Below are 288,358 nucleotides of genomic sequence, written 5' to 3'. Positions count from 1 at the left end.
GCAGGGCCATGTACACAGCACGGAGCACTATGCAGGGCCATGTACACAGCACGGAACACTATGCGGGGCCATGTACACAGCACGGAGCACTATGCGGGGCCATGTACACAGCACGGAGCACTATGCGGGGCCATGTACACAGCACGGAGCACTATGCGGGGCCATGTACACAGCACGGAGCACTATGCGGGGCCATGTACACAGCACGGAGCACTATGCGGGGCCATGTACACAGCACGGAGCACTATGCGGGGCCACGTACACAGCACGGAGCACTATGCGGGGCCATGTACACAGCACAGAGCACTATGCGGGGCCATGTACACAGCACAGAGCACTATGCGGGACCATGTACACAGCACAGAGCACTATGGGGGGCCATGTACACAGCACGGAGCACTATGCGGGGCCATGTACACAGTATGGAGCACTATGTGGGGCCATGTACACAGTACGGAGCACTATGCAGGGCCCATTATACTGTATGGAGGACTATACGGAGCCATTATTCTGTATGGAGGACTATGTGGGGCCCTGTATACTGTATGGAGGACTATATGGGGCCATTATACTGTATGGAGGACTATGTGGGGCCATTATAATGTATGGAGGACTATGTGGGGCCATTATGCTGTATGGAGGACTATGTGGGGCCATTATTCTGTATGGAGGACTATGTGGGCCCATTATTCTGTATAGAGGACTATGTGGGCCCATTATTCTGTATAGAGAACTACGTGGGGCCCATTATTCTGTATGGAGGACTATGTGGGGCCCATTATACTGTATAGAGAACTATGTGGGGTCCATTATACTGTATGGAGGACTATGTGGGGTCCATTATACTGTACGAAGGACTATGTGGGATCCATTATACTGTACGGAGGACTATGTGGGCCCATTGTTCTGTATGGAAGACTATGTGGGGCCATTATACTGTATGGAGCACTATGTGGGGCCCATTATTCTGCATGGAGGACTATGTGGGACCCATTCTACTGTATGGAGGACTCTTTGTGGCCATTATACTGTATGGAGGGCTGTGTGGGGATTACAGTTGGAGAATCATACTGTGATGAGGTCACCATACTTTGTTGGGGGGGGGGATTGAGGGAGAGGGGTACAGTGAGGTCATCATACTGTGAGTGTGGAAGAATTTCACTGTGGGGGTATTATACTGTGTTTGGGGGCACTTCTGTTTGCATCATACATTATCTGTTTCATTCAAGGATTTAAATCCTCTGTTAAATTACATATTTAAATTAGGCCATTGGGCCATATGCTTTTTACTGTTTTTACATAACATGTTATAATATTCCACTATAATTTTGTAATTAATTGTTATATTTGATAAAGAAAAACTTCCTCAATTGTAAACACTTTTTTTTAATAAATATAAAAGTTGGTCCGCGACTTTGTCCAAGCTTTGAACTTTGACCCTCTGTGTATTTGAATTTTACATCTCTGGCGATAAAGGGAACCTGTCACGTTCTAGCTACTATCTACACTGCCCCCACTGGTTTGTTAGTGAAGCAATGTGCATCACTAACAAGCTTTTTTCATTAAAATCGGTGGTAGTATAATGATTTTATAACATTATATACACTTTGTTCTACCTGCTCGTTTTCAGTCATAGGGGTGTGATTCTCTCATTCAGTCAGGGGCGGGCGCAGCATACAGTCACTGCTGGTGCCGCCCACGTGTTTGAATACTGCTCCCAGCGAGTGCTGATATTGTGGGGCGCATGCGCATTTCTACATGTCCGGCCCCTGGTCCCGCGCGTGCGCAGTGAGGCTGTGCCACTGCTCATGGGCCACTGCTGTATGCTTGCCCCCTAGGTCAAAATTTGCCAGCCGGCCCCTGTGTGCAATAGTGAAAAAATGACACAGGGAAAAAAAGTGTTGAACACATGAAGAAAGAGGAGTGGAAAAAGCCATGGTACATCATGACACCAGCTGAAATCTATCTGTAATTAGAAAGCAATACTGCCACATCGTGAAAAATAATATCAGTTGGTTCAAATGAAGGCCTAAAAAATGTTGTCTCAATACCATGGTGCCACATAAGAAACATATCATGATGGGTAAAACCAGGGAGTTGTCTCAAGACCTTCGCTACCTTATTGTTGCAAAACATACTGATGGCATTGGTTACAAAAGAATTTTAAACTACTGAAGGTTCCAGTGAGCACTGTTGGGGCCATAATCCGGTAGTGGAAAGAACATCATTTCACCATAAACCGGCGATCACCAGGTGCTCCCCACAGGATTACAGAGAGAAAGGAATTATCAGAAGAGTTGTCTAAGACATTCTTAATAAAAATCTGCTGCCATCTACCAAGATGATGAAGATGAAATGAGGGTGGACATTTCAGCAAGACAATGATCCCAAACACACACAGCCAAGGCAATTGCAAGAATGGCCCAGCCAATCACCTGACCTGAATACAATAGAAAGTTAATGGAAGGAACTAAAGATCAGAGTTTATAGAAGGCGCCCACAGAACAGTCAGAATTTGAAGAGTATTTGTGTTGAAGAATGGGCCAGAATCACACCTGAGCAATGCATGCGACTAATTTCTCCATATAGGAAGTGTCTTGAAGCTGTCATCACCAACAAAAGCTTTTGTATGAAGTATTAATTCAATTTCAGTAAGAGTGTTCAATACTTTTTCCCTGTGTCATTTACCATTATTACACAACTTAATTTATGGAGATCTATGGTTTGATTTTATTGCGTGGATTGGATGGGTTATTACCGACATCTGGTGAGGATTTATGTCACCAGCACCTTTAAAAATATATTTACTTAGAAAATTGGTGACATGTTCAATACTCATTTCACCTGCTGCATATTTACAGCCATAGCCGAAAGTGTTGGCACCCTTCAAATTGTTGCAGAAAATTAAGTATTTCTCCCAGAAAATTATTGCAATTGCACATGTTTTGTTAAACACGTTTGTTTATTTCCTTTGTGTGTATTGGAACAACAACAAAAACAGTGAAAAAAAAAATTGGACATCGTTTTACACAAAACCCCCAAAATTTGCTGGACAAAATTTTTAGTACCTTTCCAAAATTGTGGGTAAACAACTTTATTTCAAGCATGTGATGCTCATTCAAACTCATCTGTAGCAAGTAACAGGTGTGGACAATATGAAAATAACACCTGAAACAAGATAAAGAGGGAAGAAGTTGACTCAATCATTCATTGTGTGTTTATGTGTGCTACACTAAGCATGGAAAACAGAAAGAGGAGAAGAGAACTGTTTGATGACTTGAGAACCAAAATTGTTGCAAAAATATCAACAATCTCAAGGTTACAAGTCCATCTCCAGAGATCTTTTGTTCACGGTGCACAACATAATGAAAAAGATTGCAGCCCATAGCACTGTAGCTAATCTCCCTGGACGGCATAGAAAACTGATGAAAGGTTGCAACGCAGGATAGTCCGGATGGTGGATAAGCAGCCCCAATCGAGTTCCAATTTCAAGCTGTCCCGCAGGCTCAGGGTGCATCAGTGTCAGCACGAACTATCAGTCAATATTTGAATGAAATTAAACACTAGGACCCAGTATGACCTCACTGCTGACACAGACAAAAAAAGCTAGACTGCAGTTTGCCAAAATGAATGTGAGTAAGCCAAGATCCTTCAGGGAAAGTCTCTTGTGGACAGACGAGACCAAGATAGAACTTTTTGGTAAACCACATCACGGAATGAGGCATGCAAAGAAAATACCACAGTATCTACAGTCAAATATAGTGGCGGTTCAAAGATGTTTTGGGGTTGTTTCGCTGCCTTTGGCACTGGGTGCCTTGTCTGTGTGCAAGGCATCATGAAATCCGAAGATTACCAATGGATTTTTGCCCAGTGTCAGAAAGCTGGGTTTGCGACCTAGGTCATGGGTCTTCCAGCTGGACAATTACCCTAAACATACATCAAGAATCACCCAGAAATGGATGCAAACAAAGCGCTGGAGAGTTCTGAAGTGTACAGCAATGAGTCCGGATCTAAATCTCATTGAACACGTGTGGAGAGATCTTAAAATTGCTGTTGGGAGAAGGCACCCTTCAAATATGAAAGACCTGGAGCAGTTTGCAAAAGAAGAGTGCCCAAAAATTCCAGTTGAGAGGTGTAAGAAACTTGTTGGCGGTTATAGGAAGCGATTGTAGCTATTTATTCCAAAGAGTTTGCAACCAAATATTAAGTTGAGGGTGCCAACAATTTTGTCCGGCCCATTTTTTGGGTTGTGTGTGAAATGATGTCCAACTTGCTTTTTCTTCTCATTTTTTTGAATTGTTTCAATACACACAAAAGAAATAAATATGAGTAATAGCAATAATTTTCTGGGAGAAAGCCTTAGTTACTTACCGGTAACGGGATTTTTCGGAGCCCATGGCAGCACCACGAGAGAGAGGATCCGCCCATCAAGGACAGGAAACCTACAGGTTAAAAAGGGCGGCACCTCTCTTGCGCCTCAGTTTAAGTTAACAGAGCATGAGAGGACTGCCAAGGTTAATTACAACAAGATAAAACACAACATTCAATTTAAGCCAACGACTTTAACTAACTTCCCCCGTGGGTGTAAAAAGAAGGAAACAACCTTATGGGGGTGCAAAACACCAATGTAGGGAGGGAATATAAGGGTGCTGTCATGGGCTTCGAAAAATCCCATTACCGGTAAGTAACTAAGGCTTTATTCGTACTCCCATGACAGCACCACGAGAGAATTACAGAGACGAAGGAGATTAGGGAGGGACCACAGCCTGAAGCACCCTTCTCCCAAAGGTGAGATCAGAGGAGTCACCCAAATCTAACCTATAATGCCTATAGAAGGTGGAGGGAGAAGACCAGGTGGCAGCCTTACATATGTCTTCGATGGAAACCCCCGTCTTCTTGGCCCAGGAAGTTGCTACTGCTCTGGTGGAGTGTGCCCTCGACCCTTCCGGTACTTCCTTATCTCCCGAGGAGTAGACGAGGGTGATGGCTTCTCTAATCCACCTCACAATTGAAGATTTTGAAGCTTTACAACCCTTCCTAGCCACCTGATGGCATATAAATAGGGAACCATCTTTCCTAAAACTCTGTGAAACCTCCAGATATTTAAGCATGCACCTTTTAACATCTAATGTATGTAGTTTCTCCTCTTTCTGATTTTTAGGGGGGAAACAAAAAGTTGGAAGATTTACCTCTTGAGTTCTATGAAAACGTGAGACTACTTTTGGAAGAAAAGCCGGGTCAGGTTTTAGTACAATTGTTTAAATCCCAAGGAGAGGGTCTGGATTTAATAATAGGTCTAAACCTGAAAGAGGCTTTTATAAACTGTGCTACCCAATAATTAGCTGCTATATCAAAAGAAAATAATGCTCCTAAAGCCGAAACTTGTACCTTCAACGTACTAGTGGTTAGGCCCTGTTCTAAACCCCACTGTAGAAATTCTAGTATCTTCCCAATAGGGATCCCATCCTCTAGTTTGAACTCTGCAAAGGACAGGAACTTTCTCCAAGTTCTAGCATAAATGCGGGTGGTAACGGGCTTTCTGCTACATAGGAGAGTGTTTACTAAATTTGTGGAAAAACCTGTGCTGGTTAACAGTGCCCTTTCAAATTCCATGCCGTTAAATGGAGATTTGTGGCTGGAGGATGGGAAACCGGACCCTGAGTAAGAAGGTCTGGAATCTCCGGAAGGACCCAGGGGTCTGATATTGACATTCTGCAAACAAGTCCACTGCTGGAAGACCCCACATTGCCACAATCTTGGAGAATATTTGAGGTTTCAAGGACCATTCTCCTTCTTTTAGGGAATTGCGGCTGAGAAAATCTGCTCTGATGTTTTCTTTTCCTCTTAGATGAACAGCAGAAAGTGAGAGAAAATGAACTTCTGCTTTCTGAAGAAGTCTGTCTGCTGCTCTCTTTAAGTCTTTTGAACGGGTTCCCCCTTGATGATTTATATAGGCTACTGAGACTTGATTGTCCGAGAGTATACGGATATCCTGGCCCTGTAAATATACAAGGAACCCATTAAGCGCATAATCAACCGCCAAAAGTTCCTTAACATTCGAGGAAAACTGTACCTCATTCTCTGACCAGGTTCCCTGAATTAAGTTATCTTCAAAATGAGCTCCCCAACCTGTAGCACTTGCATCTTTAGTCAAGACTGCAGTAGATTTACTTTCCCAAGGGACTCCCCTTGAAAGATTAGTGTATACCAACCACCAACGAAGAGAATGTAAGGAGCGAGGGGCCAAGGTAAACTCCTGGTCTAGATATCCATCTAGAATTGAGTCGTTATTTAATATATCCCATTGAAGAGCCCTTGAGTGAAATTGGGACCAATGCACCACAGTAAAACTTGAGGTCAGGGTTCCTAATAATGACATGGCTTTACGGAGTGTCATAGAGGGTCTATCCATACAATGCAAAAATCCAGGGACTAGTGAGACAATCTTCTCATCTGATAGATGGCATAACTGTCTTTCTGAATCTAAAATGACCCCCAGGAACTGTTGGGCTTTCTCTGGGGTCAACCTAGATTTTTCCAGATTTAGAAACCAACCTAGGCCCTCTAGGACAGAAATTGTTACTTGAAGGTGGGCCTCGCATTGTACAAAGGAGTTCCCCAGTATCAGGAAATCATCGAGGTAAGGGATTATTAAGATATTTTTTTCTCTTATATGGGCCATAAATTCTGCCACTAGTTTGGTAAAAACCCTCGGGGCTATAGCCAACCCAAAGGGAAGGGTGGTATACTGGAAGTGTTTTACTACCTCTTTTATTTTGATGGCCAATCTTAAATACTTTTGATAATCCCTATGAATGGGAACATGGTAATAAGCGTCTTTAAGATCCAGGACTACCATATAACAGTGGGGAAAAAGTAATTTTATTATTGTTTTTAATGATTCCATTTTAAAGGTGTCTATTTTAAGAAAGCTATTTAATGATTTTAAATGTATGATTGTCCTGAAACACCCATCTGGTTTGGGGACCAGGAAGAGCGTGGAGTAGAATCCGTGTCCCTCTTCTGCTTTCGGAATCTCAATCAGGACGTTTATCTTTGTTAGGTCTTGAATTTCCAATATGAGGGCAGTCTGCCGCTCTGGGGACGAACTAGAGGGAATAATCACAAATCTTTGTAAGGAAGGGCTTGAAATTGAAATTTAAGACCAAATCTAATCAGGCTCAAAATCCAATTGCTATGTGAAATACGTTCCCAAGCCGGAACAACGATAATCTCCCTCCCACCTGGGCCGATTGTGATTCCCCTGGTTTCTGCTCATCTCTGGAAGAAGAACCAAAGAGTAGGCCTCTACCTTTGCGACCTCTTTCCTCGAATTTCTCCTGTTCTCTAAAAAATCTTCTTCGGACAAACTTTTCTTTCCGAAATGATTTCTTAAAAGAGGGTAGAGATACAGATGGAAACCCCCTCTTAGGCTCTTCAGCTTTCTCCAACAGACCATCCATGGTTTGGCTGAAAAGATATTCCCCCTCACAAGGAATTGTACAAAGTCTAGATTTCGTTTGTACATCTCCAGGCCAGCACTGAAGCCATAGGGCTCGCCGAGCAGCATTTGAAAGAGCTGATGATTTTGCTGCTAGTCTAACTGAGTCCGCAGACGCGTCAGCAAGAAAGGCTGCTGCACCCTGGACTAGGGGGAGGGAAGAAATAATCTCCTTCCTGGAGACACCCTCCTTCAGTTGGTTGTCAAGCTGTTTCAGCCAGACCATCAGGGCTCTGGATGTGCAGGTGGCGCCACTGCTGGTTTCAGGGCTCCTGTAGCTGTCTCCCATGCACATTTCAAAAAGGTATCTGCTCGTCTGTCCAGGGGGTCTCTTAAAGCTCCCATGTCGTCGAAGGGGAGGGAAGCCTTTTTTGATGCCTTAGCAATGGTAACATCAAGCCTTGGTGCCTTTGACCAAGAGGAACATGCGGTATCATCAAACGGATACCTTCTTTTGAAGGAGGGAGGGATTCTGTCCTTCCTGTCTGGCTTTTGCCACTCTCTATCAATGAGATCCTTAATTTTTGTATTCATGGGGAAGCATCTTTTCTTTTTTTGACCTAATCCTCCAAACATTACATCCTCTAAAGACTTCTCTGGTCTAGTGTCCACAATGCCCATGGTAGAACAGACAGCTTTCACCAAGGCATTCACTTCATTTAGAGGGAAACACTGTCTATCAGATTCGCTAGCAGAGGAAGAGAGGGAAGAGGAAGACATGTCTGAGATATCGGAGTCTGAGCCTGGTCGAGGGTCGTGAGGAGAATGCCTGGCCTCAGAATTCCCTCGCAAAGCTTTGCCTATTTCTTCTTTAATTAGAGTTTTTAGACCCAAGGAAAACCCTGGGGTTTCTTCCGTCATCACCTTGTCAATACAAGGCTGACATAATTTCTTAATATATGCATCAGGGAGCAGACTGTTGCATAGGGCAAATTCCTGTTTTGTTTTTTTTTAAATGGACATTTCTTGCTCTGAAAAATTTATAGACAGAGAAGTAGAAGAAAACAAAGTTAGTAGAACTTTCACGAAGATTCCACTTACCCCCTGGAATATGTGGTACAGTAGAAGCAGAGGAATCCTTCTTAACCGGTGGAGGATCACGCCGAACAACAGGACCTTCCTTCCTGCTTTTTGCGGTGAATTTCCTGGTTGAACGATTGGACTTGAACCGGGAACGACGTTGCACCGCCAGTTGTGAGGGCTCCCCAGAGGGCTGCTCCTGCAGCAGTTGTTCTTGCTGAGGTGATAGCTCCTGAGTATCTCCCATGTTGCCAAGCAAAAAACAAGGGGCTGGGAAGCACCTCTGTATGCAACCAGGCATTTTAATATATTGGCCATACAGGTACCTGTGTGGAAAGGACCTCCCCCTCCCCCGGTGGGCAGAACACTGCCTTCCAGCAGCACGCCCTATCTCCTCGTCCGGCAGAGCTCCGGCATCCCCACTTTGCTCACATGCGGTCCAGCACTTCCTGGCCGCGCGCGAGCTGCGCCCACTTCTGGTGGAGGCCGGCGCCCGGAAACACGTCATAGGGCCGTTGTCACAGGGCCGCGCCTGACACGTTCCCTGCCGGCGCGGCCCAGATCTCTTGTGTAGTGTAGCGGGGGGAGGGTTGCCCGCATGCGGTCCCACACATAGTGGACTATCCAGCTCCACCGAGGGGATGTCACGATGACCGCAAAGCACACGGAGGTGCCCCAATGAGCCCTGCTGTGGCATCTCCAGAAGAACAGGACCGACTTGGGCAGGAACATCACCGCTCCAGGCACCCTGTCTATCCATCTGGGCAAGAGACCAATCTTCATCCTGCAGGTACCTGATAGGTCTCCCATCAAGGACAGGAAACCTAAACTGAGGCGGAAGAGAGGTGCCACCCTTTTTAACCTGTAGGTTTCCTGTCCTTGATGGGCGGATCCTCTCTCTCGTGGTTCTGTCATGGTAGTACGAATAAATGCCGTATTTTTCGGATTATAAGACAGCCTTTCCTTCCCCAAAAAATTTAGGAGGAAAAGGGGGGTGCATCTTATAATGCCAAGCTAAAGGGATATTTCCATCTCCAAGATCCTATCCCAATATGTAGTAGGAATAATAATAATAATAATAATAATAATAATAGCAAATATCTCCATTTAGCAATGTAGTATAGTATTTTTGATTCGCTATCTCTCATGTGCAGGCATCACAGGACCTTAGGTATCCATGGTTACGACCATTAGCAACTAGCTAACTATCTGTGACCTTATCAGTGGATATAACCATCAATACCCAAGGTCCTGCGATGCCTGCACATGACGTAAGAGAGATAGCGAATCCAAAATACTATACTACATTTCTAATTGGACGATTTTGCTAATATTACTATTAACTGCACCCGTATGTACTGCCGCGACCAAACCGCACCAGAGTGTACTGCCTATATATATATATATCTAAACAGCTCCTGTGTGTACTGCCTATATATATATATATATATATATATATATAACTACACAGCTCCTGTGTGTACTGCCTATATATCTATACAGCTCCTGTGTGTACTGCCTATATATATATATCTATACAGCTCCTGTGTGTACTGCCTATATATATATATATCTATACAGCTCCTGTGTGTACTGCCTATATATATATATATCTATATATATATATATATATATATATATATATATATACAGCTCCTGTGTGTACTGCCTATATACAGTACAGACCAAAAGTTTGGACACACCTTCTCATTTAAAGATTTTTCTGTATTCTCATGACTATGAAAATTGTACATTCACACTGAAGGCATCAAAACTATGAATTAACACATGTGGAATTATATACTTAACAAAAAAGTGTGAAACAACAAGTTGTTTATTATCTTCTGTACAGACTGTTTTGGGTCGAGCAGTTTTTGGAGCATTAAGGATTGAGCCAGTGGCATTGAATTTGTCACAAATGCGGTAAATGGTTTGTCTCTTTGGGGCTTGAGTACCAAATGTTTCAACCCAATTTGCTCCAACTGATTCAGCATTTTGAGATTTCCAATACTCTGTTAAAATCCATTTTCTTTGATCTTATGTGTTATCTGAATTATCTGAAAAGAAAACAGATTTGGGGGAGATCTATCTGTGAAACTGGCTCAGTTGCCCTTAGCAACCAATCAGATTCCAGCTTTCATTTTCCAAACAGTCTGTGAGGAATGAAAAGTGGAATCTGATTGGTTGCTAAAGGCAACTGAGCCAGTTTCACTTTATACCATCTTTGATAAATCTCCCTCTTCATCATCTTATTACACTTTCTGTCCACCTACTTTTGGACCACCCTGTATATATATATAAACAGCTTCTGTGTGTACTGCCTATATATCTATACAGCTCCTGTGTGTACTGCCTATATATCTATACGACTCCTGTGTGTACTGCCTATATATATATATCTATATATCTATATATATATCTATACAGCTCCAGTGTACTGGCTATATATATATATATCTATACAGCTCCTGTGTGTACTGACTATATATATATATATATCTATATAGCTCCTGTGTGTACTGCCTATATATATATCTATACAGCTCCTGTGTGTACTGCCTATATATATATATCTATATATCTATACAGCTCCTGTGTACTGCCTATATATATATCTATACAGCTCCTGTGTGTACTGCCTATATATATATATATATCTATACAGCTCCTGTGTGTACTGCCTATATATACAGTTATATGAAAAAGTTTGGGCACCCCTATTAATCTTAAGCTTAATGTTTTATAAAAATTGGTGTTTTTGCAACAACTATTTCAGTTTGATATATGTAATAACTGTTGGACACAGTAATGTTTCTGCCTTGAAATGAGGTTTATTGTACTAACAGAAAATGTGCAATCTGCATTCAAACAAAATTTGACAGGTGCATAAGTATGGGCACCTCACCAGAAAAGTGACATTAATATTTAGTAGATCCTCCTTTTGCAAAAATAACTGCCTCTAGTAGTTTCATGTAGCTTTTAATGAGTTCCTGGATCCTGGATGAAGGTATTTTTGACCATTCCTCTTTACAAAACAATTCCAGTTCAGTTAAGTTTGATGGTCGCCGAGCATGGACAGCCCTCTTCAAATGATCCCACAGATGTTCAATGATATTCAGGTCTGGGGACTGGGATGGCCATTCCAGAACATTGTAATTGTTACTCTGCATGAATGCCTGAGTAGATTTGGAGCGGTGTTTTGGATCATTGTCTTGCTGAAAGATCCATCCCCTGCGTAACTTCAACTTTGTCACTGATTCTTGAACATTATTGTCAAGAATCTGCTGATACTGAGTGGAATCCATGCGTCCCTCAACTTTATCAAGATTCCCGGTGCTGGCATTGGCCACACAGCCCCAAAGCATGATGGAACCTCCACCAAATTTTACTGTGGGTAGCAAGTGTTTTTCTTGGAATGCTGTGTTTTTCTGCCGCCATGCATAACGCCTTTTTGTATGACCAAACAACTCAATCTTGGTTTCATCAGTCCACAGGACCTTCTTCCAAAAAGAAATTGGCTTCTCCAAATGTGCTTTTGCATACATCAGCCGACTCTGTTTGTGGCGTGCTTGCAGAAACGGCTTCTTTCGCATCACTCTCCCATACAGCTTCTCCTTGTGCAAAGTGCGTTGTATAGTTGACCGATGCACAGTGACACCATCTGCAGCAAGTTGATGCTGCAGCTCTCTGGAGGTGGTCTGAGGATTGTCCTTGACTGATCTCAACATTCTTCTTCTCTGCCTTTCTGATGTTTTTCTTGGCCTGCCACTTCTGGCCTTAACAAGAACTGTCCCTATGTTCTTCCATTTCCTTACTATGTTCCTCACAGTGAAAACTGACAGGTTAAATCTCTGAGACAGCTTTTTGTATCCTTCCCCTGAACAACTATGTTGAATAATCTTTGTTTTCAGATCATTTGACAGTTGTTTTGAGGAGCCCATGATGCCACTCTTCAGAGGAGATTCAAACAGGAGAACAACTTGCAAGTGGCCACTTTAAGTAGCTTTTCTCATGATTGCATACACCTGGCTATGAAGTTCAAATCTCAATGAGGTTACACAACCAAAAAAAGTGCTTTAGTAAGTCAGTAAAAAGTAGGTAGGAGTATTTAAAACAAGAAAATGATAGGGGTGCCCATACTTATGCACCTGTCAAATTTTGTTTGAATGCAGATTGCACATTTTCTGTTAGTACAATAAACCTCATTTCAAGGCAGAAACATTACTGTGTCCAACAGTTATTACATATATCAAACTGAAATAGCTGTTGCAAAAACACCAATTTTTATAAAACATTAAGCTTAAGATTAATAGGGGTGCCCAAACTTTTTCATATAACTGTATATATCTATATATATATATCTATATATATATCTATACAGCTCCTGTGTACTGGCTATATATATATATCTATACAGCTCCTGTGTGTACTGCCTATATATATATATATATATCTATACAGCTCCTCTGTGTACTGCCTATATATATATATCTATACAGCTCCTGTGTGTACTGCCTATATATATATATCTGTATAGCTCCTGTGTGTACTGCCTATATATATATCTATACAGCTCCTGTGTGTACTGCCTATATATATATATATACAGTCATATGAAAAAGTTTGGGCACCCCTATTAATCTTAAGCTTAATGTTTGCACATTTTCTGTTAGTACAATAAACCTCATTTCAAGGCAGAAACATTACTGTGTCCAACAGTTATTACATATATCAAACTGAAATAGCTGTTGCAAAAACACCAATTTTTATAAAACATTAAGCTTAAGATTAATAGGGGTGCCCAAACTTTTTCATGTGACTGTATATATACAGCTCCTGTGTACTGCCTATATACAGTGCCTACAAGTAGTATTCAACCCCCTGCAGATTTAGCTGGTTGACACATGCGGAATTAACTTGGCATTGTGACATTTGTACTGTAGATCAGCCTGGAAGTGGGAAATGCACTGCAGCAAATTTTGTTTTTGTTTTTGTTTTTTGTTTTTTTTTTAAAACGTAAAAAGTTAATTCAGAGTGTCATTTATTATTCAACCCCTCAAACCACAAGAATTCTGTTTGGTCCCCCTAAAGTATTAAGAAGTAGTTCAGGCACCAAGAATAATGAGCTTCACATGTGTGGATTAAAGATCTCTTTTGCCAGCCTTTTCTGACTATTTAAGACCCTCCCCAAACTTGTGAACAGCACTCAGACATGGTCAACATGGGAAAGACAAAGGAGCATTCCAAGGCCATCAGAGACAAGATCGTGGAGGGTCACAAGGCTGGCAAGGGGTACAAAACCCTTTCCAAGGAGTTGGGCCTACCTGTCTCCACTGTTGGGAGCATCATCCGTAAGTGGAAGGCTTATGGAACTACTGTTAGCCTTCCACGGCCAGGACAGCCTTTGAAAGTGTCCTCCCGTGCCGAGGCCAGGCTTGTCCGAAGAGTCAAGGCTAACCCAAGGACAACAAGGAAGGAGCTCCGGGAAGATCTCATGGCAGTGGGGACATTGGTTTCAGTCAATACCATAAGTAACGTACTCCACCGCAATGGTCTCCGTTCCAGACGAGCCCGTAAGGTACCTTTACTTTCAATGCGTCATGTCAAGGCTCGTCTACAGTTTGCTCATGATCACTTGGAGGACTCTGAGACAGACTGGTTCAAGGTTCTATGGTCTGATGAGACCAAGATCGAGATCTTTGGTGCCAACCACGAACGTGACGTTTGGAGACTGGATGGCACTGCATACGACCCCAAGAATACCATCCTTACAGTCAAGCATGGTGGTGGCAGCATCATGCTGTGGGGCTGTTTCTCTGCCAAGGGGCCTGGCCATCTGGTCCGCATCCATGGGAAGATGGATAGCACGGCCTACCTGGAGATTTTGGCCAAGAACCTCCGCTTCTCCATCAAGGATCTTAAGATGGGTCGTAATTTCATCTTCCAACAAGACAACGACCCAAAGCACACAGCCAAGAAAACCAAGGCCTGGTTCAATAGGGAAAAAGTCAAGGTGTTGGAGTGGCCTAGTCAGTCTCCTGACCTTAACCCAATTGAAAACTTGTGGAAGGAGCTCAAGAATAAAGTCCACATGAGACACCCAAAGAACCTAGATAACTTGGAGAAGATCTCCATGGAGGAGTGGGCCAAGATAACTCCACAGACCTGTGCCGGCCTGATCAGGTCTTATAAAAGACGATTATTAGCTGTAATTGCAAACAAGGGTTATTCCACAAAATATTAAACATAGGGGTTGTATAATAATTGACCCACACTTTTATGTTTAAAATTTAATAAAATTCAACTGAGCAACATAACTTTTTGGTTTGTAAGATTTATGCTTCTGTTCATAAAACCTACTCTCGTTTGCAGTTTGAAGGCTCTAACTTATTTGCATCTTATCAAACCAGCTAAATCTGCAGGGGGTTGAATACTACTTGTAGGCACTGTATATATCTATACAGCTCCTGTGTGTACTGCCTATATATATATATCTATACAGCTCCTGTGTGTACTGCCTATATATATATATCTATACAGCTCCTGTGTGTACTGCCTATATATATATCTAAACAGCTCCTGTGTGTACTGCCTATATATATATCTAAACAGCTCCTGTGTGTACTGCCTATATATATCTATATCTATACAGCTCCTGTGTGTACTGCCTATATATCTATACAGCTCCTGTGTGTACTGCCTATATATATATATATATATATATATATATATATATATATACAGCTCCTGTGTGTACTGCCTATATATACATATATATATATATATACACAGCTCCCGTGTGTACTGCCTATATATCTATACAGCTCCTGTGTGTACTGCCTATATATATATCTATACAGCTCCTGTGTGTACTGCCTATATATATATATATCTATATAGCTCCTGTGTGTACTGCCTATATATATATATCTATACAGCTCCTGTGTGTACTGCATATATCTATATATATATCTATACAGCTCCTGTGTGTACTGCCTATATATCTATACAGCTCCTGTGTGTACTGCCTATATATCTATATACAGCTCCTGTGTGTACTGCCTATATATATATATACAGCTCCTGTGTGTACTGCCTATATATTTATACAGCTCCTGTGTGTACTGCCTATATATATATATATATATATATTTCTATACAGCTCCTGTGTGTACTGCCTATATATATATCTATACAGCTCCTGTGTGTACTGCCTATATATATATATATATATATATATATACAGCTCCTGTGTGTACTGCCTATATATATCTATACAGCTCCTGTGTGTACTGCCTATATATATACATATATATACAGCTCCTGTGTGTACTGCCTATATATATCTATATCTATCTATATATATACAGCTCCTGTGTGTACTGCCTATATATATATATCTATACAGCTTCTGTGTGTACTGCCTATATATATACATATATATACAGCTCCTGTGTGTACTGCCTATATATATCTATATCTATCTATATATATACAGCTCCTGTGTGTACTGCCTATATATATATCTATATAGCTCCTGTGTGTACTGCCTATACATATATCTATACAGCTCCTGTGTGTACTGCCTATATCTATATATATATATATATCTATACAGCTCCTGTGTGCACTGCCTATATATCTATACAGCTCCTGTGTGTACTGCCTATATATCTATATACAGCTCCTGTGTGTACTGCCTATACATATATATATATATACACAGCTCCTGTGTGTACTGCCTATATATCTATACAGCTCCTGTGTGTGCTGCCTATATATATATATATATATATATATATATATATATATATATATATACAGCTCCTGTGTGTACGGCCTATATATATATCTATACAGCTCCTGTGTGTACTGCCTATATATATATATATATATATATATACTGCTCCTGTGTGTACTGCCTATATATATATCTATACAGCTCCTGTGTGTACTGCCTATATATATACATATATATACAGCTCCTGTGTGTACTGCCTATATATATCTATATCTATCTATATATATACAGCTCCTGTGTGTACTGCCTATATATATATCTATACAGCTCCTGTGTGTACTGCCTATATATATACATACAGTATATATATACAGCTCCTGTCTGTACTGCCTATATATATCTATATCTATCTATATCTATACAGCTCCTGTGTGTACTGCCTATATATATATATATATATATATATATATATATATATATATATATATATATATAGTGCTTTCTCTAAAACCTTTTTATAGTGCTTTTGGAAGTGTGTTTTGGGTCATTGCCTGCTGGAGGACCCATGACCTATGAGGGAGACCCAGCTTTCTCACACTGGGCCCTACATTATGCTGCAAAATTTGTTGGTAGTCTTCAGACTTCATAATGCCATGCACACGGTCAAGCAGTCCAGTGCCAGAGGCAGCAAAGCAACCGCAAAAGCAACCCCAAAACATCAGGGAACCTCCGCCATGTTTGACTGTAGGGACTGTGTTCTTTTCTTTGAATGCCTCTTTTTTTTTTCCTGTACACTCTATGTTGATGCTTTTTCCCAAAATGCTCTACTTTTGTCTCATCTGACCAGAGAACATTCTTCCAAAATGTTTTAGGCTTTCTCAGGTAAGTTTTGGCAAACTCCAGCCTGGCTTTTTTATGTCTCGGGGTAAGAAGTGGGGTCTTCCTGGGTATCCTACCATACAGTCCCTTTTCATTCAGGCGTCGACGGATAGTACGGGTTGACACTGTTGTACCCGCTGACTGCAGGGCAGCTTGAACTTGTTTGGATGTTAGTCGAGGTTCTTTATCCACCATCCGCACAATCTTGCGTTGAAATCTCTCGTCAATTTTTCTTTTCTGTCCACATCTAGGGAGGTTAGCCACAGTGCCATGGGCTTTAAACTTCTTGAAGACACTGCGCACGGAAGACACAGGAACATTCAGGTCTTTGGAGATGGACTTGTAGCCTTGAGATTGCTCATGCTTCCTCACAATTTGGTTTCTCAAGTCCTCAGACAGTTCTTTGGTCTTCTTTCTTTTCTTCATGCTCAATGTAGTACACACAAGGACACAGGACAGAGGTTGAGTCAACTTTAATCCATGTTAACTGGCTGCAAGTGTGATTTAGTTATTGCCAACACCTGTTAGGTGCCACAGGTAAGTTACAGGTGCTGTTAATTACACGAATTAGAGAAGCATCCCATGATTTTTCAACAGTGCCAATACTTTTGTCCACCCCCTTTTTTAGGTTTGGTGTGGAATTATATCCAATTTGGCTTTAGGACAATTCTTTTTGTGTTTTTTTCATTGAAGACAAATTAAATGAAGATAATAATACCAAAGAATTTGTGATTGCAATCATTTTCAGGAAGAAACTGAGTATTATCTGACAGAATTGCAGGGGTGCCAATACTTTTGGCCAGCACTGTATGTATATATATATATATATATATATATATATATATATATATATATATATATATCACACTGTGTTCCAAATTATTATGCAAATAATATTTTCTCAGATTTTCCCAAATTACCTATATGAATTGCAGTCCTTGTAATTTTCCAGTCAAATAACTATTACAGTACAATTGAAAGGTTTTTGTACAAACTGCCTATGATAACAGTATATTTTAAAAAAAAATAAAAAACTCAAACTGCACTCAAAATGCATGTTCCAAATTATTATGCACAGCAGAGTTTTCAACCTTTTCATTTTAATAAAGAACAAAAAAATTGTCATTTTTGAAATTATAAGCATTAGCAGGTTGTTAGAAACTGAAATCAAACAGTTTTCAACTCAAAACTTTATTCTAGGTGATGTTACATTTTCACATAGGACCCCTTGTTCGAAAGGAGCTTCTGAACTCTCTCGTCCATTGAATTTGTCAGGTTTTGGATGGTTTCTGCTTCAATTGTTTTGCATGAGGACAGAATACCCTCCCAGAGCTGTTGCCTAGATGTCAACTGCCTCCCGCCATCATAGACACTCCTTTTGATGATGCTCCAGAGGTTCTCAATGGGGTTGAGGTCAGGGGAGCATGGGTGCCACACCATAAGTTTGTCCCCTTTTATGTCCATTTTTTTGTTCTTTATTAAAATGAAAAGGTTGAAAACTCTGCTGTGCATAATAATTTGGAACATGCATTTTGAGTTTTTTATTTTTTTAAAAATATACTGTTATCATAGGCAGTTTGTACGAAAACCTTTCAATTGTACTGTAATAGTTATTTGACTGGAAAATTACAATGACTGCAATTCATATAGGTAATTTGGGAAAATCTGAGAAAATATTATTTGCATAATAATTTGGAACACAGTGTATATATCTATACAGCTCCTGTGTGTACTGCCTATATATATATATATATTTATATATACAGCTCCTGTGTGTACTGCCTATATATATATATCTCTATACAGCTCCTGTGTGTACTGCCTATATATATATATATATATATATATATATATCTATCTATCTATACAGCTCCTGTGTGTACTGCCTATATATATATATTTATACAGCTCCTGTGTGTACTGCCTATATATATATATATATCTATACAGCTCCTGTGTGTACTGCCTATATATATATATATATATATATATATATATATATATATATATATATATATATTTATACAGCTCCTCAAGAGAATGCAAAGCAGTCATCAAAGCAAAAGGTGGCTACTTTGAAGAACCCAGAATATAAGACATATTTTCAGTTGTTTCACACTTTTTTGTTAAGTATATAATTCCACATGTGTTAATTCATAGTTTTGATGCCTTCAGTGTGAATGTACAATTTTCATAGTCATGAAAATACAGAAAAATCTTTAAATGATAAGGTGTGTCCAAACTTTTTGTCTGTTCTGTATATATATATCTATACAGTTCCTGTGTGTACTGCCTATATATACAGTACAGACCAAAAGTTTGGACACACCTTCTCATTTAAAGATTTTTCTGTATTTTCATGACTATGAAAATTGTACATTCACTCCTGAGAAAAAATACTGACTAAATACTGATAGTGGGGCCATGGCCTTATATTCAGCTGTCCGAAGGTGTCCCCCCGCTGTGGTGCACCTGGCCGGCCGCTCACGCTGAGGAGCTGGGGAGAGTGACTGGCTGCAGCGGGCCCTGGAGCTGCGCTCAGTGAGTGATAGGACACCGCTCGCTGTAGCCGGTCATTCTCCCTTGCTCCTCGGGGTGAGCGGTCGGTCAGGTGGATCGCAGTGGAGGGGGACAGCTGAATATAAGGATTTTTTTTATTTTATTATTTTTACACCAGGACACAGCGGGAGCAGACACTATTACTCTCGGCATTGTCCCTTGCTAGCGCTGATCGCAGCACCAGCAGGGGACAATGATCAGACGCCGTGTCTACAGCACCGCTCCCAGCGCACATTATCCACTTTTTCCCTTTCTTCTACACTACACAGCTGAATACAGATGTGCACCCACCATTAATATATAATTAGTCGTCATGCATCCCACCATTCCAAATATAAATTGTAATCCACCACGGTGCCCGCACTAACTATAAATAGCCACTTCCCCACCCAATAAATATATAAATTAATTAGCACCTGTACTCTTCCCCCAACTCATTACCAGTCACACTCCGTCATTTTCAACGCCCTCCGTTCCGCACCTCCCGCTCCCCCGATTCATAATATTTATATGCCCCCCTCCTCCCCAATTCATTATGTCATGTCCTCTCTCACACCCTCAATATATCATCATTTACTCCCCCCACCTCAATAAGTCATCATTTACTCCCCCCACCTCAATGCATCATCATTTACTCCCCCCCACCTCAATACATCATTAACTCCCCCCACCTCAATACATCATCATTTACTCCCCCCACCTCAATACATCATCATTTACTCCCCCCCACCTCAATACATCATCATTTACTCCCCCCACCTCAATACATCATCATTTACCCCCCCACCTCAATACATCATCATTTACTTCACCCCACCTCAATACATCATTATTTAATCCTTTGCCTCCAAACACAGACAACCACCTCATGCCCTCTCCTGCTCCCACCTACTAATGCTTTCTCTGCTCCTCCTGACTGCGGGCGACATCTCTCCAAATCCTGGCCCTCCTCACCACATCCCCACAGTCACTTCCACCTCCTACCCACGATCTATCCCAAACTCTCGTAACCCTTCTAACCTTATACCCATCCGCCCAGCCCCCGCTTCCCCAATCCCCCTAACAGGAGCTCTATGGAACGCTCGCTCCGCCTGCAACAAACTTTCCTACATTCACGACCTCTTCATCACCAACAAGCTTTCCTTCCTTGGCATCACTGAAACCTGGCTCACCCCCTCTGACACGGCCTCTCCTGCTGCACTTTCGTACGGCGGATTCCACCTCTCCCATACCCCCCGCCCCACCGGCAAGCACGGTGGAGGAATAGGTTTCCTCCTCTCAGAAAACTGCTCCTTCACCCATATCCCACTGCCGCCCTCAATTACTCTCCCCTCTTTTGAAGTGCACTGCGTACGCATCTACTCCCCCTCCAACCTCCAACTGGCTGTCATCTACCGCCCCCCAGGATCAGCCACCACTTTCTTTGACCACTTCACCACTTGGCTACTTCATTTCCTCTCCGTTGACATCCCCACTATCCTCACGGGCGACTTCAACATCCCCATTGACACTTCCCTTTCAGCTGCCTCTAAGCTTCTATCCCTCACTTCCTCCTTTGGTCTTGCCCAGTGGTCTTCCACACCCACCCACAAAGACGGCCACACGCTGGACCTCATCTTCACCCGCCTCTGTTCCCTATCTAACCTCTCTAACTCACCTCTCCCTCTCTCTGACCACAACCTACTCACATTCTCTACCGTCTCCTCTCCAGGGCAACAATCCCCACTCCACAAACTTGCATACCCTTGCAGAAATCTCAAATACCTTGACCTACACTCACTCTCTGAATCACTTCTCCCTCTTACAGACATTAGTTCCTTACATGATGCAGATGTTGCTGCCACTTTATACAACACCACAACAGCTGCAGCTCTCGATTCGGTCGCCCCCCTCACACATACCAAAGCTCGCACAATCAACAGACAACCCTGGCACACCAGCCTAACTAAAGAACTGCGACGGGCCTCCAGGGTTGCTGAGCGTAGATGGAAAAGGTCCCACTCCAATGAGCACTTCGTCGCATTCCAACAGTCCCTCACTACCTTCAAGTCCACACTCACTGCAGCAAAACAAACATACTTCTCATCTCTCATTTCCTCCCTGTCTCAGAACCCCAAACAACTATTCAACACCTTCAATTCTCTCCTCCGTCCCCCAGTGCCTCCTTCCTCTCCTCTTATTTCAGCTGAAGACTTTGCCTCATTCTTCAAACAGAAGATTGACACCTTCAGACAAAGCTTTTACCTAAAGCCCCCACAGCCCCTCCCCACACCTACTCAACCCTCCTCCTCCAAAACCACATTCTCCACCATTACGGAAGATCAACTTTCCTCTTTACTCTCCAAATCACACCTCACCACCTGTAAACTTGACCCAATCCCGTCCCACCTCATCCCAAACCTTACCACTATCTTCATCCCAGCCCTAGACCACCTCTTCAACTTGTCACTAACAACTGGTGTCTTCCCCTCATGCTTCAAACATGCCTCAATCACACCCATCCTCAAAAAGCCCTCCCTTGACCCATCCTCTCTGTCTAGCTATCGCCCCATATCACTTCTCCCCTATGCCTCAAAACTACTGGAACAACACGTCCATTCTGAGCTGTCCTCCCACCTCTCCTCCTGCTCCCTCTTTGACCGCCTACAATCTGGCTTCCGACAGCACCATTCTACTGAAACTGCACAGACCAAAGTTACCAACGACCTACTAACCGCCAAATCTAAGCGACACTACTCTGTCCTCCTCCTCCTAGACCTGTCATCTGCCTTTGACACAGTGGACCATTCCCTCTTACTACAGACTCTCTCATCTATCGGCATCACAGACTTGGCCCTATCCTGGATCTCCTCATATCTAACAGACAGGACATTCAGTGTCTCTCACTCACAGACCACCTCCTCATCTCACCTATCTGTCGGTGTCCCCCAAGGTTCAGTTCTAGGACCCCTGCTCTTCTCCATCTACACCTTCGGCCTGGGACAGCTCATAGAGTCTCACGGCTTTCATTATCACCTCTATGCTGATGACACACAGATCTACCTCTCTGGACCCGATATCACCTCCTTACTAACCAAAATCCCACAATGTCAGTCTGCTATTTCATCCTTCTTCTCTGCTAGATTTCTAAAACTTAACATGGACAAAACAGAATTCATCATCTTTCCGCCATCTCATTCAACCCCCCCAACTGACCTATCCATCATAGTCAATGGCTGCCCACTCTCCCCAGTACATCAAGCTCGCTGCCTTTGGGTAACCCTGGACTCTGAACTCTCCTTCAAACCACATATCCAAGCCCTTTCCACTTCCTGCCGACTCCAACTCAAAAATATCTCCCGGATCCGCACATTCCTCAATCATGAATCTGCAAAAACACTAGTGCACGCCCTCATCATCTCCCGCCTTGACTACTGCAACCTCCTGCTCTGTGGCCTCCCTTCCAACACTCTTGCACCCCTCCAATCCATCCTAAACTCTGCTGCCTGACTAATCCACCTGTCACCCCGCTATTCCCCGGCCTCTCCTCTCTGTCAATCTCTTCACTGGCTCCCCATTGCCCAGAGACTCCAGTTCAAAACCCTAACCATGACATACAAAGCCATTCACAACCTGTCTCCTCCATATATCTCTGACCTAGTCTCCCGCTACATACCCGCACGCAACCTCCGATCCTCACAAGATCTCCTTCTCTACTCCCCTCTAATCTCCTCCTCCCACAATCGCATACAAGATTTCTCCCGTGCTTCCCCTCTACTCTGGAACTCTCTACCCCAACACATCAGACTCTCGTCGACCGTGGAAACCTTCAAAAAGAGCCTGAAGACCCACCTCTTCCGACAAGCCTACAACCTGCAGTAACCACCACTCCACAAATAATGCTGCACGACCAGCTCTACCCTCACCTACTGTATCCTCACCCATCCCTTGTAGACTGTGAGCCCTCGCGGGCAGGGTCCTCGCTCCTCCTGTACCAGTCGCCGTCACATTGTGTTCAAGATTATTGTAATTGTTCTTGTATGTATACCCCTTCTTCACATGTAAAGTGCCATGGAATAAATGGCGCTATAATAATAAATAATAATAATATTACACCTAGTACATATTGGGATAGGATCTTGGAGATGGGAATACCCCTTTAAGTTATTTTACCTGGGGGGCATCGTCGGATGGGGGTCACAGATACCGGAGGTTGGCGGTGGCAGCAGGACGATGTTGTGGGCCCCGTCCTCAGAAGAAGGGTCGCTGATTCAAGGCGGTAGTGGTGACGAGAGCGGGGCGATGCTGCGGCCCCGTCCTTAGAAGAAGTCGGCGGTGAGCGGAAGTTCCCTATCCCGTACATAGCCCTGCGGTGTGCTTCTGCAAAATGGCCGCTGGAGCATGCGCAGATTGAGATCTCGGGAGACGAGAGGTAGTCTCTCGAGATCTCGATCTGCGCATGCTCCGACGGCCAATTTTCTGAAACACACCTCAGGGCTATGGCTACGGGATAGGGAACTTCAGCTCACCGCCGACTTCTGAGGACGGGGCCGCAGAATCGCCCCGCTCCCGTCGCCACCACCACCACCGCCTTGAATCAGCGACCCTTCTTATGAGGATGGGACCCGCAGCATCGCCCCGATCTCGCCGCCACCACCACTGCCCAGGTCATCCTGATTCAGCGACCCTTCTTCTGAGGACGGGGCCCGAAACATCGCCCAATTCCTGCCTCCGCTGCCTATCTCCTGTATGTGTGACCCTGGCTCCTGTGACCCTCGCTCTACCACCGCTGCCCCCAAACAAAAAGGATTATAAGGCGCACCATTTTATTTAAAAATTTTTTTTTCCTATTTTGCACCCCAAAATTTGGTGTGCGTCTTATAGTCCGCAAAATACAGTACTTTTTTGGAACAATTTCAAGGGTGCCAACACTTTTGGCCATGACTGTATATATAACTATATTAGAAAGATCCATTAAACTGGGCTATACTGCATGTTTTGCTAAGGTGAAAATGACCTTTCTTAATTTTTTTTGTTTACCATCTCCACATTTCTATTCTATTTGGAATTCGTTCATCTGCACTTTTCAGTTGCCAGTTGGCATTTACCAGTCTCTACGTGAAGGGACCAGTCCATATAGTATACAGAATTGCTTATGGTTCATTTGGATTCACAAGGTAGAAATTTGAATTCCCATTGTCCATTTTCTGTAAATTAAACTGGCATCTCCAGGAAGGTCCGCCAGGATTAACTAAAAGCGAAACATATTTTAAAGCTTGTGTGTCTAATTCAAGCTAATGGCCTCACTGTATGGGAAGCATTCTTCTCTTAATTAGTAAAGGGAATTCACTTAGTGTGATTGAAGCACTTTGTCTGAGCCTTAGGCATTACGATTTGATATTAAGCTCTGCACATTTTTTAGGTCTCACTGCTGCTTCTTCTTGCAGAACAATGCATGTTATTAATGGAAAAATGAGTAAAATTAGCAGGGTTATTTACCGTACAATCGAATTCATACAGATATTTTTGAACTCGTAGCATAGCAAGCTTTATCATCTCTACAAGTAATCAAAGCCTGAGGATTATGGGGTTATATTTTTCAGCCTAACTCCAGAGCAGTGACTGCATAGCCAAATTACAGCGGCGCTACAGCCCACGACTTAAGAGCCCGTAACCAATTGTTATACCGTGGAGCGTAAACTTATTCCTGATCATGAACATTTTCCTTGGGGTGTGTTAATATACTTTAATTTCCTGATTTGAATTAGAAAGTCAGAAAAAAAATCTACAACCAATTAGGGAGATAATTTAATTTTTTCTATGAAGTGAGTGAGGCCCGTCTCTAGCACACTGATAAAGACCTATCGGAGGTTGAAATGTCCATCTGCATTTATGAAGGAATAAAGGAACCTTTGCATCATGGAGGCTGTCGCTATCTTTACTTATCATCTGGATTTGATAAAGGATGTAGCGCCGGCGTCCCTGCCCTCTGCTAGGCAGGGACGCTGTTCCCCTCACCCCTCTGCTCCGAGCCCGGCGTCCTCCTCCCGCTCTGCTGGCAGCGCGCGCTCCTTCCCGGCCACTGTGCTTAGGGCACGCGCACGCGCGCTCCCTCCCTCTTAAAGGGGCCGCGCGCGCCGTCCTAAGGAGTCCCCGGCCAATGGCCGGAGGACTTCACCATATATAAGGCACCTCCTCCAAAATGGAGGTGCCCGAGCAATGTTGCTGCACTGTTCACTACTCTGCTTCAGCCCTCAGGTCCCGTTGCCAGTTACCTGCCAGAAACCTGCCAGTTTGCTGTCTGTTTCCTGCCTGACATTCCTCCTACCTGCTTGCTAGCCTGAGGTCCGACGGTCTGCCTTCCTACTCCTGTCAGTCTGTCTATGGACCAGCTTGCCCGCTCACCTGGGAGCGCACATCTGCTACCTGCCTGCTAGCCTACCTGGAGGCTCCGCCGTCATGTGCTGTGACCACCTGCCATTCCAGAGACTCCTGCCCGCTCACCTGGGAGCGCACATCTGCTACCTGCCTGCTAGCCTACCTGGAGGCTCCGCCGTCACGTGCTGTGACCACCTGCCATTCCAGAGACTCCTGCCCGCTCACCTGGGAGCGCTCATCTGCTGCCTGTCTGTTGGCCTACCTGGAGGCTCCGCCGTCACGTGCTGTGACCTCCTGCCATTCCAGAGACTCCTGCCCGCTCACCTGGGAGCGCTCATCTGCTGCCTGTCTGTTGGCCTACCTGGAGGCTCCGCCGTCACATGCTGTGACCACCCGTTTATCCAGAGACTCTCGCTTGCTCACCTGGGAGCACACATCTACCATCTGCCTGCTAGCCTACCTGGAGGCTCAGCCATCACAGGTCGTACCTACCCTTTACCCAGAGACTGCCCCGGTCACTTGCCGTGACCTCCTGCCCGTTCATCCAGAGACTACCCCGGTCACTTGCCGTGACCTCCAGCCCGTTCACCCAGAGACTGTCCCGGTCACCTGCTGTGACTGCCTGCCCGTCTTCCCTGGTCGCCACCCGCTCCCTTACAAGGACCGCCCCCTTGTATAGTAGCTCAGAGGTTCCGCCTCCCAGACCCGTTACAAAGGACTTGGGATCATATTATTTGGCCTGCATGCATCTTTGGGCATTATTCGATTGTTAAGAGGTTGTTGTTGTCTTGATTGACTTTGATATCCCTGCTCTAGAGAAAGCAAAAACAAACACAGAGGGCCAAAATGAAAAACTTGGGCAAAGTCGCGGGCCAACCAGTATACAGAATAATGAGACCCACACAGTCCTCCATACAGAATAATGGGCCCCACATAGTCTTCCATACAGTCTAATGGCCCCACATAGTCCTCCATACAGTATAATGGCCCCACATCATCCTTTATACAGTATAATGGGCCCCACATAGTCCTCCATACAGAATAATGGCCCCACATAGGGGTGGTGGTTTTGGTGTCGAGTGCAAAATAAAACCACCCTGCGGGCCAGATTTGGCCCGTGGGCCAGAGTTTGACATGTGTGGTCTAGAGGCTCACAGTCCTATGGATGCTGATTCCAACTTACAAGCAAGTGGCTGCTGAAATGTTTATTTTCTGATGGATTGCCTACACATTCCATACAGCCCCCATTCTCTGGCAAATAGTATAATCCAATTTAACCCCTAAAGGTAGATTCAAAGCCTCTGTTGCTCCAGCTTTATTCCCTGCCAAGTGCCGCTTCCTTTGCCTGAAGTCACACTGCATAGAGGGTGTGAGTCAAGCAGGAGGAGGTTGGGTAGGGAATAGAACTTCAGATCTACCATAGTCCTACCATAGCCTCATTTGCATATCAATCCAAAAGCTTATTTCTCAGTAATGGAGGAATGGACTGGCCATGTAAAGGTATTGATGGACTTGTCTTTGAAAGAGTGACATGCACATATATATAGCATTGGTGTGAACTCCTGCTGACAGATTCCCTTTAAACACAGGCCATCAAAATCAAAGTACTGGAAAACTGGGGCATCCGGGTCATAGCTCCTAGATTCAAAGTTAATCAGTCAGTCTATCCATCCACATATACATACACAAAACCCAATCAGAAGTTAAATATGCAAATATTGTGTTGCTTGCTTTATTTAATATGAATGTGACAGGTTTCGGTCATGCTAGTAGAGTTTAATTGGCATGAAATTCAGGAAGAGATGGTAGAAACACGACCTGCTTAGTTGTCACAGTAGCCTGTAAGATGATATTGGGTGCCACAAAAGTGTGTTCCAGAATAGCAGGACATCCAGGACTACCATTCATACCTGGAGCTGTTTAGTAATTACTGAAATTAATTTTATAATGATAGATTTCCTAATGGATGGCAGCAAATGCAGGAAAGTCAATCACATCATTACTCTAAAAAGCGTTTTAACTGTGCAATAATCATAAGAGTACTGGGTATATTAGAAGTGTTATTTTAATATGACAATTCATGCTGTGCTACTATCATTAGGAAGGATATTTTCAATGGCCACTTTTAGTCATTTTCCAGATATTACAATTTATAGTTTCACTAACCAAGGTTTGCATTTCATTTACTCCTAACAAATATATAGACATGTTTGTGTAATGTAGTACAGCTTTGAAATGTAAGCTTTAATTAGGATTTCTTGGCTTGCATGTATAATCCCTGTCCCACTGAAGCGATCCTAATAAGGTGACTTCCTGCCGAATGAAGCATGATGAATTGTTTTCATAACTGAATAATAAAGTAATGACTATGATCATGCATCAATGACTGGGTGGATCTGTGCTAGAACATTTTACTTTATTGGAAATTCAGCAGCGTGATGAACAGCTGGGACATGAGACCGCAGATGCTTTCATGTGTGCACTTCAGGCTTCTCTCAATTGTCACCCGAAATATAGGTTGTATATTGCATACCAATGCAGATTAATAAAGAAAAATACCATAAAACAATAACTTTGGGAATGTTTTCCATTGCTCTCACTTTCAGGATTGGTTTGTATTGGTTTTTCCTAGATATCGGACTTTGGCTATAAGCACACGATGCATTTTTTATACGTTTCTGCAGCGTTTTTTCCACCGTGGAAATGATTTAAAAAAGCTTGTTAATAGGTCTGCCATGTATAGCAATGGTAATCCGGATGTGCTGTGCACATGGTGCGGAAATTTCCGCTCCGGATTACCATTGCGGTAAAAACCGCAGCATTACCATTTATTGCTTGATTCTGCGGCGGATTCACTCCCATGGAGGTCCATTGAATCGCAGCAAACCCGCAGGTAGTATATCTATACCTGCGGATTTGCTGGGTTTCAAAAAAAGTCAATGGGCGTGAAATCGCGCTGGAAACGCGCTGCGGGTGGTACCCGGGTCGGGAGAGGAGGACTACATCTCTTCTCATCAGACCGCCGTTGACGCTGATAACAGCGAGAGAGGAGTGGATGGAAGGAACAGTAGTCTGCTCTGCCCAGCCCGCGTGCAAAGGAAAAAAAAATAATAAACCTTTATATTCACCTGTCCAGCGGCCCCCGGTGTCCTCCTGGTCCCCAGCGATGCTCTCTCCCCGGCGGCCAGCTGCCAGGACGTGCGGTGATGTCACTGATCAGCTGATGGTCACGTGATCATTACCTGATCAGTGACGCCAGCGATCAGCTGATCGGTCACGTGATCATTACCTGATCAGTGACGCCAGCGATCAGCTGATCGGTCACGTGACCGATCAGCTGATGCTCACCCTGGGAACATTCACAAGAATGTTCCCAGGGTGGTAAGCTCACCGGGGCTGATCAGCTGATGAACCCCAGTGATCTCCTGCAGCAATGCACACTGACAGGAGTGATTTTACACTCCATCAGTATACAATACTGTCTTCTACAGCAGTGACATCAGTGATTTCTGATGTCACTGCTGTAGAAGTGACTCAGATCGCCGTGGGACACTCGGCGTAATCGTGGACATCGTTGACGGTAGACAGGTGAGGAATATGGTTGTTTGTTATTTTACGTTTTTTTCAGGAGAGCAAGGGCTTTGTGGACAGAGGGTAATAAAAAAAATTGTAGAACCGTATGTGTTTTTTTATTTCATTAAAATACTTTATTCTGGCAGTGTCTTTTATTGAAAAAGGTGTGACCATTTTACTATATACTTACTATACATATACTGTATATATATATTTACTTATAGACACCCTCCATTACTAACCTGGACTTCACGTCAGCCGCCAATACAAGGCTGACTTGAACCCCAACCCCAATACCCCACTCGCCACCGCTACAGGGCAGTGGGAAGAGTGGAGGCTAAGCGCCAGATTTGGCGCATCTTATGGATGCGCCATTTCTGGGACTGCTGAGGGGTGATATTAATAGCCGCGGAGGGGGCTAGTATTCATGGCCCCTTCCCTGGCTATTAATATCAGCCTGCAGCTGTCTAGTTTAGCCTTTGCTGGTTAGATTTTATAGAGGGACCCCAGATCAATTTTTTTCTGGGGACCCCCTGTAATCTAGCCAGTAAAGGCTAAACAAACAGCTATGAGCTGATATTAATAGCCAGGGAACGTTGTTAGCTAATGGCCCCTTCCCCGGCTACTAATATCATCCCCCAGCGGACGGCTTTCCCTCTGCGAGATATAAAAATGACGTGGGAGCCCACGCCATTTTTTATTTTATTTTAGGCTCTATGACCATGATTTGAACGCAGGTAAATCCACATGTGTTCACTGAACCATGCAGATTTACGACATTCAGTACATTCTAGTGGTCAAATTTCTGTTGCAGAGACTAGCAACTCCGCAAGAGAAATTGACATGCTGTGGTCCTGAACGACGCGCCGCATGTCAGTGTCCACGGGTGATCAGCAGCCTCTGATGCACGCATAGTGGACATGGGATTTCTAGTGATCCCATCCACTATGCTTAACATCTGGACGCTGCGTGTTTGGCGCTGTATAAACACGCAGCATCAAACCTTCAGCAGCTCCTGATCGTGGCCTCGTACCCAAACTCACCCACAGCATATCAATTTCTGTAGTGGACACGCTAGTCTCCGCTGCAGATTTTGACAGATTGAAGTGTCATTATATGTGGTGGATTCACATTAGAACACAGCATTTTGGACTCAACAAAAATATTCTGCGTCCAAAGACCTGCTGAGTGCTGATCAGGGGGACATAGCGCCTAACGAACCAGCTGTGAGATGTCATTAATGGCCAGGGAAAAGATTTGCAAATGGCACCTTCCCAGGCTAAACATAGCAGCTCACAGTTGCCGCATAAATTACATGAATAGAAATGCTAATGAAGATTGGGTGAATGGAACTAACTGACACCCAGATCTTTTGTTTGGTGATGACAAGGTGTCAATCAGACCTTTTTATGACCAAACCCAATTAAAGTAAAGCGTTAAATAAACACACACAGTAAACAATTTATTTGAATTACAACAGACACATTCTTTAATCATTCAAATTAACCAATATACTCACCCCAGTTCTGATGGTAATCCAAGGTTTAAGCAATGTCCCACCAAAGAACTTTATTTAGCTCCAAAAAACATTCATTGATGTACAAAAACGCTTGAAAAAAATGCATTAAAAACCGCTTCAAAACCGCATCAAAAACGACCAGCGTTTTTCCTGCCAAGGAGATGCAAAAACAAGGGCTGTGGAGTCGGTAAGCCAAACCTGCGACTCTGACTCCTCAATTTCCCTTACACCGACTCCACAACTCCGACATATATTGCTTATATTTAAATAGATAGCTAGATAGATAAAGTCATAGAGGGATAGACAGATACATGGAGGGATGGATAGATAGATAATGGGATAGATGGAGGAATAGATAGATTAATAGAGGGATGGATAGGTAAATAGAGGGATGGATAGATGGAGAGATAGATAGATACAGGGATGGATGGATGGATAAATATATGGATAGATAGATGATAGATAGACATATGGATGGATAGCTGGAGGGATAGATGAAAGGATGGATAGATAGAGGGATGGATGGATAGATAGAGGGATAAATGAAAGGATAGATGGAGGGATAGATGTAGGGATAGATAAATGAATACATGGAGGGATAGATAGTGTGATAGACAGATGACAGCTACAGACAGCAAATAGTACATTGCACATATAGTTCACACATTGTACAGAGAGCACATAATAATCACCTACAATATTAGCATTAGTCACCTTCCTGTGACAGAGATGAGCAGTAGTACTTTCACTTTCTCCAGCTCGGGGCCCAGGAATCGAATCCTGTGCAGGGCAGGCACCCCTCCTCGCTCTGGTGAAGACGGCAGAAGACAAGACAGAGGAGGGGAGATTGCCCCCTGCAGTCTGGAGCCAGTGCAGGACGGGAGCACTTCAGCATATAAGTGAGTTTTGATATGTGCATGCCCCTGCTTCTAGGGGGAAGGGGAGCTGCCCCCCCGCCCCTCGCTGGCTACGGCCATGATTCACATACAGCATTTTTGCGGATCCTTTTTTGCAGTAAAATGCAGTGACTCTGGGCATCCCAGCAAAGTCAATAGGTTTCAAGATAGGACATTCAGACACATCGTTTTGTGAGGATCCGTATTTGGCCTCAAAAACGGATTCTCACAAAGAATGAGCATGTCAGTTTGTGCGGCGTTTTTCTAATCTGCTTTTGCTATTGAAAACATTATCTGTGAGCTCAAAAACCTTTCAGGTGATGCATTTTTTTAAAAAGCTGATCTGTTTTTGCAGCTGAAAAACGTATCCTCAAAAAACGCAGCAAAAACGCTGTGTGTGAATGTAGCCTTAGATCGGGAATAGAATAGCCATTTATAGGACATTTCAGAACTTTCCCAAATTCCTATGAAAAAAATATTCAGCACATTCTGCATTGAACTACTGTACCCAATTTATTATATATTTTAGGAGTTGGAGTCGGTCCATTTTATACCGACTCCACCAAAATGAGCACCGACTCCGACTTCACAGCCCTGGCAAAAACGCTCAGGAAATTTCTGCTTCAAATCCTGATCGTGCACACATACCCTTTGGTTGGGATCTAATCACCCTTTTTCAGGCCTCTGACATCAGGTAGATTTGACTCTAGGGGTTTTAAGATGGCCGCCGGACAGGTCCTAGACGGGAGATATGCATCACCCAGGTTGGTAGCTTCGGTGATGTAAAACCAGGAAAGCATGCTCCAGCACGTTTAGTGCTGAGAGGGTTAATAGGGCATGTCAGGGCCGTTTTTTATGAGCAGTCATAAGAGTTGGGCGGGATTGGCTGCTCACATATCCCCACCTCAGGACCTGTGTATAAAATGGAGACCAAGTGTCTCAGTCAGGCCAGATATTACCACCACATAGTGACTGAATAATGCCACACACAAGGGGGAAATTCAGCCACAACTTGACCAGACCACATACTACCACCACATAGTGACCGAATAATACCACATATAAAAGTAAAAATACCATTACAAGATTACCAGACCATATATTACCACCACATAGTGATTGAATAATATCTCATACAAGTGACAAATACCACCACACTATGACCAAGCCACATATTACCATCACACTGTGACCGAATAATACCACATGCAAAGGAAAAATACCACCACACCATGACCAGAACACATTACCAGTGGCATAAAATCAATGGCGGCAGACCATGCGGCCACTATGGGGCCCGTGAGTCGGGGCATCATACCCTCACCCCTCACTCGGCATTGTACTTTCAACTGTGTCTGCATCCTGGTCCTGGATACCGATACAGTTGAAAACAATGATGATAGAGGGAGCAGTTAGCTGACGCTCCAACTCCAATCATCACCCCTCTATATCTGAGCTTTGTGACATCTCAGTGCTAGGGCGTGATGATGTCACTACAGCGCACCCTCTGTGCTGCGCAGTGCAGAGGGTCAGAAGATTAGCTGCAGAGATCGGAGCAGCGGGGAACGGGGGGGGGTGAATATTTATTTATTTTTAATGTGGGGCCCATAATAATGTATGGAGGACTACGTGGGATCTATAATAATGTATGCTGGACTATATGGAGCTCATAATAATGATAATATGTTGAGGACTATATGGGACCCATAATACTGTATGAAAGTCTATAGGGGGGGGCATAATGTATGGAGGACTACCCATAATACTGCATGAAGGACTATGTGGTACCCATAATACTGTATGGAGGACTATGTGGGGCCCATTATACTATATGGAGAAATATGTGGGGCCCATTATACTGTGTGGAGGGCTATGTGGGGGCCAATATACTATTTGGAGGACTATGTGGGGCTCATAATACTGAATGGAGGACTAAATGGGGTTGATAATACTGTATGTAGGACTATCTGGGGCCCATTATACTGTATGAAGGAATATGTGGGGACTATTATACTGTATTAAGGGCTATGTGGGGGCCAATATACTATTTGGAGGGCTATGTGGGGCCAAAAAGTGAGAAGCCGACACGGCCAGTCCGCTCCTGCCCGTGCCACCTCCGTGTCACGGGTTTGTGCCAGAGCCGCGGTGAACCCTGATGGCCAGCCCCCCTCTCCCAATACTGGTGCCTGTCCGCTGGTGGGTCGAGCGAGCCCCCCTGTGGTGGAGGCAGCTCTAAGCTTTTTAATTTAAATTGTCTCTCTAATTTGAATGAATACACTTTAAATCCATTTACAAGGATCTATTGGAGGGCAAGTCTCATGCCAGCAGCCGCGTAATTCCAGCTCCAGTAGCGTCCACTAAAGCTGCTGCAGTTAAAAAGCTTTTATAAGGATCGAGCTCGGCTGTCCACCGCAAGGCATCCTACTGCCAGTCCCAGCCCCTATGCCTTGGGGTGCCTCCTGATGCTCTTCACTGAGTATCCCATGGTCCCGAAGCATTTCCTTTGAAAAAATTAAGTGTCTAAACTACAGGTGGTGTAGCTTGCTTAACAGCCGGGATAATCCGCTGACTAGCAGACACTGCTACTAGGCACAAAGTATTTCCTGGGCTAGATGCAGTTAAAAATTTGTAATTAGATACTCTCGTTGGATGCTGAGAAAGCATTCCATAGAGTCTCCTGGCACGCCATATATGATTCTCTTAAAAAGCTTGGGGTAGGGGTCTAGGGGACCCTTTTATAGCCAAAATCACGGCCCTGTATCGCAATACGTCACCTAGGCTGAAGATAAATGGAACTGTAGCACCCTGAGGGCTCGGTTGCTACAGACGTATTGCACCTCACCCAGAGGTGTGATATCTCACTCTCAGGTAAGGATGGAGTGTGGATCAGGACCCGACACCTGCATGCATTACACCACATTGCCGTGGGGCAGGGCGACCAATATGCCAGTGAGATGGGCACGACAGTCCCTGTCCCTGGCTGGAGTGGGGGGAGGGAACACTGAGGAAGGGGAACCCTGTAGTGCAGGAGCAGGGAGGAAGCAGTTCCTGGGTGCATTGAGAAGGGAGTATAAAAGGTGGGCACCATCTTAGTTCAGTGCAGAGAAGTCTGAGCAGAAGTTGCAGGGAGCAGGGGCTCTGCATGAGCTCTGCTCCGGAGGTGGGCCTAGTAACAGAGGCCCAGGCCTGGAAGAGGGAGAAGGAAGGAAGAGGAGCGGAGAAGGCTCCAGGAACGAGGAATGAAGGGATCCCAGGGGTGCGGACGGGCGAGTCGCCACCGCACGCCCGAATCCACCTGCGTGGAGGGGTCAGGCCAAAGGGGGAGACCGGTCCCCGAACTAGTGCAGGCAGGAAACGACCCTCAGCTAGAAACCGGAGGCTCTGACATTTTATGTGGCGCAGCCCCTCGCTACACCCGCTAGGAAGGCACCACATAGGGTCAGGGAAACTGGCGCCAAGTTTACCAAGAGGAGGCCCGAGGCAGCCGGACAGAAGTGTTGGTAAGAAAGGCCAGACAAAGGACACACAAAGGGGGTCCTGTGAAGCGCTCCAAAGTTATCTGGGAGTTGTCTGAGCCCCTCACCTGGTGAGCACAGTACGACGTGGGCAGCCGTTACCTGCAGACGTGGTCTGGATAATAAGAACTGTGAGTAAAGGCCCTGGACTGCATCACTGACTCCGTGTCGTTACTGCTGCTGCCCTGCACCATCACCCCCATCCTCCGCATACACTGCCCTGAGGCTATACTCCTCCCATGGGGAGTTATGCTACGCTCTGCTGCACCCACAACACCAGCCTCAGCGGTCTGCCCTGTAGCGGCGGTTCACTCTGACCACAATCCACGGGTGGCGTAGTCGGACATTTAAACATCAAAACCACATAAATAGTTCCGCCACTGGTTTGACCGCCCTGAGCCACGGAACCGGGTCGCCGCCACGAAGACTACAACCACCAGCATCCACCAAAAAGGGTCCGGCTCCGGGTGTCCCAAGGCCCAGGGGGTGCGTCAGAACATTTTCATCACGTTTCACAATCACCAATGGGACAAGGCAGGGATGTCCTCTGTCCCCTCTCTTATACATCCTAGTGACGGAGCACCTGCTCTCATCAATTCGCCATAACCCCAATATTAGGTGGATTGAGGTGGGAGGCACCGAGTACAAGTGCTCTCTATTTGCTGATGATGTCCTAGTATATATCACTCAATCACATATATCCATCCATGCTGTTATGGCTGAAATAGATCACTTTGTTACATGGTAAAATTTTAAAATCAATGCAGCGAAGTCTGAGGCCCTCGATGTCTCCCTCCCCAAATCCATATAGGATTCCATCCAGTCCAACTTTCCCTTTGCCTGGCCATCACAGGGTATCAAATACTTAGGAATTCCTATTCATAGAGACCTCTCCCATCTATGTTATCTTAATTTTGGGCCCTTTATTGAACAATTCCATACAGACCACGGTTGGCAAGTTAGAACTGTAAGATTCACTACGTGAACCGCTGGTGTTTTGTGGAAAAGCACATGTACACCGCGTTCCAAATTATTATGCAAAAAGTGTTTAGGAGTGATAAGGGAAGAATTTGTTTGTTTGTCAGTTAAACTCATTGATGGTGATGTGTGTCAGGGCTCTTTATATCACTGTAAGCAATTGCAGACACCTGTGCTAATTAGTTTGGCAGGTGTGTCCAATGAAAGGCAAGACTACTTAAGAAGGCTCTCTCACATTATTAAGCAGCCTACATTTTCTGCCAAAATGGGAAAGAAAAAGGATGTGTCGGCTGCTGAGAAGCAACAAATTGTGGAGTGTTTAGGTCAAGGCATGACTACAATCAACATTGTGCGATGATCAGGATGAAGTGTCTTGGCAATCAAGAAGTATGTAGCTGATTCACAGTACACACGTGTGCGTGCTGATAAGGGCAAATTGAGGACTCTTTCCTACAGGCAATTACGTCAGGTTGAAAGAGCAGCGGCAAAAAAGCCTTGTCATAGCAGCAGACAAGTTTTTGAAGCTGCTTGTGCCTCCAACGTCCTCCGAACAACAAGATGCAGGGTCCTTCAGAGGTTTGCAGCTGTGCATACGCCATCCTGTCGACCTCCTCTATCCACTTCACACAAGCAGAAACGGCTCCAGTGGGCCAAACATTACATGAAGACTGATTTCAAAACTGTTTTGTTCACGGATGAGTGCCGTGCAGCGCTCGATGGTCCAGATGGATGGAGTGGAGGATGGCTGGTTGATGGACACCCCACGCAAACACGGCTACAGCGCCAACAAGGAGGAGGTGGAGTAATGTTTTGGGCTGGAATCATGGGGAGAGAGATTGTCGGCCCCTTTAGGATCCCTGAAGGCGCTAAAGATGAACTCCATAATGTTTGTGGATTTTCTCAAACAGCACTTCCTGCCATGGTTCAAGAAGAAGAACCGTGTATTTCACAGCAAGATCATTTTTCTGCATGATAATGCACCATCTCATGCTGCACATAAAACATCTGCATCTCTGGCTGATATGGGCATAAAAGGGGACAAACTTATGGTGTGACCCCCATGCTCCCCTGACCTCTACCCCATTCAGAACCTTTGGAGCATCATTAAAAGGAGTGTCTATGATGGCGGGAGGCAGTTCACATCTAAGCAACAGCTCTGGGAGGGTATTCTGTCCTCATGCAAAACAATTGAAGCAGAAACCATCCAAAACCTGACAAATTCAATGGACGAGAGAGTTCAGAAGCTCCTTTCGAACAAGGGGTCCTATGTGAAAATGTAACATCACCTAGAATAAAGTTTTGAGTTGAAAACTGTTTGATTTCAGTTTCTAACAACCTGCTAATGCTTATAATTTCAAAAATGACCATTTTTTTGGTCTTTATTAAAATGAAAAGGTTGATCGAAAAGTTTGGGGGATCTAAGAGTGTGGCAACCCAGTAGTCATGATTACTTCGAATTCTGACAATATGAGGGTCATGCTGCAGGTAGTGCAGCAAGAAGGCACTTATGTGTCTTGCGCATCTCGGAGCCCCAAAATTATTTTCCGGGCTAGATGCAGCTAAAAATTATTTTTAATTTTAAATCTGGTGGAGCTTATTATAGATGGCCTAATAGGATCAGTGCTGCACACTGCTACAAAGCCCAAATTATTTTCCAGTCAAGATACAGATAAACATGATTAGTAATTTGAAAGCTTAAAACGTTTGGTAGGGTGATTTTAACCAATCATCAAGCTTTTACTCTCCCCAGGATGACACAGGGGTAGAAAAGTCATTTCGGATCCATGATTTGTTCATCTTTATGAACGTGAGTCTGTCTACATTATCAGTGGAGAGCCGCGTGCGCTTATCTGTCAGCACACCACCAGCAGCGCTGAACACACGTTCAGACAGAACGCTGGCTGCGGGGCATGACAAGATCTCCAAGGCGTAAGTGGCTAGCTCCGGCCATTTATCCAGATTGGAAGCCCAAAAAGAGCAAGGGTCCAGTGACACAGTCGTGGCTTCAATGTTTACTTGGAGATACTCCTGTACCATCGTCTCTAGGCGTTGACTATGTGTCAGACTTCTTGTCTCCTGTGGCCTTGCAAAGGATGGGCTAAAAAAGTGGTGAAATGATTCCGCAAAATTGATGTTACCAGCAGATACTGTGGTTCTGTTACGGTTTGAGTGCTGAACACTTGACGGTGCCACGGTTGGCAAGTTGGAACTGTGAGATTCACTACGTGCACCACTGGTATTTTGTGGAAAAGCACATGTAAGATTCTGCAACAGTCTCTGCTGATACTCCTGCATGCGTGCATCCCTTTCTATGGCAGGAATAATTTCTGCAAATTTACTTTTGTACCGGGGATCTAACAGTGTGGCAACCCAGTAGTCAGGATTATTTCTAATTCTCACAATTCGAGGGTCATGTTGCAGGTAGTGCAGCAAGAAGGCACTCATGTGTGTTGCGCATCCAGGAGCACCAAGTCCCTGTTGTGTTGGTGGCGAGGTAACAATCATGCTTCCTTCCTCTGTCCTCTCCCCCCAACCTCGCACAACAGAAATGTGATCAAGGTCTCCCTCATCTGATGAGTCTTCCATCAGTTCGTCCTCCACTTCTTCCTGGGCTCCTGCACCTTCCTCACTAGTTTGGCTGCTACCATGCGCCCTGGTAAAACCATCTCCCCCACCCTCACATGCCTGCCGCCTTGGTGCTGCCGACCTTCTGGACCTTGCAGATGTTAGCCCTTCCGCATACAACTCCTCCTCCTCTACTTCCTCCACCTCCTCTTGTGCCACCACCTGACTCCGAATTCTGTTTAACATGTGCTCCAGCATGTAAATCACCGGAATAGTCATGCTGATAATGGCATCGTCAGCACTAAACATCTTCGTCGCCATTTCAAAACTGTGCAGAAGGGTGCATAGGTCCCTGATCTGAGACCACTCCTCCAGCGTGATTTGCCCCACCTCTGAATCTCGTTGGCCCAGGCTATACGTCAGAACGTATTGCACCAGGGCTTGTCGGTGCTGCCACAGTCGCTGCAACATGTGCAGAGTTGAATTCCACCGGGTAGGCACATCGCATTTTAGCCGGTGAAGTGGCAGGCCCAACGACTTCTGTAGAGATGTAAGTCGCTGAGCTGCGGGATGCGAACGGCGGAAGTGAGCACACAGCGACCGTGCCCTCTGCAGAAGGCCATCTAGTCTGGGATAGTGGGCTAAAAATTGCTGGACAACCAGGTTCAACACGTGAGCCATACAAGGCACGTGTGTGACATTGCCCCGGCGAAGGGCCGCACCCAGGTTTGCAGCATTGTCGCACACGGCCTTCCCTGGTTTCAGGTCCAGTGGAGACAACCATTCATGAAATTGGTTCTCCAGAGCTGACCACAACTCCTCAGCTGTGTGACTCACATTTCCCAGACATTTCAATGTAAAAACCGCCTGATGACGTTGAGCCCTACTGCCAGCATAGTAAGGAGGTGTGCAGGATCCCTTCTGCGCAGTTAGAAAGCTTGTGGCATGACCAGACAGGCTTTGGGTGCAGGTGGAAGACCGAGAGGAGGTTGAGGAGGCAGAAGCAGTGGAGGAACTTTGACATAAAGAGGATTGACGCACAACTCGTGGGGACGGCAAGACTTGGACAGCAGCCCCTTGTCCTGCTGTCACCATAGTTACCAAGTGCCCAGTCAGCGACATGTAACGCCCCTGTCCATGCCTACTCGTCCAAGTGTCTGTGGTGAAATGCACCCTGTCACACACAAAGTTTCTCAAAGAAGCGGTGATGTTGTGTGCGACATGCTGGTGGAGCGCAGGCACACCTTTCTTTGAGAAGTAGTGCCGACTGGGCATCTGGTACTGGGGCACTGCGACGGACATAAGGTCTCGAAAATCCTCTGTGTCCACCAGGCGGAAAGGCAGCATTTCTGTAGCCAAGAGCTTGCAGATGGTGAAATTCAACCTCTTAGCTTTCTCATGGCTAGGAGGAAATGGTCTTTTACTTGTCCACATCTGAGGGACCGAGGGCTGGCTATTGTGCTTAGACGGGGTTGATAAGGGTGTCCCCGGCAAACTGCCGGTCTGTGAGGAAGATGCAGGCGGACATGATAGGTTGCCTTCATCCAAAGGTGGTGCTATCGATGTCGGACAGCGCTCAACACCAGCTGGTGTTACCACCTCCAAAGAAAATGATGACCTGCCAATCACGCTGGCTGTTGCGGGTAAAGAGGTGGCAGGTCTGCGCCCCAAAACAGGTGTGACTGCTGTCCCCCCAGTCACAGAGGATGAAGAGGCCGCGGATGCACAAGATATGGCAGACGGTGGTTGGCCCGGCCGGCTAGACCGCATTGTAGCACACTGAGCTTCCCACTGCAACTTATGCTTCATGTCCATGTGCCGGTTCATGCATGAAGTACTCAAACTATGTATTTTTTGGCCTCTACTTAGCTTTTGCTGACAAATGTTACAGATAACACGAGTTGGGTCATCTTTATCGATCTGAAAAAATGCCCAGGCTATGCAAGGCTTAGCACCCATGCGACCTGAAGAGCCACCACGACTTGTGGTGAGAGGCAGAGTTGTGTTTGAGGATGCAGTTGTTGACGTGCTTCCAGTACTACGTCTCTGTCCAGGAAGGCGCAACCTGACCTCGTCGTCACTAGCATCTTCCTCCACCTCCTCTGCTGACCTCATCTCTTGGCTGACTGTGGGTTGACAGTAAGTGGGATCTCCGACCTCATCATCATCACCCTGTGCGTTATCACACCCGTCGTCCTCAGAGCCAACCTGTTCCTGCCCTGACAAAAAACTAAAGTTGTCGCTCCAATCAGGTATTTGAGTCTTATCATCGTCTTCCTCATTGTCTCCACCAACAGGAGTTACAGTTTGGGAATGAGGGTCTACATTATGGTCAGAACCTTCTGCGTCTGGTCCTGGATCCGACTCATAAAGATTCTGGGCATCAGTGCAGATCATTTCCTCGTCTGGATTCACAGAAGCGCTGGAGTTGACCTCTGATTCCCAGGCTATAGTATGAGTAAACAGCTTTGCAGACTCAACCATCTGTTCTACCTCATACTCAGACGAGCAGCTGGAGATTTGGGAGCTGTGAGGAAGCAAGTGCGATTTGGGTGACACCTTTGAGGACTGGAGTATTTGTGATGTTGAAGTTGATGTGGAGGAGAGCCCACTTAAAGGAGCACTTGATATCCGTTGAAGCACCTGCTGTTTCTGTGCCTCATCTGGAATTTGTAGCGATTGGCGTGGCCGTAAGAAAGGGATCTTATCACATTGTCCGCTAAAAGAAGTAGACATTTTAGTTTGGCTGGAAGATGGTCTTTCTTCTGCAGATGTTACTGTTGCTTTAACACCTACCCCACGGACACAACCTTTTTTCCCCTTCCCAACACGCCTATTCCCCTTTCCACCAGCAGCAGGCCTTTTTCCACTCATTTTGGTGGTTAACTAATTCACAACTCTGGAGTTGTTTGCACAAAAAAACAATGGATGGTAACCGAGCAGAGCTGAGTGGCCAAACTGTGGTATTAGGCCAAAACTATTGGCTGGGTTAGATGCAGAAAAAAATTATTTTGAATTTGCAACCTGATGGAGGTCAGTATAGATGGACTAATAGAGAAAGTCCGACACACTACTAGAAGGCCAAATATTTTTTCAGAGGTAGATGCAGAAAAAAATATATTCAGTTTGCAACCTGATGGAGGTCAGTATAGATGGACTAATACAACAAGTCCCGCACACAGCTAGAAGCCCAAATATTTTTTCAGAGGTACTGTAGATGCAGATAAAAATTAGTTTTAATTTGCAACCTGATGGAGGTCAGTATAGATGGACTAATAGAGAAAGTCCGACACACTACTAGAAGGCCAAATATTTTTTCAGAGCTAGATGCAGAAAAAAATTATATTCAGTTTGCAACCTGATGGAGGTCAGTATAGATGGACTAATAGAGAAAGTCCGACACACTACTAGAAGGCCAAATATTTTTTCAGAGGTAGATGCAGAAAAAAATATATTCAGTTTGCAACCTGATGGAGGTCAGTATAGATGGATTAATAGAACAAGACCCACACACAGCTAGAAGCCCAATATTTTTTCAGAGGTAGATGCAAAAAAAACTATATTCAGTTTGCAACCTGATGGAGGTCAGTATAGATGGACTAATAGAACAAGTCCCACACACTGCTAGAAGCCCAAATATTTTTTCAGAGGTACTGTAGATGCAGATAAAAATTAGTTTTAATTTGCAACCTGATGGAGGTCAGTATAGATGGACTAATAGAGAAAGTCCGACACACTACTAGAAGGCCAAATATTTTTTCAGAGGTAGATGCAGAAAAAAATATATTCAGTTTGCAACCTGATGGAGGTCAGTATAGATGGACTAATAGAACAAGTCCCACTCACTGCTAGAAGCCCAAATATTTTTTCAGAGGTACTGTAGATGCAGATAAAAATTAGTTTTAATTTGCAACCTGATGGAGGTCAGTATAGATGGACTAATAGAGAAAGTCCGACACACTACTAGAAGGCCAAATATTTTTTCAGAGGTAGATGCAGAAAAAAATATATTCAGTTTGCAACCTGATGGAGGTCAGTATAGATGGATTAATAGAACAAGACCCACACACAGCTAGAAGCCCAATATTTTTTCAGAGGTAGATGCAGAAAAAACTATATTCAGTTTGCAACCTGATGGAGGTCAGTATAGATGGACTAATAGAACAAGTCCCACACACTGCTAGAAGCCCAAATATTTTTTCAGAGGTACTGTAGATGCAGATAAAAATTAGTTTTAATTTGCAACCTGATGGAGGTCAGTATAGATGGACTAATAGAGAAAGTCCGACACACTACTAGAAGGCCAAATATTTTTTCAGAGGTAGATGCAGAAAAAAATATATTCAGTTTGCAACCTGATGGAGGTCAGTATAGATGGATTAATAGAACAAGACCCACACACAGCTAGAAGCCCAATATTTTTTCAGAGGTAGATGCAGAAAAAAATATATTCAGTTTGCAACCTGATTTAGGTCAGTATAGATGGACTAATAGAACAAGTCCCACACACTGCTAGAAGCCCAAATATTTTTTCAGAGGTACTGTAGATGCAGATAAAAATTAGTTTTAATTTGCAACCTGATGGAGGTCAGTATAGATGGACTAACAGAGAAAGTCCGACACACTACTAGAAGGCCAAATATTTTTTTAGAGGTAGATGCAGAAAAAAATATATTCAGTTTGCAACCTGATGGAGGTCAGTATAGATGGACTAATAGAACAAGTCCCACACACTGCTAGAAGCCCAAATATTTTTTCAGAGGTACTGTAGATGCAGATAAAAATTATTTTTAATTTGCAACCTGATGGAGGTCAGTATAGATGGACTAATAGAGAAAGTCCGACACACTACTAGAAGGCCAAATATTTTTTCAGAGGTAGATGCAGAAAAAAATATATTCAGTTTGCAACCTGATGGAGGTCAGTATAGATGGATTAATAGAACAAGACCCACACACAGCTAGAAGCCCAATATTTTTTCAGAGGTAGATGCAGAAAAAAATATATTCAGTTTGCAACCTGATTTAGGTCAGTATAGATGGACTAATAGAACAAGTCCCACACACTGCTAGAAGCCCAAATATTTTTTCAGAGGTACTGTAGATGCAGATAAAAATTAGTTTTAATTTGCAACCTGATGGAGGTCAGTATAGATGGACTAACAGAGAAAGTCCGACACACTACTAGAAGGCCAAATATTTTTTTAGAGGTAGATGCAGAAAAAAATATATTCAGTTTGCAACCTGATGGAGGTCAGTATAGATGGACTAATAGAACAAGTCCCACACACTGCTAGAAGCCCAAATATTTTTTCAGAGGTACTGTAGATGCAGATAAAAATTATTTTTAATTTGCAACCTGATGGAGGTCAGTATAGATGGACTAATAGAGAAAGTCCGACACACTACTAGAAGGCCAAATATTTTTTCAGAGGTAGATGCAGAAAAAAATATATTCAGTTTGCAACCTGATGGAGGTCAGTATAGATGGACTAATACAACAAGTCCCGCACACAGCTAGAAGCCCAAATATTTTTTCAGAGGTACTGTAGATGCAGATAAAAATTATTTTTAATTTGCAACCTGATGGAGGTCAGTATAGATGGATAATAGAGAAAGTCCGACACACTACTAGAAGGCCAAATATTTTTTCAGAGGTAGATGCAGAAAAAAATATATTCAGTTTGCAACCTGATGGAGGTCAGTATAGATGGACTAATACAACAAGTCCCACACACAGCTAGAAGCCCAAATATTTTTTCAGAGGTACTGTAGATGCAGATAAAAATTTGTTTTAATTTGCAACCTGATGGAGGTCAGTATAGATGGACTAATAGAGAAAGTCCGACACACTACTAGAAGGCCAAATATTTTTTCAGAGCTAGATGCAGAAAAAAATTATATTCAGTTTGCAACCTGATGGAGGTCAGTATAGATGGATTAATAGAACAAGACCCACACACAGCTAGAAGCCCAATATTTTTTCAGAGGTAGATGCAGAAAAAAATATATTCAGTTTGCAACCTGATGGAGGTCAGTATAGATGGACTAATACAACAAGTCCCGCACACTGCTAGAAGCCCAAATATTTTTTCAGAGGTACTGTAGATGCAGATAAAAATTAGTTTTAATTTGCAACCTGATGGAGGTCAGTATAGATGGACTAATAGAATGATGCTATGCCCAAAAGATTTTACTTCACTAGGTGCAGTAAAAAAATTGGTATTCTATACACAGGTGGTATATCTTGCAACACAGATAGGCTACTCCACTGACTAACACACTCTGCAATAGGCCAAAAAGGATTAGCTTTGCTAGATTCAGCCAAATGCTGTGAAAAAAACTTGCACAGCACTGGCACAGACCTGCCTGGCAAAAACTGATAGGAACTCATGTAACCTAGTCCTGAAAAGGACTCCAATTACAATTAGTCTTTACTCCCACAACCTATCTATTTAAGAGCACAGACCTCCCTGATAAAAGTCGTAGGAAATGCTGTAACCTAGTCCTTAAAAGGACTGCAATCACAACTATTCCCTACTCCCAAGCTATCTGTATATTTGTGCGAAAATTGGCTTGAAATTAACAAGGTATAGCGCACACAGCAACAGCGGTGCCGTCTAACACGCAGCTGCAGCAGTGAGAAAATGGTGGCGACGGGGAAAATGGCTTGGTCTTATAGGGCAAGGACATGTGACATACACTGCCAATGACACATGCCCTTGCTTGTGTGAAAAAAAGCACTTCGCTCCGTGTGTGCGCTGCTGATAGGCTGACAGATTGCACCTCCCCACTGTAAATGCGGGAAAGAGAAAAAAAAATGGAGATCTTCATTGTTCCTGCAGAGATCCATCCCCTGCCCCTCCCCCCACCCCGCTGTACACTCAAACTGCGTATTAACATTAATTTTCATCATTACTGAGAAAAAATCCAGTTATGATTTTGGTGCACGAACAGTTATCGAACATAACCTCGAACAGCCGAATTTTTCTCAAATTGTTCGTGTTCGCCGAACGGCTCGAACACCGCCCAAAACAGCTCGAATTTGAGATTGGCGAACAGTTCGAGTAGAACAACGCTCATCTCTAGTGGGGGCCACTATACTGACTACATGGGGTGCCATTACCATTATACTGTTTGCAGGTCTATGTGGGGATGTCATTACACTGTTTGCAGGGCTATGTAGGGGGGCCATTATATTGTTTGCAGGGCTATGCGGGGACCATTATACTGTTTGGAGGGCTATGTAGGAGTCAGTATACTGTTTCGAGGGCTATGTAGGCGCCAATATACCATATGCAAGCAATTATACAGTGTGAAGGTTTTTGTGGGGTTCTTCATGCTGCATAGAGGGTGGTATATGGGCCAATATGCTGGGTGGGGGAAAGCATACTGTTTGGAGGGCTAGTGGGGTCCCCATACTTTGCCGGGAGAGGGTTAATAAGGAGGGGGTATAGTAGGGTCATCATACCATGTGTGGTGTGTGGAGGGGATTGTGGAAGAATTCACTGTGGGGATATCATGCTGTGTTTTGGGAGGGCACTATTGTTGGCATCATAATTTCCCTTTCATTGCCTCCATAAAGTAAGGGACTTTAATATGAGGAAAATTACTTTGTAAAGGCTGCAAAGTTGTGCCATATGCTCTATTGTGACCCTGCCGAAAATTAATATTTTTTTTTGGGGGGGTGGGGGATGGGGAGCAATTAGAACTTCTGCTTTGGGTTCCATGATTTCTATGTATGTCCCTGCATATTACTACCACATACTGACAAATACTACCAAACTACATGTTACCATAACATAGAGACCGAATAATACCACATACAATAAACAAATACAGCCACACTATGACCAGACCAATTCTTACCACCACCCAGGGCTGTGGAGTCGGTAAGCCAAACCTCAGATTCCGACTCCTCAATTTCCATGACACAGACTCCAACACCGTCTCCAATGCCGACTCCCTCATACATGGCTCATGTTTAAGTGATAAATTTACTGTAGCACAGATTCATCTCAGCTAAAAGTCTAGACCCTTAGATCAGGAATAGGACTGACATTTATAGGACATTTCATAACTTTCCCAAATTCTTCTGAAAAAATATTCCCCCTAAACTGCATTGAACTACTGTACCCAATTTATTATATATTTTAGGAGTTGGAGTCGGTCCATTTTATACTGACTCCAAATCAGACTCCACAAAAATGGACTCTGACTCACAGCCCTGTCACCACATAGTGACCAAATAATACTACCATACTAATCATTAACAAAAGCCACAGTACTAACACTAATCGTATCACCAGTGAAGTTATACACAGGAGCTTGGAAGATGGTACAAAATGTATAGAATTGCAGAAAAAGGAATTAATGGCATAAACGTTGAAAATAAAAGAAGCTTTGCGTCTTTATTAGGAATCCATTAAAAGGGTATAAAAAAAATGTAAATCACCATTGGTTACAGACTAGGGCGTTTCTGGTGTACAACCCCTGGCAAAAATTATGGAATCACCGGGCTCGGAGGATGTTCATTCAGTTGTTTAACCCCTTTACAACCCAAGGTGGTTTGCATGTTAATGACCAGGCCAATTTTTACAATTCTGACCACTGTCACTTTATGAGGTAATTACTCTGGAACGCTTCAACGGATCCCCCTGATTCTGAGACTGTTTTTTCGTGACATATTGTACTTCATGACCGTGGTAAAATTTCTTCGATATAACTTGCGTTTATTTGTGAAAAAAACGGAAATTTGGCGAAAATTTTGAAAATTTTGCAATTTTCAAAATTTGAATTTTTATGCCCTTAAATCAGAGAGATATGTCACACAAAATAGTTAATAAATAACATTTCCCACATGTCTACTTTACATCAGCACAATTTTTGAACCAAAGTTTTTTTTATTGGGGAGCTATAAGGGTTAAAAGTTGACCAGCGATTTCTCATTTTTCCAACAAAATTTACAAAACCATTTTTTTAGGGACCACATCATATTTAAAGTCACTTTGAGGGGTCTTTATGACAGAAAATACCCAAAAGTGACACCATTCTAAAAACTGCACCCCTCAAGGTGCTCAAAACCACATTCAAGAACTTTGTTAACCCTTCAGGTGCTTCACAGGAATTTTTGGAATGTGGAAGAAAAAAATTAACATTTAAACTTTTTTCACAAAAGTGTTACTTTAGACCCAATTTTTTTTATTTTTGCAGGGGTAACAGGAAAAAATGGACCCCAAAATTTGTTGTGCAACTTCTCCTGAGTAAGCAGATACCCCATATGTGGGGGAAAACCACTGTTTGGGCGCACGGCAGGGTTCGGAAGGGAAGGAGCGCCATTTGACTTTCTGAATGTAAAATTTGCTTGAATAATTAGCGGACACCATGTTGCATTTGGGTAGCCCCTGATGTGCCTAAACAGTGGAAACCCCCCACAAGCGACACCATTTTGGAAACTAGATCCCTCAGGGAACTTATCTAGATGTGTGGTGAGCACCCTGAACCCCCAAGTCCTTTACATAAGTTTATAACATGGAGCTGTGAAAATAAAAAAATCAAACTTTTTCCACAACAATGATGTTTTAGCCCCATTTTTTTTATTTTCACAAGGGTAAGAGGAGAAAATGGACCCCAAAAACTTTTGTGCAATTTCTCCTGAGTACGCCAATACCCCATATGTGGGGAAAATACAGTGTTTGGGCGCACGGCAGAGTTCAGAAGGGAAGGAGCACTGTGTGACTTTTTGAACGCAAAATTGTCTGGAATCGAGAGCGGAAGAGCCCCTGATGTGCCTAAATAGTTGAAACACCCCACATTTTGAACCCAGAGGTACGACACAGAATTTGATGACATTAGGTCATCATATTGAATAAGTTGTCATTAGTCTTGAGCGAAAGTGCTCGCTACTTGAGATTGCATCGGGTACTCAGGTATGCACCATGTATGAAGGGTGCTCAAGTGAAATGCTCGAGTCCCTGCCCGCATGTTTCACGGTTATTAGACACCCCAAAAAAAACATGCGGGGATCGCTCGAGCATGGCAGGCAATCCCCGCAAGGTTTTTTTGGCCGCGAAGCATATGGGGCGGAGACTCGAGCACCCGCGATACTCAATGCATACCTGAGCACCCGATGCAAACTCAAGTATCGAGGACTTGCGTTCAACACTAGTTGCCATACGTCATTTTTTTTATTTTTATAATAAAAAACAACCCTAACCCCAACCCAAACCCTACCCTAGCCCAACCCTGCCCCCAACCCTAACATTAGCACAACCCTAACCCCAACCCCAGCCTTAGCGTTTATTTTTTACAACGTTCCTCGTGCAGTATAAGTGATTAGACGACCTTATTCTTCGGGTCGGTGAGACTACAGAGATACCAGAATGATATAGGGTTTTTATGATTGACAGCTGTCACACACTAAAAGACACATATTTTGTAAAATCTAGTTTTTGCATCGCCATATTTTGAGAGCTATAATTTTTCCATATTTTGGCCAACAGTCATGTGACAGCTTGTTTTTTGTGGGACAAGTTGACGTTTTTATTGGTGCCATTTTCAGGCACGTGACATTTTTTGATCGCTTTCTATTCCAGCTTTTGGGAGGCAGAATAAACAAAAACCAACAATTCAGGAATTGTTTTTTTTTAATTTTTTTTTATTTTACTCCGCGTGTGGTAAAATTGATAAGGTAGCTTTATTCTTCGGGTCAGTACGTTTACAGCGCTACCACATTTATATCGTTTTTCTATGTTTTGGCGCTTTTACACAATAAAAGCCATTTTATAGAAAAAAATTATTTTTTTGCATCGCTTTATTCTGAGAGCTATAACTTTTTGATTTTTCGGATGATGGAGCTGTATGGCGACTTGTTTTTTGCGGAACAAAATGACGTTTTCAGTAGTACCATTTTTATTTACATTCGTCTTTTTGATCGCGTGTTATTCCATTTTTTGTTTGGCAGTATGATGATAAAGCATTGTTTTTTGCTTCGTTTTTTATTTTATTTTTTTACCGTGTTCACTGAAAGGGTTAACTAGTGGGACAGTTTTATAGGTCGGGTCGTTCCGGATGCGGCGATACCAAATATGTGTACTTTTATTGTTTTTTTTTTTTTCACAATAATATTTATTGATGGGTACATTATATTTTTATTTTTGGTGGATTATTTTTTTAAAATTCTGATCGCCTGCATAGCATAGGGATGGAGCACCATCCCTGTGCTATGCAGGCAGTCAGTGCTGCACAGTGAGACGATTGTTTGCTCATGCACTGCGCATGAGCAAACAATCTTCCTGCTGTCTGGTGACCCGAATGTTGTCATGACGACATCAGGTCGTCATGGCAACACCCGGGAAGCCGCGGCAGACAGCGCTGGAGGCCGGAAGAGGAGGCGAGTATTGCAATCACCTCCCCTTGCCACCGCAATGCTGCGATCGACTTCGATCGCAGCATTGCGGGGGTTAATGTGCCGGGAGCGGTGCGGGACCGCTCCCTGCACATAGTACCGGGTGTCAGCTGTGACAATCAGCTGACACCCGGCGGCGATCGCGCCCGCACAGCCTGTGTGCGCGCGCGATCGCCATGACGTACTAATACGGGTCAGGCTCTTAAGTCCCAGGGCACAGACGCGTATTAATACGTCATGGGCTGTAAAGGGGTTAATGTTGTTGAAAAAAAGCAGATCACAGACATGGCACAAAACTAAAGTCTTTTCAAATGGCAACTTTATTGCTTTAAGAAACACTAAAAGAAATCAAGATTAAAAATGTGGTACTCAGTAAGGGTAATTTTTTTCAGACCAAGCAGAGGGAAAAAATTATGGAATCACTCAATTCAGAGGAAAAAATTATGGAATCATGAAAAACAAACACACAAAAGAACACTGCAATACATCACTAGTATTTTGTTGCACCACCTTAATAACAGCTTGCAGTCTCTGAGGCATGGACTTAATGAGTGACAAACAGTACTCATCAATCTGGCTCCAACTTTCTCTGATTGCTGTTGCCAGATCAGCTTTGCAGATTGGAGCCTTGTCATGGACCATTTTCTTCAACTTCCACCAAAGATTTTCAATTGGATTGAGATCCAGACTATTTGCAGGCCAAGACATTGACCTTATGTGTCTTCTTTCAAGGAATATTTTCACAGTTTTTGCTCTATGGCAGGATGCATTATCATCTTGAAAAATGATATCATCATCCCCAAACATCCTTTCAATTGATGGGATAAGAAAACTGTTCAAAATATCAATGTAAACTTGGGCATTTATTGAAGATGTAATGACAGCCATCTCCCCAGTGTCTTTACCTGACATACAGCCCCATATCATCAATGACTGTGGAAATTTGCATGTTCTCTTCATGCAGTCATCTTTATAAATCTCATTGGAACAGCACCAAACAAAAGTTCCAGCATCATCACCTTGCCCAATGCAGATTCGCGATTCATCACTGAATATGACTTTCATCCAGTCGTCCACAGTCCACGATTGCTTTTCCTTAGCCCATTGTAACCTTGTTTTTTTCTGTTTAGGTGTTAATGATGGCTTATGTTTAGCTTTTCTGTATGTAAATCCCAGTTCCTTTAGGCGGTTTCTTATAGTTCGGTCACAGACATTGACTCCAATTTCCTCCCATTCGTTCCTCATTTGTTTTGTTGTGCATTTCCTGTTTTGGAGACATATTGCCGGTCTTGACGCTTTGATGTCTTCCTTGGTCTACCAGTATGTTGCCTTTAACAACCTTCCCATGTTGTTTGTATTTGGTCCAGATTTTAGACACAGCTGACTGTGAACAACCAACATCTTTTGCAACATTGCATGATGATTTACCTTCTTTTAAGAGTTTGATAATCCTCTCCTTGGTTTCAATTGACATCTCTCTTGTTGGAGCCATGATTCATGTCAGTCCACTTAGTGCAACAGCTCTCCAAGGTGTGATCACTCCTTTTTAGATGCAGACTAACGAGCAGATCTAATTTGATGCAGGTGTTAGTTTTAGAAATGAAAATTTACAGGGTGATTCCATAATTTTTTCCTCAGAATGGAGTGATTCCATAATTTTTTCCCTCTACTTGGTCTGAAAAAAAATTACCCTTACTGAGTACCACATTTTTAATCTTGATTTCTTTTAGTGTTTCTTAAAGCCCTAAAGTTGCCATTTGAAATGACTTTAGTTTTGTGCCATGTCTGTGATCTGCTTTTTTTCAACAACATTAAACAACTGAATGAACATCCTCCGAGCCCGGTGATTCCATAATTTTTTACAGGGGTTGTATACGTTGCCCCTAATAGGGGATTGTTTCCACATGGACTGTGCTTGGTAATGTGGAAGATTTCTCAATACCTCCGTTTACATAATGTATGGTTTAAAGGGAATCTGTCACCCCCTGGGAGATATGAGACCTCTAATATGGGCATATAGGTTATAAAAAGTAAATCTATACATACCTTTATGGCCCATAGTAGAGGTCTGCTTGCAGTGAAATGTGTTTTAATAAAACCGGTTTTCACATGCTTGGCGCCCGGAGGACGCCAAGAAATCCCCGCCTATCTGATTAAGAAGCCCAGAAATCCCCGCCTATCAGTTTATTTTGCATACTCCCCTACTCCCCTGCAAGTCACAGGGCCCTATGACATGCACTCGTCTCACTCACTTCCCGCGCATGCGCAAATCGCTGCTATCATCAGGAGACCTTTTTTTTCAGATAGGTGGGGATTCCTTGGCATCCTACGGGCGCCAAGCATGTAGAAACCGATTTTATAAAAACACATTTCTCTGCAAGCAGACCTCTACTATGGGCCATACAGGTATGTGTAAATTTACTTTTCTATAACCTGTATGCCCATATTAGAGGTCTCAAATCTCCCAGGGCGTGACAGATTCCCTTTAACACCTTCATGACTTTTGACATACATTTATGTCTAAGGTCGTGTCCTAGCCTTTGATGCGGGCTTTCATGCTGAGCCCACATCTTTCACCGCACATGATGACTGATTTAATCAGCTATCATGTGCCTTTAACAGCCACGGGTGGAGCAGTGCTCCAGTTATATCCCTCTGTCATTCACTGACAGTGGGATTTAACATGCGCCAACCGGAAGCGCGTCATTCATCCCACCCATTGGCGCCCCTGTCACGTAATTGCGGGATGACGATGGGTTGTCATGACAGCCGGGGGTCTGCAGATGACTCCCGTGTCTGTCATTACAATAAACCTGTGAATGCCGGCTCATGGCCGGCATTCATGCGAGATTGTGATTTTCTCTATAGATAGCAGTGGATGCACTGCTATGTATAGCACAGGTCATCAGACAATCACAGCTTCAAGTCCCTTTAGAGGACTATTCAATACAGTAAAAAGTGAAAAACATTTATTTTTTTTTAAATCTGAACCCCCCCCCCCACAAAACTTCAAACCACCCTCCCTTTTGCCCCATTAAAAATAAAACTATTAACCACTTCGCACCAGAGCCTGTTTTTGCCTTCGTGACCGGGCCAATTTTTTCAATTCTGACCACTGTCACTTTATGAAGTAATTACTCTGGAACGCTTCAACGTATTCCCCCGATTCTGAGATTGTTTTTTCATGACATATTGTACTTCATGATAGTGGTAAAATTTCTTGGTTATAACTTGCGTTTATTTGTGAAAAAAATCGGAAATTTGGCGAAAATTTTGAAAATTTTGCAATTTTCAAACTTTGAATTTTCATGCCCTTACATCAGAGAGATATGTCACACAAAATAGTTAACCCTCCGTCACATACAATATCGGTTCTAACGAGTTCACAAACAATGTGACCTATAATATCTAATATTTGCAATTTCAGTGCTCTAAAAGTGATCAGTGACCTTGATAGGGATGTAATAAAAGAGACTACACATAATCAGGTGCAAAAAAACCCCATTTACTTAACATAAAACTAATAACTCTGAAATACAAACATTTCAAAACTCCCGCCAAATAGTCCCCAGTTCGACTCTGTCAAAAAACTCTACAAAGAAAATTTATGGAAACAAACTTAATTTTAAGGTACCTTAAGTACTATTAAACACATATTCAATCAGAATTAGATCCTGAAGTTTCCCCAGAAAAATTACACTTGCAGAGCAAAGAGCAAGAATTACACATCATTTTTTGCATGTGTCAGGCAGATTGCATTATGACATTTGTGACATTCATAATTAGAAAGCCTTCTGATTCCGCTTTCCGTGGTGCAGGTGGTGCATCTCCTTCTTTTGGGAGGTGGTGCAGGTGGTGAATTTTCACTATCATCTTCTGGGCGGAATCTTTTGAGCTGAACTTGAAGGCGAGAGGGGATACCGATTGTTTTCATACTTCTCCTGCGTAGCTCTCAAAGCACTAGTTCATGGGCCAATTTTTTCAGATAGAATCGTCTACGGAGTGGTTCAAGCTTGTTTTCAAGGTAAATGACTTGTGAATTTATACCACCAAAATTCAACATAGCAAAAAATATGACCATTGGCCAGTGTTTGGTGTTTCTGCTGACGTTGAAAGTTGAGCACATCTGATCAGCTGTATCAACACCCCCTTTGGTTGCATTATAAAATGTAATTATCTCTGGTTTTTTTTGTGCCTCAGTCCCAGGATCGATGGCATCATCATCATGAAGTGTTGATAGAAGAAGTACAATTTTTTTTGCTTGTGGTACATAGGAAACCAAAACCTTTCCATTATGGAATGCAAACATACTGCTGTACTGTTGTCTCCCTTTCACACTTACAAACTGTGTAGGCAATTCTTTTTTATTTTTTCTTACAGTTCCGACATATGAAAGCTTCTGCATTTTCAGATAATCAATCAGATCACAATTTGAAAACCAATTGTCAGCTGCTATATTGCGACCCGATCCAAATAAGGGCTCAGTCAGTCTTTTTACAACATCACTGGGTTTGTTGCTGACACAGTAAGGACCTTCTGGTTGTTTTCCTGCATAAACTTCCAGGTTGTAAGTGTAGGTCTTACTGGCATCAACAAGGGCATACATTTTTATTCCATATTTGTTAGGCTTTGATGGAATATATTGACGAAAGGCACATTTACCACGAAAACCAGGGAGCATTTAGTCAATAGTGAGATTCTCCCCAGGGCAATAGCTTTTTTTTACAGTTTTCAACAAATTTTTGGAATATATCGCGAATTGGAGCAAGTTGGTCATGTGTTTTACGTTCGGTTCGGGTAGTTCTGTCGTCAAACTGAAGGCAACGAATTAGAAGCTTGAATCTGTTTATGGACATAACAAGGCCAAATTTTTCAACTCCATCCCCATCTTTACTCCAAAGTTCCTCCAAACTTTGTCTATTTGCCCTATAAGCTCCTGCAAGGTATAATAATCCAAAAAAAGCCCGCAGTTCTATTTCATCTGTGGCCTTGATGGTTCTGTTGCAGATGAACTTGTGCTTTTTAATGTCTATATATTGGTTGGTATATGTGACAATAGAGTCCAGAATGTCATCTGTGAATAAACTATTCCAGCATTCAACTGCAGTTTTTGCATTACTTGCAGTTCCTATAACTGCAGGAAGGTGAGTAATAATGTTTTGAGGTTCCCTACGTTTTTTCTGGAGTGGCTTCTTGTTACATTGTTTTTTTTTTTATCTTTTCTCATATAATAAGATTCTACATCTTCATCCTCATCACTGTCACCATCTTGCTCTGTTTCAGAATCCACTTCACATACTTCCACCTCATCATGAGAATCAATCTCACTTTCCTCTCCTAAATCCTCATTCAGTGTGGGGTCTGCATCATCTAACAGCATGTTTGTTACTTCCTCAACATCAAGGTTTTTTGATAAATTGTACATTTTCCTCTCCATTTCAGCAGATAATCTGAAGTAAGAGAAGGAATATGTGTTAGGGAACTACTGTATATGCCTGAGCAGCACACTTTCTTTAATCTGCCTTATTTCTATGAAATATCCTCACACTTTGTGCTATACATTCATAAAACAAGCTAAATAAACAATTGTGATGAATAAAAACATAAAATACCAACTTTATTGAGTGTGACGTGTTCACATACAATGAGCCGCAGTTATATCTGTCCTCCTGAAGCTCTGCAATCCAACTGTGGCATGAGGTTTCACAGAGCTGCTAGAGAAAGGAGACTACCTGGAGGGAGGGGATTTCCTCACAATCTGGTGAGGAAGGAGAAATGAAAGTAAGAGATGTGCCTGTCAGGCCTATTGTATGTGACAGAGGGTTAATAAATAACATTTCCCACATGTCTACTTTACATCAGCACAATTTTGGAACCAAATTTTTTTTTTGTTAGGGAGCTATAAGGGTTAAAAGTTGACCAGCGATTTCTCATTTTTCCAACAAAATTTACAAAAACATTTTTTTTAGGGACCACATCATATTTGAAGTCACTTTGAGGGGTCTTTATGACAGAAAATACCCAAAAGTGACACCATTCTAAAAACTGCACCCCTCTCAAGGTGCTCAAAACCACATTCAAGAACTTTATTAACCCTTCAGGTGCTTCACAGGAATTTTTGGAATGTGGAAGAAAAAAATTTATTTTTTTTCACAAAAATGTTACTTTAGACCCAATTTTTTTTATTTTCACAGGGGTAACAGGAAAAAATGGACCCCAAATTTTTTTGTGCAATTTCTCTTGAGCGTGCCGATACCCCATATGTGAGGGAAAACCACTGTTTGGGCGCACTGCAGGGTTTGGAAGGGAAGGAGCGCCATTAGACTTTTTGAATGTAAAATTTGTCTGAATAATTAGCAGACGCCATGTTGCGTTTGGAGAGCTCCTAATGTTCCTAAACAGTGGAAACCCCCCACAAGTGACACCATTTTGGAAACTAGACCCCTCAGGGAACTTATCTAGATGTGTGGTGAGCACCTTGAAACCCAAGGTGCTTCACAGAAGATTATAATATTGAGCTGTAAAAATAAAATTTTCACATTTTTCCCACAAAACCGTTTTTCATCCCTTAATTTTGCATTATCATAAGGGTAATAGGATAAATTGCACCATGAAAATTGTTGTGCAATTTCTCCTGAACACGCCGATACCCCATATGTGGAGGCAAATTACTGTTTGGGCGCATGGCAGGGTTTGAAAGGGAAGGAGTGCCATTTGACTTTTTGAATGTAAAATTTGTTTGAATAATTAGCAGACGCCATGTCGCATTTGGGGAGCCCCTAATGTGCCTAAACAGTGGAAACCCCCCACAATTGCCACCATTTTGGAAACTAGACCCCTTAGGGAACTTATCTAGATGTGTGGTGAGCACCTTGCACCCCCAGCTGCTTCACAGAAGTTTATAATATTGAGCCGTAAAAATAAAATTTTCATATTTTTCCCACAAAAAATGTTTTTCATTCCCTAATTTTGTATTATCATAAGGGTAACAGGATAAATTGCACCATGAAATTTGTTGTACAATTTCTCCTGAGTACGCCGATACCCCATATGTGGGGGAAAACCACTGCTTTGGTGTACGGCAGGGTTCGGAAGAGAAAGGAGCGCTATGTTGGCTGGGATAGGTTGCAGACAGCATGTCACATTTGAAGGGTCGCTGACATGCCGAAACAGCAGAAACCCCCACAAGTGACCCCATTTTGTAAACTACACCTCTCAAGGAATTCATCTAGGGAAGTAGTGAGTATTTTTTAATTTTTAAATTTATACCATTGGGCAGTGAAAAAAGCATAATTATATTTTTACCACAAAAAAATGTTTTACCCTCAGATTTTACATTTTCACACAGGGCAATGGGTAAAAATGGTGCCGAAATGTGTCACACAATTTCTTCTAAAAGTGGCAATACCCCATATGTGGCTGTATCGTACCGCTTAGCCATATGGCAAGATCTGGGGGGGACGGAGTGCTATTTGACAATTGGAGAACAAATTATTGTAGAATAGGCATTTGGATTTGGGAGCACAAAATTTTCTGAATTTCTTTTGGGGGGCAAGGGCCATTTCGCTTTTCCAGAGCCTTTCTGCTACCAGTAACTTGGAAGTCCCTTATATTTTTAACAGATGACGGACCTGAGTGGGGACTAGCTTTTTTTGAGGACTGAGTTGAAGCTTTTATTGGGAACATTTTACGTAACATTTATCCGGCGCTCTAGGCTGAGCACTTACATCGGGGTTTCCATCTAAATTTCCAAGTGATGTAATTCAGATGAAACCCCTGCAGGATCCATTCACTGTAATGAGGCAGCAGAGTTACTCTGGACTCCGTCTGGCCTCTGTTTAGCGGTGTCCTTTTTTTCAGAAGTGCACAAAACTGTGGCCAACCGCACTTTTATGCACGCCTAAAACAAATGACACCGTGGGATCACAGGCCAGACGGCATCCACAGTGGCCTATATCTGCCTCATTACAGGGAATCTTCCGTCATGGGTTCCGGCTGAATCACATATTTCAGAGATTTACACGGAAACTCTGGTGTAAGCGCTTAGCGCAGAGCACAGGATAAATGTGAGCAGAGCCTTACTGCGATCTTTGGGAGACATAATAAACAAATCAGTAGGAGGTGAAGAATTGGTTTTATTTATTTTTTATGCCGTTCCTAGTGTGATATAACTGATTAGATTACTTTATTCTTCGGGTCGGTGCGATTACAGAGATACCAGATTTATATCGGGTTTTTATGACTGACAGCTGTCACACACTAAAAGACGCTTTTTTTTGCAAAATCTTTTGCATCACCATATTTTGAGAGCTATAATTTTTCCATATTTCGGTCGACAGAGTCATGTGATGGCTTGTTTTTTGCGGGACGAGTTGTCATTTTTATTGGTACCATTTTTGGGTACGTGACATTTTTTGATCGCTTTCTATTCCGTTTTTTGGGAGGTAAAATTAACAAAAACAAACAATTCAGGAATTGTTTTTTGAGTATTTTTTTATGCCGTTCTGCGTGTGATAAAAGTGATCAGGCAGCGCTATTCTTCGGGTCAGTACGTTTACAGCGATACTACACTTACTGTATTTTTTTTTATGTTTTGGCGCTTTTACACAGAAAAAAATATTTTTTTTGCATTGCTTTATTCTGAGCGCTATAACTTTTTTATTTTTCAGCTGATGGAGCTGTATGGCAACTTTTTTTTTGCAGAACAAGATGACGTTTTCAGCAGTACCATTTTTATTTCTATTTTGTTTTTTGATCGCATTTTTTTCCACTTTTTGCTTGGCAATATGATGAAAAAGCATATTTTTTTGCTCCGTTTTTTATTTATTTTTATTACGGTGTGCACAGAAGGAGTTAATTAGTGTGACAGTTTTATAGATCGGGTTGTTTCGGACGCGGCGATACTAAATATATGTACTTTTTTGGTTTTGTAAAAATATACGGATTTATTGGTTTAATATTTTATTTATTTATTTTATTTATTTAGTGATTTGTTTTAACAGTTTAAAAACTTTTTTTTAACTTCTTTTTACATTTTTACTTAGTCCCTGTATGGGACATTAATTTTTATTTTTCTGATCACTGATCTCATGTAATGTAATAGACTTATTACATTACATGAGATCTTCGCTGACTGTTTCACAGTCAGTCTCCGGCCTGGCTTCAGCTGCAGGCTGAGCCAGGCAGGACACCATATATAGCAGATCTGGAGGCGGTCATGTGACCTCCAGCTGCCATAGCAACCCCAGGTCCTGGAAGCTATCAGGGGTCGTCGGAGAGGTCAGTAAGACGACCCCCTCTCCTCCTTCTATCTTCTATATGCCGCGATCACTATAGATCGCGGCATATAGAACATAGCAAAGGGTTAACATCCAATCAGGTCCCGATGATGTCCCCTGTCAGAGCTAATGCTCTGCACCGAAATCGCAGCGCTTGCAGGACCCTGGGGGTCCTGAGCGCTGCGAGACCACCCACCATTTTTAAACGTCGGCGCTGCACAGAGCCCAGCAAGCGCTGACATTTATCTACAGTGGGCGGTCGGGAACCGGTTATAAAAAAAACACATTTGCCATCATAATAGTCCGATCTGTCAAAATATAAAGTAAATTAATTCGATCGGTAAACGGTGAAACAAAAAAAAGAATCAGAATGAAAAAATTTTGGCCACCACAACATTGCAATAAGAGGAGATAAAAATATTGCATCTATCCCAAAATAGTATCAGTAAAAACGTTAGCTCTGGGTGCAAAAAATAAACCCTCACACAGCCATATCTATTGTGTATTGCCAGATTCAGCCCCTGATCATGCTTAACTAATGACTAAGCTCTTCTTCAGGGTTCACAAGCACCAATTAAAAGACAACAGCATAAAATTAATTGTACCTAGTATTATAATTTATTGTAAAGCAGCCTTAAAGGGGTTGCCTGGGCAAAATATAACTTTGTGCAGGGGACTGGATATGTTAAAAAAAACAACAACAACAAAAAAAAGATAACTCAGTGATATTAGCCTAGAAGAACCCACCGGGATCCCGCACGGACAGCTCTGTGACCTGCACAGAGGTAGGAAGCGGTAATGTCACTGTTCCACCAGTCACCTGATCGTTATGGCCTGTGATTGGTTGAAGTGGTCAGGTGATTTGAGCATTGCATGATCATATGTTTTATTAGTACGTGTTGTTCTAAGTCACTTGACTGCTGAAACCAATCACAGTCAGTGTTCGATATAATGTACACTGCTCCAAAAAATAAAGGGAATACTCAAATAACACATCATAGATCGGAATGAATGAAATATTCTCATTGAATACTTTGTTCTGTACAAAGTTGAATGTGCTGACAACAAAATCACACAAAAATTATCAATGGAAATCAAAATTTATTAACCAATGGAGGCCTGGATTTGGAGTCACCCCCAAAATTAAAGTGGAAAAACACACTACAGGCTGATCCACCTTTGATGTAATGTCCTTAAAACAAGTCAAAATGAGGCTCAGTATTGTGTGGCCTCCACGTGCCTGTATGACCTCCCTACAACGCCTGGGCATGCTTCTGATGAGGTTGCAGATGGTCTCCTGTGAGATCTCCTCCCAGACCTGGACTAAAGCATCCGCCAACTCCTGGACAGTCTGTGGTGCAACGTGACGTTGGTGGATGGAGCGAGACATGATGTCCCAGATGTGCTCAATTGGATTCATTTCTGGGGAACGGGCGGGCCAGTCCATAGTTTCAATGGCTTCATCTTGCAGGTACTGCTGACACACTGCAGCCACATGAGGTCTGGCATTGTCCTGCATTAGGAGGAACCCAGGGCCAACCGCACCAGCATAAGGGGTCTGAGGATCTCATCTCGGTACCTAATGGCAGTCAGGCTACCTCTGGTGAGCACATGGAGGGCTGTGCGGCCCTCCAAAGAAATGCCACCCCACACCATTACTGACCTACTGCCAAACCGGTCATGCTGAAGAATGTTGCAGGCAGCAGATCGCTCTCCACGGCGTCTCCAGACTCTGTCACGTCTGTCACATGTGCTCAGTGTGAACCTGCTTTCATCTGTGTAGAGCACAGGGCGCCAGTGGTGAATTTGCCAATCCTGGTGTTCTGTGGCAAATGCCAAGCATCCTGCACGGTGTTGGGCTGTGAGCACAACCCCAATCTGTGGACGTCAGGCCCTCATACCACCCTCATGGAGTCGGTTTCTAACCATTTGTGCAGACACATGCACATTTGTGGCCTGCTGGAGGTCATTTTGCAGGGCTCTGGCAGTGCTCCTCCTGTTCCTCCTTGCACAAAGGCGGAGGTAGCGGTCCTGCTGCTGGGTTGTTGCCCTCCTACGGCCCCCTCCACGTCTCCTGGTGTACTGGCCTGTCTCCTGGTAGCGCCTCCAGCCTCTGGACACTACGCTGACAGACACAGCAAACCTTCTTGCCACAGCTCACATTGATGTGCCATCCTGGATGGGCTGCCCTACCTGGGCAACTTATGTGGGTTGTAGAGTCCGTCTCATGCTACCACGAGTGTGAAAGCACAACCAACATTCAAAAGTGACCAAAATATCGGCCAGAAAGCATTGGTTCTGAGATGTGGTCTGTGGTCCCCACCTGCAGTACCACTCCTTTATTGAGGGTGTCTTGATAATTGCCAATAATTTCCATCTATTGTCTATTCCATTTGCACAACAGCATGTGAAATTGATTGTCAATCAGTGTTGCTTCCTAAGTGGACAGTTTGATTTCACAGAAGCTTGATTTACTTGGAGTTATATTCTGTTGTTTGAGGCTATGTGCCCACGTAGTGTTTTTGTAGCGTTTTTGCGGCGTATTTACGGCCGCGAAAAAGCTTGTAAAACAGTCTGCCATGCAAAGCAATGTGAATTTGGATGTGCTGTGCACATGATGCGCTAATTTGCGCGCCGAATTCGCATTGCTTTGCAAAACGCAGCATGACCATTTCTACCGCGATTACGCTGCAGTGTAATAACGGTGCGTGTGGTACCTGGGATGAAGAGGACACTACAACTCCTCTTCATCCCGGCTACCACGCGGTGAAAAAAAGAAATAAAAAGTTAAAAATAATCAAAACCTGTATATTCACCTCTCCGGCGGCCCCCGGTCTGCTCCCGGCCGCGTCTTCTCTCTTCAGCGTCCCGCAGTGTACTGTCCTTTAGTCACCTGATGGTCATGCGACCGCTGACGTCGGCGGTCAGGTGATGGTCGCGTGACCATCAGCTGACGTCACCGCAGGTCCTGACAGTACACTGCGGGACGCTTAAGAGAGAAGACACGGCCGGGAGCAGACCGGAGAGCGGACTGGGGCCGCCGGAGAGGTGTATATACAGGTTTTTTTATTTTTAACGTTTTAATTCTTTTTTTTTTTTTTACTATAGATGCTGCAATTAAAGCATCTAAGTTGTTCACACATTATAAATCCATGCCGGTTGCATGGATTTATATTGTGTGATCAACTTGTCAAGCACTTTTCCAAGTGATGCTCAAAATCGCTTGGAAAAGTGCTTGAAAAAACGCATGTAAAAACGCTTCTCTCTGGCAGAAAAAATGCATGTAAATCTGCATGCGTTTTTTTCTGCCAGAGAGAGGCAAAAACGCTCTGCATCCAATCTGCTACGTGGGCATATAGCCTAAGTGTTCCCTTTATTTTTTTGAGCAGTGTATATAAAATCCACTGGAATCCAGGCTTGCATTTTACACACATTGTACCATGAGTGTAGCTTACCTTGTAAGAGCAATATCTGGGCAGTATGAGGTAGAAACCCTATGTCAGTAACAGTGGCTGGTAGTACTGGGTAGAATCACAAAATGTAAAATGGTTAAAAAGAACTTAAATTCAACTCAGCTCATGTTATTAATGGGGCATCAGTATAAAACCATTCAGAGAGATAATAAGCGTGTAAATAAAGTCTACAGTTCATATCTGGTCTGATGACTTTGATCTGTTTGTAGTCTGAGTCTCGTCAAGGATGTGGAAGCTGAGGTGATGTAGTTGTCAACCCATACATATGATTACTCTTTTCATGAGTAGACATTCATAATTGATAAGGTGGTGTTGGTTGAGGTTACATGAGAAGATCTTAGGCCTTTCATGCATTATTTATCACTGGCAGAAATGGATGAAGATAAAGTACACAGAGAGGTACACTGACACACAGAGTTTAGCCTTTAGACAAAATAAAGGAATAGCGCAAGATACTACAGCCACCTATGGAAGAACTGCAAAGAAAGTTAAGCCAAAGGTATGAAGACAGACCTCGGAAGGTGAGGTTTAAGATCTCCTCAGCATATAGCGGCCGGGTTCTGAAACAGGTATTTGAGGACGGCCAAGAACTGGAGTCCCCGGATGAAGAGTATCCACACAGTTTCCTACATGAAAGTTTTGAGTCCTCTGAACATTATTACAACCAAGGAGAAACACATTCACAATTCTACCCAACAGCCCGTCTGACGGCTCAGAGAATAAGCGTTTTCAGAGATGGCACCTCTTACAGATTAGCTGGTGACCCCATGTTTTCTGGATGCCAAGGAGTGGGCAAGACTGTAAGTACTTTTGCTGTGGTTTTGATTCTTTTGATGGGTGGCTTTCTTTAAATTCTTGAAACATATTTGCTGTTTCCTGCTGCATTCTTGACAGATTTTGATATGATTTTGCAAAAAAAACTTGATATGAATGTACTTCAATGTGTTAATACAGCTTTGTTCATAAGCGGGGGTTACACATATTTCAGAGCAATTGGTATCTGAATATTAGGGTACAGTGATCTGACATTCATGTAAAGTCTAGTTCCTTTTTATCTAATGTGCCCAGTGGGGAGGCAGCAGAAAAAAAGAGCAAAGTATGCTTGTTTTTAACCAAAGAGATAAGGCATACCTGAGCCACCTTTTGCCACAGGGAATGTGGCAACCAGGCAGCCAAACATGCACACTTGGCCAATCTGAAAGTAGATTTTAATTAATAGATCTTGGAATAATATGCTTCCCTCTCTCGCCAGGAGCTGTGGCATGTGCTGACTATGAACTGGAGCAGCTCTGCATGGTCAGACACAGCCATCACACAGTACACAGTAGGGGCACATTTTAAGATTATCTCAGCACAGGAACATTTATTTTAAAACATCCAATTGTGGAAGTTATTATTCCAAGATCTATTGATTAAAATGTACTTTGCTCGTGGGACAACTCTTTTAATGAAGAGTTGTCCCAACAGCTTGCAAAGTGCGACTTTAGCTATAAAATCAGTCTAAGATGGGCGCCACAGTAATTTAATGCATTGTAAATATCGCCCTTTTTGATTAATCTATGGGTGGACAGATAATTAATTCACATGTGATATCACTTTACAACTGCACAATGTGTTGACTGCTGTGCATATTTTGTGTTAATAAAAATTCTCTCAGTAAAATCACGTGTACAGGACTTAACAGTACTTAACCTGCAGTTTTTCATTGCCTTTTGCATTGGTTTATCAGATGTAATGACTTTTCCTAACCCACTACTGATATGTCTATGTTTCTTAGGCAAGAGAGACTGGCATCTCAATACAGGGTTATCATACTACAAATCTTAATATTGTGGTTGTCCTGAAGAGCCATTTTACGTCTTACACATAGGGTTAAAACTGCAAATAATTAAGACAAATGGGAAATTGCCAAAATATTATGGATGTGCACAGTGATGGGAACGATTCTGAAATCTACTCTGCTGTAATTCCTTTACCATGAATGTTTTCCAGACTTCTGATGTAATAGACTTTGGCAAGATCATAATTTACACCAGTAATTTGAAGATTATACGAACTCCAGTTATCAACACAGAAGTGACAGAAGATACAAAATGGTCACCAAGAGAAGGACAGCGAGTGGGTCAGAGAGATTTATGTCATACAGCTATTAAGAGCTGTGAGAACAGTCTGGTACAACAGGCCACCCAGGTAAGAAATAGGAAAGAAGCATAACACCAACGTTACTAACGTTGCATTAAAACTGCTGGATGAAAATCAGAGGAAGGAAGAGGATAGGTGACGAAGTACAAATCAGTGATAAAACTATTCTGGGAACTACCTTCATGTCCACTGCTCTTATCATGGGTATAACTACCAGCACTGCAGCTGCTGTGGGGCTCAGCTCAACTGTTAGATGAAGAGAAGTTATTTAGAGACATACGTGCACAACAAACATATCTAAAAGGAACCTGTCAGCACCTTTTAACATATGGAAGTAGTGGGCTGACTGTATAGCTGCTTGTCCCCCAATAAAAACATAAAAACGATACCTTTGTGTGTACAGACCCGATGTGCTATTCTTGGGAACTCTAGTGTAGAAGACATATGCCACTCAGGCTGGAGGTGAACTGGGGGTGTACTTCAGAAGCACTTTAAGTGCACTTACACGCCCCACTTCAATATGCCTGATGTGCATATTATTTATAACTTAGATTTCTCATGACTGGCACATCAGATTGCTACAAAAAAAAGAGAACCATATTTATTGAAGGAAAGGAGTCTATACAACCAGACCACTTATTCCATATTGGTACCATTTTCGGGCACGGGACATTTTTTGATTGCTTTCTATTCCGATTCTTGGCAGGCAAAATAAACAAAAGCCTACAATTCAGGAACTGTTTTTTTTTAAAAAAATTTTTTTATGCCGTTCCGATTGTGGTAAAATTGATAAGGTAGCTTTATTCTTTCAGGTCAGTACGTTTACAGCAGTACCACATTTATATGACCAGGGGAGGAGTCCTGAGGAGATAATTTGCATATTCCCACTGCATTTTGGGGTAAGTGAAGAGTCTCCGCGAGCTCAAAGAACACTGGATTTTGGCTGTTGGAGCTGAAAAGAGGACATCGGTAAACCAGGGGAGGAGTCCTGAGGAGATCATTTGCATATTCCCACTGCATTTTGGGGTAAGTGAAGAGTCTCCGCGAGCTCAAAGAACACTGGATTTTGGCTGTTGGAGCTGAAAAGAGGACATCGTTAAACCAGGGGAGGAGTCCTGAGGAGATAATTTGCATATCCCCACTGCATTTTGGGGTAAGTGAAGAGTCTCCGCGAGCTCAAAGAACACTGGATTTTGGCTGTTGGAGCTGAAAAGAGGACAGCAGTAAACCGCGCGCCTCCTGGCGCGCGCATTTTGAAGCTTTTTTCACTGTTTTCAGAACATTAACAGTAAGAACATGGAAGAGTCCAGGAGCCATTTGGTGAGCTGCATATCCTGCTACATGTTCACAGACTTGCCAGTGGAAAAGCCAAACTTCACATGCCAGAAATGCAAGCTTGTGTCCCTGTTGGAGGAAAAGTTGCGAAATCTAGAAGAGAGGTTAACTACCTTGAAAATCATTAAGGAAGGTGAAGAGTTCTTAGACAGAGCAGAATTATCTCTTCATGATTCAGAAAGAGAAGAAATTCGAACTGCACCTGATGAAACAGAGGAATGGAAGCATGTGACCCACAGAAGCAGGAGGATCGAGAGGCAGTCAGCACCCATACTGCTCAGGAACCAGTACCAGGCTCTCACGCAGGAGAACCATGAAGAAATACCACAAAATAAGACTTTGCCAGCAATGAATAACCTTGTAAGCCCTCAGAATCCTCCTGGATGGAGAAAGAAGAATGTTGAGAAGAAAAAACGGAGAGTGGTGGTCATGGGGGATTCCCTGCTAAGAGGAACAGAGGCCGCTATCTGCAGACCAGACATAACCTCAAGAGAAATGTGCTGTCTTCCAGGAGCAAAAATTAAAGATGTGTCTGACAGGATATCAAGACTCTTCAGACCTACAGATCACTACCCATTCCTGCTAATACATGTGGGGACAAATGACACCGCAAGAAAGGACCTGGAAACCATCTGCAGTGACTTTGAAGACTTAGGCAAGAAAGTGAAAGAATTGGGAGCGCAGGTGGTCTTCTCATCCATCCTCCCAGTGGATGGCCATGGAACAATGAGGTGGAATAAGATTCTACAGGTGAACAACTGGCTACGTCGATGGTGCCGTCAACAAGGATTTGGATTTCTGGATCACGGAATGAATTACCTATACGATGGACTACTTGCTAGAGATGGGGTGCACCTTACGAAGACTGGAAAACGTGCATTTGGAAGTCGCCTTGCTACACTCATCAGGAGAGCTTTAAACTAGAACAATGTGGGAAGGGAAGCAAAAGGCCAGAAAAAGCCATACAGCTGACAAATACTATTGAGATCTCTGCTACTGGAAGTGGAAAGGAAGAACAAAGACAAAACAATTTAAATAATAAAAATATGGGAGGAAGAGAAACCAATCACAAACTAAAATGTTTTTATACAAATGCACAAAGCATGGGCAACAAACAAGGAGAATTAGAACTACTAATGCAGGAAAAGGAATATGATGTCATTGGAATCACTGAAACTTGGTGGGACGATACACATGATTGGAATACAAGGCTAAAAGGATACAACTTATTTGCAAGAAACAGACTTGATAAACGAGGAGGAGGTGTCGCATTGTATGTTAGAAAAGCGTATATCTGCACAGAGATTGAAGCTTCAGAGACTGGGAGTTCTGTGGAAACTGTTTGGGTAAGAATACAAGGAGAGAACAACGGAAAGGACACCATTGTAGGCATTTACTACAGGCCACCTGGGCAAGCTGAAGATATGGATGAACTCTTTATGTATCAAATGACCAAGTTCTCCAAAAAATATGACGTAGTGGTCATGGGAGATTTCAACTATCCAGACATTTGTTGGGAATCTCTCTCAAGTAAAACTAACAGGTCAAGCAAATTCTTATCCTCTCTTGCTGACAACTTTATCTTCCAAAAGGTAGGGGAGAAAACAAGGGGATCTGCTACTTTGGATCTAATCCTTATAAACAGGGAGGAAATGGTTGAGGAGGTAAAGGTGGCTGGGACCCTAGGAGGCAGCGATCATGCTATTATAGAATTTTGGATAACTAGAGGAGGAAGACATGTGAAGACTCAAACTTCAAGGTTAGATTTTAGAAAGGCAGATTTTAAGAGACTCAGAAAGAGAATAGGAGGGATCCAATGGCTGGATGTCCTTAAGGACAAAAATGTCCAGGAAGGATGGGAAATTTTTAAAAATGAGATTCTCAAAGCACAATCGTTAACAATCCCGAAAAGTAGGAAGAATGGGAAGCATTTAAGGAAACCAGGATGGATGAACACAGAACTTAAACACATGCTAAAAAGAAAGAAAGAAATGTTTATTAAATGGAAAGAGGGAGGCATATCTAAAGAAGATTATAATGCAGTCTGCAGATCCTGCAGGGCACGTATCAGGTTAGCTAAAGCTGACAATGAATTAAGGCTTGCAAGAGATGTCAAAAGCAATAAAAAAGGATTTTGGGGGTATGTCAAAAGTAAAAGAAAAGTCAAAGATGCTATAGGATTTTTACAGGATGAAAATGGAGAAATGGTAAGAGAGGATGTTGAGAAGGCCGAACTTTTTAACTCCTATTTTGCATCTGTTTTCTCTCAGAAAGAAAATGTAACATCAACTAATCTTCACTGTCCTTTTAAAGGAATAGAGGAATCCAAGTTATCTGTAAACAGAAAGATTGTGAGGGAATATTTAGCTAACATAAATGAGTTCAAGTCTCCAGGTCCAGATGAATTACACCCCAGAGTACTGAAGGAGATCGTAGAAGAAATTTTAAAACCACTCTCCATAATCTTTGAAAATTCTTGGAGAACAGGAGAAGTCCCAGAAGACTGGAGAAGAGCAAATGTTGTTCCTATCTTCAAAAAGGGGAAGAAGGTGGACCCAGGGAACTATAGGCCGGTGAGTCTGACTTCTATACCAGGAAAGATCTTTGAACAAATTATTAAACAACATGTATGTAAGTACCTGGATAAGAATGAAGTGATTAACCAGAGTCAGCATGGGTTTGTAACTAACAAGTCATGTCAGACTAACTTAATTTCCTTCTATGACAGAATCACTGACTGGGTGGATCAGGGAAATGCTGTAGATATAGTATATCTTGACTTCAGCAAAGCATTTGACAAAGTATCTCACACCATCCTTATTGAAAAAATGACCAAGTATGCAATGGACCAGGCAACTGTTAGGTGGATTCATAACTGGCTTAGTGATCGGACTCAAAGGGTGGTTGTAAATGGCTTCACATCCAGCTGGATGAATGTCTCAAGTGGGGTACCACAGGGCTCCGTCCTGGGACCTGTATTGTTCAACATCTTTATCAATGATTTAGATGAAGGAATTGAGGGTAAACGGATTAAATTTGCTGATGACACAAAGCTAGGAGGGATAGCTAATACTAGAGAAGAGAGAGGGAAGATTCAAAAAGACCTAAATAAACTGGAGCAGTGGGCAGCAACCAACAGAATGGTTTTTAACAGGGAAAAATGCAAAGTACTACATCTGGGCAATAAAAATGAAAAAAGCATATACAGAATGGGAGGAATAGAGCTAAGCAACAGTACATGTGAAAAAGACTTAGGTATACTAATAGATCATAGACTGAACATGAGTCAACAGTGTGATGCAGCAGCAAAAAAGGCAAATACAATTCTGGGATGTATTAACAGAAGCATACAGTCTAGATCACGTGAAGTCATTATCGGTCTTTACTCCTCTTTGGTCAGACCTCATCTGGAATACTGTGTACAGTTTTGGGCACCACATTTTAAAAAAGACATAGACAAACTGGAGCAAGTTCAGAGAAGAGCGACCAGAATGGTGACTGGTCTGCAAACCATGTCCTATGAGGAACGGTTGCAGGATTTGGGAATGTTTAGCTTGCAAAAAAGAAGACTGAGAGGAGACTTAATAGCTGTCTACAAATATGTCAAGGGCTGTCACATTGTAGAAGGATCATCTTTATTCTCATTTGCACAAGGAAAGACTAGAAGCAATGGGATGAAACTAAATGGGAGGAGACACAGATTAGATATTAGAAAAAACTTTTTGACAGTTAGGGTGATTAATGAGTGGAACAGGCTGCCACGAGAGGTGGTGAGTTCCCCTTCAATGGACGTCTTCAAACAGAGGCTGGACAGAAATCTGTCTGAGATGATTTAGTGAATCCTGCTTTGAGCAGGGGGTTGGACCAGATGACCCAGGAGGTCCCCTCCAACTCTACCATTCTATGATTCTATGATATAGTTTTTTTATGTTTTGGCGCTTTTACACAATAAAAACTAGTTTATAGAAAATAGAATTTAGCGATACAAAAAAAATTAAGAGCTATAACTTTTTTACTTTTCAGCTGATGGAGCTGTATGGCAGCTTGTTTTTTGTGGGACAAGATGATGTTTTTAGCGGTACCATTTTTTTTTTTACATTCGTCTTTTTGATCATGTTTTATTCCATTTTTTGATTGGCGAATTAAAAATAAAATAGAAAACGAAGCAAAAAACGATGCTTTATTTTTTTTACCGTGTTCACTAAAGGGGTTAACTAGTGGGACAGTTTTATAAGTCAGGTTGTTAAAGACGCGGCGATACCAAATATGTGTACTTTTATTGGTTTGTTTTTTTACCTTCATAATAATATTTATTTATAGGTACAGTATATATATTTTTTTGATTATTTTTTTCATTTTTTTTTAAATTTTTTTTTTCACTTTCTGATACTTTTTTTTACTTTTACACTTTGTCTCACTGTAGCGTCGGCGTCCCTGCCTCCTGCTAGGCAGGGACGCTGTTCCCCTCACCTCTCCGCTCCGTGCCCGGCGTCCTCCTCCCGCTCTGCTGGCAGCGCGCGCTGCTTCCCGGCCACTGTGCTTAGGGCACGCGCGCGCTCCCCCTCTCTTAAAGGGGCCGCGCGCGCCGTCCTAAGGAGTCCCCGGCCAATGGCCGGAGGACCTCACCATATATAAGGCACCTCCTCCAAAATGGAGGTGCCCGAGCAATGTTGCTGCAAAGCCTTCACTCTGCTTCAGCCCTCAGGTCCCGTTACCAGTTACCTGCCAGTCACCTGTCAGATTCCTGCTTGATACCTGCCTGATATCCGTTTACCTGCTTGCAAGCCTGCGATCCGACGGTCTGCCTTCCGACACCTGTCAGTCTGTCTATGGACCAGCCTGCCTGCTCACCTGGGAGCTCTCATCTGCTACCTGCCTGCTAGCCTACCTGGAGGCTCCGCCGTCACTTGCCGTGACCACCTGCCTGTCCAGAGACTCTTGCCTGCTCACCTGGGAGCGCTCACCTGCTACCTGTCTGCTAGCCTACCTGGAGGCTCCGCCGTCACTTGCCGTGACCACCTGCCTGTCCAGAGACTCTTGCCTGCTCACCTGGGAGCGCTCACCTGCTACCTGCCTGCTAGCCTACCTGGAGGCTCCGCCGTCACTTGCCGTGACCACCTGCCTGTCCAGAGACTCTTGCCTGCTCACCTGGGAGCGCTCACCTGCTACCTGCCTGCTAGCCTATCTGGAGGCTCCGCCGTCACTTGCCATGATCACCGGCCTGTCCAGAGACTCTTGCCTGCTCACCTGGGAGCACTCACCTGCTACCTGCCTGCTAGCCTACCTGGAGGCTCTGCCGTCACTTGCCGTGACCACCTGCCTGTCCAAAGACTCTCGCCCGCTCCCCTAAGGAGCACTCACCAGCCGCCTGCCTGCTGTCCTTCTACCCAGAGACTGTCCCTGTCACTTGCCGTGAGTACCCGTCCTTCTACCCAGAGACTGTCCCTGTCACTTGCCGTGACTACCTGCCCTTCTACCCAGAGACTGTCCCTGTCACTTGCCGCGACTACCTGCCCTTCTACCCAGAGACTTTCCCTGTCACTTGCCGTGACTACCTGCCCGTCTTCCCTGGGAGCCACCCGCTTCCTTACAAGGACTGCCCCCTTGTATAGTTGCTCAGAGGTTCCGCCTCCCAGACCCGTTACAGTTTGCTCGGGCCATGGAACCCGGTGGCACCCAAGCTCCCTCGCTCTCGGACCTATGTCATGAACTGTCCCGTCAGAGGTCCCAACAGGAGTCCATCCTGAGTCATCTGCGGAATGTCAACTCTCGCCTGGACACTCTGACTGCTCCACCAGCAACCACCGCTAGTGTCATGACTCGCAGCCCGGCAGCGCCGCTGCCCACCAATACCATGGCATCCTGCCCCGGACCCCGGCTTTCTGCACCTCCTCGCTTCGGAGGCGACCCCGCTCAAGCTCGGGGCTTCATAAACCAGTGCACCCTGCAGTTTGAACTCCTGTCCCACCAGTTTATCTCCGACCGGGCCAAAGTAGCCTTCATCATGTCCCATCTCACGGGGGAGGCACTGGCTTGGCTAAATCCTCTATGGGAGAGAGGAGACTCCCTGGTGTCCAACCTGCCAGCCTTTCTCACGGCTTTCCGGAAAGTCTTCGACGAACCCGGACGGAAGACCTCAGCCGCATCATCTCTGTTACGCCTCCATCAAGGAAATCTCACCGTGGGCCAATATGCCATACGGTTCCGTACCCTTGCTTCGGAGCTGGCCTGGGATAACGACGCCCTGGTGTCTGTCTTTTGGGAGGGTCTGTCCGGCCGTATTAAAGATGAACTCGCCGGTCGGGACATACCTACCACACTCGACGACTTAATAACTCTTGCCACCCGGATTGACATCCGCTTCCAGGAACGCGCCAAAGAGGTCACCCGTGAGAGGAGGTTTCTACATCTAGCCCCTACCTTTCAGAAATCTGTCACTTCTCCCGCTACTCCCCAGGCGCACTCACCCGAGCCTATGCAGGTCGACCAGACCAAGATGGTCAAAACCCGTCAAGAGTTACGCCGTGCCGAGGGGAGCTGCTTCTACTGTGGCAGTAAGGAGCACCGGATCCGTTCCTGCCCGGAGAGGTCGGGAAACGCCTGTGTCTAGGATCGCTCAGAGAGGTCATCCTAGACAAGAGTAAACCCTCTCCATCTCTGTTGCTGTCGGTCTCTATCATCTGCGGGGAGAACCGTTATTTTGAACAAGCCCAACTTGACTCTGGAGCTGCCGGAAATCTCATTTCTCAGTCTCTGGTAGAGAAATACCGCATTCCCACCAAACCTCTAGCTGTACCCTTATCTGTCGCTGCCGTGGATGGGGGCCTCTTACCACATCCCATCCAACTCATCACCGAATCCATAACCCTGCAGGTGGGAATGCTGCACTCTGAGAGCATCTTCTTTCATGTTCTGCCTGGACTCTCTCACGCCCTCTTACTAGGCCTACCTTGGCCTCAGAGACATGCACCCGTGCTTGATTGGCAGACCGGAGAAGTCCTTCGCTGGGGACATGACTGCCATAAGACTTGTTTAGTTCCCGTCCATCCTGTCCGTCCTTCTCCTACTCCAGCCAATCTACCTGGTCTTCCGGCTCCTTATTGGTCGTATGCGGACGTCTTTAATAAAAAGGAGGCAGAGACATTACCCCCTCATAGACCATACGACTGCCCAATCGACCTGATGCCCGGCGCTACTCCTCCCCGTGGGCGCATTTACCCTTTGTCTGCTGCTGAGACCCGATCCATGTCAGAATATATTGAGGAGAATCTGGCCCGGGGATTTATCCGGAAATCTACCTCCCCGGCGGGAGCAGGCTTCTTCTTCGTCAAAAAGAAGGACGGCTCACTCCGTCCCTGTATAGACTATAGAGGCCTTAACCAGATCACGGTGAAGAATAAATACCCCCTTCCGCTCATTCCGGAATTATTTGACCGTCTGAGGGGGGCTAGAATCTTCACCAAGCTGGACCTCCGTGGGGCGTATAACCTGGTCCGTATCCGTCAGGGGGATGAATGGAAGACGGCATTCAACACCCGGGACGGCCACTATGAATACCTGGTAATGCCCTTCGGTCTCTGTAACGCTCCTGCCGTCTTTCAAGAGTTGGTCAATGACATCTTCCGGGACCTTCTCTACTCCTGCGTAGTGGTGTACCTGGACGACATCTTGGTCTTCTCTCCAGATCTCCCCACACACTGGAGGGATGTTCGTCAGGTTCTGCTCAGGCTCAGGCAGAACCACCTCTACGCTAAATATGAGAAGTGCCTCTTTGAGCAGACCTCGCTTCCGTTTTTGGGCTACATAATTTCTCAGACCGGCCTACGAATGGATCCTGAGAAACTGTCTGCCATCGAGAAGTGGCCTCGACCAGAGGGGTTGAAGGCTATTCAGCGGTTCCTGGGCTTCGCCAACTACTACCGCCTCTTCATACCGCACTTCTCTTCCCGGACTGCCCCTATCTCTGCGCTCACCCGTAAGGGCACTAATCCCAGAGAATGGCCGCCCGAAGCAGAGGAAGCCTTTCTTTCCTTAAAACTGGCTTTCTCTTCCGCCCCGGTGCTGCATCGCCCGGACGGCAACAAGCAATTCTTCCTGGAAGTTGACGCCTCCTCTTCTGGAGCCGGAGCGGTACTTACCCAAAAATCGTCTTCCGGGAGAATGGTAACTTGCGGCTTCTTCTCCAAACTCTTCTCCTCTTCCAAGCGCAACTATTCTATAGGAGACCGAGAGTTATTGGCCATTAAGCTGGCATTGGAGGAGTGGCGTTACCTGCTCGAGGGGGCTCTTCACCCGGTAATAATTTACACGGACCACAAGAACTTGGCTTACTTCCAGAGTGCCCAGAGACTTAACCCGCGCCAAGCCCGGTGGTCCTTGTTTTTTGCTCGCTTTGATTTTGTTCTTCATTTTCGCCCGGCTGACAAAAACATCAAAGCTGATGCCTTGTCCCGATTCTTCCTGGTGTCTGATCTTGAGGAGGAACCTAAACACATCATCGATCCCGCCAGAGTAATGCAGGTGGCCCCCCTGAGTCTAAATCGTCTCCCTCCCGGTAAGACGTTCGTAACGGTACCTGATCGGGAGAAGATCCTACACTGGGGTCACTCGTCTAAGCTTGCTGGCCACGCCGGTCAGAAAAAGACCCTCCAGCTTATCACCCGGCACTACTGGTGGCCTACCCTGCACAAGGACGTAATAGACTTTGTTTCTGCCTGTGTGTCCTGCGCCCGCAACAAGGTTCCGAGACACCTGCCAGCCGGTCGCCTCCTTCCTCTTCCAGTACCTGCTGCCCCCTGGCAGCATATAGCTATGGACTTCATAACAGATCTCCCTGTCTCTGCCGGTTGTACGGTCATTTGGGTGGTCGCTGACCGCTTTTCCAAAATGGCTCATTTCATTCCCCTGCCAGGCCTCCCGTCTGCACCCGAGCTGGCGAAAGACTTTATCCGCCACATCTTCCGTCTCCATGGCCTGCCCCTCCACATCGTGTCGGATCGTGGGGTCCAGTTCACCTCAAACTTCTGGAGAGCCACATGCAAGCTGCTAGACGTCACCCAGGACTTCTCCTCCGCATACCACCCACAGTCCAATGGTCAAGTGGAGCGGATCAATCAGATCCTGACCAGTTACCTCCGGCACTTCGTTAATGCCCACCATTCAGACTGGGTGGATCTCCTGCCATGGGCCGAATTCTCTTACAATAATCACGAGAGCGAATCTTCCTCCAAGTCCCCGTTTTTTGTAGTCTTCGGTCAGCATCCTCGGATCCCATTTCCCGTCTCCACCTCGGTGGACAATCCGGCTGCGGAATCTCTCGTTAGCAAATTTTCCTCCATTTGGGAGAGTACCCGATCCGCACTCCTTCTGTCGTCCGAGCGGATGAAAAAACACGCTGACAAGAAACGCCTGGATCCTCCACAATTCCGTCCTGGAGAGAAGGTCTGGCTCTCGTCCAAGTATGTCCGGCTCAAGATTCCTTCCTACAAGTTAGGGCCTCGGTTCATCGGCCCACTGGAAGTTATCAAACAAATCAACCCAGTGGCCTATAAATTGAAACTCCCGGCCTACTTGCGGATCCCTAACTCCTTCCATGTATCTCTCCTCAAACCCGTGGTACTTAACTCTTTTTCCAAGTCTACAGGTACGCCTCCTGCTCCGGTTTCCGCTGAAAACGAGTTTGAGGTAGAGAACATTCTGACCACCAAAAGGGTAAGAGGAAAAACCTTTTTTCTGGTAGATTGGAAGGGGTTTGGTCCTGAGGAGAGAACTTGGGAGCCCCGGGAGAACATCCATGCCCCTCTCATCCTTGATAAATTTCTGTCTGGCCTAAAAAAGGGGGGGCCTAAAGGGGGTGGTACTGTAGCGTCGGCGTCCCTGCCTCCTGCTAGGCAGGGACGCTGTTCCCCTCACCTCTCCACTCCGTGCCCGGCGTCCTCCTCTCGCTCTGCTGGCAGCGCGCGCTGCTTCCCGGCGACTGAGCTAAGGAGTCCCCGGCCAATGGCCGGAGGACCTCACCATATATAAGGCACCTCCTCCAAAATGGAGGTGCCCGAGCAATGTTGTTGCAAAGCCTTCACTCTGCTTCAGCCCTCAGGTCCCGTTACCAGTTACCTGCCAGTCACCTGTCAGATTCCTGCTTGATACCTGCCTGATATCCGTTTACCTGCTTGCAAGCCTGCGGTCCGACGGTCTGCCTTCCGACACCTGTCAGTCTGTCTATGGACCAGCCTGCCCGCTCACCTGGGAGCGCTCATCTGCTACCTGCCTGCTAGCCTACCTGGAGGCTCCGCCGTCACTTGCCGTGACCACCTGCCTGTCCAGAGACTCTTGCCTGCTCACCTGGGAGCACTCACCTGCTACCTGCCTGCTAGCCTACCTGGAGGCTCTGCCGTCACTTGCCGTGACCACCTGCCTGTCCAAAGACTCTCGCCCGCTCCCCTGGGAGCACTCACCAGCCACCTGCCTGCTGTCCTTCTACCCAGAGACTGTCCCTGTCACTTGCCGTGAGTACCCGTCCTTCTACCCAGAGACTGTCCCTGTCACTTGCCGTGAGTACCCGTCCTTCTACCCAGAGACTGTCCCTGTCACTTGCCGTGACTACCTGCCCGTCTTCCCTGGGAGCCACCCGCTTCCTTACAAGGACCGCCCCCTTGTATAGTTGCTCAGAGGTTCCGCCTGCCAGACCCGTTACACTCACTATGGGACTTTCCCTTTTTGCAGCCTGATCGCCTGTATAGCATAGAGATGCAGCAGCATCTCTATGCTATACAGCCTGTCAGCGCTGCACAGGCAGAAGTTACTTTCATTGCGCACTGCGCATGGTCAACGTAACTTCCTGCTGTCTGGTGACCCGGATATCATCAGGTCACCATGACAACTACTGGGACCCCGCACAGACAGCGCGGGACGCCGGAGAGGAGGTAAGTAAGCGGCGCTTACCTCCCTTTGCTCCCGGAATTTCGGGGGTTAATGTGCGGTCCGGCACCGCTCATTGCACATAGTACCGGGTGTCAGCTGTGACAATCAACTGACACCAGGCGGTGAACATGCCCACACAGCACCTTTGCAGGCGCAATCGCCAGGGCGTTTTAATACGTATCTGGTCCAATAGGCCCAGGGCCCAGATGCATATTAATAAGCCCCATGTCAGAAAGGGGTTAAAGGGAGTCTGTAACCCCCAAGATACCAAGATAACAATTAAATTGCCAAAACAATTATAACGGGGACCTAGCCCCTAATAATTCATAATTGGCATATATAGTTTAACTTAATATTTTATTTAAAATTAACTTTTATTTGATATGTAAATGATGGAACTTTGGTGCAACCTTGGCGTGGTCTATGCTTTGGTGCACTATCAGACCCTTCTATTTTGCATAATAAAGCTTGTACCTTATAGTGATTGATATGTCTATGAAGCTGACAGCAAATGCTGTGCCATGTCATTTTGAGAGTCTGCACCTGAGCACTGACACTGGATAAGCACGCAAAATGATATGACACGTTTTTGGATTGATAGAAGGAGCAGGTGCCCTCTGCTCTCCCTCCATGGACACCATAACAATACATGTAGCATTATAGCAGTACTGCAATACATTATACAATTGATCACAAGTTCAAATTTTTAAAAATATTTTACTCAAGTTAATTTGAAAGGTATGAGTATCCCAAAATGACGCCATTTAAAAAGACTTTCTGCATAAAACAAACTCTTATACAGCTACCTAATAAAATTAATAAAGGCTAATTTCCAACATTAAATGTTATCACCTATCCACAGGACAGCTGATTGGTGGGGATCCGACAGTTGAGACCCCACCGATCCATACAATGGGTATCTGAAATATCACGGTGGTATGTAGCAGGGGCATACATGTGTGCCACCACTCTATTTATTAACTATGGAACTGATGGAAATAGTACAGATCCATTCAGATGGCGTACTCACTTCAAATCAGAGCCCCAATCTTGGGATCAATAGCTTTTATAGTGTCGGACCCACACTAATCAGACCGGTATCACTGAACTTTCAGTGTAGGGAAACCCTGAAACCTCTAGGTTAGGCAGGACAAGACAAAAAAAATAGTGCTGTGTGCAGAGTTAAACTGCGCCATGCACTGATGGGGTAAGTAATTTAGTACAGAGCAGTGTCCTACAGGATCTGATTTCTCCCAGATGACGGGGAGATTGCTGTTGTATCACGGTGTGCACGGATTCGAATAGCTTTAGCTGGTCCAGAGTTTGACTTTGCAAGAATTGACATAATGCCGACTGTGACGGAGAGCTAAACGTGTGTGTACAGCGCTGTTTATTAGACATATACAACCTAACTTAGAAATAGAACACTTTCCAGGTATCCTTTTCCATCTTCGTCTTGAGGGCAAGATAAAATAGTTTTTCAAACTACCTCCAATACAAGTTAAATATGCACTGCAATGGAATTCTTTACATTTGCCCAAGTTAAAAAAACGCATTACAAAAATTTGTATCTTCAGCCTTCGGGTTCGTGGACATGACGGTATTTTCAATCCAACTGCGATCCGACAAAACATCAGATCGCACTGGAACCAATGTTATTCTATGAGGCCGTGCACATGTTTGATTATTTTCCTCAGACAGAGTATATCAAAGGAAAAAAAAAAATTACAGCATGCTTGATTTGCATCCTATATTCGGATCGCTCTCTGCCATGCAAGTCAATGAGTCCATGGAAAAAATTGGACTTCACTTGGATGACATCTGAGTGCAGTCTGATTTTCATGGACTGACAGAATGGAGAAGATGGAGACATTTTTTTTCCCATCTTCTCCTCATCCAAATAAATTGGATCACAATGTGCTCAAACTCTGATCAGAATGTGATTAGTATGATAGGCCCGATTCTCTCAAAGAAAAATACAGTGGTGTGATGCTAGCTTTAAATGGAGTCAGCACAGAATGACTGTTCAAACCAAGTACAGGAGCTTGGTGTACCTTTGGCTTGGTCAAACAGTTCAGTGCACCTTCCCACCTACTTGTTTCCATTTACCTCTGCTCTTCTCTGGCTCTATAAAGCCAGAGCTGTCAATCAAATAAGAGGAGGGGTGGAGAGAGAGGGAAAACAAGAACTTGTACTTAAGGCCGGGGTCACAATAGAGCATGGGATGTAATATGCTAATGACACTTGGCTCAAACTCTGCTGCGAGCGGGAGCCGAGTGTCATGCTAATGTGCGCCCAGGGGTGGATTAAGAGTAGCAAGGGCGTGGGACCCCCCCCATCTACACACAGCTGGAGACCGCACGTAGCCATCTATACACAGCGGGAGGCCGCACGTAGCCATCTATACACCGCGGGAGGCCGCACGTAGCCATCTATACACATAGTGAGGAGGCCGCACTTAGCCATCTATACACAGCGGGAGGAGGCCGCAAGTAGTCATCTATACACAGCGGGAGGAGGCCGCACGGCGCCCCCCAGATACAGCGGGAGGAGGCCGCACGGCGCCCCCCAGATACAGCGGGAGGAGGCCGCACGGCGCCCCCCAGATACAGCGGGAGGAGGCCGCACGGCGCCCCCCAGATACAGCGGGAGGAGGCCGCACGGCGCCCCCCAGATACAGCGGGAGGAGGCCGCACGGCGCCCCCCAGATACAGCGGGAGGAGGCCGCACGGCGCCCCCCAGATACAGCGGGAGGAGGCTGCACGCAGTCAGACACACAGAGACAAACATATACAGACATATACATACAAGCATAAACACATTTGAAACACAAAAATACATATAAACAGATATCACACAATGTTATCTGCACACAGACACACATCACTCACCATCCCCCGGCTCGGCTCCAGTAGTCCAGCTTCTCTCCGGTGCAGCACTGGAGGGCGCACACTGCGTGACGTCACACTAGCAGACATGGCCGCGCACAGGGCTGTGTCTCTTAGCTGTGACGCGTCCGGGCCAGCACAAGCACACAGGGAAGTTAACAGGTGCAGTGCTGACCCGGCCAAAGAAGAAGCGGGGGCACTGCGTATCTGCTGGGGGAGCGGTCCGGGGGCCCCCCCGCCTCGGCCTGCCGGTGTGTGCTGCATTGGCGCAGCACATACTATAATGAGGGCAATCTGGCCATGGGCCCCCCGGAGTCCCAGGCCCCGGGCGGTAGCTCAGATTGCCCTCATTATAATCCGCCTATGTGTGTGCCGATCCTCTTGTATGAGAATCACAGCAAAGGTGCCAAGGAGACGGAGAAAGTAATTTCTCAATCTCCTCTATTGTCAGCATCTGCATTAATTGCACTGCACTCAGAGTGCAGTCTGATATTTTACACCAACCCATAGATTTGTATGGCTGCATGCTTTCTGAGACACGGTGCCAATCGTACCATGCAGCGATTTTTTTTTTTTTGTGTCATGCTGACTCGGCATGAGAAAATAAATGCTAGTAGGCACCGATCCATGGTATAACATTGGAGCGAGTGCTATCCGATAAAACATCACATAGCGCTCGTTCGATTTATACGCTGACTATACGCCCGTTTGAGTAAGCCCTAAATGTCTGGCCATGCCAAGGGTGCACCTCCGCATGTACTTGGTTTGAACAGTCATTTTGTATTGACAAACTCCCTTTAAAGGATTAGTCCTATGAAGTACATTTATCACCTAGCGATAGTGTCTGACCACTGGAGAACACATCACTGATTTAGTGGTCCTGAGACCCTGTTCTTTTTCTCAGCACAACACCAGTGAGGGGAAGATTTAGGCCACGGCTAGTGTTGAGCGATACCTTCAGATATCGGGAAATATCGGATCGGATTGGATCGGACCGATACCCAAAAAGTATCGGACCGATACCCAAAAAGTATCGGACCGATACCCAAAAAGTATCGGACCGATACCCAAAAAGTATCGGACCGATACCCAAAAAGTATCGGACCGATACCCAAAAAGTATCGGACCGATACCCAAAAAGTATCGGACCGATACCCAAAAAGTATCGGACCGATACCCAAAAAGTATCGGATATCGCCGATTCCGATACCGGAAACCAATGCAAGTCAATGGGACAGAAATATAGGAATGAAAATAAACCCTTTCTTTCCTTGTAGGTTAATTCTACATGAAGGAAAACAACTAAGAATAATGTAGAATGTATTGGGGGAGGTGGGGGAGACAATAAAGGCATAGAGGTTTAGCCCAATCAAATGGAATAGCAGGAATTAATATATTTTTTTAAGAAGTTCTGAGTTACGGAAATATTGACTATGTTAAGTATTTTTATATTTTGTCAGATATTTATGTTTCACTACTTCCATACTCTTCAGCTTCTTTTTTACTTCTCCCACACTTTCTCCTTCATCATCCTCAGTATCAGCATCTTTTTCATCAACTTCTTCATCTTCTTCGTATTATTCTTTTTTTTTTTACATTCTTCATATTCTTCTTATTCAACTATTATTCTTCTTCATATTCTACTTCTTCATCTTCTTCATATTCTTCTTCTTCATCATATTCTTATTTGTGACAGGCATTCCTGTAGTTGTTATCTATAAAAGTTTGGACATTACACCTTTCGTTCTGCCCGTCACAAAAGATTTACAACAGGATTTGTCCGCGTTCAGTTTGGCCTGCAGCAGCAGGTCTTTTCCAGGGGCACCACGAGGAGGAACGGACTCACCCCCATACACTGCTTAGTCATCTTCTGCTTATAATTTAGATATTATCTTTTGCTCTGATTTTTAGTCTTATGCTTAATGTTCTTCTGCTTTTTGTTCAGCAGCTTCTTGCACTTCTGCTTCTTGGTTTTCTGTCTCTTGTTCTTCTGTATCTTGGTGGTTGTCTTCTTCTTTGTCCTCTTGGTCAACTTCTTCAGGGTCATCTTCTTGGTCTTCTTCGGGGTGGTCGTCTTCGGGGTCGTCATCTTCAGGGTCCTCGTCTTCAGGGTCCTCGTCTTCTTCGGGGTGGTCTTCAGGGTCCTCGTGTTCAGGGTCGTCATCTTCGGGGTCCTCGTCTTCTTCGGGGTCGTCTTCAGGGTTCTCGTCTTCGGGATCCTCGTCTTCGGGGTCCCCGTCTTCGGGGTCCTCGTCTTCGGGGTCCTCGTCTTCTTCGGGTTGGTCTTCAGGGTCCTCGACTTCGGGGTCCTGGTCTTCGGGGTCCTCGTCAGGGAGATCCAGAGTGATTACCAAGAACCATTTCAAAAAGCTTGAACTTGGAAATGTAGCAGAAGGTACAAGAAGGCTGAGGAACTGCCGAGAACCAGCTGATGGTACTGGAAACCGGATGGGTAGCAGAAAGTACAAGAGCCAATTGAACTACCGAAGACCAGCTGACGGTACTGGAACTCGGTTACTAAGCAGGAGGTACCTGTGCCAGAAAGCACTACCAAGGATCAGCAGACGTTGGTGGAACATGGATACCGAGAAGGAGGCGCCAAAGGCACTGCCGAGAACCAGCTGACAGTACCGGAACCCGGATGAGTAGCAGAAGGTACAAGAGCAAAAGGAACTACCGAGGACCAGCTGACGGTACTGGAACCCGGATGGGTAGCAGAAGGTACCCATGTAAAAAAAAGTTGCAAGGTCGCGAGCCGGCCGCAGTTACCAAAACCCACAGTCCTACAGGGGGTGCTTGTCCTATTGGCACTATGGAACCAGCCTTCTTGCCAGATCCCGCAGCCCACATAGGAGTCACCTAAACTGCAGGCACCATAGAGTCGGCTAACCCGACCGCAAAACGACAGGTCAACGCATTGGAGGCAAAGTGACGTTGACACTACCCGGAAACAGCTGGCGTGCTGGAACCAGGCTGGGCAGGAGGGAGTACCCGTGCCAAAGACACTGCCGAGAACCAGCTGACGGTACTAGAACCCGGAGGAGTAGCAGAAGGTACAAGAGCCAATGGAACTACCGAGGACCAGCTGACGGTACTGGAACTCGGTTACTAAGCAGGAGGTACATGTGCCAGAAAGCACTACTAAGGACCAGCAGACGTTGGTGGAACTTGGATACCGAGAAGGAGGCACCTAAGCCAAAGGCACTGCCGAGAACCAGCTGACGGTACTGGAACCCGGATGGGTAGCAGAAGGTACCCATGTAAAAAAAAGTTGCAAGTCGCGAGCCGGCCACAGTTACCAAAACCCACAGTCCTACAGGGGGTGCTTGTCCTATTGGCACTATGGAACCAGCCTTCATTGCCAGATCCCGCAGCCCACATAGGAGTCACCTAAACTGCAGGCACCATAGAGTCGGCTAACCCGACCGCAAAACGACAGGACAACGCATTGGAGGCAAAGTGACGTTGACACTACCCGGAAACAGCTGGCGTGCTGGAACCAGGCTGGGAAGGAGGGAGTACCCGTGCCAAAGACACTGCCGAGAACCAGCTGACGGTACTAGAACCCGGAGGAGTAGCAGAAGGTACAAGAGCCAATGGAACTACCGAGGACCAGCTGACGGTACTTGAACTCGGTTACTAAGCAGGAGGTACATGTGCCAGAAAGTACTACTAAGGACCAGCAGACGGTGGAACTTGGATACCGAGAAGGAGGCACCTAAGCCAAAGGCACTGCCGAGAACCAGCTGACGGTACTGGAACCCGGATGGGTAGCAGAAGGTACCCATGTAAAAAAAAGTTGCAAGTCGCTAGCCGGCCGCAGTTACCAAAACCCACAGTCCTACAGGGAGTGCTTGTCCTATTGGCACTATGGAACCAGCCTTCATTGCCAGATCCCGCAGCCCACATAGGAGTCACCTAAACTGCAGGCACCATAGAGTCGGCTTACCCGACCGCAACACGACAGGACAACGCATTGGAGGCAAAGTGACGTTGACACTACCCGGAAACAGCTGGCGTGCTGGAACCAGGCTGGGCAGGAGGGAGTACCCATGCCAAAGACACTGCTGGGACACAGCTGGCAGTGCTGGAACCCAGGGTAAATACTAAAAACAGAGTGGAGCCAGAGTGTAATTGGAGCAAGTTTTAAATCAGTAGTACAGTGGATGTGGACAAAGCAGGAGAATTTGCCGGACACACAGCAGGGGAACAGCTGACGTTACTGAACCCCAATAACACGCCAGCAAGTGTTGACTGTGCAAACGGCACTTCCGAGCTCCAACTGGCGGTGTTGGAGCTCAGGGATAATACTAAAAACAGAGGAGCCAGAAGTGTGATTGGAGCAAGTTTTAAATCAGTAGTACAGTGGATGTGGACAAAGCAGGAGAATGCCAAGTGTGCGCAAAGCAGTCATCAAAGCAAAAGGTGGCTACTTTGAAGAACCTAGAATATAAGACATATTTTCAGTTGTTTCACACTTTTTTGTTAGGTATATAATTCCACATGTGTTAATTCATAGTTTTGATGCCTTCAGTGTGAATGTACAATTTTCATAGTCATGAAAATACAGAAAAATCTTTAAATGAGAAGGCGTGTCCAAACTTTTGGTCTGTACTGTACCTCCCTCCTCTGGACAGATGTCTTCCTCCTCTATTGACTCCTCCTCATCCTCCTCACAAAGTGTCCCCTGCCTATGCCTTTGTGAGGAACCACGTTGCGCAGACTGTAGAGAAGCAGATGGCATTTGTGACTCCTCATCCTCCACCTCTTCCAAAACCTCGTCCCTTAGTGCTTGCAGTGTTTTTTCAAGCAGGCAGATAAGGGGGATAGTCATGCTGACTAGCGCATCATCTGCACTCGCCATCCGCGTTGTATAATCGAAGGCAAGCAAAACGTGGCAAATGTCCTTCATAGAGGCCCACTCAGTGGTGGTGAAGTGTGAACGGCGCGCACTGCGACTTGTTTGCGCCTGCTGCAGCTGGTACTCCATTACTGCTGCCTGCAACTCACACAACCTCTCCAACATATGGAACGTTGAATTCCACCTGGTGGGTAGGTCACATATGATGCGATGTTCCAGAAGGCGTAATCGGCGCTGCAGAGCTGCAATGCGCGATCTTACATTGCTGGAACGCCGCAAGTGAGCGCACTCTATGCGGACCTTGTGAAGCAGTGCATCAAGATCCGGATAGTCCCTCAAAAAACTCTGCACGACCAAGTTGAGCACATAACTTGGTCGTGCAGAGTGCCAGACATGGGATGTGAGTGAGGTTGCCTAGGCCCAGAGCTGCCACCAGATTTTGGCCATGGTCACACACTACCATGCCTGGCTGGAGATTCGCTGGCACAAACCACACGTCGCTCTGCTGCTTGATGGCATTTCAGAGCTCCTGCGCTGTGTGGCTTCGATTCCCCAAAGAAATTAATTTTAATACGGCCTGTTGATGTTTGGCCACGGCTGTGCTCATATCGGTCATCATAACAGGTAACCGTTCACGGGTCGATGTGGAGGTAGACCGTGACGGCTCCTGCAGCGCTGATTCAGAGGAACTGGAGTATGAGGAGGAGTCAATGTGTACAGAATGGATTCCTGCAATCCTTGGAGTTGGCAGAACACGTACAGCGCCACTCTCAAGATCTATACCTGGCTCCACAACATTTACCCAATGGGCAGTGAGGGAAAGGTATCGTCCCTGTCCATGCTTACTGGTCCACGCATCGGTGGTCAGGTGGACCTTGCTACTGACGGCGTTTTGTAGCGCATGTTTAATTTTTCCCTCCACATGCTGTTGCAGGGCAGGGACGGCTTGCCTGCTGAAATAAAAGCGACTGGGCACGTTGTATTGTGGGACTGCCAATGCCATAAAGTTACGGAAGGTGTCAGTCTCCATCAGCCTGAATGATAGCATTTCAAGGGCCAGTAGTTTAGCAATGCCAGCATTCAGAGCCTGTGCTCAGGGGTGGTTTGCCGAGTATGGGCGCCTTTTCTCCCATGCCTGTGCTAACGATGGCTGTAGACTGGCCTGGGAGTGTGAGGATGACAGGGAAAGTGGTGCTGTGGGTGGAATTACACTGTGTCTCTGTACAACAGTGCCAGAGATTCTTCCATGGCGATCCTGTGAGGAAGCCGAACCAGCTGTGTGTGAGCTGGAGGAAGAGGCTACAACACGAGCTGAAGAGGTGGTAGGTGGCGCTGTAGGTTGGCCTAGGTCTTCAGTGTGTTTTTGTAACTCCACCACGTGCTTGGTCCGCACATGTTTCCACATATTTGTGGTATTGAGGTTGCTGACACTTTTCCCTCTTTTCACCTTCTGATTACACAGCTTGCATTTGACAAAGCAAATGTCATCTGCAACTGTGTCAAAAAAGGACAAGGCACTGCAAGTCTTGGGAGCGCCCGCTTTGGATTTTGGAAGAGCCATGCTCCTAATGGGTGCTGAAGTGGAGGCTACACGCAACCAAATCTTCCCCCTTCCTCTCCCTCCTTTTTGGGCCGCTCGGGGAATCTCTTCCTCAGAGCTGCTCCCACCACCTTCCTGTCCCTCACGCCATGATGGGTCAAGGACCTCATCATCTACACCACCCTCTTCAAACAACTGCTTCTCCTGGGTAGTCTCGACAGCACAATACGCACCAGAAAGTGGCACCTGAGTCTCATCATCAGATGCGTACTGAGGTGTGCTGCTGACCATAGGCACTGGCCCACCCGCCTCTTCAGATTCAGAGAGATAAAACGGTTGCGCATCACTGCATACTACCTCTTCTTCAAATTCTCGAATTCTGCTTGGCTGGCCCCCTCTTTCCAAGCCAAGAGATTCAGAGAACAGAAGTAGAGATGGCTCCTGTCCAGGGCTCTCTGACTGCCTGGGCAATTTGGCAGGTGGTGAAGAGACAGATGGGTGCTCTTCAGTGCTCAGGACCTGAGAGGATCTGGAACTAATTGAAGTCTATGCGTTAGCTGCCATCCATCCGACAACGGCTTCAATTTGGTCCTCCCGCAGCAGTGGGGTACGGCTAGCTCCTACAAAGCTGCGCATAAAGGACTGTTCCTTGGTAAAACTGCAGCAGGCACAGAATCCCCACATCCTCTCCCTGCAGGCACAGAATCCTCACGTCTTCTCCCTGCAGAAACTCCACGCCCACGTCCACGACCACGACCACATGCCTTATTCCCTGCCTTCTTCATCTTGGTAGACTGATAAAGATAGGCAGAAAAGTACTAAGGGCTTAGTGTGCTTATTCCTGAACAGCTGCTAACAGGTATAAGAAACACTAATTTTATAAAGTGTGGACTAGACTTAAATATGAGCTAATGTGGCCTACACAACTGTACAGTGGAGTGTTTGGTGAACTTTATTTTGTTTTTTTTTGTCACAAAAAGACACTGGATGTGCCCAAAGATGTAATACCGATAGTATCACAAACTTTTTGTAGCTATTACAATGTAGGAAGGTAACCTACAATGCAATAGATGAGGCTACAAAAAATAGGCTAATACTAATCTGGCTGGGGCTGCAGGGCACAATGCTGCAGAAAGGCTCCTCTAACTACTCCTATATAGTGTGTTTGGAACCAATTTAGCTGAATACGGATGGAACCACCACACTAATAGGAGATATCAGGAAAAATTATGAATTGGCAAAAAAGGACAATGTATGAGGCAGTGACACACACTGAGTGCACTACAACCAGACGTGGTTGAAGCACACACTACAGGGTGAGCTGCACTCACACACACAGACCTTGCAGACAGCGGTGAACAGCACAGACAACTGTGCACTAGCGCTGCAAGGCACAGCGATTTATAAAGTAGTTTTGGTAAAGCAGAATAGACCAAATAGGTAGCTAAAACTGTCCCTCAGAACAACAGCGTCCTATCCCTAACTGAATTCACAGCAGAGTGAGCTGAAAATGGCGGCGGCGGCTTTTATAGTGCATCATGACATCATTTCAGCAGCCAATCACAGCCATGCCATTAGTTAAGATGCCTACATGCCTAACAGGATGTGCCCACACGTCTTAGGATCCTCATTGGCTGAATAAAATGAAACTGGCTCATTGCATTATGGGAATTTCCGATTCCGGTATACGATATTGCAAAAGTATCGGAATTAAGTATCGGAATTCCGATACCGCGAATATCGGCCGATACCCGATATTTCAGTATCGGAATGCTCAACACTAGCCACGGCCCAACTATCAGTATTCGGTCAATACTTTTTCTCAGGAATGGGAGACAAAACCAGGTGAGGAACAATCAGAGAAAAGGTATAATAGAAACAAGTCACCAATTCTGCATTTATCACCAACCCCTGGTTTTGGTTCCCACTCCTGAGAAAAAATACTGACCAAATACTGATAGTGGGGCCGTGGCCTTAACAAAACAATGGTAACACTTTCATCCTGCCATACCTTTCAATGTCTAGGGAGCTGATGGAAACAGCTAAGCACAGCACGCCTCTGTTTCCAGTAACCCAGGGGACAACGAGTAGACTGGCAGGGCACATTTTTGATCACTGCTCCATTCAAAGTCCTCCTTGCCACAATTGTGGAGCAAGGAGGACCGGTGGGCCTAACACCTCCTTTCTAGCAATTGTTACAGCTACTATGCATCTCAAACTTTTTTTTATTAACTGGAACCACACCAGACAGACCAAGGAAATGCCTGGGCCGTGATGGTGTCAGGCTTCACCTTCGGTAGTTTAGTCCATACTAAAATGAAATATATCTCTCAATGTTCCTATTTTAGCTACTGACCCTGGTGTAACATTACAATAATTATAATGATGGTAGGATGATAGGATATTGTCATTCACATTGTACCTTAACTGCATTTCAGGAAGAAGAGGAGGCCCACGAATGCTCACAGTGCAAGGGCTCACGAAGTGCACCTTGTTCTTTATGTCATGGGAGCAAGTTCTCAATGTTAGCCAACCGTTTTAAGGAGTCTTACCGTGCTCTCCGCTGTCCGGCTTGTGATGAGAATGGCTTACAGGCTTGTCAGATGTGTACTGATGAGACAGAAGATTTTGGACGACCACTATCTCCTCGTTCATAGAAGGGTAGAAAGCATTGGCTATACAAATAAAAAAATCTTTCTTTAATAGGTGACGTACAATCATTCACTGCCCACGTCTTACTGTATAGAAATTTAGGAAATGCTTGGTCAATTGCAGGGCGTCTGTTACCCTGAAAACTCAAATTATACTATTTATAAAATCCTGTAGGGCCCCTATGAAACTCATGACTGCAGAATAGAATTCCCAACTTTAATTGTACTGAAAAACGGTTTTATAGTATATGTAAGGCTGTGTACCCACTATGCGTTTTTTAAGCGCTTCCGCAGTGGAAATTTCGCCGCAGAAACGCTTAAAAAACGCTTGGTAGAAGGTCTGCCATGCTCCCCAATGATAATCCGCATGTGCTGTGCACATGCTGTGGAAATGTCCGCTGCGGATTATCCTTGCGGAAAAATCCACAGCACTACCAATTATTTTGCGTAATCGCGACGTTTTCGCCGCCGTTGACTTGCATTGAATCACTTAATATCCGCATGACTACATGTGCACATGCTGATATTAAGCGATTCAATGTGCGGATGGTGCCCGGGTGTGGAGAAGAGGAGACTCTCCTCCAGACCCGGGTACCATAGTACCTGTAAACATTAAAATAAAAGATATACTTTATACTCACCTTCCGATGTCCCCCGGTCTCCATAGTGATGTGTCCTGGCTTCCCGGCAGCTCGCGATGGTCTAAAAGGACCGGCCATGACGTCATTTACTCATGTGACGCGTCACGTGACGGCTGACGTCGGCGGTCGCGTGACCTGTCACATGACTAAAGGACATCATGGAAGGTCCTTTTAGACCACCGCGAGCCACCCAGCACACTGGACAAGACCGGGGGCCACCGGAAGGCGAGTATAATGTTTATTTTTTACCACTCTTTTACTATAACTTGGTCACACTATATGAATCCATGCCGGTTGCACGGATTTATATAGCGTGACCAAGTTGTCAAGCACTTTCCAAGTGATGCTAAAATCGCTTGGAAAGCGCTTGACAACCCGCATGCGGAAATGCATGTGAAGAACGCTTCGCATCCGCATGTCCCAGGCAGGAAAAACACATGTAAAATCCGCATGTACAATCCGCATGTACAATCCGCATGCGTTTTTTCTGCCAGGGAGATGCAGAAACGCTCAGGAAAAATACGGAGCATTTCTGCATCGTGGGCACATAGCCTAAGTGAGGAGTCTTCAGTGCATCCTTAGTGTAGTCAAGGGCTCGGGGCACTCCCTAAATCCACATGCCACACATCCGCCCAAGGTCCCTTCACATCTCCATATAAAACACTACATGAAAAACTGGTACCAGTGTCATAACCATTTTCAATCAGTGTGTCATCAGTGTTTTTCCAATATAGATAAAGAAATAATTAAATTACCAGGCTTCTCCTATACTTTGCAGTGTTACATACAGACTGTACACAGATACCATTCATGTGCTATATGTGTTTTTCACTGACCCATACACTTGAGTTGGCCCTTGTCTTCCGTACTGCCGGAAAAAACAGAAGTCTCCGTGTGCTTCACATGGACATAGGGTACGTGGGAAAACACAGACATGTGAAGATCACAATAGGTTATAATGGGTACGTCTGTGAAAAAAAAACGGATGCCACAACACGTACATGTGAAGGGGCCTAAGCTTGACTGCCCAAATTGAATGCCAGGCCCTGCACATTGCACTAACTCTGCTGGAGCTGAACAGCACGATGTGCCCACTGTAACCGCTAAACAGTATGATGGCACCTCTACACTAACACCGCAGGAGAACAGTGACCATGTGCACACATTGTGTCAATGTGGGTGGGTAGCTATTTCTCTTTTCTATCTGGTTCATTGAGCAGGTGCCACAGATAGGAGAAAGGGATGAGAGCACACTGGCACTGACACTGAGTGCGCGTGCTTGCTGGGCTCATGCAGTGTCTGTGTGGAGTTGCCATTGTACTGTGTGGAGGGGACCGTGGGGGCATCCCACTGTGTGGGTGAATGTACAATGGTGACACTATACTGTCTTTGAAGAGTATATAGAGGGGGCATCATATAGTGTGTGCAGGGAATGTAATGTGGTGACATCATACTTTGTGGTGGGAAATGTAATATGGGAACATTATACTGTGTGTGGGAATCTACTGAGTTGGGTGGATATAGTGTAGGGACATCATACTGTGTGTGCGAATATAATGTGCCACCATTATACTGTGTGGTGGGGAATATACTTTGGCAGCATCATAATGTGTGTGGAGGAATGTACTGTGAGGGCATTATATCGTGTTTGTGTGTGGTAATATTTTGTGAGAACATAATGCTGTGTGTGGAGGAATGTACTACGGGGATATCATATTGTGCGTTGAGGAATATACTGAGAGGATATCATACTGTGTGTGAGAATATACTGTGAGGACATTGTACTATGTGTACTAATATAATGTGAGGACATTATACTGTATGTGGGGAAATGTATTGTGGGGGCATCATACTGTGTGTGAGAGAATTTACTGTGAGGACATCGTACTGTGTGTAGGGGAATGTATTGTGTGTGGGGCATGTAATGTGGGGTATTACATTTTATGTGGGGGAATGCACTGCTGAGGCATCATATTGTGTGTGGGAATATACTGTGAGGATGTTATACTGTATGTGGGGTAATACACTGTGAGGACATTATACTGCGTGGGGGGTAATACACTGTGAGGACATTATACTGCGTGGGGGGTAATACACTGTGAGGACATTATACAGTGTGTGGGGTAGTATACAGTGGTGACATCAAGCTGTATGTTCGGAATGTAGTATGGGAACATAATACTGTGTGTAGGAATATACTGTAGGGGCATTATCTTATATATAATGCTGGACGTGTCCTTCTGTCCAAAGCTGGGATTGGCAGCACTGCACGTACAAGTGGCTGGGTGAGGTTACGGCACTGCACGTACAAGTGGCTGCGTGAGGTTACGGCACTGCACGCACAAGTGGCTGCGTGAGGTTACGGCACTGCACGCACAAGTGGCTGCGTGAGGTTACGGCACTGCACGCACAAGTGGCTGGGTGCGGTTACGGCACTGCACGCACAAGTGGCTGGGTGCGGTTACGGCACTGCACGCACAAGTGGCTGGGTGCGGTTACGGCACTGCACGCACAAGTGGCTGGGTGCGGTTACGGCACTGCACGCACAAGTGGCTGGGTGCGGTTACGGCACTGCACGCACAAGTGGCTGGGTGCGGTTACGGCACTGCACGCACAAGTGGCTGGGTGCGGTTACGGCACTGCACGCACAAGTGGCTGGGTGCGGTTACGGCACTGCACGCACAAGTGGCTGGGTGCGGTTACGGCACTGCACGCACAAGTGGCTGGGTGCGGTTACGGCACTGCACGCACAAGTGGCTGGGTGCGGTTACGGCACTGCACGCACAAGTGGCTGGGTGCGGTTACGGCACTGCACGCACAAGTGGCTGGGTGCGGTTACGGCACTGCACGCACAAGTGGCTGGGTGCGGTTACGGCACTGCACGCACAAGTGGCTGGGTGCGGTTACGGCACTGCACGCACAAGTGGCTGGGTGCGGTTACGGCACTGCACGCACAAGTGGCTGGGTGCGGTTACGGCACTGCACGCACAAGTGGCTGGGTGCGGTTACGGCACTGCACGCACAAGTGGCTGGGTGCGGTTACGGCACTGCACGCACAAGTGGCTGGGTGCGGTTACGGCACTGCACGCACAAGTGGCTGGGTGAGGTTACGGCACTGCACGCACAAGTGGCTGGGTGAGGTTACGGCACTGCACGTACAAGTGGTGGGTAAGGTTACAGCACTGCACGTACAAGTGGCTGGGTGCGGTTACAGCACTGCACGTACAAGTGGCTGGGTGCGGTTACGGCACTGCACGTACAAGTGGCTGGGTGAGGTTACGGCACTGCACGTACAAGTGGCTGGGTGAGGTTACGGCACTGCACGTACAAGTGGCTGGGTGAGGTTACGGCACTGCACGTACAAGTGGCTGGGTGCGGTTACGGCACTGCACGTACAAGTGGCTGGGTGCGGTTACGGCACTGCACGTACAAGTGGCTGGGTGCGGTTACGGCACTGCACGTACAAGTGGCTGGGTGCGGTTACGGCACTGCACGTACAAGTGGCTGGGTGCGGTTACGGCACTGCACGTACAAGTGGCTGGGTGCGGTTACGGCACTGCACGTACAAGTGGCTGGGTGAGGTTACGGCACTGCACGTACAAGTGGTGGGTGCGGTTACAGCACTGCACGTACAAGTGGTGGGTGCGGTTACAGCACTGCACGTACAAGTGGTGGGTGCGGTTACAGCACTGCACGTACAAGTGGCTGGGTGCGGTTACAGCACTGCACGTACAAGTGGCTGGGTGCGGTTACAGCACTGCACGTACAAGTGGCTGGGTGCGGTTACAGCACTGCACGTACAAGTGGCTGGGTGCGGTTACAGCACTGCACGTACAAGTGGCTGGGTGCGGTTACAGCACTGCACGTACAAGTGGCTGGGTGCGGTTACAGCACTGCACGTACAAGTGGCTGGGTGCGGTTACAGCACTGCACGTACAAGTGGCTGGGTGCGGTTACAGCACTGCACGTACACGTGGCTGGGTGCGGTTACAGCACTGCACGTACAAGTGGCTGGGTGAGGTTACAGCACTGCACGTACAAGTGGCTGGGTGAGGTTACAGCACTGCACGTACAAGTGGCTGGGTGAGGTTACAGCACTGCACGTACAAGTGGCTGGGTGAGGTTACAGCACTGCACGTACAAGTGGCTGGGTGAGGTTACAGCACTGCACGTACAAGTGGCTGGGTGAGGTTACAGCACTGCACGTACAAGTGGCTGGGTGAGGTTACAGCACTGCACGTACAAGTGGCTGGGTGCGGTTACAGCACTGCACGTACAAGTGGCTGGGTGCGGTTACAGCACTGCACGTACAAGTGGCTGGGTGCGGTTACAGCACTGCACGTACAAGTGGCTGGGTGCGGTTACAGCACTGCACGTACAAGTGGCTGGGTGCGGTTACAGCACTGCACGTACAAGTGGCTGGGTGCGGTTACAGCACTGCACGTACAAGTGGCTGGGTGCGGTTACAGCACTGCACGTACAAGTGGCTGGGTGCGGTTACAGCACTGCACGTACAAGTGGCTGGGTGCGGTTACAGCACTGCACGTACAAGTGGCTGGGTGCGGTTACAGCACTGCACGTACAAGTGGCTGGGTGCGGTTACAGCACTGCACGTACAAGTGGCTGGGTGCGGTTACAGCACTGCACGTACAAGTGGCTGGGTGCGGTTACAGCACTGCACGTACAAGTGGCTGGGTGCGGTTACAGCACTGCACGTACAAGTGGCTGGGTGCGGTTACAGCACTGCACGTACAAGTGGCTGGGTGCGGTTACAGCACTGCACGTACAAGTGGCTGGGTGCGGTTACAGCACTGCACGTACAAGTGGCTGGGTGCGGTTACAGCACTGCACGTACAAGTGGCTGGGTGCGGTTACAGCACTGCACGTACAAGTGGCTGGGTGCGGTTACAGCACTGCACGTACAAGTGGCTGGGTGCGGTTACAGCACTGCACGTACAAGTGGCTGGGTGCGGTTACAGCACTGCACGTACAAGTGGCTGGGTGCGGTTACAGCACTGCACGTACAAGTGGCTGGGTGCGGTTACAGCACTGCACGTACAAGTGGCTGGGTGCGGTTACAGCACTGCACGTACAAGTGGCTGGGTGAGGTTACAGCACTGCACGTACAAGTGACTGGGTGAGGTTACAGCACTGCACGTACAAGTGGCTGGGTGCGGTTACAGCACTACACGTACAAGTGGCTGGGTGCGGTTACAGCACTGCACGTACAAGTGGCTGGGTGCGGTTACAGCACTGCACGTACAAGTGGCTGGGTGCGGTTACAGCACTGCACGTACAAGTGGCTGGGTGCGGTTACAGCACTGCACGTACAAGTGACTGGGTGAGGTTACAGCACTGCACGTACAAGTGGCTGGGTGCGGTTACAGCACTGCACGTACAAGTGGCTGGGTGAGGTTACAGCACTGCACGTACAAGTGGCTGGGTGAGGTTACAGCACTGCACGTACAAGTGGCTGGGTGCGGTTACAGCACTGCACGTACAAGTGGCTGGGTGAGGTTACAGCACTGCACGTACAAGTGGCTGGGTGCGGTTACGGCACTGCACGTACAAGTGACTGGGTGAGGTTACAGCACTGCACGTACAAGTGGCTGGGTGAGGTTACGGCACTGCACGTACAAGTGACTGGGTGAGGTTACAGCACTGCACGTACAAGTGGCTGGGTGCGGTTACGGCACTGCACGTACAAGTGGCTGGGTGAGGTTACAGCACTGCACGTACAAGTGGCTGGGTGCGGTTACAGCACTGCACGTACAAGTGGCTGGGTGAGGTTAAGGCACTGCACATACAAGTAGCTGGGTGAGGTTACAGCACTGCACGTACAAGTGGCTGGGTGCGGTTACGGCACTGCACGTACAAGTGACTGGGTGAGGTTACAGCACTGCACGTACAAGTGGCTGGGTGAGGTTACGGCACTGCACGTACAAGTGACTGGGTGAGGTTACGGCACTGCACGTACAAGTGGCTGGGTGCGGTTACGGCACTGCACGTACAAGTGGCTGGGTGCGGTTACAGCACTGCACGTACAAGTGGCTGGGTGCGGTTACAGCACTGCACGTACAAGTGGCTGGGTGAGGTTACGGCACTGCACATACAAGTAGCTGGGTGAGGTTACAGCACTGCACGTACAAGTGGCTGGGTGAGGTTACGGCACTGCACGTACAAGTGACTGGGTGAGGTTACAGCACTGCACGTACAAGTGGCTGGGTGAGGTTACGGCACTGCACGTACAAGTGACTGGGTGAGGTTACAGCACTGCACGTACAAGTGGCTTGGTGAGGTTACGGCACTGCACGTACAAGTGACTGGGTGAGGTTACAGCACTGCACGTACAAGTGGCTGGGTGCGGTTACGGCACTGCACGTACAAGTGGCTGGGTGAGGTTACAGCACTGCACGTACAAGTGGCTGGGTGAGGTTACAGCACTGCACGTACAAGTGGCTGGGTGAGGTTACGGCACTGCACGTACAAGTGGCTGGGTGCGGTTACAGCACTGCACGTACAAGTGGCTGGGTGAGGTTACGGCACTGCACATACAAGTAGCTGGGTGAGGTTACAGCACTGCACGTACAAGTGGCTGGGTGAGGTTACGGCACTGCACATACAAGTAGCTGGGTGAGGTTACAGCACTGCACGTACAAGTGGCTGGGTGCGGTTACGGCACTGCACGTACAAGTGGCTGGGTGAGGTTACAGCACTGCACGTACAAGTGGCTGGGTGCGGTTACGGCACTGCACGTACAAGTGGCTGGGTGAGGTTACAGCACTGCACGTACAAGTGGCTGGGTGAGGTTACAGCACTGCACGTACAAGTGGCTGGGTGCGGTTACAGCACTGCACGTACAAGTGGCTGGGTGAGGTTACGGCACTGCACATACAAGTAGCTGGGTGAGGTTACAGCACTGCACGTACAAGTGGCTGGGTGAGGTTACGGCACTGCACGTACAAGTGGCTGGGTGAGGTTACGGCACTGCACGTACAAGTGGCTGGGTGAGGTTACGGCACTGCACGTACAAGTGGCTGGGTGAGGTTACGGCACTGCACGTACAAGTGGCTGGGTGAGGTTACGGCACTGCACGTACAAGTGGCTGGGTGAGGTTACGGCACTGCACATATAAGTTAGGAGAGCACACAATCAGGGCCCCTGTGTAAGAACAGTATATGGCCCTCTGCAGCCCAATAGCTCATCATGCACAATTCCTCCTGCTTTGGAGGTGGTAGTGGCCCCCTTACCGTTTGGGCCCCTGTGCAGCAGCAAGTTTGCACCAGTGGCAGGGCATGGGTACAGAGGGAGTCAGTCCAGCTGCCTATGGCTTGATAACACTGGCTGAGACCACACATGTGCCAGTACATAACTGCGCTACACGTCCCCAGTAAACAGTAGAGCTCCTTCCCTCCCCAGACACCACAGCAGCAGCTGCTGACACGCACGTTCACACCCTCAGAAAGTGACATTGGGGAAGCGTCACTTCTCAGCACGTGTAATCCCTCCACAAGTATTCTGCGCGCACTGTCCGCGACTAATAAAGTTACTTCAAAGAATTTACAAAAACATGGCGCCTTAGGGCAGAGGTACCGAAGAAGACAGCGTGGACCGGTGAGGAGGACGGCTGACAGGATGGGTGCCGAGGTGGCGGCGAGCACCGTGTATTGTTATCCCTTCCAGCAGGTGGTCACCGGCTACCTCAGCAAGGTGAGTGCGGCGGGTCAGACGGATAGTCCGCAGTGTGCGCGCATCACATCCGCCGGCTCTGGGTACAAGGAGCGGGTCAGGAGGCTGCTGTGTGCGCGTCCTACAGGTGTCAGCGGACTGCTCTACTGGTATGGACTACCCCTGTATACAGCTCCTCTGTGTAACCAGCTACTCCCCCTGTGTAGGGCTCCCCGCGTGTAGCGCGCCGCCTGTGTAGGGCTCCCCGCGTGTAGCGCGCCGCCTGTGTAGGGCTCCCCGCGTGTAGCGCGCCGCCTGTGTAGGGCTCCCCGCGTGTAGCGCGCCGCCTGTGTAGGGCTCCCCGCGTGTAGCGCGCCGCCTGTGTAGGGCTCCCCGCGTGTAGCGCGCCGCCTGTGTAGGGCTCCTAATTTATTCATTGAGTCAGTGCTGATCTGCAAATTTTTCCTCACCTGTAATTGTGAAAAAAAATGGCAGCATGCTGTGTATGGCCACGTATATTTTACGAGACTTGCCAATGCAAGTTAATGGCTGCAAGAAAAAAAAAAATGGACGGCACACAGACAATGCATATGCCCACCGACTTTTACGCACACATCTCAAAGGGACCAAGGAATTGCATTAGCCAAATACAATAAGTTCATAACCAGAACTCTGAGATTTGAAGATAGATGAATATCCTGCAGATATATAATTTCACAAGCCCCCTACATATTATAAACTTGCACCCTTTAGTGCCTTTCATATGGAGTTTATTCTACAGCTTTTTGGGCTTGTTTAACCTAATGAATATATGAATGAAAAAGCGACGTGGTGTCCCCCCTATTTTATCAAACCAACAAAGGTAAAGCAGACAGCTGTGAGCTGATATTATCAGGCTGGAAAGGTCCATAGTTATGGGCCCTTCCCAGCCTAAAAATACCAACCCTCAACTGCCCCAGGAGTGGCGCATCACATGAGATGCTCCAAATCTGGTGCTTTTCCAACGCACCAGGTCAGTCGGGAAGAGCAATCGGGTTAATGGGGCTTGGGGTTGATGTCATCTGTGATTTGTTAAAAATCACAGCTGGCATCAAGCCCTGATGTTAGTAATGGAGAGGTGTAATAAAAGAGAGAAATAAAAACCAGACACTGTCCCTCGTTCACCAATTTATTAGAAAATGAGGATCCCATGCAGGTCCGACATAGCCTAGCGCTTCCCTCGACGTTCCCTGATCCCGTCGTTAAAAGCCTATGGAAACTCATTCTCAGTCTCCATAGGCTTTTAGCAGCAGCCACTCCTGGCTCATGCTGCGCTCCGAGATGCGGCCGCTCTGAACACTGGTGACGTTGTTAACGAGAATGCTCATCAGAGTCGCCAAGTCTCACAGAGCGTTCTCTCCATTACTGACACTAGGGCTTGATGCCAGCTGTTTTTTTTTTAACAAATCACAGATGACCTCAACCCCAGGCCCCATTACCCCGATTGCCAACGCATCAGGGCTATCGGGAAGAGCGAGTGCAAAGCGCCAGAATTGGCGCATCTCATGTGATGTTCCACTTCTGGGGTGACTGCGGGCTGTTATTTTTAGGCTGGAAAGGGCCCAATAACCAAGGACCTTACCATCCTGATAATATCAGTTCACAGCTGTCTGCTTTACCTTTGCTGGTTTCATAAAATAGGGGGGGGACCCCCCATGTCGTTTTTTTATTTATTTGTTTAAACAAGCCTAAAAAGTTCAACAATAAACTCCACATGAAAGACACTAAGTATATATTATGTAGGGGGGTTGTGAAATTATATATCTGCATGATATCCATCTTTCTATCTATATCTGTATATAAGATTGCTTTATTATTTTTGCCAACTATCTTTAAGTATAACATGGAGTAATATGTAAAAGATTATGTTAAAACCGCATTGTATACAGATGGTAGGTGAGAAAAAAAACACGCACTCGCATGACAAAAGGTAAACCATTCTGATTCCCATTGTCCAACTTTTTTGGATGAACATCGGACGAGCGCTTAGGTCTGGGTCACACGGACATATAACTCGGCCAGGTGCTATCTGTTGTTTTATCGGATAGCACGCGGCCCAATTTTATACTATGTGGCAGCTCAGATCAGCGATTATTTTCTCATACAGATTTGACATGAGAGAACAATCGCAGCATGCAGTGATTGGCAGCGAGACTCGCCTCACTTGCACCCATACAAGTCTATGGTTGCATGTGAAACCTTGAACTGCACTCGGATGTCACCCCAGTGCAATTTGATATACACTGAGACAGGCAATGGAGGAGATGGAGAAATTACTTTCTCCGTCTCCTCTGCACCTGTGTTCCGATTCTCTTATGCGAGAGGATCGGAGCACAGAGCACTGACACTCAGCTCACACTCACGGCAGAGCTGGAGCCGAGTGTCATTAGCATCTCGCATCTGAAACTCTCGCATCGGAGGCCATACGCTCATTTGATTACAGCCTTAGCACAACACTCAGAGGAGACAAGTGCTGACCTTTTCACTTCCACCATCTGTACTCCAATGATAGAAATACAGCTGAATTCAGGCAAAGAGACTGGGGGAAAAGCAGAAGTTTGGAAGCCACTTACATGCAACCTTTTTTTATTATTATAAACAGGAATGAATACAAATTCTCTATTAAAGTGATGTGCAATGTTTAATAACTTTCCATGCTGGACAAAATTCTAAAATAAAAATTCAAGTTTTTAGTTTCTTTTTAAATATTGTTGTCAATGATTGAGAGCGGCATTTTTTTTATTTAAGTGGTGAAAAAGAATCCAAAGTTTACTTAAAAAAAACAAAAAAAAAAAACCACAATTTTTCAGGATCCTGGGCCAGGTGAGGGCTTATTTTTTGCGCGTTGAGCTGACGTTTTTATTGATAGCATTTTGGGGTAGATCTGATGTTTTAATTGCCCATTATTGCATTTTATTATAATGTTGCGGCTACCCAAAAAATGGTATTCTTGCGTTTAAATTTTTTTTCTTGTTACGCCGTTTACCGATCAGATTAATTCTTTTTTTATATATTGATCGGGCGATTCTGAACGCGGCAATACCAAATATGTGTATGCAGGGTTTTTTTTTTAAATATTTTATTTTGAATGGAGCGAAAGGAGGGAGATTTTAAACTTTTAGAAATTTTTATTTTTTTTATATTTTTAAAATTATTATTTTTTTATTTTTTATAAACTTCTTGCTTCAATAGTCTCCATGGGAGACTACTAGCAGCACTTGCATGATCAGCTCTGCTACACACAGGCGATGATCAGATCGCCTGTATGTAGCAGGCAGTGTAAGGCTATGTGCCCATGTAGCAGATTTGATGCAGAGCGTTTTTGCCTCTCTCTGGCAGAAAAAAACGCATGCAGATTTACATGCGTTTTTACATGCGTTTTCGCATGCGTCTTTTTTCAACCACTTTTCCAAGCGATTTTGAGCATCATTTGGAAAAGTGCTTGACAAGTTGATCACACAATATAAATCCATGCAACCGGCATGGATTTATAATGTGTAAACAACTTAGACCCTTTAAATGCAGCATCTATAGTAAAAAAAATTTAAATAAAAAAAAGAATTAAAACGTTAAAAAAAAACAAAAAAAAAACCTGTATATTCACCTCTCCGGCGGCCCCTGGTCTGCTCCCGGCCGCGTCTTCTCTCTTCAGCGTCCCATAGCGTACTGTCAGGACCTGCGGTGACGTCATTTAGTCAGCTGATGGTCGCGCGACCATCACCTGACCGCCGACGACAGCAGTCGCGTGACCATCAGCTGACTAAATGACGTCACCGCAGGTCCTGACAGTACACTACGGGACGCTGAAGAGAGAAGACGCAGCCGGGAGCAGACCGGAGGAGACCGGAGAGCAGACCGGGGGCCGCCGGAGAGGTGAATATACAGGTTTTGTTTATTTTTAACTTTTTTATTTCTTTTTTTTCACCGCGTGGTAGCCGGGATGAAGAGGAGTTGTAGTCTCGTCTTCATCCCAGGTACCACACGCACCGCTGTTACGCTGCAGCGTAATCGCGGTAGAAATGGTCATGCTGCGTTTTGCAAAGCAATGCGAATTCAGAACGCAAATTAGCACATCATGTGCACAGCACATCCGAATTCACATTGCTTTGCATGGCAGACTGTTTTACAAGCGTTTTCGCGGCCCCAAAAACGCTACGTGGGCACATAGCCTAAGTGACGCACTTGCGGCGCTGTTAAATGCTTAAATGAGATTAACAGCTGCATTTAACTAGTTAACAGCCGTGGGTGGATCGCGATTCCACCCGCGGCTATTGCGGGCACATATCAGCTGACGTGTGCCCGGTTCATTGCGGGCTCAGCACCAGAGCCTGCGCTGAACCGGGGGTTACGACGTGGTGCATACTATTGCGTACCACGTCGTAAAGGGGTTAATTAGCCTGACGATTAGATTTAAGTCAAGAGAAATACACTATTATCTTTGTGTTTGTTTCTGTTGACTTATAATTGTATTTGTATTTCTGTGGCTGGTCAAGAATGTCATACTATTGGTATAAAACTGAATGTTGTCTCCTCTTTGATTCTGGAACAATGAATGTTTTCTAATTATGTTAATTAACCTTTGTGGACTCTGTGGCTTGTTGACTCACAAGACAGGATGACAAATTGTGCACATTCATTACATGCTTAAACAATGAGACATGAGGCTGCCCTTTCCTCCAAACCTTTGAATGTGTACTTACAAAGTACTGTGACTATTTTAAGGGACATGTGCCTCTGTAAGAGGCAGACTTAAAACAGACTTGAAAGAGACTTGGGACAGAGAATCAAGGAGAATAGAAACGCTTTACAAGTAGAATGAGAGACATCCTTCAGGACAGTAGATGGATAGCATGGCAGCTCCATTCAAAGAGACACAGATTTGGATTCTACAGGATTCTAGCCTAAGGGTATCGACGCTGACTGGAAAGATACAGATTTGCTCCACTGACCAGCCGAGAGATATGACTACATTTGGGGAGTCCAGGTTGGGACAATGAAGTCACCTGACCCCACAGATATGTTGTTTGGGGTTGCCAGGAGGGACCCTCTGGTTGCCTGGAACCCATGGAGACATTCAGAGAAGCCAGATTGGGACCCGCCGGTCATCTGGCCCCATGGAAACTCTCGGAGAGGCCAGGGTGGGACCCTCGGGTCTCCTGACCTTGTACCTCGATGGACTGCTAGCTTCCTAAGCTTGCCGCTACCTTCTCTCTGTGGAGGCCTGCCAGAAGCAGGGGTCCACTGGTTGTGGTAGTTGACCCTGGAAGTCGCAGCTGTTCTATCACAGGCGGGCGGAGCGGAAGGGTGAGACTGTGTAATGTTGTACGATCTTGGGTATTTTGCTCGGACTGTTCTGTGTTTATTGTCTGCTTTGTGGGTCAATAAAGTATTGCCACGCTGTTTTACCCTCACCCTGTGTTCTGAGTAGCGTTACGGCCACAGAAGACCCCGTGTCTTCACAATACCATATGTGAAGAATATCGCATGGAATGAGAACATGATCCATTACATTAAAACTACTGGCATCTGCAGGTCACAGGTATTCAGATTAGGGCATCATTCAGACATCTTTTTTTTTTTTTTTTGTATATGAAAAACAGACCAATTTTCATCTGTTTTAGATCAGGGTTTCCTCGGTGGTTGGCTCATGTTTCTTCCATTGGTGTTTTCATCAGCAACTTGGACATGTCTACAATTCATTTTTTGCAGACACACAGTACGCCGTAAACTAGACATGTGAACAGCACCATAGAACATAATGTTTTATAAGTAATTAAGGTTAGAACAAGCGTGTGATCAACTGACATCTGAAGGAGGTCTAATAGTGAGAAATTGGGGCACTTGAGCCTTAGTCACTGCTGTACATAACATATTCTCTGATTAGATGTCAGAGTCCTCTCCATCCTCAATATTTTTATTAAAAGGTATGTGGCTTCACAGGGACCAAGAGCCCATTGTGGGACAGATAACTTTCAGAGCGCAGTCAGACGGCTGTGTACTTCAGAGCGATAGCGGAACGCAGTGCATGGACTGGCCGGCGACTCTTCCTACATGTGTTTCTTTGCAGCTGACACACACGGGTCGGTGAGAGCTGTCGGCCAGTCCGTGCACTGCGTTCTGTTCTTGCTCCGATTTATACAGCTGTCTGACTGTGACTTCAGATGGATTGATCCATGACCTATTACACTTTTTCTCATTGGCTTTAGGTTGAGATGATGCGGACAGTTCGTAGTATTGAAAAATGCCGCCTCTATTCTTTTATAATTGTAGAAGTCTAGTCTGTCTGCTTTCACACTAATGACAACCATGTTATAAGCTCTTTAATGACCTGAAGCTCTGCCAGTGCTCGGCTTGTTCTGCCCTGACAATTTCTGCCTCATTGTGTGCCTTGGGCAGTGCATTGTCAGGTTTTACTACTACACAACTGTAAAGTATCTGCCCTGTCATGTATGAGTATTACATAAATCTGTGCACACTTGTAATGCCTAAACAACTCTTCCACAAAAAGATTTTCCCCCCAGCCTCCACTCTGAGAAGTGGAGCTCTTTATATACAACTGAAATAAGTTTTATGCCACTTTTGTTTCGCCTGCTTGTACCACTGTCTGTGTACAACGAGGGGAGATAGACCTATTAAACCCAATGCAAGTAAGACCTCATTCAGATGTCAGTTTTGCACGTACAGTACAGACCAAAAGTTTGGACACACCTTCTCATTTAAACATTTTTCTGTATTTTCATGACTGAAAATTGTACATTCACACTGAAGGCATCAAAACTATGAATTAGCACATGTGGAATTATATACTTAACAAAAAAGTATGAAACAACTGAAAATATGTCTTATAATCTAGGTTCTTCAAAGTAGCCACCTTTTGCTTTGATGACTGCTTTGCACACTCTTGGCATTCTCTTGATGAGCTTCAAGAGGTAGTCACTGGAAATCGTTTTCCCTTCACAGCTGTGCCCTGTCAGGTTTAATAAGTGGGATTTTTTGCCTTATAAATGGGGTTGGGACCATCAGTTGTGTTGTGCAGAAGTCTGGTGGATACACAGCTGATAGTCCTACTAAATAGACTGTTAGCTGCTTTTTTCTTGCCATAATACAAATTCTAAGTAAAGAAAAACGAGTGGCCATCATTACTTTAAGAAATTAAGGTCAGTCAGTCTAAAAAATTGGGCAAACTTTGAAAGTCTCCCCAAGTGCAGTTGCAAAAACCATCAAGCACTACAAAGAAACTGGCTCACATAAGGACCGCCCCAGGAAAGAAAGACCAAGAGTCACCTCTGCTTCTGAGGATAAGTTTATCCGAGTCACCAGCCTCAGAAATCGCAGGTTAACAGCAGCTCAGATTAGAGACCAGGTCAATGCCACACAGAGTTCTAGCAGCAGACACATCTCTTCAACAACTGTTAAGAGGAGACTTTGTGCAGCAGGCCTTCATGGTAAAATAGCTGTTAGGAAACCACTGCTAAGGACAGGCAACAAGCAGAAGAGACTTGTTTGGGCTAAAGAACACAAGGAATGGACATTAGACCAGTGGAAATCTGTGCTTTGGTCTGATGAGTCCAAATTTGAGATCTTTGGTTCCAACCACCGTGTCTTTGTGCGACGCAGAAAAGGTGAACGGATGGACTCTACATGCCTGGTTCCCACCGTGAAGCATGGAGGAGGAGGTGTGATGGTGTAGAGGTGCTTTGCTGGTGACACTGTCGGGGATTTATTCAAAATTGAAGGCATACTGAACCAGCATGGCTACCACAGCATCTTGCAGCGGCATGCTATTCCATCCGGTTTGCGTTTAGTTGGACCATCATTTATTTTTCAACAGGACAATGACCTCAAACACACCTCCAGGCTGTGTAAGGGCTATTTGACCAAGAAGGAGAGTGATGGGATGCTACCCCAGATGACCTTGCCTCCACAGTCACCAGACCTGAACCCAATCGAGATGGTTTGGGGTGAGCTGGACCGCAGAGTGAAGGCAAAAGGGCCAACAAGTGCTAAGCATCTCTGAGAACTCCTTCAAGATTGTTGGAAGACCATTTCCGGTGGCTACCTCTTGATGCTCATCAAGAGAATACCAAGAATGTGCAAAGCGGTCATCAAAGCAAAAGGTGGCTACTTTGAAGAACCTAGAATATAAGACATATTTTCAGTTGTTTCACACTTTTTTGTTAAGTATATAGTTCCACATGTGTTAATTCATAGTTTTGATGCCTTCAGTGTGAATGTACAATTTTCATAGTCATGAAAATACAGAAAAATCTTTAAATGAGAACGTGTGTCCAAACTTTTGGTCTGTACTGTACATGTCCTGTTTTTTCCCTTATTTTGCACGTACCCATTTTAATTTGACTGTTTACATGTCTGTGTTCTTTCCCAGATTTCACACTGATGGTAAAAATGGACACATGGACCATAAACTGATACACTGATACCATTTTTTTCACATGTGCTATTTAACCCAGACATACGAGCTGGCCGAGGGTCTCATAAGCATATATGAGGCTGTTGAGGTCAGGTCTGGAGCCAGTGGCCACTCTGTACATCCCGGTCCTTACATGAACTGTATTTTACAGATGTCTAAATTCGGCCTTAAAAGTATGGAGCAATTTGCCCAAATTGAATGAAAAGCTGACTGTGATTGGTTGCCAATGGTAACTATTTTGCATTTACTTAGCACTGCTTTTGATAAATCCGCCCAACTGTGCTCAGTTAGTAAACTGCTATACTGTGTTCAGATGGTGGCCAGACAATCAGAATGTGGGTAAGAGGTCATAAAAAATAAAAAGCGTGTAAAGAATTTCTGAGGAATATTTTTCTGTTTGTAGGTATTTAAATGCTTGTATAAACTAGCTTCATACTTTCCATACTTCATGTATTGCTTCTGAAAGAGAACCTGTAGCAGGCCTCTCAGGAATATGTCTGACAGACAGCACTGGCTTCGAGTGGCATATAATAACCAGCAGTGAGTGGTGGAATGTTTTTCCATCAAAATATTAATTAGAAGGTTATCCTAATTACTTGAGGCCAAACCGAAGTTTTCTTCATGGAATCTTTTCCAAGACGTTGAAGTTTTTATAATTCCACAGGATATGGCTCATGTCATGTTCCTGCTGTGATCAAAAAGTGTTTTCAGAATAATCGTACTACACCACTAGAATGGCCTGGAAATAGTCCTGACCTTAAAGAGAACCTTTCACTAAAATTTTCCTGTTGAGTTAGACACATGATGTAATAGTGGCTGCAGAGCGGCATCATTTTTTTTAAAAAAAATGCCTCCTCTTTGTTGCGGAGAATAACCATTGTTTTAATTTTTATCTAAAGAAATCAATAGTACACGTGACTGATGACTATTGGTGCTGATGAGATTCTATGTAGAGAGGAGGAGCTAGAAGCACAGCTCCTCCCTCCCCCTCCATTCTAAGTAGTATCTTACCAGTAATTACCGTCATCGTCTATCTCAGTAATGGAACAATCTGTCTTCACTGAATACAGATTTTACTTATGAATTCTGAATTTTAAGAGTGATCAGTTCTGGTGAAGAAAAAAAAATCAGATTTCTTTGAGCTATATTACAAAGAATCTTTCATATGTACTATTGATTGTTTTGTAAAATAAGTTACCCTTTAAGTCTAAGTAGGTGTTATTGGAATTTTCACTGGGGGCGTGTACTTCTTCTCCCTATATGAGTTGCTATATGGTAACATCCACTTGGACTAACACAAGTTAAAGGGGTTATCTTGCATTTTATTATTTTGTGCAGGGGGCTAAGAACTAACAGCAGGTAGATGCTGACTACTTGCCTGTTCTGCACCAGTGTATAGCGCTCAGTTGCCGGGGGAGAGGTCACCGGAGTTCAATCAGCTGATGAGGTCCGGTGACCTTACTTACTGCACAGACGCTATGTGAAAAATTTCTCAGGCAGCAGTGGTGCCGTAAGTGAGGTCACTAGGGTTTATCAGCTGATTGAACTCTGGTGACCTCTCTCCCAGCAGCTCAGCACTAGTGATTACTCCTGTGTCAGTGTATAGTCGGCTGCCCTCTAGAATAGTCACACCAGTGATTGTTGATGTGACTGCTGTAGAACTGACCCAGATCTGCGTGGGACACTCTGGATTATGTCATCATGTCAGACAGGTGAGGGATATGGTTGTTTTTTATTTTTGTTTTTTTCCAAGTGACAATGGCTTCAAATGGAATGGGCGTTAGGTGAGGATTTGTTTTTCTGTTTTTTACAGGGGACATTGGCTTCAGCGGATTAGGTGTTAGGTGAGTATACTGTTTGGTTTTTGTTTTGTTTTTTCATTTTTAAATATTTAAAACCGTGTGGACTTTTATTTCAAATAAATGTTTTCTTCAAGCCTTGTTTTTCTTTCTAAACCTTTACTATGGGGTTATAGACTACCTCCATTACCAGCCAGGTCTTCATGTCAGCTGCCAATACAAGGCTGACATGAATCCCAACACTATTACCGCATCAGGGCAAGTGGTAAGAGCGAGGCTAAGCGCCAGATTTGGTGCATCTTATGGAGATATATAAATAAATAATCTGGCGCCATGAGGGCTGATATTAGCCTCTGAGGGGGCCATTATCCATGGCCCTTTCCCTGGCTATTAATATCGGCTCACAGCTGACTGTTTAACCTTTACTGGTTACATTTTATTAGGGGGACACTGTCAGTTTTTATCTGGGGTCCTACTGTAATCTTGTCAGTAAACACTAAGCAAGCAGCTGTGGGTTATTAATAGCCAGGGAACATTTTTGGCTAATGACTCCTTCCTTGGCTAGTAATATCAGCCACAAGTGGTTTGCTTTCCCTCTGCTGGTTATGAAAATGATGCGGGAGCCAACTCCATTTTTTTAACTTCATTTTGTTTTCATATAAGAAATCCCATGCCCACTGTGCTTGTTTTTGACGCTGCATAAACTCACGCGCAGCATGTCAATTTTTGTAGCGGAGACGCTAATCTCCGCTGCCGATTTTGACCGATTCGAAATGTCATTCCATGCGATGGATCCGCATGTACTGACAAAACAAGTGCGGCATTAGAACGCAGCGTTTTGGACGCAGCGGAAATGCGCTGTGTCCAAAGTGCTGCTGGTTCCTGATCGTGGGGACATACCCAAAGGCTAGCCAAACAGCTGTGAGCTGTTATTAATAGCCAGGGAATATGTTAGCCTAATGGCCCCTTCATAGGCTAAAAAGGGCAGACCACAGCTGCCCCAGAAATGGCACTTCATATTTCAATGGGATTAGGTGTCATCAAGCTGACATCAAGCCCTAGGTTTACTAATGAAGAGGTGTCAGACACCCTCATTACTAAACCTGTAATAAGAGTTAAATACACACACACGCACACGCACACGCACACTGAGAATAAAACACTTTATTTGAAATACAACAGACACATTCTTTAATCATTTAAATTAACAAATTTGCACCCCAGGTCCGACGGTAATCCAAAGCGATGTCCCACGTTTCTTCTTTCAAATATCTTTATTTAGCTCAAAAAAGCATTCCTTGCTTTACAAAAAACACTTACAAAAGCATGCAAAAACACACAAAAAAATGTTTTTCCTGCAGCTAAGAGATGCAGAAACCTTACAGAAGTGTCTTCAATCAAATACTCACCGTGCGCACATAGTCTATGGGTATGCTCCCATGCCCAATTTTAGCTGTGAATTGTTCTGCATCAAAAAAGTGTAGGCAGGAAAAATGCTTATGCATAGTACGCGCTTATTTTTTCTTTTTTTTGTGTGTGTGTGTTTTTACATAGTTTGCTTGTGGAAAAAAGGCAGAAAGAAACTGAATTTACAAAAAAACAGTTTTCTGGGACAATTTTGATTAGTATAATAGACTGCAGTATTCCATAGAAAAGAATATAAAGTCCTGTTCACACTGTATTTCTGCAGGGTTTCTGTCATATTCCCCCTAAAACATGATTCAGGCAAATCCCCGGCGGTGCCATAGACTGCAATCACATAAACGGAGAGTTCAAATGAATTCCATTTGTGTTTTTTTTTTTTTTTTTTTTTTTTTTCTCCCTCTCATTTTATTTGTATTGGCCAGGGACCTTTGCTTGTAGGGGGTAATTCTGGCCACTTATCGTGGTGATCCCCTTTTACAGTTCAGTGAGTAGTAAAATTTATGTATATTTTTTTCAGTGTTATCCATACATGTTGTATCTTTGTGCTGTGCATTAAAGCTTTAAAGAAAACCTGTCACCAGTTATATAACCCCCTGAACCCCGAAAAGCCTTTTGAAACTCTCCTGCTCTCTCTGATCTGATAAGCGTCCTTGCTGAGGTTTCTGCTACCTCATCTGAGATCAGCGTAATGTAGGCAAAGAGACTCTATATCTATACTCTTTCTTACACAATCAAAGCTTTTACATTTAGAATGCAGCAGAGCTGAGAAAGATAACCCCGCCCACACCAGGCTCTCCATGTACAAAGTCCATAAATGGTGAGCTGCTTAGTTTCTAGTCCCGGAATGTTAATCTCTTAGTGATAAATCCTTCACAGTGACGCATCCCTGAATTCTGCGTTTCAGTCTCTTCTCTTCTGATGTCCTAAGATTATATAACAAAACCCGCTGACAGATTCCCTTTAACGAGTTAAGACCCTAATTAAAGCTAAATGTTTCCCAGCTAAGTACTAACTGACATGTTGAGAAGTTTTGAACATTTGTTTTTCATGTGTTTCCATTTTCTTGTAGATAAATGATGTTCTACAAGATTTGTTGCATTTCATTCTACATTAAGCGATTAGTGACGGAGCCAATTTTGACCTTAATGACCAGGCCTAAATTTTGAAATCTGACCAGTGTCACTTTGTGGTAATAACTCTGGAACGCTTTGACTCATCCAACTGTTTCTGAGACTTTTTTTTTTTTTTCGGGACAAGTTGTACTATGTTAGTGTAAATTTAGGTTGATATATTTTGTGTTTATTTGTGAAAATATTGGAATTTTGGCTAAAATGTTGAAAAATTCACAATTTATTATTTTTTTTTTTGCAATTTAAAAAAAAATAAATAAATAACATTTCCCATATGTCTACTTTACTTTACATCTGCATCATTTTCCAAACGTCATTTTATTTTGTTAGGATGCTGGAGAGGTTAAGAGTTCACCAGAAATTTCTTTTTTTTTCAAGAAATTTACAAAACCTTCTTCTTTAGGGACCTATTCAGATTTAAATGGACATTGAGGGGCCTATATATTCGAAACTCCCCCAAAGTGATACCATTGTAAAAACCGCACCCCTCAAATACTTCTGAATTGAAATTTTTTTACCCTTCAGGTGTGCTATACAGGAATTACCGTATTTTTTGGACTAGAAGACGCACTTTTCCCCCCCAAAATTTTGGAGGAAAGTGGAGGGTGCGTCTTATAGTCCAGATAATACATTGTGGATGGTGGAGTGGGGGGGAAGCGGCGGAGCGAGGCACAGGCAGTAGCGGTAGCCGGCTGCTGAGGCTCGACGATCCTGTGTGCCCGCCACTAAAAAGAATGAATATACACTCCTCTCCATGCCTATGGGAGTTGTGAGGCAGTGACGGGAATCATATGTGAGGGACTATATATATATCTCCCCCAGAATGCGCACCGAAGCATATTAAACCCGCTGGAGTGCATTGCTATTACAGAAACACAGCTGTGATTGCAGTGCAGAATAAAACTAAAGTTTGAACTTAGTCAAGCTATTTTGCTAAGTTGGATTTAAGAAAACCTGGCATGGGCTTTTATTCTTGGAGTGGACTACAGGAATGGCAGTGGGGCAGTCCACTTCCTCCATCTCGGGTCTTACAAGTGGCTCATGGCCACAGATTCCCTTTAAAAACCTGCAGTGAAGGTTTGGGTGTGTCAGTTTTTGGTTTGCAAGCAGCAGAGCAAGAGGCTCTGCTCTGTTCAGGCTTGTGTGAGGCTGAACACAGGCCTGTGAAGGCTCCGCAACTTACACACCCTGAGGGACACGGCATGGCTGTCTCCCACGGCAACAGGGTCTTATGAACTGTGTGGACATCCCGGCTGTGATCCGGAGGACAGCTTTTGTTTTGAACTGTGAGTTTTGCTGAATAAAGCCGTTTAAGTTGGACTTTCCTTGTCATTGCCTCCTTTCTGCACAGTGTGAACACTCCTCTCCACTCTGTGGTGTGGAGGTGAATATTCATTTTCTTTAATAGCTAACACTGTGAGCAGCAGCCGCTGGCTCCTGCATTGGCTCAGTGATCCTGTGTGCCTGCTATTAGAGTATGAATATTCACTGCTCTCCACGCCCATGGTCCCCACCCCCACATTATGTTATGCAATTCTTACCAAACAGTGATACCCCATATGTGGATGTACACTACTATTTGAGCACATAGCAGGGGTCGGATGGGAAGGAGTACTACCTGGCTTTTAGAACACAGATTCTGTTTAAATAGATTGTGGGCTCCATTAGCCAAGCCCCTGAGGTGCCAGAACAGCAGACACCCCCCCCCCCCCTCCCCACACCTCCCGACACCTCCAAGTAACCCCATATTTGAAACTTCACTGCATAAGGAATTCATCTAGGGGTGTAGTGAGTATTTTGAACCCATAGGTGCCTCACAGAATTTTAGAACATTGAGATGTGAAAATTACAACATTTTAGTGGTAAAATTATTATTTTTTTTTATTTGCTGCAAATTTGGCAGTTACACAAGGGATAATAGATGAAACTGGACCCCATAATTTATTGCGCAATTTCTCCCGAACACAGTGATGCCCCATATGTCGTGTGGCCTAATAGTAGTTTTTGACATCAGGGCTGAGAAGGAAGGAGCACTATTTGGCTTTTAGAGAACAGATTTTGCTAGAATAGTTCGCAGGTGACATTTATGGAGCCCCTAACGTGCCAGAACAGCATAAAACCCCAAAAGTGACTCCATTGTAGAAATTGCACCTCTCAATGAATTCACCTACGGCTGCAGTGATTATTTTGTAACGTCCACCCCCGGCTTTATTCTGGAGAATTGCAAATATCCCAGTTTAGTTCCCATGCATTGTGCCCCCCATATATTGTAGCACCCCCATACATTATGCCCATCTTGTGCTTCTGGAGACATGCACCCTGTAAATTCAGTGTGCTCTCAACACTACAATAATGCCTAACATGGGAGCGCAGATTTCACTATATTTGTTTGAGTGCGTGAGAGCCGTCACTTTCCATAGTCTTTGTTCTTCCTTTAACATGAAAACCCCCTATATTGCCAGTGAGAGATGAGGGATCTGAGTAGGGTCTGTTTTTTTGCGGGATAAATTAGGCTATTTATTAGTAACATTTAGAAGCACATCATTTTTTTATTTTTTCTTGAGCGCTTTGAATATAAGGCTGAATCACCTTCTTGTGTTCTACGCTGAGCACTTACTTTGAGGTTTCTGTGTAAATCTCACAAAAACGATATTCAACCGAACCCCCCCCCCCCCCCTCCAGATGGAGACACTATAGAGTCTGTTCCGGTGGTATCCATCTTTTTAGGCATGCATCTGTGTTTGATGCCTAAAATGATGGGACACCACCAGAACCGAGACCAGACAAGAGTTCAAAGTGACTCCATTTGCTTCATAAGTGAGTGCTTCCGTTGAGGGTTTTGTCTGAATTGCTTTTTTTTGGGATTTACAAGGAAACCTCGATTATAAGCAGCAGTACAAGAATAGTTCTTATTTTTATTTTTTAACGTTTTTATGTTTTCCTATTGTACAAATTAGCAAACACGCATTTTACGTTTTTACACATGTGGGTTTTCCTCCTCTAAGCAAGCCTATGGGGAAAGCCCGCATGCGGACCCGCAAGATTAATTTGCATGCTGTGGATCTGAAAGACGCGCCACATGTCTGTTTCAACGGGTGATCCACAGGTGCACGGAGACTCATAGTGGACATGGGGTTTCTAGAAATCCCATTCACTATGCTGTAACATCTAACCGCTGCATAAATACGCAACATCGAAACCGCAGCAAATCCTGAATGTGGGAACGCACCCACAGACACTCTTAACCAGAAAAAAAATCATTCATCTGACCAGCCCTATTGAATAACTTGGGTCAGTGTGCTGTCTGATTTCAAAGTAGCACAGGTCCGATTTATACGCTCGTCTGCATGAGTCCTTTTTCTGCCTTGATAAACTTTCTATAAAAATTGTGTGTGATGAGCTCCTCTTCCAATGCCATTAAATGACATTAGTTCTTGCAGCTGACTCCAGACCGTGCTATTAAAACAGTTGAATGGAAAGCTTTTTGGTTTAGGAGCATTAATCATCATTTGGGTTTTTAGGATGATTTAGTAGAATGTGGTTAAAGCTTCGGTAATACCTTTCATAAGTTGGTCTCGCAGTAAACACATGCCAAGCCAAGGACATTTTCAGCTTCGTAATTGAGAAGAGACTGTTACCTGTGTTATTTTGCTTTGTAATGTCCCCTCGGTGTGTCTTTTGCATTTATTTAGTGTGACAATGCCGGCGGTATTTGAAGGCATCTATATTAAAGCATTGTTGCCACGAGCAAATGTCTCCTCAGTCGGCGCTTCAGAGCGTATGTCGTGTAACAGTACATAAAAGATGAGAAGTTCACCTTGAAGACAGGCCCATAAATCCCGCTCATTCAGGTCTCACAAGGTCTATAACTGTGGACTGGAAGATACAGCTGGAATTTTAAGTGAGGCTGCCTGATACTGTTCTGTGTTACACTTGTACAGTCTTCTGGACGTTCGGGATACCTCTACATCATATTTAACCATGTTACATTTTGTTTTCTTTGAAGACCAGCTAGCTACGTGACATAATTGTGCTCCGAGCTCTGGAAAGCTAGGATGTGTAAGGCTTGAGATACATTGCGTTTATGGCCATTGTTGGGTGTTTATGCGCGGGAAGTATTCTCAACAGTGACCAGAGACAGGATACCTTGGAAACCATTGTAAAATAACGAATTCTGCATGGTATAGATGGATCTCAATAGGAAAGTACAGTCTGGTGTCCTTTCTACACAGTTAAATGGTATGCACACACGTACTGGAAAGATGGAAGCCAAAAGAGCACACTTTTGGCTTCTGTCTGGTGAACAGGGTCGATGGGAAAAGTCCCCAACATAGACAAAAGTATAAGTGCAGTGTGAACTTCACATAAGGCTGCATTCACATGTCCGTATAGAATGGTCCAAGTACGGACCATGACTTCAGGACTGACTGCAGATCTCCTGACCTGAACTCACCAGCCTGCCAGTGCTGTGATCCTCAGTATAGTAAGTCTGTGACTATTAATGAATAGTAGGCTGGACATGAGAAGTCTAGATCTGTGTCTATCCAACCGGCTTTTTTTTTTTTTTTTTTGCATAGGTGGATACTGATATCTGCCTGAAAGTTTCAAACAGAATGCGTCTGAGATGTGATTCATCTCTTTATTTGTAGGAAAAAACTAGGGATGCAGCCGTTATGAAGAAAACTATAATTAAAGATTTACACTTGTTCCTGTATTTTGTTGACACTCCTGCTTTTGGCCTACAAATGCTGCTGAATCACTGACCAAATACGGATATGTGAATAAGCACTAATTAACTTGTTCTGATATTTGTACTCCTTTACAAATGCATGAGGAAAAACTCAGGCCCCGATTCATCAAAGTATTTACACCAGAATTCTAGCATAAAATACTTTGAAAAGACGCAAAATTTTTATGCAATTTGAGGTTGCAAAAAAGAAATTCGACTTGGGGTTTTCATAACACTTTTTCCAAAGTGTTTACTCCTGCTCCACAAAAGAATTAAAAGTGGCAACATCAGAAATGTTACACTAATCACTGATTCCAGTAACAGTTCTGGTGAGGTGCAATCCATTAATTTATTAAAGAGCAGCAGCAGCAGTAGCAGTAGGAGTAGTAGTCTAAACAAAATGTGAGACAACCGGAGCAACAGGAGTCTTCCCATCATCAGAGACACAGCACTGGGGGTCGTACGAGAACCGATCAGAAGAAATCTCGTGAATCCACCTCCGCCAGATGGGAGCGTTCATGTGATCGGCAACCACCGCCTCCGGTACCCTAGTCTGAACGGCAATGTAATGAGTGATCTTCATGGAAGTTCACCTTAGTAATGTGCTCTTCTTTTTTTTCTTTTCATTTCTTTCTGGTTGTTAGGAACCTAAAAAGAGCAGTTCTAAGAATAAAGAGTGTGCATTGTGTAAAGTTAGCCTTCCCAGCTCCTACCCGAAAAACCTTTGCTCTGATTGTATCCAGAAAACTATAGCAGAGGAGTCCCCTAGTTTTTCTATGGATTTAAAAACCTTAATCCAGACGGAGGTCAGGGATTCCTTAAAGAACTTGACCTCTCGTAAGAGGAGGAAGCAGAAACGGGTTTCCTCAGACTCAGAGGAATCAGTAGAGTCCCATTTCACGAGGGAATATCCCCCCCCCCTCTGACTTCTCTTCATCGTCTTCATCAGAGTGTTCGGCTGATTATGAAGGGGGTAGGCCATGTTTTCCGGTGGACAATACTGAAAGATTAGTCAAGGCTATTAGCGAGACCATGGGTATTGCCGATGCCAAAGCTCCCAGAACAGTTCAGGATGTCATGTTCGGGGGCTTGGATCAGAAGAGGAGATGCACATTCCTAGTTAACAAGAGGATCAAGACTCTTATAGATAGGGAGTGGAAAAAAACAGAGAGAAAAGGCCAGCTGCCTTCTTCTTCTAAGCGGAGATACCCTTTTGAAGAGGAGGATGCAACTAAGTGGGACAAAACCCCTATAATTGATGTGTCATCTCAAAGTCCTCAAAGATCCACACTGCCCTTTAAGGATTTGGGGGCCCTCAAAGATATTGGGGGCCCTCCGATAAAAAGGCGGAGTCTTTTCTGAAACAGGCCTGGGAGTCCTCAGCAGGGGCTCTGAAACCGGGAGTGTCTGCCACCTGCACCGCCAGGTCTATGATGATCTGGCTTCAGCAGTTAGAGGACCAGATCAAAGGGTATGTCTCTAGAGAGAAAATTCTGTCGGGTCTTCCTCTTTTGCTGGGGGCGACTGCATTCCTTGCGGATGCATCGGCAGATTCCTTTAGGCTGGCTGCCAGGTCAGCAAATCTTTCTAATGCAGCCCGTAGGGCATTATGGCTCAAGAGCTGGCCAGGGGATGTGCAGTCAGAATCTAAACTCTGCTCAATCCTATGTGAAGGGGACTTTCTTTTCGGGAAGGCCTTAGATGACATCCTGGATAAGGCCGCGGACAAGAAACATGGGTTTCCTACTGTATCTGTTCCCCGATTATAAGAGCTCCTTTCGGAAGAGGAAATATAATCGGAGCACGTTTTCCAGAGACCAAAGTAGTTGGAGAGACAGGAAGCCGAATAACAGAGGCTTCATGTTCAGGGGTCCATCTTCCGAGAATAAGAAAGCCCCTAAGTGACGGAACTCCCCAGGTAGGAGGAAGGTTGTCCCACTTCCTTCCCGCCTGGGAAAAAATCTCGTCCAGTGCCTGGATTTTAGGGATAATCTGGAGGGGGCTGAAGTTGGAGTTCAAAACCATTCCCAGAGACACAGTCAGAATTTCAGCCCCCCAGAGGCCTAAGAGAACAGGTGACCCTGCAGCAGGAAGTACTCGCTCTGGTTGTGAAGGGGGTTCTAGTAGAAACACCAGTACCCGAGCAAGGGAGAGGGTTTTACTCAACTCTCTTCCTAATAAAGAAGCCGGATGGCTCCTTCAGAATCATTGTCAACTTGAAGAAGCTGAACAACCATTTAATTTACCGGCCATTCAAGATGGAGTCAATAAAATCGGCCATAAAAATGTTGTTTCCAGAGTGTTATATGTGCGTCCTCGATTTGAAGGACGCTTGCTACCACGTCCCAATCTTTCCTGCACACCAACAGTTTCTGAGGGTAGCTGTACGGTTCGGCAAGCACATAAAGCATTTTCAGTTTGCAGTTCTTCCCTTTAGCATCTCCATGGCTCCAAGGGTTTTCACAAAGATTATCCTGGAAGTCACAATGCATCTAAGGGAGAAGGATATCCTAGACATCCCATACCTGGAAAATTTTTTAGTGGTGGGCAGATCAAAACAACTCTGTGCACTGGCTCTGGCGGAAGTCATGGCCAGTCTAAATGGCCTGGGTTGGATTTTAAATTTAGAAAAATCGAGACTAGAACCAAAAAAGGTTCAGTCATTTCTGGGTCTCATTTTGGATTCATAAAACCAGACTTTTCTTCTGCCAGAGGACAAGAAACTGAAGATCAGTTCCCTCAAATCACGTGTAATCAGCAATCCATCCATGACCTTGAGAAATGCAATGTCTCTATTGGGTACGATGACATCTTGTATCCCAGCAGTTCAGTGGGCCCAGTTCCATTCCAGACGTCTACAGCAGGAGTTCCTGACAGCAGACAAACGGCTCAGAGGTCGCCTGGATGGAAGAATATCCCTTTCAAGTTTAGTAATCAACTCGCTGGTTTGGTGGATGAATCCAGTAAATCTATCTCTGGGGGTTCCTTGGTCTTTCCAGGTGTCAGATACGATTACAACAGACACAAGCGCAGAAGGCTGTGGAGCTCATCTGAGGGATCATTCAATACAGTGCCTCTGGTCAGACAGCGAGACGGGTCTCTCCTCAAACATGATGGAACTGTTGGCAGTCAGAAATGCGGTAGTAGAGTTCAGTTCTCTTCTTCAGGGTCAACACATCCGGATAATGTCGGACAACTGAATGACAGTCGCCTATATCAATCGTCAGGGGGGGTACAAGATCCCTTCCTCTGATGTTAGTAGCGGATCAGATCCTTCATTTTGCGGAGAGTTCACGCTCTCGGCACTGCATATAAGAGGAGAGGAGAACGTAAGAGCCGATTTTCTAAGTCAACACATCTTGAAACAAGGAGAATGGGAATTGAATCCAGCGGTATTCCAGCAGATTGTCGGCCGATGGGGACAACCTCAGATATATCTGTTTGCAAACAAGCGCAATCGGAAAACCAAAATCTTTTGCTCCCTGAATCCAAAGGAGAAGCCGTTTGCGGTGGGCGCGCTGTCAATTCCTTGGGACTTTACCCTGGCCTATGCCTTTCCCCCTCTAATGCTGGTACCTACTATCCTAAGGAAGATCCGAGAAGAACAGGTGAGGGTTATATTAATCGCCCCGTTTTGGCCCAAGAGACCATGGTTCACTTGGATGAAGAGAATGTCCCAAGCGGAACCATGGGTCCTTCCAGACACCCCAGATCTCCTCAGGCAGGGCCCAGTCGTCCATCCCCAAAGATCAGGCCTCCATTTGACGGCCTGGATTTTGAAAGGTCAGTACTAACGCAGAAGGGATTTTCTCCAGGTCTAGTTACTACTCTACTGGCGAGTAGGAAGCTGGTGACGACTAGGATCTATGGCTGAACCTGGGCTAAATTTCTGTCTACCTCGGGTCAGTCCGCCAAAGGGAGGGTTCCTATTGGGGCTATCCTGGAATTCCTTCAGAAAGGCTTAGGCTGCGTGCTCACTATGCTTTTTTCAAGCGTTTTTGCCGCGGAATTTCCGCAGCGAAAAAGCTTAAAAAACGCTTGGTAATACGTGCCCCATGGTCCCCAATGATAATCCGCATGTGCTGTGCACATGCTGCGGAAATTTCCGCTATGGATTATCATTGAGGAAAAATACGCAGCATGTCCATTAATTTTGCGGACACGCAGCGTAATCGCCACCATTGACTTGCATTGGACCGCGTGACATCTGCATCACTGCATCTGTACATGCGGATATCACACGGTTCAATGTGCGGATGGTACCCAGGTCTGGAGAAGAGACTCTCATCCAGACACGGATACCATAGAACCTGTTAAAAGGAATTAAAAATAAAAAATAAAGATTATACTTGCCTTCCGATGTCCTCCCTGTGTTTTTTCTCCCCTCCCTCTGGTCTGCTGTATGGGTCGTGGTGTTGTGAAGGACCTTCCATGACGTCATTGAGTCATGTGACCTGACACATGACTCATTGACGTCACCACAAGTCCTTCACAACACCACGAGCCGCTGAAGACACCGGACGGAGTGGAGAAAACACCGGGAGGACATCGAAAGGGGAGTATAATCGTTATTTTTATTTTTTACCATTCTTATTCTTTTTTTTTTTTTTTTTTTTTTTTTTTTTATAACTAACTTGGTCACACTACTATAAATCCATGCCGGTTGCATGGATTTATATAGTGTGAACAAGTTGTCAAGCACTTTTCCAAGTGATGCTAAAATCGCTTGGAAAAGCGCTTGATAACCCCCATGCAGAAATGCATGCAAAAACGCTTGACAAACGCTTCTACCTGGCGGGAAAAACACATGTAAAATCCGCATGCGTTTTTCCTGCCAGGGAGAAGCGGAAAAAATATGCAACATTTCTGCATCGTGGGCACATAGCCTTAAGCATGGGGTTAGCCACCAGTACCCTTATGGTACAAGTATCAGCTCTGGGGGCGCTATATAATTGCGACTTGGCAGCAATTAGGTGGATCATCAGATTCATTAAAGCTTGCAGTAGATCTAGACCCATTCCTACTCCAAGGATGCCTCCTTGGGACCTTTAATCTGGTTCTAGAGGCGCTAACCAAGCCTCCCTTTGAGCCCTTAGAGAAAGCTTCGGAGAAAATTCTCACCTTTAAAAACAGCCATGCTGGTAGCTCTAACGTCAGCTCGTAGGATTAGTGATCTGCACGGGCTGTCAGTAAACCATCCGTTCACTCAGGTGTGTATGGATAGGCCGGGTCTGGTCTTAAGATTACTCTATCTTCCAAAAGTAGCCTCCAAATTCCATAGGACACAAGTAATTACTCTCCCTTCCTTCTATCCTGACCCTAGAGGTTCTGAGGAACAAAGGCTTAACACTTTAGATGTTAAGAGGGTATTAGTCCAGTATTTGGAGGTGACGAGGGCCTGGAGAAAAAGTGACTCCTTATTCATCTCATTTCATGGGGCTAGGAAAGGGCTTAAGGTTATAATGGGGACCATAGCTATGTGGGTCAGGGACACCATTGGCTTGGCGTACTCTTCTAGCAATCTGCCAGTTCCAAAGAACCTGAAGGCCCACTCCACCAGGGCTGTAGCTGCTTTCTGGGCTGAGAAGGTGGATGTGCCCATCGACATAATATGTAAGGCGGCAACTTGGTCATCCCCCGCTACATTTTACAAGCATTACCGTCTTGACCTTTCCTCTTCTACTGATCTGTCCTTTGGGAGGAAGGTGTTGCAAGCGGTGTTCCCTCCCTCTGGTGTCTGATCTCTCTAAATCTCTCAGGTGGTGCTGTCATGGGAGAAGGGGAAAAGATCCTAGTTACTTACTGGTAACGGGATTTTACAGGGCTCATGACAGCACCCTATTAATTCCCTCCCCTCTATCACTTATGGTGTGCACTTCTTAGGGTGTTTTTATTAACAAATGTTTAGGTGGTAGTTGTGTACTAACCTATTTTTTGGAGGCCCTCTCATGCTCTGAAACAAAAACTGATGCGGAATAGAGGTACCGCCTTTTTATTCAGTAGGTTCCTGTCCTTGGTGGGTGGATACTCTCTCTCAGGTGGTGCTGTCATGGGCTCTGTAAAATCCCGTTACTGGTAAGTAACTAGGATCTTTTCCATCCATCTGCCAATGGAGGTGAGAACAGCTGATCAGTAGAAGTGTCAGATCAGCACTAACGAGCCGACACCAGAGCACATTGTCAGAATACTGGACCTGCAAAGACCAATGACATCAGTTGTGGGGGCGGCGCTTGTCGCTATACACCAAGTATTCTAACAATGCGCTGTGTTGATGGCAACAGTCTGCTGTCATTGTGCAGGGACTAGCCCAGCCCCTGAAATGAGTCACTGATGACAATTTGTTTCAGAAAATTTGTTTCTGTCCCCTGATGATGCTTAGTTTGAGTATCCCGGCATGCACTGGGATTCTCAAGCAAAATGTCATCAAAAAAGTAGTGGAAAAAAAAAAAAAAAAAAAAAAGAAAAGCAGTTGAAGGATTGGGAACTTTTTATTCAAGTATATCAGAAAATATAGATTATGGCACTAAATAGATAAGAGCTTAACATGAAAATTACTTGTGGACTTCGGACCACTGCTTTAATCATCATTTCACTCAACGAGCAAGCGTTTTGCACATTGATTTGCAGCCTGTATACACTGGCTGATTTATAGGGAGAGGAGTGTGCTTCGGATCGCTTGTTCCCGATAATCGGCCTTTGTAAATACACCTATTAATTAATCTTTTGTCTAAAAAGTTACAACAAACGATGAAAATCTGGTGCAGTTTTGAAGCACAGTATTCCAAAGTGGTCAACCTACGATCATAAAGGCCACACCACGTTGTCGAATACACATAAATGTGATGCTAAATATGTAAGTATATAAGACAGTGTTTTGGTGAAAAATAAAGGCAGTAATTTTGGTGCATGCAAGTTTTAGTAAATCTTCCGTTGAGCCTCCCTGCAACTACCTATTAGTCTCTTTTTCCAACCTTACTGTATGAGCTAAGAATTGGCAAAAATCTTTTTTTTTTTTTTTTTTTTGCAATCGAGTATCAAAAGAGAAGGCTGTGCCACACAACCACATCTTGTCTGGAGACTGCAGATATATCAGCTTATTGAGGGCTGTGACTGTGGGCAGTTCCCTGCTTATTTCCATGTATGATCGACCCCATTGGAAGTCAGCATGGCCCATTTCTGGCATTTGTCAGCCATCTTTGTGACAGTTTTCTGTTCTCTGAAGGTATCCAGTACAGGTTTTTATTGAATGACAACAAGCGGAGATCTTAAAAGGGAACCTGTCACCAGAAAAAAATGCTATTAACCTGCACATATGGGGTTAATTGCTCTGAGTATCCAAAATGGTGACTGTAATCAGTCAGTATAATGTTCAAATTATCAACCGTTAGAATATAAATCAAAATTTTATTGGAGGAACGGTATCCGACACACCAACCAGGTAAAATAAAAAAAAACTTTATTAGTCCATCTTAAATAGCTAAAAGAAACCTGACATGTTTCTGGCGCGAACGTAGTGCCCTTAGTCATAGGGTGCATTTTCATGCATGGAGACTAGTTAGTTGTCACACTTCTTTTTTTACCATGGAAAAAAGTGGTTAGTCGGAAACTCCATATACTTTGTAGAGGTCATTTTCACACCTTCAGGGACCCTAAAGGGGCCTACCAGCTCTCTCCCCAAAACATGACTCGGCCAACTCCTTGGTGATATCGCAGCCTTGTTGGGACATGGTGGCCATCCATCTGGACCATCCAGGGTTGCATGGCACTCATCAATGAACAAGACTGTGTTAAAATTAGCCTTAGGCTATGTGCCCATGATGCAGAAATGCTCCAGAAATGAAATGACATCTTTATGACATTTAAAGGGGTATTCCCATCTCCAAGATCCTATCCCAGTATGTAGATACCTTCAATTAGAAATGTCGTACAGTTTTTCTGATTCGCTTTGTCACTTTCCACATGTGCAGGCATTGCAGGATCTTAGGTATCTATGGTTACGACCACTGATATAGTGACACTTAGCTAGTTGCTAGTGGTCGTAACCATAGATACCTAAAGTCCTGCAATGTCTGCACATGAAGAAAGTGACAAAGCGAATCAGAAAAACTATACTAAATTTCTAATTGGAGGTATTTGCTAGAATTATTATATATGAGGAGAGGATCTTGGAGATGGGAATACCCCTTTAAATCCAGTTTGCATAATAATTTGGAATGCGGTGTGTATCATAAATGACCCTTTCTTTGTTTCTTTAGCCAAGCCCAGATACATGTGCTGCTTGGAATGGAGTAGTTACTTTGTCCACAGATAAGTGACATCCGCTTGATTGGTGGGGGTCTGACCATTGTGATCCCCGCTGATAGCCAAGAGTGGCTTAATTCTTCAGTGTTGGCATGAGCTAATCTCAGCTGTAGCTCAGTTCTGCCATAAGATGAAACAGCACTGATGCTGAAAGGACAGTGAGAGGTCCATGGACCAGTGATTGAGAAAAACGGCTTTGTCATTTTCCAAAAACTGAAATGACAGGGCAAGTGAATTATCCAGCTAATGAGGATGCAGATCTGTGTCTATGCTCTGACTCAGTGGTTCCTGGCTTCGGAATCTGATTTTTCTTGCTTGGCCATATGAAGCCACTTGTGGAGTCACTGGTGTGAACACATCTGTAGTTGTGACTGATGCCGAAATGCTTTTCGCTTTGTTTTTGTGTCTAATGCTTGCATGCTGTTATGGAACACATGCTGCCAACAGCTGGCAGAAAAGGAGTTAATAAGCACATACAGCATGGCCGGTCTTGTCACAACTCCGCGGTGTCTTAATTGAGATAAAATTGCTTTGCTGAACGGTGACAAACAGCTAAACGCTAAGGTGCTTGACAAGGCGGCAGATGGCTAGGAGGTGGCACCACTAGATTGTCCTGGTTGCTGTTGGCTTGCAGGGAGGTTTTGTCTTCAGTTTTGGCCGCTGTACTCTGCTGGCATTGTGTTTTGTGTGTTCTGTCATTAGAGAGAAGTCACTCTTTGAGCTGCCGCTCTGGGGAGGGAGGTAGCAAAGACATGTTGATGGCAAAGCTGTTTATCTTCAAATTTAATTTCTCTAAAGATAAAGCTAAATACCTCTCCTCCGGTGTACTGGTACATAGGGCCGCACATAACGAGACCACGACTAATCCCTACCTCTTCAGGAGCCCTTTGTAATTGCACAAGGAGGATTTGTACAGCCTTTTGTAGTGGGATAACGTAACACCACAGCTTACAGATTGTACCCACAGAATGCAGTTGAAAGTGTAATTATTGCCTGCACAGTTCAAAGAAATCCCCATACTTCAAAGTGGTTTGTATAGAGAAGCACCTGGGCAAGGGACCTTGTAAGTCTTATTCTGTGACTTGAAAGACTGCTAATGATGTGATGTGAAAAGTAAGAGTTAAGCCATATTAACATGTTCATTACTTGGTCAGTATTTGTAAACCAAAACAAGGAATGGGTAAAAATGCAGAAGTGGTGACGTGTTTCTATTAGGCTATGTGCCCATGTTGCAGAAATGCTCCGGATTTTTCCTGAGCGTTTCTGCATCTCCCTGGCAGAAAAAAACGCATGCGGATTGTACATGCGGATTGTACATGCATTTTTCCTGCTAGGGACAAGTGGATGTGAAGCGTTCTTCACATGCATTTCTGCATGCTGGTTGACAAGCGCTTTCCAAGCGATTTTAGCATCACTTGGAAAGTGCTTGACAACTTGGTCACACTATATAAATCCATGCAAACGGCATGGATTTATATACTGTGACCGAAAGAATGGTAATAAATAAAAAAAAAATCTATATTTACCTTCTGATGGCCCCCGGAGTCTTTCTTCGCTCCGTCCTGGCTTGCCGGCAGCTCGCGGTTCACTACACTGAAGGACCTGCCGTCACATGACTAAATGACGTCAGTGCAGGTCCTTCAGTCCACCGCGATCTGCCGGCAAGCGAAGACAAGCACACCGGGGGCCATCAGAAGGTAAGTATCATATTTATTTTTTATTTTATTCTTTTTTTACAGGTTCTATGGTACCCGGGTCCGGAGGAGAGTCTCCTGTCCTCCACACCCGGGTACCATCCGCACATTGAAACGCATGGAATGTGCATCTACATATGCAGTGATGCGTAATCCATGCGTTCTAATGCAAGTCAATGGCGGCGAAAACGCAACGCTTCCGCAAAATAATTGGTAGTGCTGCGTTTTTTTCCGCAATGATAATCCGCAGCGGAAATTTCCGCAGCATGTGCACAGCACATGCGGATTATCATTGGGGAACATGGCAGGCCTTCTACCATGCGTTTTTTAAGCGTTTCTGCAGCGGAATTGCCTCTGCAAAACCGCTTAAACTCATCGTGGGCACACAGCCTTATACTTTTCCTCTGACTGTTCCACTGACTGCTTGATAATATGCTCCAAGGAACTACAACTTCTCCACATGGGGAGGGATAATGTATAGGTGTTTGCAGTGATTGCCCACACTTTGCAGTGTAAAAATTTGGGCTAAGAGCAAATTTTTTATAATGCTTATTTCTATATTTGACAGACACATTGACACACTATTATAAATCAATATGTTTGACATTGCTGGTATCAGAAGTACTGAAAGCATTATGCAGTTGTGAACAGAGCTTAAAGGAAACCTGTCATGTAAAAAAACTGCTGTTAATCTGCAGGTTCTTAAGCTGCCCCTCTGCCGTGAGGAAACTAACTTTATTCCTCCCTGCAGCCCCAGACTTTCAGTCATGGGGGTGGGCTGACAAGGATTCAACCGTGCCCCTGACACTGACTGATAGCCAACTGGAGTGCTGAGCTGGCTCTGGCCATCGTTTTATTCCCCCTGCTTTTCCTGATGACGCCACTCCCTGATGAAGGCGACAGCAGAAACACGCATCGGGGTAGATGCCACTCAGGAGAGGGAGTCTTCTACTATCATTATACTGAGCAGTGAGTGTGCCTGCACCTATACCTGTGATTATGCAGTTTACACAAGGCACTTAAACACGTCTATGGTCCTTGTACTATAACAAACTTTAAGATTTGGACACAAGATATTACCCATGCAATACTATGTGCAATGGTGTATATTCATTAACATTATCTCTTCATATGATTATTTGGCTCCTTCAAGACACATGATTTTTATCACCTGGGTGTTATCACCTGATCGTTAATAAAGATTTACTGTGTTTCACACATTTTGATATATCTGGGCTTTTATGGTCGCTTTTTAATTCCTTTTTCTTACAAATTATGTAGAGTAGAATACAAACAATTTGCCTGATGTGAGTATTATTGTCAGTGTGTCATTTCATTCCGGTCTATATTATTCTTTCTTTCTTGATACCAGGGCTGCTATTTTTGCGCTGTTTTTTTTGTAGAAGATATGATTATTATTATATCTTTTATATTTTAGATTTGACAGTTTATGGTGGAGATAGCGCTGCAGTTGGTAGTGTTTGGTTTTTATATACAGTACAGACAAAGTTTGGACACACCTCATTTAAAGATTTTTCTGTATTTTCATGACTATGAAAATTGTACATTCACACTGAAGGCATCAAAACTATGAATTAACACATGTGGAATTATATACTTAACAAAAAAGTGTGAAACAACTGAAAATATGTCTTATATTCTAGGTTCTTCAAAGTAGCCACCTTTTGCTTTGATGACTGCTTTGCACTCTCTTGGCATTCTCTTGATGAGCTTCAAGAGGTAGTCACCGGAAATGGTCTTCCAACAATCTTGAAGGAGTTCCCAGAGATGCTTAGCACTTGTTGGCCCTTTTGCCTTCACTCTGCAGTCCAGCTCACCCCACACCATCTCGATTGGGTTCAGGTCTGGTGACTGTGGAGGCCAGGTCATCTGGCATAGCACCCCATCACTCTCCTTCTTGGTCAAATAGCCCTTACACAGCCTGGAGGTGTGTTTGAGGTCATTGTCCTGTTGAAAAATAAATGATGGTCCAACTAAACGCAAACCGGATGGAATAGGATGCTGCTGCAAGATGCTGTGGTAGCCAAGCTGGTTCAGTATGCCTTCAATTTTGAATAAATCCCCAACAGTGTCACCAGCAAAGCACCCCCACAGCATCACGCCTCCTCCTCCATGCTTCACCGTGGGAACCAGGCATGTAGAGTCCATCCGTTCACCTTTTCTGCGTCGCACAACGACAAGGTAGTTGGAACCAAAGCACAGATTTCCACTGGTCTAATGTCCATTCCTTGTGTTCTTTAGCCCAAACAAGTCTCCTCTGCTTGTTGCCTGTCCTTAGCAGTGGTTTCCTAGCAGCTATTTTACCATGAAGGCCTGCTGCACAAAGTCTCCTCTTAGCAGTTGTTGTAGAGATGTGTCTGCTGCTAGAACTCTGTGTGGCATTGACCTGGTCTCTAATCTGAGCTGCTGTTAACCTGCGATTTCTGAGGCTGGTGACTCGGATAAACTTATCCTCAGAAGCAGAGGTGACTCTTGGTCTTCCTTTCCTGGGGCGGTCCTCATGTGAGCCAGTTTCTTTGTAGCGCTTGATGGTTTTTGCAACTGCACTTGGGGACACATTCAAAGTTTGCCCAATTTTTCGTACTGACTGACCTTCATTTCTTAAATTAATGATGGCCACTCGTTTTTCTTTACTTAGCTGCTATTTTCTTGCCATAATACAAATTCCAACAGTCTATTCAGTAGGACTATCAGCTGTGTATCCGCCATGTATCTCGGGACATGTCTGCTTTAGTAGCATATTAAACGGATTGACTCATCTTGTTATATGGGTAAAATTGCAAATTATTGTAAAAACAAGCAATTTTGCAGTTTCTCTTATTAAAAGGGAATGTGTCTGCAGGATTTCATGCACCCTGTCAAACTGCGTGTATAAAACAAAGACAAGTTGATCCATACCTTTTAGGCTGCTAGTCTGCCCCTTTTGATTATTGAGAAATCGCCACATGAATCAATATTAAAATGAAGCTGAAGTTCTCAGGCCTTTGGAAGCACTTCCTAAAGCTCCTGTCTCTTTAGTTATTTCCGCTAACCAGCAACACTGCCTTCTCCTGTTTGTTTGACCGTTCCTTTGCCTGAAGTCCAGCAGAAGGCCGTGTTGGGTGAGGAATAGAACTGGAGAGACAGAGGCTTGGGAAGAGCTTCCAAGGGCCAAAAGCACTCCAATCTCGTTTGCATATTGATTCAACCTTTGATTTTTCAGTAACTGAGGAATAGACTTGTTAGCTAAAGATATGGATGGACTTGTGTTTGAAAGAAATACACGTATAGATAGGAAAATGGATTAGCAAGTCTGTTGTTCAGATTAGAGTCTATTCTATAGAGCTTTCTGCCTTAACCCCCTTAACGACCTCCGATGCGCATTAAAACGGTGGTCATTAAGGGGCCTTATTCCCGATCGCCATTTTAAAACTGCAATGAGGGAATAAGGCTGTAGTGCCCCCCCCCCCCAGAGGCTCAAACTCGACCCTGGAGAACATCAGGGTTTATTTTTCTGGTCCCTGATCACATGATCGCCGTTATTCAATGAATAATGGCGATCATGCTAAAAAACCTCTGATCTGGTGAAAAAATAGATTTTCTCCCATCTGACATGATCTATGTCCCCAATCTCTCCCCGATACCTTGGTACTGGATCTGACATCCCCCTGGCCCCCCTCCTCCTCCTGAAGAAAGAAAATGGCGGGCACATGCTCAGTGCGCCCACCAAGATCTGCCTCCTTGCACCCGGGAACCGCTGGGATATTTCTGATTGGCTGCTGGCTTTAGATTACTGTGATGGGGTCTATCACGGTGATCAAAAGCTCCCAATATTTGTAAATATGACAGCACTTGGGCTGTGCCTCTCTCTTCCCTCCTGGTAGCTCTTCTGGGAGAGAAGAGAGATACATTATGCCGAATGCTGCCCTGTCAGAGAAAAAGTCAAAAAGATCACTTTCCATGACGTCCCTCCTGACAGCACCATCAGGAGGTCGTCCTTCAAATCCTTGATAGGGACAGGAAACACACAAGAGGTTAAAAGGCCCCTCCCTCCACCCCCACTCAAGTGTTTTTCCTGTCCCTATCAGGGACAGACACAGAAGAGGGTTACTTACAGGGAGCAGGAGTTCCTGAAGCTGGGCGCAGGAGGATCAGGCCGGGGTCCTCGCACTCCTCCCCTCCCTCCTGCCAGGGTCCGGAGGCCGACACCCCGCTGAAACCAGGGGTCCCTCAGCCTTCTTTCCTGTGAGAGTGGAACTGTCTTCCCCCGCAAACCGGGCTCTGGGTTCCGGCAGCTGCTGCCCTGCATACTCCAGCGTGCGCAAGATGGCGGAGAGAGCACTTCCGGTTACAGAGGGAGCGTTACGTGAACCTTTAGTAACCGGCGTGCGTTCCATAGTGGAACGCACTTATGGAAAATTTGAAAAAAATGGCGCCAAACTGAAAATTAAAGGATAAACACCTTTTTTTTTTTCTGACGATTCAGATGTTAGACAGGTGACAGAGGTTTATTTAAGGAGGGATGGGACTAAGGTTATCAGTCAACCAGCATACCAGTAATGGCAGATCAAACCACTGGTCGTTCTGAAACTCCGACTGAACCTCCAGTCCAAGTAAGTTTCCTGGGTACTTCCCCTCTTCTCACCTCATTCCCATTTGTATACGGTACTAAAAGTCTTGTGCTCCTTGTCATTTTAGGACAAGGAGACACCTGCTCCTAATAAAAGGAGATGCGCCATCTGTAACAAGAAACTACCAGACACATATGGGAAACAGTTATGCTCTACCTGTATTGCAAAAATTGTCAAAGAAGAACATTCCTCCTTCATGTCAGACTTAAGAGCCATAGTAAGAGAGGAAGTACAGAGTACTGTCACAGATTTAGTCGCTCCACAAGCTCCTCAGGGTGCGCCCTGTCTCAAGAGGCCACGTCAGGAGCTGGAGTCCAGTTCTGGGGAAGAAGAGTTGTCGGATTTTACTGGCCCCGATCAGGACAGGGAAGACTCTATCATTAACACCCCAGAAGAGAAGAGAAAATATTTCTTCTCCTGGGAAGATACCGATACACTGTTAACTGCAGTAAGAAACACTATGCAGATAGAAGACACTTGCCAACCATCATCGGTGCAGGATGAGATGTTTGGGGGGTTGAGAAGCCGCAGGAATAAGGTTTTTCCCGTGAATAATCACATTAAGGCAATGATCCTGGAAGAGTGGGAGGACGCAGAGAAGAAGCTAGTAATTCCCAGAAGCTTCAGAGCTCGCCTACCATTCGAACCAGAAGATCTAAAATTATGGGATGAAACCCCAAAAATTGATATCCCGTTTGCCAGGGTAGCGAAAAAAACATCCATCCCGTTTGAGGATTCATCATCTCTAAAGGATGCAATGGATAGGAAGGCAGACGGTCTCCTTAAAAAGACGTGGGAAACATCTGCAGCAATAATAAAAGCCAATATCTTGTCCACTGCAGTAGCAAGATCCATGACTATATGGCTGGATCAACTGGAAGACCACCTGAGGAGGAAGACATCCAGAGAGGAGATCCTCGACTCTATTCCACTACTTAAGATGGCAACCGGTTTTGTCGCCGATGCCTCGGCAGAATCATTAAGATTGGCTGCTCGGAATGGGGCCCTTTCTACTGCATCCAGAAGAGCAATATGGCTAAACACCTGGTCAGGAAACAGTCATTCTAAAAGTAAATTGTGTGCCATTCCCTTTTCAGGCCTCTGGGTGTTTGGTCCAGTATTGGATGAAATACTGGAGAAGGCCTCAGATGAAAAAAAGGGATTTCCGGAGGAGAAACCTAAGAAGGTGTCCTCCTTTGGGAAACCTCGTTACCAGCAAAAGCCAGAATATTCCGGAAAAGGGAAGTCAGGTAGATGGAGCTACCAGAAGGGAGGTATCTCGAGGAATCCTCTTCCCACTACAAGTGCTAACACACGTAGAAGATGACGCCAGGAAAGTAGGAGAAAGACTCCAACGTTTCCATGGGGCTTGGATGAAGATTACCAACAGCCCATGGATTCTCCAGTCTATCGCACAGGGCTACAAGATAGAATTCGGACAGATCCCGCAGGGAAGGATTCACATGACAACAACCTAATCCGCCCAGGTCTCCAAAAGACTGCTAACAGATGTGAGAATACTGATAGTCAGGAGCAGTAATACCAGAAGCAGAACAGTTCCTGGGCTTTTACTCTAGTCTTTTTTCAATAAAGCAACCTGAGGGCGATTATTGCACCTTAATAAATCTGAAGTCTCTAAACAAATCAGTTGTTTACAAAAAATTCAAAATGGAATCAATCAGGTCGACAATTCCCTTAATCGGACACAACATGGTGATGTGTACAATAGATCTCAAAGAGGCCTATCATGTCCCAATTCACCGTCACAGTAAAAAATTTCTACGGTTTTCACTAAAAGGAGACGCCATTCTACATTACCAGTTTACTTGTCTTCCGTTTGGCCTATCTTCAGCTCCACGTATCTTTACCAAACTGATGGCCGAAGTTATGGCGTTCCTCAGGGAACAAGGAATATTAATTATTCAGTATCTAGACGACTTCCTGGAATTGGCAGTCTCGCCACAGCAGCTAAAAACCAACCTAACATCAACCATCATGAACCTAAAAAGTGTAGGATAGATTATAAACTGGGAAAAAATCACATCTTGTACCAGAAAGAAGAAAGTGTTTTGTTTTGTTTTGTTTTGTTTTGTTTTTTATTTTTGGAAACTTTCTAGACTCAGAACAACAAATGTCTTTTCTGCCGGAAAAGAAACACAGAGCTCAGGGTCAAGATCAAGAAATTCATGAGGAAGACGAAAATTACCATTTGGAAATGTATGAAAATCCTGGGTCTCATGACAGCTTCCATACCGGGTGTCAGGTGGAGCCAATTCCATTCGAGACCATTGCCGCAACAAATTTTATTAACCTGGAATCGGAAAATTGTCGATCTGGACAAAAGGGTTTCCTTATCGAAGGTAACCAAAAGATCATTGACTTGGTGGACCTCCAAGGCCAACCTACAGGAAGGAGTCATGTGGAAATTAACCCCATTCGTGACTCTCACTTCCGATGCGAGCAGCAGAGGCTGGGCGGCTCACGTAAACGGTCAATACCTACAAGGTACCTGGCGGACGCAGGATTGTCCCAGATCATCAAATCTAAGAGCGCTTCAGGCCTTCTGGGAGACGTTGAAAAGGTGTCAAACATCTAAAAGGTCAAAATGTCAGAGTATTAACGGACAACATGACATCAGTGGCTTTCCTCAAACATCAGGGAGGTCCTCGTCACCACCTTCTACAATCCTTGGCGGGCAAAATCTTCCAGTGGGCAGAAAGATCGGTACTTTCAATATCTGCAATACATCTAAAAGGTTCTCAAAATACAGTAGCAGACTTCCTCAGTCGAGAAACTGTTCTACAGTCAGAATGGGAGTTGAACTGGAAGGTGTTTTGTCAGGTAACACATCGATGGGGCATTCCCCAATGGGATCTTTTCGCCACTTTTAAAAACTCAAAGGCAGAAAAATTCTTCTCCCTCAATCCAGAAGACAGACCAGAAGGGATAGATGCTGTATCTCAAAGATGAAACATGAATCTAGCATATGCATTCCCTCCTTTACCCTTGATACCGTGGGTGCTAAAGAAGATTCAGGAAGACCGAGCCAGGGTGAAGATAATCTTGCCTTTCTGGCCTAAGAGAAGTTGGTACCTCTTACTGAAGAAAATGTCCCTGGAGGATCCAATAATCCTTCCGGAGAGGAAGGACTTGCTGTTTCAGGGCCTGATATTCCATCCCGATGTGAAGTTTCTCCAGCTTTCGGCATAGACCCTCAAAGGCAGATCCTGAGATCTAGGGGCCGATCAGACGCTGTAATCTCAACCATGCAAAATAGTAGGAACCTGTAAAATCGGCCATCTATACAAAAATCTAGAAGAGATTCTGTTCTCAGTATCAACCAGCATCTGAGAGTTCCGTTCTAGACTTCCCTAAAATACTAGAATTCTTGCAGACAGGGTTTGAAAAAGGTCTAAGGCCCAGCACATTAAAAGTACAAATTGCTGCATTGAGCACTTTCATGGATTATCCGCTAGCTCTCCATCCATGGGTAGAAAGATTTGTTGAGGCTACAGCAAGGTTAAGACCAACAATTAAAACCCACATCCCACCATGGGACTTGAATATGGTCCTAAAGAACCTATGCAACAAACCCTCCGAGCCTCTCATAGAATCAAACATAAAATTCCTCTCACTTAAGACAGTGTTCCTAGTCGCAATAACCACAGTGAGAAGGATAGGGGAAATTCAAGCATTTTCAATCAGAGACCCATACTTGAAATGCCTAGACGATTGTATTATCCTCAGGTTAGACCCAGCTTTTTTGCCAAAAGTAGTTACCCCTTTCCATATGAATCAGGAGGTAGTCCTACCCTCTTTTTGTCTGGACTATAAGAATGATCAGGAACTAACCTTCCACTCACTTGATGTCAGGAGAGTAGTTCTACAATACTTAGAGGTCGCGAAGGACTGGCGCTTAGATTCCAACCTATTCATACAGTTTGGGGGGAAAAAAGCAACAAAATCTACATTAGCAAGATGGGTCGGGTCAGTAATTAGTCTAGCCTATTTAGCTGAGGGGAAGTCCCCTCCAGAAAATTAGAGCACATTCTGCCAGGGTTATGTCCGCATCATGGGCAGAAAGAGCAGGGGCATCTGTGGATTAAATCTGCAGAGCAGCAACTTGGACAAATCTGAACACCTTCTGTAAACATTATAAACTGGACATTCTATCAGGCCAAAAGATGGCCTTCGGAAGGAAGGTCTTCCAGGCAGTGTCCCCCACCCCACCCAAAATGTATACTCTGGTATTCTCCTGATGGTGCTGTCAGGAGGGACGTCCTGGAAAGTAGGCATTAGACCTACCGGTAATAGGGTTTCCAGGAGTCCCTCATGACAGCACCCATTATATTTCCTCCCTAGATAAAATAAAATAGAGTTGCATCCATCCTGGTGTGGTACTTGAAAAAATCACTGGAGTGGGGGTGGAGGGAGGGGCCTTTTAACCTCTTGTGTGTTTCCTGTCCCTATCAAGGATATGAAGAACGACCTCCTGATGGTGCTGTCATGAGGGACTCCTGGAAACCCTATTACCGGTAGGTCTGTCTACTTTTCTACCTCCGTGTCTGTACCCTAAACATCATTTATTACCCCCCCCCCCCCCCTTCTGTGCCATCCCTCTTGTCTGATTACATTTTTTGGGGGGGTTGGGCTTACTGTTTTTTCTAAAGTAGAAAAAAATAAAATAAATAAATACTAGTGTTAGATTAGGTTTAGGGCTAGTAGTGTAGGTTAGGTTTAGCTTTTTTGTTGGGCAGGTGTATAAAATAGAGCAATGGCCTACAGAACCTTCACCGCGGAGCAGGCGTACACCCTGCCTCACCCCGGAGCAAAATGTGGCAATCGACGAGTTCTTGATGAGTTTCAAGGGCCGTCTGTCCTTCCGCCAATTCCTCTCCTCCAAGCGAGCAAAATACGGCGTCAAGCTCTACAAAATGTGTGAGAGCACAACAGGCTACACATCTACCTTTATAATTTACGAAGGTAGGGACCGCCAAACTGCCCCCAGACAATTGGCATCCCTGGTAAAATTGTTTGGGAGCTAATGATCCCTCCACGCTGCAAATACCGGCTCATGTGGGATAGTCAGTAAAAACCAAGTGGGGTTCCCGTCAGCTTGTGTCCAGACGTTTGAAGAAGGGGGTGTGTCATTCTCACTTGCAAGCGACCAACTTCTTGCAGTGAAGTGGAATGACAGGAAGGACGTGTACATGCTGCCTATGCTGCATGCTGACACCACTGTGACGGTCAGAGACCGGGGCGCCACCAGGGACAAGGAAAAACCGGTCTGCATCACAGACTGTAATAAATATATGGGAGGCATTGCCTTATCGGACCAGGTGCTTCAACCATATCTGGTGAAGACCAGGGCCTGGTACAAAAAAGGTAGCAATCTACCTCATTCAGAATGCTACCTACAATATCTTTGTCCTGTATAAAAGGTCACAAGGAGCACTGATATTTCTCCAGTACCTGGAGAAAATTGGCGAGTTTATTTAAAATAATTAATATTTTCTGTTTAGTGGGCCCCAGTAGAGAGGACTTTTTATTGGACAAGTTAATAAAAAGAATATTTTTATCAGTAAAACACATTTTACCCCATTTAACAATTCCAGGACTTGATCAATCACATGCCAAACTACTATTCAGACAAATTCTCATCCACATATCCATGTCTGTATAATCCAGAATGTGGACCCCACAAATGTTCTTGAAAATTGTCAGGTCATCTGACAATTCCAGGACTTGATTACTCAAATAAACATTTTTGACCATTTATCTTAGTTTGACTGTTTTTACGACTGTCTTGCTACACAAAATTTTGTTTCCATTTATATCCATTATATATTTATGTTGGTGATACCGGCATGATCATTTTATTGGAGGCTCTCTAATAATGAGGCTGTTCCTTACTTATACACTATGGGCTTTTCTGCATTTTTCTTGCCGAACCTCCTGTACAAGACAATATTTTCAGGATTCTGTAGGGGTTTGGTTGGTTTTGTGCATATAGCGGTTCCTACCTTGGTGGACGGGAGACTGCTATGGTGTACCACGTCTATTGGCTCATTCGTCTCTCGTATAGGGATTGATGGAGTTAAACGGACGATGTACAACCAGTTTCTGAAAGTCTGTCATTCTAGCCCTGCTGGTTTTCTTTCATCTTTGGAACAAGATCAGATTTGCCACACAGTTGGCTGCATTTTCCTCCACATTTTGCCCTTCACTCCAGTACAGTTTATTCTACCTGCTATTATATACTCAATTGCGGGGCAACTGTTTTGTTAGCAAGACCAAGTTTTATAATCAGCAAATGTGTTTTTGGGGCATGCCTCCCTCTGTGAGTAATAATTCCTAGAAGGATTTTCTTTTTTTGGTAGCTCCATGTCTCTGTAAGCTTTGAATGGGTCTGGGAATTCTGTCAATTTTTCCCTAAAGACCAAGTGGTGTTCCATCTATTATAGGCACAGCCGTGTGTCCAATGCTCACATTGGTGCCATATTTGATGTACTTTTGAACACTGAAAAACTAGTGCAATAAAATTTGAGGTGTGTTCCTCAGAACGTACAAAAAATATTCATAAAAGACAGTGAAAAAAATTGCATTAAAAAAATGGTATCAAACAACTCACTACTTCCTTAGATAAATACGTTAGAGCAGTGGTCCCCAACCTTTTTTGCACCAGGGACCGGCTTGAAGCAATATCATTTTTCCATGGCCCAGCAAGGAGGGGGTGGGGTGGGCGGGGCTTTGGTCATATGGGGGCGGGGTAATGGAGGGATTTGGAGTTTAGTGCATACTTATCATATAGTGTAGACCAGGTCCCCGCCAGGAGCTATGCCAGGAGCCCCACATAATGTGCTGTGCCAGGAGCCGCATCACTGAGGCCCCATCACGCCCTGCAGCAGGACAGGGCAGCTGTCCTGACAGCTGCTGTTCAGCTGCATTTACTTCATCCCAGGGGCGGACACAGACTGTAGTGGGCCCCTGTGCAAGAAATTTTTTGGGGCCCCCCCCGCCCTTCATAAGGCAACAAAGTTATGTAAACATAACCCCTCCGTGCATCTCTCATCCACCCCCCGTGCATCTCTCATCCACCCCCCGTGCATCTCTCATCCACCCCCCGTGCATCTCTCATCCACCCCCCGTGCATCTCTCATCCACCCCCCGTGCATCTCTCATCCACCCCCCGTGCATCTCTCATCCACCCCCCGTGCATCTCTCATCCACCCCCCGTGCATCTCTCATCCACCCCCCGTGCATCTCTCATCCACCCCCCGTGCATCTCTCATCCACCCCCCGTGCATCTCTCATCCACCCCCCGTGCATCTCTCATCCACCCCCCGTGCATCTCTCATCCACCCCCCGTGCATCTCTCATCCACCCCCCGTGCATCTCTCATCCACCCCCCGTGCATCTCTCATCCACCCCCCGTGCATCTCTCATCCACCCCCCGTGCATCTCTCATCCACCCCCCGTGCATCTCTCATCCACCCCCCGTGCATCTCTCATCCACCCCCCGTGCATCTCTCATCCACCCCCCGTGCATCTCTCATCCACCCCCCGTGCATCTCTCATCCACCCCCCGTGCATCTCTCATCCACCCCCCGTGCATCTCTCATCCACCCCCCCGTGCATCTCTCATCCACCCCCCCGTGCATCTCTCATCCACCCCCCCGTGCATCTCTCATCCACCCCCCCGTGCATCTCTCATCCACCCCCCCGTGCATCTCTCATCCACCCCCCCGTGCATCTCTCATCCACCCCCCGTGCATCTCTCATCCACCCCCCCGTGCATCTCTCATCCACCCCCCCGTGCATCTCTCATCCACCCCCCCGTGCATCTCTCATCCACCCCCCCGTGCATCTCTCATCCACCCCCCCGTGCATCTCTCATCCACCCCCCCGTGCATCTCTCATCCACCCCCCCGTGCATCTCTCATCCACCCCCCCGTGCATCTCTCATCCACCCCCCCGTGCATCTCTCATCCACCCCCCCGTGCATCTCTCATCCACCCCCCCGTGCATCTCTCATCCACCCCCCCGTGCATCTCTCATCCACCCCCCCGTGCATCTCTCATCCACCCCCCCGTGCATCTCTCATCCACCCCCCCGTGCATCTCTCATCCACCCCCCCGTGCATCTCTCATCCACCCCCCCGTGCATCTCTCATCCACCCCCCCGTGCATCTCTCATCCACCCCCCCGTGCATCTCTCATCCACCCCCCCGTGCATCTCTCATCCACCCCCCCCGTGCATCTCTCATCCACCCCCCCCCGTGCATCTCTCATCCACCCCCCCCGTGCATCTCTCATCCACCCCCCCCGTGCATCTCTCATCCACCCCCCCCGTGCATCTCTCATCCACCCCCCCCGTGCATCTCTCATCCACCCCCCCCGTGCATCTCTCATCTCTCCCCTCCCCCCCATGTGGATCTCCCATTCCCCCCACTCCTAGTTAATTGTATTTAAAAAAAAATAAAACTTGTTATACTTACTTGCGATCCCTGCAGAATCCTGGCGCTCGTCCAAATCGCTGACACCAGGTTCTCCTGACTTCCGGCCATGTGACGGCGCCGTCACATGACCGGAAGTCAGGGGAATCATGAAGGTGCTGCCGCAGCAGCGCAGCGCTAAGATGTCCCGGACCCGGCGCTTAGCATGCGGCCGGGGGCCCCATGAGGAGAGAGACGCACAAGAGGGGGGCTCCGAGGGGGCTCCTACCGGCCGGGCCCCATACTGGAGTCAGGGCAGTCATGCCCTGATGGCGGCCCGGCTGGAGGGGCCCCCTCTCCCCGCGGACCGGCTGAAAAACCCCAACGGCCCGGTCCTGGTCCGCGGACCGGCGGTTGGGGACCTCTGCGTTAGAGGGTATAATTTACAAAAGACATATATGGGGGATTTCTGTTGCTCTTGAACCACACAGGCTCTGCAAATATGACCATATATTCCAAATAGAGCAAAATTTGTGTTCCAAAATTTACATTGTGCCACTTCTGTTCCGAGCCCTGCTATTTGTCCTATCAGAACTTTTTGACTACATATTGGCTATCGCCGCGCTTGTAAGAAAGTGGGTAACACATTGTGGGGACCACTTTTCAGTGTTGCCTCTGGAAAAAGTGAGAAATTTGGGGCTAAAGCAAGATTTTTGTGAAGAAAAAAAAAAAAAATATATCAATATGACATCGTAATGTTATCAAATTCTGTCGTATTTGTGGGATTGAAATGCTCACTATACCCATGGATAAAATCCTTAAGGGGTGTAGTTTCCAAAATGGGGTCACTTGTTGAGGATTTCACAAAATGGCTCTTGATTCCAGCCAATCTTGCATTCAAAAAGTCAAACCGCACTCCTTCCCTTCTGAGCCCTGCCATGTGCCCAAAAGTGTTTTTTCCCCCACATATGGGGTATCTGCATGCTCAGGAGAAATTGCACAACAAATTTTGGGGTCCATTTTTTTCCTGGTACCCTTGCAAAAAAAAAAAAAAAATTGGGTCTGAAGTAAAATTTTTGTGGAGGAAAAAAAAAAAAAGTTCATTGTTTTTTTTTCCACATTCCAAAAATACCTGTGAAACACCTGAAGGGTTATTAAACTTCTTGAATGTGGTTTTGAGCACCTTGACTGGTGCCGTTTTTAGAATGGTATCCCATTTGGGTGTTTTCTGTCATGTAGACCCTTAGTCACTTCAAATGTGATGTGGTCACATTTTAATCCTTAGAATTTCCTACCAAAAAAAAATTGTTTGAAAAATTGTGCTGTAAATTGTATGTAAAGTAGACATGTGGTAAATGTTATTTATTAACTATTTTGTGTGATATCTCTCTCTGATTTAAGGGCATAAGAATTCAAAGTTTGAAAACTGCAGAATTTTCAAAATTTTTGACATTTCCATTTATTTCACAAATAAACACCAGTCATATCTAATATATTTTACCACTATCATGAAGTACAATATGTCACGAAAAACAGTCTCAGTCAATGGGATCCATTAAAGTGTTCTAGAGTTATTACCACATAAAAGGACACTGGTCAGAATTGAAAAATTTGGCTTTGTCATTAAGGGATTAAAGCAGGGGTCTCAAACACGCGGCCCGCGGGCCGCATGCGGCCCCTGAGGCTGCTTTATGCGGCCCGCAGGCACAGACCCCTTGACGATCCCGACCTGGTCCAGGAGGAGCCGCTGACAGCAGCGCTGAATTGCCACACAGAGACTGTTTCCCAGCACTGCATTTCCAATGCCAGCCGCTGACCAATCAGAGGCCAGCAGCTGATATCTGCGTGTCGGCGCAGCGAGTATGACGTCATTGCCATATGCAGATGTCAGCTGCTGGCCTCTGATTGGCCGGCGGCTGACATTGAAAATGCAGTGCTGGGAGACAGTCTCTGTGCGGCAATGCAGCGCTGCTGTCGGCGGCTCCTCCTGGACCAGGTCGGGATCGTCAAGGGGTCGGACTCTGTGGTGCCTGCGGGCCACATCTGCAGGAAGGCCGCCGAGGGAACGGAGGACAGGTGAGAATCATCTTTTTTTTTTTCTATTTTATGTGTGTGAAGAACAGCACAGGGGGCACATAGCCACAAGAGGGGACCTGGATGGGGCACAGAGCCACAAGATGGGGACCTGGATGGGGCACAGAGCCACAAGAGGGGACCTGGATGGGGCACAGAGCCACAAGATAGGGACCTGGATGGGGCACAGAGCCACAAGAGGGGACCTGGATGGGGCACATAGCCACAAGATGGAGACCTGGATGGGGCACATAGCCACAAGATGGGGACCTGGATGGGGCACATAGCCACAAGATGTGCACCTGGATGGGGCACATAGCCACAAGATGGGGACCTGGATGGGGCACAGAGCCACAAGATGGGGCACATAGCCACAAGATGGGGACCTGGATGGGGCACATAGCCACAAGATGGGGACCTGGATGGGGCACATAGCCACAAGATGGGGACCTGGATGGGGCACATAGCCACAAGATGGGGACCTGGATGAGGCACATTAGTACAAGATGGGCGCCAGGATGGGGAACGTTGCCACAGGATGGGGACCTGGATGGGGCACATAGCCACAGGATGGGGACCTGGATGGGGCACATTAGTACAAGATGGGGACTTGGATGGGGAACATTACTACAAGATGTTTTCCATTATTACTATATGATGCTAATTGTAAGACAATATTACTGTATGTGGCCAATTGGGGGAAATAAAATTGTAAAAAAAATAAAAAATAAAATAAAGCATGAAAAAATATTGGGCACTAAAAATGCTGTTTTATATGTAAACTAAAGTAAACACAAAAAAGTGCACGTTTATTATCGCCACATCCATAACGACCCAAGCCATAAAAAAATAAACACGGCAAAAATGTTCAAAAGGTGTATACAAAAAAAATGGTATCATTAAAAATGTCACATTGAACAAAGAATGCGGCCCCCCAAATTCAAATTTTTTCCATGTGCGGCCCATATACCCAGCCGAGTTTGAGACCCCTGGATTAAAGAGTAACCATTGTTTTAATTTTTATTGCATAAATCAATGGGGCACACGAAAATAAGCAATGTTGTAATATATCTTATTGGAGAAATCTTCTTTTTCTGCCCGGACTGATCATCCTCTTTGAAAATTCTTAATACACGGTGTAATGCAGCGACTTGCTGGCATTACGGTAATGGTCCAGGATGTGTTTTTCCTGACCATGTACCTTCCCCCTCAGGTGACTGGTCACATGACTGTGAACATAGCACAGGTCCTGCACGCACAGAATGTCTGTCTGATCACATGACTGTGACATCAGCAAGGTCCTGTCAGTATGTGTGTGTGTGTGCGCACGGGATGCATATATAAACCCTGCTTGATGGGAGACAGGTGTGTTCTGTGAGAGGCATGAGGCCTGTTCCCCATGTGTGCGGGACACCGTTAGTGTGAGGCCGAGAGTGAAGCCTGGCAGCCTGAAAGGTCAAGCCTGGATCCTGTGCGTGGATGCCAGTGACCTTTTGAGGGAGAGCCGGCATGGCATACAAGAGTCCTGAAAGGCGCAGACTGGATGTGAGTGAAAACATACCAGTAGCCTTCGAAGGTACGAGAGCTGGAGACCCCCACCTGGGAAGCCTAAAAGTGAAAGTGGTGGCAAACTAAACCTGGAACCGTTAAGACCCTGCAAAAGGTAAAAGCGGTACTTTATATGGACATTGTTATCGTTTGCTGAAGCCAAGTGTTATAGTTTACCTGGAGCCAAGTGGGCATAGCTGCCACTGGAAAGGCTCGTGGACTTTATATGTGTGAACTGCGGTTTTTGAAGTGCAATAATAAACTGCAGCATTGTGAAATACCGGAAGGACATTGCTGGTGTGCTTTGATTTACCCGGTGCAGCGAGTATCCCCCATTATGATGTCTAGTGCTGCCTTACAACGGGCAAAATCGGTATTCGGTAAAGACAGATTTTTACATTACTGAGAGAGAATCTTATCAGTAGCAATTGTAATCTCCTATGTAACAGGGAGGAGAGATGCTCCCTCCTCCTATTTCTAGTGAATCATACTGGTCCTAACTGCCATCTCATCTCAGTAATGTAAAAATGTGTCTTCACTGAATACGGATTCTATTGTACCTGGGAATGATAATTTTGAGAATGAATGATCAGTCCAGGAGGAGAAAGAAGCAGATTTCTCTATTACATAGTTTCTTATAAATCAGTAGTGTAAGTGATAATGATATTAAAATTTAAACTATGGTTACTGTTTAACCCCTTCATGTCATCCGCCATTCATGTACAAATCGTTATTTTGGCTATAATATGTGTATATATGTATTTTTGTACTTTATTTCAGGTTGCAGCCAGGCCCATCAGTGCTGGCATTGTAAACTAGAGTGTCTGTCATCATAGGGTGCGCTTGGATACTACTGGACAGCCCGCCTAATCGATTAGTATGGGCATCACGAATAGGCTGTAAGCCAGACACGGTGCACTACTCGTGTGAACAGTACCCTATACAAGCCTTTTTGGTGTGCAGTTTCAATACTAAGCAAACCTCCATGAACTGGTAGGCTGAGAGTGATTGTCTCATCAGTATTTTGCACCTGTGTTGCTGCCTTCTTTAACATATGGGTTTGCTGCATCCTGGTAGTGCATTAGTTCTAAGATCTGGGTAGGTAAACACTGTTGCCCTTTTTTGCTGGTGTGTTTTTTTTTTTTATTACGGTGCAAATCTGAAGCGGGCTTACGGGGTTAGTTCGACCCATACTCGGCAGGTAAGCACTGACCTTGATTGTTAATCTATGAAATGCCGCAGTCAAACTCAGATATCGGCATGAACAGCCAGGGCTGTGGAGTCAGCGTCGTGGAATCGGAGCCTATTTTGGTGGAGTCGGTATAAAATGGTCTGACTCCTAAAATATATAATAAATTGGGTACAGTAGTTCAATGCAGTTTGTGGGGAATATTATTTTTCATAACAATCTGGGAAAGTTATGAAATGTCCTATTCCTGGTCTAAGGGTCTAGAATTTTAGCTGAGATGAATCTGTGCTACAGTAAATTTATCACTGATAGTACAGTGTCCATTTTAGGACATGATCAGATATCAAAATCAAACATCAGAATGATGTCCGTTTGAGGCTAAATACCCTGTCTGAGAACTGATTCTGACGAGTGACTTTTACAACTGTAATAAAAAAAAAAAACTGTTCGCTGATGGGACTTGAACCCAAAATTCTGTGTCCCAAAACCAGTGCACCAACCACTGAGCTATAAACTCTGTTGTGAAAACCTAGGAGTTCTATTTGGTTATGATTTTCAGTGCAAACTTGTCTAAAACTCATTGGGACTTATGCACAGACTGCAAGCAAGCCAAATTCAAATGATGTTTGATTTTGATGTGCGAGTCTGATGTGTGACTTTCTTCAAACATCAGAATCTGAATCACAATGACTTTTTGTCACCCTGAGTATTTTCATGGTTGATCTCATAAGACAAGAAAAGCTGCCAGCTGCTATCACTTGAATGTATAGTGCAATGGTAAGGCATCAGTCTCTCATCTTTTTAAAAAAAAAAATATGAAAAAAACATAAGTTCAAATCATTCCCTCTCCCCCCCATTAAAAGTAAGGATTAATAAAAATAAATAAATTCAAGAACGCCATAGAAGTACTTTTTTTTTTTTTGGTCTCCTCAATACCACAAAAAATGCTGTATCAAACGATCAAGACGTCATATCTATCCCAAATAGTATCAATAAAAATGTAGTCTTCCCCTTGCAAAAAATAAGCGCCACACAACTCCAGTGACCTAAAAATGAAAACTTTACAGGTCTCAGAAAATGGTGACACAATCCCCCCAATTTTTTTTTTTCTCAAACTTTTGATTTATTATTTTAGCGGTAAAACCCCCCCCCCCAAAACTGGACATGTTTGGTATCGCCATAATCTTGTGGATGAACAGAATCATTGCAAGGTAATTTTTGCCACACAATGTACACAGTAAAAACAATGTCATATTTGCTTTTTTTTTCTTCACATCTCTTCTTGGATTTTTTTTTTCCGTTTTCCAGTATGTGGTAAAATGAACGGTGTCATTCAAAAGTACAATACAACTCGTCCTGCAAAAAAACAAGCCCTCATTTGTCTATGTGGACAGAAAAATAAGAGTTATGGCTCTTGGAAGAAGGGGGGGGGGGGGGCTAAAACACAAAAAACGGAAATTAAATGGGTTAAAGCTGGCCTGAATGCCGGATCCCGCCAGATCACTGCACTACAATAATTCTGCTTCTGCTTGCAGCATGGAAGAGTGCACAATTTATGCCAGCCGCACAACCATACTGCTGGTCTGAACTGTCAATCTTCAGGAAGCAAAACGGTAGTCCGGAGTCTAGGGATCAATGCACTCATGAAGAATGAAGACGGGACAAGCCCTATAAGCAGTGGCGAAGCTAGAGTTCGATGGGCCGCAGTGCAAAATTTGGACCTGGGACACACACACACACACACACACACACACACACACACACACACACATACACACACACACCGCCTCTACATGTTGGTCAGATGTGTGGCCCTTGTAGCGTTCTAAATCCTGTAAAGACATGAGTTGCCTCTCTTCCCCCATTATGTAGTAATGTCCCCTATCCTGAGTAACTTCCTGGTACATATGTCCCGCACCCTGGATCCATCCTGATATAGTGGGGAAAATAAGCATTTGCTACTTTGCCGAATTTTCAAGTTTTCTCACCTACCAAGAATGGAGAGGTCTGTAATTTTTATCATAGACATTTCAACTGTGAGAGACAGAATCTAAAAATAAAAAACAAAAAATCACATTGTATGATTTTTAAATAATTAAATTGCATATTATTGCATGAAATAAATAATTTGATCACCTACCAACTAGCAAGAATGCTGACTCTCACAGACCTGTTAGTTTTTCTTTAAGAAGCCCTTCTACTCTGCACTCATTACCTGTATAAAAGACACCTGTCCACACAGTCAATAACACTCCAACCTCTCCATCATGGCCAAGACCAAAGAGCTATCTAAGGACACCAGGGACAAAATTGTAGACCTGCACAAGGCTGTGATGGGCTACAGGACAATAGGCAAGCAGCTTGGTGAGAAGACAGCAACTGTTAGCACAATTATTAGAACATGGAAGAAACACAAGATGACTGTCAATCTTCTTCGGTCTAGGGCTCCATGCAAGATCTTGCTTCTTGGGGTAAGCTTGATTCTGAGAGAGGTCAGGAATCAGCCCAGAACTACACAAGAGGACCTGGTCAATGACCTGAAGAGAGCTGGGACCAGAGTCTCCAACATTACCGTTAGTAACACACTACGCAGTCATGGATTAATATCCTGCAGGGCACGCAAGATCCCCCTGCTCACGCCAGCACAGGTCCAGGCCCGTTTGAAGTTCACCAATAACCATCTGGATGATCCAGAGGAGGCATGGGAGAAGGTCATGTGGTCAGATGAGACCAAAGTAGAACTTTTTTGTATCAACTCCACTCGCTGTGCTTGGAGGAAGAAGGATGAGAACACCGCTCCAACCGTGAAGCATGGTGGGGGAAACCTCACACTTTGGGGATGCTTTTTTACAAAGGTGACAGGACAACTGCACCGTATTAAAGGAAGGATGGATGGGGTCACATATGAGATTGCGGCCAATAGCCTCCTTCCCTCAGTAAGAGCATTGAAGATGGGTCGTTGTTGACTTGCAAAATCGGCAGTGTATCAAATACTTATTTTCCCCACTGTTTGTGCCCAGGATGGGGAATATTCTGGTATATATGTTCCCCATCCTGGTATACGTGTCCGTTTACATACCAGGATAAGGCCCAGGATAAATGACACATATGCAAGGATGATGCCCAGGATTTGTCCCTCATCCTGGGCCCCTTCCTGCCATATATAACCCCCATTTTGGTATATGTCCCTAATTCTGCCCTGCTGTTCTTTAATGCATAAAAAAAATAAATGATTTTGCTCACCTTCCCTCTGCTCCCCCGAGGCGCTTGGCGTCCTCTTCTGAAGCCGGCAGCTGACTTCAGTGTGCAAATGATGGGAGCGCATGACATCACTGCCATGCATTCACGTGCATGCCGATGTTAGATGCTGACTGGCCGGCAGTGTGTATTGCCCCGCACCCCTGCGCCGCAATACACTTTGGCTGAATGTGCTTTCGAGGATGCACATCCACTTGAAGTTGGCTCTGGCGTCGGCCCAGTGGCTATCTCTGCGACTATGCTTATTGCACCCTTGCCTATAAGGAAGGACACGTCCTTTAGTATGCTCTGCTATTCTATCAAGTTAGAAGAAAAAACACAGTGGTGTATGACAGGTGCCTGCTTGCCTTTCTACACCTTTTTAAAACTACTGTATACTGTGTAAGCACTTCGGAAACTTCTACATGTGTGCAGGTGACTGGCCAATCTTATACCCTCCTGTTCTTCAAGAGTAAATGTATTCCGGCAAAGTCCTGTCTGAGCCAGTCGGCATGCCATGCCTACTTGTCGGATCCCTCGCATACAAGCTAAAAATCAAAAGGGTGCTAGAAGAGCAACAGAGCACTCTGACGGGAATGTGAGGTGCCAGCTCTCCTTTGATGTACCTGACAACACACAGATCATTTTGGAGAACTACTGTGTAGTAAAATTTTGGGGGTGAACCATCCATTTAACTGTGTTTTTAGTTTTCATGAGTACTAAAATAAATGTCAGCAGATAATGGAGAAGGAGATTGTGGAGTTTGGAAGACAGCAGTGATTCTCCTGCTGAGATACATTATCACCATCTCCTGTGAAGTACTTAATTTTCTCCATGTGATAACGGCATCCTGCAAATAACTGCAGCAGAAACTCTCCCAATTGCATGATCCCTGGACCATTATTTTCAGACCTTCAACGGGGGAACTTTCTGCAGCAATCCAGTTAAAAGCTGCACTTTTTTCCTGTAACACTCGTAGCAGTGGGAAGAGAGCCCACTATATGGAAGAACTGCCAATACAAATTACAGCAGGCACACAATGCCCCAGTAATCCATCTCTAAACATTGACATTAGTGTAAGTGCCTTTCTATGTGTTGTAATGGAGACAAGAACTAATGTTCTGCCATTTACTGTTCTCTTACAGCAGGATCAGAAACTGTTAGTTGATTTTGTTGTTTAGAAGCCCTTAGACAAACCTTAGATAAGTGATCTAATTTTATGTGGTAACAGCTAGTCAAGGGGCTGACAAGATTGCCAAAATGCTGAGCAAGTGATGTTGAGACTCAAGCATTACCATCCCGCCTTGCTTATGCTTAATATAACACTTTTGGCTATTGGAACTGTTGAGCAGCTAGAGAGGATTACATTTATTTAAGGGGTTTTCTGATCCTTTATAAGCCTCTCTTTTACACTGCTAACTTTTAAAAAGGTAAAAAAGACATACCCAAGTATAGGAGAAGCTTTTGTCATTTAATTCTTTCTTTATCCATACCAGAAAAACACTGATGGCACACTGATGGAAAACACTGACATCGGTACTGTTTTTTCACAAACATGTTTTATACACACCTATGAAGGTGAGCTGTCACTGACTGTGGCAGTCCTCAGAAAATGACGTACAGTCCCATTCCCCAAAGAACAGAGAGCAACAGGGAAGATACTAGAGTTTTATCCTTTTTTGTTACCCTTTTTTTTTGTTACCATCCTAGGCCTCTTGCAGTGCAAGAAAACGGACTATCCCACCACTCTAAAATGGTTACATCAAGATTTTATTTAAAAAAATGTAAACATCTAAAGAGACTTTTCCATAAACATAACTATTGGGCTATGTGCCCACGATGCAGAAATGCTCTGGATTTTTCCTGAGCGTTTCTGCATCTCCCTGGCAGAAAAAAACACATGCGGATTGTACATGCGGATTGTACATGCAGATTGTACATGAGTTTTTCCTGCCAGGGACATGCGGATGTGAAGCGTTCTTCACATGCATTTCCGCTTGCTGGTTGACAAGTGCTTTCCAAGCGATTTTAGCATCACTTGGAAAGTGCTTGTCAACTTGGTCACACTATATAAATACATGCAACAAGCATGGCTTTATATACTGTGACCTAAAGAATGTTTAAAAATAAAAAAATAAATCTATACTTACCTTCTGATGGCCCCCAGAGTCTTGCTTCGCTCCGTCCTGGCTGCCGGCAGATCGCAGTACACTGAAGGACCTGCCGTCACATGACTATGACGTCAGCGCAGGTCCTCCAGTCCATCGCGATCTGCCGGCAAGGGAGGACGAGCGCACCGTGGGCCATCAGAAGGTAAGCATAACATTTATTTTTTATTTTATTCTTTTTTTTTTTACAGTTTTCTATGGTACCCGAGTCCGGAGGAGAGTCTCCTGTCCTCCACACCTGGGTACGCACATTGAACGCATGTATTCCGCATGTGCTTATCTAGTGAAGCTGAATACATGCGTTCTAATGCAAGTCAATGGCGGCGAAAATGCAGCGCTTCCGCAAAATAATTGGTAGTGCTGGGTTTTTTTCCGCAATGATAATCCGCAGCGGAAATTTCTGCATCATGTGCACAGCACATGCGGATTATCATTGGGGAACATGGCAGGCCTTCTACCATGTGTTTCTGCAGTGTTTTTGCTGCTGCGGAAACGCTTAAACGCATTGTGGGCACACAGCCTAATACACTATTGGGTTCACATATGTAATTGCATTTTTTGTTCTTCTGCTCTGTGAGGACCGTTCTAGATCTGATGTATTGCATGACCGGCACCAGTGGTGTATGAAGGATGCCATTGACTGTAATGTGGTCCATTCGGTTTTCTTCATGTGTTACAGGACTTCCCTGGAAATAATTGCACTGCATGTTGCATTTTTTTTATTTTACATTTATGGTTTAAGGTTTTTACAAAAATGTGAAACTAGCTAAATAGGACTATAGTCAAATGGTTATTTAGAAGGCCTGTGTGCAAGTGTTTTTTTTGTGATGCAATGTCCCTGCACAGTAGCTTTCATTGCATCTCTATCACTGACCTAGTGTCCTGCAATATTCGGAATGGTACGGATGGTGTGAAGTAATGTTTTGTCTACAAGAAAATTATAAACAAATTTGAAGTCAAGAATGGTCAGTCTGATCCTCCGTTACTACAAAATTATTGATTTGAATTGGCATGCAAATGAGGCTTAAAAACCTAAGCGAAACAGAATGAACATATACCCTGCTGTAAGTAAAAAAAACAAAAACGTAACAGCGCATATAAATAACATCAGGTTTTTGATCTAAAAAAGCATAAAAGCCATCCCACTAGCAACAAGGTGTACCCAGTCGGGATGGTCCTAACCTCAAGTATTAAAACTTTACCATGTATCAAACATGACCTCAATGTGACTACTAAGGGCTGAACAGGACTGGGACCTGAATATAATAACCAGCAATGGGAAGCTATATAAACGTAATGTCCACCTGAAAGAAAGGGAAGCCATACCCTTATCTGCGCTGAGTGTAAGTACCTAAAGCAAAACCGAAAGAAATGAACTGGAGTATAAATTGGTACACATGCAATCTGTAGGAGCATGTTCACACTGGCCATTAAACAGACAAAACCTAAGATAGAAACAAAATGAAGCTATACCCTGCTGTAATGCATATAAATAACATGGGGTACTTGGCAAACACTTTTCTCAAAAACAGTGTTTACTAAGTGGCCTTCCTTTTTTTGAGCTGGGCATTATGTTTAACCCCTTTCCGACCTTGTTCGTACTGGGTACATTCTGGCGATTTTGCACACACAGAAGCTGTGCGAGCGCATGATAGCCACCGGATGTTCAGCTAATATCATACCTGACACCCCGCACTCACTGCCAGTTATAAGACAGGGAGACTGAGGGGGCTCCCTCTGCCCTCCGATCAGTGTCATCGTGGGGGCCCAATCGCTGCCATGGTGACCCCGCCAAATAAAAAGTGGATTGTAAAGAAAAATGGTATCCCTGAAAACGTCATCTTGTCCAGCAAAAAACAAGCCCATGCAGCACAGTCAGCAGAAAAATAAAAGGTTATAGCTCTCAGAATAAAGCAATGCAAAAATAATACTTTTCTCTGTAAAATAATTTGTGTAAAAGCGCCAAAACCTAAAAAAAATTATAAATGTGGTACTGCTGTATTTGTACTGACCCGAAGAATAAAGCTGTCTTATCAATTTTACCACAAACGGAACAGCATTAAAAAAAATAAATAAGATCCTGAATTGCTGGTTTTGTTTATTCTGCATCCCAAAAATTGGAAAATGGTACCAATAAAAAGTCAACTCGTCCCGCAAGAATCAAATCATCACATGACTGTCAGCCGAAATATTGAAAAATTATAGCTCTCAAAGTATGTCAGTGCAAAAAGCTTTTTTTTTTTTTTGTCATGCATAGAAGCGAGGTCTGCCACAGTTTTGTACACTTCTGAAAAAGACACCGCTGAACAGAGGCCAAATGGAGGTCAGAGTAACTCTGCTGCCTCATAGTGAATGGATCCCTCAGGGGGTTCATCTGAATCACATCACTCAGAGATATAGGCCAAGAGCATCAGATGCAATATGCTAATGACCCTCGCCTCCTGCTCTGCTGCTAGCAGGAGCCGAGTGTCATGCTGCTAGCAGGAGCCGAGTGTCATGCTGCTAGCAGGAGCCGAGTGTCATGCTACTGTGCTGCGATTCTCTTGCATGAAAGGAGCGGAGCACAGCTGCAGAGGAGACGGAGAAAGTCATTTCGCCATCTCCTTTGTGGCCTGACTCGCCGCGTATCGGACTGCACTGAACTGAAATGAGAGTGCAGTCCAATGTTTCCCTCGCACCCATAAACTTGTATGGGTGCGTGTGAGTAGAGTCTCGCTGCAAATTGCAGCATGATGCAATTATTCTCTCATGCTGAATCGGCATGAGAAAATAATCACTGATCTGCCCTGCCCCATAGTACTCGGCCGTGTTATACGGTAGTGTGACTCCGGCCTTAGATGGGAAATCCCAAAGTAAGTGCTCAGCGTAATAATGCTCTGTCCCTCCCGAGTCTTGCCATGTGCCTAAGCAGGGTCATGTCACCCACTATCCATAACAGTAAAATCTGTACTATAATATGACTCTCCATTCCTTCTGAGCTTTGCACTGTGCCTGGAAAGCATTTCCCAATTACATGTAGGATATTGTTGCACTCGGGAGAAATTTTTTACAACAAATTGAGGTTCATTTTTTCCTACTAGCCCTTAGAAAAATCTAAAAATTTGGGGCTAAAACATTTTAGTGGTAAAAATGTAATCATTCATTCTTCACCGCCCAGTGGTATAAAATACAGTGAGGCACATGTGGTGTCAATATAATCACAGCACGACTAGATGCATTAACTGAGAGGTGTAGTTTGTAAGATGGGGTCTCTTATGGGGGGGGTTCTGCTGTTCTGCCACTGTTTAGGCACATTATGGGGCTTTCCAAAGGCGACATGGCTTCTGCTCTTGATTCCAGCCAATTTTGCATTCAAAAAGTCAAATGTTGCTCTTGCCCTGCCATGCGCCCAAACAGTAGTTTTCCACCAAATATGGGGTATCGGCGTACTCAGAAGAAATTGCACAACAAATTTTGGGGTCCATATTCTCCTGTTACCCTTGTGAAAATAGAAAATGTGGGTCTAAAGTAAATTTTTTTGTGAAAAAGTTAATAATTTTTTCATTCCATTAATTTCTGTAGGACCTGAAGGGTTAATAAACTTTTTGAATTTGGTTTTGAGGGGTGCAGTTTTTAGAATGGTGTCACTTTTTGGGTATTTTCTGTCATATAGACCCCTCAGTCATCTCAAATATGATGTGGTCCCTTTTTAAAATAAATAAATAAATAAAAAAAATAAAAAAATGGTTTTGTAAACTTTATTGGAAAAATGAGAAATCGCTGGTCAACTTTTAACCCTTCTAACTTCCTGACAAAAAAAGTTTCAAAAATTGTGCTGATGTAAAGTAGACATGTTGGAAATGTTATGTATTAACTCTTTTGTGTGACATATCTCTGATTTAAGGGCATAAAAATTAAGTTTAAAAAATAACAAATTTTTCGCCAAATTTCTGTTTTTGTTTTTTGCTTTTCCCCCACAAATAAATGTGAGTCATATCGAACAAATTTTACCCCTATCATGAAGTACAAAATCAAAAACAGTCTCAGAATCACTGGGATCTGTTGACATGTTCCAGAGTTATTACAACAGAAAGTGACATTGGTCAGAATTGGAAAATTTGGCCTGGTCATGAAGGCGTTAAAAAGCTTCCTATTGCTGGGTGTCCATAATTGGGCCCTGATCCTGCTTGGCTCTTATTCACATTGAGATAATTTTTGACACATGGTAAGGTTGTAATATTAGAGGTTAGGACCGTCCCTCCTGACTGGGTACACCTTCGTGCTGATGGGATGGTTTTTACACTTTTTTTTAAATCAAAACCAGTGTTTACTAAGTATCCTATTTAGATGCACTATTGCTTTTTACTTACAGCAGGGTATATGTTCATTTTGTTTCTATATTGGGTTTTGTCTGTTTTCCCCCTTCACGACCTTGGGCTTTTCTGTTTTTGTTTATTGCTCCCTTTCTTCCCAGAGCAGTAACTTTTATTTTTCCATCAATGTGGATGTGTGATGTAATAGTAAAAAAAGCGCAATTCCACAGTTTTGTGTTTTTTTTTTTTTCTTACAGGTTTACTAAATTCTAAAACTGACATTCCACTATGATTTTCTAGGTGATTGAGTTGACAGATACCAAACATGTACAGATTAATTTTTATTTAAGTAGTGAAAAAAAATCAAAAATTTTGTAAAAAGAAAAAAAAAAAGCCATTTTTCCGAGTCCTGTAACGTCTCCAGTTTTCAGGATCTGGGGCCCCGTTTGAGGGATTATTTTTTGCATGCCGAGCTGACGTTTTTTTTTATACTATTATGGGGTAGATACGATGTTTTGATCGCCATTTATTGCAATGTTGCGGCGACCAAAAAAAAATGTAGTTCTGGCCTTTTTATTTTTTTTTCTTGCAACGCCGTTTACCGATCAGATTAATTTAGATTGGACATTTTTGAACACAGCGATACCAAATGTGTATTTTTTTTTGTTTGTCTGTTTTCTTTGAATGGGGGAAAGAAAGGGTAATTTGAATTTTTTTTTTATTATAGTTTTAAAAACTTTTTTTCTAGTTTTATCTTGCTTCAATAATCTGTTTTCGAGACTTGAAGCTGCGATTGTCTGACGTGCTACACATAGCAGGGCTTCAGCCCTACTTTGTGTTACAAAAATAATCATCTGCTATGAACGCCGGATCTGATTCCTGTCACTCCAGCTCCATTTTTCACCCAAATTGACCTCCTGTTGCTTGACTGACAATTCCTCTGCCTGAAATTACACAGCATAAAGACTGTCACTCAAGCAGAGGAGATGGATCTGGAGTGTCAGTGTCGGAGGCTTCAGATCTACAGTAGTACCATTTAGCCCCATTTGCATATTAATTCAAACTCTGATTGCTCAGTAATGGAGGTCATAAAGGCCATATAAAGGTATTTCTGGACTTGTCTTTGAAAGAACTGCATGTGCATATAATTAGTTTGGGGTATGAAACTCTGCTCACAGATTTAAGGGCTTCCTGTGAATAGGAAAATCAGCTAAACTGTCATATCTATGCTCTCACGTACTGCCTGAATTAGTAGGGAAACTTCCTAAGATGATCTAATTCTGGAATGGCTTGCTTCTCCCCTAAAGTGAGTCGAACTCCAGCCCATGATCTGTTTTTTCTTCCCCACAGCGTTGTATAAAGGTAGCCCAAGTGTGCACTTGGCCATTACGTCATAAAATCCTTCGCACTTGTTGCAGATTTTAGCTCTCTGCAGAATCCTCAGCATTCAGACATGTCAGGGAAAGAACTGTTATACTTTGCACTTACTGCAAACATTATCTTCTTCACCATCAGCATTGAGAATTACAGAAAAGTGAACTCCGCAATCAAACTAGAGGTCATTTTAATACAGTCTAGAGCAGGGATGTCAAACTCAAGCACACAGAGGGCCAAAATGAAAGAAAAACTTTGACAAAGTCGCCGGCCAACCAGTATACAGTATAATGGGCCTCATATAGTCCTCCATACAGTATAATGGGCCTCATATAGTCCTCCATACAGTATAATGGGCCCCACATAGTCCTCCATACAGAATAATGGGCCCCACATAGTCCTCCATACAGAATAATGGGCCCCACATAGTCCTCCATACAGAATAATGGGCCCCACATAGTCCTCCATACAGAATAATGGGCCCCACATAGTCCTCCATACAGAATAATGGGCCCCACATAGTCCTCCATACAGAATAATGGGCCCCACATAGTCCTCCATACAGAATAATGGGCCCCACATAGTCCTCCATACAGAATAATGGGCCCCACATAGTCCTCCATACGGAATAATGGGCCCCACATAGTCCTCCATACGGTATAATGGGTCTCATATAGTCCTCCATACAGTATAATGGGTCTCATATAGTCCTCCATACAGTATAATGGGCTCCACATAGTCCTCCATACAGTATAATGGGCTCCACATAGTCCTCCATACAGTATAATGGGCTCCACATAGTCCTCCATACAGTATAATGGGCTCCACATAGTCCTCCATACAGTATAATGGGCCTCACATAGTCCTCCATACAGATTAATGGCCCCATGTAGAAGGGATGTCAGTTCTGGTGTCAAGGGCCATATATAACAACCCTGGAGGCCAGATTTGGCCTATGGGTCGTAGTTTGACACGTATGGTCTAGACTCTAGAGGAAGCACTACACTTATTCACAAAGTAGAACACCGTACCATCCTCTGTCCCTCCACCATGGCTGCAGCTACTCATTGAAGACTGGAATCATCCATTCCAACATTCATTGGGGGTAGAAGCAGCATTTGTAATCTAACAGTGCTAAATATTATTGATAACATACCGTCCTTATACACCGGACAAGAGCAGAAGAACAGAGCGCAGATCTCGCCGTTCAGATATGTCGCTGTTAAAATTATGGTCATGGCACACAATATTGGTTTGAGGTTTATTCATTTTTTTCCTCTTTTGTGTCCTGAACACTCAATCCCTTTTACTTCATCTTCCATTTGTCTCCAGTATATTTAAAATGATACATTACATCATCTTCAGCTGATGCCTGGTAACTTCAGTGAAGAAAATGCTATCCCGCTTATGACCAGTAGGTGTCACTGTATCCATTGCAACTGGAACAAAATTCGGCTAAAACTAATCTCGTGAAGGATTTTTTAGGAATGAGTGATGTATATCATTTTGAGGCCTTGAGTATTTTTGCATATAAATGTAATTTCAATCTTAATCATGTTTGCTGTGCAAATAGAATACCCTCTGCTAGCGTTGCAGTAATTCATACACTATTTTTGCCAGAATGGCGCAATAGTTACTGTTAATAGAGTTAATAGTCGGATACATGAATGTGTGTAGTGCCATGAAGAGCTTTAGGATTACTGCCCTTCCTAGTGCATCACTGATCTATCGTGTTCAAAATCCACACTATGAAGGAATGTGTTAATGTGTTTGACCTAGTTTAGGGCTCTGTTCACGTCTGCGTTGGAGGCTGATAAAATGACACAGCACTAAACTGCTTTATTTTGTCTTTGTACTATTGTCAAGTGATGGAAGCGGTTAGTAGTCAGTTGGGTGCCGTTGGTTATCCACATGTGCACTACCATTACTTTTTATAATTTCTCTTCCTATAATGGAGCTGATATAGAGATTAAACCAGCACACTTGTAAGGGTACAAATCCTCAAGCAGTTTTTGCCAGTCTTTACACCACTACCCGCCAGCTCCAGCAACTTTTTGAAAAGTGAGCAGAGCTTGTTCATGAAAGGGCAAGGCCAAGCGTGCCCAACGAGTTCATGGTAACTTCAATAAATTATGACGGAAATATATGCCAGCTCCTCTTCTCACCATGGTACACTGCAAATAAAAGATGCTTTCTGCATTCATTAGAGGTGCACGCCTCTAGATGACTTCCCCATTTTTTATTACAGCGCCCTCCTAATTAAAAGCTTTTTCCCATGAACAAAAGTTAATTTTATTGACTAGATCTTGGAATAATAATTTCCACTATTGGATATGATTAAATAAAATGTTCCTGTGCTGAGATAATCTTATAAATGTGCCCCTGCTGTGTACTGTGTAATGGCTGTGTCTGACTGTGCAGGGACATGGTCTGATCATACCACACCACATCTCCTGGGCAGAGACAAATGATCAGACCATGTTCCTGTACGGTCAGACATGGTCATTGCACAACACACAGCAGTGGCTCATTTATAAGATTATCTCAGAACAGGAACATTTTTTTTTTAATCATATCCAATTGTGGAACTTATTATTCCAAGATCTAGTGAATAAAATTAACTTTTGTTTGTGAGAAAACTCCTTTAAGACTGATGTACAGAATGCCACTCTTAAAGGATCGAGGCCTATGAATAAGTTGGGAGCTTATTCTAGACAAATAAGATTTACTCTGATCATAGCTGTGGCAGTTGGAGCAGGTAAGGGAAACTGTCTCATCCAGAAATGCAATTTACCAACATATATAGGGGTAATCTAGAGGTAAATGGCATTTAAATCATGTCTAACTGGAGCAGCGGCTGCATGGAGAAAATTAAGCTATATCCTCCATGTGCTTAACGTCAAAGTGGCGGTGCAGGGAGCAGCTACAATCCCCACTTGCTATAATGTGAATGGAGCTCTAATGACGCCACTGCATTTTGACAACCTACACACACCCAGGTTGTTAATCAATTAGCCGGAAACTGATTACATCTGTGCTCACTGTGTACTGAGAGGTGAAGTCCGCTGCGGAGAAGCCGCCTCTGGCTTCCGCTCATCCGCCTCCGGCTTCCTCTCATTATGCAAATGAGCGCTGGCCTCCCTTTTTTTTTTTTCTCACATGCAGACTTTCTCCATAGAGGTTAGGTCTATGGGGAAAGCCCGCATGCTTACCCGCTGGAGAAGCTGAAATGCTGCGGTCTGGAAAGACGTGCCGCATGTCAGTTTCCGGGTGTGTGCCGCAGACGCATAGTGGGCAAGGGATTTGTATAAATCTCATCCACCATGCTGTAACATCTGGTCACTGTGGATTGCACACAGTGCACTTGCGCTGGGTCCAATCCGCAGTGAACACTGATCGTGTGCACATACCCTAAGGATATGTTCACACGTGATGGTATTGCAACATGTTTGGTGCATAAAATACTTAGTGTTTTACAGGATCAGCATAATTAATGAGATTTTTGAAGTCTCTTGCGCATGCTGTGTATTTTGCGCTCTGCTGCAGTTTTGACCGGATGCAGCATGTCAACTTTCAGTGTTTTTCGGCACTATTCTCCCATTGTAACATAATGCTATGTGTAGTAATGTGACCATTACTTTGATGTAAAAGCTTTACGTTGCAATTTTGGTGTCACATGATTCAAGTCTTCTGCTCTGCTTAGTGTATTTTTTTTTTTGTTGTTGCAGAATTACATATTTTTGCTTTTTTTATTGTTTTGTATCGTGACGGTTACTGCCCTTCAGTTATTCAAAAAATTTCAGATCTCTGTCCTATACAACTAAAAGATCAGCCAAAACATAGTTTGTGTTTAGCCCCATATAAATTTGTTTTCTGTATCTGCATTCCTTTACATTTTTTCATATATTTGCTCTTTTTACATTTACTTTATTATTTGAGGCCTTATTTTATTCAAGTTTTTTTTGCATAATTGTATGGTACATGTAAATTTTATGGTGAATATGTATATACCTAGGTTTTAGAGGTGGAAAATAGAGAAAAAAAATTTAAGCAAAAAATGTGGTCATGATGCACTGTTAAGGGGGAGGAGGTTTGCTGCTGACACTGTTCTAGGGGTAATGTCCCCCAACCTGGTATATATGCCCCCTTCTTCCTGTTATATGTGGCCCTCACCCCCCCCATCCTGGTATGCATGGCACCCCTCACCCCCCCATCCTGGTATGCACGGCACGGCCCCCTTCATTCCTCTTTAACGTCACTGCCTTGCACCCTCACACTGTGAGATGCTGTGCCGGAATAGTCACTGCTCCCCACACCGGGACTATGAACGTGGTGAGCAGTGACCATTCACTCACCTTAATATCTCGCACACTGTACCCGCAGCGCGGCTCGGCGGTCTGTGTGCCCGCTATTAAAGAGAATGAATATTCAATATTCCCCACGCCCATGGGAGTGGGTTGTAGTGAATATTCATGGTCTTTAATAGCGAGCACAGATGACCACAGAGCCGCAGTAGGAGCCGCGCTGCGGGTACAGTGTGCGCGCTATTAAGGAAAATGAATATTCACTGCTCCCCACCCCCATGTGGGCGTGCGGAACAGTGAATATTAATTTTCTTTAGGAGCAGGCACAGTGTAGGATGCAGCGTCTGGCTACTGCCTCCTGTTCCCCACTCCGCCGCCGCTCCCCCTCCACACCATCCACAGCCACGGATTATATGGTATATATATTTTTGGACTATAAGACGCACCCCACCACACATTTTTCTCCAAAATTTTGGAGGAAAAAAGTACGTCTTATAGTCCAAAAAATATGGTACTTTTTGGTTTTTTTCCTTATAAAAAAAAATTCTGTTAGGACTAGAGGTCTCCAATAAAAAGCAATGCATATTAGTTTTGTGTGTTTTTTGTTTTGTTTTTTCACTCTCACCTCCCCCACCCCGAGCCAAATAAGCCTTGGTTAAAAAAAAAAAAATTATAACTTTGGTAAAATGAATGTTAAAAGAAACTAAGAAGTAAACATGTTTTTTTAAGTAAAAATTAAAAATGTAATCCTCACCCAAACAAAAACCTTTTTTTTTCTCTAGAAATTATTCTGACATCCTCTTTAAAGGGAAACTTTCGGTAGGTTTTTAATATGTAATCTGTGAGCACCATAATGAAGAAGCAGAGACCATAAGTACAGCAATCTGTCACTTACTGGGCTGTGTTTAGCTGTTTCAATGTAATCAGTGTTTTATCAGCAGGAGATTATCACTGCAGGACAACTGGCCTCATGCATCCTAGTCCAATCACACCCCCAGCACTAATTAGCAGTTTTCTCTCATTATACAATAGTGAAAAAGTCAGGAAAACTGCACACCATCAAAGAGTTGTAGTGCTCAGAAGGATAGGAATAACTAAATGAGAAAATAACCTTAGGAACAAAAATGGAAAACTGATGACGCGTATGCTGTAAGTCTTTTAATTAAGCCGATAAAAAGCATGCAACAGAAAAACCATATATCCAACGGTTCGGCCTATTTGGCCCTTTTCCAGGTAATATGTCAGGAAGTGTTTCTGCAAGCGTGTACATACTTACAGCATACTCATTTTCAGTATACAATATACGCAAAAGCTGTGGTATAGGCGAGGATATACACTGCTCAACATCTGAGCTCTGCTAAATCTGCAACAGGGAAAACTGATTGTATCTCAACTGCTGCACACATAGTAAAGTAAGTGATACATCGCTGGAATCAGGTCTCTGTCCATAACTCATGCTGCTGTCATATTACATAGCAAAAACCTGCTGACAGATTCCCTTTAATATAATTCACCAATCAACTGGAGCTTCATCCTTGGCTGTTAGAAAGAGCTGAGCACTGTCTTTACGGAAGTTGAGCTGACTATTACCCAATAGTACAGGACACCAGATTTCCTTCATTTCAAACCAATACTAAATAACCAAAATTTACAATGTGGGATATGGTACCAAGGGAGTCCTCACAACTGGTGGGATTACGCCATCATCAAGCCTCTCTGTGGCTCCTTTGTCTCCCATCTAAAGAAATTTGTGTTAGGCCCCCAGATCTCTCTGCTTCATTAATACTTTTTGAAAGCCATATTGGTCCATTACCCAAGGCAAGGAGAACTTGGCAACCCATTTTATAACCTCAAATAAACTCTTCAGCCCGTTAAATGATCAAAAGACTACTCCCCTTCCACATCTCATCTGTAAAAGCATGGCTGCAAAAGATACATTAGATGTACTGGGAAGATATACACCATTCCTCTTTAAAAAGGATCTCTCCCCCCTGGCGCTTTAACAGAGGCTCATTACTTAGCTGAGAAGTTAGCCAGGGTGTTAATTCTCTCCCAGTGCCACCTGTCTGCTTCGACCCTTGGGGAATCACTGTTCATTGTCCTAATTTTAATATACCTCACAACAAGGTACAGACTCGTATAATATCGCAATTGCTCTAATCTTAAAGTGTGGCGTGCTCCTGTTTACATCTACAACCTGCACTGTTCTAATACCCCTTAAGTTGTCCCCTTTTTTCCTGTTCTTTTTATGGTAAAAAAATATTTCTATAAATAAAAAGAGAATTTAAAAAGTTTTCATACTAGAACAAGACTCTTTTTTTTTTTTTTTTTACATACTGTTTTTAAAACTACAATGCAATGTCATAGCAATAAATTGCATAACCTTTTTAGGCAATTTGCTGATTTCATGCTGCAAATCTATAACAATTTACAGTATTAATGGATCACGTTTTGAAAATCCACATCCAAAAAAAAAAAAATAAAATAACAAATTGGAGAAAATGCAGATCTTCGATTTTATGCTGGTGTTGAAATATTGTGAATTTTCATCACCTTCAAGCTCAAGAGGTGAAATCTTCATGTAATGCAATTTGATGTCAAATTGGGACCCATTCCAGTTTCCCCCCAGTAAAATAACAGCATTTATACTCTCCTACGGGGCCAACAAGATTGCGTGACATTGTCATGCTATCCCTGCGGTCAGTCAGAGCTGGCTTCACTCTTCTCACTGGCTGGCTGCTCACAGGCGGGGAAAGTAAAGCAATGTCATGCGATCCTGGGAGAGCTATTGCCGACGCCGCTGGAACGCCACCAGCTTCGGAGGCAAGTATAAGTGGTGTTATTTTACTTGGGGGAAACACAGGTTGAGAAGGGGTTGTCAGAGTAGTAGACAATCCCTTTAAGGAGAAAGAGACCATTTTGGAGGAGGAAAGATAATAAATAACATTGATCTAGGGATGTCTTTGTTCACATTGGCCCCTTGGTTTCCATTTAATGGACACCATGGGGTTCTGCTAAATCCGTTACATGGTGGATGTTACATGTGCCTTATGGAGCTCCAAGACTTATTATTAATAATAATAGGGTCCTTCTGGTTGTATTATAGCTTCTGTTCTGCAGGGACAGCCAACAGAGGCTATGCATGGAGCCATTGACAGCAGTGTGAACACAGCCTAAGTGACATGTACAGTAGTAAATCTCTGGACTGTGGCTTATATTGTCTGCTGTGTTGATGTAAGTATTAATCACCGTGAGGATTATAGATGGAGGCTCTCTTACCTGCTCATGTCACATACTTGCCATGAGAACAGATACTTATGGCTTCTCCTGTTCCCATGTGTCGTTTGTTTCATGTTTTCAAGGATGCTGTCAGATTCTCTATAAAAAGAGCTCAATTAATCATCACAGACTATGCCCTCAGGTATACAGAACATTAGAAAGCAGCCAAGCAAGTGCTGCTCCTGGACATCTTTATTGTCCTTTTTTTCAGGGACTGTATTGTTCTAGTCTCTGGAGAGACGACTACACACCGCATCAGCAGAGTAAACTAAAAACATACGTTTTCAGACACACTTGTGTATTCTGCACAAAGCACAGCAAGACATCATTATCCCCAGCATTATAAATTCTTGTATTGTCGCATCAGTGTTAACTGATCCTGGATTAGAGATGACAGGACCTAGATAGCGAGCAATGTAAATTCACCCATTCCAAAAACTCATGTTATCTCATGCCCGTCACTACCAAAATAAAGGCTCATCTTATTCTGTGACCCATATCGTGTACCCTACAATTTCTCATCACATATTCTAGGTCAGTGCATATGCAAGTTATTTACTACTGTATAAAGACTGACTTGTACCTATTAATAATAGTAATATTTTCTTTTTTTTCCTCTTTTAGTACCCTACTCCTTTAGAGAAGAATGTAACTGCAGTTACAACTCTGGAAGAACAAATAGGTGAGCATTTATATCAATAAAAGTACCAGAACCAGTGGTCGGCGCTCACAGCAAGTGAGCAATTCTGCTACACACAGGCGATCTGATGATCACCTATGTGTAGCACAGGAGATCAGACAAGTGCAGCTTATAATCTCCCATGGAAACTATTGAAGCATGCAAAATATATATATATATATATATATATATATATATATATATATATATATATATATATATATATATATATATATATATATATATATATATATATATATATATTAAAATAAAAGTTTAAATCACCCCCCTTTCGCTCCATTCAAAATAAAAGCATAAAAAAAATCGCATATACACACTTTTGATATTGCTGCATTCAGAATTTCCCGATCCATTAATATAAAAAAAGAATTAATCCGATCAGTAAACTGTGTAACGAAAAAAAAAAAAATTAAACCGCCAGAATTACGGTTTTTTGGTCGCCGCTACATTGCAATAAAATGCAATAACAACATTGTATCTACCCCAAAATGGTATTAATAAAAACGTCAGCTCAGTGCAAAAAAAATAAGCCCTCACCCGGCCCCAGATCCCGAAAAATGGAGACGCTACGGGTCTCGGAAAATGACGCCTTTTTATTTTAAAAAACTTTGGATTTTTTTTCACCACTTAAGTAAAAAAGAACCTGTACATATTTGGTATCTACAAACTCGTAATGACCTGGAGAATCATAATGGCAGGTCAGTTTTAGCATTTAGTGAACATGGTAAAAAAATGTGGAATTGCACTTTTTTTTGCAATTTCACCGCACTTGGCTTTTTTTTCCCGTTTTTCGTACATGATATGGTAAAACCAATGGTGTCGTTCAAAAGTACAACTCGTGCCGCAAAAAAATGTTGACCGAAAAATAAAAAAGTTATGATTCTGGGAAGAAGGGGAGCAAAAAGCAAAAACGGAAAATGGCCCGGTCATGAAGGGGTTAATTTGTAATATTTTCACCACCATTAGATCTAGCCTTAAATGCGGTGTGTAAATCTACCTTACAATCTACCTTATACATAAATAAACCTCTTGGTCTTAAATCATATTTATGTTTAAAAAAAAAAAGAGTACTGCTTGCCATCCCTGGGTACTAAAGCGGCTCCTCACCGCTGCTCTGTCTCTGCATCGCTACAACGATAATGTCACGTTGACAGAGCTTCCAGTCATCTGAATGCTTATCTCTGTATATCCCTGCCTACACCACTGATTGGCAGCTTTCTGTATACACTGTGCATAGGCGGATATCTGCCAATCAGAGGTGGGGGCAGGGTTATGCAGAGATCATAAATATTGGTGACTACCTGGCAACAGGTTTACTAATTCTCTAGTGATAATCTCCTGCTGATAAAACAATGATTTTATCAAAACTACAGCAAGCAGCCCAGTAAGTGACACCGCTGGAATCAGGGTCTCAGTGTCTATAATATGCTGCTCCCAAATAATAATCTTGCGAAATGCTCGTCGGTGGGTGCGGTGTGTCCCTGGTTATTTGTCTTACTCTTGCCTGGCACTAGTACGTTTGGAGATTTTTTTTTATTCTATTGTTCGTCTTACTTGTATCACTTTTAGTACCCACTGTCAATGATGTGTATGTGTGGCTTTCTGAGGTGGCTTACCTTGACAGGTCCTGGTACTTGTGCCTTGCTTCCTGAAGTCACTTGTATGCATATGTAATGTACCAGAGTAGTAGGGCCAGGAGGCTCTATTAGGCCCAGACGTAGGTGCCTTGCGGTGGTATGACTCTTCTGCGGTGCTGTGCAGTTTGGGGTGTCACGGTGCTCCTACCTGGTTCCTGGCGCTCCAGACCCATTCACAGGGTACATCTAGCAGACTTTAGAGGTAGGGAGGAAGAAGGCAGATCAGACCTTGTATGAACAGTTCAAATGGTTTACTGCATCACAGATCAAGGAATCACAGCTTCTCCAGCATTTAGCTGCAGTACTGGTTTTCCATACAGGTGCCATCTGGATGGCAACAGGACTGATACTCTGATATGGGAAAAATATTTGGCCTTGCTGTTATGGCTCTAAAATGACTGTCTGGCAAGGTACTTAATCCTGGCAGCCCTTGTACCCTACACCTTACCTCTAGTCGGGCTTGACTCTCTCTAATTGCCAACTGTCAACTCCCCCTGGTCACCATAGTGACCAGAGTATAGACGATGTTGATCAGACATCCTCCAATACAGTCCGTTGCCGACCCTTATACCACCACCTGCTGGTCTCCAGTGCTATTACAGAGCAACATTTTACATTTAATTTATCAAAATGACACAAGGCAATACATCAAAGTATGACTTATTCCACGGGCTCATATGAATGTAGAAATGTTTGTAATGGCCCCTTTTGGGTCATTACACATATACATGACCGATTATATACCTGGTGTTGTGTGTACACACATGGGTCTTTTTTAATATATCTACTAGGTGCTCTCTTCTCTTTTTAACCTACCTGTGATGTCCTCTCATTATAACTGTTATTTTTGTCTTTTTTTTTTTTTTACCTAATAAAATTAAATTGCTGTATTACACTTTTGCTTTCGTTTCTTTTAATCTGGGTTCCCAAATAAGGGGGCAAAAACCTGGTGACAGATTCCCTTTTAAAGCGTTACTCCCATCTTCATAGATGGGTACTGGTGGATAGTGGTTTTAAAAACAAACCCTCTTGCAATCTACTGTTAAGTTTGCAGCCGTTCTTGAGATACAACCATTTTTTTTTCTTTGTTTACAGCTCATTACCTAGGAGGTTGACCACCAGCTTCAGTGCAGCGCTTACAAGCTCTATAGAAAAAAGCATTTAAGCACTGCTCATGGGCGACCACAGCTTCTCTTCTACACAAGTGTTAATATCTATAATACTGAAAATGTGAACAAGCAGTAAATTGCAAATGTGCTTCTTTTTACAGGCACTGTCTGACATTATCCTTCTATGAAGATGAGAATAATCCTTTATGCACAAAATCTGCTAATAAATCTCCCTGTATGTTTCCATAAATGCTGTATTTGGAAAACATTAGTCATGTGTAATTACAATGAAGGATATTTAATGCTAATTCTTGTATGTCTCTCCCTTTTGAAAAACAGACGCTTCAACAGGCATTGTGTATAGAAGAAGAATTGCTACCTGCAATAATATCATTCCATCCTTTCTGAGAAAGGTAACTCATGTTTTTAAATATATATACTGTATCTATACATATGTATGGTCAATAGTATGTGAAAAAGGGAAAAACAGTGGCACTCACCGAGTCGTTTTATCTTCTTTTATTCATGTCGCCATTTAGACAAATGCATTATACGGCTGGGGAGGAGAGCTGGAAACACTAAGGTGACCACTGTTTCACGCACTTTTGCGCTTCTACTAACCTGGCTTCCTGACGCTCCTTATATGTGCTATGCGTAAACCTTTTGATACTAAAAAGCATTATTATAACATCAGCCAAAATACATTATATAAGTAATAATTTACCAGTGTGGCTTTTAGTACATGGGATTCAGGGAATATTTTAAAGGGAACCGGTCACCAGGTTTTCCCAATATAAAGTACAGCCACCACCTTAAGGCCTCTTTTATTGCATTTTAGGAAGCTGTACATAAATCCCCAAACCCCTCTGCATAACACAAATACCTTTTATTATACCCCCATACAGTCCGGTCCGATGGGCGTTGCTGGTCTTGATCCTGGGCCTCCTCTCTTCTCACAGCCTCTGTCCCCCTGCTTGCTTCATGTGGATGATGTGTCCTACGTCATCCACACAGCGTGTCCCAATCACGCTACTGCGCAGGCACACTTCATTCTGCGCAGCTGAAGACAGAGCAAAGTACTGTTAATGTGCATGTGCCAGCTTTACTTTCAGGTCATCTACGCTCTTTGGCCTTTTCCTGCACATGCGCTTTACAGTACTCTGCTCTGCCCTCGGCAGGGCAAAGAGAAGTGTGCCTGCCTACGCAGGAGCGTAACTGGGGGACAGTGTGTGGATGACTTATTACGCATCATCCGCATGAAGCAGGGCAGGAGGACGGTGACTGTTGGAAGAGAATAGGCAATCAGATCAACATCCGAGAAGCCCATTGGATCGGACTGCGCCATGTGTGTGTATAATAAAAGGTATTTTTTTGAGCTATGCAAAGAGGATTGGGGACTTGCAAACAGCTTACTAGAATGCTGTAAAAGAGGCCTTAAAGCTGGTGGTACTTTATAATGGGAAAACCTGGTGATAGGTTCCCTTTAAGTCAGTGGAATCAAGTATAGGCTTGCCTCGCTTGATTCCGCATATAACTAATATGCAACAAAACAATCCAAAGGTATTGATATTTGCAGGAATTTTACATGATAAAAGTCCTAGGAATGATAGTAATAAACTTGAGTTACTGTTGAGAAGAGAAGAAAAATGGATATTGAGGACAAACACATTAACTGTAATGATTAGAGTGCATTTTTATAAACCTTTCCTCCAATTGTGTATTAGCATAATGTCAAAATAATACAGTCTCTGTTATAATAATGTCCTTTTTGTATAAAATGTTTACACTGTGGGTAAGTGACTAGCAGGGTGGCACATACAAGGTATGTCAGGTAAGGTCAGTTGAAGCACAAAAGTTGTCGAAACGGCTATCACTTTAACTTTCCAACCCCCTTCCCAAGCTGTAGAATGGTGGTCAATAAAAAATAAAGAACTCTGGCAGTTTTTTTTTTTTTTTTTGTGCAGTATTGTTAACAGCTAAATCGTTTTAAGTTTAGCACCACCATCGTTAACCCTGACTAGATGAAGGTTGCCTCAATAAAAATTTTACACTATTTAAATAGCCCCGGTCATATGGTTTTTGATGGTATACATATGTGATCACTTCCTTTTTTTTTTTTTTTTTTTTTTTTTTTAGACACCAATTCACTTCTAACACAATACATTTTTTTTCTGCAGCCTTAACATTTTCCCTTTTTAAGCCATTTTTTTTTTAAATTTTAGCAAAAAAAAATGTTGATCTTTTTTGAAAAACAAAACTAGTAATTTTGCAGTTTTCACAGACTACTACTTCCTGTTCTTTCAGGAAGAGTTAATTTAGTAGCAGACAGGATTACAATGACATGTCTTTATACAGCTAATAAAACAGAATCCAACAATAACAATTGGTGATTACCCTACTGCCCCCTTGTTTCACAATGACCCGTGCACATGCTCATTAGATGCCTCAATACAAAAATAGGGTCAGTCTGTTCATTGCTGCTAATGTACATGTGAATTTTCTGAAAGGAAAGGAAATTAGACTAAAAAGTTCATAGGCCAGTGTGAAAATTGAAAGATTTCTAATTTTTATTTTTGATTATAGTTTGATGTGTGAAAAAAAACAAACAAAAAAAATACCTTTAGGACTGCTAGGTTGGAATTATTCTCACTTTTGGGCAAACCGCCTATGTTTTCCTTTTCATTTTCTTTCAATGACTGGATTGAATGATCCAATGTACATTTCATCATCCACATTCCAGACGGTCGGTCCGTATCTAATGTGTATGGCTAGCTTTAGGCTTCATAAACAGGGCGCTGGATAACTGACTTGTAAAATATGGCACCAATACAATTGCATTGCTCTACCTCTGTATGCCTTACAATTTTTACAGACATACAGTGGGGAAAAAAAAGTATTTAGGCTACCACCAATTGTGCAAGTTCTCCCACGTTTATACTGATAACAAGTTCAAACAGGTTCCAGTACTACAGGTAATGAGTGGAGGACAGAGGAGCCTCTTAAAGAAGTTACAGGTCTGTGAGAGCCAGAAATCTTGCTTGTTTGTAATTGACCAAATACTTATTTTCCACCAAACCTTTAAAAAAAATTATTTCCAAATCAGACAATGTGATTTTCAGGATTTGTTTTCTCATTTTGTCTCTCATAGTTGAGGTCTACCTATGATGTCAATTACAGGCCTCTCATCTTTTTAAGTAGGAGAACTTGCACAATTGGTGGCTGACTAAATACTTTTTTTTCCCCAATGTAGTTTTTTAGAGAGCACCAATTTACTTTGAGAACTTTGCAGAAAGCTGCTTCATAAGACATGCATTTCTCTGCCGTACCCCTATTGGTTTTAGGTGCACTTGCACTAGTCTGAGCGGTCATTGGTGAACCACCCATTAGCCGATAAGTGTACATACTCTCTCTGTAATAGACAAGTAGTGTGACCTACAGATGTCTGTCCTGTGTAAGTAAGAAAGCCATGATATGCAGAGTACAGTGTGCAGGCATACAACTTCTGTTTGACTTTTTCTTTCATGCATCATCAGCCCAGAGAGTGGATTTTCAAGGTAGGAGAATCGTGCCGTTACCATTTGCCGAGTTCTGCCTGTCAATAGTCTTGCATGCAACGGTTGGCAAAAGGGAGGTCTATTGAAATCCATCATTTTCAATGGGCTATAACCAGCTGGAAGCAACTCCAAATGAATCATGGAATGGGCAGATAATTTACTTAGCTTTTTAGCAGTAAAGGGAATCAGTCTGGGGACTAAGCATTTTGCATAAATGTTTAAACATTTGCCTGACCTCGCCATCATTTATTAAGGTCATTGAGTGCATATGAATACTAAGCGCTAACAGCAGTCGGTCAGCTTTCATCATTGCTTAACTATTAATCCTCGAGTCTAATTACAAGGATGAATACGGATTCTTTTTTTTCGACATCTCGTATTGCAGCAGGTCACACATTTTGCATTTAGAAAGCGCCTGTCATTCTGACTGTATGTTACAATGTCCTGATTACCAATTTATATAGTTCTCAAATAAAATAAAGAATGAAGTGACATATGTGCAATGTGCTTTAGAACATTGATGGACCTGTATACGTCCCAGAGGGCCACTAAAAATAACTTGTCTTGTGTGTGCTGGGGTGGTTCAGAAGGCACTTCAACTGTTGTGATGGTCGAAAAAATTGCATTTCAGGCATTTTGACCTATATTCTCGTTACGCTGCTTACTGATCGAGTTAATGAACTTTATATTTTGATAGATTGGACTTATACAAATCTAGCTATACCACGTGTATATTTTATTTTTAATGGGGGGGGGGGTTGAGGGTGATCAGAAACATATACCCACCACCACAATCCCCCAGTAAGCCTACATTAGGGCTATAAGACACATCAACCATTTTCCTACCAAATTTGGGGGGGAAAAAGGTGCGTCTTATAGTCCGAAAAATACTGTATATACAGTGGGGAAAATGAGTATTTGATGCAACTTTTCCCACCTACAAAGAATTGAGAGGTATGTAATTTTTATCGTAGGTATACTTCAACTGTGAGAGACAGAATCTTAAAAATCATTTGCATGATTTTTGCATATTTAATTTGCATTTTATTGCATGAAATAAGTATTTTGATACAATAGAAAAACAGACCTTAATATTTATTACAGAAACCTTTGTTTGCAATTACAGAGGTCAGACATTTCCTGTAGTCCTTTGACCAAGTTTGCACACATTTCAGCACGGATTTTGGCCCACGCCTCCATACAGATCTTCTCCCGATCGTTCAGGTTTCGGGGCTGTCGCTGGGCAACATTGAGTTTCAGCTCCCTCCAAAGACTTTCTATTCAGGTCTGGCTAGGCCATTCCAGGACTTTTAAATGCTTCTTACGGAGCCACTCCTTAGTTGCCCTTGCTGTCGGGTAATTGTCCTGCTGGAAGGACACAGCCATGACCCATCTTCAATGCTCTTATTGTGGGAAGGAGGTTGTTGGCCAAAATATCGCGATACATGACCCCATTTATCCTCCCTTCAAGACTGTGCAATCGTCCTGTCCCCTTTGCAGAAAAGTGCCCCCAAGGTATGATGTTTCCCCCACGATGTTTCACGGTTGGGACCGGTGTTCTTGGGGTTGTACTCATCCTTCTTCTTCCTCCAAACACGGTGAGTGGCGTTGATGCCAAAAAGTCCTATTTTGGTCTCCTCTGACCACATGACCTTCTCATATGCCTCCTCTGGATCATCCAGATAGTCATTGGCAAACGTCAAATAGGCCTGGACATGTGCTGGTGTGAGCAGGTGGACCTTGCGTGCCCAGCAGGATTTTAATCCTGGACTGCGTAGTGTGCTACTAATCGTAATGTTTGAGACACTTGTCCCAGCTCTCTTCCGGTCATTGACCTCGTCCTCATGTGTAATTCTGGACTAATTCCTGACCTTTCTCAGAATCCTCTTTACCCCACGAGGCGAGAATATGCATGGAGCCCCAGACCAAGGAAGATTGACAGTCATCTTGTTTCTTCCATTTTCTAATAATTGTGCCAACAGTTGTTGCCTTCTCCCCAAGCTGCTTTCCTATTGTCCTGTAGCCTATCCAAGCCTTGTGCAGGTCTACAATTTTGTCCCTGGTGTCCTTAGACAGCTCTTTGGTCTTGGCCATGGTGGAGAGGTTGGCGTGTGATTGATTGAATGTGTGAACAGGTGTCTTTATACTGGTAATGAACAGTTGCAATTAATACAGTTAATGAGTGCAGAGTATGAAGGCTTCTTAAAGAAAAACTAATAAGTCTTTGAGAGTCAGAATTCTTGCTGGTTGGTAGGTGATCAAATAATTAAATTGCATTTTATTGCATGAAATATGTATTTAAAAGTCATACAATGTGATTTTCTGTTTTTTATTTTTAGATTCTGTCTTTCACAGTTGAAGTGTACCTACGATAAAAAATACAGAAATCTCCATTCTTTGTAGGTGGGAAAACTTGCTAAATCGGCAGAGTATCAAATACATATTTTCCCCACTGTACATACACTGTGTATTGCTTGTTCTATATACAGCGATACAAAAGTATTGGGCAGCGCAGTGGCTCATTGGTTAGCATTGTTGCTTTGCAGCGCTGAAGTCTTGGGTTCTATCCATGTTTGCGTAAGTTTCCTCTGTGTACTCCGGTTTCCTCCCACACTCTAAAGACTTACTGATGAAGCTAAACGTAATATGGACAAATCTTTACTACCCCGCTTAGTGTGGTTCGTAAACTATGATCATGAACCTTATCATGGTCCTATGTTATACAAATGGCAGCCCTCACAAGTAGGCCCCGGGTTTTTTTTTCTGAGCTTCCGGAACGTTCTGGTCATTAGTAGTGTTAAGCGAGTATGTTCTGTCCGAGTATGCTCGGGCCGAGCTCCGAGTATTTATAGCTGTTCGGTGATATGGTTGAATTGCTCCCGTGTGCATGATTTGCAACTATTTGACAGCTTTATTACATGTGAGGAATGTGTCAGAAATAGACATTCCTCACATGTAATAAAACTGTCAAACAGTCGCAAATCATACACACGGGAGCGATTCAACCATATCACCGAGCACGCTGTAAATACTCGGAGCTCGGCCCGAGCATACTCGGCGAAAGGGTTAACAGAACATACTTTCTCATCACTAACTACAACCCATGGAAGTGGGTTGTAGTGAATATTCATGGGCTTTAATAGCGGGCACACTGACAGCTGAGCACAGCAGGAGCTGCGCTGCAGCTACAGTGTGCGCTCTATTAAGGTAAATGAATGTTCATTGCTCTTCACGCCCATGGGCGTGGGGAGCAGTGAATATTAATTTTCTTTAGCAGCGGGCACAGCGTAGGCTGCAGCAGGCGGCTGCTGCCTTCTGTACCCCGCTCATCCCCCACACCTCCCACCACCCACAGTATATAGTATAGAATATATAGTACTCGGACTATAAGACGCACCTTCCACTTTCCTCCAAAATTTTGGAGGAAAAAAGTGCGTCTTATAGTCCGAAAAATACAGCATATCCATCTCATAGAGGTCATATATTTAACATGGCCCAAAAGGAATCCCAGGAAGACTAAATAAGGTTAAATCTCTCTACAGTATTGTCATTAAATGCTGCCTGGTACTCAAAGTTCCTGATATCCTTGATGCGGGAATATAGATCTAGTTGGGAAGGTGAAGAGGTTTGCTTTCAATGGTAGGCAATCAAACTGCGTGATGTTGTCAACATATGTAAAAGCAATCAAATGGATTTCTTAGATATGGAATCTGATAACTTTTAATAACTGTTTCCTTCAGGCCAAGTGTACATATTCAGTATTTGGTGAGTTTTATAGCTCATAATTTGTAAGCCCAACCAGGAGTGGGTGATAAATACAGAAGTGGTGACGTGTTTCTATTATACTTTTCCTCTGATCGTTCCACTCCTGATTTTAGCTTACAAATACTGAGGTAAAAAAACTCCCCAAATACTCAATGTATGCACGTGGCCTTAAAGTATGACCAACATTTTTGGGTGCAGCAATGAATGTGGCCTCATTTAGTTGGCTAATTGGGTTTACTCATATATAGGCTAGGCCTACACAGAAAAATGGTTAAATTATAGCTTCCAACTGTCCCGAATTCAGCGGGACTGTCCCGCTTTGAGGGCTCAGTCCTGACACGTTAGAGCTTTGTCCTGGCTTCTGATAGAGGTGAGTATCTGATGTCTTCATCATTCTGTAGCTCCTCCTCGGGGGGCGGCGCCTCACTTCTCTGCTCAGTGCATAAATTAAATTATAATATTCACTTCTTCTCCCTCCTGAGATCGGTCCTGAGACTCAAACTTGCATCTCCATGTCCACAGGCTGCAGCTCTATCTATGAGCCACAGATCACAATGATACACATAGGAGAATTTGGTAATCTTGACCTCTATTGCAGGCAGTGAACCCAGAAGAAGATTCCATATGTCCATAGAGATACTGTACATTGTATAAAACAATGTATTTCTATGTTCCCTGCATACTGAGATGAAGAAAAAGTCAGATTTTTTTTTGTTCCTATAAAACTACTAAAAAAAATAATAAAAAGCAATCCCAAAAATATAATTTTTGTGAGTCTGCCCGGTATTTGAACCCACAACCTTTAACATTACAGGCAGGAGCTAAAGCTATTGAGCCACAGGCTCTGGTGATGTACTGGGGATAATTTCGTATACTTGATCTGTATTGCAGGCTCTTACTCCACAATGAAATTGTACTGATACATAGAAGTACACTGCAGTGTACAATTTATTTGTTTTCTGGAGGGAGAACAAAAGATTTTTTTTTTTTCATCCCATAAAATTACTAAAAAAATAATGAAAAAACATTTGATAATGAAAGTTTTTTTTAATGCATTTTTTTAAAATAATAAACATCACAAATCCGCAAATAACACGGACATATTTGGTGTCCCTTTAATCATAATGACCAGCACAACACCGCAATCAGATTATTTTCGGGAATCGGTAAATTACGTGATTGATACTTTTTTATTGGTTTAATGGAGAAAAAGTAGAAATGTAATGCTGAGGTAGGGTTCACACATAGCGTAAATGCTGCGTTCTTTCCACTGCTTTTTTTCTGCTGGTGTCCTCACTACAGAACGCAATAACAATCTTATTATTATTAGCGCCATTTATTCCATGACGCCTTACATGTGAAAAGGGGTATACATAATAGCAAACAAGTACAATAATCTTAAAGAACTGGTACAGGAGAAGATTGTGCCCTCGCGGGGAGGGTCCTGTCTACAAAGGATGGCTGAGGATATAGTAGGTCGGGGTAGAGCTGGTCGTGCAGCGGTATGGTGGAACAAGGGTTACTGCAGGTTTTAGGCTTGTTGGAAGAGGCAGGTTTCCATGGTAGACAAGAGTCTGATATGTTGGGGTACGGAGCTCCTGTATTTGGGTCTACACCCTGCAGTCTCAAAGGTCTGCTGAATTTCCCTCACTACCGCTGCCCCACCCCCTGGTACTGACATCTCCTGCCAGGGTAGAAAGAAATGGTAAATGGGGGTGGAGTGGGGTGTGGCCAAAATTTGCATAATTGGTCTCTCTCTCTCTGTTCTTCAAAAGTTGGAAGAGTTGGTTAAATAAAGGGTAAGGAGGGGAATGTATGCCAGTATGACTCAATTACCAAGTGATTAAGCAGCAGTAGAAAATACTTACAATTTCCTACACAAGCTAACACTTACTTGCTGGAGGCAATATTTCTCATGGGCTGACTGGCAAATTCATTTTAAGTGTTATTAATTTTCTGGTGAGACCTGCATGTTGTATGTCGTGCAGAAATGTCGTTTGTTCCCACGTGCCTCCACAGTATAGCCTTCCCTGATAAATGAATAGAGAGCGCTCAGGATCTGTTTAACAATTCTTACCGCTTTATTTTTTTCTAAAGCGGAGTGTAACTAAGCATTGTGTGACCAGTAAAGGGCAGTAAAGAGAGTGGGAAGCTCAATAAGCCTCAGTACTATTGTGATAAAGACCTTGAAAATCAATGTGTTCGATATGTTTAAATGGCGCGCATTTATCACCATGCGTTTCCGGGCTTTTCAATTCCCAATCCCTTTTGTTTGGGCTTGTTTTTGTGACTTCTTTTGTGCAGTGTGCATCCTCGTTCCCCTGGCTTTGGTAAGTGCTGCACATACACGCGTTGCTTTTGATGTACTGTAAATTCAGCTTTTTATTTTTTCTTTGGAGAAGAGCATCAGAAATCCAATGATGACAATAAAACATCCACTTAGATGTGAAATCTTCATAGATTTCAGGAAATTTTTCAAAGAACATTTATGTTAAAAAAGAGAAATGGATAATTTATTTTCACAGTAATTTTACTTGTAAGTTTGTACCTAGTTAGCGTTTCTAATTTTTCGTTCTTGTGGGTCTCATAAGACAGCATGGCCGCTTCCTGTATTGTTTACAAGGCACTTATTGAGCACTGTGGTTTAGCGATGCGGGAGAGCGGTTTTAACCATCTTCTCTATGGGGAGAGAATTTCCTGTTCTGCAGCAGTTGTATGCAGACAGGCCGATGGATAAAGATAGTGGCCTCATTTATCAAAACCAAATAAAAATGGTCTTGTAGCCTGTAGTAACAACAGAGAATTATTTAATCGCACACTCCAATTGAATGCAAAGTTCATTTTTTGCAGACAAAGTGAGACAGAATTAAACAATCAAACCGAGTTTCAGGTCGACAGTAGACGTTTCGGCCTCTCATATGGCCTTAATCATTACGTCGCTACTGCAAAAAGGAGAAGACATACAAGGTGTCAATGGAGATAATATATTACATTATATACATTTATCATCCAAGGTGAATGTAGAAAGAGCATGACTGTGAAAGAAGGGGGGGGGGAGAGGGAAAGAAGGAGGGGGAAACTGGATTAGAGGGGTGATCTAGAGAGCTGAGGAGTAGAGGAAAAGGGGCAAGGAGAGAGGATCACAGGACAGTGTACAGATATATACATTATATGCATAGCATAATATTTACAATCAGTGTAGCACCAGGGATTATCTTACTTGTTATGCTGTTCGAGGGCGTGCTAAAGCTTAGTAAATGGATCAAGGGAAAGATTTTCCAGGTGCACAGCTGCAATATCAAGGCAGTGTGATTAGGTATGCTGTGCAAGTTAGTAGCAGAGTATATTGGTGTAGCCAGGAGTATTCTTCTATACTTGCAGGGTGGTTACCTTAAGTTCACAGTAGATATGGGGTCACAGGGATCTATAAAATACAGTGCAATTGATTATTAGGGGTGAATATTGCGCTGACTTGTTGGTATAGGGACACAGTCCTGATGGAATTGTACCTTGTGGTGGATACCTGACTCGTTCCTGTGTCAGGTCTGGTCCCCTTATGGCATCCCCTGGAGAGGTGCGTCAGGCAGTGGTGGTCTAGTGGAGAAGAGCGGTACTCCCGCGCCTTGATGTAGCCGTCAGTGGTGGCAGTGTGTAGAGGCTGCATTTTTATGTGTGTCACAGCGGCGCCGGACCGAAAACGCGTCACCGGAAGTGACGTTATGCCAACTCCTTACTGTGTGCAGTGCTGAATACAGACGCTGCCTGAGCAAAGGGGTTGCCAGGGAGACCAACTGGGCGCATGCGCAGGGGGATAGGACTGTGTCCTTGCGCAAAATGTATTGGCTATGTAGCTGGCCATGAGAATTGATTTAACTGCAAGGAGTGGCGCTATGTGGGAAAAGGGGAGGGAGAAGACCTGGACTAAGGGGCTGATCATGGTAGAATCAAAATTAAAGGTGCAGGCACTCACCAAGGGGGTGGATTGCAGTCAATGTGTCTGTAGGAAGGAATAAATAGATTAGTGAACCCAATCAATTTCTCTATTTAGACCCCTGGGGGATAGTCTGCAAGGTGTAGATCCAATATGATTCACATTGTCTGAGTAGTTTCACGTTATTTCCCCCCCTCCTGGGTCTGGGTACATGTTCGATTACCTGAAAGCGGAGCTGTGCCACAGTATGTTTGGCTTTAGAGAAATGATCTGGTAGTGGTAACCAGTTTTTGCCACATCTAATGGTGGATTTATGACTCGCTATGCGGTCCCTGATACGCTGTGTCATTTCTCCTACATATAGGGGGCCACATGGACATTTCACTACATAGATGACAAAGTTCGAGTCACATGTAAAGAATCCGTTAATGGGATAGCTCTTTCCAGTTCTGGGGTGCGTGATGGTATCTGATTTAATAATGTTAGAGCAGGCGGCACAACCCAGGCAGGGGAAGGTGCCATGTTTCCGGGCACTGAGGAGACGTTGGGATGAGGTGATACGTGTGCTCCCTAAGTCAGCTCTGATAATTTTATCCTTAATGTTCGACGCTCTCCTGGTACACATTAGAGCTGGGGCAGTGAAGGCTGGTATCTCTGGGTACGCTTTTGACTGGAGGGGCCAATGTTTACTTATGGTGGTATGAACCTTTAGATATAAGTGGATGGTAAGTGTGAACAAAGGGCACCCTTTCAACTTTGGGGGTGGGGGGATTTGTCGTGGTGCGCTCCAGTGTCCTTGATCTCTTGCTGACCAGGATTTGGCTGGGGCAGTTCCTTTCCCAAAATTTTGACATTTCGTCTAAACGTTGAGGGATCAAGTTGGGATTAGAAACAATACGTTTGACCCTGTGAAATTGGGAACGGGGAAGGCTGCTATTAGTGGATTTTGAATGGCAGCTAGTGTAGTGTAATAGACTGTTACAGTCAGTAGGTTTTGAAAAGAGGTCCATGGTAAAGGTGCCATCATCCTCATGGATAACTAGTGTGTCCAAGAAGGAAATTTGTTTTGAATCATGATTCAGTGTGAACTGTAGTTCCTGCCTGATAGAGTTGAGTGTGGAAACGAAGGAAGTGAGTGTATCGAGTGGCCCTTGCCATATAAGGAAAATGTCGTCTATATAGCGATGGTAGTTGGTACAGTGGTTGATGAAGAGCTCATTAGAGTAGACGTAGTCCTCTTCAAATTTGTGCATGCTGGCGCTACATTCGAGCCCATTGCTGTCCCCTGTTGCTGTGCAAAAAATTTGTCCCTGAACATAAAGAAGTTTTCATGGAGAACCAGGGATAGTAGTTCGAGACAGAATTGTACCGAGTTGGGAGGTAAATTGGATTGTGTAAGTAGGTGAGATGAAGCTTCTAGGCCCTTGCTGTGAGTGATAGAGGTATAGAGGTTGCAGACATCCATCGTGGCCAACAGGCTGTCATGTGGGATTGCTGGCAGATTTTTAATATTATTCAGGAACTCACTGGTGTCTAGTATAAAGGCTCGTGTTTTTTTTTAACCAGAGGGGTCATGATTTTTTCGAGATAAATGGCCAGAGGGGAGAGGACGAAGTCGGTGGAGGCCACAATCGGTTTACCTGGTGGCTTGATTTATGGATTTTTGGTAAGATGTAAAAAAATGGTGTAATGGGGTGTTGGTTGGTCAGGAACGTTACTGTCTTAGGATCTATTGTGTTAAGATCTAAGTATCTGGTCAGTGTCTTTTTTATTTTGGCCTGGATGGTGAAAGTAGGGTCATTGTTAATCCGTCTGTATGTAGTTGTCTGATAGTTGCCGCTCAATCTCCCTAATGTAGGCGGATTTGTCCATAATCACTGTCTCGCTCCCTTTGTCGGCGGGCTTGATGACTATATGTCTATTGTGTTGCAGTGAGGTGAGGGCCTGTTTCTCTTCACTGGGTGGGGAAGAAGCCAAGGCGTTGTTGGTGTAGTAGGTCCTTGATATCCCTCTCTGAGTGCTATGGTCGTTTCAGCTGCATGGTTGGTGTGTGGTGGACTGAATGAGCTAGTGTTACGCAAACACAGGTTAGTTATGGAGAGCTTCGGGACAGGGACGCCCCCAGATGGAGGCATCCTGTTAACGGAGTTCTCGTTGGATAGTCCAAAATGTGTCTTCAGGCGGATTGTCCGGTAGAACCGCTGGAGGTCCTTCTCTAACTGGAACGCGTCCCAGTTAGGCGTCCGACAGAAGGATAAGCCTTTCTGTAGGACTGCAAGTTCAACCGGGGTGAGGGTGTATCCCGAGATGTAACTGTGGTAACAAGTCACTGTGCACTTTTCATTTTCTAACCGTTTTTAAAAGGTAACTAAACTTTCGAAATATTCTTTGATATGTTATAGCCACTGTACATTGGTGGTGTTTGATGGGGATCTATGGTATGAGACCTCTCCCCAGCGATCAATTAGACCAAGAATCAAAAACTCAGTGATGTTCAGTCTCGGTAGCAAATCTGTGGGTCCATATACACCTCTGCTTATTGTTAAGATGAGTCTCTCTGTCCCTAGTGGGGGTCTGCTAAACAAAGGCAATGGCCTGTCAAAAAACTTTAAAAGAAAACTTGTCACTAGATTCATGTTACGATTGCAGCCAGCAATGTGTTACTTTGAAATGCTGCAGCGTTTCAGAGAGAACGTAGTTTGAAAAGACAGCCAGGGACTATAGGGAGAGACCTGCCTAGTCCAACGTGCTCCCCAGCTGACTTCTTTTACTCAAGTTGATTGACAGGTCTCTGACATGCATGTACAGTTAGAGAGATCTGTCAATCAGCTGGAGCACGGCAGGTAGAAGGTGGCCGGGGACCTCGCCGGACTAGTCAGGTCTGTCCCTATGGTTCCCAGCCGGCTTTTCAAACTCTTTTCTCTGAAATTCTGCCACATTTCAGAGTGAAACATACCTGGCATCAATCTTGCAGCCAGGCTCTGATTCATGCTGTCCGTGTTTTGGGCAGTCTGAATCTAAAGACTGCTTCCCTTTAGATTTTTAAGAACTCTTTAGTAACGAAGCCTGAATTGTGGTAACTACAGACAGCCTGGCTAAGTTGTCTGTTTGCCAATTCTGATAAATGAGACTCCTAATGAGCTGTATGCAAACCAATAAATACCGTGTGTGAAGGCGTCTAGGTCCTAACAGGGTCACACCTATCTTAAATCTGGACTTGATGCAAGCCTAATTCTTTACCAACGTCTAATTTGGGACTTCTTGTCCTTGGAGCACCACTCTACTGTAATGGCTGATGGCTTTGCCTTTCTCCTGTGTAATGCTTGTGATTATGGCTTTTCTGCTTTGGTAGTGCTCATGTATACACTGCTGTAGTAGTACAAGGCATAAATGGGGGGGGGGGGGGATTTATCTCATGTAAGCATATGTATTAGACGAAAAGAAATAGATTACCATTATCCATTCTTTTCCTTCCAGATATTGTTAATGTTCTTGTTTACCCACAGTGGAGCATTCTTAAAGTACCTAATATATACCTAGAGGAAGAGTCATGGCTGGACATGAAAGCTCGGGTGATGAATTTGAAGACTCGTTGCCTAACATGGGTCCAATATTCGTCAATGATTGAAGAGTCTGTGTACCGGGAAAGCAAACATAATTCCAATTGGTAAGATTTCCATATATACGCGATTGCTGGTCATGTTCGTGAAGAAGTATTGTTCATGCAGTGTATAGCTAGTTATGTACCAGTGACGGCAGCAGCTGTATAGAATGTGACCTCCAATTACTAGTAATTATTGTAAATTAGTTGTATAGTTAGTTGTGCAAATCAAAAGTAGCAAATACTTTTTCTGTTAAAAATTGTATTAGAGTTTCAAGTAGAGATTTAAAGGAGTTTTCCAGCTCTGCTCACTTTGGGATGGGTTTGATGACGTCATGTCTGCTTGCCTTCTCCATGAGAACAGGACGGGTACGTACCTGCCCACCAAACTAAACTTTGAGGAATAAACCTCAGTCCTGTATGTCAACAACTCTTGATTCACATATACAATAACTTTTCACTAATTTTTAGATCATCCTGCTTAAAGGGGTAGTCAACTTGCATACAAATTCCATTTCTTAGAAGGGCCCCTTGACAATAAAGTGATTGCAAGGTCTTCCCTAGCGTGAATCTCCATCGATTTATCTATGTTTTGTTGAGAAATCTGACTGAAGGTGTTGTGTTTTCCTGATAGTTCCCCACAATTAAAGGGGTTGGCCACTGTATCTTCAACAGATGTGTTAGACATGATTTTATCTACATTTACTATTCTATAAGTGTTACTGGGTTCTCTTCCTGCTCTTGTTAGTTCACCTTTCCTGTCAAACTGCACAGCTCTCCAGTCTATAAAATGGCTGCTGGTGGAGGAGCATGTAACCAGACCTGTCCATCAACCTGTTGCCGCCCCATTCCCCCCCCCCCCCCCGCCCGCTCTCTGTACGAGTTGTTTATTCCAATCTTAAACCTCAGTATTCAGGTTAAATTGCTGTGTTAGCACTTTGCGATACATATGTGGGCTTTGGGTTGTAGATTGGGCACTCGGTCTCTAAAATGTTTGCCATCGCTGTTGTAGTACATTACTTCAATAAAGCGTGCATACTGCGATCTCTGGTGCCATTTTATTGAAGACGCTGTATATGCGAATTCACAGTGTTTTCCAAAAATGGCATAAAATTAAAAATGTACCAATAAAAATGCTCGCCACCCAGGCGTAGAACGGGTTCAATAGCTAGTACCTAAAGTACAGACCAAAAGTTTGGACACACCTTCTCATTTAAAGATTTTTCTGTATTTTCATGACTATGAAAATTGTACATTCACACTGAAGGCATCAAAACTATGAATTAACACATGTGGAATTATATACTTAACAAAAAAGTGTGAAACAACTGAAAATGTCTTATATTCTAGGTTCTTCAAAGTAGCCACTTTTTGCTTTGATGACTGCTTTGCACACTCTTGGCATTCTCTTGATGAGCTTCAAGAGGTAGTCACCGGAAATGGTCTTCCACGCATTGTGGACATGCCCTTTTACTGTCTTTTCCATGTGTTATGGCAAACATTAGGAATTTTCTTTGTGCGTATATACAGTTCTGTTATCCTATGGAAATGTATATTACACATGTATCAACAAATATTGGCGGTCATCAATAATACAGAGACCATTCACACCAAAATTTAAATATACCCAAATAAATGTAAATCCCCGAACTGACCTCTTTTCAATATTAAATGTCATAGTCAGCTATCTTTACCTGAAACAACTATCACTAAAGCTTTTACCACCTATCAACCTGCTTTCTCCGATTCCTGAGTGGCAAACTGAGATAATTACTGAGGAGCACTTTACCTAACTATGATAGATTGCTACGTTCCGACAATCCAAGTTTTGCCCAGCTTAGTAATTGCAACGGGTTTAAGGAAGGTTACCCATCTTTCCCAAGTAGAGATTGTCACAAGAGAGAGCTGAACATCAATGGGAGGAGTGAGTCTTTCTCTACAGCCCAACATTGTGAATATTAAAGGGAACCTGTCACCAGAAAAAAACGCTATTATACTGCAGATGTGGGGTTAACCTGAAGGTTAATAGCGTTACTAACCAGCCCACCACACGTTCTTATCCAAACGCTGCAGGGAGAAAATTAACTTTATTCCCTCCCAGCAGCATTGGGTTTTGTCACGGGGGTGGGGCCAGCGCGGGTTCAGTCACCACTCTGAGTATACAGAGCGGCTGTAACCCCCACCCCAGCACTGACTTACAGCCGGCCCAAATGCAGAGCGAGTATTAGTCAGGGCCGGGGGCATGGTTACGGACACTGTTCTGTATTCTCAGAGCAATATCTGAACCCGTGACTGAAGCCCGAACGCTGCCGGTGCAAAGTTAATTTTCTCCTTGCAATCTTCGGGTAAGTGCGGGCACTTTACAGGTTAATAGTGTTTTTTTCTGGTGACCGCTTCCCAAGGCAACATGTGTCGCGTGACAGCAGTACTCTGAAAAGTCGCAACTTGCTGATTTTTATGACCATTTTAAAGCTGTGATTATGTTATAAATAGAACAGCCAAGTTGCAGTCAAATTGCGTGTTGCGTTCAGTCTACGTCAAGTGTCAAATGCAACTTGTGACCAGCAACAGAAAATCCAACACATTTCAAAACATATTCAACTGTTGCAGTCGCAAAATGTCAGTCTACAAACCCACTCCATAAGAAATCATTACATCAAATCTTACAATGTTTCGCTGAGATTTCTGTTTCATGCTACATGTTTTCAAGTTATTTTATTTCTTCAGTAAGACCGCAAATGGCAAAAGCAAGTAAATGGCAAACTTTCTTATTTTCATGTTGTTCGCCTGCAATGAGAGCTTTTATATTTTCTAGTCTTCACCTGATTTCCATGGAGCTTGCCCACCAGGGCCTGCCCAAACCCTGGCTCAGTGGGCGCAGTAGTGCACTGCAGGAGAGGAGTTACATTTTAATATACCAATTGGCTGTCTCCAGCACATTAATTTCTATACAGCAGTTAGCTGCTCACCTCTCCACCTTCCCCGCTTATCTCTTTTTGTCAGCTCCTGACAATCCGCTGTTGTAACTCCTGCAACTTTACTAGCCCCCCCCCAAACAGTTGCTTTCAGAGCAGGTGTGTTAATCACTGCTCTCACTGTCTCTATGGGACCCTGTGCTTGTTCAAGTGACCTGTTAACTCTGTGTAGACTCCAGAGTAAACGCCTGATTCCTGAATGTATTACAGCAGAACTTGTGCTGAGCTTTATAGTCTTACTAATACTACAGTCCTACTATTCACCAGAGCTGTCACTCAGGGAAGAGAGCCCGTCCTGCTAGAAACCAGAAAGTGAAAGATACTGAAAAGCTTTGTGCTGCTCAAGAACCAACTTGAGAATACAGCTTTTAAAGAAAACCTGTCATGGTGTTAAAAGTAACCAGTTTGTGCTCTTATTTTATTTCCACTGCTCCCCTGAGTTTTCCCTTTATTTTTTTTTTTTAATCCGTTGTACAGTTCTGGAGATATAAACCTTTTTATTTAGTGCTAATATCTATTCGTTTTGCTAAGGTGTTGTGGCTCACCAGGTAATTATGCAGAGCAGCATAAAGACATGCCCCGTGAGACTCTTGTGAGCGCTGCCCCGATGTTAAAAGCCATAAAAATTAACACTAAATAAAAAGGCCCTTAGATCTGGATCCATATGTTGGGGATGTATAAAGAAAAAAAAATTAGCAGCCGCAATAAAACAGCGACCACTTTTGACTTGGCAGCAAGCTCTCCTTTAATCATCGTGCAGCATGTGTTTTCCCCATAGAGTTCTTGTTCGGTAAGTGCAACTATCTCTGTTTCCGTCAGTGGTCACGGTTTCACTATGGCCCTGTGAATTAATAATTTGTTACCACTAGTACTGCAGCCAGCAATTCCTCCAATTAACACATTCTCCCTCCGTGGAGGACAGATCTCTGAACTAGTGCTGCTAGGTATTCAGCATTCACTACAAATAACCGCCCAGCTCTACTTTACTCTAATGCTCAAAATCCCATGCTCAGATGCCATGAAACTATTGAGGGGCCTCATTTCCCAGTATTGCTCTGAGTTTTGCACCAGATATATAAAAGTTAGTATTCTGGGGTCTGTAGAGGCACTTTGTTCTCCCCCAATTGTTTTTGCATTCATGTTGATCGTTCCCCATACTCTAGTTTTAGCAGCTGCATAGTAGGTGCTCCTAGTTGGCCCCTTCATGGGTATGAATAAAGTGCCGCTGATGAGCAGCTTCTGTAAATTGCTTGATATGGGATCAATATTTCAATAGTTATATTCAGCCTTGCAGAAAGCAGTTCTACTGAAAGCTCTACCTTCTAAGACGCACATTAAAAAAAGCTGAAAATAATTGCAGCTAATAATAAATCTAATAAAAGCTTCAGCATTTGTGATGAGCGGTAACAGCGTGACCATGAAATGACAGAGCAGTAGAATTTTCTTCTCTGCTCACTATGGCACAATGTTTTGCCAGCTGAGTTGTTTTGTGCAAAGAGTTATGAGGTCTACAAGGGCTGACAGCCTTTCTCTAGAGCTGGAGGTCTATTTGAGAGAGACATTTAGTTAACAGGACAGTATATTTAGCAATGTGCCCCTATATAAAGCACATACCCCTTGGGATTACCAGGAGAAATGTCACAACTAGGAATAAAGAAATTGTCCTACCCCCTCCAGGACAAGAATTTAGATGAAAATGTGGTACATATTGTGTGGTGCGCTTGCTGCAGGTGAAACACTGGGTGTTCGAAATGTTCTAGTAATAGATTTACTAATAATGTGCACATTTTGAATAGATTTAGAGAGAATATTAGGCCTCTTTATATGTAGTGTAAAGCTAAAATAGCTGTTCTTATTTATGGTGTCCTAAAGGGGCATTGTGACTTTGCCACTGAATTGATGTTATGTATATGTCAACTCAAAGGTAACTATGGATAGGTGTGGCACAATCCTCTCTTCTGATAAGGTCCCAAGGGCAATCTGGTCTGGTGTTCTCCCTTTTAATCCTGTACCGGGATCCTGCCTTCACGTGCGGAGGTCTCTGGGTTGTGGAAAGATGTGTCAGCAATCCGGGTCAGTATCCGAGAAATGAGGACAATGACAAAAGCAGTGTCAGGGAATAACTAAGCACAAATTCAGAAGGTCAAACAGATACATTAGGCAAAAATGTAAAGACAGTCTAGGAGTCATATCTAGAAGGACATTCAAGTGGTAAACAGTAGAGTAAACTTGGAACCGATGGGTCAATAAAGCCCACACCAAAGCTGTGTACAATAAAATAACTGTGCAGAGGTGTCAAATGCCCACCAAACCCACCCTGTCATTTGTCCAAAAACTTTTGCTAGTGAGTGGCCGGCCAGCAGGACCTCTATATAAACATTCCATTCCTACTTCTTGGGCTAGCGCTGCTCTTCCCTTCTCCGTGCTATCTCTCCTGGCAGTCACATGACAAGCAATGACTCTTGACTGCTGCAGCCAATCAGTGGCTACTATTTATCTGCACCCTTAACTATTCCATCAGAGCTGCCTGAAATAGTCACGGCACACTGTCATGTGACCTCAAAAAAGAGCGCAGAGATTGAAAGGGGGGCAATGCAGGAGGTAAGCAGGCAGTTTTATGTTTTGCTGCTATTAGAGCTATTAAGAAGTGTGTGTTCTTAGTTCTTCATTAACATGTCTCTTAGCATTTATTGTCATGGCTGGGTGCTGTCAGTGGAGTTAAAAGCAGAGCATGCTGGGCAGCAAGAGCACCACACATCACTTTTAATGCCTTGCACTGAATCAGGGCCTGACAGTGGATGCAGCAGGGATGTCTAGGTCTGTTTTTAGAGATTGTTTTGTATGGCTGAAACCGTACCTAGTTGGGCATAGGTCACGAGTTTGAAAAAGGAAGATTCTTCTAACTCTGCTAACTTGCAATAGCTATAAATATTTTATTATGCCTTTTTGCGTCATCTTTAGAATAATTAGAGTTAAATTGTACATATCGCCTTTTTATGGGCTGCCTCTGTATTTGAAAAAACAATGGGCAGCCCCACACTGATCATTTGTCTAAATACGAGTGATTTTAAAAAGTGGATGAAACCGTCCCTAAGCTACTTCTACTGACTTGACTCCTGCTGGAAAAATGACTCTTAATTTCCAGGCTGTGGCATCCCATGACCCCTCCAGGCAGCGGCATTAGTATAACTCTGATGGAATCGTCAGATGGGCACTGAAGAACGCAGTGTGAAAATAGGTTTAGAACACTTTGACTCCTTTTCTGTATTGAAATAAACTGCAATACATCTCTGCAAAAGGCCATAGCAATACATGGTTAAAATACCAGTTCACTGCAGGATGCAGACAGGCCCCAATTGTAAACGGAGGCAGCACAGGGCCAAAATACTGTTGAACAACAACTCAACCGTATTCATACTGTGAAGTAAACCCTTCTGAACCCTGACACTGGTAACTCAAAGGCTTTGGAATGGCAACCTAGCAGACTAAAAACAATCCTGCAAAATCTGGCTCTCAAATCAAAATGCCTTTCCCTCCCTTCTGAACCCCACAGTGTACCTACACCACAGTTACTGTCCACATATGTGGCCGTGGTGTAGCACTAAGAAACTAGTTAACAATTTACAGGGTGATTGTGCTCAGCTTGTAGTTCTGGAGACAATGTATTGGGCAGTAACCTCACAGATTTGCAATTTTCACTCTTCAACATCCGCTCTGCTTTTTTCCGGAAAACACCCATAAGACGAAAATAGTCCTGCGCTTGTACTTTAAAGGGAACCTGCCATGTCCTGTCTACTATGTAAACTGCCCCTATTGAGTTGTTAGTGATGCAATGTGCATCATTAACACGCTTTTTTCATTTAAATTGACGCTAATATAATTAGTGTACAGCACTTTATAATACTTATCATACTTGCTCGTTGAGCCATAGAGGTGTGATTCCTCGCATTCAATCAGGGCTGGCGCCGCCCACGCATTTGAATTCTGCCCCCCGCTGTAAATATGGGCTCTTGCGCAGTATGACCTGGCCAGCCAGCGCGTGCGCAGTGAGGCTGTGTAGTTCCGGCCGCACACAGTGAAGCTGGGAACTACCCAGCTTTACTGCGCATGCGCGGAGAACCGCTCGTCACAGTGCATGCGCAGTGAAGCTGGGAAGTACACAGCCTCACTGCTCATGCACGGGGAGCCGCTCGTCACAGCGCATTCGCTGCTCCCAGTGCTGCAAGTTTTGCTGGCTGGCCAGGTCATACTGCGCAAGCGCCCCATACTTACAGCGCGAGCTGGGAGCAGAATTCAAATGCGTGGGCGGCGCCAGCCCTGACTGAATGCGAGGATCACACCCCTATAACTGAGCGAGCAGGTGTGATATAAGTTAATAAAGTGCTGTATACTCATTATATTAGCGCCAATTTAAATGAAAAAGTGTGTTCGTGATGCACATTGCATCACTAACAACGCAGTGGGAGCAGTTTACATAGTAGACAGGACATGACAGGTTCCCTTTAAATTGCGAAGGTGTGTAATTTTCAAAATGGGGTTTAGAGTTTTGCTGCTGTTCTAGCACCTGACAGGCTCTTCAAATGGCACCTGCAAACCTGCAGATCTTTCTGCAATAAAGTCAAACAATGCTCTTTCCTTCTACGTCCTGCTGTGTGCCCAAACTGTGGTTTCTAAGGACATATGGGATATCCCTTATTTGGGAGAAATTGCGTAACAAATTGTCAGGTTCATTTTCACCTATTTACTCTTTGTAAAAATGAAAAATTTGCAGCTAATATAGCATTTTAGTGATGAAAGTAATTAATTTCCATGGCCCAGTGTTGTACCTATGGGTTCATGATGCTCACTACACCTTTAGATGAATTCCTGGAGCAATGTAGTTTCCAAAATACTGTCACTTGTTTGTTTGTTTTTTTCCAGGTCTGGCACATTGTGGTTGCCATTAGTATAGCCTAAAATCTATTCAAACCAAATCTGGATTCCAAAGGTCAAATGGCGCTCCTTCTTTTCCGAGCCCTGCAGAGTGCCCAAACAGTATTTTACAAACGAACATCTAGTATTGCTGCATTTAGTAGAAATATCATAATAAACTGTTGGATCCATTTAATTCCATCAACCCTTGTGAGAATGAAGCATTTTAGTAGAAAGAACACAATTTTTCATTTTCACTGCCCAGTCTTATAAAATTTTGTGACGCACTTGTGGGTTCAAAGTGCTTCCCAAATTCCAAGATGAAATCCTCCAATGGTTTAGTTTTCAAAATGAGATCACTTGTGTGGGGGCATCTCAGGGGCTTTGCAAAATGGCGTCCACAAACACAAAATAGTTATACCACATCAGCCAGGTCTATCACAGATTTCAAAGCTTACTGGTTTAAAGATGTCCTGTATAAGCTCTTTTAAAGAAGCACAAAGAAATAGGCAGCAATGTTGAGGACTGTAGACAGTGGTTGGTCAAGGAAACTTGGTTCCGCAAATTAAAGACACATCATGCTTTCCTTTTTGAAGCTGGAAGATGTCCAGCAGTGCCATCAGATCAGAACTGGCCGCAACAAGTGGACCCAACTACACCCTTCTACTGTTCTGAGCAGAAGTGCTCTTCATGGAAAAATTCATACCTTTCACATGGAAACGAGGCCAAGCAGCTCAACTGTGCAAAACATCCTAAAAAATGGGGTGTAGAGAAATGGCAGCAGGTGCTCTGGACTGATTTAAGTCTGAATTTGATATATTTGCTGTAATCGAAGGCAGCTTTTTACCAAAGGGCTGGAGGGCAGTACATTAATGAGTGTCTGCAGGCAACAATGAAGCATGGTGGGGGTTCCTTGCAAGTTTAGAGCTGCATTTCAGCAAATGAAGTTGGGGATTTCGTAAGGATTAATGGCGTCCTCAATGCTGAGAAATACAGGCAGATACATAGCTATCATATCATACCATCAGGAAGGTGTCTTACTAGCTTCAAATTTTATTTGGCAACAGGAAAACAACCCCAAGCAAACAGTCAATGTCCACTTAAAGAAGGAGTCCTGAAAGTGATGATATGGCACCCACAGAGCCCTGATTTCAACATTGAGTCTTTCTGGGATTTCATGAAAACATAGAAGGATTTGTGCACGTTTCAGATTTGCAAGTATTTTCAAAAGATTGGTGGTTAGTTCTTCAAGATGTTTGGAGCAACATCCCTTCTAAGTGCCTTCAAAACTGTGTGCAAGTGTACATAGAAGACTTGATGCTTTGATTGTGGTTTAAAGGCAGTGTGGTCAGATTAAATATTAATTTTACTTTAATTTCTCTCTGGATCATTCATTTTGGCATGGGGAGGTACACAATTAGGCCTACTTTACATGTCTGTGTAGCATCTGTTTTTTTTTTTTCACGGATACCACACGTACCCATTATAACCTATGGTGCTATGCACATGTCTGTGTTTTTACACAGACCATGTGTCCATGCAAAACACACGGAGACATGTCCATTTTTTTTTCTGCCAGCATGGATGACGAGGGCCAATAAAAGTCTATAAATCTGTGAAAAACCCGTACAGCACACTGATGCCACCCATGTGCTGTCTGTGTTTTAACAGTGCAAAGTATAGGAGAACCTTTGTAATTTATTTATCCATATGGTAAAAACAGACACAAATGACACATGGATGGAAAACACTGATGAGAGAGAGACACCAGACATACCTCCGTGGCTGAATTCACATATACACTGCTCAGTACTGCTTTATCATTTCCTCACAGCGTTTGCTGCTTCTAAGTCTATGCTACAAAAAGACAGGAGAGCAGGATCTCTTCTTTGTGTTCTGTTCATAGTAGCTAGCCTTCACCAACTCTAGAGCGGAGTTGAGAAACTGCCATTTAAACATAGAGCCTGCAGAGGGTGTTAATTGTAGGATACAAGTTTTAGGGTGGTCAGAAATTGTTTTACTTCTCATACACACACCTATAACAGCATATTCTGAAATGTCCTCTGAAATGACAGGTACACTATAAAGAACTTGGCATATTGGAATTGCTTGTGTCTGGCTGGAAGGCTGTAATGATTAATAAAAGCACCAGATATATTTTCTTTATTTTTTTTTCTCCATTTTGATGCATTGTTACATTTTCTTTATGTATGAACACTTAATGTGTTCACGAATAAACACATTTTTGATGGAATTGCTCTTTAATGCCCTTGTTGTAAAACTGTTTTGGTTATGGGCAATATTTTTTCTAATACTTTAATTTTGCTTCCAATTTTTCATCTGATGCAGTTTTTAATCATCCATATATGCAGGTTGCTTCCTAACAGCCGTATTGATTGCAGAATTGTACTCTTGTTTCCAAAATTATAGCTTAGAACAGTGTTGCATATAATAATATCTGAAAATCCTATTTTACATGCCTAAGAAAGTACACCGGTTGGATAGAGCTGCTCGTAATGATAATGTTTATGCAACAATGGCCATTTACTAGACAGAAAATCACAACATGGATCAATGTAATTTTAATGTTCTTTTGAAGTTACCTTGGTTTCTTCCTTTACAATTACCATGCAATCACGGAATGATACAAAGCACACTAATCGCCTAGCAGAATTGGATCATATATTGTTTGTCACAAGTGGAATCGCTGGTCTAGTTGTGGATGTGCGGAGAATATTTAAACCGATACCTGCACCTTTTTTGTTTTGTAAGAAAATATCTAGTTTTTGAAGGCAGTCTTCAAAGACCAGATTTGGTTCAACATTTTAAAGTGGTTATTCACTAATACGTTTTTTAAACATGCGCCCATTGTGGTGCTATAAAAATTAAAGGGAAAAAAAACCTACCTACTGCTTCTCATTACTGCTGATATCTTCTATTTACCTTTATTTCCTGGTGACCACTACAGTCTCAATGGTCACATTCCTTTTGACCCGGAAGAATCGATTTGTATTACCTGGTCTATCAGCCATGTCAGTAATCGGTGGATGGGGGCCCTGAGAACCTCCCCTTATCTGACAGCACTGGTGGCTCCTCTTTGGATTAGATGACAAATATTACAGCAGGGGATCGCAGCTGATTCTTTTTGTGAGGTAAAAAATTTTCCTGGCTGTTTTTAAACAATATTTTACCTCAAAGAATCAGCTGTGATCCCCTGTTGTAATGTCTGTATACTCTTTTGCTTCCTCCCCTGCCCAGGAGATGTAATGTAGCCACATGGTAAAATCAAAATAGGCAGGGGATGGAAATTCCTGCAAGACAATGACCCTAAGCACACATGCAATTTAGTCAAAAATTGGTTGGCAAAGAAAAATGTTCGCCTGTTGCAATGGGCGAGCCAATCACCTGATTTAAACCCTATAGAGTACCTTTGGGATGAGTTAGGGTGGCGAGTTGGGGCCTGTACCCATAGCAATAATGATGAATTGTTTGCAGATCTGTAAATGGAATGGAGCAAGATCTCTCAAGATGTCTTGAATACCCTAGTGGCTTCAATGCCGCGTCGGTGTGGTGCAGTAATTAAAGCAAGAGGTTATGGCATTGAATTACTCTGTTATGATCAATAAATAGTTTTTCTTTAAATGACTATACGTATATTTAAAAGCATTTTGGTTAAAATTAAGGTCTTGCATGATGACAACTTCATGCACTTTCAATTCATCACCAGGGAAAAATGGCATCACAACAACCAGACAGAAGTAATCACGCTTAAATTAAAAAAAAATTAAAAAAAGGGAACATTTTGGTCGCCACTGTAGTGTGTGTGTGTGTGTGTGTGTGTGTGTGTGTGTGTGTGTGTGTATATGAATGCATGCCGTGGCATATAAAAAATTAGGCACCCCTGGTCAAAATTTGTTATTGTGAACAGTTATGCAAGTTGAAGATGAAATGTACTCTAAGGGTATGTGTACACGATGCAGAAATGAAGCAGAAAATTTCTGCATCTCCCTGGCAGAAAAAACGCATGCAGATTGTGCATGCGTTTTTCCTGCAGAATACATGCGGATCCACATGCGTTTCCGCATGTGGATTGACAAGTGCTTTCCAGGCGATTTTAGCATCACCTGGAAAGTGCTTGACAACTAGGTCACACTATATAAATCCATGCAACCGGCATGGATTTATATAGTGTGACCCGAGAGAGTGGTAAAAATAAAAAATAAATGTATACTTTACCCTCCGATGGCCCGCGCTGTCTTGTTTCGCTCGGTCCCGGCTGCCGGCAACTTTGAATTGAAAGACCTGCCGACGTCAGCGTCACGTGACCCGTCACATGACTCTGACGTCAGCGCAGGTCCTTCAACTCACTGCAAAGTGCCGGGAACCAAGCAGGAGCGCTGCGCGGGCCGACAGAAGGTAAGTATACATTTATTTTTTATTTTATTCTTTTTTTACAGCTTTTTTAATGGTACCTGTGTTCGGAGGAGACTCTCCTCTCCTCCACACCCGGGTACCATCCGCACATTAGAACGCGCCAATAACGCAAGTACAGATGCAGTCTTGCGGAATTGGCGTTTTCTAATGCAAGTCAATGGCGGCGAAAACGCAGCGTTTCCGCAAAATTAATGGACATGCTGCGGATTTTTGAGCACAGCGTTTACGCTGCGGAAAAATCCGCATCATGGGCACAGCACATGCGGATTTCAATTGGGGAACATTGCTGCCCTTCTACCATGCGTTTTTAATGTGTTTCCGCGGCATTTACGCAGCTGCAAAAACGCAGCGGAAACGCATTAAAAACGCATCGTGTGAACTCAGCCTAAAATGTTAAAGATGACACATTTCCTTTGTGTTTTGGGCAAAAAAATATATGGTCATTCCTTACATTTTAAAAATTCAAAAAAGGAAAATGGGCCAATGCAAAAGTTTGGGCACCCTGCATAGTTAGTACCTAGTAGCACCCCCTTTTGCAAGTATCACAGCTTGTAAATGCTCTTTGAATTTTTGTTTGAGGGATTTTCAGTCATTCTTCCTTGGAAAATTCTTCCAGTTATGTGAGATTCCTGAGTTGTCTTGCATGCACTGCTATTTTGATATCTAGCCACAGATTTTCAATGATGTTCAGGTCAGGGGACTGTGAGGGCCATTGTAAAACCTTCAGCTTGCGCCTTTTGAGGTATCTATTGTGGATTTTGATTTATGTTTTTAGGATCATTATCATTTGTAGGAGTCATCCTCTTTTCAGCTTCAGCTTTTTTTTACAGCTGGTGTTATGTTTGCATCAATGCATCAGGCTTGTTTAGATGTTCTTTTGCATACTTCTGACTGAATTTTCTGGTGCGGATGCAGGAGAGGTTTTCTTCTGATGGATCTTCCATGAAGGCCATATTTGTGCAAGTGTCACTGAATAGTAGAACAATGTACCACAACTCTGGAGTCTGCTAAATCTTTCAGAAGGTCTTTTGCAGTCAAGCGGGGGTTCTGATTTGCCCCTCTAGCAATCCTATGACCAACTGTCACTGAAATTTTGCTTTGTATTCCTGACCTTATCTTGACCACCACTGTTCCTGTTAACACCTTCACCCTCAAGCCTGTTTTCACCTTCATGACCAGGCCAAATTTTACAATTCTGACCAGTGTCACTTTGAGGTAATAGCTCTGGAATGCTTCAACAGATCCTAGTGATTCTGAGATTGTCTCATGACATATTGTACTTCATGATGGTGGTAAAATTTGTTCGATATGACTTGCCTTTATTTGTGAAGAAAATGAAAATTTTGCAATGTTAATTTTTATGCCCTTAAAGGGGTTGTCCGGTACTTTTTTTTTTTTTTTAAGTTGTCCAATGTACTCAGCATGTGGGCATAAGTATCTCTGTAAATACCTTGTGTTGCAGATAGCGCCGCTCACAGGCATTATCACTGGCCGCTCACAGGCATCACGTGACCCCTGGCTGCAGCCGGCGCTGACATCACTGCAAGTCCAGGCTGAAGCCAAGGCTCCCTCTTCCGCGTTCCACTGGTGGCTGCTGGTTTGTGGGTGGGGTTATTCCCCTGCGTCACACCCGGCATCCACCGCGCTCTCTGCCTCTACCCATTCATTGGCAAAGTGCGTGGTGGATGCTGGGTGTGACGCGGGGAATAACCCAGCAGCCACCGTGGGGACCCCAGTGCTGAGTCACACCTCACTTGTCGTGACGTCAGCACGGGGGTCACGTGATGCCTGTGAGCGGCCACCGATAGCGCCGTTCACAGGCATTATCAGCAACACAAGGTATTTACAAATATACTTATGCCCACATGCTCAATACATTGGGCAATTTAAAAAAAAGTACCGGACAACTTCTTTAATTCGGAGTGTAATGTCACACAAAATAAGCTAATAAATAACAATTCCCACATGTCTACTTTTACATCAGCACAACTTTGGAAGTATAATTTTTTTTTTGTTAGAAGGGTTTAAAGTTGACCAGTGATTTCTCATTTTTACAACACTGTTTTTTTAGGGACCACATCACATTTGAAGTGACTTTGAAGGGTCAGACAGAAAATACCCAAAAGTGACACCATTCTAAAAACTGCACCCCTCAAGGTGCTCAAAACCACATTCAAGGAGTTTATTAACCCTTCAAGTGCTTCATGGGAACTGTAGCAATGTGGGAGGAAAAAAGTTAAAATTTTACTTTTTTCACAAATTTTATTTAGAACCAATTTTTTTTATTTTCAGAAGGGTAACGGGAGAAAATGGAACCCAAACTCTATTGTGCAATTTCTCCTGATTATGCTGATACCCCATATGTGGAGGAAAACTTCTGTTTGGGCGCAAGGCAGGGCTCGGAAAGGAAGGAGTGGCGTGATGGAATGGTTTGCGGGCGTCATGTCGCGTTTGGAGAGCCCCTGATGTGCATAAACAGTGGAAACCCCCCACAAGTGACCCTATATTTGAATTATCTAGTGTTTTCCTGGTATGTGAATTCTTTTTATGTGGTGGCATACGTGAGTTATGTACTGTACTTCAGGTTGGCCTATGTGAGTAGTGCAAAAATGCACCAGGTTGGCATGATGTGAGTTGTTTAAGTCAGAAATACATTTATTAGTCCATGGATGAGTGGCAGACTCTGAAACAGTCTTTCATACGCAGACCAGGTTTGTCGGGGCAGGTGTCACACTGATAAATGGTGTCCTTTTATATCACCCTTCTGTAACACACTTTGCTCTTTTTTTGTGACCTTCCTCTTTTTGCAGTTTGAGGAACCTCACTGGGGAAATGTTGGCCTGGTACAACACTGGCACCTTCAGTTCTGGAAGTACTACGGCCCGTTTGGAAAGAGCAGGAACAGATTAGGGAAGGATCAGGAAGTCGTCTTTCTTCTTCAGCAGCAGGAACACCAGCAGTGATGGCACAGGCGCTAAAAAGTCTGTGGCACCACAAGGCCCAGCACAGCCCACATAACGACAGTGACCGCCCTGTACAAGCCCACAGCTAGAATGAGGAAGTACATTGCGGTCACTGTAAGGTCAGATGGTGTCTGTGCACTCCGATTGGTGCGATCGATGATGAGCTGGCCCTGGTGACGCCGGCGTTGCTAGCCTCCAGCCTATGATCGGCGCTCTTACAATACCGATTGTAGGCTGGACATCAGTTGGGATCCCACGATCCCAATGCATTGTTCCCCTTTATAAATCAACTGTTGAAGCCACATCTAGAATATGGGATCCAGTTTTCGGCTCCACATTTTAAAAAGGATATTCAGAAGTTAGTTAGTTCAAAGGCGGGAAACTAAATTATTACAAGGAATGGAAAGTGTCTCGTATGATGAGAGGTTGAAAAAGTTGGGCAATATATTTGAAACCAGAAATTACATACACTATTGATTGTCACAGCTGACACCCTGTGCTATGTGCAGGGAGTGGTCCCGCACCGCTCCCGGCACATTAACCCCTGAAATGCTGCGATCGAAATCGATCGCTGCAGTCTGGTGGCAAGAGGAGGTAAGCGCTATACTTACCTTCTCTGCCGGCGTCCATCGGCGTCTGAGTCCGGTCCCGGATGTTGCCATGGTGACCCAACGTCATCATGACAACTTCCAAAACACCAGGAGGCAGGAAGCTGCTTTGGTCATGCGCAGTGCACGACCAAAGCAACTTCTCCCTGTGCAGCGCTGACAGGCTGCATAGCATAGGGAGCTGCTGCTCTCTATGCCATGCAGCCGATCAGGCTGCAAAAAGTGAAAGTCCCATAGTGGGACAATGTGAACAAGTAATAAAAATGTCAGAGAGTGAAAAGAAAAAAAAAAATTGTAAAAATATAAAAAAAAAAAATGAAAAGCAAAATAATAAAAAGAAAATAAAAATATATTGTACCCATAAATAAATAAATCTTATGTGTACTTTTATTGGTTTATATATTTTTTTTTTCATATTTGGTATCGCCGTGTCCGGAACCACCTGACCTATAAAACTGTCCTGCTAGTTAACCCCTTTAGTGAACACGATAACGAAACCTAAAACTATGTTTTATCATCATATCGTCAAACAAAAAATGGAATAAAACGCGATCAAAAAGACGAATGTAGATAAAAATGGTACCACTGAAAACGTCATCTTGTCCCGCAAAAAACAAGCCGCCATGCCGCTCCAACGGCCGAAAAATAAGTTATAGCTCTCAGAACAAAGCGATGCAAAAACAATTCTTTTTTCTATAAAATAGTTTTTATTGTGTAAAAGCGCCAAAATATAAAAAAATATATAAATGTAGTACCGCTATAAACGTACTGACCCAAAGAATAAAGCTACCGTATCAATTTTACCACACGCAGAACGGCATAAAAAAACCTCAAAAAATTCCTGAATTGTTGTTTTTTTTTATTCTGCCTTCTAAAAATCAGAATAGAAATATCATGCCCGAAAATGGTACCAATAAAAACGTCAACTTGTCCCGCAAAAAAACAGCCGCCACATGACTGTCGGCCGAAATATGGAAAAATTATAGCTCTCAAAATATGGCGATGTAAAAACTAGTCTGCAAAAAAATGCGTCTTTTAGTGTGTGACAGCTGTCAATCATAAAAATCCTATATGAATCTGGCATCGCTGTAATCACACCGACCCGAAGAATAAAGTCGTCTAATCACTTATACCGCACGAGGAACGGCGTAAAAAATAAACGCTAGGGTTAGGGTTGTGCTAGGGTTAGGGTTGTGCTAGGGTTAGGGTTGTGCTAGGGTTAGGGTTGTGCTAGGGTTAGGGTTGTGCTAGGGTTAGGGTTGTGCTAGGGTTAGGGTTGTGCTAGGCTTACGGTTGTGCTAGGCTTACGGTTGTGCTAGGGTTTGGGTTGTTAGGGTTGGGCTAGGGTTTGGGTTGTTAGGGTTGGGCTAGGGTTTGGGTTGTTAGGGTTGGGCTAGGGTTTGGGTTGTTAGGGTTGGGCTAGGGTTTGGGTTGTTAGGGTTGGGCTAGGGTTTGGGTTGTTAGGGTTGGGCTAGGGTTTGGGTTGTTAGGGTTGGGCTAGGGTTTGGGTTGTTAGGGTTGGGCTAGGGTTTGGGTTGTTAGGGTTGGGCTAGGGTTTGGGTTGTTAGGGTTGGGCTAGGGTTTGGGTTGTTAGGGTTGGGCTAGGGTTTGGGTTGTTAGGGTTGGGCTAGGGTTTGGGTTGTTAGGGTTGGGCTAGGGTTTGGGTTGTTAGGGTTGGGCTAGGGTTTGGGTTGTTAGGGTTGGGCTAGGGTTTGGGTTGTTAGGGTTGGGCTAGGGTTTGGGTTGTTAGGGTTGGGCTAGGGTTTGGGTTGTTAGGGTTGGGCTAGGGTTTGGGTTGTTAGGGTTGGGCTAGGGTTTGGGTTGTTAGGGTTGGGCTAGGGTTAGAGTTGGACAAGGGTTGGGCGAGGGTTGGGGTTGGGATTTTTTCAGAAGTAAAGAAAAAAAAAATGACTATATGGCGACTAATGTTGAGCGCAAGTGCTCGCTACTTGAGTTTGCTTCGGGTGCTCGGGTATGCACCGAGTATAGTGGGTGCTCGAGTGACATGCTCGAGTCTCCGCCCCAAATGTTTTGCAGCTGTTTATACAGCCAAAAAAACCTTGCAGGGATTGCCTGCCATGCACGAGCTATCCCCGCATGGTTTTTTTTGGGCGTCTAATAACCGTGAAACATGCGGGCAGGGACTCGAGCATGTCACTTGAGCACCCGCGATACTTGGTGCATACCTGAGCACCCGATGCAAACTCAAAAAGCGAGCATTTGCACTCAAGACTAATGACAACTTATTCAATATGATGACCTAATGTTATCAAATTCTGTGTCATACCTCTGGGTTCAAAATGTTCACTATACCCCTTGATAAAATCCTTGAGGGGTGTAGTTTCCAAAATGGGGTCACTTGTGGGGGCTCTCCAAAGGCGACATAGCTGGCATCCGCTCTCGATTCCAGCCAATTTTGCGTTCAAAAAGTCACAGTGCTCCTTCCCTTCTGAACTCTGCCGTGCTCCCAAACACTGTATTTCCCCCACATATGGGGTATTGACGTACTCAGGAAAAATGGCACAACAGTTTTTGGGGGTTCATTTTCTCCTCTTACCCTTGTGAAAATAAAAAAATTGGGGTTAAAAGATAATTTTTGTGGAAAAAGCTTGATTTTTTTATTTTCACGGCTCCATGTTATAAACTTCTGTAAAACACTTGGGGGTTCAGGGTGCTCACCACACATCTAGATAAGTTCCCTAAGGGGTCTAGTTTCCAAAAAGGGGTGACTTGTGGGGGTTTTCCACTGTTCAGGCACATCAGGGGCTCTCTAAACGCAACATGGCGTCCGCTAATTATTCAAGCAAATTAAACATTCAAAAAGTCAAATAGTGGGGAGCAGTGAATATTCATTTTCTTTAGCAGCGGGGACAGTGTAGACTGCAGCAGGCGGCTGCTGCCTCCTGTGCCCCGCTCCTCCACCGCTACCGCTCCCCCCACACCCCACACATATAACCCCCCCCCCCCATTCGGACTATAAGACGTACCCCTTATTTTCCTCCAAAATTTTGGAGGGAAAAAGTGCGTTTTATAGTCTGAAAAATACGGTAATAAAAATGCCTTAAAACATTCTCTCTCTCATTATTCTGGCATTTGAGAAGTATTAAAAATTATGGCAATCCTAATAGACCTAAAAAGGGAAAGGTTTATTCTGATTTCATGTCACATATTGAGAAAAACATGCATATGTGTCTTTTTAATATATATAGGTAGATGGATTAGAGATAGATTAGATATATATAATATGAGAGAGATAGAGATGTAGATAGAGATTTATAGTATATCTCATAATGAAAATTCTCAATTCTGATGTAGTTACTGATTCTCACATTTGTTGTAATGAAAAAAATCCAGTTTGTGTGTGAACAATTAAAAGGGTTGTGCAGCTGTAAGGTACAAGTCTGCAGTTGCTCCTCACATCGTGTGCACTTCATGCTATGAGCATTCTCAAGCAGCAGGCGCGTAACTGCAAGTTTTGTGAGTTGCTTACATGCGGTCAAGTGCCAACTAGATGTGGACGGTTTTGCACAATGCAAGTGTATTGCGCAAGGCTGGACATATTTGCAGTGTGGCCGGACATAAGCTAATCGCATACTTCCGGCCACATTCTTTTTTTCTTTAAACTGAAGCCCTTTTTTCGTTATTAAAATTTGAGAAAGCATATGCTCTCTTTCTATTGTGTTTTTTTTTATTCTATATTCTATTTTGATTCTTTTTGATTCCATTATTGGCTGCTTTAACTGAATTCAAGTTTGTGAGACCTTCTACCATATTGTCAGCAGATGCAGGAGGTTCTGTATCAAAGTCACTTTAATTAAACTCCCATGTGAGAAACAATTAGGCCCGAGCTTCTGTACTTAACTAGTCAATAATTCAGTAGATGAATCTCATTAATAGACCTTTTGCCATGACTGTTTCATTGTAATGGTGCTTCCTGACATGGTTATTCTACTTTGATCAATAAGTGATCGATATTCTCCAGTAAATTGCCAGTTGCACATTTCTCTGCAAAAGATCAGCAACCTGTGTTGATGAATTTAGAGAGGTGTGTGCAAAGTATCTAATCTACATCATTCTACCTACCTACTGCCATTGTATCCTACAATTCTCAGGTGCCTTTATTTAACTCCTTACCAATATGGCTATTTTCTGTTTTTTTGCGCTTTTATATTGTCCTCTTATTCTACCGAGAGCCATAACTACGTCTGATTCTAATGAGAGCCACCAAATTTGACGTAGTCCACAAATGGAAATCTGAAAAACAGAGAAATAAAAACAATGCAATGTCCCTCGTTCACCACTTTATTAGAAAAAAAAGTTCCCATGCAGGTCCGATGTAGTCCACCGAATCCGACATAGTCCAGAGCGCAGAGTGACCTTGAACGTCTGAAGAACAGTGACGTTACGGACGTGCAGAGGCGCCGGGCCTTCTGCAGCACAGTGGGACCCGAGAGTGATTGGTGCTAAAGCCTATGGAGCCTCAGAACGCAGCTCCATAGGCTTTTGACGATGCATTCGGGGAATTTCTTGGTAAGCGCTGGACTACGTTTGTTTTTCAGGTTTCCATGTGTGGACTACGTCGGATTCGTTCGACTATGTCAGACCTGCATAGAAACTTTTTTTTATTTTTTTTATAAATAAAATGGTGAACCAGAAAGTGTGTGGGAGAGTTTATTTAACCCCTTAGTGACTAATAGACGTCTTTTTTACTGACCTGCGATATAAGAGACTAGCATTCTCCGATAGGTGACAATCCTGTAGCGGTCAACTGTACACTATAGCTGACAACTTGCTGCATCAGCCACAATCAGTGTTGGCACCGACCATGGGCATTTAACCCCTTAGATTCTGTTGTCAATAGTGACTACAGAATCTAAATAGTTAAAGAAGAAGCCTCCACACTCTGTTAACATCATTGGCACTCTGATATCTTGATTGTGTGGTCCTGATGTTTGCCTAGGCAGTTCATGGCCAAATAATGGCCTTAGAGTCTGCCAGCTATAGCGGCCTGTTCAGAAGTTATCAAAATTTTAGGTGGTAAAAATAAACTTTTCATTCTTTGCATGCCACTTTCTATTACTCCCTGAAAAGAACCGGAAGGGTTAATGAACTACCTGAAAGTTTTAAATACGTTGAGGGGTGCAGTTTTTAAAATGGTATGACTTTTGGGTGGTTTCCAACATATAGGTCCCCAAAACTCACTTCAAAACTGAACAGGTCCCTATAAAAATACGTTTTGAAAGAATGAAAAATTACTGCTACATTTTTAAACCTTCTAAAATGTTAACAAAATAAAACAACACTTTACAAATGGTGCTGCTGTAAAGCAGACATGAGGGAAATGTTATTAATGTTTTTGTGTGGTATGACTATTGTGATTAAAGGGATAGTTTTTCAAAGTTTGAAAATTGCAATTTTTAAAACATTTGTCAAATTTCTGATATTTTTATAAATAAACACAAAACATATTAACCTAAATTTACCATTATTATAAAGTATCATGTGTCACAAAAAACAATCTCAAAATCAATGGGACATGATGAAGCATTCCAGAGTTATTATCATATTAAGTGACACTGGTCAGATTTGAAAAAAATCGGTCCGGTCACTACGGGGTTAAATAAAAACTTTTTTTTGTTTGTTTTTTTATAACTGGGTTAGTAATGGTGGTGTCTGACACCCCTCCATTATGAACACCAAGGCTTGATGTCAGCTGTGTTTTTGGACAATTCACAGCAGACAACAACCCCAATCCTCATTACCCTGATTGCCGCCACCACCAGGCGAACCGGAAAGAGCCAAGGCGAAGCTCAAGAATTGGCGCATCTAATGTGATGCTCCACTTCAGGAGCGGCTGCTGGCTTTTAGTTTTAGGCTGGGAAGAGCCCAATAACTATGGACCTTCCCAGCCTAATAATATCAACTCACAGCTGTCTGCTTTACCTTTGGTTATTAAAAATGGGGTTACCCATTTATTTAAAAGGGTTGTCCATTACTTTTAATATTTGGCCATTCTATTTTTATGTTGAAAATAAGTATCTTTGTAAATACCTTGCTTTGCAGTTACTGCCTGTGAGCTGCGCTATCCTTGGCCGCTCGCAGGCATCACGTGACCCGCCGCTGATGTCACGTCAAGTGAGGCGTGACATCAGTGACGCAGTCCCCCGCGCGTCACACCCAGCATCCACTTCGCGCTTTCCTAATGAATGAGGAGAGGGAGAGCGCGCTGTGGATGCCGAGTCTGACGTGCTGGGTAACCCCGCCCACAGCCCTTCACTCACCGTGGAACTCAGAAGTAAGTCACCCCCGGCTGCAGCCAGAACTTGACGTGACATCAACGGGTGTCAGAGCCGGCTGCAGCTGGGGGTCACGTGATCCCTGTGAGCGGGGCCCGCGATAGCGCCACTCACAGGCAGTAACTGCAACACAAGGTATTTACAAAGATACTTATTTTCAACATAAAAATAGAATAGCCAATTATTAATAGTACTGGACAACCCCTTTAATTATAAAAATCTGTCCAATAACCTCCACAGGGTGCCATTTTATAATATGTCGGGGGGGTGGTTGTGCAATTATATGAATGTCTATATGTCTGTCTATATTTATCTATCTCTGATCTATCTCTATAGCATTCATTGCTGTGAAAAAAATACATCAAAAATTAGCATTTTTCCTGCCAAGAGATGCAGAAATGTCTGCATCCAAATACTCAACTTGGGCACCTACCCTTATATATGTGGAGCTAGCACAGTTTAGTCTTTAGTTTTTTATTATTTTTATGGAGAACAGGGAGAGTGATTCAAACCATATAAAGCATATGTATGATATATATTTATTTTTCATATTTTATTTTTTCTTACTTTCAAGTCCCCTTTTGATGATTGAAGCTTCAAAGTCCTCTATTGCTTGTCCTATATACTGCAATGCTATTGTATTACAAAAATCGCTACAGAAGTTCCCTACAAATACCCGCCATAGGCTGGTCTTCATAGAAGTCCTGCCATGACAGGCACGGGGGTTTTCAGCAGACCGCTGGAGGGCCGATAGGCGCATGGAACAGCGTACCCCCTGGGCTGAACGCTGTAAATGCCATTGTCAGAGATTGGCAGTGACATTTAGCAATGTTAACAGCTGCCAGCAGAGCTCCGTTTCACCTATGGCTGTTAAAGGCAGATGCTAGCTTATTGGAAAGATGCGGGCTCAGCAACTGAGCTCGCATCAAATACTGAACCCGATATTTTACACAATAGTACGTTCTATATTGGGAAGATGTTAATGTCCAAACGATTCCTAGATAAATGTTAATATCCTAAGATATTGCATTTTAATAATGGCTGCTGGTTTAATTCTTCTTCAAAAAAACATTTTCTTAAAGAAAAAGGGGCTGTTATGACTTCTTACCAACCTATATTGCACAGTTGAATGCAATTGTGGGCTGCTGATTTAGGCTGTCTGTTTCCATGACCACTAGTTTATCTCAAGTGCATCCACTTCAGGGTAAACTTCAGCAATTCTTTGCATTTTAGGTTTAGTAATAGCTTGGAAAACACTAAGCGTAAAATAAAAAACATAGTAGTAAAGTGTTAACAATTAGATGTGTGGCTCGGACTTCCTTTTTTAATAGTTGTGTATATTATGGCTTGAAATGTGTAATCCAAAAACCATTAAGGCTAATAACAGAATATTAAATGTATTAAATTATCAGAGGAGGCCAGTTTAGCCGAGGAACAATTGCTCTCATTAGGATGCACTTGCAGCTCTAAGAAAAACAAATCTTGCTGCGTTTGGGTGCTTTGCTAATCCCAAGTGCTGTGTAAAATATATCTACAGTATGTATGTCTGCATAGCTTTCTTATCTCCGTGGAGTAACAACTGTTCACCTAGATCTGATATATACTGTAGGTTTATTGAAAAAGAAGTTTGATTTATAATATATATTATATAACCCCAATTCCAAAAAAATGGGAAGCTTTCTAAAATCTAAAGAGAACAAGAATTCAATGACATGGAAATCGTATGTTCTCTATTGTTATTCACAACAGAACCCATATAAGAAATGTAGTTAGATGTTTTTCTTTTTCACTTGAAAAAATGAACTCCTTTTAGAAATTGTTGGCAGCAACATACCTCAGAAAGTTGAGAAAGGGTTAAAGGGTTTGCTATGTAATCTGAGAGCATCCTAATGTTGGAGGAGAAACCCTGACTGCATGATTGAGTCACTTACTGGGCTGTGTTTTCTGTTTCCGTACAATCAGTGTTTTATCAGCAGGAGATTATCACTGCAGGACAGCTGGCCTCATGCATCCTAGTCCAGCCAGGCCCCCCCGCACTGACTAGCCGCTCTGTCAATTTGTTCTTTGTACACAAAAATATATAACATCAATCCTTAAATTCAAACCATGTTTGGTGGAAATGCACAAAATGATAGACAAAACAACTTAACCCCAAAGGGGTAAACAATGCACAAAAAATCCAGATAATATAAAAACAAATGTTTTATTCAAAAAGTATTAAGATTTTTTTGAGGTATAGTAAAAGACAAAAGGCAAGAAATCCTCAAGGGACACTACAACGTCAGGCTATATATTTTTAATTGGAACATAAATAATCTGTCTCATGATGATCTTATTCACTCTCAGAATAATAAACTTCCTGACAGGGCTTCGGAGTCGGTGCCCATTTTGGTGGACTCCTAAAATATATAATAATTTTGGTACGGTATTTCAGTGCAGTTTGTGGGGAATATTTTTTTCATAAGAGTTTGGGAAAGTTATGAAATGTCCTATAAATGTCTGTCCTATTCCTGATCTAAGGGTCTAGACTTTTACCTGAGAAAAATGTGTCCTACAGTAAATTTATCACTTAAACATGAGCCATGTATGAGGGAGTCTGAGTCGTGGAGTCGGTGTCATGGAAATTGAGGCGTCTGAGTGGACGGTTTGGCTTACCGACTCCACAAATCTGCTTCATGACACCTAGTGATAAGTTTGGCTTTGTCTTTGATATGTTTTAACCTAAAAACTCACACAAAAAAAGTATGCAAAATTTGACTACCCTTGACAAAATATGCAAAACATTTGGCCCAGCAGATGTTGTTTTATCACACAAGGTGATAAAACAATGTCAAGCTGTTGTTATAAAGTATTCTAATTTACTGAGATAATGACTTTTGTGTTTTCATTGGCTGTAAGCCATAATCATCAACATTAACAGAAATAAACACTTGAAATAGATCACTCTGTTTGTAATGACTCTATATAATGAGTTTCACTTTTTGTATTGAAGAACTGAAATAAATTAACTTTTTGATATTCTGAATTTGTGAGGTGTGTGTGTGTGTGTGTGTGTGTGTGTGTGTGTGTGTGTGTGTGTGTGTGTATGTATAAAACATGTTTTCATGGGATAATTCTAATAAAATATATTTCTATTTTTTTTATTTTCAGGACTGAATTCAGTCAAAAAGGGACCATAAAAATCACTGGTGCTGGATACCTCAACTGTGTGCTGGAAAAATTTGCACAAACATTTTTGAAACAAGGAGCTAAAAGGGTATGGTCTCTTCAGTTTTGTGTATCATTAAATTAAAGGTACAGAAGCACATAGTGTCGTTTGGCTACATACTTCAATTGTCAAATTTCATGAAAATATACTTAGACATATAAACATATGGTCAGAAATCCTACTCCTTGTTCCAAGTGTTACCGGCCTTCAGGACTCCATAATCACTTGGAGAATGCATGAGAAATCTCAGCGTGTGACTTTTTGGTTAGAATAGTGCGTAAGTTTTTCTGGTTGACATTTGACTTAAAGGGAACCTATCACCAGGTTTGTCCCATATGAGTTTAGGCCAGTACCTTTCAGCCCTGAAATACAGTGTTCTAATATGATCCTACGTCATCCACACAGTGTCCCCGGCGTCGCGTTCCTGCGCAGGTGTACTTCTCTCTCCTGACCAGAGACTGGCAGAGTAAAGTTCTGCAGTGCGCATGCGCCGCAACTCTTTGGCTTCTTCTTGCACATGCGCACTACAGTACTTTGCTCTGCCCTCAACAAAGCAGGGAGAAGTACACCTGTGCAGGAGCGCGATGCCAGTGACACTGTGTGAATGACGTAGGACGCGTCATCCACTCGAAGCAAGAAGGACGGCATTGCAAGATGAGAGGAGGCACTAGACCAAGACAGCGACGCCCATCGGACCAAACCAATTATTATAAAAGGTATTTTTCTTTTCTTGCAGGCTGGATTGGAGGCGTATGCAGCATTCTAATATGCTGTATTTATCAGGGCTGAAAGGTACTGGCCTTACCTCATACGGGACAAATCTGGTGACAGGTTCCCTTTAAAAGATAGAAAACACTGATGTATCCACATTAACCCCCCCCCCACATCCCCCCTTAATGATATGCGTGGGGATTCTTCGGCCCCCACTGATTTTTCTCAATCACCTTATTCATTATTTTATTCTTCTGTATTGGTATTTTTCTAATATTGGTCTTTTTCATGTTTCATGTGAACCTTGATGCTGTTATTTTTTGAATACACATATTACTATGTTAGACATTTGCTTAGATTTCCTCTGAGGTGGTCTACTGACCCTTTATCTTGAGCATACCCCCATTTTCTTGAGTATAGACTGTTATTTCTCCTGGGCACGTTGTTTTGTGCAGATTTTAATTGGTTTTAACCTATATGCAATTGGTGTTACTTTTATATACAAAAAGAAAAATCATGCGTTTGGGATGTGCCTTTTTTCTAGCATAGTTTCCTTTTTTTCCCTCTCCTTTCAAGAAGTAATTTTATATAAAGTACACTAAGCAGCCCAGTAAGTGATACATTGCTGGAATTAGGGTCTCTGCCCCTACATCATACTGCTCTCAGATTAGATGGCAGGAATATGTTACAATATAGTGAAAGAGGGACTAATAGGTTCTTTTTGATGTTCAATAAGTAAATGTTTAGTTACTGTTGCAAAATTTCCTTCCTAAAATTTGATCTATGCTTATTTTTCTCCTTCCCCCCATGACTGCACCACGGAGAGAGGGGATCCGCCTTTCAAGGACAGGAAACCTACAGATAAAAAGGACGTCACTTCTCTCCCGCATCAGTTGGTTTCCTGTCCTTGACGGGGACAGGAAGAAAGAAAGGAAGAGGGAGGGAGAGAGAGGAAGGGAGGGAGAAAGGGAAAGAAAGGAAGAAGGAGAGGGAGGGAGGGAGGAAGGGAGAGATGAAGAGGAAGGGAGGGAGACAGAAAGAGACAGGGACCGACCAGGCCAAACCGTATCAGGCAGTGGGGGTTCCCTGCCTCGGCTGGTGCGTTGTCCTGAAGCGCCACTGCTGAGGTCTGTGGGCCTCCAGGGTGGCAGGTAGATGCGGCGCAGGAGAAGACCGGAGCCGCTGCGTTCTCCGATGGTGTCGGGGCCCAGGGCGGTGAGTAGGCCGGGGCCCATTGCTGAAGCGCGAACGCCTCCCTGTGACGCTGGGGAGTTAGCGTGACTGGGCTCGCGCGCTCGCTGGGCGCCTCCCCCCTGACGCAAGCTGCAGTGCTCCACTGGGGTTTCGGCGGTCTGGGCACGCACCGGAAGTGCCACGGTGCCTCTCTGGGAGCGGCGTGTTGGAACCTGGAACACGTTATGTCCGCCCAGCCAAGAGGAAAGCATTGGCGGGGGGGGGGGCGTCCCCCATGCTGGAAAGGTGCACACCCATATTCCCCAAGTAACGCAAGCCAGGTGAGGAGGGCGGAGGCCTATAGGGGTTAAATGCCGGGTTATGCACCAGGGAAGTGCTTCCTAGCACACTCTGGCACCGGCTATGAGTGAGCAGGAGCTACAGGAGGTGCAGTCCCTGCACCCCCACTCACCACCACCACCGCAACATGGGAAGCGTGCGAAAGGACCCCCCCAGTGACCCTTCACGCCAGCTCGGCCAAGGTGACGGTGGAAGTGGGCGGTCTGGCAGGTCTTTGCAATGCGGCAAGGACTCCAGCGTGGCGTCAACCTCGAGGAAAAGCCCATCTACAGGAACGGGTTCCTCTCCAAATCCGGTATTCCCTCTTACAGCAGGATGGTAAGTGATCTTCGTGAAAGCTCACTTGTAACTTGGACCCCCCCTCTATTTCTTCTCTCATCAGGGAAGGAAGAGTATGGGCAAGTCCAAACACAAGACCTGTGCGCTTTGCGCAGAGGATCTGCCCACCACATGGGAAAAAAGACTATGCAACTCGTGTATTGAACAAACAATTTGCGAGGAGACCCCTAAGTTTGCCTCAGAGCTTAGATCCCTGATTAAATCCCAGGTTGAGGATACCTTCAAGTCCCTGCAGAAGGGGGGAAAAAAACGGGGGCAAACCAGGAACCTATCCCCTGTATCAGGATCTAGCAGTTAGGACGCGGAGGTGGTAGACTCAGATTCGTCCTTCTTATCTTCGTCCTCGTCATCTTCTGAGGGAGGGGGACGTAGCTGTTTCCCTATAGAGGGTACGGACAATTTAATTAAGGCAGTTAGGTCTACTATGGGGTTGGTAGATCCTCGCCCCAAGAAATCAGTCCAGGACATGATGTTCAGTGGCCTGGAACAAAAGAAAAGAAGATCTTTCCCTCTCAATGACAGTCCATTCCCTGATTAGAAGGGAATGGAAAAGCCGGAAACAAAGGGCTTGTTGTCACCTAAGAGGAAATATTCCTTTGAGGACCCGGCATGCTCCTTCTAGGGAAAGGCGCCAAAATTAGACGTGGCAATAGCTAAAGCCTCTAAAAAATGTTCCCTGCCATTTGAAGACATTTGAAGGACCCAATGAACAAAAAAGCGGACACCTTCCTAAAAGGGGCTTGGGAGGCTGCAGGGGGAGGGTTAAAACCCGCAGTTGCAGCCACATGTACAGCCAGATCTTTAATGGTCTGGCTAGATCAACTAGAGACACAACTTAAGAATAAAACGTCCAGGGATAACATACTAGGCTCCATCCCGGTAATGAAGGGCGCAGCAGCTTTTTTGGCTGACTCATCAGCCGATTCTGTTAGACTGGCAGCCAGGGCAGCGAGCTTCTCTAACGCATCCAGGTGGGCCCTCTGGCTTAAATGCTGTTCGGGTGACCACCAAACAAAATCTAAGCGGTGTTGCATTCCTTGCGAGGGTGAGTTCCTATTTGGACCTACGCTGGACGATATCCTCGACAAGGCTGGGTATAGCAAGAAACGTTTCCCAGTCCTCTCTGGTACTTCATACAGGAAGTCCTTTCGGAGCAGAAAATTTATGCGCAGGAAACCCCTCAAAGACCAGGATAGGTGGGAGGATAGGAAGAAAAAAGCCAAAGGGTTTATGTTTAACAGGCCCCCCAGCGACAACAGGAAACCCGCCCAATGAGTCAGCCCCTGGTGGGGGGGAGACTTCTTCATTTCCTCCCAGCCTGGGAAAAAATATCAAACAGCTATTGGATTTTAGACCTGATAAAAGCAGGGCTAAAATTTCAGTTTCACTCCATTCCCCGTCCAAACTTTGTTATAACCCCCAAGAGGTCATCAGAGGTAGAACAACTAGCACCAGAACAAGAAATTCTAGGCCTAATAGAAAGAGCAGTCCTTCAAGAAGTCCCTGCCCAGGAGAAAGGTGAAGGATTCTACTCCCCTCTGTTCCTAAGGAAAAAAACGGACTGGACTTTCAGGACAATTGTAAACCTGAAAAAATTGAACAAATTTCTGAGGGTGCAAATCTTCAAGATGGTCAATAAAATCGTCAGTGAAATTGTTGTTCCCAGACTGTTTTCTGGCTGTCCTAGATCTGAAGGACGCCTATTGCCACATCCCCATACACAGAGACTACCAGAAATTCCTGAGAGTGGCAATATCGCTAAAAGGAATAGTCAAACACTACCAGTATACGGCCCTTCCCTTCGGTCTAGCTATAGCCCCAAGGGTTTTCACAAAAATAGTGGCAGAGGTAATGGCCCATCTGAGGGAGCAAAACATTCTGATCACCCCGTACCTGGACAATTTGCTAATGATAGGCAACTCTTTCAATCATTGGAAGGACCAACAAGTAAGGGTCATGGATTCCTTGACGAATTTAGGCTGGCTTCTGAACCTAAAAAAGTCCAAGTTGGAGCCGGACCAAGTACAAGAGTATCTAGGCATCTTATTAGATTCGAGGAATCAGGAATGCAGTCTCCCGGCAGGGAAAATCCAGAATATGATAGCCTGGATATCTCGTGTGAAAGACCACACCTCTATGACTCTGTGGGGAGCAATGTCCCTTCTAGGTTCCATGACTGCTTGTATCCCGGGGGTCCGTTGGGCTCCGGTGCACACCAGGGATTTACAATGGAAAATCTTAGGGGGCAGAAAAATCACTAAAAGGGCACTTAGAAGGTCGGCTAATTTTGTCATCAAAAACCTTGCTTTCCCTAACATGGTGGACGGAGGTGGACAGTTTAACCAGAGGCGTTCCATGGACTATCTCAGTGTCGCAGGTCCTAACTACAGATGCAAGCCCCAGGGGGTGGGGGGGGCTCACCTAAACAACCAAATAGCTCAGGGGGTCTGGTCAGAGGATTTAGAAGGGGTATCTTCCAACATGAAGGAACTTCTGACAGTAAAATTCGCCCTCTCAAAATTTCTAAACATCCTACAGGGACACCATGTAAGAGTGTTCTCAGACAACAGGGTAGTAGTGGCATACTTAAATCACCAGGGGGGGACCCGGTCCCATTCTCTACTACAGGTATCAAAATCCATCCTCCAGATAGCAGAGAACAATTTGGAGTCTGTCCGCACTCCACATAAAAGGAACAGAAAATCTCACAGCAGACTTCCTGAGCCGAACCCAGCTGAGACAGGCCGAATGGGATCTGAATCAGTTAGTGTTCAACCAACTCACGGAAATGTGGGGAAACCCTTCCATAGATCTATTCGCCAACTGGCAGAACAAAAGGACATATTCTGCTCAATAAACCCTTAGGGAAACCCAGCAGCATTAGATGCTTTCTCAATCCCATGGAACCACCAGCTAGCCTACGCCTTTCCTCCAATCGCTCTGATTTCGGCGGTTCTGAGGAAAGTCAGGGAAGACAAGGCAAACATAAATTTTGATAGCCCCCTTCTGGCCAAATAGGCCCTGGTTTTCCTGGCTGAGAATAATGTCCACCTCCGACCCCTGGGTTCTTCTGAAAATTCCGGATCTCCTTTTCCAGGGACCGGTCCTCCATCCTCAGGTAGCAAATCTACACTTGACAGCCTGGATTTTGAGAGGGCGCTCTTAAGGGATAGAGGTTTTTCCCCGAATTTGATCTCCACTCTACTACAGAGTAGGAAGCCCGTAACCACCAGACTTTACGGTAAAACCTGGAAAAAAGTCCTCTCATATGTGGGTTCGAAGGTACGAGGGGAGGCCCCCCATTACTTCCGTCTTAGAGTTCCTACAAAAGGGGTTAGAGCGGGGTCTGGCCACAAGCACTCTCTAAAGGTTCACGTTGTGGCATTAGGAGCCTTATACATCTGCGACTTGGCCAGAAATAGGTGGATTTCTAGGTTCATCAAGGCATCACACAGGTCTAGGCCCATCCCCTCCCGGAATACTCCTCCTTGGGACTTAAACTTAGTTCTTTCAGCCCTAACCAAACATCCCTTTGAACCTTTAGCGGATGCATCTCTAAAAGCCCTATCTCTTAAGGCGTCACTCTTGGAACTCTTCGTGCCGATGTAAGAGCTACTATCAGCAGGGCCCCCCTTCATGCAAATCCTAGAGGACAGGGTGACTCTTAGGACTGACCCAGCATACCTTCCTAAGGTGGGATCACACTTCCATAGATCGCAGGAGGTCACCCTCCCTGCCTTTTGCCCAAATCCTAAAAACGGGGGGAAAAAGACCTACACACCTTAGACTTCAGAAGATGCATTATCCAATACTTGGAGGTCACACGGAAGTATAGGATAGGTCTCTCTTTGTGTGCTTCCACGGACCTCGGAAGGGACAAAAAGCTTCCAAGGGCACACTGGCAAGATGGATAAGAGACGCCATCTCCCTGGCATACTCGTCAAGCGGGGAAACCGATTAGGGCATTAGCAGCCTCCTGGGCGGAGAAAGCCGGCGCTTCAGTCAAACAGATATGTAGAGCTGCAACTTGGTCTTCCCCTTCTACATTCTTTAAGCACTACCGGCTGGATCTAACCTTCTTTGGACCTTACCTTTTGGTAGAAGGGTTCTGGAATCGGTGGTCCCTTCCTAAACGACACTTCTCTGCAATTCTCTCCGTGGTGCCGTCATGGGGGAAGGAGAAAGACTTAGTTACTTACCGGTAACAAGATTTCTCAGCGCCCATGACGGTACCCGTGCACTCCCTTCCTTCACACATGGGTGTACTCAATTATTTGTTACTTATATGTAGTCACGAGGTGTGTCTGGTAAACGCCTTAAAAATGTTACATTTTGTGTTACTAACCTGGGGGTCCTCTCTGTGCTCTGTAAACAACTGATGCGAGAGAGTGGTGCCGCCCTATTTTCTGTAGGTTTCCTGTCCTCTCTTCGTGGTGCCATCCTGCGCTCTGAGAAATCCCGTTACCAGTAAGTAACTGTCTTTCCTCTTTTTAACAGTGACAAGCGTGCTTATAAAGCCCACATTTTTGTGACTAAACTTAACTAAAATGATTGGGGTATAAGCTTTAGATTCAATTTTTCTGAGACCCATAATTGAATTTTGGATTTGGTCATTTCTTCCAATGACTAGGTAAACCTTTTCGCATCCACTTATTTTAAGTATGTGGACTAAATAGCTGCCTAGCTTTTGAGAATGGTAATTTTTCCAACTGGATTAAAAAATATACCCTATGGGCAATATTGGCATATCAAAGAATTATACATGTGACAATTTTTTTACATCAACCACATGTCTAAAAATAATTTCCTCAAGATAAGGGGTATCCAAGGAATACTTTGAATGATGACTTTTATTCAACCAGGCATTTTAGCCAATCTGATTTGTCTTAAAAAAAGAAATAGAAAGTAAGACACACAAAAAAGGTGGTTAACGGTCACAATAGATATAAATTTAAATAGTTTTATTACTACATTTAAAAACTCATGCCGAAATATTTTGGTAAAACATAGGTCCCTTATTTAAAGTGGCCTCATTTTAACAGGGATTCTTCTGGATAGACCTAAAATTATATACAGATGGAATATGAATGTTAAAAATCATTTAGCAACCTGTCGCATAAGACCAATAAAGATCAGATTGTCAAAACAAGACTGTTCAGTTTATCTTTGTTTCCTGACTTAAAAAGGTTTTTCAGATGTGGAAGCCTGAAATGTCAGTGCTGCCCTATTCTCGGACATTATATTTCTTTACTAAAAGATGTAAGAGCCACAAAGCAAGTGGAAGAAAAAGGGAACCTATGTTGGTCCAAGATCAGATATGTGAAGGCCTTTAACGTAGAAGATTGAGTCTTCCTTATAAGTAAAAACATTAATGCTCTAATTAGGATAGAATATTCTATATACCTAGTTCTGTTAAGCGTAAATATCAATTTGATGAGTTGAAGGTGACTTATTGGGAAAAGGACCTAAAATTGATGCTCCTGTAGTCAAAATCTCCAAAAGATCAGCTCTTCCCTTATGAGGATAAAGGTTCTTACCACAGGATCCTATGGATAAGAGAGATAATGTATATATGAAGAAAAATTGGTAGGCTTCTACATCTTCTTTAAAACACTCTATTGCTGTTCTTCTGTAACTAGATCTCTGAACATGAATGGATAACTGGTCAGGCCAGATCTTCAAAGAAAAACTTCTAGGGATGAGGTTTTAGGATCCATTCCAAAACTATATAAAGCTGAGGATTTCATTGTAGATATCTTGGCTGATACCCATTGTCCCACAAATTTCAGCATGGGAATTCAAACAGGCTTCAGTTTTCCATCATTTATATCAACCTCTTCCATTCGGAATGTCTCAAGAGTTCTTACAAAACTGATAGTGAAAGTCATAGTTCATATAAGGCAGAAGACATTATAATTATCCTATACTTGGACAATTTACTTCTGGTGGGAAGTTAAGTGAAAAGCCTCAAAGTTTAGATTTCTTATGTGATAGAATTTCTGGTTTGGGGTGAGTAATAGGTTTGGGAGCCCATTCAAAGTTTTTCCTTGTTCGGGACGTGAGAGATCATTGGGGATAGAATTACCGAATGCTAGGGAGTTGAGCAATTTTGCTGTTCCGGTCCTAATCACTCTAGCACTTGGTGGGGAGGAATACCACATCAGTAGCATACATTAATAGGCAGAGAGAGATCAGATCTTTTTCCTTGATGTCCATTTAATCTCACATTTTTTTTCCCTTTCAGAGATCATTTTCTTTCTCTTTGCATTTCACCTTAATGGTGTAGACAACTCGGTAACTGACTTCTTAAGTCATCAGACTCTTAGGCTGTGTGCTCTCGATGCATTTTTTAAGCGTTTCCGCAGCGGTAGAAACGCTTATAAAACGCATGGTAGAAGGCCTGCCATGTTCCCCAGTGATAATCCGCATGTGCTGTGCACATGCTGCGGATTATCATTGCGGAAAAAAACGCAGCACTACCAATTATTTTGCGGAAGCGCTGCGTTTTTGCCGCCATGGACTTGCATTGGAACGCTTGGATTCCGCATCACTGCATCTGTACATACGGAATCCATGCGTTCCAATGTGCGGATGGTACCCGGGTGTTGAGGACAGGAGACTCTCCTCTGGACCCGGGTACCATAGAACCTATGAAAAAAAAGAATAAAATAAAAAATAAATGTTATATTTACCTTCTGACGGCCCCCGATCTCCTTGTCTTCACTTGCCGGCAACTCGCGGTGGACTGAAGGACCTGCGCTGACGTCATAGTCTTGTGACGGCAGGTCCTTCAGTGTAGTGTACCGCGAGCTGCCGGCTGCCAGGACGGAGTGAAGCAAGACTCCGGGGGCCATCAGAAGGTAAGTATAGATTTATTTTTTATTTTATACCATTCTTTAGGTCACAGTATATAAATCCATGCCGGTTGCATGGATTTATATAGTGTGACCAAGTTGACAAGCACTTTCCAAGTGATGCTAAAATCGCTTGAAAAGCGCTTGACAACCCGCATGCGGAAATGCATGTGAAGAGCGCTTCACATCCGCATGTCCCTGGCAGGAAAAACGCATGTGCAATCCGCATGTGCAATCCGCATGTGCAATCCGCATGTGCAATCCGCATGTGCAATCCGCATGTGCAATCCGCATGTACAATCCGCATGCGTTTTTTCTGCCAGGGAGATGCAGAAACGCTCAGGAAAAATCGAAATCTGCTTCAATGTTCAAAAACTCCATACGAACACACACTAACCCCAATTCCAGGAGTAAACCGCCGTTTGCTGTGCCATTGGAGTCATGGGACATGTAAAGGTTCATCATGAGCACTGCTGCTTCATCTCCTGTACACACAGTGCTCAATTGGTGCATCTAATGGTAAAGAAGACAAACTCTTGGTCCCCCCAAGAGAGATTGGATCCATTGCCCCCTTTTTTGAACCAAAGGTGGTTGTGCATATGAATTGTCGCCTATAATGATAAATAAGGCCCTTTCTGCTTAGAGATTCTGCATTATAGTAACAGACTGCACAATTCTGCTTATCATATAATGTGCTTTTTAGTGAAATAATAATTGATCTCTGTGATTTTATTGAAGGAGCTTCAATAAAAGATGTCAGAATAGAAAAAGAATATTGAAAACATCAGCACGAGACCTGCAAACATTCTTGTGAATAGCGAATGGTAATTGTTCTGCCTTGAATGGCATAGTGCCGACTGTCAATCATATAAACCTTTTAAGCTTTATCTGCAAGTGTGGGAAGCTTAATGGTTAGGTAATATGTGCTATAGTTTCCCTGTACTTCTAAGCTGCACAAGTTAAATGCTTCCTACCCAATGTGTTGCAGCTAATATCAACTTGTTTGAACTCTACTTAAAAGGCCTGTATGTTGATGATATTCTGATGTAAAGCATCCCTGCAAAATGAGCGGTAATGGATCTTACATCTTTTATCATCACTCATAGATTTTCCACATTTCCTAGAAGCTGAGAATTAGTGCCCATAGAAGTATCTTTATCTTACGGGTGTTCTGCGGGTGTTTTGCATAGTGGTAAAGTGCAAATACAAGCTTTTAAAAGCACAATTATATTTGGTGGAATGAAGTTCTCATTGGGTTGGATTATTTTGTATTACTAGTGGATTTTGAATCTTAAAAGGGTTATATACTACTGGACAACCATTGTGCTGTGTAATGAGACTGCTGCAGCGGTCACTGATCGACTGCTACTCATCAATGTTTCATCAGAACGACGTCTCTGATGAAATGGTAAAGGTTGCCGCCGGTCAGCAGACACTGACTGGCTGCAGTGCTCACATGACCTAAAAATGTCATGCGAGTACCAGGAGATTCGGTGCCCTGGAACTGCATTGGTGTGTAATGGGGGAGTATAAGCTTTTCTTATTTTAGTCTGGGGATTCGGCATCTAACAAGGGGTTGTCCAACTAGTGGGCAAGCCCTTTAAGGCTGACATTTGAGTTACCGATTTCTTCTGCATATTTCGCACCAGCAATTTGCAGCCCTATTCAGTTGATCAGTGAGGGACTAATTCCACAATGACTTAAAGGGAACCTGTCACCAGGTTTGACTGATGAGATACGGTCACCACCTTTCAGCCCTTATATACAGCATTCTATAATGCTGTATATAAGCCCCTGATCCGACCTGCAAAGACAAGAAAGAGCTTTTGTTATACTAACCTGGAGGTAGCCGTCTTCTTGTGATGCCGTCCTTCTTGCTTCATGTGGCTAACGTGTCCCTGTGACATCTACACTGTCTCCCGCTCCTGCGCAGGTGTACTTCTCTACCCTGATGAGGGCAGAACAAAGTACTTCAGTGCGCAAGCGCCGTGAAAGGTCAAAGAGCCCCGGCACATGCACACTGCAGTACTTTTACTCTGCCCTAGTCAGGGCACAGAAAGACGCCTGCGCAGAAGCACGATGCCGGTAGACTGTGTGGATGACGTAGGGACGCGTCATCCAAATGAAGCAAGAAGGAGGGCAGCATCGCAAGAAGAAGGGAGGCACCGGACCAAGAGAAGCGACATCCCTTGGACCAGACTGCCCCCCAGGGGAGTATAGTAAAAGCTCTTTTTCTTGTCTTTGCAGGTCAGATCGGGGGCTTATATGCAGCATTATAGAACGCTGTATATGAGGGCTGAAAAGTGGTGTACTTTTCCTCTTTAAAGGGAATCATGCTGCTTATTGGGCGAAAAGCATTTTTTTTTTTGTACAGATGAAATTCTGTATGGATGCCTCATTCACTTGCATTGAAGGTGGATTTGATGCAGATTCACCTGGATCAAATTCAGAATGCCTGACCCTGACTTTAGGTCTGTATATAATATCAGCCACTGATAACACAATAACACAGATCCAGAAAATGGCGAGGAATAAAAAAAAAAAACAATTCTATTCCAAGAGCCAGAAATTTCCTTTTAAAATTGTACCCGTTGCTATAGTTCGGTTTCAAAGCAAGCATTCAAAGTTCAGTTACCCAAATTGTCTACATGAAAACAAATTCCCTTATTCAATAATGTTAAATCAGTTTACCATCTCCTAAAGTGTTGGCTTATTGCTAGGGTATTACATTACTGGGGTCTAATTTCTGGGTCCCCCACCGATCCGGAGAATAAAGGGGATGGGATGAAGGACCATCCAAGATATTTCAAATGTATTAAAAGCATGCGCCTCTTAATACATTTATCATAGAATCATAGAATGGTAGAGTTGGAAGGGACCTCCTGGGTCATCTGGTCCAACCCCCTGCTCAAAGCAGGATTCACTAGATCATCTCAGACAGATGTCTGTCCAGCCTCTGTTTGAAGACGTCCATTGAAGGGGAACTCACCACCTCTCGTGGCAGCCTGTTCCACTCATTAATCACCCTAACTGTCAAAAAGTTTTTTCTAATATCTAATCTGTGTCTCCTCCCATTTAGTTTCATCCCATTGCTTCTAGTCTTTCCTTGTGCAAATGAGAATAAAGATGATCCTTCTACAATGTGACAGCCCTTGACATATTTGTAGACCGCTATTAAGTCTCCTCTCAGTCTTCTTTTTTGCAAGCTAAACATTCCCAAATCCTGCAACCGTTTCTCATAGGACATGGTTTGCAGACCAGTCACCATTCTGGTCTCTCTTCTCTGAACTTGCTCCAGTTTGTCTATGTCTTTTTTAAAATGTGGTGCCCCAAACTGTACACCGTATTCCAGATGAGGTCTGACCAAAGAGGAGTAAAGACCGATAATGACTTCACGTGATCTAGACTGTATGCTTCTGTTAATACATCCCAGAATTGTATTTGCCTTTTTTGCTGCTGCATCACACTGTTGACTCATGTTCAGTCTATGATCTATTAGTATACCTAAGTCTTTTTCACATGTACTGTTGCTTAGCTCTATTCCTCCCATTCTGTATATGCTTTTTTCATTTTTATTGCCCAGATGTAGTACTTTGCATTTTTCCCTGTTAAAAACCATTCTGTTGGTTGCCGCCCACTGCTCCAGTTTATTTAGGTCTTTTTGAATCCTCTCTCTCTCTTCTCTAGTATTAGCTATCCCTCCTAGCTTTGTGTCATCAGCAAATTTAATCAGTTTACCCTCAATTCCTTCATCTAAATCATTGATAAAGATGTTGAACAATACAGGTCCCAGGACGGAGCCCTGTGGTACCCCACTTGAGACATTCATCCAGCTGGATGTGAAGCAATTTACGACCACTCTTTGAGTCCGATCACTAAGCCAGTTATGAATCCACCTAACAGTTGCCTGGTCCATTGCATACTTGGTCATTTTTTCAATAAGGATGGTGTGAGATACTTTGTCAAATGCTTTGCTGAAGTCAAGATATACTATATCTACAGCATTTCCCTGATCCACCCAGTCAGTGATTCTGTCATAGAAGGAAATTAAGTTAGTCTGACATGACTTGTTAGTTACAAACCCATGCTGACTCTGGTTAATCACTTCATTCTTATCCATGTACTTACATACATGTTGTTTAATAATTTGTTCAAAGATCTTTCCTGGTATAGAAGTCAGACTCACCGGCCTATAGTTCCCTGGGTCCACCTTCTTCCCCTTTTTGAAGATAGGAACAACATTTGCTCTTCTCCAGTCTTCTGGGACTTCTCCTGTTCTCCAAGAATTTTCAAAGATTATGGAGAGTGGTTCTAAAATTTCTTCTACGATCTCCTTCAGTACTCTGGGGTGTAATTCATCTGGACCTGGAGACTTGAACTCATTTATGTTAGCTAAATATTCCCTCACAATCTTTCTGTTTACAGATAACTTGGATTCCTCTATTCCTTTAAAAGGACAGTGAAGATCAGTTGATGTTACATTTTCTTTCTGAGAGAAAACAGATGCAAAATAGGAATTAAAAAGTTCGGCCTTCTCAACATCCTCTCTTACCATTTCTCCATTTTCATCCTGTAAAAATCCTATAGCATCTTTGACTTTTCTTTTACTTTTGACATACCCCCAAAATCCTTTTTTATTGCTTTTGACATCTCTTGCAAGCCTTAATTCATTGTCAGCTTTAGCTAACCTGATACGTGCCCTGCAGGATCTGCAGACTGCATTATAATCTTCTTTAGATATGCCTCCCTCTTTCCATTTAATAAACATTTCTTTCTTTCTTTTTAGCATGTGTTTAAGTTCTGTGTTCATCCATCCTGGTTTCCTTAAATGCTTCCCATTCTTCCTACTTTTCGGGATTGTTAACGATTGTGCTTTGAGAATCTCATTTTTAAAAATTTCCCATCCTTCCTGGACATTTTTGTCCTTAAGGACATCCAGCCATTGGATCCCTCCTATTCTCTTTCTGAGTCTCTTAAAATCTGCCTTTCTAAAATCTAACCTTGAAGTTTGAGTCTTCACATGTCTTCCTCCTCTAGTTATCCAAAATTCTATAATAGCATGATCGCTGCCTCCTAGGGTCCCAGCCACCTTTACCTCCTCAACCATTTCCTCCCTGTTTATAAGGATTAGATCCAAAGTAGCAGATCCCCTTGTTTTCTCCCCTACCTTTTGGAAGATAAAGTTGTCAGCAAGAGAGGATAAAAATTTGCTTGACCTGTTAGTTTTACTTGAGAGAGATTCCCAACAAATGTCTGGATAGTTGAAATCTCCCATGACCACTACGTCATATTTTTTGGAGAACTTGGTCATTTGATACATAAAGAGTTCATCCATATCTTCAGCTTGCCCAGGTGGCCTGTAGTAAATGCCTACAATGGTGTCCTTTCCGTTGTTCTCTCCTTGTATTCTTACCCAAACAGTTTCCACAGAACTCCCAGTCTCTGAAGCTTCAATCTCTGTGCAGATATACGCTTTTCTAACATACAATGCAACACCTCCTCCTCGTTTATCAAGTCTGTTTCTTGCAAATAAGTTGTATCCTTTTAGCCTTTTATTCCAATCATGTGTATCGTCCCACCAAGTTTCAGTGATTCCAATGACATTATATTCCTTTTCCTGCATTAGTAGTTCCAATTCTCCTTGTTTGTTGCCCATGCTTTGTGCATTTGTATAAAAACATTTTAGTTTGTGATTGGTTTCTCTTCCTCCCATATTTTTATTATTTAAATTGTTTTGTCTTTGTTCTTCCTTTCCACTGCTGTACTTCTTTCCTATAATTGTAGGTTGAAAATTGTATCTTGAAAAAAGACCTTGGTCCATCAAGTTCAACCATTATCCACCAATTATACATTTTGTCACTTAAATAACTATAACCCAAAATATTCTTAAAAGGGTAACTCTGGAGAGATAAAAAAAAGAAGGGTGTGGGGAGTGTTATTGAGCAAAATGAACATCACACTAAGGCTACAGCCCCACTGAGTATTTGGTCAGTATTTTTTCTCAGGAGTGGGAGCCAAAACCAGGTGAGGAACAATCAGAGAAAAGGTGTAATAGAAACAAGTGCACTAATTCTGCATTTATCACCCACTCCTGAGAAAAAATACTGACCAAATACTGATAGTGGGGCTGTGGCCTAACTAGAAGTAACTTGAATAGGTATAGAATGAGCAAGCTGTTTGAATTCAGTGTCGGGACGAGCTGCAGTCTGAAGAAACTGAGCTTCCCAAGATCTGTGTCTCAAGTGACTGAATAGATGTATCATAAGCAAACATACCGAAGCTGCCAGAGACGTGTGTGACAGGAAAATAAATACATTTTCTACTTGGCTGACTAAGGATTTCTTCTCCAATCTCAGTGCTATGTGCTAAGTAGGAATGCCACAGGCTTTCACCACGACTTGCAGAGGAACGTGTGTTTATGGTACTGGTCTTCTGACAGTTGAGACACAGGTCTCTGGAGCTGTGTTTCTTCATACTGCATGTGAGTAGGAAAGACTGCCATTTGAATTATGGGGCAGTGGCTATTTTATTACATTCTTGGAGAAGCCTTTAATGGCACTTGCTATTTCTAAACTGTGGCAGCTTCATCCTATCTTTAGACACTGAACTCTTAGGCTGGGTGCCCACGTAGCGTTTTTCAAGCGTTTATGCTGCGGAATTTCCGCAGCGGAAACGTTTGTAAAACGCTAGGTAATCCGCACCCCATGGTCCCCAAGGGGATTCCACATGTTCTATGCACATGCTGCGGATTTTTCCGCAGCGTTTATGCTGCGTACAAAAATCTGCAGCATGTCATTTAATTTTACGGAAGTGCAGCGGAACTCCCGCCATTGACTTGCATTGAGACGCATAGAAACCGTGACTGTACATTTGTACAAGCGGCTTCTATGCGTCTCTATGTGCGGATGGTACCCAGTTCTGGAGGAGAGAAGACTCTCATCCAGACCTGGGTACCATTGTACCTGTAAAAAAAGAATAAAATAACAAATAAAGTTTATACTCACCTTTCCGAAGGCTTCTCTCTGAATGCCGGCATCGCTTGAGGACCTGCGATGACATCAGTCATGTGACCGCAGGCCCTTCACCGCTCTGTCTCGCGATATGCCGGCATCCAGGAACCAGACAGGAACGAGCGCTGCAGCCACGCCGGGGCATCGGGGGTGAGTATAGCTTTATTTGTTTCAATTTTTACGGTTCACACTGTATAAATCCATGCTGTTTGCATGGGTTTATACAGTGTGACCTAGTTGTCAAGCACTTTCCAAGTGATGCTATCGCCTGGAAAGCGCTTGTCAATCTGCATGTGGAAACGCATGTGGATCCGCATGTATTCTGCAGGAAAAACGCATGCACAATCTGCATGCGTTTTTTCTGCCAGGGAGATGCAGAAATGCTGCAGAAATTTTCTGCTTCATTTCTGCATCGTGGGCACATGGCCTTAGCAACAACATCTATGCTTTTTTTTTTTTTTTCAACCAAATTCATTTATTTCTGACACAGGTAAGAAATGAAGTACGTAGCCTCTATAACAATATTAAGATGTCAGAGCTTAGAGGTAGGATGTGCTGTCATAAGCACAAACAACATGGGGCCTGTAATTATGATATTTAATAAAGAACTTCATAACGAAGCACAAAATATTCTATAAAAATAACTTGATAAAAGAAGAGTACATCTCTGTATACTTGAATCTTACACTTCAAATTGCGTTTAATGTAATTATCTGTGAGATTTTGTTTCATGCAGATTATTTCAATGGAGTAATGTGAAGTGGCACATATTTTGTCAAAATTATCAGTTTTGATTATTTTTAAGAGGATTTTTCCTCTGCAATTGCTGATTAATACAGAGATGGCTGTTTTCTTTCAGTGGGCTGCATGCAGTCTCAGAACCAAGACATTTCAGCTCTAGTGTTGATCATGTTAAACATCAAAATTCTAAAAGTATTAGTATTTTTTTTTGTTACTGTAGACTAGTCTAAAAGACATTTTTCCACCAAAGATGTTAGATCTATAGCATGCAGATGGGGGTTATAGGTCTCAGAGATGGGCTTCCCTGTACTGTGTCTACGAAACAATGATTTTAGGGGTGACCATGCATGTGTAGCCCTCTCCATTGTGTCTGTGTAAACATGTTGCTGATTGGCCAAAGAACAAATAAAATACTTGTTAATCAGGTAATTGGATGGTTCATGCATGTGCTTAAATTATTGTAATTGACAGCATATCAGATATCCGGGGACTTGCTGCCTACAACATAGTGTAAAACCATGCTATTAATGATCATTCCCTCCCTGGAAGTTGTTTTGGCCTGTGTAAACTGGCCTTTACACAACCAGAATCTCTGAAAGACTGTATAGAGCAAGAAATTATAGTAGGGCTGGTCACGAAACCTGCAGCCAGTCCAGACAATGTGACCATTCTCAGACCATGAAAGGTGGATCTATAAAACTTGACTAACAGACCATGTTCTTTCTATCTGCTCTGACTTTCATCATCCCCCTCTATTATCCAGAACTAGGAAGTAAAACTTTTTATCCTGCTCCCCAACTAACAATTATACTTGTAAAAAGATTATTATCATTATAGTTGTCCTGAATATTGCAGTTAGGCCTCATTCAGTTGCCAGTGTTTTACACATACACAGAAAAATTGTAAACGTGTTGGTGGTTTTGGATCCAAGTGTCGTCTGTGGTTTTTGTTTTTTGTTTTTTTGTGTGGTTTTGGATTTGAGTGTCGTCTGTGTTTAATCACTGTCCGCTTTTACCATCCTTGTGTCCTCGGTGTTTTGGAACTGAACGTAGGTGTTTGGTCAGTGTGTCAGTTTTTATCAGTGTTTTTCACGTATGAATAAATTAATAAATTACAAACCTTCCCCTATACATTACATTGTTAATCACATACAGGTACAAGGGTTACACACTGATGTCATCTCTGTATTGTCCGTGATTTTCACTTACTCATACACTTTTTCATCTGTGATGCCAGTAAAAAACGGACGTACAATGGGTACGGAAAATATTCAGACCCCTTTCAATTTTTCACTCTGTTTCATTGCAGCCATTTGGTAAATTCTAAAAGGTTCATTTTTTTCTCATTAACCCCTTAACCCCCGAGGGTGGTTTGCACGTTAATGACCAGGCCAATTTTTACAATTCTGACCACTGTCATTTTATGAGGTAATTACTCGGGAACGCTTCAACGGATCCCCCTGATTCTGAGATTGTTTTTTCGTGACATATTGTATTTCATGATTGTGGTAAAATTTCTTCGATATCACTTGCGTTTATTTGTGAAAAAAACGGAAATTTGGCGAAAATTTTGCAATTTTCAAAATTTTTATTTTTATGCCCTTAAATCAGAGAAATATGTCACACAAGAGTTAATAAATGACATTTCCCACATGTCTACTTTACATCAGCACAATTTTGGAACCAAAATTTTTTTTTGTTAGGGAGCTATAAGGGTTAAAAGTTGACCAGCGATTTCTCATTTTTCCAACAAAATTTACAAAACCATTTTTTTAGGGACCACATCACATTTGAAGTCACTTTGAGAGTTCTTTATGACAGAAAATACCCAAAAGTGACACCATTCTAAAAACTGCACCCCTCAAGGTGCTCAAAACCACATTCAAGAAGTTTATTAACCCTTCAAGTGCTTCACAGGAATTTTTGGAATGTGGAAGAAAAAAATGAACATTTAACTTTTTTCACAAAAATGTTACTTTAGACCCAATTTTTTTATTTTCACAGGGGTAACAAGAAAAAATGGACCCCAAAATTTGTTGTGCAATTTCCCCTGGGAACGCAGATACCCCATATGTGGGGAAAAAACACTGTTTGGGCGCACGGCAGGGCTCGGAAGGGAAGGAGCGCCATTTGACTTTTTCATTGTAAAATTTGCTTGAATAATCAGCGGACGCCATGTTGCGTTTGGAGAGCCCCTGTGTGCCCAAACATTGGAGCTCCCCCACAAGTGACCCCATTTTGGAAACTACACCCCCCAAGGCACCTATCTAGATGCATAGTGAGCACTTGGAACCCCCAGGTGCTTCACAAATTGATTCGTAAAAATGAAAAAGTGAAAAATAAAACCACTTTTACATTTTTACGAATCAATTTGTGAAGCACCTGGGGGTTCCAAGTGCTCACTATGCATCTAGATAGGTGCCTTGGGGGGTCTAGTTTCCAAAATGGGGTCACTTGTGGGGGAGCTCCAATGTTTGGGCACACAGGGGCTCTCCAAACGCAACATGGCGTCCGCTAACAATTTGAGCCGATTTTCCATTCAATTTGTTAGCGGACACCATGTCGCGTTTGGAGAGCCCCTGATGTGCCTAAACAGTGGAGCTCCGCCACAAGTGACCCCATTTTGGAAACTATACCCCTCAAGGTTTTTATTAAGGTGTATAGTGAACATTTTGAACCCCGAGGTACGACACAGAATTTGATAACATTAGGTCATCATATTGAATAAGTTGTCATTAGTCTTGAGCGCAAGTGCTCGCTACTTGAGTTTGCATCGGGTACTCGGGTATGCACCATGTACTGCGTGTGCTCGAGTGACATGCTCGAGTCACCGCCCGGATGTTTCATGGTTATTAGACACCCAATAAAAACATGCGGGGATTGCTCGTGCATGGCAGGCAATCCCTGCAAAGTTTTTTGGGCCGTGAAGCATATGGGGTGGAGACTCGCGCATGTCACTCAAATACCCACGATACTCAATGCATACCAGAACACCCGATGCAAACGCAAGTGGCGAGCACTTGCGCTCAACAGTAGTCGCCATATCGTCATCTTTTTTTCTTACTTTTGAAAAAATCCCAACCCCAGCCCTAACCGTAGCACAACCCTAAGCTTAGCACAACTCTAACCCTAGCACAACCCTAACCTGAGAGTTTATTTTTTACGCCGTTCCTCATGTGGTATAAGTGATTAGACGACCTTATTCTTCGGGTCGGTGAGACTACAGAGATACCAGAATCATATCGGGTTTTTATGACTGACAGCTGTCACACACTAAAAGACGCATTTTTTGTAAAATCTAGTTTTTGCATCGCCATATTTTGAGAGCTATAATTTTTCCAGATTTTGGCAGACAGTCATGTGACGGCTTGTTTTTTGCGGGATGAGTTGACGTTGTTATTGGTGCCATTTTCAGGCACGTGACATTTTTTGAACGCTTTCTATTCCGATTTTTGGGAGGCAGAATAAACAAAAACCAACAATTCAGGAATTGTTTTTTTTTTTTTTTATTCTGTTCCGCGTGTGGTAAAATTGATAAGGCAGCTTTATTCTTCGGCTCAGTACGTTTACAGCGGTTCCACATTTATATCGTATTTCTATGTTTTGCACTTTTACATAATAAAAGCAATTTTATAGAAAAAATTATTTTTTAGCATAGCTTTATTCTGAGAGCTATAACTTTTTTATTTTTCGGCTGATGGAGCTGTATGGCAGCTTGTTTTTTGCGGGACGAGATGACGTTTTCAGTGGTACCATTTTTATTTATATTTGTCTTTTTGATCGTGTGTTATTCCATTTTTTGTTTGGCGGTATGGTGATAAAGCATTGTTCTTTGCTTCGTTTTTTATTTTATTTTTTTACCGTGTTCACTGAAGGGGTTAACTAGTGGGACAGTTTTATAGGTCAGGTTGTTCTGGACGCGGCGATACCAAATATGTGTACTTTTATAGTTTTTTTTTTTAGTTTTTTTTTTATACTAATATCTATTGATGGGTACATTATATTTTTATTTTTGGTGGATTATTTTTTTTATTTTATTTTTTTATATTTTTACAATTTTTTTTTTTTTTTTTTTTTTTCCACTTTCTGATAGTTTTAATACTTTATCCCACTGTGGGACTTTCACTTTTTTTTCTCTGATCGCCTGCATGGCACAGGAATGCAGCACCATCCCTGTGCCATGCAGGCTGTCAGCGCTGGACAGGGAGAAGATAGTTTGGAGATGCACTGCGCATGTCCAAACAATCTTCCTGCTGTCTGGTGACCCGGATGTTGTCATGACGACATTGGGTCGTCATGGCAACATCCTGGAAGCCACGGCAGTAGGCGCTGGAAGCCGGAAGAGGAGGTGAGTATCTGCGATCACCTCCCCTTGCCACCGCAATGCTGCGATCGACTTCGATCGCAGCATCGCGGGGGTTAATGTGCTGGGAGCAGTGCAGGACCGCTCCCTGCACATAGTACCGGGTGTCAGCTGTGACAATCAGCTGACACCCGGCGGCGATCGCTCCAGCACAGCCTGTGTGCGCGCGCGATCGCCATGACGTACTAATACGGGTCTGGCTCTTAAGTCCCAGGGCACAGACGCGTATTAGTACGGCAAATGTTGTTAAGGGGTTAAAGTACACTCTGAACCCCATCTTGACTGAAAAAAAACAGAAATGTAGAAATTTTTGCAAATTTATTAAAAAAAGAAAAACTGAAATATCACATGGTCGTAAGTATTCAGACCCTTTGCTCAGACACTCATATTTAAGTCACATGCTTTCCATTCCCTTGTGATCCTCCTTGAGATGGTTCTACTCCTTCATTGGAGTCCAGCTGTGTTTAATTAAACTGATAGGACTTGATTTGGAAAGGCACACACCTGTCTATATAAGACCTCACAGCTCACAGTGCATGTCGGACCAAATGAGAATCATGAGCTCAAAGGAACTGCCCAAGGAGCTCAGAGACAGAATTGTGGCAAGGCACAGATCTGGCCAAGGTTACAAAAGAATTTCTGTATTACTCAAGGATCCTAAGAGCACAGTGGCTTCCATAATCCTTAAATGGAAGAAGTTTGGGACCACCAGAAGTCTTCCTAGACCTGGCCGTCCAGCCAAACTGAGCAATCGTGGGAGAAGAGCCTTGGTGAGAGAGGTAAAGAAGAACCCCAAGATCACTGTGGCTGAGCTCCAGAGATGCAGTAGGGAGATGGGAGAAAGTTCTACAAAGTCAACTATCAATGCAGCCCTCCACCAGTCAAGGACTCCCAGACTATGAGAAATAAAATTCTCTGGTCTGATGAGATGAAGATAGAACTTTTTGGTGATAATTCTAAGCAGTATGTGTGGAGAAAACCAGGCACTGCTCATCACCTGCCCAATACAATCCGAACAGTGAAACGTGGTGGCAGTATCATGCTATGGGGGTGTTTTTCAGCTGCAGGGACAGGATGACTGGTTGCAATTGAAGTAAACATGAATTCGGCCAAGTACAGAGATATCCTGGATGAAAACCTCTTCCAGAGTGCTCTGGACCTCAGACTTGGCCAAAGGTTCACCTTCCAACAAGACAATGACCTTAAGCACACAGCTAAAATAACAAAGGAGTGGCTTCAGAACAACTCTGTGACCATTCTTGACTGACCCAGCCAGAGCCCTGACCTAAACCTTATTGAGCATCTCTGGCGAGACCTGAAAATGGCTGTCCACCTGACGGAACTGGAGAGGATCTGCAAGGAAGAATAGAAGAGGATCCCCAAATCCAGGTGTGAAAAACTTGTTGCATCATTCCCAAGAAGACTCATGGCTGTACTAGCTCAAAAGGGTGCTTCTACTCAATACTGAGCAAAGGGTCTGAATACTTATGACCATGTGATATTTCAGTTTTTCTTTTTTAATAAATTTGCAAAAATTTCTACATTTCTGTTTTTTTCAGTCAAGATGGGGTGCAGAGTGTACTTTAATGAGAAAAAAATGAACTTTTTAGAATTTACCAAATGGCTGCAATGAAGCAAAGAATGAAAAAATTAAAGGGGTCTGAATACTTTACTTACCCACTGTTTTTTCTGTGCTTTTTTGCAGACATGTGCTGGTGCAAACTCATAGACCTAAGAGCAGCTTCATAGACTATAATAAGTATGAGTTCTTGATTTACAGTGACTGACTAAGCAGCTTCTCCCCTGTACCAGAAATACAGAATGACTATTATCATAATTGCACGTTTACTTTGTTACAGTAGTTTGACAGGAACTTTGTATTTTACAGATAGTGGAGACCTGATTCTACATGTTTAGTAGTATAGCGTGTAATCACCTTTGTCCTTTTTGTTATTAGACCGTATACTGTACTGCACATTCATTTACCTTATTGTGTTTCATGCTAACATAATTTACTATTTTTTATTTATTTTTTTTTAATTTTTTTTACAGAGTATTGCTGTCATGGAAAAGATCCTGGAGGAAAAATATGGGAGCCCAGTCTCCTAACCCTGAGCCTTGCTGAATTTCTTCATAACACAGAAAAGACCCTAAAGGCTTTATTGTTGCTGTATTTTTCAAGGTTCAAATGGGTTTTTATTGCTAAAGCACTCAAGGAATGATTGAAGCAGTCAGTTTGTTAAATTGGATCTATCACCTTTAACTTCAAAGCCACTTCTTTGTAAGAGTCTGCAAATAAGGACCCTGGGATGCAGTGGAAATCTAATTATGTTGAAATATACTTCAATCTCTCCATGTGCATTGGGGGAAAAAGATGCATTTATGAATGAGCAGATTGATGTAAGAATGAAAGGCTGGTTTTCTTGCCATTCATTTAGATGTCTGCTGCTGGTCCTATTCACACCTAAATACATTGTACTGATGTAGCTGGCACTCTTCTTGCACAACACTTGCAGAGCTTGAGCATCATACAAGATAAGGCAATTGGCTTCTGATGAAAACATGTAGGTTTAAGCTGGTGCCATTACATTGAAACAGTGCAACACAAGAGGAATTACTGCAAAGTCTGAGCCAGCTGACAGATTGCAGTACTAAACATGCCTGTAATACATGACAATATTGAACAAGACTACAAACACTCATAATGGAAGCCACAAAACCAGAGAGAAACGCCATTTATACAACACCTGGAAAATGAACTAGCTAGGAAAGAAGAAATTAGCCAAATCACTTGACTCCAAGTATATTGTACAGTAGTTTCCTGGGGCTGAATATTGGGCAAAAAAATCTTAATGGGAATGGAGACAAGCAAAGTGATTCTCAGGACTTCTAGTCCAGTGGACACATCATTATTCTGTAGCTGCTGGACTGGGGCCCTGCGAACTGCCTCCCTACTGCCAGCATCCCTTTCACCTCTTCTCATTTGTAGGCCCAGCGCAACGTTATCGTTGTGGCGTGACTTGCACATGACGCCGAGCAGGGTCTACTAATCAAAATAGGCGCAGGGAATGCCAGCAGAGAGGAGGCGGATCACAGGACTTTTGTCCAGCGGCCACACAGTATGGATGTTTGTATTGGACCAGTGATCTGCAAATTTATTACTCATGTCTATTGAGTGACAGGTTATTTAAGATCCCCAAAACAGTGCTCAGGTTAATTGATGAAAGTCTTTTTGCAAACATATGTTCATTGACACATAGTAAGAATTTGTCAACCTGCTGTGTTAGTTGTGCACACAGCATTTTTGGCTACTGTAGGTTGTTTCTGCTGGAGGTTTATGGCAAACAGTGGACACTGTCTTGTCCTATGGAGAGCACCACTGTACAGTCTTCTGTGCCTTGCTATATAGTTTAATAAACTGCATGCAGATGCATACCGGCCAGATGGAGGTTTAAAGGACACTTTTAGCGTCTGTCTGGGGAATACTGTTCTAATGCAAGGATAAAATATGTGCCAGGAGCTTGTCTCAGCCTATACATTTGTCTGCAATATGCACTTAGCGTTACTCCTCTATCCCAATGTCTGTCTAGCCATGGAAAGCAGACCTTGCATGCGGAGGAGATCCCTTCCCATCCACAATGAGCAGAGAGAACAGTGTTAATTGGCACAGCCATAATCATGCGCAGAAACCTGGAGCAAAACTGCTGGTTTCTATTCTGAAATATAATAACTTGTCTCTGACTACAAATAGTTGGAGCAAACTTTGCCTTGATGGTTGTCTTGTTACATATGTTGGTGTAAGAAACTTTAACTTTGCATTTACTGCATCACATGCCATCAGTTTAAAGTTCTCATTTGGTTTGTCAAGTTAAGGCTTGCAACATCTACATATGAGCAGGACGTCTCGGGAATTCTTTAGACCATTGAACTTGGCTGTTTTTTGTTTTTTTTTCTTATCCCTGTCAACTGAGAAATTGTATAGTGAGGAAAGGGAGTGCTAGTGATCCAAAGTGGGTGTGGAGTTTAATATGCGCAACATGCATATATGCAGCATTTAAAAAGAAAAATCTCTGGGGAGATTTACCATGCTAAATGTACATGATTTGCACAACATTTAACATTGTTGGTGCGAATTTCTGCCACAAAGTAAGCCAACTTATCGATGGTATAAACTTGGACTAGTCTAACGATGCACCAAATTTAGCATCCAGCATAAGGGCATAGTCAAATATCCAAGCAAATCTGTCAGAAATCAGACCACAATACACTGACTGGCCGTGGGTCTCACCACCCGAGTGTGACAGGGTCCTATATTTCTATATTTATGTCACACTCTGGTCGAGAGACCCGCAGCCAGTCACTGCATTGTGGTCTGATGTTGGACCGATTTGCACGGACGTTTGAATGTGCCCTAAGACGCTCTGATAAATCTTGCCCATTTTAAGACTGTTTAGTCTAAGCTTACATTGTCTAATTCCATAGTTTTAGTAAACTTGCCACAATGGGGCTAATTCAGCAATCCTTTTTTGCCATAAAGCTAGTGTGAAACTGTTTGAAATGTTATGAACATTTTTATGCAGTTGTGCAAACATTTTACAGCTTTTGGTATTTTTACACCAGCTCCGAAAATTTTTGTGAAAATGTTGGGAGGGTGTGCAGCTGAGCACAACCCAACAAATTAATCATAATTTACATTACAAAAACTGCATAAATTAAAACAGAAAATGTAGTTCGGTGTATGACTGGAGTATATTTTTGACGCTGAAAGAATTTGGCAAATCTTACTCCGGAACACCCTGGATCAACACTGAAATACAAAACATCTGTCTTGATGAACCCCCCCCACTCGTTCAATGTAGGAAACTTTTTCAATTAAAAGCCTATACCATTGAAAACATCTTCACTAGTATGTCCATCATTTAATATCTTCGAGTTTTACAGACGTCTACTAGTATTCAATTAAAGGGGTTTTCCATTTTCAGTAATTCCCTATGCTCAGCCTACAAAAATAGAAAAGAACAGCTTTTTTTCCCCACACTCTTGGTCCGTCACTGGCCTAATGTCTGTTATTGTGGGCAGCGCTGATGTCATATTGACAGCGCTGCAGCCAATGATTGCTCTGCCCTTGTAATTGCTGAGGTCACTGGCTGCAGCACTATTGACGTGACTTCAGCACTGCAGGCAATACCAGACACTGGGGAAGGCAGTGCTGGACCCAGGGAAGGTGAGAAATGCACAGTGTTTGTTTGTTTTTTATTTAATAAAGTGCTCCTGGGTACAGGTGTTCTATAATAATGGAAAATCCCTTTTAACCTTTTTTTTTCCTGATATTTTATTAAGATATGCAACACATGCAAGTGATTTATTGATATTTGCAATAAACCACATTTTGTTTTATCCTCTGCCATAAAACTGTGTAATGTTCAGCATCTCCTCACGTAAACTAGAATTGATATCTTGGCTGGATGATGATACATTTCTACATTTCCGACTTTCAAAACACAATAAAAGGAATAGTAAATGGCAGAGCCTGAAATATTCATCTTGCTGCAGTTTGGGGCGAAGACTTAAAACAGGTTTGAAACACGATAGAGAATGTAAGGAAGAAAACAGATATTTATCTCCTCAATTTAAAAGACACGTCACTCCTTTACAATCTTTATATATGTTCTGCCATCTCCCTTAATTTCAGTGTTTGAGAATGACCAGCTGTAGGTATATTTACAATAGGACCATATATATTCTGATTTTTAATAAGAACTTTCCAGATGCAATAGTATTTTATCATGTAACGTGAAACACCCACAGGACAGACATTTTATTTATTTTTATGGAACTTCATGACAGGAATGAGAATAGTCATATATTCCATTAATTTGTATTTAATTATTGTAATAATGCTGTTCCAGCTCCACCTGCCGTGGGTTTTAGCTGAAATGTACAGCTGATGCTGTGCTGCTACTGCCAGAGAGGAGATTAATCTGGGCTGTTTAACCCCTTAGATGTCTGAGTTTGACAGCGACTGCAGCATATAAGCAGTTAGATGAAGAGGGGAGGGCCTGCCGGTCCCACACATAATACTGATGGGATGCCATGGCAGCCAGAAACTTGGCAAAGGTCCCTAAGTATGTCACACGTGAGCCTAGTAATCTACATATCCGAGGAAAACTGACAGACATTACACACTGTAGTACAGAAGTATTGCTGCATTTTAAAGAAATCATCAAATATATCGTTAAAGGGGTATTCCCATCTCCAACATTATATTCCAATATGTAGTAGCTATAATAATATTAGCAAATACCTCCAATTAGAAATGTAGTATAGTTCTTCTGATTCGCTATGTCGCTTACCCCATGTGTAGGGCATTGCAGAAGCTTAGATATCCATGGTTACGACCACTAACAACCAACTAACTCACTATATGAGTGGTAACCATGGATACATAAGCTACTGAAATGCCCTGCACATGAGGTAAGCGACATAGCGAATTAGGAGAACTATGCTACATTTCTAATTGGAGGCATTTTCTATTTTTAGTATTATTACACCTACTATGTATTGAGATAGGATCTTGGAGATGGGAATACCCCTTTAAGTCCCCGTGCTGTGCCTATAAATCTAGACATACACCAGAGATTCCGGCAAGTATTAGCGATCCATTCTGTGATGTTAATGTTTTATCTTGCGGTGTGAAAAGCAGAGTTTCTGCTTTTTTTCATTCCCATCCCTCAAAGAAAGGTAATCAAGTCTTGTGTACTGCAATTTGGGGTTAGTGAAAACTAGAACTTGTCTTGCAAAACAAAACCTTCCTGAAGCTCTGTCAGCTTGAAGAAAAAAAATATATACACTCAGAATGTGGTGACCATAAATAAATCAGAACATATGATTAAGAAGTAAAACTTTTTATTGTGCAATGTAGTAAAATTTGGTGTTGCAGTAATCGTAATGACTAGCAGGAAAAAAAAAAATAGAAAAATATCATTCCTTTTAAAAAGAAGCCCTTTTATATGGCTAAGTCAACACAAAAATGCATAGTTGTGCCTCTCCGAATGAAGTCATGAACAATATCAAAATAATGACATCCTGAGGGGATTATGAGAATAATCAGCACAGGCTGGTGGGCCTATTTAGATGAATAAAAACTAAGAAAAAAAAATATATTATTCAAGGGTGAACATCTATGTAGCTGTCTATTTTTATAATCTGCAAACAAATTGCACTTCATAAAAAGCAATTACAGAAGTTTTTCAGGATTACAGTGCAATGGCCACAAGTTGTGGAAATATAGAAATGTCATAAAAGAAAAGGTGGATAATCTGCTTCATCCTTCTTTTAATGTATCATATTTCTCATCAGGGAACTTTATTATACAGACATTCGTAAAGCCTCATTTTAAAACCACGTGCACATGTTCAGTATTTGGTCAGCATTTTACATCAGTGTTTGAAACCAAAATCAGGAGAGGGACAGTCAGAGGAAAAGTATAATAGAAACACGTCACCACTGCTGTATATATCACCCAATCCTGGGTTTGGCTTACAAATACTGACGTGAAATACTGACCAAATACTGAATGTGTGAACATGGCCTAAGGCCGTGTAAGTTACGCCATAATACATGTTGTAAGTGTTCAGTAGTTCTCTGCTAGAAGTGTAAAGGTGACTGACCATTTAATACAGGATGTGTTTAGAGATTACTAGTACAGTATTAACATGCTCCGGTGTATTAGACCCGGATGTAATTAATGAGGAGCCATACTCGGGTACAATGGTTGAATGTACAGTAGTTAGAATAGTCTTTAGTGCTGGGGGTTGCACTTTGATAAATGTGGCATTGTATTATGTAACTACCATGTTTGATATTTTTTTACTCTAATGTATTAACCTGTATGTAAACTGACAAAAGAAGGGATGGTTTACATTTTGTAACCCTTAGCTAAATATTGAATTGTATTATGAGCAATGCCATTATCTATTGGGGATGGGATGAAATTTTCTGTCATTTTGTGTATACAAGTCTTGGTCGTAATCATGTTTTTTTGCTTACATTTTTATAAAATCAGAATGCAGCCATTTTTCAAGTACAACATGGCATGCGAGTAAACCCTGTGTCCCTCCTAAGCTGTCAGCAGAGTTCAGTCTCTCTATGGCGCCTGCAGTGGTTCTGTTGTAGCAGACTGATTTGCATTGCAGCAGATTAATCTCTGCACTAAGAGGTTGGCGTTATAAAATGTGAATGTTCACCTATTATTTAATGCTGCTCTACCAGAAGCTCTCCAGTTCAGAGGATCCACTGCAGCTTAGACACCTCCAAACTCTGTTTTGGGGAACCAATGAGGGTCCACCAGGCGCTTACATTGTAATACATTAGGATCTTCATGTAGATGTCCCTCGTTAACTTGCATCTGTACTTTTTCTGTGTAGTTATCATTATATTGGTAAAGAGGGATTTCCACAATTTATATGTACTGTATATCGTTCTAGATGTGTTAGGGAGTAAAATTCAATCACTAGGACCCCCACTCAACTTTGAAACTAAAGGTGCCCATTCCAGTCTCTGAGAGCGCAATGACCCAGGCAAGTTACCCTCTCTTATAGTGATACGTCCTAATGATCAGACAGCCATTGATCATGCATGTATAGTCTTATGCCACAATAAAAAAGTAGGTAGGCATATCCATAGAACGGGAGTTCCAATGTTACAAACTGAACATTTTTTTAAGGGTTTTACCAATGATTTTTAGAATGTTGTAAATGTATCTCTGGTTTATCAGTCCAGGTCATCTATAAAGTACATATTGTACAAATACTAGTGTTGTAATCTTGTATATGTAGTCATTGTCTTGTAATCACTGTCAAATCATATGAAATAAAGATGTTAATAAAGTCAACAGCTTCTGTGCCTCCTTGGTCGGTGCCTGCTCATGGTTACTGTGGACTAAAGTAATAGTTGTTGCTGATTCATCAGTATTACTTATGAATTTCCCCTATCTGGCTGCTAGTGCTCAGGCAATGCAGAGATGATGCTCCATGGACATTATTCTTTATTTATGAGGCGTAGATAATGGTTAACTGTTCACATACAGCATTTAAATGGTTATTGTGGCTCCAAATTATAGTTTAATGAGCCTTCCCAGACACATTGCATTGACCAATCACTCGTTATATGGACATTTCCTTAATTGCCTGTCTTCAGATTTACTGAACCACAGGTTTCACTTACTCTTTGTACTAGCATACATGAGTATGACCTATGTCATCTATTTTCAGTTAGTTTTACAGTAGTAATGAAATGACTCGAATTTTCTGGACAATTGAAGATTCTAATTAATATTTTAGTAAATATTACATACAATAATGAGCAGAAGACATGGCTTTTAGCAATCTGTTTCATGAGTAATTGTGGGCACACATTAAATGACACTAACATATAGTTCCCTTTGGCAAGAACAAATATTAGGTCAGTTTCTAGACAGGAGACACATGAAAATTATATATAGCATTTCTGGGCTTTTTTACTGTATATTATAAAGCCACAACTACCAATATCACATTTTAGATATTGAAATCTTTTAACTATTCATACTTTAAGCTTTGAAGTTAATTTGGTTACTAGAATATTACTACACTGATCTTAGAATTCTTCTTTTAAGTTTTCCTTAAATTATTTAATCTAATTTCTTGAATAAAGATTCAAGAAAATTATTCTACCATTTTGGTCTGCTTCCACATTTAGTAAACTGCTACTGCATGATGGATTTGTCATCTTAGTCAATATTTCCTCATTTCATTTGTAGTTAGTGAGCAGAGTAGTTTGAGCTAGACAGTGTTCCTTCTAAAGGTTATCGATAGATCAGCAATTATTGCTGTACAATGCCAAAAATTTGCCCTAATTAGGGTAGTTAGTTTATGCAGAGTACTGCATGGTGGGCTGTGTGGATGTCACAGTTGGAGGATCATACTGTATTGGGGTCATCATACTGGCGTGTGGGGGTATCATACAGTGTTTGGGGGGCACTTTTGTTGACATACTTTATGGGTGCAATGAAAGGGGAATCTAGGTTCTTCAGGAGAAGGAAAATTACTTTGTAAAGGCTGCAAAGTTGTGATATATGCTCTTGTGACCCCCACCAAATATTTTTATTTTGTTTTATTGGGGGGCCCAATTAGAACTTCTGCTATGGGACCCCATGATTTCTATGTACGAGTTTATGGTAACAAATCCAAAACAGAGAGGGAGGTTTCAGCATCCCTGGTAGTCTAGGGCATAGATGGTCTCCATAACAATGTCCTTGGTCATCTGAGTCGTAATGGGGTTCATTTTCATATAATTGGTGAAGGTTACGGTTTCAGCTTCTTGTTTCTTTACACTGATTGTAAAATCACTGCTGGGAAGGGATAGAGAGAAACGTGCTGCTTTAATTAAAAGGATGTCCAAGGCTTGGTACAAAAGACTGCAATCACTCAATGCACATGCACACTTTGTAACAAGTCTACAATAATTCCCATAGTAGTAAACAGTCATGTGATTGCATGTATATGATTTATATACTTGTGGTCGCTTGCCATCTTGACTCATTTGGTTTCTCTCCATAGAAGTAAGTTGAAAGATGCCAGATAAGACTAGCCAGTATACAAATTGCATACATGCGATCACATGACTGCTAGCAAGCGCACCACACACTGTCACAACTTGGCAGTCTGCAGTCTCATGGGGCACAGTCAGATGGCCATATTACTCACGCGATGATCACATCATATCGTAATCCTTGCACTGGCTGTCTGCTCTCCTGACTTCAGCGTGACAGGATGTATTTCTATGAAGCTGTCACGCTCAGAGCAGGGTTGCTGATTGCCAGTCTGAGAATTGCAATGCGATCCTCGCACGATTAATACAGCCAACTGCACCCATATTGTGGCTGCAGACTTTTGGTCCAAGCTTGGACAACCCTTTTAAACTACATATTTTTCTATTCGTGATTGGGCAGTATTCTGCTTTACCCCTTAAGGACCAAGCCACTTTGTACGTTAATGATCAAGAAAAATTTTCCAAATCTGACCAGTGTCCCTTTATGTAGTAATAGCTCTGGAACACTTTAACATATCCCAGTGATTCTACGATTGTTTTTTCATGTCATATTGTACTTCATGATAGTGGAAAATATTGGTCAAAATTATTTGTGTTTATTTATGAAAATATTGTGAAATGTTCAAATTTTTCGACAAATTTTCAAACTTTGAATTTTTATGCCCTTAAACCAGATCGTTGTACCACACAAAATAGTTAATAAATAACAATTGCCACATGTCTACTTTACATCAGCGTCCTGCTGACCCCGGTATCACAGTATCGATCATACTGTGATTAGTCAGTCAGATTGATCGATCACAGTGCTCGGAGTGCGAGGACTGATGGCATGGGTCCCTGCACTTCTTCCTGTGCTGCTCAAGGGTGTGTCAATTAGCAGAAGAAGGTGGACGTTACTGCTAGGTCCTAGAAGGATATCGCTACACTACAGAGATGAAAGGATCAAGAAGGCGTCTGCAAAGCCAAGCACAGTGACCTACAGCCGGTTTCAGAACGACAGTCACACTTGATACATCCGTGACAGTACCCCCCCCCCCCCCTTCTACGAGTGGCCTCAGGACCAGGTTTCTCAGGATGAGAGGCATGGAATGAGCGAAACAGCCTAGGGGCATTCACCTCTGATGCTGAAACCCACATCCTTTCCTCTGGACCATAACCATTCCAGTGCACCAAATACTGTAGGGAACAACGCTGGAGGCAAGAATAAACAATCATCAAAATTTAGAACTCAAAATTCCCATCAACCATGATTGGGGGCGGTGTCAGGGGAGAGGACTCGAGAGGTTCTACATATTTCTTGAGCAGAGACCTGTGAAACACATTGTGGATATTAAGAGCCTGAGGTAACTCAAAAAGAAACACTGCAGGGTTAAAGACAGCGGTCATTTTATAGGGGCCAATAAATCTAGGTCCCTGCTTCCAGGAAGGAATCTTCAACTCCTGGTAGACAACCACACAAAGTCATTCACACTCACGTCTGGACCTGCGAGCGTTTCCTGTCAGCCATACTTTTGTATCGGTCTCCCACGATCTTCAAATTATTCTGAACCCCCCGCCACACAGAGAGCGATGAAGCAAAACTTTCCTCCTCAGGAACTAACGAAGCCCCTCCCCCACTAAAAGTACCATCTGAGGATGGAAACAGTTGTCACGGGTGTGTCAGGTGTAATAGACAGTCGCTCTAAATCTGGCTGTAGAAGGTCACTGCGCTTGGCATTGCAGACACCTTCTTAATCCCTCCTTTAAGATCCAGCGGCGACCTCCCTCCTGTTGCTGATTGACACACCCTTGCATGGGAGTTTAAAAAATCAGTTTGCTCTAGGCAATTTCCAGTGATGCTTCTATGTACCTTTTGTGCATGCTTGGATCACTAGCTGTTGGCTGGCTTCTTCTCTGGTGCCCTTGGAGGACAGTTGGCATAACTCCTCTGGTGTCTGCTCAAGTGAAGTTTATCCCCTTTGTCTACCTTGTTGTCTTTAGTTTTTAGTGGGGCCTGACAAGTGTTCTTCCCCCTCCTATCTAGTGACATACAGGGTTTAGGGTCCTGCTCGGCGATGGGTGTGGAACCTACAGTATATAGAGACGGTAGGGTTGGCAGGGTGTTATTAGATCTGCCTAGGGGTCTCCACTCCCACTTTCCCGAGTGTTTGGGCTCCCTCCCCCTCTTCCCTTCGTGTTGCACTTAGTCTTTCCCATATCTTGCTTGACAACCGTATGCACCAAAGAACGATGACCTGCCGGTAGATTCTTGGAGATGATTATTAATAGCAAACTCGGCCAATGATAAGTAAAATGCCCAATCCTCCTGGTTTTCGGAGGCAAAACACCTGAGGTAAGTCTCAATTTGATTGAGCTTGGTCTGTCCAGTCGACTAAGGATGGAAGGCAGAGGGAAAAGGACAGCTGTACCCCCAGTCGAGTACCGTAAGCTTTCCAGAACAAACTGGGTCCCCCGATCTGACATCATATCTGAGTGAACCCCATGAAGCTTCACGATCTCATTAATAAAAACCTGAGCAAGAGTCTTGGCATTTGGAAGTGCCAGTAATGCAATGAAATTAACCATTTTCCTGAACCTATCTACAACCACCAAATCCATAGTCTTGCCTGCAGATACCAGTAGGTCAGTAATAAAATCCATGGACAAGTGTGTCCATGGCCTGCTAGCTATAGGCAGTGGAAGGAGAGGACCAGACAAACGGGTAGGCGATACTTTAAAATGTGCACAAATACTGCAAGCAGACACCGGCTCAACCACATTCCAATGCAACTCCGGCCAACAAAAACGACGAGAAAGGAGGTTTGCGGTTCCTTTACCACCTGTATGACCAGCAAGCACCGAGTTGTCATGTTCCCTAATTACGGTGCAAATTAGATGGTACAAATAACCTCCCCGAAGGGCAGGAGACAGTGGCGTCCCCCTGAGCCTCCAACACCTCACCCTCCAGGTCAGGGTACAACACCGAAATGACTACCCCCTTCTGCAAAATTGGGACAGGATTCTCCTGGTCACTACCACCAGGGAAGCTCCGGGACAAAGCATCAGCCTTGATGTTTTTGACCCCTGAACAGAAAGTGACAAAATTGAACCTAGTCAAAAACAGGGACCATCTAGCTTGCCTAGGGTTGAGACATTTAGCAGACTGAAGATATGACAGGTTCTTATGGTCTGTGATAACAGTAATAGGATGGACTGCCCCCTCCAACCAATGTCGCCTTTCCTCGAAGGCCAATTTAATTGCCAAAAGTTCCTTATTACCCACGTCATAATTTCTCTCAGCCGAAGATCTTTTTTTTTTTTAAAAGAAAGCGCATGGACGCCTTTTACCAGGGGACGGACCCTGGGATAACACAGCCCCAATCCCCACCTCCGGCGCATAACTTCTACGATGAACGAGTGCGAAACATTGGGTTGACTGAGTATAGGTGCTGTGGCAAAACAACTCTTTAGGGAGGAAAAAGCCTGCTGGGCGGGATTTGACCAGTTAGAAAAATCAGACGCCTTCCTGGTCATGTCAGTAAGGGATTTCGCAATTACCGAATAATTTTGTATACATTTGTGGTAAAAATTAGTAAAGCCCAGAAAGCGCTGTAATGCCTTTAGGTTCTCGGGACGGTCCCAATCAAGTACAGCACAGACCTCTGGATCCATCTGAAAACCTGAAGACGACAACCGGTACCCCAAAAACTGCACCTCCTCGACGGCGAAAACACATTTCTCTAGTTTATAAGTTTATCCCTTAATATCTTAAGCAGCTGTTTAACATGTTCCCTGATGTGTCTCGAAATCAGTCGAGTAAACCAAAATATCATCCATACCACCACAAACCTGCCCACCAAATGATGAAAAATATACTGTAGGTGCAGTGGTCAGACCGAAAGGCATAACCAGACTCTCGAAATGTCCCTCAGGGGTATTGAACGCAGTTTTCCATTCATCCCCTTCTCTGTTTCTAACCAGGTGTAGCCTGCCCTTAAATCCAACTTGGAGAACACCTTAACCCTCACAATCTGGTTGAATAAATCTGGAATCAGAAGAAGAGGGTAAGGATCTCGGATGGTAATTTGATTAAATTCCTGGAAATCTAGACAGGGAATGAGACCGCCATCTTTCTTCTTCACGAAGAAGAACCCTGCCGCAACGGGCGAAGATGAGGGTCTGATATGTCCCTTCTCCAGACTCTCCGCAATGAAATCCTTCATGGCTTGTCTCTCAGGGCCAGAAAGATTATACAGTCTAGACTTTGGTAGATTTAGCTCCGGGGGGTCAGGTTAATGGGACAGTCATATGCACCATGAGGAAGCAAATCCTGACACCCCTTCTCAGAAAATATGTCCTCAAACCCAGACAAAAATGAAGGTAAAGTCTCTGTAGAGACAGCAGAAAGGGAAATGTTTAATCAGTTCTCATGGCAGTAATCTCCCCATTGAACAATCTCTCTGGATTGCCAATCCACTATCGGATTATGTTTCACCAACCAGGGTAAACCCAGTACAATTGGAGTGGCAAGGCCCTCCAGGACATAACAAGGAATTACTTCATAATGAAAAGACCCCACCCTCAGTCTTATATTGTGTACAATCTGACTCAAAGCTTTCTGCGCAAGTGGTGCTGAATCGATGGCCTAAATAGTAATGGGCTTAACTAAGGTACAACAAGCAAGCCCATAAGTTCTCGCAAACTCAGCCTCAACCATGCTGACTCCAGCTTCACTGTCTACAAACACAGAAATGTTCTCAGTCCTGCACTCTAGCACCACCTTTGCCATCAGGGCAAACCGAGAACTGCAGGTTGAAGACAAACATACTCCTTGATTATCCAACTACAGACTCCCAAGGGTTAATTGAGTTTATTTTTGCTTAGGAATCGAGGGAGAGGCCCCAATAAAATGTCCCTTCTTTCCACAAAAAAAACACGCCCTATTTCAGCAGCAGAAGGGAAGGAAGGGAGACACAGATTCTCTACTTTGTGGGTAGGCGGAGCCCCATAGGATAGTCACCTCAGATTGGAAAATGACGACCGGCCCCTCCAGTATATAGGCTCCTCCTACTCCCATGTTCATCAGTCTTTTTATCTGAGGTCTCAGAGGATAGTCGCTGCTTCGGCAGCTCCTCAGAAGAGTTTGTTATTTTATATCCAGCGAGTCCTGGACCCCCCGTGGTCTAGAGGTCTCTAGGGGTCTCGGCGCTGCTGAGACCCCTGACCCTCCCCTGGCAGCTCTGTGTACCCCTTGAGGAGGTTCCCACTTATGCCTGCCGGCCCCGGGGGATACAGGGCGCTCCCTGGCGGAGGCGCACACCACACATCTGAGAGGGTCCCTGCGTGCTCCGCCATAGGGGGGGAGCAAAGGGCCATGGCGCCACACATCCCTGAGGATCCATGTGGCGTTCAGCCGGGTAAGTGCTCTTTGGTCTAAAAAGTATCTTTGACGGCTACGGCAAGTGTACTGCCTGTGTGTTTCTTGTCTATTTCAGACGCTGCCTTGACTGGGGAGCAGAGACGGAGGCCAGTAATTTTTATTTTTTATTTGCGCATGCTTTTTCGTTTTTGCTTCCTGCCTTCATTGAGGCAGGAAGCTCCCTGTATTTGCGCCCGTTTCCTTGCTTTTATTGACTTGCTTCCTGCCTTCATAGAGGTAGGAAGTTTTCTGCCCTCGTTTTTTGAATAAGCGCGGGCTTTGGCGGGGGGCGTGGCCTAGTGGGGGCGTGGCTTAGCGTCTCCTGGCTTCCTGCCGTCATTACTTAGACAGGAAGTGCTTGGTTGAGCACGCGCTGGCAGTCCCTGCTTCTCCCTCCGGCGTCCAGCGGCATCTCCTGCTCTCTGCTCCCCATCCGTCCACACACTCAGGAGGAGCGGTCGCCGCAGTACCGGTGAGTCCCCTCTGCCTCTGGCAGAGGTTCGTTGTCAGTGCTGTCACTTCGGCTACCTATTAGGAGTCCTCGTGAGCACTGCCGCTTTCCCTCCTAAAGCTATTTACTCCACTGACCTTTTTAGGCAGCGTAGTATTATAGTTGCTGTGATGTTAACCCCTTCTGAACAAGTGGAGCTTTAGGGGAAACACATGGTGTTTAAGGGAATTTCTCCCTTTGATTTTTTGCTCGGCATTTCTGGGGTAGCTCTTTTCTAAGAGTGAGCTTTAACCCTTCAGAGCCTGACGCATATATATAAAAAAAAAAAAAAGTGAAGCGACACACTCAGGAGGAGCGGTCGCCGCAGTACCCCCTCTGCCTCTGGCAGGGGTTCTTTGTCAGTGCTGTCACTTTGGCTACCTATTAGGAGTCCTCATGAGCACTGCCGCTTTCTCTCCTAAAGCTATTTACTTCACTGACCTTTTAGGCAGCGTAGTATTATAGTTGCTGTGATGTTAACCCCTTCTGAAAAAGTGGAACTTTAGGGGAAACACATGGTGTTTAAGGGAGTTTCCCCCTATTGATTTTTGCTCGGCTTTCTGGGGTAGCTCTTTTCTAAGGGTGAGCTTTAACCCCTCAGAGCCTGACGCATATATAAAAAAAAAAAAAGAGTGAGTTTTGAAAACAGGCTGTGCAGCTTTTACACTTTTTTTGCCATCCTTGTTGTACATCCTGGCATCTGGTGTGGGTGGCATGTCGGATCAGGGGCCTGGGAGTGCGGATCGGTCTCCTGATCCGTTTCAGGTTCAGTCGCACGCCTCTGATACACTCAGGCCTTCTACTACATCAAGTTCAACGCTCAGTGATGTTAAAGTGGAGGCGCTCACTCGCTCCATTGATAGTCTCTCTAGTCTCCTGGGACAGTGGGTGTCAGCTAGATCACACCCAATGCCACGAGGTAAAAAGCGCCACAAGACTATGGTGGCGTTGTCTCCCTCGCAGAGCGCATCAGAGGTTTCAGATTCACCAACAGATTCGGTTGATGAAATTTCTGAGTCCGAAGAGGAGGATCAACAGGATCGCTCTGTTTCTCTTTCTGGTCGTGTAGATGGGCTTATTAAGGACATGCGGGAAGTATTAGAGCTGTCTGAAGAGCCGACAAGACCGTCTAGGTCGGCCCGTCTGTATCAGAAGACGCGCCGTGTTCGTTCTACATTACCTGCGCATGAGGAACTTAACGAAGCGGTGGAGAAGGAGCGTCAGTGTCCGGATAAACGCTTCCGAGGAACGCGTTTTTTTGATGCCCTATATCCCTGTGCCAAGGAGATGGTTATTAATTGGGTTCCCTCTCCTGAGGTGGACATATCTCTGTCTCAGCTGACCAAGTCTTCCCTGCTTCCTGTTAAAGGGAGAGCCAATCTTCAGGATCCTTTGGACAGAAGATCGGAGTCAGCGGCGAAATCCATCTATGAAGCCGCAGGTCATGGTTTCCAAGCGGCCTTGGGGGCCATGTGGGCCGGTGAGGCTTCTCTGCGGTGGTTGGATCAGCTGCGTGCGGCGTGGCAGGATGGGACTTCGCGTTCAGAAGTGGAAAAGCTTTTTCAGCGAATGGAAGAAGCTATGTGTTATGGCAGAGATGCAGTACTGGACACTGCTTCAATTCTATCCAGGGCTCAGACTTCGGCAGTCACGATTAGAAGAGCTCTGTGGCTTAAACAGTGGACCGGAGATGCGGTATCTAAACAGGGATTGCTTAGTCTGGCATATAAGGGCGGTCAGCTCTTTGGTTCAGATCTTTCGGAACTAATTGCCAAAGCTAAAGCTAAGGATGTTACTCTGCCTGGGAAAAAGGCAGTGGCATCCACAGCCAGCAGGACAGGGCCCGGCAGAGGTCTTCGGTCCTTTCGGGCCAGGGGACGATTCAGTCAGCCTTCTTGGAGATTGGGTCATCCCTCATCCTCCGGCAGATCCGCCCAGAAATCTCGTACTTTCTGGAAGCAACGGTCCCGTCAGGACAGACGGGAGGTTGATAAAAAGTCCGCTAAGGCTGACTGACGCCAGGGATCCCCCCGAGGGCTCTCGGGTGGGAGGTCGTCTGCTACAATTCGGGTCGATCTGGGCATCCCACATAGCAGATGCCTGGGTGACACGGGTTATGTCGGCAGGCTATTTCATAGAGTTTCATTCTCTACCTCCAGACAGGTTTCGTCTGACGGGCATTCCGTCCGTGCCAAGACTGGCTGCCGCACTGTTTCAGGAGGTCGACTCTCTCCTACAGCAGGGTGTGGTGGTTCAGGTTCCTCCGGAATACCAGGGAAAGGGTTTTTATTCCAACCTTTTTGTGGTCCCCAAAAAGGAGGACAAGTTTCGTCCGGTGCTGGATCTCAGGGATTTGAATATTTACGTCCAGACACGGAAGTTCCGCATGGAGTCTCTCCGATCGGTGATAGCGACCCTGTCGCAGTACGATTTCTTGGTGTCGATAGACATCCGCGACGCCTATTTGCATATCCCTATCGGCAGGGCTCACCAGCGTTTCTTGCGTTTCGCTATAGGTCAAGCCCATTACTAGTTTGTGGCCCTACCCTTCGGGTTGGCCTCAGCTCCCAGGGTTTTTACAAAAATTCTGGCTCCTCTCATGGCGCTTCTTCGAAGACAGGGGGTTACGATCCTCCCCTACCTGGACGACCTGTTCATAGTGTCACCCACAGCAGAGGAGGCAATAACGGCTCGCGATCTCTCCCTTCAGTACCTGATGGACTTCGGGTGGCTGATCAATTGGAAGAAATCGTCATTGGAGCCAGCACAGTCCATTCTTTTCCTGGGGATGCAGTTCGATACAGTTCGGGCAGTTGTGTCCCTGCCTCCTGTCAAACAGACGAACCTTCGTCTTCTGGTCCAGGCTATGAGGTCGGCGCTGTCAATGTCCCTTCGGGAATGCATGCGCCTTCTGGGTCAAATGGTGGCAACTATGGAAGCAGTACCGTTTGCACAATTTCATTCCCGGAATCTCCAAAACCTTATTCTGACCCATTGGGATCGATCGCTAACTTCTCTGGATCGCTCGGTCATTATCTCCCGCAGGGTGCGAGAGTCTCTTGGATGGTGGTTACGTCCGGAGACTCTATCCGTGGGGAAATCCTTCCTTCCCCCGAGATGGTCGGTGGTGACAACCGATGCCAGCCGGACAGGCTGGGGGGGGAGTTTGGAACGACCTCTGGATTCAGGGGGTCTGGTCGCCAAAGGAGTCGTCTCTCCCGATCAACATTTTGGAGTTGAGAGCAATATTTCTCTGCCTCCAACATTGGACGGTCTTATTAAGCGGTCTACCGGTCCGGATCCAGTCGGACAACGCTACGGCTGTCGCGTACATCAACCACCAAGGCGGGACGAGGAGTTCCAGTCTCATGTCGGAGGTCTCTCGAATCCTGGTCTGGGCCAAGTCCAAAGTTCCAGCAATTTCTGCAATTCACATTCCAGGGGTGTTGAATATCTCGGTGCACTTCCTCAGTCGCGAGCAAGTGGACCCTGGGGAATGGAGTCTCCATCCAGAAGTGTTTTCTCTGCTGTGTTCCCGTTGGGGGACTCCTCAGGTGGACTTGATGGCATCCAGGCTGAACGCCAGGGTTCCGACGTTCATGTCCAGGTACAGGGACCCGGAGGCGGTGGCGGTGGATGCTTTAGTGGCCCCGTGGGGTCAGTTCAAGCTGATCTATGCGTTTCCGCCGATATCCTTACTGCCTCTGGTGATCCGACGGATCAAACTCGAAGGGGTATCAATAATTCTGATAGCACCAGACTGGCCGCGGAGGACATGGTATTCGACGCTGGTGTCTCTTCAGGCGGCACCTCCGTTTCCGCTGCCCCTTCGCCCGGACTTGCTCACTCAGGGGCCCATTCATCATCCGGACCTGAGGTCCCTTCGTTTGACGGCGTGGCTCTTGAGACCGAGATCTTGACCCGTCGCGGTTTTTCGCCCGAGGTCATTGCTACCTTGCGGGCGGCCCGGAGTCCAGCTACGTCCAGGATTTATCACAGAACTTGGGAGTCTTTCTATTCATGGTGTTCTGGATCCTCAAGAAACCCGAGGGTTTTTTCATCCCCAACTTCTTGGCCTTTCTGCAATCTAGTCTGGCCAGGGGTTTGGCAGTAAGTACGGTGCGGGAACAGGCTTCTGCTCTTTCCGCACTTTTTAGGAAGGCTATTGCCTCTCGCAGGGATGTTCGTTCTTTTTTTCGCGGAGTCGCACGTCAGTTTCCGCCACGGAGGGCAGTTGTGGCTCCATGGCGGCTTAATCTAGTCCTGGAAGCCCTTCAGCATAGGCCTTTTGAGCCTATGGATTCTGCTAAACTTTTACTACTTTCTTGGAAGGTGGCCTTCTTGGTGGCAGTCACCTCTTTGAGAAGGGTATCGGAATTGGCAGCACTTTCTTGCTTACCTCCTTTTCTGGAATTTTTTCCGGATCGCGTGGTGCTTCGTACTCGTGAAGATTTTTTGCCTAAGGTAGTGTCACAATTCCACATTAATCAGGACATTGTGTTGCCTTCGCTTTGTCCAGGACCTAAGAATCCAAGGGAGCGGGCCTTGCACTCGTTGGACTTAGTGCGGGCATTGAAGTTCTATCTTACGATCACTCAAGGTCTTCGGAAGTCGGACTCTCTTTTTGTAATTCCGGCAGGTCATCGGCGTGGTCAACATGCTTCCAAAGACACGATAGCTCGGTGGATCCGTTCAGCTATCCTGGAAGCGTACCGGCTCAAGGGCGAGCCTTGTCCGGTTAAAGTTAAAGCTCATTCCACGAGAGCCATTGGCTCATCGTGGGCTTTTCGTCAGGGGGCCTCGGCAGCGCAGCTCTGCCGGGCGGCCACCTGGCGCTCCGTTCACACCTTTACTAAGTTTTATAAGGTGGACGTAAGTGCTTCAGCCGATGTGGCCCTGGGACGCAGGGTCCTGCAGGCGGCGGTAATTTAAGTTATCCCCTTATTTAGTTTTCCATTATTTAGCGCGGTTTGTGCTCTTGCCTAAGTTTTGGGGTATGGAAGCTTCTGCCTCTATTTCCCACCCTTAAGTAGGTACTGCTTTAGGACGTCCCACGAAGTAGTGAATCTGTGTCTCCCTTCCTTCCCTTCTGCTGCTGAAAGACGGATTTTGGTAAGAACTTACCTGTAAAATCCTTTTCAGCAAAGGAAGGAAGGGAGACACAGCACCCTCCCAGGGCAGAAGTGTGTTGTTGTGTTTCTAGATGCAGCGCGTCTCCTTCCTGATGTCGATCTTCTGGACTGGGTTTAGCGCTCTACGGCTCTCCTTCCAGTTTTGCCAGCTCTACACAGTGTCAGGTCCAATGGGGTATGCCTAAGACTGTGTGTTTCTATTACATAACCTGTTTTTTCTCATTTCTGAAATTTCAGAAGGGGATATGTTGTTCTGCTGGTTGGTCTGCTCTTCCTTAGCTTGTGTACGGACTGATGAACATGGGAGTAGGAGGAGCCTATATACTGGAGGGGCCGGTCGTCATTTTCCAATCTGAGGTGACTATCCTATGGGGCTCCGCCTACCCACGAAGTAGAGAATCTGTGTCTCCCTTCCTGCCTTCGCTGAAAAGGATTTTACAGGTAAGTTCTTACCAAAATCCGTCTTTCTGGCAGATCTCAGGGGAAACATGCGATGCAGAACCACACCCTAACTGCACGGGTTCCTCTAACTCCACAAGTACTGATTCACCCCCATACTGCTCCCCTGACAAAGGGGCATTGCCCCGGAAAGAGGGCTCAAGTGAAGGTGGTCTTGCCCACCTATCCCGCAGGCGTCTATCCACACGTAGAGCCAATAACATGGCAGCCTCCAAAGACTCCGTGGTTTCATATACTGCCAAAGCATCTTTCAACCTTCCTGTAAGAACCCTGACAAAATTAGCTTCTAAGATCCGGGTCATTACATTTGGTATCGGTTGCCCACCTACGGAATTCAGAGCTATAATCTCCACTGACCGATTCCCCTGCTGAAGGCAATGCAGCCTGAATTCAGCCAAAGATATTCGGTCAGGATCATCATAGATGAGGGCTAAAGTCTCGAAAAACCCTTCTACTGACTGGAGACAAACAGAACCCTGTGGTGGCCAAAAAAAAGCCCAGGATTGAGGATCTCCTTGCAACAGTGAGATCACAATCCCCACTCACCTGATGAAGGAACGTGTAGGTATTTGTGGTCCTCCTAGCTCTCCGTAACAGCCTCATCATGTGACACCCACATGACTGTGACGTCACGCCAGGTCCTGCTCGTTCTGCTGCCACCGTGCCAACGAACAACCATCGGGAGCACGAGTCACCTGCCGGGACTCTGCTCCACAACTGTCAGCACTGACTACCTCGCTGTTAATTGGAAAACGCCTGACCCTCTTCATCCTCGGAAGGTAAGACCTTCTACTGGAGGTTGAGGACCTTCTATCCGTGGTACACCGGCACCACCGCCGCATTACTGCACCTGGGAACTGAGGGCTTCCTCCCCTCCCTCCCGTGACCACTTCTACTGTGTGGGCATATAATATGACTAAACCAAAGATCCTCTAACCCTGCTACCAGCAGCTTTGGACCCCCAGTGTCGCGCAGACACTGGTCCATATTAACCTGCAGATTGCCCTGACCACCGGGGGTCTCCTCACCTTAACCAACACGGTCCACCCCGGTCCCTCCAGCAGGTATTATCCACATATCTGCTTGGATCGACCGGACAACGCGACCTAATTAGATCTGCATATAACCTTCTAAGTAGCATCCTTACCTATTTCTGAAGTTACCACACAGGTGTCACTACTGAAAATATCAATATCAGGTAATTATTGGCATATCACCATGATCGTCCTGCATTAATATACCTCATCACCACCTTTCCATTCTTCTACGATCCTCCCTTTAAGGTGCCCACCTGAACGCTTATACTACTACTCCTATCCTCTGGTCACAGCCTCCTACTGCACTCCCAGGAGGACACAGGACTCACTCGACCCTTGGGTCAAGGTAACTATACTACTACATACCTAGACCATCCCCTATTATACTGTACTTTACTTAATCTAACTGCATTTTTTCAACAACTACCCAACAAACCTGCCTAAACCACAGGCTACTCTCCTCCTGAACACCCTTCCAAGGCCACATACCAGGTACCTAACAAACAGCCCTCACTAGCAAACACCCCCCCTGGTTATTTATGCCTACTAATTATTATCTCCTTTTCTTCCTTCCATATGGGATGACCTTTGCCCCATCCTAAAAACCGAATCTCCTCACTCCATCTTACCCACTGCATAGACCTCGGTGATCACACCCACCAACAGGAACTTCTACCTCCTTCTTAGGATCATTTTACATTATTTTACCTTTATCTTAATTTATCTATTTATTTTTAATCATCAGCTAGAATAAATTTGTTATTATTTAATCCACTTCTCCATTTTATTATTTAATCCGTCTATTAGTTCAGCGCAAATTATTCTTTTATTCTCACATAGATGAGGGATAAAGTCCCGAAAAATCCTTCTACTGACTGGAGACAAACAGAACCCTGTGGCGAAGAAAAAGCCCAGGATTGAGGATCTCCTTGCAAGAGTGAGATCACAATCCCCACTCACTGCTCCCCATCTCCAGAGGAGTAAGGTTGAAGTTTGAAATACAATTTACAAGCTGCTTTGAATACAAAAAACTTGTCCCTACCTCCTGAAAACCTGTCCGGGAGGGTAATTTTGGGTTCAAGCTGGACCGGCCTACCCGCAGAGTCTCCAACATTAGGAGTCTGCAGCCGCTGCCGTTGCTGCTGAACCTCAGATAGGTCAGTCACCTCTAGTGACAACCTCCACAGCTGCTCTGCCAGCACAGAAACGGGATCCATGAACCCAAAAAAAAAACCACACAAAAAAGTGTCCGTCTTTTCTATTTTCTCTTTTTAAGGGGCTGGTGATAATGTCAGGCAAGGTGAAGGAAGAACCTAGTGTACAATGACGGGAAGCGGGTAGGAAGCCCAAACTCTAGGGGAAGGGGGAGTGGAGACCCCTAGGCAGACCTGACAATCATCCTGACTCCCCTAATGTCCCTAAATTGGTTCCGCACCTATCGCTGAGCAGGAAACCTAATCCCTGACTGCCCCTAGCGATAGGCCCTAGGTAGGGAGGGGACGGGGGAGCACTAGTCAGTCCACACTGCATCTAAAGACAAACAGGTAAACAGACAAGGGAATACACTTAGCTTGAGAAGACTCCAGCGCGATCACACCAACTATCCTCCAAAGGAACGCCAAGAAGAAACTAGCCAATTACTAATACTTCAGGCTTGGACAGAGGAAAGCAGAGTTATCATCAGCGACTCTCTGGAGAGACTGAAGGTATTTAAACATCCAGCAAGGGTGTGTCAATTAGCAGCAGAAGGTGGAGATTACTGCTAGGTCCTAGATGGAGAAAAATATCACTACACTACAAAGATGAAAGGATCAAGAAGGCGTCTGCAAAGCCAAGCGCAGTGACCTACAGACGGATCCAGAACGACTGTCTGTCACACTTGATACACCAGTGACACTGCCTTTGATGAGAGCTCGCACGCCAAGTCCGCATCTTTCCCCTCATATGATGGCTGATTTTATCAGCCAACATGTGCCTCTAACAGCCGCAGGTGGAGTGGAGCTTCGCCCATGTCTGTTAGCTTATTAAATTCCGCTGTCAATTTCTGACAGCAGCATTTAACACGCGCTGGCAGGGGGGCGCGTCATTCCATGCTCCCATCGGTGCTCCCGTGATGTGATCGCGGGACGTCGATGGGTTATCATAACAGTAACAATAAAAAAATAAACATTTGTTATCGCGGCATTTGTAAAAGTCCTATCTAAAAGCATAAAATAAATTAATCCGATCGGTAAACGGCATAAGGAGAGAAAAAAATCAAAACACCAAAATTATCGTTTTTTTGCTGCCACAACATTGCAATAAGAGACGCTCAAATTATCGCATTTCCCTCAAAATAGTATAGGTGAAAACATCAGCTCAGGGCACAAAAAATAAATCCTACACACAGCCCCAGATCCTGAAAAATGAAAACTTTACAAGTCTCGAAAAATGGCGACAAAAGCAAGTATTTTTATTTATTTATTTTTTTTACAAATTTCCAAATTTTTTTTCACCATATGTTTGGTATCTGCACACTCTTACTGACCTTGGAATCATATTGCCAGGTAAATTTTACCATGTAGTGAACATGGTAAATAAACAAACCCAAAAAACAATTGTGAAATTGCACTTTTTTGCGATTTCAACGCACTTGGAATTTGTTCCCGTTTCCCAGTACATTATGTAGAATGAATGGTGTCATTCAAAAGTATAACTCGTCCCGCAAAAAACAAGCCTTCATACTGTAGTATTGATGGAAAAATAAAAAAGTTAAGTCTCTTCGGAAAATCGCCACGTCATGAATGGGTTAAGGTGGGACCCTGGGAGTCTAGTAGACTTTCCTTGAATAATGGGGAGTCTTGTAAAAGAAAACTTTTGTAAAGCAAAAGTATCCATTCATTTTAATACAGATAGCTGTAATTGGAAAGAAAATTGGTAAACAGATCAAGGTATGTAAAACTAAAGAAATGAGCTGGAACACATGTTGGTATAAGTGCCATGTGTAGGTGCACATTCACACTGTGGCCACTTCACAGACAGAACCAATATCAAGGTACGTGTCAAGTTACAGTAATCTGCATGAAGATGGCTTTCTGAAATAGTATTTTATAACATGCATAACATATCTGCAAGAGTAGATGAAGCGCAAGGTCTAGGTTGTTTAAAAACGTCATTAACCCTGACTGTGTGCAGAATTAAAGAGCCGTGCACAGCAAGCTGTAAGCTGCACATGGATTATGCTGCATCTGCACTTTTCCCACCACTTAGTGCTCTATGTGGCACCATTTGTTAGTGATGTTTTCCTTTCCACATTTTGCAATGTTGATTACTTATTGATAACCTCTTTAGAATAGTCCCATTGTTAGGCTTTACCATAGTAAAAAACTGTATTTCACACATTTTCAAAATGACGCATCTTTAGTATTAATAATTTTTGAAAATGATCATAGATCATTAGTATGTCAAATCTACTAAATTACTGAATAATTCCCTAAGGAAGTGTTAAGAGCAAGGACAGCCCAGCCCTACAGTATAGACCATTTCCTCTTTACCATCAGCTATATTTTGCTGTAAGGAGTTGCCAAGCCAGTGCTAGTAAATCGTTCCCTTTCTGCCTTTGTTTTCTGGTCATTGAAATGAGGATATTATCACTGAGCCCGTAGATCATAGCACTGCAGACAGATCGCTGCCGAGAACAATCACACAGCACAATAGTCACAGCTGGAGGACAACAGCATAATCATTGTTGTGTTGTCCTACGAATAATGGCTGTCACTGCTGAGATTTACCGAGCTGTGCTCTGCATAGACATGTTCAGAATAGATTTCTGTGTGCAGCATATTATATATAAGATTTATGAAGCACCTAGTAACATGACATAATATTTCATTGTAAGATGTTGCCCCCATATAGAGGGTCACTAGCTGAAATGCTAGATAATATACACTATACTTTTCTACGGAATGTCATTGTTTAATCTTTGGAACATAGCACTTGTCACTTGATCTTGATCCATCATAGATGTGCGCTTTAGAGGCATCACTTAGAGAAACAGAAGACTGGATTGCTAGTTTGTAATGGTACCAAATAATTTGTTAACCCCTTAGTGACCGAGCCAATTTTAACCTTAACGACCAGGCCAGATTTTTGAAATCTGACTAGTGTCACTTTATATGGTAATAAATCTGGAACGCTTCAACGTATCCCAGTGATTCTGATAATTTTGTTTTCGTGACATATTGTACCTCATATTAGTGGCAAATTTTGGTCGATATGATTTTTGCGTATAGTTACGAAAATATCAAAAGTTTGACAATTTGAAAATTTAGCAATTTTAAAACTTTTAATTTTTTATGCCCTTAAATCAGATGGTTATACCACACAAAGTATACAGACATGGATATGTGGATGAGAATTTGTCTGAATAGTAGTTTGGTATGTGATTGATCAAGTCCTGGAATTAATTGTGAAATGGGGTAAAATGTGATTTACCGATGATAATATTCTCTTCATTACATGTTCCATAAAAATTACCCTACTGGGGCCCACTAAGAAGAAAATATAAATATACATTATTTGAAAAACAACAACCACTAATAATTGTATGATGTGTGGTAGGTCTCAAAACAGGGGGAGACACAAAGGCCTGGTTGTGATGGGCACATGGAGTAATAATACCAGGAATCGCTCCTTCTACCATGCCTTCTATAAACCGGCATCTTTTTTGGGGATACTTTTGGGTGGGAGGGGCAGGGATGGGGCAAATAAAATGGCACTCTGCAATTCTCCGGACATCCTTGGACTCGAAGGCTTCCTCCTGTGCCATCGAGTCAAATATGAGACACTCAACAATTTTCTCTTGTAATTGGAGGAAAGTCAGTGCTCCTTGTGATTTTTTTTTGTACAGGACAAAACTGTTATATGTAACAATTTGTATGAGGTAGATTGTTACCTTTTTATACCAGGCCCTGGTCTTCTGCTTCACCAGGTATGGTTGAAGCGTTTGACAGGTCAACACCACCCATACATGTATTATAATCTGTGATGTAGATTGGTTTCTGCTTGCCCCTGGTGGCGCCCCGGTCTCTGACCATCACAGTGGGGTCTGCATGCAGCGTAGTCAGCATGCACATGTCATTCCACTTCACAAAGTTGCCCACTTGCAAGTGAGAATGACGCCTCCCTCCTCCAAGCGTTTGGACACCAAGTGTGATGGAAAACCTACTCGTTTTTTCCTTAATGTCCTACAGGCCACTGTATTTGCAGCGTGGAGGGATTTGTATAGGGGGAAACTCGTGTAGTTATTATCTGTGTATACGTGGTACCCTTGGTGAAGAAGGGGCATCATTTGTTTCTAGACAATTTTACCTGGGATGCCAATTGCCTGGGGGCAGTCTGGTGAGTTAATTTGGCAGTCCCTACCTTCATATATTAGGAAGGTGGATGTGTGCTCTCACGGCCCTTGAAACTCATGAGAGACTCATTGACAGCAACATTTTGCTCTGGGGTATATGAATTTAGAAATTAATCTTAAAGGAGGGAAATTAATCTGTTTAGGCAAGCGTAGTTGGGGTCAGTTCTTGGGGGACTTTGGAATTGTCACTAAAATGAAGGAATCTCATTAGGGCTTCATAACGGGCTCGGTACAAGACAGCTGCAAATACAGGGGTGCTGTGGACAGATTTTGTTGCCCAGTATGAGTGGAGAGTGTTTTTTTTTCTTTTTTACTAAACCCATTTTGAGGGTAAAGCCCAAATTTTTGTTTTATTTCAGAGACATTTGTGGGGGATCCAGGAATGGGAATGAAAGAATTTAGGCTTTTGGGAAATATATTGTTGGGCATATAAATTGGTTTGGTGGTCAATCAATTGTAGGACTTCTGGGGTAACGAAAATTTGGAAAAATTCAAAGTCACATCTAATTTCTAGAGGCTGCTGAAAAAGGGGGAATTTGAGGGGAAAACACACTGTCGGGATACCACAGTGAAGGGGGGGACTGCGGAACTTGGTCCTGCCTCTGACGCTTCAGCAGTGACGACTGATTCCACTATCATCGGGCTGTGGGATCTCGTGGAAGAAGAGGAGTCGTCATTGTCTGAAAACTACTGCTTCAGAGGCAGATTTGGTTTCACTCCCGGAACTGCCTGAGCAAAGCAGGGTGTACGTCTGCTCCACGGTGAATGTTCTGCGAGCCATTGTTATAATGTATATGCCTGCTTAACAAAACTAACCTAATCTAACACTACTAGACCTAAACTTAATCTAACACTAGTAAGCATAACCTAATCTTACACTAGCAAGCCTTACGTAATCTAACACTAGCAAACCTAATTTTTTATTATATATATTTTTTTATAATTTTTTTTTTTTTAACTTTTTAGAAACCCTGTTGGCTAATTCTAACTTCTAACCCAAAAAGATTTATGGAGATTGATCTAGAAATTAGATTTTTTTTTTTGACAAGACTGCACTTGGATGTAATGTATCTGTCCTCTCTCCCAGAACAACTACAAGGAGAGAAGAGAGAGGCACAGCCCCAGTGCTGCCATATTTAGTCCCTGCGGTTGCCGGGTGCAGGGAGGCAGATCTCGGGCACACTGCACATGCAACCGCCATTTTGCTTTGGAAGAAGGAAGGTGGCCGGGGGATTGTTGATCCAGTACCTAAGATTCCATGTGGGGCTCGGGGACACAATTTCTCTCCTCTGACTTGTTAGATCATGTCACAGGAGAGAGAAATTATTTTAAATCAGACTTCACTTTTTTTTAACATGATCGCCGCTATTCGATCAATAACGTCGATCACATGACAAAGGACCGGACAAAACGGCACTGATCATGTTCTCCAGTGTATCAGCTACCCCGATAGATGAAACCCCAGAGATTTTCTAACGTTGGCGTGCGCTATACCCTTATTTTTCAGCGATGTTAAAAAGCAGCGCTGAGGAATAAGGCCAAGTAACTGCCGCCGTTAAAATTGGTATTGGCGGTTGTTAAGGGGTTAAATCACTTCCACATATACTATCACTATGTAAATAGGTGTGGGCCACTTCTAACTACTTTTTTTAAGTTTTGCTTCAGAAGTAGATTCTCCTTCGTATTTTTGTAAGATCTATTTATCGGTATGTCGAGGTCAAACTTGGCCCGATCTTTCATATGATTCTAGAACTATAGGCCTTTTTAGTTCTAATTTGTATAGTCTTTACTAAAGAGGCGTGGCTCCCAGGGTAATAATGCAGCCAAAACACATGCTTCTAAGAATCCTTTAAGCAATTCCCCCTTGGTAAAGACAATAAAACTAACCACTAAATAAAAAAGGTCAATATATTCGGAAATGTATGAAGGATTTTAAAATAACACACAGAATACTCTAGGAAACAGCAGGAAAGTAAGCGCTTTTGACCTGGTGACTTTTTAACCCCTTGAGGACCGAGCAACTTTGTACGTTAATGACCGAGCCTTATTTGTAAAATCTGACCAGCTTCACTTTATGCGGTAATAACTCTGGAATACTTCAATGTATCCCAGTGATTCCAAGATTGTTTTTTGTGACACCTTTTGTGTATATTTAGTGGTAAATTTTGGTCGATTTTCGTTTATTTATGAAAATATTGAAAATTTAAAAAAAAAAAATGAAAATTTTGCAATTTTCAAACTTTGAATTTTTATGCCTTTAAATCAGATAGTTATTCCACACAAAATACCGTATTTTTCGGACCATAAGATTAACTTTTCCCCCTCCAAATTTGGGAGGAAAAATGGGGGGGGTTGGAGCCCCTGAGGGTTCGGTCGCCACAGAGGTATTGCATCTCATCCAGAGGTGTGGTATCTCACTCTCAGGTAAGGAAGGAGTACAGCTCAGGACCCTAACACTACATCCACTACACCACATTTCCAGGGGACAGGGCGAGATTGCTCCTACGGGAGAGCACAGTCCCTGATCCCTGGCTGGAGTGGGGAGGAACCACTTAGAGAGGGGGAATTAAGTAGTGGATGGGTGGAGGACGTAGATCCTGGGAGCACTGAGTAGGAGGTATAAAAGTAAGGAACCATTTTGGTTCAAGGAAGTCAGAGTGGGGAGTTGGAGTTGTGAGGAGAAGTGACAGGAGCAGAGGCTCTGCACGAGCTCTGCTCCACAGGCGGGCCAAGTCAGGAGGCCTGAGCCTGAAGGAGAAGGGTGAGATAAGGGGAGAAGGAGAGGCTCCAGGACGAGAAGAGAAGGGACCCCAGGGGTACGGGCCATGCAGCAAGCCACCCGTACGCCCGCCGCTGCCAGGAGGTAGGGAGGTCAGGCCGTAGAAAGTGAACCGGTCCCTTAACTAGCCAAGAGCTACAAAGCCTAACTAGAGAACCGGAAGCTGCAGCATTTCAAATACCGCAGACCATAAGTCCATACCAGTGTGCTAGGAAGGTAGCCGCATAGGACCACGGGGACGGAACACACGTCGCCCACCAAGGCCCGACGACACCGGACAGGAGTGCTACTAGGTGTGAGGTGCAGGGAGAAGGCCAGAAAGGACACACAGAAGGGGGTCCTGATAAATACTCTGGAGGTATCTGGGAGTCGTCCTAGCCCCTCACTGCGTGAGCACAGGACGCCGTGGGCTCTTACACTGGCCCTGTAACTGGAACTGCTTAAACCGTGAGTAAAGGATCTGGGACTGCATCGTTTGGACTCTGTAATTATTCTTGCACCGCAACACCTTACACCATCACCACCATCATCCATACGTGCTACCCTGAAGCTACACTCTTCCTGTGGGGAGTTTCATCACCTTGCTGCACATACCACCAGCTTCAGCGGACTGCTCCGCAGCGGCGGTTCCCAATAACCGCATTCCACAGGTGGCGTAGTCGGACTATACATAACAGACACACATAGACTACCCTGGTTTGACTGCCCTGGGTCACGGACCGGGTCACCGCCACAGTGACTACAACCCCCAGCATCTACAAGGCCCGGCTCCGGGTATCCCCACGGCCCAGGGGGCGCGTCAACTTTGGCATAGTCGGCAGGATCCGCAACCCACCCGTTACCATTGGGTATTGTGTGCCTAAGAGACTGTGTCTTTCTACTGAATGTGGCGTCCACCACTGAAGAACAGGCGCCATTATGTGCCAGCCAAACAACAACCAAAGGTCACCTTCCATCGTGGGCCAGGACCCAGAATGGCGCCAAAAGCGGGGCCCGCCCCAAGCAGCAGTGATTATGTGTGTGTATGTGTTCATCGACGTGGGGGGGCTGCCCTTGGAAGTGACCGACAGCAGACTCCCCTGGAACCGCCCCCAAAAGGGGAGGGGAGGCAGGAAAACTGAGAGACAGGGTGTGGTCTGGACGAGTCCAGGCAGGCCGCACCCGGGAAAGGACATGGACCGCAGCAGCACACCGGAGACCCTGCCAGCGACATGCTGCAGGCCGAAGAGCCTTATACCCTGGAGGAGCTGGTGGCCAAGCTCCCCTGAGAGGACACTGAATTCCTCCGTGCCGGCATGGAAGACCAGGGCCGGAGGATGGCCAGGGCCCAGCGGGACGCCATTGAGGAGTGGAAGCGGGAGATGGAGCAGCGGATGGCGGCACGACAGCCAGCAACGCTGCCAGACACCGGCAGCGCCCCAGCCTCCGAGGACCGAGAGCAGAGTCAGGAGGTCGTGAATGACGCAGGAGCAACCGCGGGAGCAGGTATCGGAAGTCTCCCTGTCCCGGGCGCTGCAAGCATTGACCTGTTCCTGGGTCACCTGGTGGAGCCGCTAAACCTGGGCGTCACTGAAACCACACCGCTCCCAATGCCCAAGCCTGGCCCTTTAAACCTGGGTGACGCCGCTGCATGCTCGCTGCACTCTTACCAAAGTGCGCCCGTCCTAAGCGCTCTCCAGGCCCCGGAACCACCTTCGGACACCAGCGATGCAGGCCCGCTCCTAGGCCCTCTCCAAGAACCTCCCCCTCCGACACCCGCATGGATGTACGGACGTCACCAGTGGGACTAGTCCGCGGAGGTAGAGGATCAGCAGCCTTTGCTCCTGTCTGCTTCGCAGCCCACCGCCGCCGTCTCCCAGTTGCCGGAAGACGAGGCCCAATTCGAGTGGGATTGCTCTGGGGAGGACCTGATGGGGTTCTCCCAGGAGACAAGGGCAGCTGCAGCCCGCCGCAAAAAGTTCTGCCACCAGCAGCTGATCCAGTTTGAGAGGGAGCGCAGCTTACAACTAGTGTTGAGCCACCCCCGTAGTGTTCGAGTTCGGTTCGATTCATCGAACAACCGTATGTTCGAGGAACTGTTCGATGAACTGTTCGACGAACACCTTCGAACACCATTAAAACCAATGTCAGGCAAACAAAAACACATAGCAACACATAGAAAACACATAGAAAACACTTCAAAGGTGTCCAAAAGCTGACAAACTGCTCAGAAGACACAACTAACACATGGAAAAGTGACGAGTACATATAGTCATGCGAAAAGAAAAGAGGTGGAGGAGTAAAAGGAGGGGGAGACACAGATATAGGCATGTCATGCCCTTCTAAAACCAAAAAAGTGCGAAGCTGACACGGCCAGTCCGTTCCTGCCCGTGCCACCTCCGTGTCGTCGGGTTTGTGCCAGAGCCACGGTGGACCCTGACGGCCAGCCCCCCTTCTCCAATACTGGTGCCTGTCCGCTGGTGGGTCGAGCCCCCCCGCGGTGGGTGGGGGTAACATCTGCACAAGAAAGACTATCTTCCAGCCAGACTAAGATGTCTACTTCTTTTCGTGGACAATGTGATACGATCCCTTTCTTACGGACATGTGCATAGCTACAAATTCCAGATGAGGCACAAAAACAGCAGGTGCTTCAACGGATATCAAGTGCTCCTTCAAGTGGGCTCTCCTCCACCTCAACTTCAACATCACAAATACTCCAGTCCTCAGAGGTGTCACCCCAATTGCACTTGCTTCCTCACAGCTCCCAAGTCTCCAGCTGCCCATCTGAGTATGGGGTAACACAGATGGTTGAGTCTGCACAGCTGTTTACTCATACTATAGCCTGGGAAACGGAGGTCTGCTCCAGAGCTTCTGTTAATCCAGACGAGGAAATGATCTGCACTGATGCCCAGAATCTTTATAAGTCGGATCCAGGACCAGATGAAGAAGGTTCTGAGCATAATGTAGACCCTCGTTCCCAAACTGTAACTCCTGTTGGTGGAGACAATGATGAAGACGATGATGAGACTCAAATACCTGATTGGAGCGACAACTTGACTTTTCGGTCAGGGCAGAAAGAGGTTGGCTCTGAGGACGACATGTGTGAGAACACACAGGGTGATGATGACGAGGTTGGAGATCCCATTTACTGTCAACCCACAGTCAGCCAGTCGATGAGGTCAGCAGAGGAGGTGGAGGAGGATGTGACAAGCCCAGGGGATGGGGATGACTCGGTACCCGGGCCTTTGCCTGGCCTTGGGGATGTCGTGGTGGTCGGCTCCCGGGCCCGTACCCTGGGGTCACTCTTTAAAAGGGTGGATAATTGTTAATTTTATAAGAGTTTGTGACGCCACCTGTGGTATCTGGTGAGAAGCACCAGCGCTGCAGCAGTCCACTGAGGCCCGTGATAAGGCAGCTCGATGGTATAGCTCCCCACAGGTGGAGCTAGGCCTCAGGGCAGCGTATGTAGGGGGAATGCAGGACAGGCGAGACCCAGCTGGGTCAGAGCAAGAACGGGAACGGACACGGTAGTCACTTCAGTACCTTTTACTGGTGGAAATTCAGTCACATCCCGGAGCACTGTAGGCTGAAGGGTGCATATCAGGATCCTCCCCAATGAGCGGGTGTAGGGCCTCCTGTTTCTTGCCTCTGCGTAGTAAGTTTCTGACCTACCTGGAGCTACGCCTAACTTTGTCTCTGTCCTGCGCTGGCTGACCTTGTGGTAGGGCCTTGTCTTGGAGTTCACGCTACCAGTATGCGGGGCCTAAGCGTCTCCTGGCTCTGTTACGTATCAGCACCTTAGCGATCCTGGGACTTGTAGTTCTCCAGGGATTCCGGTTATGCCTTACTGGGTCATAGAGATCCCGGTAAGCTCGGATCCGGTGTCCGGTAAATGCTTCGGGGTGAGCTGGTTAAGATCCTCTGCCCCTTATGTACTAACTCGCCACTCGCCTTTGGCCTACTCGGGCCCTCACTAGGCTATACACACTAACGGCAGCTTGCCGCGCTTCACCGATCTTATGGCGCCGGCACACCTTAAGCTCTAACTGGGCTCCCTGAATCTAGCTAGCAGTAGCCTCGTGCTCCACTGCTGAACTATTAACTGAGTTCTCTAGACTAGACTGAGCTCCACTGCAGACTGACCTCTCTTAGGCTTCTCTACTGCAGGAACTCTTCAGAGGAACTGAACTGCCTAGCTCCACCTTCCCTATTTATATCCCTAACGGGCTCCCTCTGCTGGTCTGAGGTGGAAGGTGGAGATGTGTGAATGTTTATGGGGGCCTCTTGTGGAGGATTCCATCAATGCACTCTTCTAGGATCTGTGATACCAAGCGCAGCGGGGCGTCACAGATGCTATTGACGACGAGGTTAGGTTGCGCCTTCCTGGACAGAGACGGAGCACTGGAAGGACGTCAACAACTGCATCCTCAACCACAACTCTGCCTCTGACCACAAGTCGTAGTGGCTCTTCAGGTCACATGGGCTCTAAGCCTTGCATAGCCTGGGCATTTTTTCAGATTGATGAGGATGACCCAACTCGTGTTATCTGTAATATTTGTCACCAAAAGCTAAGTAGAGGCCAAAAAATCCATAGTTTGAGTACTTCATGCATGAACCGTCACATGGATATGAAGCATAAGTTGCAGTGGGCAGCTCACTGTGCTACAATGCGGCCAAGCGGGCCGGGCCAACCACCGTCTGCCCCATCTTGGGCATCCGCGGCCTCTTCATCCTCTGTGACTGGGGGGACAGCAGTCACACATGTTTTTGGACGCAGACCTGCCACATCTTTACCCGCAACAGCCAGTGTGATTGGCAAGTCATCAGTTCATTTGGAAGTGGAAACACCTGCTGGTGTTGAGCGCTCTCCGACATCAAGAGCACCACCTTTGGATCAAGGCAACCTAACATGTCCGCCTGCATCTTCCTCACAGACCGTCAGTTTGCCGGGGACACCCTACTCAACCCCGTCTAAGCACAAGAGCCAGCCCTCGGTCCCTCAGATGTGGACAAGTAAAAGACCATTTCCTCCTAGCCATGACAAAGCTAAGAGGTTGAATTTCACCATCTGCAAGCTGTTGGCTACAGAAATGCTGCCTTTCCGCCTGGTGGACACAGAGGATTTTCGAGACCTTATGTCCGTCGCAGTGCCCCAGTACCAGATGCCCAGTTGGCACTACTTCTCAAAGAAAGGTGTGCCTGCGCTCCACCAGCATGTCGCACACAACATCACCGCTTCTTTGAGAAACTCTGTGTGTGACACGGTGCATTTCACCACAGACACTTGGACGAGTAGGCATGGACAGGGGCGTTACATGTCGCTGACTGGGCACTGGGTAACTATGGTGACAGCAGGACAAGGGGCTGCTGTCCAAGTCTTACCGTCCCCACGAGTTGTGCGTCAATCCTCTTTATCTCGAAGTTCCTCCACTGCTTCTGCCTCCTCAACCTCCTCTCGGTCCTCCACCTGCACCCAAAGCCTGTCTGGTAATGCCACCTGCTTTCTAACTGCGCAGAAGGAATCCTGCACACCTCCTTACTATGCTGGCAGCAGGGCTCAACGGCATCAGTGTTTACTTTGAAATGTCTGGGAAATGTGAGTCACACAGCTGAGGAGTTGTGGTCAGCTCTGGAGACCCAGTTTTATGAATGGTTGTCTCCACTGGACCTGCAACCAGGGAAGGCCGTGTGCAACAATGCTGCAAACCTGGGTGCGGCCCTTCGCCGGGGCAATGTCACACACGTGCCTTGTATGGCTCATGTGTTGAACCTGGTTGTCCATCAATATTTAGCCCACTATCCCGGACTAGATGGCCTTCTGCAGAGGGCACGGTCGCTGTGTGCTCACTTCCGTCGTTCGCATCCCGCAGCTCAACGACTTACATCTCTACAGAAGTCGTTGGGCCTGCCACTTCACCGGCTGAAATGCGATGTGCCGACACGGTGGAATTCAACTCTGCACATGTTGCAGCACCGACAAGCCCTGGTGCAATACGTTCTGACGTATAGCCTGGGCCAACGAGATCCAGAGGTGGGGCAAATCACGCTGCAGGAGTGGTCTCAGATCAGGGACCTATGAAGTTGACGCGCCCCTGGGCACTGGGGTACCCGGAGCCGGGCCGGTAGACGCTGGGGGTTGTAGTCACTGTGGCGGTGACCCGGTCCGTGACCCAGGGAGGTCAATCCAAGGGTAATTTGTATATATGGGTTTTATAATGTCCGACTACTCCACCTGTGGAGTGCGGCCAAAGGGGCCGCCGCTGCGGAACAGTCCTCTGAAGCTGGTGGTTTTGCAGCAATGGTATTATTACTCCCCACAGGAAGAGTGTAGCTTCAGGGCAGTGTGAGTGGATGATGGTGGTTGTAGTCCAGGGAGTCAGTAATGAACACAGAGTCCGTGTGATGCAGTCCCAAGCTCTTTACTCACAGTTGTTGCAGTCCAGATTACAGGTACCAGAGCAATCTCCCACGTCGTGCTGTGCGTACTCATTGAGGGGCTCAGTCCACCCCCAGATAGCTCTGGAGTACTTAGCAGGACCCCCTTCTGTGTGTCCTTTCTCTGGCCTTCTCCCTGCACCTCACACCCAGTGACACTTCTATCCGGTATCCTCGGGCCTTGGCGGGCGACGTGTGTTCCGTTCCCTGGGTCCTATGGCTACCTTCTTAGTGAGACTGGTGTGGACTTTGGCCTGCAGTACATGAAATGCTGCAGCCTCCGGTTTCCAGTTGAGCCTTGCTGTTTCACCGCTAGTTGAGGGACCGGATCCCCTTATCTGGCCTGACCCCTCTACCTCCTGGTAGCAGCGGGCGTACGGGTGGCCTTCTGCACGGCCTGTACCCCTAGGGTCCCTTCGCTTCCTGGAGCCTTCCTGCTCCCACTCCTCTCTTCTCTCCTTCAGTCCTGGGCCTCCCAGGCTAGGTCCGCCTCCGGAGCAGAGCTCATGCAGAGCCTCTGCTCCTGTCACTTCTCCTCTTCTGACTGGCTTGCTCTTTCTAAGATGGCTTCCTATTTATACTCTCCCTGTCATGTGCTCCCCTAAGCACCCACTACATAGGACCCTCCCGCCAGCTAGGGACCTGGGACTGTGCTCTCCCTTAGGAGTAATCTCGCCCTACCCCCACTGCGGGTATGTGTTGGATGCAGGTGTTAGGGTCCCGAGCCATACTCCTTCCTTACCTGAGGGTGAGATACTACACCTCTGGGTGAGATGCAGTAACTCTGTGGCGACTGAACCCTCAGGGGCGCCACACACCCTTCTGCACAGTTTTGAAATGGCGACGAAGATGTTTAGTGCTGACGACGATGCCATTATCAGCATGACTATTCCGGTGATTTACATGCTGGAGCACACATTAAACAGAATTCAGAGTCAGGTGGTGGGACAAGAGGAGGTGGAGGAAGTAGAGGAGGAGTCGTATGCGGAAGGGATAACATCTCCAAGGTCCAGACGGTCGGCAGCACCAAGGCGTCAGGCATGGGAGGGTGGGGGAGAGGGATTAACCAGGGCGCATGGTAGCAGCCAAACTGTTGAGGAAGGTGCAGGAGCTGAGGAAGAAGTGGAGGACGAACTGGCGATGGGCATGGAAGACTCATCAGATGAGGGAGACCTTGATCACATTTCTGTTGTGCGAGGTTGGGGGGAGAGGGCAGAGGAAGGAAGCATGATTTTTACCTCGCTACCAACACAACAAGGACTTGGTCCTCCTGGATGCGCAAGACACATGAGTGCCTTCTTGCTGCACTACCTGCAACATGACCCTCGGATTGTCAGAATTCGAAGTAATCCCGACTACTGGGTTGCCACACTCTTAGATCCCCGGTACAAAACTAAATTTGCCGAAATAATTCCTGCCATAGAAAGGGATTCATGCATGCAGGAGTATCTGCAGACGCTGTTGCAGAATCTTACATGTGCTTTTCCACAAAACACCAGTGGTGCACGTAGTGAATCTCAACAGTTCTAACTTGCCAACCGTGGGACTGTCAAGTCTTCATCACTCAAACCGTAACAGTAACACAGTATCTGCTGGTAACAGCAATTTTGTGGAATCGTTTCACCACTTTTTTAGACCATCCTTTGCAAGGCCACAGGAGACAAGAAGTCTGACACATAGTCAACGCCTAGAGAGGATGGTACAGCAGTATCTCCAAGTGAACATCGAAGCCATGACTGTGTCACTGGACCCTTGCTCATTTTGGGATTCCAATCTGGAGAAATGTCCGGAGCTCGCCACTCACGCCTTGGAGATTTTGTCATGCTCTGCAGCCAGCGTTCTCTCTGAACGTGTGTTCAGCGCTGCTGGTGGTGTTCTGGCAGATAAGCGCACGCGGCTGTCCACTGAGAATGTAGACAGACTCACGTTCATAAAGATGAACAAATCATGGATTCGCAAGGACTTTTCTACCCCTGTGTCATCCTGGGGAGACTAAAAGCTTGAGGATTTGGTAAAATCACCTCACCAACCGTTTTAAGCAACTGTGGGGCAATTGATGCCACTTAACCCTAGAACGCATGACCATAAAAATCTACACTTTCACTTACCTGGGGCCTTTTAGGCCCGTGTGCAAATAACATGGAATAACTCAAACTCAAATGACAAACAACTATATACATGAAGAATACCTAGAGTTTTAAAATTCTAACTAATGTAATCTTGCAGAAAATAGAAAACAATTAACAGGGCGGGCCTGAGAGGCCCCTGTTATGCGTTCTAGGATTAAGTGGTGTCTGTGCCACAATTTTGGAAAAAAATGGAGACTCTTTTTGGAGTCCCCTTGCTGTGTCTTACGTGACGTTGGCATCGTCAATTCCAGGTGGGTTGGGTCGCTCCCCCCCCCTCCTTTTAACTGTAAGAAACTACATACACTATGGCTTGGGGTAACACAGATGGTTAAGTGTGAAGAGCTGTTTACTCAGAGGTCTGCTCCAAAGCTTCAGTGTCTGCTAGTCAGCGTAGAATTTTTAACTGCATCTAGCCTAGGCAATATTTTGGGCGTAGTAGCCCAGCTGCGAAGCAAGCTGCACCGCCTGTGTATCTAATAAGAATTTTTAAATGCATCTAGCCTAGGCAGACTGTGGGGACCCCCAACCAAACCCAGATGCTCAGCCCCCCTACCGCCCCCCTTTCCTTGACAATACAATAATGTAACTCTTACAACTTGATGGGTGAGGATCGGTCGCAGCTTTATTAACTCTTTATACTCATTCCATTAGAAAGGCATTTTATTTCTAAAATAATTCAGCTTGTTGCAGCATGCCCTGGGTCTCCACTCCGGCAAGTTGGCCAACAAGTGTAACTCTCCAACATGTCCTTTCTATTTCCAGGCCACGGAGGATCCTGCGTACTCGTATGCAGGACTCTGACCCTCACCCATCACTCTTAACGCTTGTTCCACTCCGTCCTGGAGTCCTGACAGGAATATGTCCAGTCCAATATCCATTAAGTGAACACCGTCGGGCCGTATGAGGCCTGCTTTATCTCCTTCCAGTTGTCGGTGTCGTATCACTACACCGCCTCTGTCTCTTCTAAATTTTGCCATCCGAATATTTATTACCCGCCTTGTCCGTTCGATGGCCGTGATGTCTCGCGCACCTTGCCATACCGCTATCGGCACAATCTCTGACCATACTATAGTTAGTTTTGTGAAAAATTCTCTGAAGCGCTCAGTGTCTAGTTTCATTATTGCCATTAGTTATGAGCTCTTGTGATGACCTAGGTTATTTCCCCTGGCCTGTATAACTAAGATGACCAGACCTCTTGCCTCTCTCCCTACCTTGATTACCTCCATTAGTACCTGTGGCCATAGCAGGCCTCTAATACCTCTCCAGTTGAAATATGTGTTATGAAACGCTAATTTCCTCCCGCCTGGGCGGACTTTCGCCCTTTTTTCTGCCCAATATATATACGAGTGGCCTATCACCCACACTGTTGGCTTAGCGTCACCTGTAAAAGAAACAAACCACTTTAGGATAACTAGTCCGGTCTTATGTATCTCGCCAAACACGTGGATCGCCATCTCCCTATCCTCTGAACTTCCGTTTCTGACAGTCCTGCTCTTGCTGTTTCCGTGGCCGCTCCTATGCGGAATGAGTGTGTCTCGTAATCTTTGGGGTGGTTCCCTGCCGATGTTATGCATTTATTAAATATAGCTTGGAACTGGTATCTTGATAATGGCGTTCCATCAATGTGTGATAGGAAGAAATTACTTTGCAATCTGATGGTTATATATGTTTTTACTATTGTTACTCGACTCAGTGTACCGTTTGTGGGTTGTAGAAGTACCCAAGTGCCCCTGCCCGCTGGAACCGTTTTCGATTGGAGTATGCGTAGACGTATTGCATTATTGGCTATGACTACGTCCTGGTGTAATAAGCCTCCACTGGTGGTAATTTTGGATTGAGGGACTAATTCGCTTATGCATAGCGCCCCGAAGAAGGCGATTGCAAATGCAGTAGACAGTAGTGTTGCTTCAAATTGTGAGTGTCATGTTAATGGTGTTAGGGATGTGATGTGAGAAATCAGTTTTAGTGACACGGGACGGGACGTCTACACTCCTGACTTGGCTGACCCCTTTTCCACCCTTTTATGGATTGTCTGATGATGAATCTTTGTCACATCTCCCCAATTTAGTAGTTGGAAGTGAAATGCTACTCCGGTCAGACACCGCTGCGCTGACGCCCCTGATATGCCCCTCATCATTCGCTGGTGGAGAAATTCTATGGTGACTTGTGATCTGGCTTGTTCACATTGGTCAACCCGTCTGCCTGCTACTAGTCGTGTCCACTCTTCCCATGCCTTACCGTATGCTTGCCACGTCGACGGGGCAACTGACGCTTTGATTAATGGCATCAACTATTCGCCACTAGATCCCATAGGGAGGGTGGGCAACTGTTGCCCGATGGATGGGCATTGGGGAAGAGCTCTGTGAAAATCTGCCAATTGAATTGTGATAAAGCGTTAGCAGCAGCTTTAGACCCCTCAGCACCGTGGCTAGCGCGGACCCATACATTGTGTTTTAGGCACAGAAATGCTAGCTGGCATAGTAGGCCTAACACTGGGAGAGACTATGATGCCATCTTATTAATGCAGTGCGCTAGGCTGGTGTTTTTTTGTTATGAAGCGTATATTTTTGTTAGCCAGGCGCGCGCCCCATATTTCTATTGCTACCACTATTGGGAAGAAAAATTATTTTCAGGGCTAGATACAGTTAAAAATTATTATTAATTTCAAAGCTGGTGGAGCTTGGTATAGATGGCCTAATACAATGAGTACCACACACTGCTACAAGCCCAAATATTTTTTCAGAGCTAGATGCAGATAAAAATTATTTTTAATTTGCAACCTGGTGGAGGTTAGTATAGATGGACTAATAGAACAAGTCCCACACACTGCTAGAAGCCGAAATATTTTTTCAGAGCTAGATGCAGAAAAAAATTATATTGAATTTGCAACCTGGTGGAGGTTAGTATAGATGGACTAATAGAACAAGTCCCACACACTGCTAGAAGCCGAAATATTTTTTCAGAGCTAGATGCAGAAAAAAATTATATTGAATTTGCAACCTGGTGGAGGTTAGTATAGATGGACTAATAGAACAAGTCCCACACACTGCTACAAGCCGAAATATTTTTTCAGAGCTAGATGCAGATAAAAATTATATTGAATTTGCAACCTGGTGGAGGTTAGTATAGATGGACTAATAGTTCAAGTCCCACACACTGCTACAAGCCCAAATATTTTTTCAGAGCTAGATGCAGATAAAAATTATTTTTAATTTGCAACCTGGTGGAGGTTAGTATAGATGGACTAATAGAACAAGTCCCACACACTGCTACAAGCCCAAATATTTTTTCAGAGCTAGATGCAGATAAAAATTATTTTTAATTTGCAACCTGGTGGAGGTTGGTATAGATGGACTAATAGAACAAGTCCCACACACTGCTACAAGCCGCAATATTTTTTCAGAGCTAGATGCAGAAAAAATTATATTGAATTTGCAACCTGGTGGAGGTTAGTATAGATGGGCTAATAGAACAAGTCCCACAGACTGCTACAAGCCGAAATATTTTTTCAGAGCTAGATGCAGATAAAAATTATATTGAATTTGCAACCTGGTGGAGGTTACTATAGATGGACTAATAGAACAAGTCCCACACACTGCTTCAAGCCGAAATATTTTTTCAGAGCTAGATGCAGATAAAAATTATATTGAATTTGCAACCTGGTGGAGGTTAGTATAGATGGACTAATAGAATGATGCTATGCCCAAAAGGTTTTACTTCACTAGGTGCAGTAAAAAAATTGGTATTCTATACACAGGTGGTGTAGCTCGCAACACAGATAGGCTACTCCACTGACTAACACACACTGCAAGAGGCCAAAAAGGATTTGCTTTGCTAGATTTAGCCAAATGCTGTAAAAAAAACTTGCACAGCACTAAAACAGACCTGCCTGGCAAAACGTGATAGGAACTGATGTAACCTAGCCCTCAAAAGGACTGCAATTACAATTAGTCTTTACTCCCAACCTATCTATTTAAGAGCACAGACCTGCCTGATAAAAGTGATAGGAACTGATGTAACCTAGCCCTGAAAATGACTGCAATTACAATTAGTCTTTACTCCCAACCTATCTGTTTAAAAGCACAGACCTGCCTGATAAAAGTCATAGGAAATGATGTAACCTAGTCCTTAAAAGGACTGCAATCACAACTGTTCCCTACTCCCAAGCTATCTGTAGATTTGTGCGAAAATTGGCTTGAAATTAACAAAGTATAGCACACACAGCAACAGCGGTGCCGTCTAACACGCAGCTGCGGCAGTGAGAAAATAGTGGCGCCGGGGAAAATGGCTGGGTCTTATAGGGCAAGGACATGTGACATACACTGCCAATGACACATGCCCTTGCTTGTGTGAAAAAAAGCAGTTCGCTCCGTGTGTCCGCTGCTGATAGGCTGACAGATTGCACCTCCCCACTGTAAATGCGGGAAAGAGAAAAAAAAATGGAGATCTTCATTATTTATGCAGAGATCCATCCCCTGTCCCTCCCCCCGCCCCGCTGTACACTCAAACTGCATATTAACATTAATTTTCAGCATAACTGAGAAAAAATCCAGTTATGATTTTGGTGCACGAACAGTTATCGAACATAACCTCGAACAGCCGAATTTTTTTCAAATCGTTCGTGTTCGCCGAACGGCTCGAACACCGCCCAAAACAGCTCGAATTTGAGATTGGCGAATAGTTTGATTCGAACACCGCTCATCTCTACTTACAACGTGTGCGGTGGGAGCAGCTTGAGGCCAAAAACATGGAGGAGAAGACCAGGACCCGCAGAAGTCAGCAGACCACCAGCGGTCCCCGAGTCACCGGGACCATAGTAAAATTCAACCTTGACAAAGGATGGGGGTTCATCCAGGACCCGCTGTCAGGCACGGATCTTTTTGTAAATAGAAGGGACATGGAGTCCCACCTGCCAGAGGGACACCCTGATCGGGACCTGTATCCCGGGACACCGTGTCCTACACCCGTCACCGAGGAGTAAGGGGCTGGTATGCCCTCAATGTTCACCGGGTGGAGACAACGCCCTACCATGCTGAAGACCCGGCTGGGTCAGCCTGCGGTGGACCAGAGCCTCCCCGGAGGGAGCACTCTTACTGAGTATAGTAGGTGGAGCAAAACTTTTAAAATGTAAATAAGTTACCCATTAGGGTATGCAGAGGCACTGCAAGTTTGCCCGGTTTTATGTGTTTATCCAGTTACCCGTAAGGGTGTAAAAAGACATTAGGAAAGAGGATGGTGATCTTCCTGAGAACTGATATTGTAAATAGTTTGGCACTTCTTAAAGTGCCCCCTATTGGTTTTATAAGAACTACAACGAGTGACCTCAGAACAAAAACCCGTTGGAGGTGGCCGAAGACGAGGTCCAGCAACTGGATCGTCTAAGCCCTGCAGCCACCCCCGGGCCTCCGTTGAGGGTTTGGGACGGGTCCCTCATATTTGTGTTTGCAAGTTTGCACCTTATTAAAAAATGGACACCTGGTTGCAGACATCAATGTGACCAGTTAACAAAAGTTTTATATGCAAAAGATGTGTTGATAAAAGTGAAAAGAGTTTTATAATGTTCTATACATGTGAAGAAAGTGTTTATAATGTTTTTGGTAAAAGAAACGTAACCAGTAACGTTGAAAGAAGTATGCCTCCCATAAAGGTAAGAAGTGTTGTTTACAATCTTATATGCGGATGCATCCTAAAAGTTTTTGCATGTCTTTAAAAAAATCGTCTTTTGCTCTGTTCCAGCCCGCAGACGTGCTGTGTTTTACCAGAGGGGTGTGTGGCGCCCCTGAGGGTGCGGTCGCCACAGAGGTATTGCATCTCATCCAGAGGTGTGGTATCTCACTCTCAGGTAAGGAAGGAGTACAGCTCAGGACCCTAACACTACATCCACTACACCACATTTCCAGGGGACAGGGCGAGATTGCTCCTACGGGAGAGCACAGTCCCTGATCCCTGGCTGGAGTGGCGAGGAACCACTTAGAGAGGGGAAACTAAGTAGTGGATGGGTGGAGGACGTAGATCCTGGGAGCACTGAGTAGGAGGTATAAAAGTGAGGAATCATTTTGGTTCAAGGAAGTCAGAGTGGGGAGTTGGAGTTGTGAGGAGAAGCAACAGGAGCAGAGGCTCTGCACGAGCTCTGCTCCACAGGCGGGCCAAGTCAGGAGGCCTGAGCCTGAAGGAGAAGGGAGAGATAAAGGTAGCAGGAGAGGCTCCAGGACGAGAAGAGAAGGGACCCCAGGGGTACGGGCAGTGCAGCAAGCCACCCATATGCCTGCCGCGGCCAGGAGGTAGGGGGGTCAGGCCGTAGAAAGTGAACCGGTCCCTTAACTAGCCAAGAGCTACAAAGCCTAACTAGAGAACCGGAGGCTGCAGCATTTCAAATACCGCAGACCATAAGTCCATACCAGTGTGCTAGGAAGGTAGCCGCATAGGACCATGGGGACGGAACACATGTCGCCCACCAAGGCCCGAGGACACCGGACAGGAGTGCTACTAGGTGTGAGGTGCAGGGAGAAGGCCAGAAAGGACACACAGAAGGGGGTCCTGATAAATACTCTGGAGGTATCTGGGAGTCGTCCGAGCCCCTCACTGCGTGAACACAGGACGCCGTGGGCTCTTACACTGGCCCTGTAACTGGAACTGCTTAAACCGCGAGTAAAGGATCTGGGACTGCATCGTTTGGACTCTGTGATTATTCTTGCACCGCGACACCTTAAACCATCACCACCATCATCCATACGCTCTACCCTGAAGCTACACTCTTCCTGTGGGGAGTTGCATCACATACCAGCGGACTGCTCCGCAGCAGCGGTTCCCAATAACCACATTCCACAGGTGGCGTAGTCGGACTATACATAACAGACACACATAGACTACCCTGGTTTGACCGCCCTGGGCCACGGACCGGGTCAAGGCCACGGTGACTACAACCTCCAGCATCTACAAGGCCCAGCTCCGGGTATCCCCACGGCCCAGGGGGCGCGTCAGGTGCGTCTTATGGTCTGAATGTTACTTGCGTTGGTGGTGGAGTGGGATCACAGGGCCCTCCCTCCTTCAGGAACGTGGTAGTGGTAGTGGCGGCTGCAGCAGAAGAAGAGGTAAGGCAGAGTGGCTGGGGCCGGGACCTGTGCCTGGACGGTACTGGGGCTAGGGCCGGTGTCGGGCTGTGAGCGGCATCAGGCAGCGAAGCAGAGCGGCCTGCCCAGCTTTCCGGTGTGCGCAGCCATCTTCCAGAGGCCGTGATCTAAAGGAAAATGTCCGCCAGGGCCGGCGCATGTGCAGACCATTTTCCTATAGATCACAGCTCTAGGAAGATGGGCCGCGCACACCGGAAAGCAGCGTAGGCCACTCTGCTTCGCCGCCCGATGCCGCTCACAGCCTGGCACCAGCCCCAGCCCGGTACAGACCTCAGCCCCAGCCAGATGCCTTGGCCTCAGCCACAGGCTCCAGCATCAGCCACAGGCCCTAGCCCGGCCCCAGCACAGGAACCGGCCAGGCTAAGGACCCCAGCCAGGCACAGTCCCCGGCCCCGCACAGGCTCCACAGCATCTCGCCTCTTCTGCTGCAGCCGCCGGGTTACTGAGGGAGGGAATGAAGGGCCCTGCGATCCGGCTTCACCACCACCGCCTCAACTCCCCGCTGCTGGAGCAGCGGCGTCTTGCTTCCTGAGGGACCCTGTCTCCATGTGACCCTCGCTCCCCCGCCCCCCAGGTAAGATACCGTACCTATTCAGACTATAAGATTGACTCCCATCTTATAAAAAATATTTTTTTTCTATTTTCCACCCCAGAATTTGGGGTGCGTCTTATAGTCCGAAAAATACGGTAGTTAATAAATAACATTTCCCATGTCTACTTTACATCAGCATCATTTTTGAAACATGTTTTTTGCTAGGAAGTTAGAAGGGTTAAGAGTTTGTTAGCAATTTTCCAACAAAATTTACAAAAATATTTTTTTTTAGCGACCGCATTACATTTGAAGCGACTTTGAGAGACCTATATGACCGAAAATATCCAAAAGTGGCACCATTTTAAAACTGCTACCTTAAGGTGCACAAACCACATTCAAGAAGTTTATTAACCCGTTAGGCGCTTCACAAGAATTAAAACAATGTAGAAGGAAAAAATGTAACTATTTCCCACAAAAATGTTGCTTTATCCCCAAATTTTGCATTTTCACAATGGTAACAGGAAAAAATGGACTATAAAATTTGCTGTCCAGATACCCCATATGTGGTGGAAAACTATTATTTAGGCAAATGACAGGGCTAGAAAGATAAGGAGCACCATTTGACTGAGGTTTGAAGTGCAAAATTGGCTGGAATAGATAGCGGACGCCATGTTCCATTTGCTGAGCCCTTGATGTGCCTAAACAGTGGAATCACCCCATGAGTGGCCATATTCTAAGGCCAAGGTGGTGTTCATCATGTCGCACCTCACCGGGGAAGCATTGGCATGGCTAAACCCTCTATGGGAGAGAGGGGATCCACTGGTGTCCGATCTTCCGGCTTTCCTCACTGCCTTCCGGAAGGTCTTCGATGAGCCTGGACGAAAGACTTCTACTGCCTCCGTCTCCGCCAAGGGAGTCTCACTGTGGGTCAGCATGCCATACAGTTCTGTACCCTCGCATCTGAGCTTGCCTGGAACAACGAGGCCCTGGTGTCCACCTTCTGGGAGGGTCTTTCTGGACGGATCAAGGATGAGCTAGCCGGTCGTGACATCCCTTCCACCCTGGACGATCTGGTGTCACTAGCTACCCGGATTGACATCCGTTTCTTGGAACAAGTTAAGGAGACTACCCGGGAGAGAAGATTTCCTCGTCTCGCTCCTGTATTCCAGAAACCTGCCTCCCAAACAGCAATTCACCGGTCACGCTTACCCGAACCCATGCAAATTGACCAGACCAATATGGTCAAGTCTCGCCAAGAGACACACCGAACCGAGGGGAGCTGCTTCTACTGTGGCAGTAAGGAGCAACTGATCCGTTCCTGTCCGGTGAAGCTGGGAAACTCCAGTGTCTAAGACAGCTTGGAGAGGTCGTCCTAGGCAAGAGTAAATCCTCTCCGTCCTTGACTCTATCTGTTTCTGTTTCCTGTGGTGAGACCGCCCACCTGGATTCCGGAGCCGCTGGGAATCTCATTTCTCAGGCCCTTGTGGAGTGGTATAAGATTCCTACCAAACGTCTTGGCGAACCATTGGCAGTTGCTTCCGTGGATGAGAGACTCCTTCCGGTGACCATCTTGCTCGTCACAGTAACACAGCCAGTAACCCTTCAGGTGGGAATGCTGCACTCGGAGAAGATCTCCTTTCATGTGCTATCCGGACTCTCTCTGTCAGAACCCTCCTGTTAGTTTTTTTCTATTTTGTTGGTCACATGACTTTCTGCCTTTATAATCCAGCTCCACCCTTCTGGCCTTGCTGGACTTCAGTGTTTCATTTACTCTTAAGCTAGCCAGGTGCCTTGTACCTAACTCAGTAGTTTGCTTGGCCCTTGGACCACTAGTACTTTTGTTTGTTTGTCTTTGCTCTGCTACAATTTCTGCTAGGAGGTGTCCATCTATATCCCAGTCCTTAGTTCTTGTAGGGACCCCTCCCTTATATCTATAGGTCTGCGTTCAGACTAGCCGAGGACTTAGGCGGGTCTGTTCACAAGGAACAGGTTCCCCGCTGCATCGTAGGGAATCAGCTTAGTCCTATTGTAGGGAGAGTTTTCCTATCTTTCCTTAGTGCTTGTAGCAGTTCATAACAGTAAGTCCAGCCCAAAACAAAAATAAAACACTCTAAGGAAAGAAATCCAGATATCAGCATGGTGTCGGTTCAGGACTTGGCTCATCGCCTACAGGGACTGTCTTTGGAGGTGGCCGAGCTCCAGCAACACGTGAGTAGCTGTCCTGGAGCGCATTTTGTGGAACCGAAGGTAGGACTGCCAGATTTTTTTTTATGGTAAACAGCAAGATTTTTTTTCCTTTAAAAAAGCTTGTTTATTATATTTTCGTTTAAGACCCAGATCCTCTGGGAATGAATCACGGCTCATTGGGTTTATAATCTCACTTTTGCGCAAAGAACCACAGGGATGGGCCTTTTCTCTCCAACCTAATGATCCGTGTTTTAGATCAGTGGAAGATTTTTTTTCTTCTATGGGGTTGTTGTATGACGATCCTGATCGAGTCTCATCTGCTGAAACTGTATTAAGACGTTTGAAGCAGGGATCAGGTGATGTCGAAATTATTGTACATACTTCAGAAGATGGTCGGCCGAAGTGGAATGGAATGACTCTGCATTAAAATATCTGTTTCTTGCTGGTCTAGGTGAAAGGGTTAAGGATCTGCTGATTGCCTTCCCCACACCTAGAACCTTGCAGGAGGCAATGCAATTAGCTATATGTATGGACAGGAGACTGCGTGCTAGGATTAATGAAGAGAAATCTACTGCTATGGCAGCTCCTAGTTTTTAGAGGGTCTGCTCGGAAGGTGGAGAACCGATGGAGATTCGGGCGATATCATCCCATTCTCAGGAAAAAGACCGCAGGTTTGCTAAGGGATTATGTTTTTATTGCAGCAAATCTGACCACTTTATTAAGAACTGTGTGCTTCGTTTGAACAAAGAAAAAAAAAAGGTCAGTTACGCCCATATAGCCTGTTTAAACTCAAAGGGAGTATTTCTTTCTGGGAGCACCTCGGTTCAGGAGGAGTTGATCGAATTTCGGGTATTTGTGGATTGTGGTTCTACACTCAATGTGATTGATAAGGGATTTTTGGAATCCAAACCTTTGTCATCTCCTATTTCTGTGGTTGCTGTTGATGGCTCTCCTTTGAAATGTATTACTCACAAGGTTTTTGAATTTCCCCTCACCATTAATGGTATTCACCAAGAGAATTTGGATTTGGCGGTATTAAATAATTTGCCTTCTCCAGTGGTTTTGGGGTTACCTTTGTTAAAATTGCACAATCCTGTACTGGACTGGTCTACCCATGAAATTAAGTCTTGGAGTCCTAAGTGTTATGATAAAAGTTGTAACGGTCGCATTGCTGCTGTGGAAAGAGGGGAATTACCTGTACCTATTCAGGATTTTTGGAAGTTTTTTTCTGAGGAGGAGTCACAAGTTTCGCCTCCTCATAGGGACTATGATTGCACCATTGAGTTGGTCCCTGGAGCTACTCTTCCCAAGAGTCGCTTATTTAATCTGACTATCCCTGAGAGAAAGGCCTTGGAGGAATACATACAGACAAGCTTGGCATTAGACCTTCTAAGTCTCCTGTGGCTGTTGGATTTTTTTTTGTAAAAAAAAAGGACGGCGGTTTACGTCCTTGTCTGGACTTTTGCGAAATTAATAAAATTACCGTACGCAATTCCTACCCACTGCCATTAATTCCTGACTTGTTCAACCAGTTAGTGGGGGCCAAGTGGTTCTCTAAAATTGATCTCCGGGGGGCATACAATTTGTTACGAATGAAGGAAGGTGATGAATAGAAAACTGCTGTTAACACTCCGGTGGGTCATTTTGAGAATCTGGTTATGCCTTTTGGTCTTACCAATGCACCAGCGTTTTTTCAGAACCTTATTAATGACATCCTAAGACCGTTGATCGGTAAGAATGTGGTGGTGTATTTGGATTTCATTTTGATTTATTCACCGGATCTGGAGTCTCATTGGCAGAGCATACGTGAGGTATTGCAGGTGTTAAGTGACAATTCACTTTTTGCTAAGCTGGAGAAATGTGAGTTCGCTGTGCAGAGAATTAGTTTTTTGGGCTACATTATCTCCAGCGAGGGCTTTGAGATGGACCCGGTGAAGGTTCAGGCGGTGCAGGAATGGCCTATTGGTTTGAAATCGATACAGAGATTTTTGGGTTTCGCCAATTATTACAGAAAATTCATTAAGAATTTTTCTATAATTGTTAAGCCGCTGACCGATCTCACCAGGAAAGGTGCGAATTCGGTTCAGTGGACTACTGAGGCCATTGAAGCTTTTGTGTATCTCAAGGAGAGGTTCAGTTCTGCCCCCATCCTTATGCAGCCTGATGAGACCAAGCCTTTTTTGGTCGAGGTTGATGCCTCTTCGGTGGGGGTTGGTGCTGTTTTGTCTCAGGAAAACAAGGATGGAGTACATCCCTGTGCCTTTTTTTCAAAAAAATTTTCTGAGACTGAACTTAATTACGATATTGGTAATCGGGAATTGCTGGCTATTAAACTCGCATTTGAACATTGGCGTCATCTCTTGGAAGGTGCTAAATTTCCCATTCAGGTTTTCACTGATCATAAGAATCTGATCTATCTTGATGCTGCCAAGCGCTTGAATGCTCGTCAGGCTAGGTGGGCACTTTTTTTTTCGCGGTTTAATTTTTCTGTTACTTACATCCCTGGTACCAAGAATGTAAAAGCTGATGCTTTATCTCGCAGCTTTTCTCCCATGGTTGGTACCGAGGAGGAGGAGAGCATTTTACGGGAAGGTGTTGAGATAGCAGCATTGGACTCCGTTTTGGAAGATGGGATTCTGAAAGCCCAAGAGGATGCCCCGTCTAACACTCCCCATGGGAGGTTGTTTGTGCCTAGGAACTTAAGGAGAGATTTGTTTGTGGAGTGTCATGAGTCTCGGTTGGCAGGTCATCCAGGAATTTCTGAGACTAAGAGACTTGTAGGTCGCAGTTTTTTGTGGCCTGGGTGGCAGAAGGAAGTCATTAAGTGGGTGCATCAATGTACTGTGTGTGCTAGATCTAAGTCTTCACATTCTCCTGCTGCGGGGTTGCTTTGCCCTCTGGAGGTTCCTAGTGCACCTTGGACGCATCTTGCTATGGATTTTATTACTGACCTTCCTGCCTCTGAGGGTTTCACTGTCATCTGGGTGGTCGTGGACCGTTTTAGCAAGATGTGTCACTTGGTTCCTTTCATCAAACTGCCCTGCGCTAAGACACTCGCTAAGGCCTTTGTTAAGGAAATTGTCAGACTCCATGGCGTTCCTACCGACATTGTTTCCGATAGGGGACCTCAGTTCGTGGCTCGTTTTTAGCGTGCTTTTTGTGACAGGTTGGGAGTTCATTTGTCATTTTCATCTGGATATCATCCTGAGTCTAATGGACAGACAGAAAGAAAGAACCAGGATGTTGAACAGTTTTTGCGTTGTTTTGTGGCTGACAATCAAGAGGCGTGGTCTGAGGTTCTGCCACTTGCTGAATTTGCTCTTAACAACCATACATCCTCTTCTGCTGGGTGCTCTCCTTTTTTTTGTTGTACTGGGAGACATCCGTCATTTGGGTCATTCTCCAAATTGGTATCAGCTGTGCCGGAGGAGGAGAATTTTTCCGGCGATTTGGAGAGAGTTTGGACTGATGTACGCTGTAACCTTCAAGAGGCTAACAAAAAATCTAAGAGGTACATTGACAGGAAACGTCAAGAGGTTTTGTTTACGGTTGGTGACATGGTTTGGTTGTCCCGTAGAATCTGCGGTTGAGGATTCCTTCTAAGAAATTGGGCCTGAAGTTTGTAGTGCCGTTTAAGGTACTTCAGGTAGTTAACCAATCTGCTGTTAGGTTGGAGGTTCCCACCTCCTGGAAGATTAATCCGGTGTTTCATGTTTCCTTATTGAAAAAAGCTGATGTTTCGGATACGGACGCCATTGTCTCTGTTCCTCCGGTGGTGGAAGACGGTGAATATCATACTTCTCACATTCTTAATTCTAGATGGCATAGAGGGAGATTGCAGTATCTCGTCGCTTGGAAAAGTTTCGGTCCCGAGGATCACTCCTGGGTAAAGGCGGATGATGTCTCTGCTCCTAGACTTGTCGGAGCGTTTCACAAGAGGTTTCCTGATAGACCTGGGCCTGGAGGATCCGGAGGATCCTCATAGAAGAGGGGGTACTGTTAGAACCCTCCTGTTAGTTTTTTTCTATTTTGTTGGTCACATGACTTTCTGCTTTTATAATCCAGCTCCGCCCTTCTGGCCTTGCTGGACTTCAGTGTTTCATTTACTCTTAAGCTAACCAGGTGCCTTGTACCTAACTCAGTAGTTTGCTTGGTCCTTGGACCACTAGTACTTTTGTTTGTTTGTCTTTGCTCTGCTACAATTTCTGCTAGGAGGTGTCCATCTATATCTCAGTCCTTAGTTCTTGTAGGGACCCCTCCCTTATATCTATAGGTCTGCGTTCAGACTAGCCGAGGACTTAGGCGGGTCTGTTCACAAGGAACAGGTTCCCCGCTGCATCGTAGGGAATCAGCTTAGTCCTATTGTAGGGACAGTTTTCCTATCTTTCCTTAGTGCTTGTTGCAGTTCATAACACTCTCATTCCCTATTGCTAGGTCTATCCTGGATATAGAGACATGAACCTGTCCTGAATTGGCGATCTGGTGAGGTGCTCCGTTGGGGACAGGATTGCTATGAGATCTGCCTGGTTCCTGTTCGTTCGGCTCGACCTCCGTCTTCTCCGGCTAATCTACCTGGTCTGCCAGCACCCTACTGGTCCTATGCGGACATCTTTGACAAGAAGGAGGCTGAGACTCTACCACCCCATAGGCCCTATGATTTCCCAATCGACCTGGTACCCGGTGCTTCTCCTCCCCGCGGGCGAATCTACCCCTTGTTGCTGGCTGAGACCAGGGCCATGTCTGAGTACATTGAGGAGAATCTTGCTAGGGGATTCATTCAGAAATCTACTTCCCCGGCTGGAGCAGGATTCTTCTTCGTTAAAAAGAAAGACGGCTCACTACGGCCATGTATCGACTACAGGGGCCTAAACCAGATTACCATCAAGAATAAGTACCCCCTCCCTCTCATCTCAGAGCTGTTCGACCGCCTTAAAGGCGTGAGGATCATCACCAAGCTCGATCTTCGTGGGGCGTACAATTTGGTCCGGATCTGCCAGGGAGACGAATCGAAGACTGCATTCAACACCCGGGACGGTCACTATGAATACCGCATGATGCCCTTTGGTCTCTGTAATGCTCCAGCCGTCTTTCAGGAGCTGGTTAACGACATCTTCCGAAATCTCTTGTATTCTTGCGTACCTGGACGATATCTTGGTCTTCTCTCTGGATCTGTCCACACACCGGAGGAATGTTCGTCAGGTTGTGCTAAGGCTCCAGCAGAATCGTCTCTGCACAAAATTTGAGAAATGTCTCTTCGAGCAGACTTCCCTTCTGTTCCTGGGATATATTATCTCCAAGACTGATCTTCAGATGGATCCCGAGAAGGTTTCTGCCATCTTAAAATGGCCCCGACCGGAGGGGTTGACGGCGATTCAGCGATTCCTGGGCTTCGCAAATTACTACCGCCTCTTCATCCCTCATTTCTCCTCCCGGACCTCTCCCATCTCCGCACTCACCCGTAAGGGAGCAAATCCCAAGGAATGGACTTCCGAAGCGAAGGAGGCCTTCATCTCCCTATAACAAGCCTTCTCCTCTGTCCCTGTGCTGCACCGTCCGGATTGCAACAAGCAGTTCTTCCTGGAGGTTGTTGCTTCCTCCTCCGGAGCCAGAGCGGTGCTCACCATCTGCGGCTTCTTCTCCAAGCTCTTCTCCTCATCCAAGCGCAACTACTCCATAGGAGATCGTGAGTTGCTGGCCATCAAATTGGCGCTGGAGTAGTGGTGCTACCTGCTGGAAGGGGCTCTGCACCCGGTAGTCATCTACATAGACCACAAAAACCTGGCTTATTTACAAAACGCCCAGAGACTCAATCCACGTCAGGCCCGGTGGTCTCTGTTCTTTGCTCGATTCCGCTTTACTCTACATTACCGCCCTGCGGACAAGAACATTAAAGCCGATGCTCTATCTCGCTCATTCCTGTCCTCCGACCAAGAGGAGGAGCCTCTGCATATCATCGACCCTTCCAGAATAATGACTGTGGCCCCATTTGATCTGTCTCGTCTTCCACCTGGTAATAGTTTTGTAGCTGTTCCAGATCGTAAGAAGGTTCTTCCTGCTCATCATCCGGCATTACTGGTGGCCCTCTCTATGCAAGGATATTGCGGAATTCGTCATGACTTGTTCCTCCTGTGCCCGTAACAAAGTTCCCAGGCATCTTCCCACCGGCCGTCTCCTGCCTTTACCCATGCCTTCCGCCCTGTGGCAACACATAGCTATGGACTTTATTACGGATCTCCCGGTTTCTGCCAGTTGTACTGTTATTTGGGTGGTTGCTGACTACTTTTCTAAAATGGCCCACTTCATCCCTTTGCCTGGTCTCCCGTCCGCATCTGAGCTGGCTAAGGACTTCATCCATCACATCTTTTGTCTCCACGGCCTACCCCTCCACATCGTGTCTGATCGCAGGGTTCAGTTCACTTCGCTCTTTTGAAGAGCTACGTGTAAGCTGCTGGATGTCACTCAGGATTTCTCCTCTGCCTATCATCCCCAGTCCAATGGTCAAGTGGAACGTATCAACCAGGTCCTCACCAGCTTTCTCCATCATTTCGTCAATGCTCACCATAACAATTGGGTTGAGCTCCTGCCCTCGGCCGAGTTCTCCTATAACAACCATGAGAATGAGTCTTCTTCCAAATCCCCGTTCTTTGTGGTCTATGGTCAACACCCCCGGATTCCATTTCCCGTCTCCGCTTCTGTGGATAATCCTGGAGCGGAGTCTCTGGTCAGCAAATTTTCTACTATTTGGGAGAACACTAGATCCACACTTCTTCTATCCTCTGAGCGGATGAAGAAACATGCCGATAAGAGACGTCTGGATCCGCCTCAATACCATCTGGGAGACAGGGTCTGGCTCTCCTCCAAACATGTTCGACTCAGAATACCATCGTATAAGTTGGGTCCGCGGTTCATCGGTCCGTTTGAAGTTCTCAAGCAAATCAATCTCGTGGCTTAGAAGCTAAAACTCCCAGCCACGTTATGGATTTCCAACTCCTTCCACGTATCTCTTCTCAAACCAGTTGTTCTTAATTCTTTTTCTGATGATTCAGGTATCACCCCAGCTCCAGTTTCCGCTGAGGACATCTATGAGGTAGAGAACATTTTGGCCACCAAAAGGGTAAGAGGAAAAACCTTTTTTCTGGTGGATTGGAAGAGATTTGGCCCGGAGGAGAGGTCTTGGAAACCCAGGAAGAACATCCATGCCCCTCTTCTTCTTAAAGAATTTCTTGCTGGCCTAAAAAAGAGGGGGCGTAAAGGGGGGAGTACTGTAGCATCGGTGTCTCTACCCCCTGCCAGGCAGAGACACCGCCCCCCCTACCGCCGCGGTCCTGCTCCGGCGTCTTCCGGCCTCCCTGCTGCTGCTGCTGGTGCACGCTGCTTCTCTGGCACTGTGCTTAGGGCGTGAGCGCTCCCTACCTCTTAAAGGGCCGTGCGCGCTGTCCTAAAAAGTCCCCGACCAATGGCCGGAGGACTTTCTCTATAAAAGGCACCTCCTCCAATATGGAGGTGCCCGTGCAAGGTTGTTGCTCTGTTATACTTGCTTTGCTTCAGCCCTCAGGTCCTCTGCAAGTCAGTCCTGTCCGCCAGTCTGTTCTTCAGTTCAGCTCGCCAGTCTGACTACATTCCAGCCCGACAGTCTGCCTTCAGTCCAGTCCGCCAGTCTGTCTATGGGCTCTGCCTGCATGCTTACCTAAAAGCACCTGCCTGTTACCTGCCGTGTCCGCCAGCCTGCTTACCTGGAGGCACCTGTATGTTACCTGCCGTGCCCGCCAGCCTGCTTAACTGGAAGCACCTGCCTGTTACCTGTTGTGCCCTCCAGCTTGCCTACCCGGAGCACCTGTCTGGCTACCAGCTGAATCAGCCTGCCCTTCTACCCAGACCACCCGTCAGCCTGCCTGCCGTGCTCTTCCGCTGTACTGGTCAGCTCCTGCCTTCTGACCCGTGGGAGTCACCTGCTCTCATCCAAGGTCAGTCCCAGTGTGGCACCTGGTCCCTCTGCTCGGTCCCTCCCTGGTTCACGGAGTCGACTGAGCCACCGTGCGACCTTGGTCAGACCGAGTAGATACTTAGTCACGCCCCTCTGGTCCCTCCTTGCACCGCAGCACAGAGGTTCCACCACCTGGATCTGTAACACTGGACCTGTCCTCTGCCTTTGAAACTGTGGACCATTCCCTCTTAATACAGATTTTCTCTTGGCATCACATCTTTGACCCTATCTTGGATCTCATCATACCTAACAGACCGGGCTTTCACCATGTCCCACTTACACACTACTTCCTCATCTCGCCCCCTATCTGTCGGTTCTAGGACCTCTGGTCTTCTCCATCTACACTTTCGGCCTGGGACAGCTCATAGAGTCTCACTGCTTTCAATATCCCCTCTATGCTGATGACACACAGATCTACCTCTCTGGACCCGATATCACCTCCATACTAACCAAAATCCCACATTGTCAGCTATTTCATATTTTTTCTCTGCTAGATTTCTAAAACTTAGCATGGATAAAACAGGATTCATCATCTTTCCCCCATCTCACTTAACCCACCCACCCCCAACAGACCATCAAAGTCAATAGCTGCTCACTCTCCCCAGTACCGCAAGCTCGCTGCCTTGCGGTAACCCTTGATCTCTCAAACCACATATCTAAGCTCTTTCCACTTCCTGCCGACTCCAACTGAAAATACTGTTCCAGATCAGCAAATTTCTTAATCAAAAATCTGCAAAAACGCTAGTGTATGCTCTCATAATCTCACTCCTCAACTACTGCAACCTCCTGCTTTGTGGCCTCCCTTCTAACACTCTTGCACCCCTCCAATCTCTCCTAAACTCTGCTGCCTGACTAATCCACCTGTCCCCCTGCTATTCCCCGGCCTTTACCCTCTGTCAATCCCTTCAGTGGCTCCAAATTGCCTAGAGACACCAGTTCAAAATCCTAACTATGGCATACAAAGACATCCACAACCTGTCTCCTCCATACATCTGTGACCTAGTCTCCCGATACTTTCCTGCACGCAACCTCCGATCCTCACAAGATCATTTCTCTACTCCCCTCTTATATCCTCTTCCCACAATCGCATAATAGATTTGTCTCATGCATCTCCCCTACTGTGGAACTCTCTACCCCAACATATCGGACTCTCGCCTTCCGTGGAAACCTTCAAAAGGAACTTGAAGACCTACCTCTTCCAACAGCATACAACCTGCAGTAACCCTCGCTCCACCATACAGCTGCACGACCAACTCTACCCTCACCTACTGTATCCTCACCCACCCCTTGTAGACTGTGGGCAGGGTCCTCTCTTCTCTTGTCCCTGTCGGTGACTTGTATTGTTTAAGATTATTGTACCTGTTTTTTATTATGTATACCCCTTTTCACATGTAAAGTGCCATGGAATAAATAGCGCTATAATAATAAATAAAAATAATACCTCATATGTGCTCAGGAACCCTTGTTTGGGTAAACGACAGGGCTTGGAAGGGAAGGAGCGCTATTTGATTTTTTGGAGTGCAAAATTGTCTGGAATAGATTGTGGACACCATGTCGCATTTGGAGAGCCTCCAAGGTTTTCTAAACAGCAGAAAAACTCCACAAGTGACCCCATTTTGGAAACTATACCTCTCAAAGAATTCCTCTAGGGGTGTAGTGAACATTTTAAACCCATAGGTATTTCACAGAATTGTATAAGATTGGGATGTGAAAATTAAAAATGAAATTTTTTCCATTAAAATGTTGTTTTAGCCACAAAATTTTCAAAAGCCATAATAGAAGAAAATGGACCACAAAATTTGTTACACAATGTCTCCTGAGTACGGCAATGCCCCATATGTAGTCAAAAACTACTTTTTAGGCACAGTGCAAAGCTCAGAAAGGACGGAGCGCCATATTGGAGTTCAGTTTTGCCAGGAATGGCTTGAGAGTGCCATGTCACATTGTCAGAGCCTCTGAGCTGTCAGTACAGCAGGATGCCCCATAAGTTACCCCATTTTACAAACTACACCTCTTAATTGAATCATCTATGGGTGCAGTGAGCATATAGACACCACATGTGTTTCACAAAACGTTATACCATTGAGCGCTGAAGAAAAAAAATTAAATTTTTGCCACTATAATGTTGTTTTCTAGCCCCAGATTTTTGCATTTTCACAAGGGAAATAGGTAAAAAATGATCACATAATTTATTACAAAATTTTTTGTGAACGTGGTAATACTCCATATGTGGCTATACAGTACTCTTTGAGCACGCAGGAGGGAGCACTATTTGACTCCTGGAGAACAAATTTTGTTAAAATAGTTTGCAAACTCCAAATACAGAGCCCCTAAGTGCCCGAAGAGCAAACTCCACCCCCCTCCCAATTGATCCCAATTTGGAAATTACACCTACAATTTGGGAATTCATCTACAGGTGTAGTGATGATTTTGTTAGCAATGGATGTTGCTAAGTGAAAATACAAATATGCCATTGAAGTGTCTAATACGTTGTAGTGCCCAGTACATTGTGTCCCGCTCCTGCTTCTGAAAACCCCTGGATTTTTTTTGGTGGGAGCCACGACACTTTTACAGAGCATCTGTGCTACCAATAATGTGGACACCACCTATATTTCTGTTAACATTTTAGATCAATTCACATTTATACTGTGCTCTACGCTGAGCACTTACATCGGGGTTTCCATCTAAATCTACAAAATACGTGATTTGGATGAAACCCCCGAGGGATCCATTCACTAATGAGGCAGTAGAGTTACTCTGGACTCTGTGTGGCTTCTATTCTGCGGTATCCAACTTTTAAGAGGTGTACAAAACTGTGGCCAACCGCACTTTTATGCATACCTAAAAAGACTGGCACCGCCGGATCAAAGGCCAGCCAGAGTCCACCATGCGTCCATCTGCCTCATTACAGGGAATATTCCACCGGAGGTTCCGTCTGAATCACATATTTAAGAGATTTACACGGAAACCCCTATGTACGTGCTCAGCATAGAGAGCAAGATAAATGAGCACCAAGCCTCTTTGGGAGGCAGAATAAACAAATCAACAGCAGGTCAAAAATATGATATAAGTTATTAGACCACTTTATTCTTTGGGTCGGTGCGATTACAGCAATATTTGATTTATATTGTATTTTATGTTTGGCTATTATCACACACTAGAAAATGCTTTTCATTTTTACAAAAACAAGTTTTTGCATCACCATACTTTGAGAGCTATAATTTTTCTATATTTCTGCCAACAGTCATGTCAGGGCTTGTTTTTTGTGGGACAAGTTGATGTTTTTATTGGTACCTTTTTTGGGCACACAACATTTTTTAATCTCTTTCTATTGTGATTTTTGTGAGGCAGAATAAACAAAAACCAGCATTGCATTCAGGAATTTTTTTTTTTGTTTTCATGCCATTCCGAGTGTGGTAAAATTGATAAGGCAGCTTTATTCTTCGGTTCAGTACAATTACAGCGATACCACATTGA

At 44.4% G+C, this 288,358-nt stretch overlaps 2 protein-coding genes and 1 long non-coding RNA gene across 5 annotated transcripts; 2 read left to right on the top strand and 1 right to left on the bottom strand.

Moving 5' to 3' along the window:
- Positions 1 to 54,068: 54,068 nt before the first annotated feature.
- On the bottom strand, positions 54,069 to 97,755 carry LOC141165572 (uncharacterized). Of its 2 annotated transcripts, XR_012251176.1 has the most exons (4): positions 97,489 to 97,755; positions 89,499 to 89,621; positions 56,126 to 56,267; positions 54,069 to 55,959 (listed from the first exon to the last, which is right to left on the bottom strand). It is a non-coding gene; the product is annotated as an uncharacterized lncRNA (long non-coding RNA). The 2 variants fall into 2 exon arrangements; XR_012251177.1 differs by lacking the exon at positions 56,126 to 56,267 and having other exon boundaries at positions 97,489 to 97,744.
- GRXCR2 (glutaredoxin and cysteine rich domain containing 2) lies at positions 63,719 to 89,649 on the top strand. The gene is made up of 3 exons (XM_073651276.1): positions 63,719 to 64,060; positions 65,253 to 65,450; positions 89,385 to 89,649. Exons 1-3 carry the CDS (start codon positions 63,728 to 63,730, stop codon positions 89,601 to 89,603), a joined length of 750 nt encoding a protein of 249 aa, XP_073507377.1. The 5' UTR covers positions 63,719 to 63,727; the 3' UTR covers positions 89,604 to 89,649.
- On the top strand, positions 97,653 to 233,694 carry PRELID2 (PRELI domain containing 2). 2 transcript variants are annotated; one of them, XM_073651275.1, is made up of 7 exons: positions 97,678 to 97,948; positions 162,608 to 162,665; positions 165,769 to 165,842; positions 168,963 to 168,983; positions 180,186 to 180,346; positions 205,618 to 205,723; positions 229,278 to 233,694. In XM_073651275.1, the coding sequence occupies exons 1-7, from the start codon at positions 97,874 to 97,876 to the stop codon at positions 229,332 to 229,334; spliced, it is 552 nt and encodes a 183-aa protein (XP_073507376.1). In that variant the 5' UTR covers positions 97,678 to 97,873; the 3' UTR covers positions 229,335 to 233,694. The 2 variants fall into 2 exon arrangements, with proteins under 2 accessions (XP_073507375.1, XP_073507376.1); XM_073651274.1 differs by lacking the exon at positions 168,963 to 168,983 and having other exon boundaries at positions 97,653 to 97,948; positions 229,278 to 233,691.
- Positions 233,695 to 288,358: the final 54,664 nt, after the last annotated feature.

This window comes from Phyllobates terribilis, unplaced genomic scaffold (assembly GCF_046119375.1).
Source record: "Phyllobates terribilis strain yellow unplaced genomic scaffold, ASM4611937v1 Scaffold_11__3_contigs__length_659146591, whole genome shotgun sequence".
In the NCBI taxonomy this organism is placed as follows: Eukaryota; Metazoa; Chordata; class Amphibia; order Anura; family Dendrobatidae; genus Phyllobates; species Phyllobates terribilis.
Note: the sequence above shows the minus strand (reverse complement) of the source record. Positions and strands in the feature narration are given on the sequence as shown.

Excerpts from the sequence above, each read along its gene's own strand:
- GRXCR2 (XM_073651276.1), top strand. The coding sequence starts at position 63,728 with ATGGAAGAACTGCAAAGAAAGTTAAGCCAAAGGTATGAAGACAGACCT. Across the intron at positions 64,061-65,252 it reads GCCAAGGAGTGGGCAAGACT|ACTTCTGATGTAATAGACTT; the intron begins GTAAGTACTTTT and ends AATGTTTTCCAG. Across the intron at positions 65,451-89,384 it reads TGGTACAACAGGCCACCCAG|GAAGAAGAGGAGGCCCACGA; the intron begins GTAAGAAATAGG and ends ACTGCATTTCAG.
- PRELID2 (XM_073651275.1), top strand. The coding sequence starts at position 97,874 with ATGGGTGCCGAGGTGGCGGCGAGCACCGTGTATTGTTATCCCTTCCAG. Across the intron at positions 165,843-168,962 it reads TTCCATCCTTTCTGAGAAAG|CCCAGAGAGTGGATTTTCAA; the intron begins GTAACTCATGTT and ends ATGCATCATCAG. Across the intron at positions 168,984-180,185 it reads CCAGAGAGTGGATTTTCAAG|TGGAGCATTCTTAAAGTACC; the intron begins GTAGGAGAATCG and ends GTTTACCCACAG.